Source organism: Glossina fuscipes, unplaced genomic scaffold (assembly GCF_014805625.2).
Source record: "Glossina fuscipes isolate IAEA_lab_2018 unplaced genomic scaffold, Yale_Gfus_2 26, whole genome shotgun sequence".
NCBI lineage: Eukaryota > Metazoa > Arthropoda > Insecta > Diptera > Glossinidae > Glossina > Glossina fuscipes.
Window position 1 is genome coordinate 419,591 of NW_023998421.1, and position 206,646 is coordinate 626,236.

The following is a 206,646-nucleotide window of genomic DNA, read 5'->3' on the forward strand; positions in this document are numbered from 1 at the left end:
ATAATAATAATAATAATAATAATAATAATAATAATAATAATAATAATAATAATATTACAAGTACTCTATTTTCTGTTGCTGTTGTTTATAAATTCATTTCGTTTAGTAAGCGCCCATCATTGTGACAAAGTGTGAAATTTTTCAACACCACAGGCAAATATATTCACTCAACACGGCACAACATGACACAACAGAATTACTTAGAACCCAACCGTTTTACTTTATATTGTATTCTTATTTAATTTTTCTTTTTAGGACTAAAGCCAAATAATAGCAAAGATCATCTATATGCAAGAGCAAATGGGAGGAGAAAACAAAAATTAAGTTTAAAAATCCCCCCAAAAAAAAACGAAGAAAAAAAGAAAGAAATTCAAAATCCAAAGCCAGCCAAATACGAACATTTAGCCTACAGCAGTAGCAAGCTGTTATGTTGGCAAGAAGTCAAACGAGGTTTTGCACAAGAAACACTTTATTAAAATATTGAAATTTATTAAATTGAACCTTCATTCTATACCGAATATAGCGTAAGGTATATAAGATCGTTTATTGCTTCTGTCTTTCTCCATGTTTTTATCAATCTTTGAATTTTTATAATAATCCTGTGGAGATATAACTTTAGATTTAATTATGTATTTTGGCACCAACATCAAATGAATAAATAAATATTAATTTGTTTACGTTGCTAAAGCCGAAATTTTTGAATACTTTTTACAACTTTTCATCAACAAATATTATTATAATAGTTGCGTCCTTTTCTTGTGTGAAACCCATCAATTCCAGAAGACTCTATATTGATTGACGTAAAGTTTGACCATGTACCAATATCTGCTGTTGGGAGTTTATAAAATTACAGATGATATACACGGCGCACACAAACCTAAACTAAGTATAAGTCTCTTGGCCAAGGTCAAATTTAAATATGATTCGTCCGAAAATGACAATGAAGTAACAGATAAGACGTAAAGAACAAAATTCGAATTAAGATGCAAGGGCAAGCCCGGCGACTCTTCACGGTTTCCTTCCAAAACTATTTATAATTTTTAACCTCGTAATTGGAGTAGGCAGGCTACGAGATCTTTAGCATGCGAAGTGAAGTAAGGCACTTATGAACTTTTTTAAGCGGAAAACTTTATATTACATTCCAAGTTGTTAAGGAACTCAAGAATTCAGTAAAGCAATGGCAAAAATCAATTATCAAATTTGTCCCTTAAATTTATGGTGCATGAGTTTACTCTGATAATTTATGATAATGATTCAAAATGATATATTCTTTAACGCGATTATTTCAGATACAAAGGGAAGTGATGTCCTGCAGGAGACATATTTCACTTTGACTTCTCTGGCTTACAATATTTATCAAAAACAAATTCATCTTTCCGCTCACTCTTTATAGACGTTTAAAAATTAAGGAAAACAATACAAATAGTAAATGGGATTAAAAATAGAATAAATAAAGGGAACAACAAAAAAAAATTAATTAATTAAAATAGAATAGGAGTAAGAAGATAAGAACCACGCAAAACATACAATAAAAACGAAAACGAGAAGCTATCGTTATCACTAGGAAACATATTTCATAATCACTGAGTAAATCATTTCCTGATTACTTTTTCTAAAATTAACAAATTATTGTGTCACATGACATAACATAACAAATATTGATGGCACATAAACGAAGTGAAAAATAACTGGCAACATCTGTCGCAGTTCTGCGGCCAAATTATGCATAGATGTTGCTCTATACAGGTGTGCATCCATTCCACTATTAAAAAGTAAGTAACAACATTATTGTTCCGACCTTTAGATACCCTATACCACTTCGCCGTAATACTACTACTCAACGAAATTTTTGCTGCGAAATCCAGAAAATTGCACGATATTTTCAATTAATGGCTTTGTTCGAGATAAACGGGATGGTCGAGAAAGTGAACCATTTTTGATAGGATTCGTCACTATAGGATTCGTCATTATAGGATTCGTCACTATATCGATTTCATCAAAATGTCTTAAAAAGTGCTACCTGAACATTGAATGGAAGTGTACTGGAATAGACATAGTATGACCGAATATGGGTCTACTTTAAGTCCGTATGGGTGTTACATATATCCCTACAAATTTTATGTACCATGAAATGTGCAAGATAAAAGAGAAAGAGGAACAACATTTTCTTCATTGACTATTACAAAAAATCTCGCAATTTTATTGGAAATTATCAAAAAGTAATTTCACATACAGTCGACGGAAGAGTTCCTGATCAAATGTCAATCAATTGTAATTCACTTTATAAGTCTATAAAAAGAAATGGTCAAGAGTCACTAAAAGGATAAGCAACGCAAGTTCAAAATCGTCGTACATTGCTCGGTTCGTTACGAAATGGTTCAAAATTAGACCGAAATCGAAAATCAATTACAATTCGTTGCCTACTCTTCTCTGCAAAGACGGACACTTCATCATAGTTCGATGTGCATACAAATATTTTGACAAACTATTACCGGGTATTTTCCGATGTCAATTATATTTCAAGCATTTTCACCGCCTTTTTGTATCCTTTCAATTGTCGTTGCAGGACATGGTCTTCCTATACCGATATTGTTCTACGTTCGCGGATTCAAATCTCAACGCGGGAGAGTTTACTTTGATCGAGCTTGAGAAGCGAATAAAATAAGAGTTGCACGATAAAAAGAAGAAGCCAAGAAACACAAGGTAGTGCAACTTCAACCCGCAAATGCTTGACGAGTAAAAATTTCAAAGCTCGCTCGATCAAGTGTCATTTTCCCATGAAACGAAACATAGGATAAAAACAGAGGATAAAAAAGTATAACATGCGAATTGTTTGGGGAGGAAGGATGTAAACGTTGTAATTTGAGGATTCGTGAATATTAATATTTTCCACTAGCACTGTTGCTGATCCCGGTATCGACTCTAAACAACTTACGCTGTAATACTGCTGTTGTTGCGTCGTCAAGTTTTTGACTAGCTTTGGATGTTTTCCCTTTTGCGTAACCAGTCGAGTCAATTTTCTTTAAAGTTAAGTATAAAATATAAGTACATATATATATATATATATATATATATATATATATATATAGAAAATACAAACTTTTCCTTTTCTGAAAACTTAGACTTTCTTTCTTTGAAAAGAAAACGGAAAAACGCAATAAAAATTGTAACCTTTCCTTGCAACACTAACGAATCGCTTTTGTACAGGTGGGGAAGCACAAGTTAGTTCGCAAATTAAATTTCAGTTATTAAACCATCAATTCAATACACAATTAAGAAGTTCATAGTAAAACTTTGAAAAGTTGTACGTTATGTAAACTTTTGACAAAAGTGCCAAAAACTTTCTTTCTTTCTTTCTTTCGTTAGCAACATGCAGTCGGTCTCCCCTTTCTTCCTATTTATGAGATGCCAACAACGTCAACTAGCGCACTTGTTCAAGTGACAGGCAGACACATATGCTTTGGCAAAGTTAATATTCTCTTACTGGTATATTATGCGTACATCAGCGTAGGTATCAAAAGAACGTATCTGTTTTTCTTTTATTGTATATGAATGAACACAGGATATTTTTTGTAATAAGTTCGTGAAAGGAATATATGTTTTCATTGTTTGTTTTTATTATAGGGAAAATGTTAATTGATTTAAAATTCATCCGAGTATTTTCTTTCAAATGATTGTTAATGTTTAAGCATTAACAACGAAAAGAAGTTGAAGAGCAATATGTACACATAGCAAGTACATTATCTTCCCATTATTGCCGGGACAACGTAAGCAACATCTAAACAATTTCCATCTACGCTAATATCTCGATGTAGTCATAAAATTTTGGGGATGAAAAATTTGTTCGCTACTAATAATGTGCTGTAATTAATTTGAGTATTGAGTGTATTCGGTATCTTTTGAGAATATTTGTGCATAGAGGGGAATAGCGAAGTAATGGTAATATTAGACTAAACCAGGGTACGTTTGCAGATAAAAGATGGATATAAGACCATTATTACCCGAAAGAAACAAAAAATACAACCGAGATTTCTGCAAAAATTGGCTCCATTTTTAGCTAAAACCATATACCGCGATATCGCTCTCTGGATATATGGTTGTTCGAAATTTCAATGATAGCAGCATATACAAATCATGAAAAATGTATGATTTTTCTGGCAAAACAGTTCGTAAAACTCGCATACGGACAATCACAATACAACGTTACTCAAAAGGGTTGAGATGTTTCAAAAGGAATGCTGACACAACAACAACTAAAACGAAAGGCTGGAAAAAGAGAATGACACGGCTGAATCTGTACTTCCTTAATGATAACCTACTGCATTGTTCTCAGGTGGTTGCTTCACAAACTGTTCAATGCGTTATATGTTAGTAAATCTTACCGCAGTGCATGCAAACCAACCATTTTTGAGTTTAACGGAATTTCACTTAACGATTGACATTAAAATAAATCCGGACCCTTGTGCTATTCAAATGCATTACATACATACTGGAAACTGGGGTGAATAATACAATTATAGCAATAATAATAATTTTTAGATAAATAGATAGACACGTAAGTAAATGATGGCAATACAAGAAATATGTTAAGCGTACTTATGAAATACAATTTGCAAGAAAATATAAAAGAGGACTGGTGTATGCCATGCTGATGACTCTCTCTCTCTCTCTTCTAATGAATCTTCAGAAATTGAAAAATTTAATTCGGAAGATTCTCCATATGTTTAGTTTGCGGTACGTGCAGCTTGGGGAATCGGCTTTAAGCCGCGGAACGTTGGTAGACGTGAATAAATTACGAGCGCATACCTTTTGGAAAAACTGTACTTGATGCTTATTTTTTAATTGTGTAGACTTAAATAGTCTGCCTATATCTATCGAAACTCCGAATACCTGATAAATTTAAAATTTCAAATATGAGTTACTGATGGCCTGATAATCAATGATTACAAATTATTATAATTCATTCATAAAGAAGCCGAAAACCTCCAAAAAGTTGCAACATATTGGGATAGAGTACTAAATATTTCAACGTTATATACATTGTAAAATAGATATTAAAATTGCTGGTGCTGAAATAGTTCCTTCTAATCATTTAAAACGTTGTAGCGATATCTATGTAAAATGCTTGCTAGGAATGTAATTATCGGTGAAAGCGATTCTAAAAATGATTTCTTCCAAGATAAAAAAGCGTTTTATTTACTTCTCCTACTTCAATTATTAAGTGCTTGAAATTGCTCCAGGCATACCAAAAATTTTCAAACGTACCAATTATTATAAAAACATATGTACACTACTCGGGTTGTCAAGTACAGATTGGTCGCAGCTGTTATTGACAACATATACGACGTTGGTAGAACTGACAAGATGAAATAGTTACTTTTAATGAAACTTCTTTTACTCAGAGAGCGCCATAAATCCTCTTAAATACTCACTTAGCTTTGAAAGAAAATTTGAAATGTTCAACCATAATCTATATTTAACTAATCTGTCATTTGTTATACCATGTCATGTCAAATAAGAAGAAATTAATTAGCTAGGAATCGAAAATGAACATTAATTGGTTCATTTCGCGCGAATAAAAAAAATTGCTTAGAGCGATGAGAAGAATTAAAATAAAGAAAAATAAAAAAACCTACATAAGGTTGCTCAACAAGCTGACTTCTAATTCTCTTTGTGTTGACGATGTTGTCACTTTATAGATTTAATCCGTTAAGAGGTTTCGATAACCTTTCAGCAGGAGGAGATACAACAAGGAGAAGCAACAGTTGAAGAGGATAAAATTAATTAAATAAAAAAAAAACAGCTTAACCGGTTATATTGCAAGTCAACAGATAATTATTAAACAGAGACCGCTGTAATGGTAGCCACAGATGGAGGCTTTTCTATTGGTGAAGAAATGAAATTTTACCACTTATAGGCTGATTTCATATTGATAAAGTCAAATTAAAGATATTTTGAGTGTTGAGTGATTGCTTTCACGATAAGTTTTAACAATGCCCCCACGTTGTACATCTACCTTCATACTGCACTACACTGTACAAATAATGGGAAGATTTAAGCAACACTTTGTGTTTTAATTACGTTAGTTTTCGGAATCACAAAATGGATTACCCTATAATTGAAAGGTCTTTTATTACCAATCATATCACTGCGTCATAAAGTTTCAATTGTCTTGAAATCATAATTGCTTTTTCAAAATAAGATTTTTTCTGATGATCACATAAAATTTTTACGGGAAGTTACCCTTTGACCAATTTTCGGACGGCATATAAAAAACAAAAAGATAGTCCTCAGTTTTTTTGTAAATCAATCAGACCAACGAAAAGTTGATATGATAGGATGGGAGGTAGCGTTGCGAGAGCTACACTGCCAGACTTTCGTAACGTAACTTTCATAACCTAAAAATACGAATATTAACACAAATTTCTGGTTTTATATTCACCACCAAAAAATGGTGGTATACTCATTTTGTCTTAACGTTTGCAACATCCAAAAGAAAATTTCAGAAACCCTATAGGGTAGAAATCTTCTTGATTAGAGTGAAATTCTGAATCATTGAAGCCATGTCTGTCCGTCTGTTTGTATGTATGATAAGTGTTCTTGATACATTCCTGGTCGCAAAAATGAAGATATCGCCTTCACATTTGATAGAATCACGGAAAATTTCTGCGCGCAGATTAGTACTGAAAATGGGCCAAATTGGTTAGAGTACAAGCCCGCAGCAAAGTATAAAATGAATGCAATTCGCTTTTCTAAAAGAGAGTTTGAAGGTTCTTGGTCATGTCCACAAGTTACAAGTGATTAACTTTTCCTTTTTTCACCTTATTTTAGGTTTGTGGACACCACGGTTTGGTGGATTAATTGTTTCCTAATAATATCAGCGATATAGGTACCAAATAAAAGGATTTGGTGAGTAGAAGGTGCCAAGGTAACTGTGTTAATTCCAAATTAATTAAGGTAGATGTCACGAGGTGGTGATTAATTTTTTCTTAACTATACTTCTTTAGTGAACTAAAAGGCGAAACATAAATTTTATACCAACATTGACTTTTTAATAACCATAAACCCTTAATAACTGTAACCAGGAGACTATGACTTTCTTACTTATTTTTTCTTTAATACAAAAGGCGATATCACCTCTCAAAGTAGGGCACATGCAGTTCGCGCCACAAAGTGAAAGACAATTTCTTACTTATTTTTCACCAGAGTTTTAGTTTAATGATTATTTGATGATAATTCATTATAAAACCCCCCTTTGAAATTTCAAATATGTTGCTATATAAGCATAAATAAATCTTAGCTTTCATTTCGGTTAAGCATTTCCCCTTTTATTCGGCTTAAGGACAAAGAAATGGTAGCTTATATAATACATATATATATATATATATATATATGTATATATATATATATATATGTATACATATATGTATACATATGGACGGTCAAAATAAAGGAAATAAAAAACGAATCATGAAAACGAACAATGCGAGGATAAGCTTCAGCGATATGTGGCCAAAACATACGGCTATAAAAAGCCATTTCCGCCACAAATGAATCTACGTGGACTTAAGTCAATACCATAAACCCATCTGCCATTATACCATACATGGAAAGCATTTAAAAGAAGCAACCAACCAACAAATACTGCTTGTACATCATCCTGAGCCTCAAACCAACATGTATCCATCTACCCATCTGTCTATCTGTCCGTTCGGCCGTACAAACGGAAGTACCATAACATAAGCGGATTATGTCATTTCTCGTAACTCGGCATGTTTTTCGTTACATTTAAGTATTTGATGTTTTTTTTACTACTTCTCTTAAATTTATTTATTTTTTTTTCCAATATTTCTTTCTCTACTTTTACTCATATGCTGACGGCACACTCGAGTTTTTATACTCAATACGCAAAAGCTGAACGAGTTATGATGACTTTGTCGTCTAGTTTGTTCAACTTACTAATTCTTATCGAAAGCTTCGTCAACGGCATTATGTGTTCAGGCAGAACCTGACACTTCTGGCTTCTGTTCAGGCTGTTTATGGCTTAAGAAAATTGCAGTTGAATCTTTCGTTTTGTGAAATTTATATATTATGTATATTAAAAACTGATTCAAATATTATAGAAATATAGCGGAATTCAGCGCAATACAAAATGCATGATATAATCCATGCTTGCTAGAGAAGAACGGAACTCCGTGCATTTTGTTCCTAAAATTGAAGAATTTATGGCAGATTACGTTTAATCGATAAATATTTTGAACGTAAGGGTACCTAAAATTCGTTTCAACACAAATATTCTCATCCGTTTTTATTAAAGTTGTTATAAAAATTAAGGAAAAAAAAAAAAACGAAAAAAATGGAATTGAATCAAAGGCTTAGCACGCAAAAAACGAATTTAAGCATTTTTTTTTTTTTTTGCTTTTTTTTGCCCAGAAATGATGTCAATGCTGAGAATTTTTTTGCTTTTTCGTCCGCTTAGACAATAACCCAAAAACACTAGTAGTGAAGCGCAACCCACGAGCAACTGAGGAACTGAGGATCCATCCTATTGAATATGGTTTAACAGAATGTGTTTACACACCTAACCAATGTATAGGCTTAAGGATATACTTTGATGTAAATGCTTTTTATAAAAATCTCGCTATATTTGCGTGTGTTGGTCGATTTTTTTGAATATATGCATGCAAAGTAATATTGGATTACTTTGCTTCAGTCCTACTGCTGTTGTGACTGATTTGTGTTTTCTACCTTCTCTTTTAATAATACCTTAAAAGCGAACACATTTTTATTCTTTTTGTGTCTCCGTTTTTTTGTTGCATAACTTTTTTTTTTTTTTATTTTTTTTTTTTGTAAAGCAAATAAAAAGAAAAAGAAACCCATGATGACACTCCTAATGTCTACGACGTGATTATATTCTCTTTTGAATGCACATGCAACTTTACAAATACAACAGCAAAACTCGTACAAATGTGAGCAGCACTCATATTAGTCGTTAATAAATAACTCTTATGTAATACTTCCGGCAGTATTATCAATGTTATCTAAAATTCGCAAAAAACATGAAGGAGGATATATATGATTTATGAAACAGTTTAAATATAATTTTAAAATGTTGACATAAATCTGTGGAAATCTAAAATATTACATAAAAAATTGCGAAAATCGAGGAAGAAATTTCATTGTTCTTTTTATGTCCATCAGCGAAGGATGCGAGGTAAAATTTCATTTTGTCAAAACTTTTGCTACATCGAAGGTGTGTTTGCAGAGAAGCTTCAAAAACCCCTAAGCTATATATACTCTTAATCATCAATCGATTTAATCATGTCCGTCTGTCCATTTGTCTGTGTAACACTCCTGGGAAGCATTCTCCTGGTCGCAAAAATGTAGCAATCGGCTGGAAATTTGCCACATGAAAATGTTTTGCACTAGTAGTAGTTATGGCTAGTATTGAAGGTGGGCTTAATCGGCCATAGTATGCCATCTCCTAAGAATACCCTACCCGGTTATTTTTTCGTTACTGATAAGACGCAACACAGAAATTTCCCTTTATATCCTATGGAATCCTTCCCCTTTATAAAAATGGAAAAATCGGCCACTCCCACATAAAGTTATAAGTAATAAAATATTATTTTTTCGCGTTTTTGATCGTTTTTGCTTATTACTCTTAAGATCAGCAAAATAGAATGTTGAGGAATATTTCGTACATTCCTCTCAAGAAATGCGTTAAAGATGCATTAATTCTAAAATAAGTACGGCGGACCCGATAGCGTGCAGGACTCGTTTTTATTAACATTGTACTTAATTAGGCGTCAAATAAGAGGCCTTGGAGATCAGATACTGGTAGAAGTTTTGGTTTTTTGCTTCTAGGTTACAACAAAAGACACATGATGTAAATTTTCAACGATAGAAAAAGTCACCCATACGCCCGTAACACTATGGAATATTGATATTTATTTTTTCCTTTTACTTGTTTTACTTACTTGGTTTCTTTCGCAAATGTTGTACTGATAGGTGGGATAACTTGAAGAAAGACGCAATATGAGAGGATAATGTTATCTCTTAACGTAAAGGCTCAAAGATGAGAAAAATTTGTTCATGTCAAAGCTCTCTTATAGAGACGTCCTAGAAGCCCTTGCAGCTAATTTCCGTCTCCTTTTAATGGGAATATTTTAAAGGCTCTCCAAAGTTCCTTATAGTGCTCAATACGTCTTATTAGTAGTATTGTCGTATCTCTCGAATATTCTAAATGGCTTTCGTCTCGCTAGTCTCGTGAACTGGTCCCTGGGGAACTGGCTTTCGGATGTGGGCTTTTATAAGCGTGTAAAAATTTTATTTCTTAAAACGTAAAATATACCCTCACAGTGGAAGTTAATCTCAGAGTGAGCTTCCCAATGTCAGAATGGGATCCAGCTTTCGAATAAGAATTGACTGCGCATGGAAAACTAACAGAATAACTAATAGTTTTAAGGCTTTCAAAAAAGATAACAGTCGCTGTGAGATGAACCTAGAGTCTACGGTGGGTGGGTAAACGACCCGTATTTCAATTCATGCAAATTTGCCGTTGCCGTTATCAACTTACGTGCAACACGTTGTTTTTGGAAATCTTGGGTACCTAGTCCCGATATAAAAACCAATCCAAGTAAAAGACCTAATCTCATATTAAGATCAATTTCATAATAAATCCTAATTTAGCAGGTGGATCTAATCTTAGAGTGATAACTAATTTACGAGTAAGGGATAGCCTCACAACTTTTACAAAGATTCAAACGTACTTCCTTATAGCACTTCACAGTGACTTCTTGAAGAATTTGTCGAAACAAAAGAATGTGATACCTCCCTGAGCGGGACCGAAATAATTCTTTCGGGCACTTTGTATAGGGAAGATTCTGAAAAAATGGTTAAGCATTTTATTAATAAATCTTAACTTTTTTTACTTTCCTTCCAACCCAACATTTGTATGCATTTTAACAAAATTAACGGACATTGCTTAAAATTTAAATTTTATATGAAAATAAAAAAGTGACCAAACGATTTTCATTCGTATATCAACGTACGTTAATTCACTTAATTGCCCATAACGCTGACTTGTAAAAAACCCGGTTACACATAAATATTCGATTTGCGAAAGCCAGGCATTTAAATAAAGTGAAAATATCAATTTCTGATATTTTTTTATTGCAAATAAAATATACAAACGCATACCAACACGTATTGATTGATTTACTGAATAAAAACTTATTTTCCGAATACGTACATATATTGCAATCGCTCAGGAAACCGCACAAGAAAATAAATCCAAAATGTTTAGAGTGCAAATGCATGATAAGCTCTCCCACAATATGTATGAATTTGTAGCTAAATTGAAGCACTTTTTTATGATCATTTCTAAGCTAAAAACCTGATTTCAACCTAATACCTCAAAATATAAATCGATGGAATGAATGTTGGTAGAAGAAAGAATAAAAGGTATATAGCGCAAAAAAGTGATAAACTGAGAGAAAAGGAGAAAAAATTTAACTCCTATCTCTGTATTGCTGCCATACATAAGTCAGGTGAGGCAATGAATGTATGTGTGTATGTTTCACTATGCTACGCTTTACTTTACAAATCTCCGAATGAATAGATAAAATATTTCGATATAAGTGCTTTTTACGGTCGCTTAAGCAACGCTTGAATACAACTCTTTCGATAGGATTAGATATTTGCACTTTTACTTTAATTATATACGTAAGTGTGTACATACAACTGTGCTGTCTCAAGGAGCATATGTTCGCTTTTACAGCTTATAGCGTAAATGATATCTAGTTCATTTTCAAGTCCGTTCTTATATCTACTTTTATGGGATGTGTTTGAAAAATTGAAAGTGAATACGTAAGAGTATGTATGTGTCCAACTAATCGCACTTTGCACATGTTCATCTCTGCAAGCATTAGAAAAAGCCTTAAGTACCCGAAAATAGCAAAAATTGTCACTCGAGCTTAAGGGTTAAAACTGATATACGTAATGATTTCTCTTTATGGAATTCCAGTTACTAGAATTCAAAATGTTTCTTATCGATTCAATTCTTTCCATCATATTTACAGTTTAGTAGATGAAACTATGTTTATCAATGACAAACTTAAGTACTCTACTTTATTTTTCTTTCTTTTCTTTAGTTTTAGCCGACTGCAGCTTCGCATATAACTGCGCAAAAGATTCGAAATCAATTTCCACTTTATATGAATCAATGAAGAGCTCAATACTGTCATAGAATTGAAAGAGCGAAGTGTAACCAATTTATGTAAATTTGTTTGGAGAAGATAGGAGCACGATTACAATTTAAAGGATGCAAAGAGTTTAACATGCTCAGCTCTCAGTGAGGATGTGATTAGATTCAACTACCGTGAGATTATTTCAAATAGAAACATTTCTAATTGACCGTCCCGAGGAGGAGAAAGACGTCACGTGAGATTCACCTTTGGTGCTGGAAATACAAAAAAAAAAGCTATTAACGCGTTACTAAAAAGTAATGCTTTATTATTTCAAAACATGCGAGGGGACTGAAATTTGAAAACTAATAACTTATGATTAACTCCGTCAAAAGGCATGCATCCGTCTTCGAGCTTCAACAGAATGCCTTCAAAACGTCATGAGTTACGTGATGACCTGTTTCACTCAACTGACAGATGGTTTGGCTTAAGTCACCGGTAGCGAAATTATGCCGGAAGGGGTTCGAAATTTCAAGCATTAAAAGACATCGATGAAGGAAATGGGGAAACATTTTTTTTCGAACATAGAAAATATTATAAAAATATTTTGAAATAATAAATAATGAAAATTTTTTCGCTTGTATCTACAACTATTTGTTTTTTTTACACTTAGCCGTACAGTAATTGAATTTGTGTAGCGAAAATTTTCCTTTCCAATGGAGTTTTATCTGCAACGCTGAAAATAAAGTAACGGTTTTCCTTTTGTGAAGACATAAAAAATTGATCACATTACCATCAATTTATTCAATCGTCAGAAGCGTAAAGAAATGGCTACCGATTTTATAGTAAAGTTTATTAAAAAACAGTAACGGCATCAGAGGACTTTTAATTGCTGAAACGAGAATTCGTTCGACCGACTAATAAGTCATCGAGACCAGTTTTAGCCAAAAGAAACAATGTTTGATGACTATGTAGCACGCCCCGAAAATTTGCGATATCATTAATTTTAGCATATTGCGCTCGTTTTATATCTTAATAGTGTTAGCTTTACGCTTTGACTAAAGGCGAATTTCGTTTAATTGGCTGATGCATCAATGTTAAGATTCTTACAAGGTATGAAACAAATCATTTTGCTAATGATAAAGTGGAACAATATTTATATAATTACTAATTTTTTTTTTTAAGAAAAGAGATAAAAAAGAGCTTCTTCTACGTGGCACGTACACTTTTATTAATAGCTTACGGATTTAGATATGTTAACAGAGTAGAAAAATCAGTTGTGTTAAGCCGCATGGAAATTACATTATGCGTATAGGCTGTGGAAATCCATTGATTTACTTCTAGACCCTCCTGACAGCGTTAAGCGCCGCCACTCAGTGTTATGACTTGTTCTTTAAGTTGAAGCAACGTAAAGCTTCATAAAGACTAAGGGCTCGCTTTAATGCTTAAGTCTTACTTAGTGACCAAGATACCGACAATGATATCGTGATTTTGTTTTCTCTTATGTAACCACCACGTCTAACTAACATTCAGGCAAATGATCGATAAATTTGCGTCGAAGCAGAGTTTCTGACATAAAAATCCAAGTGTTTTGTCAATCCTGCATAGTTTTGTGCTTCGAAAGAGAAGTAACTCATCCAATTTTAAGAAAGAATTATTAATTTAAGGGTAAATAAAAATATGGTAACAGCCTGAAGCAGAGACTAAATACGGGGGACGTCTTGTAAAAAATCAAAGAAAAATTTATAAAAATAGATAGGTTTCCTAGCAGGAAGAGCCTAATTCGTTTTATTTGATTGTATTAATCGCATAAACTTAATCTAAAACTGTTCGTAGAAACTAAAGGCTTCATATTATTTGTATGATTCATATAATATTTGCAGTTTTTAAATTCTAGCCCATAAAGTCAGAAAGTTCTTAGCACTACTTATCTTCTCAAATATAAGCACATATGTGTTATAAATGACCGCCACATTAACTTCTATGCCCTTTCAAATAAATAAAGCAAAAAAATTCGAGACGAAAAATAGGAAAAATGGAGCAGTTACTGTTGTCCTCCGTAATGGCTCCTCTTTTTCTTTTAACAATGCCATACACTTTGGGATGATACTTTCACACTCTTAACAAGCATTGGGAAGTAAAATAAGAGAATGATGCAAATTGAGTCACGTTTTAACAATCATGAATGCGTTGCTGTCGTTTCCAGTTACATACTGATGCCATTTGCAGCTGTCGTCTGCACAATAGCTAACTTCACCAGCTCACTGATGACGAGTTGGGGTTAGTGTTTCCTCTATGAATTATGGTACGATGACTCGTTGTCGTTATTGTTTTAATGTTATAATTTATTATTCCCATTTAATTGAATTACAAATGATTTACTTGTTTAACAGATTTATGATTAAAAAAAAAATGTTATAAATTTCTTTTCCACGTCTTTGCATTAAGAGTGAATTTTATACACAATACGTAAATAGAACGAGAATTTAATATAAATTATGCCTAAGATTATGTTATGAAAAATTGTTTACACCGTACAATGTATGCTTAAAGTTCATTTACGAGAGATATACTTATTTCATTGTTTAGTTTGCATATTTTTTTCTCCATTTACACCCCTTTGCGCCGTTGTTCTACTTCTTCTATACTTGAAGTACTAGATAATCAGATAAAAACTAAGACTTTCGGTGTATACTATTATTTAATTATGCATTGCAATGGACGCAAAATATATTGAACCACTCGGCGCAATATAGCAATATGTGCCTGATAGCACAAAGCAATGTTATTATTGAAATAAAAACAGTTTGATAAGATTTATTACGTAGTTTCTTTGTCTACAGCAAGCAAAAACATTATAGCCGGCTCCTGCGAGCCCTACATAAATTCGTGTAATAAGGCTTTTTATTTTCATGATTAAATACCAATAATCAGACCAAGCTTTCATCCAAAACCCATTGCGAAAAAGCCCCAAGCGATTAGCTGATATGCTCCAGCTTTAGCAAAATTACTCTCCTTATCAAAAACTTGTCTATTAGTCGTCGTAAAGTACCAAATACTAGACCGTGTTGCTAATCAAAGTTTTACTTTTCGCAAATCCACTTATGAGGAGTCGTGTGTAAAAAGTATGTCTACGTGTCTACATAATGCAAATGTAGTTTAGTCAATTTCTATATCAAATTAGTGTTACGAACTGTCATCAAAGATTAAAGAAAAGGCTTTTTTTACCCTTAATTATTGTCAGTTATTTATGCGGCGTAACGTTGAGGAAGTAGGTGTACATAATTCAAATTTAATCCTGTGAATTTTTAAGTCAAGCTATTATTACTGAGTGCGTGTTTTCCCGTAACAAATCCAGGAACTTTTATGTAATAAGGCGTTCGAAACAAAGCCCCATCCGACTTTTGTTCAGCAATTTTGAAAATTGTAATTCCACTGCCTTTTCAAAATAAGGCGTTATATGGGGCACGGTCGTAAAAACTCTCATTCATTCTCAATAGGTTTCGTCAGCGTATCATTATTACGTGAAGATGTCCTAACAATTGAGGTTGAACGCTAATTTACATGACGGACAGAGAGGCGGGCAGCCATTCTAAATCGATTCATAATCATTTTCTTACCGATTCTAAAATTTCCAGGATATTAAAATGTGGATCTATCTTGAGCTTTCCTGGGCGTTGCATACATTCTCGAGAACTTGATAAGCCCAGTCCCACAAAGCGAAGGTTTTAATAATGAAACGAATAGGAAATATTTCCGCGGTTATAGAACATCTTCTATGAAATTTAAGCAATTAAGCATGTATAGGTACACCTACCATGTGCTTTTATCTTTACGCTGGACAAACTTCATAATAAAGTATGCCTATGAATTGTAAAGAAGGGATCAAAGACGATAAAGCCCATCTTTATGCTCTCTAAACTGGATTGTGTTTTACTTTTATTATAATTTACTTTTATTTAATTTATACGCACTTATCCAAAAATATGCAGCTTCTTTTTATTTAAGCTTAGCATTATGATTTTGAAACAATTTCAGACAATTGGTTTATTTGTGACGCAGAGTTTTTTTTCGCTTTAGGCCAATCTGGCATATAACATAATCATAGTATGTGTAAGATATTCTTGAAAGAAAATCTTAAGATATTCCAGAAAATAATGCACAATTCTTTCTATAGTAAAATTATTCGATTAAATATCTCCTTTCCCATTCAGAAGCTCATAGAACAAATGTATTCAACCAATAAATGAGAATGGAAAAGAGAGAAAAAAGAAAATAATAAAGATAAAAGGAATTGAAACGGGGAGAAGGTTGCTGGCGGAAGAAGAGAAATTATAATTAAATCAATTCAGTTGACATCTGTTGTACGGCGCAAGAAAATAAAATAAGTGGAATATGTATGTTCGCATACACAGAAGAAAAGAAAACGCCTTCACCCACAAAGAAAACTATAATAAACAATTTACTCTTCGTTCTAACCCAACAAACAATATTCTACAAATCGCCTAACGAAGTCAACATGTAAGCCAACTTTTTATTCGGTAATGAATGGGCGTGTTCCATTTTTCCTAATTACAAACAATATATCTTCATGAATATAAAATAATAATTTTTAATAATCTATCTTCATTATTTTATGACTAATAACTAGTGGGGCCTTAAAAGGTTTAACTGTGTGGGCGCGTGGCCGGTATTTGGCATTTTCTAAATGTGAATGGTAGCGTTCTGTTTAAAGTAAATCTAGAAAAATTGAGCTTTCTATTCTTCACAATTTATGAGCGATAAGCTAATCGTCTAAAAGTTTGCCTAAAGAAAGAAAGGTGCTTTCAAATTTACCTTCTACAGCATGCGTGCCCTTTGATCGCGTTGACCCAATCTGCGGACAAAAATTGTCAATGTTTCTGCAAAATTTGAAGCCGATACGTTAATTTTTCCGATTAGGAAAACGTCAATAACATACATCTACACGAACGCACAGATGGACAGACATGGTCAGATCAATTCAAAATTGGATGTTGATCAAGAGCGTATACACTTTATAGAGTTTCTCAACTTTTTTTTGCGCCTTGCAAGCCTAATGATAAAATGGGCATATCCCCGAAAACAAAATTGACATGGCTCGCTGAGCGTATTGAGACGCTAAAATCAAAAAAAAAATCTTTTTTTTGATACGCACCGCTTTAATTGACCTAATATATAGGGCGATATTTAATACAAATGTTTTTTTTTTTTACGTAGAACTCGCAGTACAAATGCAACTCTATATAGAATTAAATCCACTCTAAATAGAATTTGCTATAACTCTGTGTACCTATGCAAATGATGGCAAGTTTTTTCAGTCAGCCCAATCGTAGCAAAGTCGTGTATATTTACCGGAAATGAAGTCAAGTTAAAGACGCAGTTCTGTACGAATTGTAAATCGATTTTGTCGAATTTCTTCCAAAATATCGCTACTGTGATGTTTATACGATTTGTGGAAGGGTTAAATTTTCAATTAAAATTTTAACCTATAGTTGTACATATATAATAATTAAAACTCTTTATTGAAAATATATGTATATTTAGGGACTTGGGGAAATTGTTGCTTCACTTTGACTGCAAGAACGTATCCACTGCACCATTTCTTAGTGCACTTGTTTTTGAAATGTGGCTTAAAAATTGGACACTTTACGGATTTATTCTACGTTCTATTCCTCTTTTCAAACTCTGCAATGATTCTTAAAAGCTTTTTAGGAATTCTTTTATAAAATGTCTGAACTTCTGAAATTTGATTTATCAAGAGCGTTTGTGATCAATGTGTTTACCGGGTTACTTACCGCACTTATGGAAACTGTGACACTTCTGTCCATGTCAGTGTATAAATTTTTTTTTTTTATCATAGTTGTGTACATTTACGTTAAAATGTATGCAATATTGATGTTTACTTACTTAACAAGGAAGACAACCATTACACATATGTTAATCGAATTGAATCACACTTCGGCCATTGGGTTAGATTAGCGCAGACATTTTCACACATCTATACGTATATTATGGACTGCTTGACATTCAATCTGAATCTATTCTATATTAATTTACAACATAAAAAACAATAACAACACCAGTCGTTTATGGTGTACTAGCATCTGCCGTGAGAGCATAAAACCGTCGGTATTGGAATCAATCGAGCAAGCAAACAAGACAGTGACCGCGAGAGAAATATTTTTAGTAGACATATATATATATATGACACTTTGGAAATTATCATCGTCGTCGTCATTTTCTCATCTAATTTAAGTATATTATTTAAAAATTTTCTTTACAAAGACCTTACTACGGCATCGAAGCGTACAATTTTCTATGCGAGCAAACAATATAGTAAATGGTCCATCTAGTCGGGGGAGAATGTTGATTTGTTTGGTTTTTGTTGTTTTTTTGTGATTTCTGCCTAGTAGTCACTAAGAAGCGAAGAAGACGTTAAAGTGTGCTAATAATAATACGGTTCAAGAAATATTTTTATATATAAATTTTTGTTATCCAAAAAGTCTTACGAGAAAATATTTTGTTAATTCTTTAGTTTTTAAGCATACGCTCGTTATTACGGCGCGATCTACTTTTTTAAGCTAGTTTAATAGCAAATGACATTTGGCGGATTATACTAATGCTAACTTTTTGCCTGCGTGTGTGAGTGTGTGTGCCTCGTTATCGTTGAAATTTTTTTGGAAATTATTTTTTTAATAAAAAAACAAATCAACGCGTAGATATATCGTGTGCGTTGCGTATACGCGTCTCTAAAAAGTGCAAGTGCAAATTATAGCAAATAATCCACAGCTAGTCAGTCATTGAATCTTAAAAAATACGGGTAACTGCACTGCGTTGCGCTGCACCCACCACCACCTAAACAGTGAAGTGCTTCCATTCTTTACACACAGGGCATTAACCCAACACCTATTTAAATTGTTTTTGCTCTTATTTATTTATTTATTTTTTTTTTCCTTTTTCATTTAATTTGAATTCCATGGTGTTAAGGAAAGTGTGCAAAAATCTACGCATGAAAATTGTGTAAAATACATAAGAAATCCAAAAATAATTTCCTTAATTTTTCTGAAACATACATACATATGTATATATATGTGAACCATTAAAATATTTCTCAGCTCTATATACACACATATATATGAATAATTAAAATAAAATTAAAAGAATCGTTGTATATAAAAAATATGAGAAATATTTCACGAATATAAAGTTTCTATAAAGCAATTTTTTCTTATGTTATTATATGTTTAGTTCATATGCTTCCGCGTACATTACACGTATGTTGCTTTGCGAACGTAAATCTGTGTGTGTTCAGTTTTTTGTATTTTGACCTTTTGAAAAAAATGTATCTCCATCGGTATATTAGACACGCTTTCGTCTATCTACAGTATTTACGCGCGTAATTTGTCTCCTAACGATCGGATATTTCGTCTGTGTAAACGCGCGTCACACAAGTGCGTTCATTGTATGCCATGCAGACGTCGTAATTTTTCATTTCGCTGCAATTTGGTTTCCCATGCGTTTTATTGTATTATACTGCTTGCTGCACTCGTTTGACTGCGGATGGATGTGGATAAGATTTAGTGTATTACACATCGACCACTTTAACGTTCAAATCAATTAGGGTAAGTGCTAGAGAATTTTTCCTTCATAACTTTTTATAGCAAATAATTTCATTATTTATTGTTATTATTATTATTATTTATTTATTCTAACAAGTCAACATAAAATAACAACAAGTTTCCCAAAAGAAAATTGCAACTAATTTAGAAAAAAACGTAAGTTAGCTTCATGTAGACGCTCATGCAATCTTAATGCAGAACTGCATAACATGTGAAGGACGATATTTTCTCACAAATATGATTACAGTTACGAGTAATCTTTCCGATTGATTTATGGAAAGATATACTTCCGACACGCTTAACAAATTCGCCCCAGATATCACTTAACTTATGCCCTCATGGCTTTAGCGATAGCTTGCATTTGAATGCGAGAGCTAAACGCAGATCTAATGTGTAGGAGAACCGGATAACACCTTAAGCCCGCAATTATGGTAAACTATATGAATATGGAGAATTCGCAGTCGAATTTTTTTTTCCCACTTTCTTCATTTTGAGTCTGATGTGAGAGTGAAGAAAATATTCGGGAAAATTTTGGTGTTTTCCGACCAAAATTTAGATATCCTAACCGCATTTTTTTAAAAACGGATAAGAAGGACAACCTCTACTGTTCAGGTCAACCTGCATGAATATACGCAATGCATGGTTTTACGTCTCACTATTATTAAGAAATCTAATTCATGTATACATCTTTTGATGCCGTAAAATTAGTTTGTCTCACATTTGCTAAGGAGACAACATCGTAGCGTTGTATCCGTCTTTAGAGCCCCGCAGGTTCGGTAATATCAACTCCGCTAAACTGTATTTGACATTGTGATGTTTGGTACTTCAGCTCAAAGACGACCCTAAAAACCGAAAAATTTTGCTTCATTTATCTTTTGTCGAAATAAAGAGATAAATAAATAAATGAATAATAAATCCTTGCATGGTTGTGAAAAAGTCATAGCGTTCATAGATAAAAGGACACTTTCAGCCTTATTCGGACAACCATCATAAAACTGATGCTTGTCATTGTTTCTGCCGCTTCGTCTCAAATTTCGCATTCCTTTGCAAAATTGACAAAAAAAAAAAAAAAAAACAAGTTCAATATCATGTCTGCGCTACAACATAGTTGTTAGTTTACGCAAATCATAAATGGAAGTGTAAAAAAAGACTTTAGCAAAAGACTTTATGCCCTAATCTAATCAAATTGATTAATAAATAAATTAATAAAAATAAAAAAAAAACAATTGTTTTCATAGGCCTACCGTTGCTCATTTTCCACAGAATTCCACAGAATATTTTCTTCCATTTTCCCTACACTATATTCTGCTATTACGTTTGAATAAAAAATGCTCGGTGAGATGTTAAAGAATAGACCACAAATGTGTCACGTTTTTTGTGGTCTCCAATGCCAAAAAAGTACCAAAAATGCACTAAAAGAATTTGAAGATCAGTTTTTGTCGTTGCTTGACAGAAACTTATGCTTAATCATCAGCGAATATATGTGAATGAAGTTGTTTATTATAGTAACCAACAGGCAAACGGAAATTGCGGAAATTTCTTCGTTGGGCTCACGCCATACGCCTCTTAAACAGTCGTTTATGAAATCGATTGAATTCTTCCAAAACTCGGGGAAGACCAATGCACGCGAAGAGTGAAATTTGGTTTAAGAGAGCTTAACTGTAGTAAAAGAAGAGTGCATTCAAATTTTGGTAAACAAACGCCGCCAAGTTTTACATCAATTGCAGTTACAATAATAAACTGCTATGTGTCCGCTAAGCTATTTTTAATTTGCTAACTACGCAGATTTTTAAGTAACCCTCCCCGAATTATTTTTGTTCGTCGTTGTGTTTGCACATATTTATGAGTTATTATGCATAGCTTTTCTTTGGAGTTCGGTGCTATTGCATGCGCTCTCCAACTAATGGATTGCACTATATTTTTACTACATATTTACTGAAGTGACCGAAAATCTTGGTATTATTGAGAATTCAAGCGGTAGGATATAATTTTTTTACCCATTCAGTCCTGCTCTCTTCTTTCGTCCCACACTGCAATCTTTCCATATTCCGTCCCTTCTTTTTACTTTCTCTATCTCCACGAAGAAGCAAAAGAAGAAAATAAGGACATAAAATACAAACTTAGGCGTCGATATATAACTAAACCTATTCAAGATCAGATGTGAACAACACACCGGATCGACAATAAGTATCGAAGCAGAAAGATCGACTTAAGGCCTAAGCCGGTGAGATAATTGATTCGACTCATTGAGAAGAGTGTTTTTGGTGTTTACTGAAGCGGACGAAAAGTAAATTAACGGTTCAGGGTGTTTATTAGGACTATTGAATTAACAGTTTCCCATGTGAATGCCGGTTTGTTTCATTTTACCTTAAGGTTACATCCCTGGCTTGTCTTACAAATATTGATCACGATTAATGCAAGAAAGCAAAGGATTCGAAAAATTTGTATACGACTAAGTGAGAATAGTCTCGAATCAATTAAAATTTTTTTCAAAAGTGCTTTGTTTGTGGACAAAATTGTTTCTATTAATAAGGAATAGCACACATACATACTGGAAAGTGTCCACTATCGTAAATTGGCATGTGATTAAATTGAAGCTTTAAGTAAGTACCATGTGCCAAAGGTGACTGAATCCCATAAAGCAGTTCGGTCTGCAAAGATCTTTCAAAGTTTTCAGTGATCAAAATAGTATTTCGCCTAATTATAGAATTAGAGTTCGAAACTCTGCATGAGGGCGAAATAAATGAATAAACTTTGGCTTTCTGAAAGCTTCAAATTTTAGGGATAACCTGCTATCACCTAAAATCATTCTTTCGTTGCTTGAAAGGCGGAGAAATTTAATTTGTGATTATTTAACAAATTTAACCTATCGGAAATAATCGAATGCACTTCTCTTGCCGCTTTTAATTTATAACGTACGTGTGTGTGTGTGCAAGAGAACATGAAACGTTAAAATCTTCAGATCCACCTCACGGCAAAACCTTGCCGCTATTGTTTTATATAAATAATTTCCTTTATATATATATATATATATGCATAGCTTTCTGTATTGATTTCGAATTATATGCAACAGACATGTGTCATGTTGCACACAATTTGTCTCATTTATTTTCCATAATGGTCAATAATTACCGCAAACATGTCAATCGAAATTATATTGGCCGTATAAGTGTATACACAAATATGTGCTTATGTGTTTGTAAAACGAAGCACAATGCAAAAGTAATCACTTTTATCTGTTACTTTTATGTACAAAACTATATGAGTTCTTGTTTTCATATAAATGCACATTGTTCTTATTGTTGTTGTTGTCGTTGTTGTAGTTCTTATGGTTTGTTATTGTTTTTGCTATGGTTGAATCGTCGTAGCAATTGTTCGTGATATCCTTCCACATTCATTACAATTCCATTTACCCATACATATATATATATACAAGATATACATATATATATAAATATAAAATATTTATTGCATAGTACACTAGTGCACTCTATAGTAATAGTTACAGTACAATAAGAAAAACCACAATAAATACGTATGCTTGCACATACACACTGATTTGATGTATGTGTTTTGGTTTTGTCTCTCTGTGTAGCTTTCGGTAAACCAAAAGACAGTTGTAGCCAGTATAGCCAGCAGTCGGTCTCACCTTTGCTTTGCCTATACAACAATCATGCCACGTTGGCTAACGTTCTTTACACCACTCGTCCACTTAGCTATATATGTACATTAAAACTTATCTATGCACACGGTTACATTCTCTTTCTTTATCATTGTTCTCTTTCTTCCTTTTTGTGTATACATTTCAAGTAGAAATAAAATGTTTTGCTCATTTATTTGTTTCAAGAAATTTAAAATGAAACAAAAAAAAAAAAAAACCATATAAATTTTCTACCGGAAATAATTTTAACCAGTAAGGGCTGGTTAAAATCGCATAAGGTATCTTCAAGGCTATGCTAGGAAGACACACAAGAGAAAGCAATCACCAACCGTCACCAACATATTTCCCAATATTCGTGTTTACCTTGCACTTAACCACCTATACATTCTAGGTTCAAAAGGGGCAGACGAAGAAACATACAGACAGACAGACATACATACATAGACTCACCTATTTTAATGCAAACATCATTCTTACTTTATAATTTTATTTAAGGTTATATACCATATTCAGGTATTTCTATTCTTGTTTTGTTTGTGTGTTAGTATTTCGAATGGTCATTCATTTTTGGTTTTCTACATACTTGTTATATACACTGATTATTGTTTCTATAACGTCTTGGTAGAAAGAGTAGAATTTTTCACTGTCTGTCCTATATTGTTATTGTTTTTGGGTTTTTCTCTTCTATATAAATACATATGTATATCCAAATGTTATTTGTTCTATTTGTCATTGTGGTTGTCGGAAAAAACCACTAAATTGTGTTTCGACTTTGTAACATTGTGACCGCATTTCGGTGATTTTTTACATTTTCTTAACATTCATCCAGAAATACTTACACACATACATATATGCTCATGTTTCTTTCTAAACATAGACGAGAAAAATACTTAAATTTTTAAATTGTCTCAATTTGTCCATTAAGTTTAAATTTCGTTTTTTGATATGCATTAACTGCGAAGGGGAGCATACTAGTTTCATCATTCCATTTGCAATTACGAACCCATAAAAAAAATATACTGTTGATCGATACGACATTTTCACTCGACATTACGATAAGTATCTCTTTGCTGTTTCCGTCTAAAATTGACTTCTATTGCTAAAGTCAAGCGCCTACAACCAACGCAAAGCGTTGCAATCATTACAAATTATGATAATATATCATCCGTCTGGTCGTCTGTATATCGTTCGGTGCAAATGTTTGGCCAATTATTCAACAAACACGCCTATATTTCATAGAATTGTATCATGCATTTACTTGACATGAAACATTTGTGGAGTTTGTACCTATCATTGTGGCAAACTACCTTCATTCACGCACTCCTTATAAATAGAAGGCTTTTAAGCTAAATCCATTCGTGAACCTGACCCTCTGTCATCCAGGACGAAATCGGCCACATTTGTAAATGAATAACAATTGATCGAAGTGCTTACGCTATGTACCTTGCTGCTTAGAGTTCCCATGCTTGCTTGTTATCCCTAGTCAGATGCATACCAAAGAATTATGAAAAAGATAGGACTTTATTTACAATATTAGAGCAACGTCTTTTGGGACAATTATCTACGTTTTTTAAGGGGCCTGTAAACAGCAATGAAATTATCTTTACCACGCAATGCTCTCGTTTCACATTTGATTGATTTTTTCTCCTGTGCGACACAATTTCATTCCCTCCTGAACCGAGCGAACCCTTTCCTTCTAAAGTCAATAAAACAGATCGCGAACAACAACAACTTTTCTTTGAGGTTTTCATTAATCCTCTTAAATAGCGGACTTTTATTCCATTTCATTACAAGGGAAATTCGTACCAGCATCAAAAACAAATATTTGCTCAATGCGGTTTTTGGAAATTTTGTAGCCAAATAAATTAGGCGATGTTTATGTATTTTTAAATATGTTTTTTTTTCACAGCTATAATGCTTGCACAGTCAGTAAAGGTATAATATATGCCGATTTGGCGCATTACTCGAGCAGCTGTCTGATGAGAAATTGGTGGTGTTTACAAGACCCGACTACTACCCCTTCCGAATGGCAGCGTGCTAGTCAGCCATTGACGGAACTTGGGCGTGCGGAAAGAATCTCTCAAACTATATAGAGCCGCTATGATCTAGACTAGAAATGGGTTCAGTCATGTTAACATACAGTAGGCACAATGAAAGACTGCAGTGTCAACCCAATGAGCGTAACAGTAATTTGTGTTGGAAACTAAAACCGTTTAAATCCTACAATCACTTGTCATCCAACGCAGTGTACTCTGAATATTATAAATGTTTAGCAATATTTAGAGCAATCAGCAATTGCTTGCTTGTGGCTCCCGAATCCCTATGAAATGTTCAACTGTACTCGCTTATTTAATATCCACCCACAGTGTTTTTATCAGTTATTAAATCAATACAAGTTGTTTTCAGCTAGTCGTCTCCCTCGATCGATTGATTTATTTTGATTTAACGTTTGTGCTGATTTTTTTTATTTTTTTAATTTATTTATTTCATTGTGCAAAATTTTACATATCTGTAGGATGAACAAAAAAAGAAAAAAGCAATAGTGTGAAAATAACAAAGAGTTGGACATAAAAACTAAGTAAGGGCAACAAAAAGCGAATAGAAAGTCATAATAATGGTGTGATAATGTAAGAAAAAAATGAAAAATACGATTTTCTGTAATAATAGTGTGAAAATATAAGAAAAAAAATATGAAATGAAAACAATCAATACTAACAAAAGAGGACTATTCTGCTGACCATGACTATTAAACCAACAACAATAACAGCAATAGACTATAGAATAGCTCTCTTCCCTATCCTACATATACTGGCTCATATATATACTACGATAACGGAAGTTTAATCAGAACAAGCATACATATGCACGTTTTTGTTATTAAATTGACTTCATCCAGACACAAAAGAGTTTTAATATTTTGAACTTTCTCCGCTTTTTCTTATTTCTTACTCAATAACTGCGACCGAGTGTTAACAGAAACGAGTCGTTTATATGCGCGACACACATACAATGCAATGCATATGCATTGAGAATAAAAACGGAATGCTCTTACAACTTCACAAAACCAATATTCAATAATGTAACTAAAAGTACAAGTACAAGTACAAGTACAAGTAACAAGTGCAAACAAATGCATTTCAAAAACTACATGTCGTTTTAAGGTTAGACAGTAACGGCCAGAGGTACACGCCTTCATATGCTTTCAAGTTGAATGCTTCGAATAAGAAGAATGAAGACTTTTTCTTCCAATCTTTAAACATTAGGCTAATGACTCAGACTTAAACGATGTCATAATGAAAGAGACATAAGCTTGTATCCTATGTTTACCATTAAAAACTTGATAAAATGCAAGTCAATTTTCGGTTTCGCTGTTGATCTAACAAATAAATAAAAAACGCTGCAGTGAGACACGACACGTCGTTAAATACCCCACCCCACCTTGCTTGGCATAGTTATTCGTGTACCCGCTTTTCAAAATAAGACGTAGTCGTCATTTTCAATGTCGTTCGTCTCTGAGCAAAAATGTGCCGATGTACTAAATATCACTAAATTATCTCAAAAATGACGACCTTTAGGTTAAACGCAAAAAACAAGACGGAAACGTAGATCGAGAGGGACTGAATCTTGAAAGATCAACGCACTAAAAGGTGAGACTATCTCAAGTCCTTTTGGGTGTTGCCTACATCCGCACAAACTTAATACACTCTTCTGCTACGACAGGTATGCGGTATAATCACTATTATAAAAACACAATTTTTCGCCCATTTTTGTGATAGTTTGACCAAACACTTTTTCTCATATAACGATTTTTTCTAAATAACGGGTTGTATGGCGAAAGGCCTTTCAAGCAACTTCATCCGATCCATTTCTAATAAGCTTTGGCTTTGCAAAATATAGATTCCGGCGCAAAATGTAGAACTACTTCGCTAAGAACTTTATTTTCATAAACCCTAGTCAGTATAGACATATTCACGAGCTCTTCAATCCTTTAAAATCTCGGTTGAAAAAATCAAAATGATATCTACAGTTTAATTCCAATATTGGATTTTTGAGGTTCTATCAAATCAATTCTCTTAAATACAAGCGCTTTGTCTATGGCCTATCTAGCTTAGCTTCTAATTTTGATACCTTCGTAGGAGTCGAAAATTGAACTACATTGTTTCACTGTTATCGATTGCCAATCGAAATTTTGCATGTTTGTAGCGGCGTCAGGGTTCACCTCCAATTCGAATTTACATCGACTGTGGATGTGACGTGTGCATGCTTTTTTTTTTTCTCTATTTATTCACACACGAATTTTGTTCTTTTTATTTTGACTTTATTTTTCTTTAAATACTTTTTAATAGTTTTAAGTATTAAATTTGGCTGTTAATTTATTTTAGCTGATTTTCATATATAAATATAAATATAGAGCGGAACGATAGTGACACAAATTTCCTCAAAATATCTCACAAGTATGAACCTATACACATAGCCAGCCATCAAACAGGTAAACTTAGATGAGTCCAGAAAACAATTCTGAATCGATTAATATATCAAAAGGTGAGTCTACCTATAATTCTTCTGGGTGTTGGGTACCCTCTCTTGTACTCTTTGTACCCTTTGTGCCCTGTAAGTGATTTGAGTAATAGCGTTTTGGAATAGCAACTTGTCATGAAAAGTTTGCATTGAACGGAAAGATGTTCTCAAACGCCTCTCACGTAGCTATGCCTATATATGTTAACCTTGATAAGCAAGCAAAAAGTCCTGAGACGCCCACCATTTGATTCTGCTTTTGTTTGTTCTTTTGTCTTCTTTGGCAAAAATAATGATTAAAATCTCATAGATAGTAAATTTGAATAAATCGAAAACTAGTGTGAAAGAGAAAAATCTATCGGAAAGTCATTTTTTGGAAACCTTTTATAATTTCCGTTCTTAATGCTGTAGTACACACCCGAAAATTTACACTGGAAACTTTCTTACAAATTATCGAAGAAATCTAAGAGGTGATGTTTGCTTCAGTTGTCAGTCGACAGTGAAGACAAATCAAGTTTCAAGATGAAAGCGATCTGACCAAATAATAAGATCCACATTTTAGCAAATATTGGTAGAAACTTCGCTGCAAACTTAATCAATATTTGCTAAGTTGCGCAATTGCATTGCTCACGCAAATAGCACGCATGCAGTTAAATAAAAGTTTTTTTTTTATTTTCCTCATTTTTTTATCTCTCAATAGTATCTTATGTTTACATGCATTCTCCGTCTAAGTGCTTTTTGGCATAAAATATCTCTTTGAGATTTTACGCTTTTCTTCACCTATTTGTGGGAGTAAGTTCGTGCCACTGTATTATGATTTTTAGTATAGCGTAGGTTTTATTTACAATTTTACGATCTAATTACGAATGAATTATTCACAGGAACTTATATTTAAAACGTGTTAATGCCTCTGCCGCGATCCAACTGTCTTAACTCGATCGTCTTCACCACCTGCAGACACCTTGTTTATATGATTTTTTAAAAGCAAGTCATCAATACCAAATTCATTCGAAAATTTTTAGGTTTATCTTTTCTATCTAGAGAACGGTCCGCAAATTGTTGTTAATCTTGTTGCTAATCGAGCTTAGCTCCGTCCGGAGGCAGAGCATCACGAATGTTAATGTCTGTGTTCCTAGCTCATTGAACGTATTTTGTATGCTTTTCATGCTATGGCTATGAAAAAAATATTAAATCATCAATCGCTAATAAGCGAAAGAGAGACTTCTCCAAAGTTTCATTTATACCGATTGTTAATACAACTTACATAACGACGAATTAACGATTACATGACAGCTAAAGGTGTGTGGCATGCATACAAGCTTAAGAGCTTTTGTAATATTTGATATCATCCGCGAGATGTCTGTCCTGCATTTAGCATTATTCGAAAGACTTAAGAGAATTAAAGCCAGATTTCTGTATTAATTAAGGGATTCTTTCATAAATTTAATTTATCTGTGTAGTTGTCACCGTTGCAGCAGTTAAAAAGACAATCTTATTTTGCACAGATATCCCACATAGATCAGATTACTTATCCAGTCAATCAAGTCAATAAACTATAGCGGATTATTCAGTTTGTTGTTGAAATATCCTTAGTAAACAATCATTTTACAGCAATTTTTTAATTATGAGCAAATTAGATGCAGACGATTATTTTTAAGACTTCATTTATAGGCATTAAAAATACACATGTCCGTGCTGCCTATTATATTAACACGCATGCATAAACCTGTGTGAACATGCATAAATAGTTGCAGTGCGCGTATAAGGGTACGCAGGTAGGAGTTGTTATTAAGGCAAATATTTTTAACCTCATTTCTCAGACTATGGTTCTTTTCCTTAGTTAAATGGTTAATGCGGTTTAGTTGTGCAGTTGTGTGCGTTAATATGCATATTCTAGGATATATATATATATATATATATGAGAGAATAAAGCTTGACTAAATAACATGTGTTCATTCACTTAATAAAAAGGACAGACTGGCAGGCCATCGGGTTTACTCCCGTGTATATTTCTTTATAATAACTCTAATGATTGGTGGCCTTAATGTGTAGCCACGTTCTCTTTCGCTTACCAGTGTATCTTTCATGCATTCGGTTGGCCATTGTCTGTCCGCCTATATGTCTGTCTGTCAACCTTTAATAATGATTACTTTTATCTATAAATGACGAGTGCCTTTATATGTGTTGGTATTTTCCTTTTCTTTTATATAAACCTCTGCACACATAGCACTTACAACCATTTTGTTTTGGTTGCTTTTTTTTTCACTTACACATGCCCTTAGATATATTGTTGTAGATTTCATTTTTGTTGTAAATTATTTACTTGCGGTACATATTGCATTTATTGAACATTTAAAGTTTAGTTTATATTTATTGTCATTATCGTACGGATATCGCAAGTAACGCGCTTCACTTTTTACGTTTCCAATATCTTCGCTATTTATTCATAATAAACGCCTATTATTTAAATACGCGTTTGTGATATATACATACGTATGTATATGTTAAACAAGTTGAAAACATATTTCATAGCCCGTAGGTATCGTCAAATATTTAATTTGTTTATTTACTCATAATTACTTAACTTTTCTCGTTAAAATCAACTTAAATGAATAAAGTTTTTTAGAGAAATTGTTACGAGGCGGCAAAATACTCTTTATTAATATAAGGAAATATTGTAAAATCGTTCATTTCATCTAAAGTATATAAGTTTTATGCATGCTGTTGTTACATGAAAATATCGTCTTTATTGATATGTAATTAATGACTAATATTTCCTACAAAGTAAGTCACAAAGTACGAAAAACAAATTAATTCAAATTATTAATGCATTTTTTTTTTTTTTTTTTTTTTTTTGGTTTTTTTAACAATTCATTAATAATATAACTGTTTCAGTTCTTTTCTGCTTTTTTTTTAATTCTACCTACGTATTAAATATAGAAATTTAACTATTGTGCTTTACTTCTCAAAGGTCATTTATTAGTAGACATCACTTTTCTCACCAATATATGGAATTCGCATGAAAGAAAACAAAACACAAGTTTATTTACTTCTTTTCATTGTAAATTACATTTGCTAAGAATCGATCACTTTGACCCATTTGACATGTGTTCGAAGTTCTCACAAGTAATTAAATATTGAAAAGGAACCCCCACCCCACTCTCTTTCTCCTATTTTATATTAGTGGTTTTCAATGAGTTGAAAAGTTTTTCACCTTTCCCGTGCACTATGCTATAATTATTTATGCGAACATTAGGTACAAAGGCTGCAAAGGGACACGTGATGAAAATAGTTCGTTTGCATAAATAGGTTTTAGCATAAAAAAAGCACTTACCTATCATATCTTCTATTCAGAAGAAAACTTGCAAGAATTCAAATAAAGTCAATTTATTTCAAAATGGATACAACTTTGCGTAACTTGTCTTGTAAGCGGTTAAGTTATGAGTCATCTTATCAACATTATTCATTTATGTTTCCCCTTTTGTTGATGCATTTAATAATATTTTTTTTACAAATTACTATACAAAAATGGCGGCATAGCATTTTCCTCAAAAGAAAAGCTCTTCCTTACGGCAAATTACTGACGACTTTCTTACAGATCATAACTTTCTATCTAGAATAAAAAGCTAGAACGCTAGAACGATAAAACTCTTTAAAAATATTGGTTTTGAAAAAGACGACGTAGAGTTTAAGCAAAAAAGGAATTTTTTCTGGACAAACTCTCAGGCACGGAATAGGTTAAGTTTAAGGAAGAAGACGCATTTCTTACAATTTTCTTTAGAATGGTGGAAAAAGTAAAATAATAACAGTGTTCCAAGAAGTTACTAACCACGTATTTAAGTATTAGAAGAATAATTATTTTCGAAAAATTTTTAAAAATGACAACACCGGCACCACGCTCGCTGAGCAAGTCTAATTTAGGGACTTTGGGGAGGAACATTTTAGCCTGTGCGCAGAACAAAAAAAAAAAAAACCTATTCTACATACCTCTCTCTAGCTAGAAAAAGTTGTAGGATATTTAAAAAATATTCAATTCTGTGTAATTTGCAAGTATTTGAACGGAAAAGTTCAATTTTCGACCAAAACAGTTGGTTCATAGAAACTTAGCTTTGGAATGTTTGTTTAAAGATATTAAAAAAATATGCAGATGGAAAAATGCTTAAATGAACTTATCTTTGCATTATTCTTTTAAAAATATTTAAACAAATGCTTTTGCTGTTGCCCCACACGGATGAAAAGTAAATTCTTTGCTCTCAACATTCTTCTTCATTCTCTTTTCCCGAAGACCTTTTGCTCGAGAGAGACCCTTTTTTTGGATCTATTGAAAACGACGAAAAGCACTATAGTGCGCCATGGCTCATCTTCAAATACCCGACGTCATCCTACAGTTATTTATGTAATGACTTCAAAATAATATGGAAGTGATCGAAAAAGTGGTCCGAACCGAAACATTTTTAACACCATTCGTCCTTGGACCAAAACATGGCAAATTTCATCAAAATATCTGAAAAATTTGTCATTGTAGACTGAACACAAAACAACAAGTTAAGTAGACAGACGGACTGACAGGTTTAAACCGATTTAGAATATGATTGCTATTCCATATAAAAGGTTGAGTCTACCTCAAGTACTTGTGAGTATTGTATACATTTCCAAAAACTTAGCATATCACATATGGTGCAGGCTATAAAAGTCGAAACCCCAAACTTTTAAACACTTGACAGAAGCACTGAAAGCTTTTGAATCGCTTTAAGCCTCATGTTTACTCGGCGGTCCTCTGGATGGAGCTACACTAATCTATGTTGTGTGGAAATGCCTTTAATTTAATAAATATCTTCTAAAGAGAGAACTTAGTGCCACGCCCATCCAATGTTATGTATTAACAAAATATAGTTCTTTTTTTTTAAGATCAAGACGGCGAGTATAAAAGATTCGCCAAAGCTTGCTTATCTTTGTTCATTTAAGTAAATAGCGTACCCGAACTCTTTTGACTGAATTTTTTCTTCCTGATGCAATATAACAGTAATTTCCTTTTCGTAGAAGTGCAATAAAGTGCTTTATCCGCTATAACTTTCAAGTCATAAACCATTTTTATGATCAGCAATCAGAGTCCGTACAAATAAATCTATAATGTTCACGAAGCGGAAAATATGATCATAAATTCTTGAGCGTAATATTTTTTATGAAATTCGTTCAAAGTTTCATATTTGAAGTGCGGTAGAGTTTTGAATAACGCCGTTAGCCTTGGATTCTAATGCTTGAAGATTTTAGTCTTAGAATTTGCTTCTCTAGTCTAAATTAAATTGAGTCCAATTGAGTGACATCGAACAAATTATTTTTTTCCTATAAACCTATTATTTTGTTTTTTTTTTTTTTTTTAGGTGAAAATTGTCACAAATCATGCAATATATACTAAGGAAATAGCAAAGAGGTCGTCTTTATGAGTATATATATCGTTCAGGTATGAGGTGAATATGGAAGTTTACATTTTCAATGATGGGAACAATAAGTAATATTTGCACATGTATCCATCAAAGGTGTGGAAGTCATTGTGTGTATTCTTAATATCTCAATTACACTCATTGTATACATAGCGGCGTAGATTACCTGTTTAGTAAACTATTAAAAATTGTTTATCTTAAAACAAAATTCAACATTACTAACATATATGTGAGAAACAAAAAAACAAGGCCCAAAAACTAAATAATGATAAGATAAAGAACTTATCTCATTCTCTCACTGCAAACAAAAGATAGGCATACTTACAATACCCGATCGACAACGCGGTGATCAGTGCAGGGCCTTTAAAAACGCGGTTATATTTGAAAGCACTTTTTTTGTTTCACTTAAATATTAAGTTGATCTAATATTGATAGCCCTTGCCAAGTTTTCGACGCGATTGCAAATCCAAAAAACGAACGTGTGTATACTTTATCCCTTCACTGTAGGATTTTAAGTCGATTCAGTTAGGAGCGTCTCTTTATCTTTTCGTTTACAACTGCGGACATGATTATTGATAAAAAATAGTTCTACTAATTAGCTTTAATATTAAAAACAAGTTGGGCAAGACCGACTTGTCGGTACCCTACACCATTTCTCCTAATGCAGTTATTCGCTCGGTTTGGTAATAATACAGAAAAAGTTACAAATTATTTTAATGCAGTGACATACTTTCAATGAAAGCCTGGCCATTGGAGGAATCCTTAAATGTGGTGGTATTCAAAATAGATTTGCGTGGCTCAAATTTAGTAAGGTTGACTGCTTTATCAATTTACTATTATAAAATAATTTTCACCATAATATATTAAAAATTATACTTTGTTAGTATATAGAGATTGGGTTTTCATAGGAATTATATCAGAGAGAGCTCAAAAAATTGCTCCAGACGAATCATTTCGAAAATTAAAATTTTTTCCATATAGCGAATTTTCAAGATAGGGATTTATATGGGGAGTGGTCGGAAATGTGGTTCAATTCAAATCATTTTCAATAGCGTTCGCCCTTGGGTCAAATCACGTCATTTCATCGAAATATCTCAAAAATTGCGACCTGTAGCTTGAACGCAAATTTACAGACCCTTCTGTATGTTACATATGTTCGCACAACCTTAATATAATCTGTACCACAAGTGGTGTAGGGTATAAAAAATAAGCTATAAGACCTAATAGCTTCTCCCCGTCGCGTGTCCGACCCTGTTTGTTCTCTTATCTTTATGTTAACGGTATAAAAGATAAAGAAATTCCATAAAAATAACAACAAATATTGTTATGAATGCGTTATATGATTTTTTTTCTTTTTTACTGAAGAAGAGAAAATGACAAAAACTAGTGCATGCACAGTTTTAAACGAAGATTTTACTACGTTTCGTTGATAGCGCACAATGCATTTGAATTAAATAATCAAAGTGGATTAGTGGAAAATTGCTTTAGTGAAAAGAAAGAGCTAAATATTTTGGCAAAAAAGGTGAACGCACATATTGACAAAATGTGAATTGAAAATATAAAAATATTAAAAATTAATTTTATTAAACAGCTACGCGTGAAGTGTGTGATAAGGCTCATGAATTATTATTTGAAATACAACAATAAGACTTAGGGTGAATCTACTGTAACAGATGCTTTTGAACGTAATCTTCTAATGAAAACATAGAGACTTTCTTTCCTTATCTTACTTTACTGGGGGGTATGCACAGGAGCTTTAATCTACTATTCGTTCAATTTCCATTTATGAATGTTTTTTATTAGGGAATTTATTCTGCAAACTTTATGCACTGAGGGATGGTTTTGTTTCTAGTTACAGTAAGTATTTGTAAGGACAGACCACGCTTACGTTTTAAACAGTGTGTCGTGCTTTCCATAAATGGTAGAGTTTAGCTTTCGCTTCGCTTCGGGCTTGTACTTTAACTCATATGGACCACTTTGAATACCAACCTGGGTGCAAAAATTTCCAAGACTTCGCGCCCAGGAGAGTGGCGGCAGCCTACACTACATAGACACACAGACGGGCAGGCATGGTTTAATCAGTTCAAGAATATATACACTTTTACACTATACAGGGTCCCTGAAGCTTCCTTTTGAGTGTTGCAAACATTGTGATAAAATGAAAATGCCTCCCATCCTTCAGCGGTGGGTATAAAAAAAGAAAAAAAACTTAATTTTTTTTTTTTGTTTTACTTACTTCTATTGTAATTTAAGGCTGCTTGTGAAGTTTACTTTTTATTTTATTCAACACCTGTGGCGTTACTTGACGTCACATTCACTTGGAAATCAAATTTACGTTTAGCTTAAAATAATTATAAAACAAAACAACAAATTAGCCCGCCAGCTGTTTTTTTTTTTTTTTTATATATATATATATATATCAAATATGCAAAACGGCATACGAGTCTTATTGCGCTCGAAAAGGATAAAAGAACGAAAGAAGGTACAAAAAAAAAAAAACAAAAATATCATCATAAAATTTAGAAAAACGTAAAGTCTGCATATGTGTGTGTATTTAAATAAACTTCATCGATAGAGAAGACAAACAGACAACGACAACCAATAACCAATATGTTAAAGGGAATGAAACAACAATAATAACAACAAAAAAGGTGACAACATTGCTGTGTAAAAACTAATGCAAAAAACAACAAAGAAAAGACGTAACAAAGAAATGAAAAAAAAAAGAAAAAATGAAAAAAATTGTTGAAAAACAATGGAGTGCCGTGCACACAAGTTCAAAGAAAAATAAATAAAACAGTCGAAGGCACAAGAAAAAGCAACTATCTCAATACACTGTTTTCAATATTAATATCATTTCGAGCTGTGCCGGCGGTTCTATTAACTATTATTGCTACAGCAGCTAGAGCAGCAGTACCGGCAGCTAAAAACACTAGCGCACATTTACACGCATACATATTTGGAGACCTTCCGACAAGCGTATACATGTTTCAATAACATTTGAAAGGATATCAAGGCAAAAGCTCAACTTGTGAGCACCAACAATATCATCAGAGCATATTATCCTTTTCATCGTATTCAACGTCTATGCAGACGTTGCTTCTTACACTGAGACATCACTCAATACCTTAATATACGTTAGTGTACACATATAAATATATATGCTTATGTAATAGACATACATCTCTAGACGATACAATAACATCAACGTCAACATCAGCATCAGCGTCTCAGTATAAGCATCAGCATCAGCATCAGCATCAGCATCATTGGAAACATCTGTATAAGACGTTACAAAGCTTGTTTGGTAGTGTTACCGGAATCTATTAAAGTGCATTATAAAACATTGTAGTCGTGTTGCTATGTGCCTTGCTTTCTATTTTATATTGTATCTCTTATCGGTTCCTCTGTGTTATGTTGCGTTTACATAGAGAACAAAATAAAACTTGTGCATAAAAGTCCTGCAATAGTTGTACGCGCCACCTTATAACATCGACAATGTTCAACCGTTTATTCTTAGCACGGTCCGTAGTAGATGCTAACAAATTGTTCAGTACTCTGCTATATAGACGACATCAATAAATATTTAATAGTGTCAAGGTGTTGTTCACCATTATAAAAACAGTAAAAACGAAGAAATTTCTATATATATGTATAAAGCGTTTGTGTGTTTTGCTTACATACATAAACATTTAATATTATTTTTTGTTACTTCCCTCTGTTAAAATATAACATAAATAACGATTTTGTGTGAACGAAGTACTTTTTTTACCGTGTGTAATGTATTATTATAGAAAATATAAATATTTATGGAAAATTTTCTTAAATCAACTATGGCCGTGCAATTGAGAATAACGACAAAAAAACAGATGCATATCAAGGGTGTATGAGATATAGATCATGTACATAAGAATAATAAATATTAAGCTATTGCTAACACTTAACTCTTGTCTGAAGCGCAATAGGGTCTTATCTTAAAAGACTTTTTACCAATAGAACATAATTCATTTGTGCTGAGCAGGAATCCCAAGAATCGAGTTAAACAAAATGGATTTATGATGCTACTCATTATAAAAGCTAGCTACATTCGTTAATGTGGTTAGAGAATACGAACGACATTAAAGAGTGAAAATTTTTAAACTTTTCGCTACGGCCAACTTTAACTGATATTAACCCATATACCTTCAATAATGATTCCGACAAAAGTGGTTTACCGCTTTTGTGGTTTGACCAAACAAAGGAGAAAGAATTTAATTTATTTCTCAAAATCTATTCGGTTTATAACACCAACAGGAGCTGACGATAAAGGGATTAATGGGCCGAACTAGTTGTGCAGGGTTCAAAAAAATCTCCTGTTTCCCTTCGCCGACTTATCCCATTAAATTAGAATAAACTTTCGCATTAGTAGCTCCGTGTTCACGTTTACTCTGGTTCACACTTCACTTTACTTTACTTTCGTACTTATAGTGAGTGTTCAGCGATTAGAGACATCCCCTCCTCTTTCCTCCCTTCTCTCTGGCCCTTATCGTGCTGAATGTTTAGGCCGCATCCTCTGAACGATTGATCATATTAAAAAACACAAAGCCGAAGAAGGACAAATGTTCACGAAGATGAAAAGAGTAAACGTTATGGCATATGTGTTGTTAAAGCTTCTTGGAGGAAACGCAATCAGATATATAACGAAAAATATTGTTAATATAGGGATGTAAAGGGATCTAAAAAATAATTGAAGCAAATTATTAGCGTGACCGCTTTTAGAAAAGCGTCCAAAGAAATGCCTTGAGGAGTCTTAGGAGATTTAGATTTAATTATTATCCACTCATAACTATACACAACATGACTCTTACTTCTTCCTACTTGAAAAACGAACAGACAACTTTGACTTATTGAAGCGCAGTCAGGCCAAAGGGGCGAAGGTGGAGTAAATAAAAGATATATTAAAGAGTCGGTCAGTCTTTTTCGTAATAAAAACAACACATATTCTTATGTGATTTTTCAACGTCTCTTGCAAAAACTACAATTAAAAAAAAACAGGAAACAGTTGTTGAAGTCAAGGAAAAACTTTTTTCTTCCTCACTCGATCAAAGCTAATCTTTACTTGCGGCCATTTATTTATTTTTTCTCCTCGATTGCAAAGAGAAGAAGCTCCTTTGTACAAAATGATTGTTAATTCCACCATGAGCTGGAGTGTATCTCTAAGATTAACTCAGCTTAAGGATAAGAGAGTGTCGAATGAAAACTGCCGCTATATCAGTTCATTATCCCGTAGTTGTTGTTTAACAAATATTCCCAATTTACAGATCTTTTCTATGCAAACGTCTATTGAATTGGAATATTAATTAATTTAATTAATCAAAACATTATTGCGATAGCAACAGCGTAAACATGGGTATAATAAGTTCCGTGAATAAATAAAATGATATATTATATGAAGGCACTTTTTACAAACAAAATACATGAACGTGTGCTAAAACTTTCTCTTCGATAGTCTCCTCAGATATTGTAGTAAGGAACTCATGATGAATTAAGCAAACATTCTTACTTTCTCTCCTTTAATCTTACAAAGTGCACTATATCGGGTTAAGTGAAATTTTACTACCAGCGTTTTATTTCATTAATAATGCAACCCGGCGGTAATAAATTAGCATAATTATTGCAACATTTCTACCTTATAACACACACGTACACACATACACACACGCACAAACACACGGATACACATACTTGAAATCTATGTAACGTTAAAATATAGCTGAGCATAATGCTGCCTATCAAGGATAGGAGAAGTGACGATAGATGCTTATATAGATGTGCGAACATATTGACCGCATAAGCTTGAAATACTTACAACCACGATAATGTAGTGAACCGATAATTGAGTTGGTAAAGTCTATATGAATGCATGTGTATATGTAAATTTATATATAGCCGCCCAGGCTGACAGGTATCAATAAATGTAATTAACTCAAGTGCGACAACAAATAATTCGATTTCAATTAAACTAATTAATTGGTAGCACGGTATTCATATGCTTTAACTAGAGCTATTTACGTTTGGGGCGAAAATAATAAAAATTTAGTTATTATGATATTTTTCTTTTTTTTATATATAATACGAAAATTTTTATCTTTTATTTTCAGCTGAAATTATATAAAAGAGAAAAGAAAACAAATTGAAAAATCGGTACAAATTTAAAATAATAATAATAAAACTAATTCTAATAAACAAAAAACATGTTGCAATCCTTGAAAGTGTGTTCGGATAAATTAACAGAAACACCGAATAATATTAGCAGCGTTGTACAAGAGCATAACAAATCATCAGTTACCGCCACAGTTATAACCACTGGTGCAAGTTCGACATCATTGTCTACACCTGTTGCCAGCAGCTCTACTACTAATGGTAACTCCGCCATCAGTACCACAAATAATGACAGTACAAATGGTGTTTACAGTAACAACAATATCAAAAACAATAATAATCAGCAGCAACTTCATAATCTAGTGAATAAAACCCATTTGAATAGCGTACAACAACTGCAACAATATCATACTAAATACCTAGAAACGGCCAATGCAGCTGGTAACACCAACACAACGACTGTAAATACGGCAAAAAGTTTTCATCCTTACTTACGGCCACAAAATTCTAACTACAACTCATCACCATCAACATCATCATCATCATCATCCTCGCTGGCATTGGCGTCTGTTACGTCCAATACCTTAAAAACACTTGCATCGACTTCATCGGCAGCAGCGAGTACATTGTTTCAAACACTTTTACAAAACCAAATAAATTCCCCGGTTACAACTGCTACAGTAACAACATCGCCAGTGATAACAACAACAACAGCGTCAGCAGCTAAATCTGTTGCCACCGCAATAACATCAAGTGGATTATTAACTTTACCAACACCGACTTCATTAGTCGCCACCGCTAACAACAGCAACAGCTATCATGATATCATGGACAGCCAATCGTCACAAATTAATTCGTAAGTTTATTTTATATTTTTTACAATCTCTTTTTTATTTTTTGCAATTCTCCAAATAATGCATATATAAACTTTATTTAATTGTATACAATAACAATAGTTTCGTTCCCCCGTTTACGATAACGGGCAATGAACTTCAGACACCCTATAAATTACATAAATTAATATTCAACGTCCGATAATCTTCATAAGAGGAATATAACCTTGTTATGTGATGGTATGCCCACAAGTTGTGCTAAGAAATAGTTCGTGAGTAAATGTGCTAAAAACCCCCGACTCTCAAGTTCATAATTTTTTTTTTTTTTCTTTTTTTAATCCATAAAGTCTTTAATATTAAAAACACTCCGTACTCAAGTAGTCATACCGAGCCTACATTTTCAAAAAGATTCTAGAAAAGTTGCCTTAAATACTTTTAAGTAACTTTTACGCTCACCATTAAGAAGTGTGAAGCGGATAGATTCGTTATTCCAAGTATACATATCTATCAGCGACTATACTAACTAAACGTACGTGTGACCGTGACAAATAGTTCAATCGATTTAACTAACTCCCCCTCTTTGCTTTAACGACGTGTTTCGGACTGTTTTTGACATATCGCATAAGACCATACATTTTTTAAACTCAAAGTCTAAGAAAGGATCTATCTTAGCTTTGGTCTTTTGAGTCGTTCCAGCTTTTATATTGGTTTCTACGTTCATCTGTTTACAATTACTATGATTTCCGTTCCGTCAATTGATATGAAAGTTAAAGATTAGCAAATACATTTTTAAAAAACGGCCACGCCCACCGCAGGCAAATGGCTTTAATTTAATATTTATAGGAAATATTGGTCGGAAGCTATACAAAGTTCCAATCATCAGTAGGGGCAAAAGAAAATTAAGTGAAACAATTACCTTTTAAGGTAAGCGAAACTGGGAAAGAGGGAAAGAAAGTCTTCTACAGGGTATTTTAAACAAAAAATGGTCAACATATAAACATATAATTATAAAAATCCTCTGATTTAGTTAAAATACTATAGAATTTTTGTTTATTATTTCAAAATAGAAGCTATTAGAGAGGTTCATCCGTAGGTGTGCAATAAAGGTGATCAAATCTAAGACGGGTTTCATCAATAATCATTAAATATTTAAGGGTTAGGCCTGCAATTAGTTTATGTTAAGGTTATTATGATAACGATCAAAACAACTAAAAATGTTTAATAGGGCGATGATGAGCATATTCATAAAACCACTCTAGATACTCTGAATACGCAACTGAAAAACATCCATCATGACTGTTCTAGCGGTAGCTATGCAAACTTTCTGTGATCTACGACATGGGTCCTGCATTTTGTGTTTGTTGGCGAAAGAAAAACACTTAAGCAGCCAAAGCAAATGTCTTATAAGAGCGAGAAACAAATGCTGCAAACAAGCTTACATTACTTACCTACTGGTACGTTTTGTAATAATAAAATTATTTTTGTCCAAAGAAAGGGTTAAACGCTTATCAACCTTCACTGAAAATATTTCAATTCTTAGGAATAAGAGAATTTAATTAAGAATTTCTTTCATCATCCACAAGAGAGAAGAACATTTTTTTAGCGAAACTTTTCCTGGCGAATTGAATTTAAATTGAAATTAGAAAATTGACATATTGAAGGACGTAAAGTTACCCTGAGGTGTTCGTAGAATATTCCAGGAAAATGTTTGCAACACTGTTGAATAAATCTTAGTTAGAGATTTTTGACAACTTAAATTAATTTTTAACTTGGGCAAAATTTTTTTTTTATTCCTCCTCTTCTTAGAAATTGTAAAAGATGAACAAAAACACGGATGTAAATAAATAAATAAATAATGCTGTGGTATAATGCTGTGGTAAATTGTCAGAAATTATGTAAATAACCAAAACAATTGAAAGATAAAACTAGAGAAAAGTGAATTTTTATTCCCGGTAGCGTGAGGATTAGGAGCACTTGGCTCCATAATTAGGATTTGGTTTTTCAAACATTGAACAATGAGCTTCTTTTGGGCCTTAATTATTGCTGCTGTAGATGGGTGAGCCCATCTATATCATCTTTCAAATTTTAAATGAAAAATATTTGCGTTACCATTAAAACGTTCGTCGTTTGGTCAGAAGAATAGGACAATTTCCGATTTACTCAAAAATTATTTAATCTCTAATATTTACATTTGTTAGGTAACACAGTTTTGCTAACATATTATCCGGCCTGAGAAACATTCTTTTAAGTATGTTGTAGAGCTAACCCAATGATTTTTTCTTCGTCTTATTGTTATCTTATCCTTTGGATAGGGTTTTGAGTCTGGGAAGTGGCGAAAAACAATAGGCAACATTGGAGAATAGGGTCGGGGCGGCGGCAAAACTCCGCATTGTTTGTTCAACAAACTCACACATCGCACCATCATCGAAGGCTAAGGTGACATCATTGCGCCTTGACAAGTCTTGAAAAAATTCTCCAGTAAATTAGATTAAAACGCATCTTGCTACTTATCTACTTCGATCAGAATGTTCTGCAACTTGTGACATAAATTATTGAAAACCCCACAGCCAAATGCAAAAAAAAAAAAAAATTCTATGCGATTGAAGCCTTAAGCCTAAATCTAAAATAGTTAAAGGAAATGAACGCTCATAGGAACGAACTTCAGCCGAACCGAAAGGCTCTTAAATATTTTTGCTTACTCCGTAAACACTGAAACATTCTTCTATTAGGGGCTAAATGAATTGTAAACCTAAAATATACTAAACCTACTAAGGGCGGTAAAGGCAGCTAACTTTTCATGTCAATGGCGTAAGTGAATGTGGGCACAAATGAATAAATCGATGTAAGCATGTAGACAACTCGATACAGTTCAGACTAATAAGTGGTCAATATAAGTATTCAATTTCTTACTACTTTCAATTATGTGATTAAATGAGGCACGAAAGAGTCATTACGACATATGATAGACAATATCTTCTCAAGAAAACAACTGCATGAAAACCGATCACTGCCCAATACCTTAAAAAAAAAGAAAGGAAAACCGTTCCCGTTACTGCTACTTTTCGGTGATTTTTTGTTTTGGGATACCGCTCATTCACCGACACCAATGGTGTTATTTGAATTTCAATGGCACTGCACTCAGGCTTATAAACGGTTTCAGACAAAACTAGTCTCGCCTTCATCTCTGTCTCGCTGTCGCTTTGTTTGTGTGCGTTAATGTACTTTGACACTTTCGCAATCACAGCAAATCGGCTTTAATATACAAATCAACCACGGTCTCAAAACAGCCAACAGCCATTACAAAATCATACTACACTCACATGGCATGGAACTTTAAATTAGGACGACTTGAAAAGTGTTCAGAGAAGTTCGTTGAATATAGAATGATGTTTTCGGTTGCTCATGTTCAAATGTTTTTTCCCTCCTATTTTAAGCTATAATACACACGAGGCATTAATAATTTACATTATTTAAATGGTTTTACGCGCCTTATACTATCAGCATTATTACCACTACGCAGTCATTCCCATTGAAACCGTACACGCGTGTGTTTAAAATTGTTTGCATTTTCTCCGCTAACTACGTTTTGAAAACGGCAGAAGAAGAGATTTTCTTTCGTTAAATTTGCGTTTTTCATCTTTACGTTTTGAATTTGTTTGGCTATGTGCCGTCTAAAATGAAACGACTAAATCTCGTGCGGCTACATTGCGGGATTTTGGAATATTTTTTTTTTTTTTTTTTTTTTTTTTTTGTTTTTTTTTTTGCTGTTGTTGTTGTCGTTTTTGTTGTTGATAACGTTTCGCTCTTTAAATATTCGCATTTTACGCTTTTACATTCATTGAGAGTGAGTGCTTGTCGTCTTCTATTTATTCATTCCCTCCACTTTTATTGCTTAGGTTACTTGATTTTGTTGTACACGCGTTCCTTTGTATACAGATTTTCTACTTTATTATAATTTATTTAGAAAAGTAAATAGCTTTCTATTCATTTCATGTGCCATCGCTAAATGTTTTATTTTCTTGCGTTGCTTGCTGTAATAGATCATAATACGCTCATAAAATATTACAAGTTAATTGCAAGCATTTCGTTTTACTTCCACTGTCAGAAAATAAAAATGTGTGCAAAAATTCTAAAAAGATTTGTAAGGAGATTTTCTGTACGGGTTATCGAAAGAGATTTCTTTAAAAATTTGTTCAGTAAAATTTTTAAACATTTTCTAAAACCACAAAGGAAACATGGATTTTGTCAGTTATTTTTTGCGAAATATCTTAGATGCAGGGACCAGAGAATCAATTGTTTTGAAGAGCTTAGCACAGGTGTGTGCGTCAATCCTAGCATACGCTTTTATTTATTTCAAAATTTTAGATGTCGAATCGAGTTCGATATGTCGTATACATTTTTAAAAGACCGCTTCTCATCTGGTATTTTAATAAAGTCGATTCCAAGCGAAAATGGTTATATTCATAATCTAATCGCCTGTTACGTGTTGTTTAAATATTTAGCGGAAACTTCAAAATAAATTTAGTGACAAATGTATCACCTTTGTTGTTGAATATGAAATTAAAATTTCACATCTGCGGTCGGCTTAGTACGACACAAAAAGTATTTTTCCGATTTTATAATTTGTTTGAAGACTTGATTTCCGACAATCAAACAGCCATGAAACGCATTATTACGAGAGATGAGACTTGAATCTATGCATACTGCACGTAAATAGCAACCAATCAAGCGAATATCGTGCAAAAGGTGAGCCAAGATCGAAAAAACCGTTATATAGTTTTCTTCGTTTATCGTAGTGTTGTGCCCTATGAATTCTTCCCGCCGGGGCAAACTATTAGCAAGGAACGTGATTTAAGTTCGAAGATTACTTCGGAGGCGGCGAAATAGATTTGTCATAATAAATAGGTGTAAAAAGGAAACAATCAAACTAATTTTACCTTTTAGACCCACTAATGGGTAATTTTTCGCGAATAAAAGAGATCTTAAAAGATGTACTTGACCCGAAATTTATGCCGAAACTTTTCTTATCTTATATACCTTGTAGCGAGCATTATTTTTTGAAATGATTTAAGCCTGTCGGTCTGTCTGTCTGTCCGCCTATCCTAATCTTTCTTTGGCGTTTGTGTTCTGATGAAGTCCGACTTCTTTGTTTCAAGGACAAGCTGTGCTATTACTCGCGAAAAGGAATTTTCATGTTTAATACTTTTTTGGTAAGAATCAATTAAAAAATAGCATTCCGGCGGGTTAAAATAAATGTGCAAAGTGCATGGGATGAAAGTATTTTTTTAAGTTCCATTCCATATAAATGCTTTTACAAAAAATAAAAACTTTATATGAAAACAATTTCTAATAGTTTTTAGAGCGCTGGAAATTAGCCCAAAATAATGATTTGACAAAAGAAAATTACTATAGCTACATTGGACTACATAAGCATAATTTTCAGATGCCTGATCATAAAAGACTTCTCACAGAAAGTAAGCCTTCACATGAAAAAGAAGATTAATGGAAAACTTTATTAGGGGAAGTGATGTAAGATATTCAATAATTGGCCCACCGTTACGCTTTAGGTCGTTTAAGTCAAATGATATTCAAGTTATCAAAACAAAGAAGGAATACTTTCCGCTTTCTACAAGATTGCATGAAATAATGTTTATTAAAAAAAATTCTTCAATTACTTAGTTTTAAAACTGAAGGTTACAACTTTTTGTTTTTATTATTATTCATCTCTTCTTCTATGTTAATGAACTTTTAGTAATTCTCTTATTATATTTTTAATGTCAATTTACCTTAATTTAAGTATTCAACAACTCCTTAAATTAAGTACTAAACAAATTCATCATAAGCATGTATAAATTATGACAAACACCAACATTATGCCAATGCTAACCATTGCTCTAAAGTATAAATTAAATTGCAATCAAGTTAAAAGCGACTGATGAATGCCATGCCCAAGAACTTAGAGAATAAGGCAAAGCTTAATCAAATTAATTCTTTCTTAAATGTTCAAACGTTTTTGGAAAAAATTCTATTATCAGTCTTTCAATACATTTAAACCACATATAGGAGGAAACGTTGAACATGTTAAAGAAAACCTTTTTAATTCAATTTCATCTCAAAGTCTATAACTTAAGAAGGGAAAGTTTATTACTGTCCATTTAATTTTCATTTTGATATGAATGAAGTAAAAAAGTATTAACTTTCTGTCGCAGTGATTCGTTTTAGTGCACGCAGTATTTAGAGATGACTTTAATTTATTAGAAAGGGTTGTCGTACTAACGTAGCTGTAAAATAGTAATAATAATACTAGCAGGGACGAACGGTAATATAACTATGGTTGGTAGGAGTGCAAGTTCATTAGCATTTTCTTCATTATCATCCAGTTATTTCCGGTAAGAGTGCACTTTTATGATATTTCGTAAAATTATCCTTGAATTAGTTTTTGTTTAATGAAGAAGCAGACGAAAGCCAATGTAAAATTAAAGTAAATAATGTGAGAAATTAAATCCAACATAAATATAGGAAAGAGGAAATGTTTTTCAATAATTACGGCTACGTTACTGTTATGCTAAATCTTTAAATGGCCCAGTCTCTGTTTACAGGCAAGCAAGTTGTAAGCCAAAATTAGTTCACATTAGTTCTGAAGTAATTATGATTCGTTTAATATCAAATCAGGAAATCTGACTTTTTGAAATTTTATGCGAGGTTATATCAGTTTTTTAGCTCTTGTGTGTTTGCTTGCGGGTGAATTACGCTCATATTGCAATTTTACTTGGGCTCGTAAAGAAACGTAAGAACAAAGAACATGGTATGAATGGGAAAACCTTAACTAAGCTTAACATAAGAATTGTTTTTTGAAAGTCCCAAAGCACTTTGCTCCTACACCACTTGCGCTCATGGTATATTAAATCTCTGCTTATGTACGTAACCTCTAAGAAGACCGCAGGTAGCCAAGCCTCTCAGTCTTATTTTATACGCTATAGTGTTTGGAGTGCCTTTTAGAATCGATCTAAGCTAGATTTCACGCCCATTTGTCTGTCTGCGTACTGTTCGTTTACGTGGTTTATGTTCAATCTGCTGACCTCATCTTTTGAGAACTTTTGATGAAATTGAGCCGTTCAGGCCTAAGAACGAAGACTATGCAAATTGGATTGGATTAAACCAGTGTCACGTCCACTTGTATTCTGTAATGATAAGTGAAAAATAGCATTTTTGTGGGGTGAATGTAGTTGGAAAAAATTTCTAGGATAGAACCATTTTTTGAGCATTCCCTCGTATAAGCACATTATCAATGTTCAGCGCTTCATGATAAAAATGTAGAGAACACATAAGTAAAAATATAAAGTCATTGTATAGAATCTGGTCCACATAGGTCTACTTTTTTGGCACGCTTCTTTAAAGCGGGGCCTATAAGAAATAAGCCTTGTTACTCTACGATGATCTTTGCATTATCGCAGGTGTAGTGACGCATTTTAATTCTTTCAAAAGAGACGAGAAATATTTGGTGGGCCAAGGTCGCCGACTTTGAATGAGACCGCTTAGAAAACTAGATAAGTTTTTCAGTGGAAAAAAAAAAAAGATGTTTTCTTTGGTACACATGAAATCTACTTAAGAGAATAAATTTCCAAATTAAATTTAAGCTGAGTTTCATGAAAACCGTAAAGTTCTTTTTAACCTACACACTATGCTTTTTCGCGTTATCCTCGTATATGAAATGAGAAAATGCCAACCGTTAGTTTGCGCAAAAGCTTGAAGACTTTGAATTTGTCATACTTCTTGTGCATATTTTTCTATACGTAATTTTTGTTCATAAATTGCCTTAAGTGAAACTCTAATATAAGCGATTGTCACCTTTTTCACAAAAGAAAACTCTGCACGATATTTTTTCATCCTTCAAATTTCATCCAAATCTTGCGTTTTTTTTTTTTTTTTTTGGTTATAATTTGCATAAAAATTGTTTTATGTTAAACATAAAAATTCAATTTTCGCCTTTTTTCTAGCTTCTTTCCTTGTCAACGTCGGGATGGTGAGCTTTGTTAAGCGCTTTTACCTCCTTGAATTCCTGTTACGGAAAACTTCTAAAGGTTATAAATTTACAATTTATGGAATAGAAGGGAAATAATAACCATTTTAGAGTAGGTATGTTTTTGTCTTTCCTGTCTCTTCTCCGTGGGTGATGAGTTACGGAATATAAAAATGTTTTCATATTTCATTTGTTATCGAACGAATAAAAGCATTTTTCGTAATCCGTAAACTTGCGGTTTCGTATAATTTAACAGTTAAATGGCGAGAGTAAATATTTACCAAAATTTTAACCAGTTTGCAAAGTCTCCAGAAGGGAAAAAAGGAAATTTTTTTTATGAAAACTGCGAATAATTTCAACGTGCAGGTGCAAGAAGCAAACAATCGAATTAACAAACGCCAAAGTTTTCTATGGAGAATTGAACTCTAATGAAGTATATACTTATTCACCTGCGATTTAAAAAGACTTTGCTTCTTAGCTGAGTTAGTAACAAATTTTAATATCTTTCCTTACGAAACCATCTGATATTAAACATTATCGAAAAATATTTGTTGCATTTGTTGTTTCTTTATGCCTCTCTATGTTGTATGCTTTCATATGCATGTATTTGATGGCTTTCTTTTTATGATTTCTGTCTTAACTTATTTAACAGAAAATCAGATCGTTTTAGGTATAACAGTATTTGACGGCTTTTTAGTATCCTTGATATCAGTTTATTTCGCACGCATTGAACTCTATGCTCAACACACACAATTATTGAACCAAATGTCATGATGTAGTAGCTATACCAAGTCCTGAGAAATAATAATTTGGGATAATTATATAAAGAGAACAATGCGATCATCGAAAAGGAAAAGTTTACATTAAAACAAAGTCGAGAGAAACAATTGAGGACATTATAGTCGCGCAAGACCCTTTGTTAGATACCCTACTTCACTTCGCTACGGACAATTTTTTGCCCGTTTTGCAGAGACATACTTTCTATGAAAGCCCGCACATTGGAGAAAGCCCGAAATACCACATAAGTCGGTCTAAATTTTCCAAACTTAATATACTTTATAAAAATTTTAATTTTTCTCGGCTTCCACTATGAAAAACAAGAAATTAGACTTTCTCTCCTTAGGAGGGCATCTCTATATGTCTCTAAGTCAAGACACATGAGTGTAGCAAATTTCATCAAATAATTTTCCTGAACTCTTCCATTTGTTTTTATCCCTTAACCTTTAAAGGCATATTGTTGCCAATTGCGACAATAATGTATAATTAATAATAAATGTTTTTTTATTATATTTTATATTAGTTGTAATTAATTACTTTACAGCTAATCCCATAATATATAAAATTTTTGTAATTATTCTATTTTAAATTTAAACAAATAATATAATAATTATAAATTAAATTAATTTTCTAGAAAACTACACCTGGCAGCAGTGTGCATTTACGCCCTAAATTAGTTTCAAACGATTTCAGTGTTAGTTTTTACACATGTAGAAGGAAGCCGCAGGGACTACAGACAAAATATAATTCTCTTACTCTCTCTCAGTCCATCTGTGTGTGTGACTGTGTTGTAGACCCTTTCGGTTGCAAAAAGTTACCGAGAACTTTGGAAGTTCATAGAGACTGATTGGACTTAAAAACACGGCAAATCGATCAAAGAATATGCCTACAGTAGCAGTTCGATTGAGAATATTCAGCGAATTCAAAGGCTAAAAAAATTGGGTTTATTGCTCGTTAGTAATAAACCACAATAGATAAAACAAAAAAGAAAAAAAAAAAAAAAAATACAGCCATCGCATGAACATGAAAAAACCATCCACACCCACCTAACATTGTAGGATATTGTAAAGCGATTTTTATGTTTTTCTTTTTAAAGAAAAGTGGTGGATATAAAGGATCCGCCCATAACCGCTTACAATTTCCTCACTTGATCTACCTTCTGTTTGTAATACACTCCGAGAGTTAACCAAACAACATTCGCATATTTGGTTCATTATTATTTAATCGAAATTTTAAGCTCAACACGCTTAACGCTTTTTAGGCAATCTCCCATTATTTTTTTTTCTCTTTTGCTTTTTTTATACACAAAGCCTTATCGGCTCATTCCCACATAATCGCTGGTGTTTAATATTTAGTTAGTTACTTTTAAGCGCACTTAAATTTACTGAATTATTTATGAAATTTTATAAATGTGTAGAAATTAATATTAAGTGCATATAAAAGGATTTTTTATTAAACTAATTGATTTACGTATTAGGAAATTTATTGTGGTCAGAATCGCGCCTCCAGAGGAAGCGTAATGCGATTTATGATTATCTGTCTATCCCTCTTGACTTTCATTTATCTTAGCTTCGACGAAGCCATGAAATTCCAAATCGTGTTGATAGTCTGACAATGCGATATTCGATCTGTGGCTGTTAATCCCGCATCACATCTGCTATCCGATATTTCCGTCTTAAAAGCAATGAGAGAGAAAATTTAAAGTTCTTCTACAAAGATCGGATTTAATTCTTCCATAGTCAAGTTTTAAAACGTTCGCTTTTCAATGTTGACTTATTGTTGTAATTGTTGACAAGCTAATATGTCAGGTTTTTCCATAGTATATTTTTTTTTTTTTTCACAAATTTACTTAAAGTATCTTTACTTTCTTTACACTACAAAGCGAATGTCATCTCTCACGTTGCGTCTTATACGTAAGCTATAGCATTCACGTCATTCTATTTAAAAAATGTAATGCGAAATGTCAAGACTATAGTCTCAAGTTTGCTTTGGTTCCACACTTAGGTTAATTTGTTATCTTACCTATCGTCGTATTATGATTTTGTAGACAAAACTTATCTTATTTGTATCGCATTCTGTCCGAATTAGACCATTCATTGTAAGATGATCGGAAATCAGTTGGGTCGTCACATGCGAAGACAGATCAGCTGATTCTGAAAATGATTGAAAACTGATCGGCAAGGCCGTTCGTGTCACATAACACAGACATAATTTGCGTGGAATTGACAAGAGCCTCATTCTTTCTCTAGAGTTTCATAAGATACGTGGAGGTAGCACATCAAAAGCAAACATGGGTCATAGAAGCTTATTGTTAAAGCACTGTGAAGTCCAGATTGTACAGTTACGAAACTTATTTCTCATGTTTTGCTTTTTCCTGAGTTTTGGACTCTTTTGTCATTAGAATTGCCTGAGCTGATATTAAATCAAGTTGATGTTAATCTGGCTGCGATGAGAAAATGAAGTGATTGTATATGAGTTGTTATACTTCAAACGTGGGCATGTGAATGATTAAAGTTAAAGTAATTAAGAAGTAACTTGGACATCTAAATTCACCTATTATAGGGTAGGAGAGCTTGACAAAACCAGCGAGCCCATCCCTGACAGTTAGGCAAGGTTTTTACAATATTCACACAAATGACGCAAACACTAGAGCATTCCTTGCAGATAACGGTCTTCTAACTGCCCTTAAAATATGTTTTCAATCAGATTTCAGATTAATTTTAAAACAAATTGACCAACAATTTATGCGGGATCAGTGAAATTTTTACTGCCGTCGAACAACCTAATGTCTAAAAAGAGTTATATCAATTCTGAAATTTCAATATATTTTCATTATCAATAAGATGAAGCAGCAGATATTAATTGGAAATTGTGTTTACAGCTTTTTATAAAACTATTCAAGCTAATATATTAAAATATAAAGGAGAAGAGAAAGTTTGTGCATTTTTGCGAAAAATCTTCGATCTGAAAGTTTTTTAATATATATATATATATATTTTTAGCCGGAAGGCTTAATTATGCTGCGTCTAAAGTTTATTTTATTACGCTCTACAAAGTTTGCAAAGTAAAAAGGAAGCATTCGTCACTCGCTTATAATTGAAAATAATTGAAAAATTTCGATATAATTTTTGAGGTTTTAAACTAATTAAATACGCAAGTGTAATTAATTAATTAATAATTGCTTTAAATGAAATATATTTCGTTTGGTTGCTTTGCTTATTTATTCATTTTTGTTTCCGTTTGTTTTTGTTTTTTTTTTGTTTGTTTTTTTCTACTTCTTTTTTTTTTGCTCACAAAATCAATAACCACCAAAATATAATACCCTAATGCCCAAAAAATGAACAATAACAATATTTTTCAATTGCTTTTACCACATTTAAATTAATTTTGATTTCCCTTAATAAACATACATTTGCACTTGCATTTGGTGATGCAATGCAAAAAGCCCTGCAAACATGTAAAATGAACATAACATATATAATAATAATATATAATCTCACCAATGCATTCATTTGTGTGTGCATTTATTTGTATATAAAACGCACACTTACATGCATATATATGGCAATAAACTAAAGTGCATCGAAGTTAATCATCTAAATGAGTATACACTTTAAATATATATATATATGTATATAAATGCGTATATTTTCATGCGCATGTATATAATGTAAAAACCAGCTTATACTTTTATATATTTATTTATAAGCTGGAAGTGTGTTTATTTTGTTAAATAATCGTTTTCATTTGTGGTGGTACTAGGGCCGGCGCAAGTGCACGTATTATTGTATTGAAAATAATTTACTAATGATAATTAAATGTCGTTTTATTCTTTAAAATTGTAAAAGAAAATAAAGAAAAAAATTTTTAGATAATAAACCAATGAATCCGCTAATTGCAACAAATAAAACAAATAAAGTCAAACAAATAGTTTTATATAAAAAACGAAACTATTAAAAAGGAAAAAACGGAAAAGAAATCATATTCGGTTTCGACCGATTCTTTCAACACCCAACCCTAACGGTAAGCTCGATCCAGTCAAGGTCGTATATCATAACATGCCTGCAATGTATTTATCAAAAATCATTTATATGCAATTTGGCAACACTTTCTGGGCCATTACACACATAAAGTTATATATATAATTCGTCCATTTTGTAGATTGTTAGGTGAGTTCGGTATTCAATTTGTATGACATTTTTGGACGGGCCATTGAGCGAATTTTACAGACCTTTGAACTTAGCTTGACAAGAAAATGACAGGAGAGGAGTTGAGAGGACTGAGATCAAATTTGATTTTGTAGCTAATTTTTCGAGTTTATAATCTTGATATCAATAGACGGAAAAATAGGCAGCAACTGTTAAAACGAGACTGCTTTTCAAACTAATCTACAACTTGGATTGAAGTGAAGACCAGTCCGACGCACATATATATGTGTTACAAAGTATTTACTATTGCTAACATATCGCCCGTGATAAGTACAATAAACGTTATCACTTTATGTCGTATATTTATTACCTCCCACTTTTATTCAATAAACTTATTTTACTGTTATCTCATTAACTCAAAGCAAAGGTAAAGCCAATATAAAAGCAATGTCCCATTGCTGTGAAGGAATATGGAGGAATTGTGGAATTGAATTGTATGTAAAATGATTACGATTTCTTTGTTTGGTTTTTAAATTAGTTTACTTCACATTGATAAGGCTTAAGTGAAAATTAATATGGAAATTTAAGCGTTTAAGTTCTCATAAATGAGAGAATTGAGAAATTGACATAATATGCCGAAAAGGAATAATTTAGCAGTGATTCTGCTTATCCTCAGATAGAATTTTCTTTTTGCATATCTCAATAAAATAATATGTGTTGGTGGAATTAATCAAAGGCCCTTCAGACGTTCTTTGATTTATTTCTACTCACGCGTGTTAAATATTAATGCAACGCACAACATGTTACATATAATTAAAAGCAAGCACAATCTCAAAGTAGGCGAAATGGCTTATGAATCTCTCTACGTGCTTTTTGAAGAGACCAAATAATGTGAATTTGATACTCTATATATATATATGATACTCTATATATATATATGATATGGATAAGCGCAAAGGTTTGAAATTAACAGAAGATCATCAATATATAGGATAAATAGAAAAGGTCCTACATGACTCCCTTGAGGCATTGCTGAAGTGACAGGAATCCTGAATCAGCAGTGAAGTGAGTTCAAAAAGCATCTTTAAAGATCTGCCATTACAGTATGAGGATAACCAATTACTTGAATGTAGTGGGACACCTAAGTGATATAACTTTCATAATAATAAACATAAGGATACGGCAATGGACTATGGGTATAGCGGGAAGGAAAAAGCACACTCACATAAATTTAAACGCATAACAACCATTTAGCACTTACTAGAGGCAGTCATTTACTAGGGGCAATTTTAGCTGTGTGCGTTGACACGAGAAAGTTTAATGTAGTCCGGGATACTTTGACAATAAATTCACTTACTATGTTAAGAATCGTTGATGCAATGCAGAAATTAGTAAAATAGAGGAGTCGTAACTTGTCATGAAACGCTAAATTGTACAACGTGGACAACTTCGATTAAAAACAGTTTGCTCAGAAATAAGTCTTGAATTTAAAAATTTAATGAATTTGGAAACAAACAAAACATAAATTTTGAAGGGAATGAAACAAAGATCAGTGTTAATGTTTTGAAGTCTTTCTTTAAAGAAATGTAATTTTCGTGACTGGACGAACAATTGTTATCCAAAGGTTTTCCGGACAATAAGATAGAACTACGCCTGACTTCGACCTGCGACGAAGACCTGCCCTCTTCGGTGCAAGCTATTTTCTTTGGGAAATAAAAGATCAGTTAAACACTAAACTATTTGCCTTAGCATAAATGTTTCCTGTTAGTTTCCCTGGGCCAAGCTAGGGTAACATCAAACGTATGTAAGTGAGTTATATTTAATAGAAATACTTTTGTATTGCTTTGACTATGGGATGATGCAAGGGCAAAAGTTAATAGTGCAAAAATTTGCCTGTTACGAGTTTTAAAAAAGTTATTAAAAACATTTCTCCATTCTTTTCATTTATAGAGATGCGTCTAGTGAAGTTGTTGTTGATGTCTCAATAAATAACCAAAGCGCAACTAGTAGCGATGTTGATATGTTGCCTTGTAATACAAATAAAGGCAACGTTGAATTTATTAAAGAAGAGCCAGATCCGGATACAATAAAAATGTTTGTCGGTCAGGTGCCAAAATCGTGGGATGAGCCAAAACTACGTGCATTATTTGAACAGTATGGACGTATACACACATTAAATATTCTACGTGATAAGGTTACCATGATGAGCCGAGGTTAGTACAAATAAATTTTCATTAAAAATTCATTTTTATAGATTTAATCTTGTTTGTAAATGAGAAACGGTCTTCAGAGATAACACTTCTTTGGTTTAATATAATAAAATTTTATGTTAATACTAAGCGTAAGGAGCAAATAAAAAAGTAAATTTAATCAAAGCTATAAACGTTAAGAATTATAGTTATAATGATATCAGTAAATATATATAAGTTTATTGTGATGAAAGAATTTTATTATTTTTTTTTTTTTCTTACCCTTATGGTATTACTACACCTGAATGTTTAAGTAAGAAGCAGCCATTATCGGCACTTAAAAGCAATAACCATTTTATGTGCAGATACGTGTACGAGAACATACATTACAGAATTTCTTTCTTTGTTTTGTTTTTTTTTTCTTTTATGCCGCAAAACATTCATTTTGCTTTCTTTTATGTAATTTAGTGATTTTAGGCAATTTTTTTGGTTTTCCTTTTCTCTCGCTCGTTTGTTTCTAATGAATGTAAACATACTGTATATGAATACAAATGTGTTCACTTGAGGTCACCAAGAAGCCTATAAAAATTCTTTTGTACGCCTGATGAACTTTTAGTTTCACACTCCCTAAGGAACAATATCTAGATTATTCCCTTTAAGAATTTTATTTACGTTTTTATTGAATTGAAATGGAAAAATACTCCCGTTAGCGGAGAAAAAAAAAAATGTGAAAGAAATGTTTCCTGTCTGCTTTGTTCTATGAGTTCGTGGGCGCACATCAATTTCTTTGAAAAACAAATTTTAATTATGGTCGAATGAAGAAATTATGGTGTAAATGAAACCTAATGTGTAATAGAATCCACTAATAGAGAATAAAAGTTTTCATTTAAATCAGATCAAATGGCTGACATATTGCAAGTGTCATCATAATGTACAGCATAACCATTTTCATCTAAGATATTTTAATTTTTAACTTCGAAATAAGACACAAACAAAAAAATTATGCTCGCCTGGATTAATTTTAACAAGTGCGTAAAATTAGAAAAGCTTTTCATATTTCCAGCCCTTAACAATTTAACTATAGATGGGCGGACAGAGACACAAACGGTAGCAGTGATGCGATGGCCGCAAAACCAAAAAATTGAAGAAGTAAACTATCGGAGTGATGTTCGTTCTGAGAGGCGATGTTCGACGGGATAAACGGTCGGCCGATGGGACGGTTACACGGAGAGAGCGTCGCAGAGAGAGACGATCGCAGAGCGAAAGAGTCGCAGAGGCGGACGACCGAACTGATGGAGGATCGAAACAGCACATGGTCGCAGGTAGAGACGTTCGTACAGACTAACAGACACCTACAAGGAACCGCAGGGACAAACACTCGTAGAAATGGTAGTTTTTGGGCGCAGACAGTTGCAGAAAAGGAAAGGCACTAGTGAAATGTCGGGCCGGCAGCAGATTAAAGGAACAGACGATTGAAAAAACGTACGATTAAAGGAGCAGACAGGCGGCCAGCAACAGATACTCGCATCTGTAGACGGAGGGAGGCAATTCCAGAGACAGGCAGAGGCAGATACAGACAGTCGTAGCAGCAGATGTCCCCAAACATACACCGTTCGCAGACGGGCAGATGTGCCTCAAAGACAAACACCACGCAAGGACGCAAAGTTGAGGGGGTGCGCAATGTCTTATGTATATATGTAGTTTAATTTCAACAAGGGGGAAGATAAAGTGATTGTTAATTTCCAGCCTCCAGCGCTAGGTAAAATGATCAGATTGATTATGCTGTCTCCTTCCCTCTCTTCTTATTTATTTCAATGTAAAAAAAGTTGTCATTTCCTAATATGTCAGTTACTTCGAGGCACTTCTCAAATTAACAACAGGTAGGACAGGACTTGTATTTATATTTCAGTGTCGCCAGCAACGCACACTAGCGAGGAGATTTTTTAAAAAATATATTGAAATATTCCTTACCTGGATATACAATAAGGCTGTGGATTTATTTTCCATCTATCTAAACTTGCTCGAATTCTTTATTATGTAACTGTACTAGTCGCCTTTCGCCGACTCAAAGCCAAGAATACGATTAAAGTAGACATTCGATAAATATTTCGTATTGAGTAAATAACGTTGCCGTTCTTCTCTTTAAAAAAAAAAAATAAGCGAATGTGTATTAAATCAAGTGCATGTGAGAGAAGAATACTCAGTAGTTCATCTTGTTGTCAGTATTGAAGTTAAATTGCGTTATTCTGTATATCTGCCGAAAAGGGTTGGCTCAAATGATATATGAAATTGAGAGATAATTTGATGAAATTTAAAGAATTGCATTAATTTATGAAAATATAAATAATATAGAATAAGTTAATGAGTGCAAGAGGAAACCTGGCTGAAAAACAATTTTCATTAAAATTAACCCATGAACTGCAGGCAGTTGGTTAATTTATTAAAGCCTCTCATAATTCTAACTAAAAGTTTTGCATTTCAATTCAGTCCAGAATAATAATAACATATGGATGAGAGCACATTCAGAAAGGTGGTTAACTAATGGTTCTATTAATAGATAAAGATATTATATTAGTTTGTAAAATACCTGTAAGTAGAGTGGAAATAAAAATATTGGTAAGAAGAGCGGCCTTTGAAAAGTGTTTCTGGAAAAGCATATTTAACTTTAAGTTTACGTCTCTACAGGTTAACAATTAACAATTAGTACAGTTGGCGTATCGCTAACCTTATCAGAAACGCTTTCAGACCAGATTTATAAACGGGCTTTCCAGATATCGGTGTGTCAAGTTTCCCAGATGTATCTTTAAGAGCTTGTAAATTATTAACGAAAATAAAAAAAGTATTGGATCTTATGGGTTTGTTTGAGCATTTTGTCTAATGGTGCGCATGGGAGCAAACTCACGCCCACTTTGCTTTCTTAATTGATCAAAAATATCATTCAAATGTCAATTCCTTATTGTAATTGTTGCGAAAAGTCCATGGAATTTCTGTAGTCTTGGAAAAGTAGAGTTTGGTCCTTTGTTTTTCGAAAAAATAGGAAAAAATGGGAAAGAATAGGTTTTCTCCCGTAATTGAAAGACAACGAAAATTTCTGAAGGATTCTATGCTCCATAAGCATTCTTTTAAAGCTCGGAAATTGAGATGCAATAAATTTGATGCATCCAATATTTTATGTGTTAATTACAACTCTCTTCCAAGTACGCTCTGACGTCAAATAGATTGTTAATAAGGCATTTGTCCACAAGCAGTAGCAGTGACAATAGAATTCGGCTCAAGTAGCGGAAAATAAATAAAATAAAATATTCATTCTTAAGCAATTTTTATCCACTTCTAACAAAAGTACGTCCTCCACTGTTTTTCTAGTACTTAGAGATCGACCGCAAAAGTAAGCATAACTTAATTGGCATTCATTTTACATTTGTATAAAAGTTTCCCCAAGAGTATGGAGTAAATAGAAAAACATATAAAATGTATATTTTTTTTTTTTTTTTTTTCCAAATATTATATGTTTTTAAAAAATAAACCATATCTGTATTTAATTATGTTGCATGTTATTCTGTTAATTAGTCCTTAGAATTATGTGGTAATGTTGTTGTTCAATGTTCTTAATGTTGTTTCTTCTTCTGTTCTATTCTACATACAATATTTACTCAGTCAAGAGTAAAACCTCAGAGTCTGAGAGATATTGAAAAAAATAAAAAATAAAAAAACAGGAAAAAAAAATACATATACATATATGGAAATAACTACAGCTTTAAGTGTATGTATATATGTTTGTATGCTACGGTCTTATTAAAATATTTACAGTACTGCAGTTAATTAAAGTGTATTTCGTCTGACGATATATGCAAACACATATAAGCTAACTGAAATGCATGCATACACGTATCGATGCTTGCAACTGTTTATGTATGCCTGTGGATATATGGATGTATGCATGCATAGAGGTATCAGTGTGTTTGTTATATATTTACTTGTTTGTTTTGTATAATGTTTCTGATATGTGTTTCTTGTTCTTTTTCTTTTTGCTTTTCCTTTTCGTTTCTTCTTTTTTTTTTTTTTTTTCTTTCTCCTCCAAATTTTGTCTGTTACACAGGGTGCTGTTTTGTTACGTATTATACACGTAAGGCTGCTTTGAAGGCTCAAGATGCTTTGCATAATATCAAAACACTGGATGGGGTAAGTAGCACTTAATCCGTAATTGTAACTCTGTAACTGTGACTGTAAGTCTTAAAGGTTGTGTATGTGTGTCTTTAGTTCTCTCATTCAACACAAGCTATTAATATTTGGAAACTGACAGCTGCAAATTTAATAACATAAAATATGAATTTTTTTTTTTTTTTTTTTTTGTTTTATTATATGCGGTTTATGTTTAGCATGTTAAATAGAATATTTTTGTACGTTATATATATATAGATATATGCATCTAATAACGAATACGCCCAATTTTAACTGCATTTTCTAAGAGCGTTAACATTCTACCATTTTTTTTTTATCTTTGAAACTTGAATTTTGTTCAGTATTTCTATCAATTAATATTTTCTCACTTACTTCTTTGCGCTTATACTCGACTCATGCATACTTGCAACAACGAATATGCGATAAATATTAGATCATCCAAAAGTTAATATGGCAGTTTTCTTTGTATGTTTACATTCATAAAAAATTGACTTTCACATATCAAAATATATATTCGAGTACAAAAGTATTCAATTTCTAAATATATTTTTGGCAAACTTTTTTCATAAGATCAATAAAAGCACGAACGTAATGAAAACTATTAAGTTATATGTGGATAAGAGAATCAAACCAACAATAATGTTAAAAATCCTGAAATGAAAATTGCAGTTAAAAAGCTCAAGTCTCGCCTTGAGCGATCGCCAATGTTAGTCCAAGGCAAGCTCCAAAGGCCACTATTGTAAAAGCACTATTTATATTCCTTTACAAATAAACTTTATGCTTCATTGCAAACCCTAAACCTTTCGTCAGACAAGGTACATGGGTCAGTTCATTGTGAAATTCAATAAATTCGGTCAACGATCGCAATCATTCTTAATCTAAGAGATCAATGCAACGCCGAGCAATGCCATATCGCATGAGTAGGCGTTAGGCGAGTAGTGCTTGCAAACAAACTGTCCGTCAGATGAAAGATTTCTTTCCAATTTAAATCTGTAAACGCAAAGAACATATCACAAAGGAGTTTCATTGCTAACAGCTGCCACTACTTGCAAAAATTGAGCACTTCGAACTGAAAATGCTTTTTCTGGAGACCAATCCGAGGTTACTGGCGTAAAGTTTGCCACAGGCGAGTAGTTCACATTCTTGTCTTTGCTAAACGATTGACTGCCTTCCCTTGTGTTGTTCTTCTTCTTTGCTAAAATACTTGGAAATTGCACAATATACGAGGCAGATGTCCTGTGGCCGAGGTAAGCTCGTCGAAATCCAGCTTGACATTTCAATCATCTGATTTGCCCATTACAAGCCTATTACACATCGTTAGTCGCTATCTGTTTACTGCTATGTTCTGATACTTAGGCCTAACTTCATACTGGCAAACCAAACCAAAGATATGTGAGGGCAAAACGAGTGTGCGACTTTGCTTCCTCACAAATTTAATTAGAAAGACCGAGCGAGAGCAAGAAATACGCAGATAAAGGAAAAAAATGAATTCTAATTTTCTTGCGGCTTTAATTTCAGGTAGCTTTTAATCTTCCATAAGATAAGTTGGAAATCTGAGGTGACTCTACTTAACTCTCTCGGTAGCACACACTGCACGCTAGTTACTGACAACCACTTTTGATTTTATGCTGATAACTTAAGATTTAATTTTTTTTATATGGACGCTTGGCCCCTAAGTATTCCAAACTCTAGACTTTAAGATCTGTCTTTTAGATTTAGGAAATTATAATCGGTAGGGACACCTTTCGTTTTTCCAGTACAATATAACGTAAAAAATGGAAAAGTGATTAACTTCCACCTCAGTGTTTACAGGTTCAAAAGTCAATGCGGTCGTAGCTATAGTAAATGTTCAATGTTCAATCGGTAAAGGTACAAAACTTACCGATAGGACACTCTCTTTCCCCTTTCCATACTTCTCTCTGACGATCACCTTGTTGCACGAACTGAAGCATTGCCTTAGTGGTCGGCTATGTTAAGAAGAAAAAAAAAATTCTAGGAAAACCCGAGCATCTTTTTAGTTCGGCCTGTCACAAACGAAGTGATACTTGGTTTTTTTGACAGATAAGAGAAATACAGTAAACCGCATTACTTCCAGGATAACCTAATGCATAAGTGTGTGCATACTTATTCAAGTGCCATTTTCTTCTTTCACAAATCTAAGCATATACTTTCATACTAATATTAAGCTTCGCTTGATGAACTACTTAGGGAATAATTGCAAACGAATTAATTAAAGGAATCCTTTCATCATACAACGTCAAGCAGTGGCTTTTCAAAATTCTAATTTCGATAGTTTCATGAATTCGCATTAACATTGTCATGTCTCATACTAAGAAAATGTATTGTATATAAACTTTATATCAAAATTAATGAAGACTTCAGAACAAACATTGAAAAGTGAAACAGTTTTCTTGAATAGCTGAAAAGCGTATGTCACGCCTTCAGGACATACGTTGAAAAGAAGAAAATAATCAGATCACGATTTTTTTTGTTTTGTCGCTAGTTGTGTCACTAGCCTTCTTTGAGTGTTTAAAGGATGCGAAAGATTTCTTATTATTAATAAAATATATGCAAGAAGTATGTTGTTATCATTAAATTATCTGCAAGTGTAACAAGAATCTTTTGCAAAACATACTCAAGCGTTTTAGTACTTGAATTAACCTCGAAGAACTAATGTGAAGCAAGCAAGAATCGTTAAATGTACTTACTTTAGTATTTGATAGTCTCTGTAATCAATCTGTCTGTTTACAGTAAATCTTATTACAATATTTAATTATGCAATAATCTTGTTATTGTTTAAGTACCACTTTTACCAAGCTACAGAAAGATATTTCAAAAGCAGTAAATCGTAAGCCTATCAATAATTATATTCTGCGCCATTTGTGGCACAGGCATGTATGCAACACTCACAAGAACTTGAGATAGGCGCACCTTTCATTGCACTGATCGATTCAGAATCACTTTGTAGTTTGGCGTGTGAACGAACGTCGTTGAAAATGATTCGAATCGAACCATTCTTTCGATCTCTTCGAATATAAGGCCTTCTTCTGAAAAGTCGTTATGTGAATAACTCTGTTGAGCGAGTAGTGGGTCCTGCCCCACTATAATGCTTTTATTTGGACAATCGTCTGCTCAATTAAGAATTGCAATCATCCACTTGTACTAGTATTTTAAAAGTGCATACGAATCATAAATAGATGTTCTTAACTAGAAAGCCAAATGGAAATATAAAGCGATTGTAAGTTGTTGTTGTTGTAAATACTTACCTAAGTGAAGATAATGTTGGGGAATATACTGTTGAATGACAGAGGGTTGAGAGAAAAATATAAATTCTGGGAGCGAGTAAGCTTTAGAAACTGCATGGGAACTACAAGCTAGTGAACGGGAGTGGTAGAAAGCCGAGACACGGCTGAGTTTGAAAGTGTTTAATGCACTTTGTTCACCTAGTCACCCAGCGTTGCTATAGGTTTTTCATTGTACTATCTAAACTTTTATTCTTGATTTTCCGTCCGTTGTAGTGCGTGCTATACTCTTGGGAATGAATTATTCGCCATTGCCATAAACCACTGTACTAAAGCTCTTTTATCAATGCCATTTTGATTGAGTATATGCATATATTTGCTCGTAACACCTCAGTCAACTGTCTGTTTCTTCTTTCAGGATTAGCTTATATGCTGATTATTACCTTGAGCGATAAGTATGAATCGGTTTAGTATACGACCACATCAATGTTAGTATTATTATTATATATATATTTACTTACTCACCTTTCAACTTTAAAAGAAGTTTTATAATATATTTTGCGAAACTCGTAAGAATATTGAAGAATTTTCACACCATCTACGTCTGAGTATTTCTACTCAATTTATCGTTCAGCCCTTTTTTGTTTAGTTCACTGTCTTCTCTCTAATTATAATCATTAATAGTAATATCACTGTTATTACATTACAATTATTATTGTATTTTTTACCAAAATTATTAACTACAGTCAATATTTTAAAAGCACGAATCAGTTTCTTCCCTTAAAATTAAGTTCGAGTTAAATGGTCTCTTTCTTCCTCTTCCTCTTCCCCTTCCTCTTCTATATATTATATAATGTATCGTTGGACAAAATTTTGCTTCACAATAGCTTAAATTTTGTAACATACTTGCATTTATTTGTATTGCAGAACGAGAAGAATTGAAGAGACAAGAAAACACCACAGTTACACATACGCTTACGCACAACAATCGCTTGTTAATTAGGTATATTAATGTTTACGAGAATTGAACTGAGTAGGAGGAAAACTGCAAGAAGTTCATATGAGCGTTATGGCGAATCTTGGATACATACCAATCACTTCAGCGTACGTGTCAGGCCAATAACCGATCATTTATAAGCTTTTAATGAAAATGTTCCGAATGGCGAGGGGTGGTTCAAGAGTGCTTAAATACTTACGCGGACGTTTATGCTAAAGCATTCATATCATTTTGCATCACAATGAAAATGAAATTTTACAGCTAATTATTTTTCACTTAATTTTGTATCAATCCAGGGTTTTTTAAATATTGTACTTGCCTAAGTAAGGATTTATTGTGGGTCTCTTTACTGAAGGCAATGACGGGGCAGGTTTTTAACAATTTCATCCATATGATCGCGCTTTTGATAGTGTATTACAATATACTCTCATTTTAGTGCGTTTCGAAGGTGAGCGTGCTTCTTGGACCTATATATGCCGCTTTCCCTTTTTCCTATTTGTTTATGAATATATATATATATATATATATGTCATATATATGTATATATTATATGTATGTATATATTATAAGTTTACAAACTCGTCGTTCAGTGTATATCAAGGTTTAGTGAGCTGGACATCATATATGGAACTGCATTTTGATATGTTTTTAATTGGATTAGCCTCGAAAAATATGCAGCTGAAGCAAAGAAAATGGTTAAATTGATTTGAAATGAAATGCAGTAAAAACTAAAAAGCGCAGTTTGTAAGATCTTGAGACAAAAAATTTTTGTCTTGAAAACGATTAAGTTTGCACATATCCGATTCAAGCAACCCTGAAAGTGTTTTATAATTTAGGCTGAGAACTTTTACCGCAGACCTGGCCCCTTGTACAGGTCGATACGGCTGAAGATGTGCGAAAATGGGTTAATGGTTATTTCGCCTCCAAGCAAACATGTTTCTACCGCGAGGACATCCATAAGCTATCCGAGCTCAGCTGTCTTAACTGTTACTTAGTTTAACTGCAGCTATATTGTAACTGAATTTTGTATAAATTTTGTATGTAAAAATAACTGGCAAAAGACTCTTGCAGTATTTTTAGACATATAACATTTTATTGGAAATGAGAGCCTGCTATTTAGATAAAAATATTTTTATTCTTAAGCGCACAAAAAAATGAGCAACTAACATAAAGTGCACCATACGTTACATCAACTGTTTTATGGTTCAGCAACTTGAAAACTATTTTCAGTTCAGTGAAAGTTCTTCTCAATAACATTTTCGCAGAAAGGGTGTTTTTAATAACAGCAAAATTAAAATGTAAATCATATTTTCGGACAGAGGAATTAAATCAACAAAACTGATGATGAAATTTTAATGAAGTTGATTCTTTGAGGAATCGCAATTCGCGAAGGTATAGTAATAAGTTCAAACTGAACAAGCCGTACATATAGATTGTTTTGGAGCGGACTTTATTGTTCGCTCAATTAGGACGCGACAATGCAGTGCATATTTTAAGCGTACATATCGTTTGCTATTTATTTGATTTTAAGGAATTGTCTAATAATTGGCACAATTGTGTTTGGAAATCGATTTTTTTGATCTTGCCGTTAAGATTGCATAAGAGCTAATTATTTGAATTAGTAAGGCATAAAATATAGTTTTGGATAGACCCACTCTTTGCGGGACTATGACTCCTTAATAAAATTTAAATATAAAAAAAATTCTCAAATCAACACTAAATGAATGAATGAATGAATCCAGAAAGTTAATGAAGGAAACTATTGCTGATTTTGTACGGTTCGATACCGAAAATTCACCCACACAAAGCCACTCTCACCCTCGTATAGCGCTTATGTAGTAACAATAATATTGCAGACATTTGCTGAATGAGTAAGTTCGGCATATGGTAATTGGGTATAATTGTCAATATAATGACCACAAGCACACATGTGTACTTCTATCATTCGGCACGTTTGTGGGTATAGTGTGTCTATTCTTAGTTTTATAAGCATGCACACATAATGTATACATATATATAAATATATATATGTAATTATAGCCAACACACATGGGTCACATTCAATATAAGCCTTTAATGCACTTTTAGCACAAAATCAATTTGGTGTTTGTTTAAGTGGGAGTCGCTGGGTATGCTTAAAGTTCTCATCATGTTTGTTTCTGTCATTTTGTGTTTATTTAAGAGTGCTTAAGAGTTTCAATGTGTTTGCTAAATAAAGGAAATGACTGGATGTAATGCAAATGGTATATGTATTTACATATGCCAACGTTCACGTAAAAATGATATGAGTATAAAGATAATAGTGAGAAAGTCATACAGACACAGGTGGTAATACGATCAAATACTCTATCATATGTACGCAGATGAGGGAACGTATCGAAATGACTAAACTTTTTTCAAACTGTAACGAACGACAGCATATGCATGAATAGGTGGAAAATCCACAATCAGCATCAATGTCCAATGCTAGTGAGATGGAAAAATGAGTGTGTGTGTGTGTGCGTGTGTGTGTGTGAGAGAGAGAGAGAGAGAGAGAGATGTGCGACCTTTCGAAATGTTTTTAAATGGTTTGTAACTAAAATTAGCATTTGTTAGTAGAGATCTATGTACACTCATTCACATGTACTTATTCAGGCAGCTAGACCTTTTAAGCATTGATAATGTTCATCTCGGGAGGTGCGAATGCATAAATGAGTAATTCTGCTATGAATTAAGAAAAACAAAAAAAAAAAAAAAACACAAAAAGCCTGAAACAAAGCTACTACTAACAGTTCTGCTGGTTAATCTGACTATCTGCCTGAGTTGCACTTAAAGGGATGGTTTGTGTAAGCAGGTTAAAAAGTTGTTTGTTTACGTGAGAATTTTAAAATGAAAATCCAAGTGCTTTTTAAAAGGATTTTTGTTATTTTATTTTTTGTCTTCCTCTACCATACATACGCTTCCACATACATACGTACATACAATTTCACAATCTCACAAACACATGCACATATATAGATGTGTTTAAGAGCGATTATGTACCTGATTGCGAAATAACGACACATTTGCATGGAACAGGGGACATAATGCTTGAATCCCGTTATGTTTGCTTAACATTTGAATACTGTTTTTATAGCTAATTGCATTGGAAACTTTATAAACAATTATTGTTGCAGTTGTTGTGCTACTTTTTTAATTTATTATGATATGCACGAAATTGCGTCAAGCGAAAGCTAAACGAAATGCATTTACCATTCGCTTCCACTTAACATCTGTAATCATTAATATTAAGCATTAACCTTTTTTTTTTCTATTGTTCTGCTATTCAAATGCAAAAATCCTGTAATTTTATGGTGAATTCAAAGGATAATTTTACAATCTATTTGAGTTGACAATAACATCGTTAGCAAAAGTAACACTTTTAGTTAATCGTTTTAACATCCATTAGCGAAAAATATTGATGAAATAATAGGCTTTGCAAACCTATCTGCCTTCACGTCTACTACGTTTAAAGCTTTTTTCCAAGTGGACAGGTTTTAGTGTTTTCGATTCTCCTCAGATTTGCGTTACAATAGTAAGTCGATCATATTCATTTTGAAATTAACACATTTTTAATCCGATAATATGTCTGTGTGAAGAATGTAGGAAATAGTTTCAAACATTCTGTCCTGTTTACGTTATGATTAACGAGAAGGAAATCTCAAAAAAATTAAAAACAGAAAATTTAATCACTTATAACTTCGAGTGGGCATAGCAGATATTTTCCATTTGTGCATGTAAAGAGTAGAGTGTTTCGTCGAGTAAATGTGAAAAATTTCAGCCTTCGATTTTTGATAATATCTGAGTAACGAGCAAAAACCTACAAAGTTGCGTTCAGTTTACGCTCCACTGCGGGTTCCTGCTTCGACAAATTTAGCCCATTTTCGATATCAAACCGCGCGCAAAAACTTTCAATGTTTCTAACAAATTTATAGTCGATATAGTCCTCTCTTTTACGACCAGCAGGATGCTAACAATACGCACGGACACATAGACACACAGACATGGCTTAATCAATTCGGAATTTCATGCTGATCAAGGATATGAGACTCTAGGGAGTCTCTGAAGCTTGCTTTTGGGTATTGCAAACATTATGACAAAATACTCCCATTCTTCAGTGGTGGGTAAATAAATGATTACGGGAGAATATGAAATTTTAAATGGTTCGAACATAGCAGATATTTAGTGCGCGCTGGATAATTTAGCGAGATAGGAGGTTAAAATTTTAAGTAAATTCCTGCTATGCACTTGGAACTCTTCAAAATCGTTAGATCAGTTGTATATTGACTAAATAAAAGAAAAGATGAATAAAAGAAAATTGGTTGGTTTCCTACTTGCTTCGAAATGAGATCATCTAAAGTCTAAGATCGTGTAATTTTTTTGGTAAATAAAAATTTGTTCATTCCGTAATCGGTTTCTAAGTCTAACTCGGTGCTTTTTTCATACCCACCAACTTTGTCAAAACATTTGAGAGACCCAAAGAGAGAGTACAGAGTATCAAATGCTGAATCGAATTAAGCAGGCCCGTCTATCTGTTTGTCTGTCTGTCTGTGCAACGTCTAGGATAAATATTGTTCGGTCGCAGCAATGGCTGATTTGGCAGAAACGTGTGCAATTATTATTGTGTACTACCATAAAAATTTCCATAACCATCCATACGTGCGGATGGTCTGAGTGTAATAATATAGAAATGGATAAAGTGCACCACTCCCAATATTATGGAATATCGAAATTTCGATTATTCGCTTTTTTTGATATATATTTTCTTTTAAATGTCACCTTTTCAACTATAGCATGATGACATTGATATTACATCGTACGTTGGATAAGATGATACGAAATTTTTTCCCACTTTCGTTATTTGCACAGAATTTTTTTGATTAATGTTCTGTAGTGAAACGGTAAAGATATTTATGAGAAAGAAAACATTACTTTTCAGGAGATGTCAAGCTTCTATTTTGCTTGTAAAAATTGAAATAATATGCACTTTGACATTTTCATTTCCATATGTAAAAATTCAAATATTAATAAATTTTCCCATTTTTATGAGCAAAAAATTACTAAATCAACTCCACTATGTCTAATGACAAAAATGTTTTCTACGAAAAAATGATGAATAAAAATTTATGCCTTTGCTACGAGTTTTGTGTGCAAAAAATAGAACTTTTTTTTTTTTATTTCCGGGATTAATTTTCTGTAAGGCTTGCATGCTTGTTTTAATTTTTTTCTTCCTTACATTCTAGTTGAAAAGATTATACACAGGAATATGAAATTAAAACTGAAGTGCAGCTTAGAAAAGAACCTGAAGCACACTTAAGTAATTAAAACTGATTGCTTCGGCTGTTCATGTTAACTACTCTTAAATACAATTTATAGGCTGAGTGACTTATATTTCTCTACAATAAAATATTTTAAAAATGCTAAATATAATCTCTCTGGTGTGCGCTTAAGAGAATAAAACTGAAAGAAAACATTTCCTGTAATAAATTTAAATTCTTGCTAGGAAGGTTTAATTTGGAGACTAAACGATTACTTCTTATTTAAATATGCCTACATTAATGATGCTTATATATAACGGTGTCTCGTTAAAATTCGTAGTAAGAAAAGCTCACAGTGAAATAACTGACAAATTCACTTCAAGCCTAGCTTGCAATACCCATCAACTTACATATTCTAAATAACGGCTAAGGCGGTAAGAGAAACTTTGAAAATCAAGTGAGAGAGAGAGAGAGAGTGAGAGAAAGAGAGAGAGAGAGAGAGAGAGGAAGAGAAAGCAGTTAAGGCTACGCAGAAAGACTCAGTCGTTACCGCTATCACTCCACCATTAAATTTCCCTTTCTGATCTAAACCGGTTCATATCTTACTACCAAAATTTACATTTTATTCCAGATATTTTCCCTCATATTTCCCACAAGTTCGAGCAGTTCTAGTTCTGCTCTTGTCGACGACCAAAAGAAGGAAAGAGCGAGCAAATCCGATTATGCAAATCATGTCCGTGACTTCTCTAGTCTTGATTGACGTTATCAATCGATCTTTCGAAATCAGTGATTCCGATGAAGAGATCCAACGAAAATTTTAACTATTACTGCAATAACGACGTATTTTCTATTCATTTCCTAATCTGAGAATTTAATAACAATTTAGTGAAGCAAATAAGTCATATACTAAGGCTTTCACTCCAGCGAATAATAAAAATCATATAAACCCTACTGATCATTGACATATGCAGTTGCATGTGTGGTAATTATGCGCCCTGTGCATGGAAATGTTTCTTACGCAAAATGAAAACGGCTTCAATTGGTCTGTTCGTGTGCTTGCGATTAGCAGAAATTCGCGTTTTTCGACCTCGAATATGCACTAAAAAATGAAAGCAATAGCCCTCAACTTTGGCTATTCATATAATTCTTATAACTCTTTTGCGTATCAGGACTTAAGTAAGAAAGAAAATTAACGCCGTAAACAAGGTGAAATATCAAGTTAGAAAAAAAAGTGGGAAAAGAATACAAACAAATCCATTTCTTCACTGCCATACTTTATGTAGCCATGTATGCGTAAGAAATTTACTTCCCATGTACCATTAATGGAACTAAAACCCAACAACCAATCGATGTTAACTTAAGCGAATTACGTACTTGAATACATACAACATGGAATTGTAATCGAATTCCACTTTAATCGTTGCAACAAACAATGCAGCAGCCGCTGAATAAAAGGGAAACAACATACATAAACACCAAACAAATACACACACATATATACGCACATACATACAAGAACACACTAGGAATGTGCAAAAGTTGAAAAGAAACACTATTGAAGTAATACCATGAACAAGACTTAGATAAACAGGAAGAAAAAAATGCAAAAATCTAAATGCACATTGAGGAAACCGATTGGTTGGCTATTAGTAACATAGATGGCTCTCTCTTTGTTACTGTTGATAATGTTTAGAAAGTGCTTGGATTTACCAGCATATACACTATGGCATACACTCTATATGCATAAAGCTTCTTCTTCTTATTTCCTTTATTTATATCTTCTTCTTTTTTTTTTTTTTTCTTTTACTATTTCTTTACAGATGCATCATCCTATTCAAATGAAACCGGCTGATAGTGAAAATCGGAATGGTAAGTTCTACAGACTGTATTCTATGCTTCTGTGTATATGCATGCATATAAACAAATGTATTTTTTTTTTTTTTTTTTTTTTTTTTTGTTTTGTATAAGCAACAAATGCAAAAATTGAACTTTAATCTCAAAGTACATGAATTAACAATAACAACAAGTGCACTAGAAAATCTTATAAGTACTTAACCTTGTACGTTTGTAGCCTCTACCAGTGCACACATGTGCATTGTATGCTTTAGATATGGAAAACCTTTTATAAAACACATTCCTTTTTTTTTTCTCTCTTTGGTATTCGTCTATAGAAAAGTGATAACAGCAAACAATACAAAGCGAAGAATACTCCATAAGGTATATACGCGTAGACAAATAAAATATGCAGTGTATGTGTGGAGAAGTACACAGCTACTAAAACCGTATATAAGTTTTATCTGTGACTTTATAGTTTTTACAAACGCAACCCTGCATACATATGCTTATAAATTTTTATAATCATCTAAGCTTATGTATACCGACTGTCTGATTGCCTTTCCCTGACAAAATCATAAACTCATATCTATTCCTTGATTACATATCAATGCTATTTGATTTAACTCAAAAGTATCTAATACATATATGAGTTTCAGTGTCTATCTATCTATCTCTAGCTCAAGTCTGTAAATGAATAAAAAAAACTTTTTTTTTTTCTTCTCTTTAATGAATTTAAATCTCTATTCTTTTGATTGCAATGCTTTTTTGTTTTAGCAAAGAAATCAAAACCAACATCGTCGTCAATCGATTATCGAGAAAAAGTCGAACTCTCGTTGCTCTATTATGAGCAATAACTGGATTGAACTGATAATCTAAAGCAAAATGGATGATGATGTAAACCACCGCATTGATATTATCAGAGACTCACTCTTAGTAATGAAAGAACACACAAAGATGAATGAATTTTATAAACAAAAATGTTGAACGATATACATACGAACGAATGATACGTATTGTAGAGAACTTCTCGGTAAGCTATGGCATAGACACAAAAAAAAAGAGTCAATTTTGTAAACACTGGCGAAACACTAGTCTTGATAAGGGGGATCTTACTTACGTTTACCACAATCGATACGTTAGACAGCTGGCGTATTTTTTATGACAATCTATGCTGTCTGCGGCGAAACAAGTCAGTCAGAAGTCTTTCGAAACAGATGTAAAACAATTTATCTTCCAGGACGATGTTCTAAAATTAAATAACGCAATTTACTGCAATGAATCCAGAAGATCGCTAGCAGGGCTCTTATGAGTATCAAGACCCTCTTTATATCCAAAATGGTTGTTCGCTCAGGTGTGACGTTGTGACTAATCGGACAATTTTTTGGTTTTGAAAATTTTGGGGCTTCTGCTATGATAAAGTACGCGTCAGCTTCTCGTCCGTTTTTGCGCGCAATTAATTATACACCCACGTTGGGACGCTCTAACGTCACTTCCAGTCTTTCAAGCATAAGGAAGGGCGCCTTCAACAAGGTCGCTTCAGTCATGAATGCTTTCTTTTACCTTAGGTTTATGTTGAAAAACCTTTCAAATAACAATGTGTGTGAAAATGTGCAGATATCAGGTTAAGTAGTAATACTAGGTTGCGATTTTCTCTCGTTTTTCCATTGGCGTCAAGCTTTGAATGGTCCAAAAAGACGAAAGTCCGAACATATTAATGAAGCTACATTGCACGCACTTTGAGTTCGACTACAGTGAATAGCTTGGCCAATACAAAAAGCAATTGAAAACAAAAAAAGCTTTAAGCGCAATCCCGTAAGACCAAATTAAACCGATTGTGTGCTGCAAGTAACACAAACTCGAAGTAAAACAAAAATTTCCTTAAAATTGAAAACTGAAACTTCAATCGTGTTTTACTTCAACCCTCGTTTTGTCTTTACCAGCTTTATCTTTATCAGATCCCTGGTACGTGGTACCTCTTGAGTATCAAAATCGTCACGACGAAACTTTGTAAACCAGTTTTGATACCGATCTTCTGCCAATAAATCATCTTTACACACATTCAATAATTTCTTTTTCTTGCTTTAACCAAATTTTTATTTTATCGTTAAAAACTATGTGCCGGATTTTTCTACTTTCTTTTCGACTCTCTACAGCCTACAACCTATCCCACAGAATCAAGTAAATCTTTTCAAAATCAGATCTTGCCATATTAGCTGTTAAAATATGTAATGAACATGCGACTCATGTCAAGCCATGTGTCAAGTCGGCTCTGAGAAAATGCAATTAAACCCAGTGTTGGGAAAAAACGAAATTACTTTTCAATTAACCTAATATTTTTAGAATATTTTTGACTCACTGCTCTAGACGAAATACTGTAATGTACAGCAAAGCAGTTAGAGAAATCAAGCATATAAAGAAAACGATTTCTGTGTCAAAGCTGTCACGTCTCCCTTTGCCCAAAACTTCCAAAAAAATGTATGCACTTTAGCACTTAAAACTTCGTATCTAAACAAAACCGAAGGTCAATAAATTTATCCATTTTTTTATACAAATTTAGTGAGTGTAAGATAATAGCAACCCTTCTCCCTGTTCTCTAAAGAAAACAAATTAAGAAAAGAAATCAAATCAAATAGTTTTTCTAATCCGTAATGACTTTTAAAACTGAATTAACTTCTCCTCAAATGTTGTACTGATCGTAGCTGAACGAAGACGGCAAGTACCTCCTTTGCGACACTTTTTAATCAAGTACTCACTTCAATGTAAAATATTTAAGACTTTAAAAATTTCATTCGAAGCTAAAAAATTTCATTGTTTTCCAGCCCAACATGAGTCGGCTGAAAAACTCACTTACCAAGGGAAAGACGGTTGTGTTTCAAACCGAACATCCCTCTAATATATTTATGATTTCGGGATGAATTTCCGTTCACAATAAATTTTTTTTAGAATGATTCTTACCACAGATGCACAAACTAAACCTATATCATACACAACAAAATTTTTAACTTCAATTTCGATTAATTCCTCTTATTGAGTAACTATGCCAAATACGTTTATTGAAAATGTAGTCAAGTCAAATGCACTCAAATTTCGTCAAAAACAGTTTTCTTTTCACATACGCCCACACACGAGCACACGCAGTGAACATTTTACCTAAAATCTGTAAAGTAGCTCTAAAAATGCTCTTCCAACAAAATACAAAAGCCAAAAATACCCCATGAATGCGTTTGTTTGATTACCAGCACTTAGTGTTTATGAAGGTAAGAAAACCTAATGGGTCAAGTCTGTAGCTGTTACTTCTCTACTCAAGCCACAGCAACTCATATATATATATATATATATATATAGACAGCGTTTACGTAGGCAAGAAAAAAGAAACAAGAAATACCAATACAGCATCAGTCAGGTTGTTCATTAGGTACCAGTTGGACTTAAGCCAGTGAAATACATAAACTTGAAATGGCTAACATACTTTTAAGGCAAACTAACCGTAATTTCTGCGCACATACCTTCATACATATGATGAAATTACTTGCCTTAGTACTTTGTGTGGCCACGATAAGTTCTAACTTTTTAGTGCATTTGCTGTGGTTTTTAAAGGGTTAATGGAAAATCCTCTTAACTCGATTTGTTTAAGGCAATTTTTCATTAATAAAACTTTACACCGCAGTATATAGTCAAAACTACTAGTTACTATTAATGATTACAAATGAGAAAAGTTTTAAGAAGAGTTCTTGTATGCGAGGGATAGTCTCTTTTCCAACATTGTGTTCATGGTTACCACTTAGGGTAACAGTTGGTTAAAGGAATGAAAAGAATTAATCACTTTTAAATTTTATACGATTAAAAGTGTAAGTAATTTCTATTAATTGACGACTTTAAAAGAAGTCCTCGCTGTAGATACTATGAGCAGTCGGAACTAGTGGTTTTAAGAGCACTACGAAGAAAGGATATTAAGAGAAATAGATAAGAAACTAATTTTATCCAAAGATACAGATGTGTTTTCTAAAAGAGACCAGCTTGATCTATTGTTGCTTGAAAAACAGAGGAGAAAGCTTGCCTTCGTAGCAGTTTATACTAATGCCTCAATGAAAATGCCGCCATTAGATAGTTAACCTCCTTACTTTCAATAGACAACATGAAAATTATGGTAGGAAACCGAAATTTGATGAACGTAGTGTCACCAAGCCCGCTGCAGATCGTAAACAATTAATCGAAATGACATTATATTTTGACAGACGAGATTTAAATTTTTAAGCTTATAAAAATAATATTGATATGTATTTGACCTGCAATTATTCATCGCTATGTTACAAAACAACACTTGAACATTAAACCCATCGAATAGTGTCAGCCAAATAAAACACGGCACGTTCCTTCCTTTAACAGTATCAATATAGAGAAACCGACAATTCTTCACATTCTAGACACGAGAATAAAAAAAGCGCAAACATTGAAAAGAAGATCTCGTTGAGACAACGAACGAAGCAGCCAAGAGATTAGGGTAAAAAATATTTAATTGCAGCTGATACCGGCGCCGTTTATAACGTCTGTATCCGATCAAGATTACAATGTACAAGAGTATAATTCGCGTGAGTGAAAGGGACCTTCTACGTTTTGCCGGGAACCCTTCGACAATTTACAGCAAAAGTCGACGATTATCAAAGATGGAGAGATGAAAGTGTATCGCACACCTCCTATTGGCTGCTTATGTGCAGGAACGTGTAGGGGAAATTAATAAATAAACGATTAACTTACTTGTATAGTGAACTCGGTTTACCTATGTCCGTTTGCTTTACCTCTTGAAGTCAAGATTCCAAAGCAAAAACTTGGTTTTCTTACGACTGACACTGGAAATGAAAATTTTCCGCGAATTATGGGCAAATCTCTTCCTTTTCTTTTAGGATCACGGTGATGACGGGTATGAAAGATTCGGTTATCATCAAATATTATTTTCTTACTTGTTAATATTTTTATATATACATATATATCGAATTCCAAGATTGTCTTCCATAGCTATGTTGCACACGAGCCATAAGATTTTAACATTTAGACGAACTTTTCAAAAATAAACGCGATCATGTTTAGTATAAAACGTATTCTTTTTCGAATCGGCTGCAAAATCTACTAAGTAGTGGAAGTTTCAAGTAATTCGGTAACTTGATGGTTTTAAATAGTTATCAGAACAGCGATATATGAAAATAGATATATAATATCATAAAAATAATAGCAAAAATTGCTTGTAAATAATTTTCACGTTACATACATGTTTATTAGCATTTAATTAAAAAATCTTTTTACTGAATGCGTCCTTAACAGATCGTTTACATTACGAGAAAATGAAAATGAGAAATTATAAGTATGCAGAAGCATGATAAATGCATTGTCCCAAAGCACTTTAATTGAAATTTCAACACAATATTAGTCTCAACCTCATACCGATTATACCGCACATAAACATTACGTTCTGAAACATTAAATTTTATATTCGCACATTTTTTATTTATTTATACGCAATATATACAACATATATATATATATGTATATACATATTCATAAAGAAATAAATTTTCATTTTCATTTAATCAAATATGTGTGTTATGTTAAAATTTTAATATAATAAGCTGTCAACTGTCAAAACAATCACATAATTATAATATAAATGAAAAACGTACGAGACGCAACAGTAGGGGAAAAAAAGAAAGAAAGAAAGGAAGAGAGAAACAAAATGCCTCAGCGACATAATTTGATAGATGGCAAAATCTTGTATGAGTGATGTAGATAAATGGTAATGAACACATAGAGATATTAAATCAAGTCATTAGATGAATTAATTAAAAATTATGAGGTAAGTGTAGAGGAAAAGAATGAGATTAAGGCCGGTAAACACAACATGAAAGACAATGAAATTTAGTGTAATCCACGATAATCGGATTTTTATGAAACAAATGCGGCAATCATTTAAATCTTTAGAGCATTGCGTTCAACACCGTAGGGTAAAAGGCAACAAATCTCTTTATATAACAAAATGCTTTTCACGCACACACTATAGCTGGATGCTTATTACTACTATCGAGATGCCTCGTTTGTTATTCGCTGTTTGTTTGTTTTTTTTTTTTTTTTTTTTTTGCTTTTCTTCTTTTCTAACATTTGACAAAATGCCAGAAAATAGACATACACGCACGCACATGTGCACATGCACAAGCAAAGCACATGCGAAACAATTTCATTTACCGTTTGCCAGTTTTTGCCATAAAATGCCTCGATACCATCGCACCTTGTGTCACCACACGCTGCACGGACAATTGAATTGTTTTGATAAATGAGTGCGCGGGTAAATCTTCTGCAGCAACAGGCTTAATTTATATTCGTCAACAACCAATATTTTAGACGCAAGCAAACATGCATATTTATCATCAGGTTGTATGGTTTTTCTCTGCTTTTTTGCCGGATTTTCGATACGAAATTTAATTATGCAAAATTCGGTGCTTATATATATATATATATACATGTGCAGTCGCGTTATATTCCTTCTTTTTTTTTTCTTAGTTGTGTGCGTGCTACCACAATAATAACAACAACAGCAACAACCTAGTATACTTACTTTGTTTTTCTCTATTCACTTTAACACTAATTGTTGTTTGCCTCTGGTATTTAATGCAGTATTAGTAGTCGTTGCTACATTGATGGCGGTATTAACGGCGGTAGGCGCGCGGCGCCCGTTTTACACATACATATTTATTTATATATCAAATATCTCTGCCAAGCTGTATAATAACATATGAGGGTTCGTGTTTGTGCGTAAGTGTGTTTACAAACGTTGTGTTTGCTTTGGCATTTAATCGGATTCTACGCATAATAAACATAAATTAACTGCAAATATTCACTCATTTAGTTACTCACTGATACGTACGAACTTTTATATAGTCACCTGCCATTCGGTTGTGTGTTTATCTTGTACCATAATATTTGTTATTTATTTCAATAATAATGATAACTTAGCGTGTATGCAGTTAACTACGTGTGCGTCTATAACAATTCGCGTTCCTGTTCGTTTGTGCATTTGCCGCAAGCGAGAGTCATTTATAGTGAGTATTCAGTCAGTCGTACTGTTAGTAGAAGCAATTCTTCTTCATCTCTTTGGTTTATTATTTAATAGCATTAAAAATGTTTCGACTTTTTCCATGCCTATGATGTGCATGCATATATTTATATATACATATATATATATATATATATATATATATATATATGTGTGTGTGTGTGTGTGTATGTGCAATTTATAATTATGTGTCTATCTGTCTGTTCGTCTGCCGCAAGTGGGATTTTATCATTCGATATGGTTGTGCGCTGATTTTTGCTGCTGTTACATATTTAATTAATGACTTTATTAATTTGTTAATTAACGCTGTTGACAAATGAAATCAATCGTTTAATTTGTGCATATTTAGCAAAATTTTTTGCCGACTTTTTACATATGCATACGCATACATATGTACATTAGTAACAGCCTATAAAATGGGATCAACTAATTCTTTGCAACTCTTTCGATGCATATACAATATGAGTGCAATTGATAGCAGCAAAGAAAAACATAAAGAAATGTATGACTTCTTCTCCTCCTCTAGACCGCTTACTCATATACAAAACAAGTGCGTTTTATAGCCGCAAAGAAAATCATAAGAAAATGCAGTCAATTCTCTACCTTCGTAGTTTAGGAATGAAACAAAAAAAAAAAACTTGAATGATAATTGAAAAAAAAAAAAAAACATTTTGCCTTCAGAGCATTATTCCTTTAAGGAGAAATACGGCTATAAATTTTTCAGAAAAGAAATCTTTTTTTGTTGACTTAGCAGACACTTTTCAAAATTTCATTAATCGAGAGAAATGTTTTCTTTGAAATTTCAAACTCTTCTCCAAGTGCTCCAAGGGTACTTCTTCTATCAAATGAACACCCGCAAGAAAGTTACAGCTCAATGTTTTACCTACCGATTGTTCGTTTGCTGTCCGATACAGGCATAACTTGCATACCACGGCCAATTCATACGGTACTGTATTGAAACTGCATTACAATGTAAGCTTAGATGTAATGTAAGTCAAGAGAATTCTTATAGTATTGTATATCGTAGCTGTGTTATACGAGATACTATTCCAAAATGAAATGAGTATCATTTCTTCAGTTTACCTGCAATCTTCTGCAGAAAACTTATAAAATGGGTAGGGAGGGGAGCAGGTCGAGAAAATTCATTTAAGCTTTTTCCCCTAAAGGCCCTGCGTGCATATGCCGTTTTCACTCACTTTCGTTCACTAACTAAGAGAAGAGTTGGAGTAAGCACTATCGCACGATCCCATGATTGCATCATTTATGATAGTTTCTTTGACAAGCATTTCAAATAGTTTGACCAGAATTTTTAAACGATTATCGTGCTAGAATGATAAGTTACAATGACTGCGAGAGTGTTATGGGCAGTTTTTAAGATTTCGTGAAATGTATAATAGATGGAAGAACGGACAGTGATATACATGCAAATCGACATGATTATGTTGACCATGATTATCTATATTTTGTAGGATCCTTAAGATGGTCTATTAAGGTTTTTCTTTTTCTAATGTGACCAGTCAATCAAGGGATTTCGCCTATTCGTGTAACACAAACTATTCGTGTAAAACAAAGAACAAGAAGATCGTTGCATGCCGCAAGTTAGTGGAAAGTGTTGTGCTTTTACCGACTACGACCAAAGAAAACTCTATCGCGCTTGAGATTTGAATTCGCGAACACTTACTTGATAGTTGCGATTTTTACACTATTCGGCTACTCCGGCGGTATTAAAAGCAGAGAAAGAAACCTTATTGCCCGTCACCCTTTGGCGTTGACTATCAAAAAAAGATTCCCATACAACGTTATTCGGCCGTAGTACGTGTCTATATAGCCTAAACGGAACGTAAGCTCCCATAAAAGAATATTTATATTGAAAAAGTGCGTGTTTACAATAAAATTTACATATGCACTTACATGACCTTAACAACAATAACAACAACAACAATAATAAAAGTAAAAATAACAAAAAACAATAATCAGTCACCAAATGATTGTAACTGCAATTAAAATGAAAACCTATGCTAATGAAAGTACATTCACATCAACATTACGGTTAGCCATGTGACTAAAATCGAGAATTTGTTGGCTGCCAACGATTTGAAATGCATGCATAAACAAAAGCCACCCATAAAAATAGACTGATGTACTTAAGCATACGAAAACAAAAACAAAAAAATCCAGATACAATATTTCATGTATTTATCGTAAAAACATTTAAAAATTCCAATTTTTAATTCAGCACTTCGAAACCCAGCTAATTGCGAAGCAATGCAAAGCAAAGCAAAGCATTACAAAACGTTCTAATGAAACCAAAGAGAAAATATCTAAACACACATACACAGGCGTGTGCATATCGCTTAGGCTTAAGTAATTCATAATATGAAAATGTATTTCGGTGTAAAAGTTTTGAAAGATTAATTAAGAAGGCCTTACCACACGCATGTAAACGAATATTAGAGCATAGGCACACACACACACACACACACACACATGAATAAACTCGAATTGTGGCGTTTATCATGACGAGTGACGGGGAGAAGATAGAAAATAACAAATGATTTAATGGACTTGTAATAAAATAATAAAAAAAAACAAAAAAAAAACAAAACAACATTAAAAAAATGAAAACGAAAACACCTATACAAATGCAAACTCATATCAAACTAATATATATTGAGCCCTGTAATAAAATTGAGCGTTAAGCTATCATAAATATTTGCAGATGACTATGCATTAGCGTAAGCAATATAAAAATTTTATTGAATTGAAGGCTCGATATTTTCTAGATGTACATATTCTAGTTTTACATATAAATGCGTGTTTGTGCCAATTTGTTGTTTTATATAAGAGTAACATTTAATGATTATAACATATATGTCATGTAACCATCTAAATAATATTCTTTTATGGGTTTGGAATGAATGTGAATATATATATATATATATATAAGAGTGTGACCATTGTTTAACGATATCATAAACATTCATTCATTCACTCATTCATTCAGTTACTTTATGCACCATAATGTTTAATATTTATTATTGTTTTCGTTGTTTGCATATGGGATTATTTATATTTATCCCTATGTATGCGTTATATGCACATATATGCTGTGTCAATGAAAACAATGTGTTTTCAATTATGCACTAATTTTATAAGCAGTAAATTTGTATTCATTGCTTTTGTTTGTTTGTATTATTATTATTATTATTATTATTATTATTATTACATCGGATATTGTGTTTGATTTGTATGCATAGATTTTCATAGAGTGCATTATCTTTTGTATCAATATTTACTTTTACAAGCGCATTAATATGTGTGTATGTTTATGTTTTTTTCTTCTTTTATTCCCAATATTTAAATAATGCATAAATCTAATTTCACAAACATACACACACACACACAGACAGACACACATACACACGTGTAAAGGCTCATTTGCAAATTGCATAGTACTGCAATAATGTTTGCATTGATTAAGTGACCAAGTTAAAAAGTCAACTGAATACTTAATGCAAAGTTTAAAGGAACTATGTCTCACATTACCCATGTTGTGTGTAGCAGTGTTTGCTTCATAAGAAAAGGTAAGAAGTGCACTTTAAGCGACGATTTTCAAATAATTATCATTTTTACGAGCTATTAAGACTCAAGCCATTAACACCTAAGCCAAGTCAAGTTTCTCAAACTTCTTGCCCTCGACTTGAAGTAAAAGAACATATAACTTTGGACTTACGTTACTTTTCTCATCTACACGGTATCATGCTTGGAAAGTTGAGCTTATCGTGGAAAAAGGGTTTAGACTTATGTTAAATCGAGCTACGTTGCTTACTTACTTCGTTCTAACGGTAATGTGTTATATGATTTTCTGGACAAACTTTCGCGTTGACTTTCAATTTGGGAACTATTCAATGTCCAAATGATCTTGAATTATCGCTAATTGCTACTTTGCTTATTCTAGCGGCAATATGTTACTAGATTTCTTGCTAAAATCATCTTTGTTGATATCCTTACTCTTTTCTCTGGCATTTGGAATCCATAATCTTCGCAAAGCGTTTACGGTTCAGTCTACATCAACTGATAATATGTCGTATAATCGCAGTTTCTTTGTTGATGTCGTTTTTTCCCAAGCATATTTAAAACTATGATATAATAATCGTTGCGGAAAACACACTTACAAGTCTAAATCAAGTCGAGTTGTATGACAATTTCGTTCGTGCCCCTAAAAATTGCCTTTTCTGATGTACTCGATGATATTCGCCTTGACAATCTAAGCTTAGTATATAACCAATTTTGCCGAGCCCGACATCAAATCGAGTCTCACAACTACGTCACTATGCTTTCGAAACAAAAATGGTAGATGGAAACATCTTTGATGTCGAAAATATTTTCTATAAAAATTTTTGCTTACAACAGTTCTCACAACTGCTGCTCAAGCTTAGTTATGCTCGATATCGATAGAAAACTACATGCTCTTAGAAGAAATAATTCTTTCTCGCTTCCTCTCCCGTTAACTATGCCAACTATGCTGAAATCTCTAAAAAAACCGAATCGTAGACCCACCTTGTGTTATCTTCTCTGTATATCCTTCGAAACGGTAATTGCTTTATTGATTTCTACGTTTTCTTATCTTAAGAAAAATAGATAAGTTCACTAATTTACTAGACTACGTCGTACGTGTAATTGTATTTGTAACACCAACAGTTTTGCAAGTAATCCACCGTCGATAATAGACGGTTGCCATTAGTAAGGGCCAATAAGCCATAATTAGGCTATGAAATATTAACGATTACTAAACATTCTAGTGTAAATTACAATATTTCACACATGTTATGGAGAAAAGTTCATTTAGAAAATATGTTAAAAATAATGCAAAAAGAGAGATTTTCGGAATTGCAAGTCTCAAGCTAAGAGAGAGATTTTTTGGGAAATGTGTTTAAAGGAGAACTTTAGATATTAGTTGTATATGTAAATGCACTTTTCGCCATTAATTTGAATCGGGCTTACAAACGCAGAAAAGTCTACATCTTTCCATCACTTTCCATCTCTCCATCGAAACCAAATGGTTACATAATCTAATTTAATCGGTATCGAGTTGATGAAGTTACATGCAATTGGCTACATAATCTCAAGCTGTGCGTTGCTGGAATTCGGAAGTTTGTACCACTGATAAAAGTTTACATTTTATTTTGTATATACCCTGATATATAGTTTAAAGCATGTAGCCCAAAATTGTGACGTCTACGTTACTTTTTACTTTGATGATCTGAAATCAATGATGACTATTACATTAGCCATTTTATATGCATAAAAGACAACGAACTAGAAAACATAGTAATGGAAGAGCGTAGTAGGGATGTCCAAACATGTTTTCACCCAAATTTGAGAAAATTGGAATTTTCTGTATAAATAATAAATAACAACGAAAGTAAGACCCTTCAGAATAAAATTTGTATCAGACTTTCGAAAATATTTTTTGAGTAAAACTAAGAAAACTGCGGCTCTTGCAAAGAAAAATGTTCTACTTTCCTCATTTTCGATATGTTCAATATAAAGTTTCTCTTTCAAGGAAAACTTTTGATAAATTGCTTGAACAAGGCAGTGTCTAATAAGTTGTAAGTAAAAGATTATAAAATCAAATCGCAAGCAATTGCTTGCACCGCCTCAGTTGTCCTGCTCATAGCATATATCATGTGAAACTTTTTTCATACTAAACCAACTAAACATACGTACGCACATATATATACTTTGTAATATGATCATACATCAAAATAAACATAAATTGAAACAAAATTTTATCCAATATATAAACAACATTAACAATAACATGATATTCATGATCACTTAAATATAACATGAAAAACAAAACACTCCCATCATAAAATAATTGATAGCTAATACGAGCCAGCTTTGACAAGAAAAATAAACAGAGCAAAATAGAAAAATTAAGTTCAAAGGGTTTATTAAGAGTGTCGAAGAAGCGAAAAAATGACAAAAGAACTCTGTTTAAGAGAACATTTTCATTTCATATAAGCATTGTTCCTCTCTTTGCAACTGTTTAAGCTCTTTTATATGAAAGGCACTGCCAGCTTGAAAATTTAAGCTTTACTAATTATAAAATTCTTTACTTCACTTTTTTTTTCGTTTTTTTTTTTTTTTTTTTTATTTACTTTATTTGAGTGAAATTGAATATGAACGAACAGCGAACTGTGCAAACAAACCGTCAATAGACTTCGATCAGTAATCAATGTAACTGACGCGTTTCAACAATAATAAAAAGTGGTTAAATTTTAAATAATATTTGAAACAAAAAAAAAAATAAATAAATAAAGTTGTTTTTTTAAGTTAGCAAAAAAAAAAAATAAACAAAATATTAAAAATATATAAAAAATTAATATGAGTAAAATAGTTTAAGCAAAAGTTAACGGAAAAAGAAATGTTTTTTGAACTTACTTGCTTACGTCATAATTTAAGCTGAACGTTTATATGAATTTGAAGATCGCTATAACTAATTGAAATCGTTGCAGTTCATTGAGCAACGACGAACACTAGAACAATTATAACAATCAGAACAACACTACTAAACAGTGAATATATCTATTGATCTCTTTGTTTGTTCTGAACCCTTTTCCCTTCGTGTAAGAGAGAAGATGCATACGCAAGCTAAGAAAATGAATAAATTTGTTCTGAGTATTTGTTACACTTATTTAATATTAATTTGTATATTTTGTATGTGAGAAGTGAGAGAATTGCTGCTTAAATATTCCGAGTTTTGTGAAGAATTTGAATGATTTATGCATAGTTACCTTGGAAGTTTAATGTCGTATGCAAAATGCATACGAAATCGCTAATAACTGGGAAGTGTCAACTTAACATACATGCTTCACGTAAGATAAAAGCGAATTGCAAATGTATCTAAAAGTGATCACTAAAGGTTTGTCATATTGAAATATTTATAAATGTTATTTAAACAAAAAAAAAACAAAAAATATGTCAAAAACAGTCAAATGAAATTCTTTCAAAGAACTACAATGCCAAGCAATAGTGAACAACGTTGAAAGTGCTTCCACAAATGATGGCCTTGTCATCCACAGATCTTCGCAGCCGCAGATTGATAATTCAACTGTATTTGCCTACCTCGTAATCTCTATAAAATTAATTCGTTTGATTTCCAAACAGCCTAAAATGAAGCTAATTCCTTCTAAAACCATTCTTTAAGCAGCACTTAGTTCTTCGTACTTTTCAAGGAAATTAATGAATCTTGAGGAAGGGGGAAAATTTGTAAGAGGTCTTAGCGTACGGTTAGTCCAATCTTTCGCAAGTCATCGATTCAGTTATTCAGATATCCTGCTAGAACAGACAGCCTAGAGTCTTTCTAAACAATCTATTTCCAATCCAGCCCGTTCGAAAGCAATCTGATCAGTTTCCTCTTTACTTGTAAGCTTAGCGTGTACATACGATCTTCAAGTCGGCCTTTTTTCTAGATAGAGTAAAATCTTTTAGTTCATTGCAATGCGCTTTGTTTTATTTGTAGAAGGTATTTGACCTCCTTCTGTCCGCCTCCCGTAACCACACCCTTGGTTACTGAATCTCCTTAACATTGCGGTACAAGATTAGGTATAAAGAGATAAAAAATGCAAAAATTTTTACAAAAAAAAAAAAGCAAAAAGTTTATGCCCATTGCCGACGCAGCCTAACGTACATCGTCAACGTAGTTAATGTTTATACAGATGACGGTAAAGCAATAAATCTTCGAGCGAACATTTACTATCATATGTACTATTAACTAGCATCGATGACAAACAAGATTCACTTATGAAACGCTGAAGTGAGTCATTTGTCATAGAAACGCTTTCGTATCTTCACACATCATTTTCATTAGCAATACGTATAGTCTCTCTAATTTAATAGTTTTGTATAATTTTTTGGAGAGATATGCTTCCTCCCTCATTTTCATTTATTATATTAACTATGTATTTTTTTTTTAATTATTAGAACAAAATTAATTAACGCAACAACAATTGTGTCATGCAAATTTATTTATTGGCATCATTTATAAAGCGATAAAAATAAATTAACCGTTTATTTCATTTTGAAGTTGTATACGAAAACTGAATACCGAATAAAATAAATTTTTGTATATATATTGATAACTTTTTGGTTACAATGCGTTTACTTCGACTACTAGTAATACCGAAATGTTTTGTATACAACTCGACTGAAATAATTTCTAAAAAAGTGCATAAACTATTGGCACTATCTTCGAAAGAATTTGCGCAATAAATTCAAGTCGAAACGATTCTAGACCATGTAGACTATCACCTGGCGCAATCCAATCTTTGGGTTCCAAAATAGAACCATGTGACTCAAATTCTCTACCGTTCTTCTCCTTCTTGTGCTAAATAGCTACTATGCACTAATTATCATCATAAAATTCTATAAACCAAACTTTTTCTAAAAGATTTACTATTCATGAGAAGATTGAGTGGGTCCGTGAAATAAACCGATGTTGTTCAAATTTGACCCACTTAGTTTTTATGTAAAATTACTGTCATGAACAAATTTCCATCATAAAATGTCAGTAGTTAGGTCTTTTTCTGATGTAAAAGTTTACATTTCCCGCGAATTCTTTTATGCGGTGGCACCTAGGAAATGAATCTACGTGATCCAAATTCGGTAAGATTGATTCTTCTATCAAATTATTGTTATCGACCAGTTCCCATGGTGAAATATGTAATTTTTATAATATATAAAGTTTCATTTTTCATTGCAACGCTTATACGGGAAAGACTTCAAAAAATTGGCCCAGTCGCACCAAATTTGTCATATCAGTTTAGATTTTCGAAATGCTATAACTCAACGATTTTTATCGACAGACATGAGATGGACAGACAAGTTTAGATCGATTCATAACAGTTATAATTAATGCCCTTCTGGGTGTTGCATACATTCACACAAACTTAATATACCCTACACCGCAAGCGGTGTGTGTTTGAATGAATGACGAACATTTGCAAAGGAGTGAGAAAATTCTGTTCCTACCTCGTAATGGATAACATTGCTCCTGCTCAATTCGCAAGTATTGTCTTTAAGCTTCACTCTACTTCTTGAATCGATTTGAGATAGAGTTATTTGTCAAAAGAAACTGCAAACGCGGGTAAAGTGTTCTTTTTTTTCGTGCTATTCCCTGGAAATTAAACAGTGAGGAATTGATGATGAAAGAATTAGTCTGATGTATAATAATTAAAAGACCGTGCGCACCGTTTATATTTACGATAAAGACAAATGTGCCTACCGTTCATTTAAGCGGATCATTCGAAAGTGGTGCATTATATGGCTCCCTAAACTATCTCTGCAAAACATCACCATTAGCAACGACTGCAATCGGATGTGCTACCTTTGCTTCTTTTGAATACTATGATTTTCAATGGATCTTATCATGTGTATGCATAACAATACCTAAAATCGGTGTTTCGAAGAATACCGTTTAAATTGTGCTCTTGATAAGAAATTCCTGTTCTACTAAACAACTGGGAGTATATTTGGCTAACAATGTATACATATTTTACACCCTTTTTTTCAGCAAACGTTTCATTTTATTATTATCATGTGCCTCAAGCAGAAGGTTAACACGTTGGTACATATGATGTTTTCATTATTAAAACTCATTTGTCTTTAGTTGATAAACAAATTTAACAAAGCAGAGTTAAAAACAATCATCGATATTTAGATATGTTTCCGTTCAAATATAGTTAAATACATCTAACGAAAACTCCAATAAGTATACGTTAGAGATAAGTAAGTCACATGCGTCTCTAGGTCTATTCTAAAAATTAATGTATTTGGAAGTGTTTTACGCTTTGTCCATCCTTAGAAAGCTTAATACCTGTAGCAAATATCAACATCGCCATCGTAAAGGACAAATTGTGGATATGAAAGCTCCAATTCAACCCGAGCAAACGCCTTTTATGGCATGTTTTAATGTTCTAGATATTGTGGCCATTGTAAAGTGCGTCACTGTCAATAACGTAACAACATAACAGTGTTCGTTTGTCCACCTATCACTTTATCTATTTTAGTGATAAAAATTGCGAAACTATGTCGACGATAAAATAGTTGTCTCCAATTTTTGGAGCCATCGGCTATCTATCTGCAAAAATTCATGTCAATCGAATTTGGAACGACGCCTTAAGGAGTGTAATGCTATCTGGGCTGTTATTCTTGTTATACCCATGCCTACAGGTACCCTTTAGACACAAAGTATATATATTTTTTCTCATAATCAAATGCTGATTCGATTTAAGCTGTCTGTGTGTAAAGCGTTTTCTAAAACACTCCAGTGGTCAAATTTAGCACAAATGTTGAAAGTTCTTACACGGAAGTTGGTATTGAAAATTGACCAAATCGATCGAAGAACACGCCTAGAGCACCACGTAAATTGAGAACACTTTTGTTTTTCAAACGAGCTTGCCAAAATGGACTGAAGGGATTAAGAATGGCCGTTTCATCGTTCTATAGAAAATCTAGAGAATACTTTTAGCGCTAGTAGAATTAACTTTACCGCGATGAATACACGAAGAAATTTACTATCTCGGGTCTTAAATATGAAAAGAATAATAGAGAGAAATTTCTCTAATGCGAATCTCTAATGCTTCGAACATGTGCATTAATATCATATTTGGAGTAAACAATTTTTTTTTTTAAATCAACTGCAGACAGTCAGCTGACTTGATACATACACATAGGAGATTGACAGTTGCAGTTTGTAAATAAAATCTTATACATATCAATACCTATGGGGGCAGACGAGATCTTGGAGAAAAGTTTATACGGCTTTTTATAAATTTATTTAATTTTAATTAAATTATTCATTCATCGTGCAATTAATTATTCATTCAAGTTCATTGGCCTGAATTCATACTTTTTGAGTTTACTAAAAACAAGTACAGAATTTGTGCAGTTGCGAACGAATCTTAGACTCCATTCACTTTAATAAGAGCGACCATTTTTGCCTTTTTTACCCCAATTGTAAATATTTTAACGCACCGATTAAAACCAAGTCATCGTTAAAGAATTAACGTAGTTGTCCTGCATCCTCTCCGGTCGATATCTGCAACACAGTTTAAATTAAATTGAATCGTCGTTAAGCTAAGCATTATGAAACTTCATTTCATTAATTCTTTATGGAGGATACGCCTCCTACTCATTACTTAATCAAGGGCCATTAAATAAGAAAGCGTATGTTTAGCCTAAGCTTTCGATATGTATTTTTACGAGTGTAACAAGATAAGTAATTTATGGATAAGCAGAGCGACATCGAACTAAATGGAGTCAGAATATTACTTTGATGTGGAGATAAGATGTAAATTTGTTTATGTGCATTTCATGAATTTTTAAACATATCAAAAATCCAATATATTCCGTTCTTTTTTTTCGGAAATGATTTAGAAAAACTTACTTCCAGTTGGAGGATTTTTTTTTTTTGAATTTTTTTTATAATTATGCACAAAATAACGCATGCATCAGCATTTATTCATTTTACGCTTATGTTTGTTTCAAAAAAAAGGAAAAAGAAAAATGAAAAAAATCAATTAAATGAATTCAATTTATGTACGAATGTCATGAACTTGTTCATACCCTCACTTTATTAAATCAGCGGTAAAATATGTATACTCATAAAAAGTAAACCGCATCCATGCACATTTACACAAACGCACAGAGAAGCAAACAATTCAAAATGCATTTGTGATTTGCAAGCATTTCTTTACAATAAAAAAGAAAAAAAGAAAAAAAAAATATTTCATAAAAGAAAATCGCATAACCACCGCTTACTAGCCACCGCAAATGCAGCTCTCGTATACAAAATTTTTATAATATCTGAGATTCTGTACACAAATGTTAATATAAATAACAAGTTTTTTTCAACTTATCGTTGTTTACATCTCGCACTCTCTCTTTCTCTTTTCAAGCGTATGGTGTGGAATTTGTTTATTTTTATTAAACAAGAAAAACAACAACAATAATAATAATAATAATAATATATAAAAGACGTGACAGCAGTAGCTGCTGCGCACAATAACAACATCATCAACAAGAGCAAACAAGAAATAACAGACTAACCGGCCTTTCCTTTTTCATAGCGATTTAATCGATCGATCAGCTGTTCATGTTTTTCTTTAGTTTATTCACTCTGACTGACAGTTGTGTAGTAATGAGCTAAGAGTACATAAGATACACATGTTTGAGGATGTACATATGCTTGTCCATATATCTACACATATACAAACAAATATGTATGTTTACATTTTATAAAAAAAAAAAAAAAAAAAAAAAAAAAAACGAAGAAGTTGCAATTCTTTTTTTCGATTATCGCACTAATGTGTTAGCGCAAACTATGGTAAGCGTAACTAAAATCTATACCATGGATAATGTTGAAAATAAATAATAATTTTCATATATAGGAAGCAGTAAGATCTACAATAATTACATACATGGTAACATACAAACCGTATGCTGTAATTATTCTTACGCAGATCGTATGTACGTGTATGCTTATATAGGTTGATTTACATTGACATCAGAAGATCACAAACTGTAAGCGTTTTACAAACTTACTCTTCTTACGCATAATAAATATTTGAGAATATTGTTTTGCTCTCTTGTGCTAAGGGAATGTAACGAAGATTTCAAAGGGTAACCGAAGAAAATACAAGATAAAGCGGCTCTTAAATAAAGAATTAATTACTGTTTCAAACCAATGTATGTAGAACAGGAGAGCTGTTCTATTGTTTGTCCATAATCGATATAAAGCCCCAGCCGAGTCCCATATCTCTCGGTTTAAAATCTCTCTCTCTCTGAATTTACTTTCATCGTAGCTATAGTGAGTGCTCAGTTGGTGATGGCGTAAAAGTGATCGTTTGGGGCACACATCCACCTCTACCGCTTTCTCTCTGTTATGTGTATAGAGGAAGAACTTACCCTGAGCGAACGGTCATATGAGAAAAGAAGCTTTTTTTGATGATTTGGTGATATCTTTGCACCAAGTTTTGCACAGTTTATAAAAATAAGTATTTTTACGTTTAGGTAAGCGTAGAAGACATGTGAGACAGATCCAATTTATCCTTGAGTCAATCGACAGTTGGAAACCTCTTTGATTTTGTCCATATTTTCATCTCCTTCCTGAAGGAGGAATTTCATACAAATTTTTTGTTCAACAGTTCTTTTTCATTTCAGAAATCACTACCTAACCTAACAGGCCGTGTACCTTGATATCTTTGTTAGCTGTTCACAATAGTCTCACTAATCTACGAAAGAAAAAACACAGTCTAATTGTGTTTTATTCACAATGGTGTGCTATATTCCAATTTTCTATCTCGGCTCCTGGTACCAAACCTCTAAGGCCATCTCATCTTTCATATAATAGAAGCCGAAAATTTTTGATATCAATTATATTCAATAAAGGTTTAGGTCAGGTTCTGTCGACATTAACAATTGTGCTTAGATGCCCTATAAATCGGAAGCTAACTTACCGATATTTAATGCAAAGCGTACACCTGTAGTCAGCTAAAGGAGCCCGAATTAAATACGTTACATGTGTCTGCTCTACAATTGATGTATTTTTCAAAGTCTCAAACGAATCTAAAAGTTGAACTTTGTGTTTGAATATTCTGATGTCAGTTTGCTGTCCTTGTTTCGTCTTTCTGTTGTGTTGTTATTCTATTGTGTCCATTGTGCCCTCACTATGTCGTTGTTGTATTTGTTTTTCGAACTGCAAATCGAAGTTTAGTATATATTCGGCTTATTTAATCATACATAGGTGCTTGTGACCTTGAGCTTTTATTTATCAAAGCATATTAGCGATGAAATTACATTACTAGAGCAAATAATCTTGGTAAAGAATCTAATTTTATTTAATCCCTAGCTCAATCTTTTCCTTTTCAGCCTCTTCCGAAAAAAATTAATACAAAAAAAAAATTAAAAAAAAAACTGTCGAAAAATGTTTCACATGTTTTCGTTGACTTTTACGCACAAAATTCATTATGTACTGGACCCGGATGTGAGTAGGTCCTAAACAGAGCCCATAGTCGACAAATTTATCCAACATTTCTCTGTCGTACATAAGTGAATGCAATGCATTGAATTCATTGACATGTTTGCGTATTTCCTCGGTACTAATTATCGAGAAGTAGCCAACACATACGTCAAGTAGCAATTATCAAAGGCAAATTAAAATGCGGATTCAGTTGTTTTGGCAATGACATTTAAAAAGCTTTTAGTAAACTTTTAGATGTGGAAAAGTGAAAAACGACACTGAAACCAACAAACCGTAAAACGAAATATGCGTGAGTTTGTGAAAGCACTTTTCCGCAATTTTCTCATTTCTCGCGAAAGAATACACTGAGCCAGGGTTGTATTACAATTTAAGGGGACAGACTATAAAAGGCCTAAAAGAAAGAGGATTTTTGACTTTGCTTGAGTTATGTTGTTTGACTTTTTAAAAAACTTTGTTTACAACTACATTCGTGCATCCGAATTTTAAACTTCGTCTGGTCCACGATGGTATTTTTATGCAAGTCTCTTATTCATGTAATACGATCGCGGTCGGAAAGAAGAGGGGAAAACAAATGAGACTGCGAAGTGGCCCCAGCGTACCGATTTGGTAAGTGTAATGTCTTTACCGACTGAGCACTCACTATAACAACGACCAAAGTAAACTCTACCGCATTGAGATTTGAACCCACGACCCACGTTGACTATTTAAGGAATCATTGAAGGCAAGAAAAAGAATCTATTCAGACCTGTTGAAAAGTTTACGCCGGTTTACTCCCTTAAATAAAGTGTTAGAAAAGTCAGTCTGGCTAATCGAGATCATGTATGCATATATATATATATATATATATATATATATACTTTTACATTGAATAGAAGAAGAGTTTGGGAAACTCTGTTCTCTTGTCTTTTATTGTTCAAAAAGTTTTGTGCAAAGAAATAAATCATGATCGTATTACACGTTGATGTGTTTATAGAAAGTTTATTACTTTTATTATTCTTTTCATACATAACTTCTGTATTGTTGCTTGTAAATCTGCAGGTATTCTTCTACATTCTTTATTTCAAGCATAAATTGAATGATTGGAATTTATGCAATAAGCTTTTCTTTATTATTAAAATTTCTGCTTTTAATTTATGTCTTTATATATGGACAATACTCTAAGTAAGCGAGTTCATATTGTTTTTTTTTTTTTTTTTCTTCATTTGAAAGAATTTGCATAAAAATTAATTTCATAATATTATAAATAATGAATTCATCCTGAGTATGAATCAGTTCGTTTCGTTCCGTATCGATTTAATTATTTTATCAACGATGTATGTGTAAATATTAGTGAAATTCCTATAATATATGTGTGACACATATGAAGGTGTGGTTGCATCATATTGTAGTTTTAAAATAACCTTCAATTAGTTGCGATGCGAAGCACTTAAAATAAAATCATTTTATGCACAAGGGTCGATCGAAAAAAGATTTGCTTTTTCAACCAATTCATTAACTTCACATGTCTTTAATGAATTTCAACTTATTACTCATTCATTAATATAGAATACAATGCAAATGAAATATAAAATACACATTGAAAAAATAAATATGCAAACTTAAAAAAAAAAAAAAAAAAAAAAAAAATTATAATCATCTACACGGTTTTGCGACACTTGTTATTTTTGCCTTTAACTACCCACAAATAATTTGTCATAAACATAATATTTTAAATGAAAACGTTTAAGCCGCAAAAGCGGGCCGCAAACATAATGCGGTAAAAAAATACAAAAAAAAAATATATATATATACACGAAAATCCCCACATAACCTATAAAAAGAAACAGACCATTAACCAAATGGAGTACGCAAGTGTAAACAAATTACATGTGTACGACTGCTAAATGTGTGCGCTTTAATCGAAGCTCGGACTAGGTTTATTGATCCCCTGCAACCGGATATTGTAAAAGTGACTTTAAAAGGATTATTTCAATCAGATATAGTGAAAATGGTATAAAAGTGAGACGCGTTAAAAGTGGCAACTTTACTCAAAACCATATAACGTTCAATCAATTACGTCATTAAAAGTTCATTGTTAATTTCTTTAATCAATAAATCTGAAGCTTATAACAAGATCAATAATTGATAAGGAAATTTAAGGTTTAAAACTGGATATGCATTTATTAAATCTGTAGTAAAACAATCATACAAACGCCTATTCATTCCAGTTAGGTGATAAGTAGATTAATTTTGAGAGTTCACTTTACCTGGAGAGAAAATTATATTAATATTATAATTAAATACAAGTGCGAAAGTGTATTCTTCTTCTTAGAACAGTCTTAACTCTCCAAAGCAACCCATTACATATTATATGATATTTTAGATCTTTAAGATGGTATTTTGTAATAAATAATCTAGAACGGAATGGTATAACCTGGTGTGCAATAGCATTGCACAATCTACCATATATATAGAATGATTTTGTTTAGTATAGCGCTCCACACTGTGATATAAATATTTTGAAGAATAGTATGTTTTTGTATTCGTGTTGCGTAGCACGGACGATATAGTTCAACATAGCGTCATAGTTTAGTATAATATCACAAGGTATAGTATAGAAATTCAAGGTAAGGTAAGTTGTCCTTATTATATTAAATGGAAAGTTACGATATGGTAGAAAGAATATTTTTATATCCATCACTACAGGAAGAGTTATATACATACATAAGGGAAGGAGTAAAGTTATGAAGAACTTATCAAAATTTTCAAAAGTTTTACAAACGTTGCAATGAACTTAGTGCGCTTTGCCATACTTAAGTCGCAACAAAAGCCGCTTGCACTGAACAAAACCTACAAGCATACAATTTATAAACTTTTCTTCAGCGTACAAACTATTCACACACTACAACGCGTATACCCAAGCCACCAATCGTCACGTACTTCCTCGCCGAAAAGTATGATTAATTAATGAAAATTACTTCACCACTAATCGTATAATCAAACCTTAAAGATGAAGATATAATACGATTCGATTTATTTGTAACATCCTCAAGGGATGTCTTAGAATGAACTGCATACAGCCTGTAAGTTGTTAAAAGGATATAAAGCGTATTCAGTGAAAACAATAAATACCTCACTAGTGTGTCGTATAATCACTTTCCCTACGCAACGCTACAGGAAACAAGCACAAACACTAGAGTCGGACAGGGTCCGTCATTAATAACGCTACACCATGTGCCTTAATATAGTTGTTCAAATAATGCTTTTTGAACATAAGACCTAATATTGAAAATAGACGAAGTGGTCCGCTCCGAACGTTCGTCCTTGGGCGCATGTCGATATACCAAATTTCACCAAATATCGCAAAAATTGGAAACTTTAAGTTGGAAACAAAAAAACAGGGACAGATGGATGAACGGACAGACGCATAGACAAGCGTAGTTCGATTTAGAAAGTGGCTCTTATAGAAAAAAAAATAAAAAATATATATATACGTTAGAAAGATTAAAAAAGAAAGAGATCAACACTCACTTCATTTATTCATATATCAAATAAAATCCATATAATTAACGCCAACTAATTAGAACTCTCTTGTTAGTCCTAATGCTTTCTGCCTTTCATGAAAATATACTCATGCGGTTGATATTTCTATCATTAAAGAAAAAAAAAAATCGTTGTACATATTTGGGCTCAATTTGCGATCCTAATAATGATTTAATTTTCTCGCTTATCAGATATCATAAATCAAAATAAGCTGAGAAGTTGACAGTAGAGTAAAGCGTAGATAATTTATATGCTTCCATATGTTGTTTGCTTTTTCTTTTTTTTTTTAAACCGGTCATAATTGTATGCTTTCCATTTGCCAAATTGCAACAGTTGATTTCTAGTCAACTTTTTTTTTTTTTTCTTTTTAGCTTGCAACCATATAAGAGAAATCAATTAACTAAAAAAAAAAAAAAACCATATGCCCTCTTGTAAAAAGATAGAAAGTCGATTCATTTCGATTAATTTTAGAAATGAAAGAAAGAAAATATTATTTATATATTTGTGAAAAAATAACACAGGAACAACTCCCCTTATTTAGAAGAAAAAGATACAGATAAAAAGATATCTCAGCGTAGGGAAATGCTAATTTGTATAGAGAATTGAAAATGTGTTGCTTGATTTTCAGGCCTCTATAATAGCACAATAGCAACGCGTAAACCGCCATTAACGGCAGACTGTGCCAGGCGAGCGAACTGGCAAGCACTTCAGTAATTGAACATAATAATAATTAAAATTCTGATTGAGCAATTCCGTGGCGTTCAATATGTACACACATGCATGCACAAATACTTATACAAATGCCACAAATTCTGATATATAAAAAAATTAATGGTTTTGTGCTCACGAGCGGAGAATGAAGGTATGTTAGATTTTTCATTCCGGTTACAATACCCGGATAAACCCAACCATAAGGGAGATCATAACATACGAGCATTGGGTTTCAATGTAGTCTGAGTTGGCTTAGCTATGGCCCTCTATTCATTCGTTTACTGAAGCTTTGTGGAAATATATATAAAGTACAAAGTAAAAGATGTGAAGATGTAAATTTTCACGCATGATGAGTTACTGTGTCATGAAAAGTTTACGACTAAAGAATTAACCGCTTGGATAATTTGCCGGCTTTGTCATTGTGTCCTGATTGATTACTTTATTCATTCTCTTTCTCTGGTAGGGAAAAGAGAATATATTTCATAGTGAAAGGTTTTTGATTATAGAACATTATTATCCTCTATTTGTGACTATGGGGAGGTCATTTTCAGTATATTAAACCATTTTAAGTCAAGATATACCAATGCGTCCTTGTACACAAAACATGGGCGCGTGTTGCTAATGTCGCCCAATTTTCGAGGATGCTTCTGGAAAACACAATTTATGATTCCAATGGATAAAAGAGAGACAGCCCTTCATTACGTCCACGGCGGAACGATCGGAAAGAGAGAAGATGAAATGATCGTAGCCATATCCAACTGACTGCCTCTTTCGTACAATTGGCATCCCCATTTAGAGAAAATGATCATGTTCGTCATGCATGCCTTCGAAAATGATGACCTTGTCAATTCCAAAATGTTTCTTGTTGCTAACCTTTGCCTACAAAATGACCCTATTATTTAAATACGTGAAATAACTTAAAACTAAACGTGACACCGAAACGAGTGAAATGACTCCGGTGTTCACAAATGTATATGTATACAAAAGAAAAGTTCGCAATCGTCTCGTAGAATTGCTTCAAATAGATAAGAAGAAGAAAACTTTTAAAAATAAAACTGTTAAACCTACAACAGATATTGATTTTATAATTGAACAAAAGAGTCCCTTTTAAATATTTCATGCTAGCATACCCAACAAAATAGTTGGGTATGTTATATATAGTTCAACTTGTAAGCTCACAAGTAAGAAAACCATTTTCACAGTTTTGTTGTAGTAACGTTCAAAGATTTATCTTACGAGGCATTCAAAACTTCGTATTAATTGTTTGGTCGCGTACGCTCTAGTCTCCTAAAACTTATTGAGAAGTTGATACATTAAGCATTTAGAGATAGGATCATTCTGCCCGACTTAGTTGAGAAATTGTTAGAAAAAGATTTTTATTAGATTAAGTTCTCTACATCTTGCGTTCGGTATTTTAAATCTTTCTAATCACATTACGAGTACAATCGCTATTTAAGAGTGGATGCAGCAAATCCTTAAGCACCTGCATAAGGGTAATTATTTTCATTTTTTATTTGATAGTAATTGTCCTCCAAAAAGTACATATTTTAATATATAAAGCTTATATATCTGTGACCAGATATTTATATATATCTGTGACCAGATATTTATATATATTCATTAAATTCCTTCAATTCATTCTAATAAAAAAAGTAATTCTTGGGTCTTTTTAGTATATTCTATGCGTTCACGTTAGGTGATGAGTACCCCGGATTCCATTTAAGGCATTTATAATGGCTTTTTTGTTTTTCGTTTTTTTTTTTATTCAAATATTTTGAAAATTTACTTAATATGCGCATCGCATAGTTCAATATTCAACTGACTTTGCTTTGTTTGCTATAAACCGATTTTATAATGAATGCAATTCATTTTACTTGCTTTTTTATTTTATGTCTGTCGGACTGCCTATCTGTTTTGGATCATAATTACGCATACTGAAAGAAACGCAGAGTTTGTCGCACCCAGTATTTACAAAGATGTTTCGATTTTAATATAGAAAAGTAAACGCATATGAATATATATATATATATATATATATATGCGAGAGTGTGCATTCATGTATGTACATATGAATACGTGACTGTCCGTAATATGACGTCTAGTGTACACTGAAAACAATCACTTGAAATGAAAGAAACAACAAGCAGGAGATTGATTTCTCCTGCTTTAGATAGTTGCAGTGACATGAGCACAGTTGTGAAAACTAAATTAAAAAAAGAGCCATTCAGACAATATTAGGAATATCTGACAATATCGAAATTATGTGTAATTTCCTTGCAATGAAAGAAGTTGTTGTTATATACATTATTACTTTCACTAGTGGGAGGTAATGAAAGGGAATAAGTAGGTTTAGCGTATGAGGCTGTTAGATAAAGTTTGTTTGAGCATGCATTGGGATTAGTTGAACGTAGATTAGCATTTCAAAACACAAGAAGTTTGTTAGATTTACCAAAGCTTTGTAAGATGTGCAACTATGTGTTACATAACCCGCAAACGATTTGATTACTTGAAAAAGAAAACGATATTACGGAAGATGGTGTCTGATTTAAATATTGCAAAATCTAAATTAGATTATATTTAAGTTTATTTAGAATTTTAAAACTCTACATCACTTATGATACGGGCGAATGGTAAATTTTTGGCAAATCTATTTAGATTTAAGATAGACCCGCTGATTTCTCAAGCTAATATATTCATCTGTTCGTGTAATGTTTGTCCACGAATTTTACGTTACATATATGTAAAATTTGCGATTGCCGACATGTATTATTAAAATATGTTTCACTGAGTTGTTCGTTCAATTGAAAACGAATTGGATCGAATCGTTTCATTTTCTATATAATACCATATTTTTGCAAAAAGTCGTTATAAAGTGCTATAGGGTATTTAATTTAATAGTCGTTTATGCATCTTTGCGTATGTCAATGTCAAGACTACAAAGTAAAGAATTTAGGCAGAGAGGTGAACTTAATCCCAAACTTATCACTCTGCTGAGACTAAGTTCGAAAACAAGGAAAATTGGTGGCAATGACATATATTTTATTTCTGCTAAATAAGTATTAGATCGCTTAAGATCGAGCCCTAAATATATATATTTTTCTAAATAAAATACATCGGATAGAGCATGCTTCTTAATGACCTAAAAGTTCCCCCGAATCGTTATCCATGACATATAAAATATAATATGCGATAGATATATTGTGTGAACAGATCTTCTACTCTTAGTCTTACGATTAATGTTGGGGTATTAAACGATGCTATCCAAGTCTTTTTCTGCCTCAGAAAATATTTCTTATTCATCAATGAATTATTTTGATTTCTTTACACGTAACGAGGTGGAGTTTACGGATTATAGACAACAAAAAAAAAAAAAAAAAATTCTTTAAAAAATAAACTTTAGTAATAAGAAAGAAGACTACTTCAAATTTTTTTTTTTTTTAGAAAAAAGAGCTCTGAGGTGAATTGTCCTACTTGAATATGCTTTTCAAAATAAGCATTTTTCTAGGACTATAAGTATTAAATCATAAAGATATTTAAAAATTTTCATCAATAATTTACGGAATACATATATATGTAGAGTATTGAGCTGATAGTTACCTAAAATCTCTGCAAAAGTTTAAAAACAAAAAATTTGGACAACTTAACACGCCCTTATCTAATGCAACAAGAAGTCAAGATCCTTAGTATCTTACATTTTGTTATTGTTTTGGCATCTTTACTCGCTTTCTGTTAACCAGTTAACCACAATTCTTATTGCGACCTATAACGAAAGTATATATAAAACGTTCAGATACCTTCAAAATTAAAAACTTTTAATAAAATTGAAAGGCACGTAACATGGTACACATAATAAAAATACAATTTTTATTCTCAGTGTAAGATTAACAATCTCACTGGAAATAATAAAAATATAATAAATAATTTATTTCTATTCTAAGTCGTTATTGTGGTTTAACTTCATTTTTCACAAACTTCACTCATGATTCCAAAAGAAAAATACGAATGTAAATTTTTACGTTACACCGCAAGAGGGTTTACTAGAATTAACAAAACGAATGTGATGTAAGGAGAAACTTTATCACAAAAAAGGGGGAAAACAGGCACTTAAAAGTGCTTAGCGCACGGAAAAAGCTGCTTTCCAAGCTGCAAGATGTTTCCAAGCAATCTCGTTTGGAGAATTCAAAGTCCCTAGAATCTTGCAAACTTCTTTGTTTATATACGAACGACAGATGATTCAAGTAATAGGTCGCCCATTAGATTGCGAAAAGAAATATATATATATATATATATATATATTAATAACGAACTCATTTTGGAACACCCTTTCTCGTTGCTACTAGCGTGAAATTAACAAAGTTTAATTAAACCAATAATTGAAGGGCATTCCATGCTGCCGTTGCTAATCAAATTTACTCGATAGGCGATTACGTTTCTTTTTATTTTTGCAGCTACAACTGCAATTAGTCGTAAGGTTTTCTCTTTCCTGTAAACTCTACTCTGCCTTCATCAACGTTTTGTGACTTCTTACGCGATCTATTGAAATTTTCTTTTCTTTCTTCTATATATATATATATGTATATATATATATGTAGATGTAAATGAGGGCCCGATTCTTCGTTTTTGTTGTTTATTTGCGTGTATATTCTCTCTTTCTTTTTATATGTACAATTTCCCTTTTATTTCCTTTATAAGAAAAAAAAAAGTTGTTTTTTTTTTTTTCAATATAATATAAAACTCCATAAACTCATTCATTATATACTTATATGAATTTATATGAGATCATCAAATAAGCGATTTGTCTTAATTTGTAATAAAAAATAAACGGTAAAAAATATCGATATGAATTTTCTTTCATTTCAGATATTGATTCAGATATTGATTCAATTTTTATTTAAAAATGATTTTCTCTTCTTTTTCTCCACTTTTCCATATAAATCTGCTCTTTTTTCGCCAGTAATCCGATTAATCTTAGTGAACAAGCTTATTGAGATTTCGTGGTTTATTGGCGTAAGTCAACGCTTTGACGTAACCTCAAAGTAAAAATTGCAGCATCATTATATCGAATGATGGGCGGCTCGCACACGCATTCTTGGGGATTATGTGGCCGTTGAACTTTAGTCTCAATCAATTGATAATGCCACGAGATGTGTGGCATGCTACAATATTTCATTGAAGCCGCATGTCGCCCAAACAGTAATCACCAAATTTTTGCCATAAAAAATCAGTTACCATCTTTCTCTAGCGTTCTTAATTGACAGTCATTGGAACGGCGTTTTCGTATTCAAAAATTACATTTTGAGCGGACAAGCCATGCCCAAAAGTTATTTTTGCATGCGTAAAAGTCCTTTATAAATGTCATATGCGAGTTCTATTATCCCAAAGGGGCAATAATCCTTATTTATTAAGTTGTGTAAACAAACATGAGTTTCCGTCCGCATATACAAAAGGTGCTCGGGAGTTCATTGCTTGCCAAAACAGTTTTGAGAAATTCCGTACGCTGTACAACTTGTACATATTGCATTCTACAAGTAATGGCAAATTCCAAGCAATACATTGAAAAAACATTTAATCGAAATCTCAATCAGAAATGTTTTACTATTTACGTTTAATTTCGGAAAAGCAAAATGGATGACCCTATATTATATGCATTATAATGGTTTGGTTGTTTCTATTTTGCTAATTTAATGAATTATTATTAATTTTGCTTTAAAAGCAAAATTGTTTTGTTTAATATATTAAAAGGCTGGCAATTAAAACCAATTGAAAATTCAATCACCTGCCTATGTACATAAAATTTATATGGATGCCTTAAGTTTAACATAACATAAGTTATTGTATGTCTGTGTGTATGAACTTGAACATTTATGCTCTAATTAACGTTGAAATTGCAAGTTTAACACTCATTTAAACGTGCATATGAGCCAAATTGATCTTAAGGTTATTCTAGAAGATAAATATTCAATAATTAAATAGTAAAAGCTATCTATAAAGAAACGAAAATTAATACTGTGTTATTACTTAACAGAATTTAAATATATGCAAAAAAAAAAAAATTTCCCTTCATATAATTAAACTAATTTTTATACCCTAGATCGTTTGCGATACAAGGATATGTTAAGTTTGTGAACGGGTATACCACACATCGTAGGACTTCAGATAGACCAAGCAAGCTTTTCAAAAGCTTATCTGTCTATGCGCCCGTTTCTCTGTACAGTTATGCTATACCTACAGTCAGAAATTTTTGAAATATTTCTATGAAATTTAGTAAGCCGACGTGTTTAAAATCGAAAAACCTAGGGCGGCCAAACATCCCCCAATACACAATTTTCATAGGCCTTCAAACAAGGAATTATTTAATTATTTTTATCTACATTGTCGATACAATAACAACAAGATATTAATTACGAGGAACTAGTCGATTGTACATATATTTATTCAGCGTTCATCGATTTAGCAGCGCCTATGTATTAGCCTTCTGGAGTCATAGTCTCATTCTAAAGCCTTGCTATCGCCCTTTATATACCTAGCCTTCGAAGCGGTACTAAGCTAAATCAAAAGACAGACAATCAAAAGTCGATGAAGGATTGTAGTGACTTTAGTATTCTGCGCGAAAGATTAACTCCAAACGGATGTTCAAAATTTTTATGAACTTTAACCAAGGAACGGCAAAAAACAATTTTAAAGTCTCGGCAGATAATTAATAATAAAGTGTAAACAAATATTAAATATATAAATCATTAAACACAGTTGGGAATCGATTTCAACATGCAGACCGTATCGCTTTTCGTATGAACATTTTCTATTCTATTGTCATGAGCGGATATCAACAACAGCTACATGTTATATTACACATAGGTAAATATACCTGCATAGTATATTTACTTAAGGAAATAATATTAAATTATTTCAACAAGTAAGGAAATTACATGCGCCCGTAAACGAATCTTTCATAGCCTTTCATAGCCTCTTACATTCAAATGGAGCATGCAAATGCATGCAGTTGCAGCTTTTGAGTAATAAGCGAAATGCTCACTTTATTGCTCTTAAAAAAAACGAAATATTCTTATTTTACTTTGTATCGTGGGCAAGTTGCGATCTGGCCCATTTCTAATATCAACCTGCCAAAAATTTGCAGTGTTTCTGTCAAATTTGAACCTGATATCTCCATTTTTGCGACCGGGAGAATTTTTACCTCAGATATTACACTTTACACAACAGATAAAGGGCAGAGGGGCATGCTTAAATTGATTTCGAATTTAACGCTGATTAAGAACTGAAGCTGAAGACATACCTGACGGCGTCTTCGAACTCTCCTTCTGGGTGTTGCACTTTGACAAAATTAATGTTAGCGGATAGAAAAAAGTACTTTTAATAATCTTTGATGGGAAGCAAGAACGTGATGGAAAATATATATTGAATGGGGTCGCTTTTATGTAACTAGACATGAAAACGCGCGGTATCTACGATTTTTTCTGAACCCTTGAAGTTTTCATATCTTAAAGATAATTAAAGGAAAAAATTTATTTTCTCCGTTTTTGCTCATTAAAAATAACTTCATTTAAAAGACTTTTTTTTATCATCTATTTTTTTACTATTAGTTTACTACACTTCGGATTGCACTCTTCATGGTTTGTATTATTTGGTGTCCATACGGAGTGAATTGGTAATAAAAACCGAATACGCTACGTCATGCGCTTGGCTATAATTAACTTAGAATGGACACACGTAGCTGGTAGTATTCTATTCTTCACTTAGACTTGTCTTGTTCCATCCACGTACGCAAATCTTCAGCATGATCGTCTATATGTAAAAATATGGATTGGGTCGGTTTTCATAGTGACATAAAAATAACTTAAACAAAAACGGACCGTTGCCTACTACGTTCCGAACCATATGTTGCGTTCATTCACCAAAATACGTCTACCGCACTGTTATATATTTTCGTTTTTATATTTAAAGTCGTAAGAGTTTGGAAGGCCTAAAATACGTCGATTGTTTAAAACTTCCCATCGGGAAACATTTTTTACGATTGCCTGGCTTTTACATTCATTTGATGATCTAACAGAAGCGCTCTATGCCATGCAATAGTCATTGTTTCTAAATCCCAAAGTAGCCTTTGCGCTCATTTGGGAATTGTTCTTGCTTGGCCCATCCTGCTTTAGGCGCACTACTTCTCTTACCTATCATAACTTTCCGTCATTTGTTCTTAATCACATCTAAAGGATCTGGAATTTTTCGAAATTTCTATAGCAATAACGACAACAGCATTCTTGCAACGGTACAACCATCGTCTTGTCAGATCATTTGGCATCCAAAATTCAAGATTCATTTTGTATACCAGTTTCTTCAAAATGCTGTTTGTAAATCGATGTTTGCATCTTTAGTTTTGACGACTCGGCTTCCATTACGATGTCATTATACATTTTATTCTTCGATTGCTTGCTACGGGAAGGTGTTTGTATTCAAATCTCTTGGCAGACCTACGAATAGAACAAAGTGAAGCTCCTTTTACACGCTCTTAAAATCTCCGTTACTTGTCCTGATCTATTAAGACTTATATAAACATCCAAGTCTTAATTTGCAGGATTCGGTATAGAACCCCGAAACTTCGTTTAGCTCGAGCCCACAGATTTGCATCGAGCGGGCATAATTCGCGCACAAAGATGAGAGCCATAAAGAAATTAATCCCGATAGCTCGTCAAAAAAAATTCACACTTGGCAAAAGGCTGGAGGTCGCTGAAGTGAAAGCACGGTTATATTGTCAGCCCGTCTCTTACGTTGTGATTTATCACCAGTCATAAAAGCTTGCATGGTAGCGCTTTCTTGCCATAGTTTTTATGACTTTGTATCAAATTTGGCATTCCGCCGCAATAGCCGCAATAAATCAAATTTGTTGTAAGCAAATAAAATTCTTTAGTTATGAAAACCACAAAAAAAAAAAGACAAAATCCAAAAAAATGACTTGTGACTCGTAACGCATCCGTGATGTTGCTTAGAGTTCGCCCCTATAATTTTCGTATATGTTTCTCGTTGTACGACACAAGTTCGCTTTTTTCTTATTGTGATAAAATAATATTTGAAATATTTACAAAAAAAAAAAAAGGAGAAAGCAATGTGCGTTATTTAATGCTACTATAATGGAAAACAAGTAATAAATTTATACTCGCTTTTCACTGAATTTTTTACACACATAAGCATTGTCCTAGAAAAGCCTTAAAAAAGCAAACAATCAAATGTCATACTTTACAGCAGTGGATGGACGTGATTGATTTTTTCTACTTTTTAGAAAAAAATTTATATCGTGTAGACGTTGTAGCTTAGGAGTAAAGAGTTAAAAACACCGAAGGTTATCAGTTTTTTTGCGTAGGCGTGTCCTTTGACCGGCTTGTCTCGTTCTCAAATTCTTTTATAAGTTTGTGTCTTCAAGTTTGCGAAAGAGCAAATATTTACAACAGATATCAGATAGTTAAGTAGGCAGACAGACGGAGATGCTTAGATGGGCCTCCAAATTTCACATTAGTTAAGAATTTATGTAGCTTAAAGCTCATAGCTTATAGGGCTTAAAGCTTATTTTTTATGCGCTACAAAGCTTTAGGAAAAAGGGAGTTAAATTTTGATATATTATAATAGTGGGTAGGCGTGGCCAATTTTTCAAATATTTATGAAAGTAATGAGCAAAAACCCAGTATTTTTTCCTGGCGGTATGAGGTACTGTAAGCGTGTCCCTGGACCGATTTGGTCCATTTTCATTGCCATCCTACGCGCAAGAACTTTCCACGTATCAATGGGATGTCAATAAATTCACCTTTGCGGCCAGGAAAACATTTACAACAGGAATTACACAGACGGACAGATGGACACGCTTCAATCGATTCAAAATGTGATGTTGCTCAAAAATATATATATATAATTTTGTGGAGTCTTCGTTCTGACTGTTGGAAAGGTTTTGAGAAAATGAATGCACCCATCAACATCCTTCGATAATGAATACAATAAACGACCAAGATTTTTTTTTTACATGTGCATAAAAATTCGCACAAAAAATATAACATTAATTTTTATTAAAAATTGTTTAAAAATGTTTTTTATTATAGCTAAAATTTTCGTTCTTCTAACCGCATATTAAACTCGTATCATATCTTTTATTTGTTCAAATTTGATGTAATTAAATGTGAGTATTGTTATTATTTCAAAAATTATGCAAAAATTCTCTCACACTCTATTTTTCTATTATTTCGTTTACCTTCTATGAAATAATGTTTACAATGAACTTAACGTTAAGGTTTCTTTTTACGAAATATTTAATGGGCGCAGACGTCAACGTCAACGTTGACTCAGCAAAATTTCGTAATAAACAATAAAATTTCCTTACGTACATTTTTTCAACTTACGCCTACTGGAAACTACTGTAAATGCGAGGTTTGTGCATTTTTCACCTATTCTTACAATTCCTAAGAACGTATGGTTTGCTTTGAATCGGCAATTACTACTAGAAACTGCACTTTCATAGGGATTTTTAGCAGTTGAAATCATAAGTCCCCGTGGAAGAAAATACCCTTTAGAGGAGCTCGGCTTTCGCCAATATTTTCACAATGACTCACTCCCAAGCACGGTAAATGTTTCTTTAGGCATACCTATAGTGAGCGCTTAGTCTCGTAAATACATAGCAGTCATCGATTGGGGACACACATACCCACTAAGCTTCGGCCGCCACCAATCTATTTCTTTCTGTGTCCTCTTCTGCCCTGAATGATTGATCATGTTAAAGCGAATTAAAAAATATTAATCATACCAAAAATCTTTTACAGGTAGTGATACCGCAAGCAATGCAAAGTATGGGCTCTCTTTGTCGTCGTCGTCGGAAGCCAAAGTTTCTGTATGTATAAGTGCGATTCGAAATTTTACTCTTTGATCTTTGGTCAAACGATCTTGTTGTCAAATAAAGTGCAAGACTCACTATACCAAGACCATGAGCTTGTTAAAAAATTAGCAAATAAAACATCGTAATATATATGCTTAGATGACGAAATTTAGTCTTAAGTTCTCCTCAGCAAAACGTATCTTGGTCACGTTCAACTATAATAAATATAACGACTTGTTAACAAACATTATATAGTTTATGTAATCAGTTAAGACGTTTTACCCTCTGTAATAGCATTTCTACTTTTGCTGTTATTTGTTTTAAAATGTTATGATCTTATCTCTATTTTGGCTTTTCCAAAGGCGAGAAATTCTATTAAAAAGTTACAGGGAATTCTATTAAAGTCGAGCAGAATCATCTAGAATTGTGCATTAATATTTTTGTTGGTTATAAACTTTCAAATATACGATGTAATAATTTATATCTAGTGTCACATGTGCCTGACTTCTGTGCCCAACAAGCAGACTCGTGAGCTCCTATCAATTTTAAGATCTTATTTTTTAAGAAAATTTCTATTCATCTCCCGAAGTAGTCGTAAGTGAGTTACGGCACATTCTCGATATCAGACGTTCTTAAGGACGTTGATGAATGGCGAAGGGAACGGCGTTGTGCGAGAAGGTATTAGTTGGCGTTAGGGTAAAGAGCCAAACCATTGGAATTTCTTTTTGGCTTTCATCTTAACTTTCGCCTGATACGAAATCCATGCTTTTTAATTGTTTCGCTTTTCTTAAATTTCTTATAGTGGATACTTCCACTATCAACTAGGACGCAATCAAGGTTTACTGGGTAACTGAATGACGTCATCACTGATGCAATCCAATTAGCAGTCATTCATAGTTACTAACTCTCACATTATGGCTTCAATGTGGATATCATTTAGTCAGTCATTAATAATCTAACTACTAACATTGCGTAGAAGGTATCCAAGATTCGCTTCTGGGGCAGTTTTTTTTTGCTTCTTTTTTTTTCATTTATTTAAACGAAATCAGCCGATATTCGATTATTGCCGACGTTCAAGTGAAAAAAGAATAAGAAATATGAAAATTTTCGAGAAATCCAACAATGCAGTATATAGTGGAAAACGTCACTTACAATATGTCATTCGTCAACACGTCAGCTCGCGCACAACTCAATAAATAAATGTCTGTTGTTATTGCTGTTGGATCTTTTCTTTTTTTCATATTTTTTTTTTTTTTTTTTTTTTTTTTTTTTTTTTGTACAAAAACAATTAAAATATTTTTTTACAGAGTTTTTACTCAGTTGTTGTTTTTATCGTTGACTCTCTGCATGTGCTTTGCGGTCTCTCCTATTGAGTTATTATGGACTGAGAGTTTATTAGAGAAAAGCGAAAAGCAACAAAAAATAAAAAAATAAATAAATAAATACATAAAAAAAAAGCAAGTGAACAAAATATAATGGAAATATTTTGTGTCTGTTGTTAGGTAATACCTGCAAATTGAAATCGTCACTTGTTGTCGATCGTTTAGTTGTTACTTTTTTTATACACGAGCGCGTGTTTGATCGGTGCTTTAGAAGATTTTCGCCCTTCTTTTTGTGTTACAATATATTATTTTTATATTTTATGCATATTTTCTTTTGTAAAACGGAATCCACTTTACGATGAAATTCCAAGTAAAACTATTATATATGTACAGTGAAAAAAGTGAGATCGCTAAGCACATGCTAATGATCGGTTGGCATTAATTCAATTATTTCAATGTATAATTTTACATTTATGCTGGAATGATTATCGTAACGAATGTGCAAAAATTTCAAAAATGTTTAAAGTGAAATAAATGTTAAATGAAATGGAAAAAAAAAAGATATCCATAGGCTGTAATGCGCACAACTACGTTTTTTATATAATACAAAATATAAGATTAAAATCACAATCAAAGATAATAATGTGGAAGAGAAAAACTAAAATAATTATTTAAAAAAAAATTACTTTTGCTAACGTGGCGTATATCAACGCTATTCTAATTTCTAAAGTTTGCGTTTAGTCAGCGTAAAGTTTTCACACTCTTTACACGTCATTTCGTTGGTTCATCGCTTCAGAAAGAGAGAGAATTTCTCCACTTCCGGACAAGTTCAAATAATTCATGAAATATATCTATCCAAAGCAATTCTTTTATAAGGTTTCAGTTTAGTTCTAAATTCCAGGTCGCGCAAATATTTATATCCGAAGAATTTAACTGAGTTGTCCTATAGCACACAGCATTTCTGTAAAAGTAGGTCAACTCTCACAACTCTTATGGGTTTACCATAATCACAAAAATGAGAAGAAGTCGCTGCAATTTGGCGCTTGCATTTATTAATCGGTTAAAGAGACAAAGTGTGACCTGCCCATAGACTAAATATATTCTTAGAAACTAACGCTACATCACTTATGCTACAGGGTATATTAAGTTTGTGAGAACATATGCAACTCGCAGAAAGCTTAAGTATAATCAAATCCCACCTTTTATTATGCCTATCGATGCAGAAAATAGTTCTGCGCATGCCAGTACGTCTGTCTGTCCGGCCGATGTCCGTCCACGTAAATTTATGTTCATGCTACAGGTCGCAGTTTATGAGATATTTTGATGAAATTTCGTGCACTGACTTGTGGTGCAAAGACGAATGTCAGTCCACTTTTTCGACTACTCCTCATATAACACTCTATTCCGAAAAATCGTTATTTGAAAAAAAGTTACAATTTTCAAAATTTCTCATCGAAAATTGCTGAGTGACGATAATTCGCTTTTGGTATGAAAAATTTACTTCCGCTTGGGAAATTTTTTGAACACCTTCTCGCATAATATACTTATCATATCGTGAATCGTCATGTCGTAAGAACACCTAATTTTTAATATTTCTCGGTAAAAGTTAGTTCATAGTAGTAAATTGGCAATGATATCAACTTAACCGAATTCGGACCATGTATTTTTTTTTTTTTTTGGATTCGAACGCACATAAGGATTTTGAGAATATATATATGTATGTCATATGCCAAAAAGGGGTAATTGTTAATATTTTTTCATGGTGAAATACACGGGTGCGTTTCTTGTCCCTCTCCCCATATAACATTGCTCTTGAATAGTAAGCCCATTAGAAAAAGTTTTATTTTTTAAGGGTTTTGAAAGAGAAAGAGAAAGAGTTTTTCCCAGTTTTGAAAACAAGTAATAAATCCTTTTCAATAATTTCGAAAAATTGAAATATCGCAATTTACTCTCTTTAGAAAACTGAAGAATATGTTCTCAAGCGATTTTGTTCCCAAAACTTGCCTATAACAGTATTTTTGAACTTTAGAACTCTCGTCATGCTCTGTAAACCCGGATAATGACCCGGGAAAGATAAAAAGCATTTACACACGGCTTCCTGTTATGAATCCACTATATAAAATTCTTTAAATTTAAATACTTGATCTAAAAATGAAAAATTTTTATATGTTTTTCTTTAATAATCGAGATATACGCACTCGCTCAGAGATGTAATTAAATTTGATTGTAAAACTTATAAAGATATTAATATGTGTGTTAAAAAGCTTGAAAATCTTTAGTCCAAAGCACTGCTCAGTAATTTGCTTAGACAAATAATCACGCATGTCGGTATAGAGTGGACATTAAACTTACACTTAAGTATTTTATTAATTATCGACATTGGCAATGAAATAAAAAACCTGATTGACTCTTTCAGTATCCAATTAAAAGTGCAATTCATTCATTTATGTATAGTTCTTTAAAGGTCAGAAAACTTGATCGTAATCGGCAAAGTTATGTAATGCAATCTATAAAGACGATTAAAGCTTTGTACTTTTGCAGTACGAGACATACCTTAATTTATTTAACTTACAGCTAAGCTAACAGAAAACGTAGCATTTATATTAAACAATTTAAAAATACATATAGTTATGGTGCGCATTAACAAATGTTGTAGATATGTTCCTGCTGTTGCACTATTCTTTTCGAATTTCTACTAGACACTAGAGTTCACTACTCACTTTTTGTTTATTATTTACACACCCCAGACAGAATATAGAATTCAAGTCCTTTTATGCTCTTTTCTTGTGGGGCTATCGCTAGTGGGGCTTCGCGGCTCTTCTTCCTGGCTCTACATTCTTTACGCATTCTTCTTCTCCACTTTCGATTACTTTTCTTTTTTCTTCTTAGTTTCCTATCGTAAATCGCATGCTTTTCCTTTTCGTCTATCTTTCTCTATAGCACCGTACTTCCTACTGATCTTCTCTCTTTGGATTGTGATCTCTTTCTCATTTTCATTCTGCTTCTTAATTTTTCTTTATAATCCCTCTATGTACCGTTATTCGGAAATTGAAATGGTGATAATTTTCATTTATATATCGAAAAATAATTTTCGAGTAACACGATTCACCGATTCGTATAGCATGCCAAGTCAGCGATAAGCTTACTTTACCAATTAAATCTGCTAAAATGCATACCTTCTTCAATTGCCATCTATCTGAAATATAATCACGTTTTGCTAAATCGCTGACACGCTCATAGAAATATTTAAAATGTCTTAACAAAAACTAAGAACTTTGCACACGAATATAGATATATATATATATACAGGCTTCATGATCACCAACATCAGCAGCATAACGAAATTATTTGAGCAGAGCGACAGAGAGAAAGAGAGAGAGTGTGTGTGTGTGTGTGAGAGAGAGAGAGAGAGAGAAAAGTGACAAGAAACGTATCCACTTATTTCGAAAACTTTTAAGATTTAAGATCTTAAAAATCTTTCAAACGCATAAGAAAAACAAACAAATTCTCTCGAGAGTTAAAGTTTATAATTATGCTTAACATCATTCATGTGTCTTAAGCGTTGCGGTAAAATATTTTAACTCGCATATTTTTAAGGTACGAATGCATAACGTGAGCGTTCTTTGTACTCACCTTGAAGATAAACGCTTAAATTTACAATTTTTTTTTTTTTTTGGTTTTTTTGTTTTCTGTTTTGCGTGTTATGTTTTTTAATGTGTTTTTTTTTTTTCTTTTCAATGCATTTGCATTTGCATCTTTCTTCTTTTTTTTTTTCTGTGTTTGTGTTTATGTTTTTGTTTTTTTTTTTTGCTTATACGATTTATTTACTTTGTATCATCGCATTATTCCCAACGCTTAATAGATGAAGAATAGAAACAAAAGCTCAGTTATGTAGATATGTGTGCGTATTTGCTTTGCTATTAAAACAAATTTAAAATCAGTGTCGTTGTTGGCTTTTTTTTTTTATCATTGACTTTATATCTATTTGCATTTGTACTTGTGAATTTTCGTTCAACTTAAACACAAAAAAAAAAAAACTTAAAGCTAATAATAAAGAACATAGCAAAAAACAAAATTTATTTTAATGGTTTTTCAACTTTGCGTGATTTCGCAAATAAATGTGACACTTAGTGATTAAATAATGGAAAACGAATATAATGTCAGAAAATATGGTCGCGGTAGATAAACTCATTTGGAATTACGTTTAAAGAAACTTTAAAAACTTTTTTTACTTCTAACTCGCTGAAATCACGTGTTCATCAAGGTCTATGTGTTCCTTCTCGCTCTCAATGCAATGCAATGCCTTCAACCGGCAAAGTTATAAGAAATTACCTGCAGACTTATTTATTTATGCAAACTTTCCCTTAATTCGATAAACTTAAGCCAACGCATTGTTCTCGTTTACGCAACAAAAAAAATAATATTCGAAAGATATTCTACTGAGTTAATAGCATGTTCGATGTTCAACTTAATACCTGGTTTTGAACTTTTCCGTTATCTTTTCTTAAATTAAACTAAAACTCTTCTTATTTATTTAATTTTTTATTTTTTTTTTTGTAATTTTTTCAAGATAAAATAAAAAAATCTATAAAAATGTTTTGTTCTTTGAATACAAAAAGCAGGTGTTTTTTTTTTGCTTCATTTTTATGAAGATTTAATTGGAATTTAATTTACTTGGAAATTTTAAATTGGAAACGCGACAATCTAATTGAAAAATGTTACGTTGGAAGGTCAGAAAAGATATCGAAAATATGGAGGAGTAGGAGTCAAGTGAAGAGACGCTCAATGACACGTGTGTTCACTTTACAAACGTATGTAAATATTTTGTGGGAGCAAGTCTGCGTATTTGTAAACTCAGTCTAATATCTAACGAGTAAGAAAATTATATATTATTTGATCGAAATCGAATCTTTTATACCCGCCACAGCTAGTCTAACAAAGCCAAACAAAAAAGAGAGAGATCTAAGTTTTTATACTACATATAATGTGAGGTGTGTGCAGCTGATGGGTATATAGTGTGTATGTGTTGCACTTTATACTTAACAAGTAAAAATATACGAAAAGCAAAGATGTTCGCGATTTTTGTTGCATAAACATATGGCCGTTGTGGGCGTGTCCTTTGACCGGTTTGGATAATTTTCGAATGTTTTTGCAAATTTCTAGGCCAGAGGAATGGTTGCAACAGACACTACACGGACAGACATTCTTAAATCGATTCAGTATTTGGTGCTGATCAATACTCTCTCTGGCCGTTTCAAACGTTTCCCCTGGTTGACCAAAGAACGACATTTATTAAAAAGAAATGTCTTATCAAACTAAAATAGAGATAAGCATAAGTAGAAATGGGCGTGTTACAACCTTCGTAGCAATAAATTGTCGTTTAATACATCTATACACAACAACAGTAGAAACAAGTAAGATATTGTCTATGTTTTTGTTCAAAACTTAAATATAATTGTTGTTGTAACGTTTTCGTTTCTTTTTAAAATACGGTGCTAATTGAGTAACATGCTCCAAAGGATGACATAACGTAACACGCTTAGCATATACGTTCGTAACTAAAGGGCAACTTCACCAACATACATATATGCGTAAATATGAAATCGGAATCTTTATATAAAAAATACAAGTTTTTGTACCAAAATACCCATTTATGGCTACGCGTTTTTCATCATTTGTTCATTTTCTTCATTTGTTGCACATTTTCGTGCAAACCAAAGCGTTGCTTAATAAGTAAGCGGAAAGGCAAGAGCCTGTTGAGGAGACGGCAGGAACCGCCACATGTCAATAAAGTGATTGTAACGTCTCGCGAACTGTTGTCGTGGTGTTTTTTTCTTTTCTTTGGTATTCTAACCATTTTTTCATCGCGAACAATTCAAATCGATTCGTTATTGTCTGTAGCGTTTGGTATTAACAGTTTCACCAGACTTTAACTGACCAAACACTTCAAATCCCGCAAAAAGCAAAGTGTCACCTTCTTGCCACCGGGATTCCCAAAATGGACTCGCTCACTTTCCATCCAAAAACCTTTTTTTTTCTCTTTTGGCCAAGAAAAAACTACGGTCGGCGAATAGTCTTTTTTTGATACAAAACACGACATTTTTAACGCTATTACAAGCTATGCTGTTGTATAGAACTTGTATTATTGTGAATTACAAGCTATGCTGTTGTACAGAACTTGTATTATTGTGAATTGAATTGGTTAGAGACTACAAATATTTTATTTATTTAATTTCTGCATATTCAGCTAATGATACAACTTTTTCTGACAAAGGTAAATAGGATAGAATTTAAGATTGGGTTTGACATTGTAGGTACAGCTTTAAAATCATAATCTTAATTTCAACCATGACGGACGGACGGATAGGAAAACGAATGGTTGCGACTAATTTAAATTCACTCGCCACTCCGACCGCCAAGAGAATTTTCGCTATAATTGCATTATTAAATTAAATCACACACCAAGTTCTCAACTATTCAGCGATTGCGAAGTTACCCGACATTGTATATATTATGCATGCGCGCATTATACTTAAATACACATTACACACATTATTTGTTAGAAACAAGGCGCATAAATTATAGGTGTCACTTGCTGGATAAAAATCAAGTTCAAAACATTCCCTACTCCTATCACATTTGCAATTAAAGAGACTATGACGAACTCATGTCGACCTGACGTAATGCTCATTAAATGTCTACTTTCTTTAAGTTCGTTTTCTCTCAGTACTTTCAATTAGCTGACTGGCTGGCTTTCGTTATTAACCAATAACCAAGGTTAACCTAAATTTGTATATAAATTAGCATCTTTTACTAAGATCACTTCAACCCAAGCTTCCACATAAGAAAATTCACATAAACATGCTAAAAAGTCTCTTAAATTAACGTTAAGTACATATTCATAAATTTTCATAAGTTAACAAGCAACAGATAGACAGCTTTCAATTAACATTGATGTCAATTTTCAAGTAAACGAGGTTAGCGATCAAAAAGAAAAAAAAAAGTGGAAAAGTTTTTTTCACTTTTTTTTTTATCTTAAAATTTATATAGAAGGGCATTAAATAAATTTAAAGAAAATAATGGATAATAGATATGAAGAAAAAGAAGAAAATAAGCAAAGCATAATTACCTATAGAAAAAGTAGCGGATAGACTTATCAGGCAATTTACTTATTTAAACTAATGTTGCCCTTACATTTTACTTACCCTAGCCTACGCACCGTATTTTCTTTAAATGCAAAAAGAGAAAAAGCATTAGTTGAAAAATTACAAAAAAAAAAAAAAAAATTACTTTTATTCTCGCTTTACATATGGATGGATATAATTAATCCATATCAATAAAAATGAAAACTCTTTGATGCCAATTCCATGCGTGCATTATGCTTAAAAAAACATTGTTCAAAAAATAAATTGGTTTGTTTGAATAAATTTTCTAAATGCAAGCGAGAAACACTTGAAATATCAACACTAGCCAAATGGAAATGTTCTCAGACGATTTTTTGTCGATTTTTTTCCCCCTCCCCCTTTAGAAAACCTCATATTTCTTCACATGCATATCATATATACGAACACTTTTATCAATGCCCATGTTGTTGTTGATATATTTCATGAGACCTCTGTGTAGACACTCAATACTCTGCTGTGGAACACACCCTCGCTTGTTGGCTTTTTCTATTTTCCATCCTATAGACATTGATCCATATGTTATTGAAAAAAAAATAGATAAATAAATAAATAAATAATAAAAAAAAAAAAAAACGTTTCTAGGAATACATCTATCGCGCACTCAATATCGTTCGCGCTGCTTTTGCTGTTATTGTTGTCTTTATTGTGGTTATTGACTTATTCTATATAAATTGAAATGTGTCTGATGTCCGCCAAATGACATTTGTTTTGTCGGTGCTTTAGTTTGTTCGGATTTTGTTTTTTATGTTTTTATATGTTTTTTTTTTTTTTATTTTTTTTTTATTTTTTCTTCATAAACCAAATTATTGTACAATACAAGAGACTGCAAATAAAGCTAAGACAACAAAAACAGCAAAAACAATAACTAGAAAAAGGAAATTTAAAAAATTACATTACAAAAATCATTTACGAAAACTGACAGAAAAAAAAAAAAAAAGAGAAAACTATAGAATTGGGAACACCAGACATCATCATATACATATTAATGTAGGTATGCAAGGATGTACAATGCATCCAATATATATCCTATACACGCGTGTGTATGTATCTGTATGAGTAAACATTCAAATATTATTAATTTGGAATTTTTATACAAATTTTCGTAAAATTTATATTATATGTCTTGACGTCATTTTCATTGAGGACTTGATAGCAGCGCAGAAAGTCATTGAAATGCTCTGGAAATTTTTACAACATTTTTTAATGAAGTCTTTAAATAAATGAACAGCTGTCCATACATGAATGAAAACATTAGAGTGGAGCTTACAACTCATCAAATTTCTTTTTATTAATATAGTTCGAGAAGACTTTCAAACCTTTCTTAATCAAACAACAACGCAGGCATATAAATATACTGCCATAACTGGGTTTGAAATTCCAGCAATTACTTTCACAACTCGTATCAAGGGCTTTTGTAAAGTCTAGAATATGTTTAAGAAATTATTATGGAACAAAATCAAAAAGGTGATCAAGGCTAAACAAGAGGAACTTTTTATGCTTAACCAGCAGCTTAAGTTTCTTGAACTCATCATATAATTTACCATATGATTAATAAGCATAATAAACAGTACATAAATTTTGTTAAAACTTTATCGCTTATAATAGCGAGAATAATGCAATCGTTGCATATTTCAATTTCCATTGTCAATTGGTTAAGTTTGAAAACTCAGCTTCTTTTCATTCATAGATTGATAATTAAAAAAATTGTCTGGGGATTTTTTAATATTAACGCTTCAAACTTTTGTTAGTCTATAAGCGACTCGATTCCTTTAGCGATTTTCATTTCAGCTTACACATAAGAAGCCTTACGGATAAGCCTTTTCTTTCATATAAAGTGTATAACACTATTTGTGCACAAAAGATTATGCAACGATTATGATCAAAGGCTACAAGGCTTCAGTGCATGTTATTAGTCGTTATAAAAATATTCATCTTATTCGATTATAATTCTTTATTTATATGTGGTGTTGTTAACGAATGATGCTTTGCTAAGCCGGGAGAATTTTTGAGTTCAATTGCAGATGATGTGCATTTTGAGATCATTATGCAGAGTATATTGAAACCTTTATCTTTTTTTTTCACTCCTTTTATTTTCTTAAATATTATTGACGTGTCTCGAAGTCACCCACTTGATACTTGATAAATTTGTACTTTATTTAAAAAAAAAAGAGAAGGAACTTACAGACGGAAATAGCTAAGTCAGGCAAGAATCCCTCACTGAGCCAGAGATTAATTATTGCACTTTGCAACACATTTGAACTAATCGGGCCAAATTCTAAAGTAATGACTATCTTTGCTTTTTGATTGAATTTGTTGATCAAAATGTTCAAGTTCAAAATTCAACCAATAGATAAGTGCATGGCTTAATCAACTCATTTCAGTCAATCTGATATTAAAGAAAGTTGTTTAACTTAGGGGAAACTTTCTTCATGATCTTCTTGCGATCTCTTAGATATTCAAAAATGATGACGAAAAGCTTTTATGACGGGTCGAATTCTACATGTGGATTAGTTTTTCAAATGAAGTTTCTACTTAAAATTTCGCAGTCGTCGCAACTGTAACATTTCTACTTCTCAATGTTCGATTAATTGACGATTTTTGAAAGATTTTTCGAGTCCTATGTGTTTTACTAATCCTATGGATAAATATTAAAGTCAGTCGGAAAATTAATGTATATTAGTGGCACGATCGAGGAGGACCTATAAGGAAAAGTTGCCGTGCTGCGAGAGCGACTGCTTTTTTCTTTTCAACCGATTGCTTACAAGAGAGCATTTGCCCTTAAGCCCTTAAGAGCAGTATTGCAGGTATAGTCTTTTAATTTTTTAACGTATAAGCAATTAAACTGTTAGTTGAGCTCTCGCCAATACAATGAATGAATGAACTTTTAATTTAAATCGGCAAAAAATAAAACAAGGCATCATTTGACTATTCAAAAGGACTTCAAAAAGTTTAATCCTAATACGTCGGTTAATGAGTTCTAAGACTGAGTAAGGAAAATATATATATTTGTTTTCTTTAATGCGAATTTTTTAATCAACATGACCTGCTTCAAAACTGATGCAGCCCATTCAACTTTTCTCCAGTTTCCGCATTAATCTCTTTGTTTCATCCAAATCTTCTTATTTGAAGCGTATAATAATCGCTGTAGCCTAAATCTGGAATATACGCAGAGCAGGGAATCAAGTCGAATTTCAATTCATGCAAGTTTGTTTTTGTTGGTGTCGGTGTTCTTGGACTACAAGGGATGAATACGGTAGCCGTTTAGAAAAGGACTTTCCCATGCCCACTGACCTTTCTGACCTTTCTCGTGCCCAGCTTATTCAGCATTATAGGCATCCATATGACCTAATTTAAAGTCAAAGCAAAACTGAGTTTGATTGGCAGTTTGGCTCCACTAAAAAAAACACCTTTAGGCGACACGGAAAGTTTAGCTTTTTTTGACCAATGTCTTTAAAGGCTTGCCACTTTCTACAAATAATGTGGCTATTTTATTAGAGACGACATCTACATGCCAATCCCGCGAATTATTGACCTACGTATTAATTGTCAGCACAGGTTCGGGATAAAAAAATCCCCCGAAACATTCGGAATCTGCACGAAATTTTTTATCAATATTTTCCACGCCTCTCCCAAATATATATAATTTTTTTGACATATTTCAAGCTTTGCAAGTTTTTAGCCATTCAAGTAGTATTTATAAGCGGATTTAAGTCGCGTTCTTCAAATGTCTTTAATTTGAAAATTGCAACAACAAACTAAAAGCGAAAATTATCCATACAAATGGATATAGCATCCATAGATTTAAGGATCAAAATTAATAAATCTTCGCGTTTGTGTAACGTTTTTTAATTTGATTGAAAATTAATAGCAATCGGTTGAGTCTGTTTAACAAATTGCGAAACTTTCTAATGTGCTCCCGAACGGCGATGTAACATTTCATTTAAATTAATTAAAATAAAAGGAGGAAAAAACTGCAATTATTTATCCGTTTTTATTGTTATAGAAAATTTTTATGTCACAATGTTCTGTCACAATTCTTTTTTTTTTTTTTTTTTTTTTTTTTTGCTTCTGTTTACGAAAATTAAATAGAGCGTAACATAAAACATTAAACGGTATACATAGTTAAGTAGATAACACATTGAGGTGCTCGTATATCTATTAACGCGTTTATATACGTTGAGGCTATAAATATGCTTTCAGGGAAAACACACATGGAATTTTTGACGAGCTTTTGACACATTCAATTCAGTGATTTTGCATTGCCAAAATGCGAGACATATTCGTTCTACCTTTAACTTGTTTATAACCTGTAGTTATGCAAATTGAGTATGAATTCCTAATATGAAGTTCATTTGACTGTGTGCGTTTTTAACTGGATAGATAAACGGAAATCTGTTGAATGCCAGTATCTTGGATCTGTGTTTTCTTTCCCTGGGCAATTTTCGAAACAGTGATGGGCATTCAAAATTCGCTTTAATGCGATTGTAATCACCTTATTTGCGTAAATGCTTTCATTTTCCATCGAATGCTTCTTTCTTTTTTTTTTTTTGGAATTTTTATTGAATGAGCAATTACGTTACGTGTTTTCACTATATAATCTTTGGTATTATTTTTAAATTGGGTTTTCATTCAATTTCTCATTTTTATGTCGCAATATTTATCAGTTGCAATTATGTGGAAAAATATTTTATTTCATGTTTTTTCCTTCCTTTCATAATCAAATTGATATGATGTCGTGTTTACATATGAATTTAGACAAACTTGTTACAATATAAAGCGTTTTTTTTTTTTTCCTTACGAAAATTTCAATTAAATACTTTAAATCATGAATACAACAATTATAAAAAAAAAAAACACAGATAAACATTGACATTAAATTGTTATAAAATTTATTTTAAACAAAAATGCAATATTATTTTACAACGAAAAATAAAAAAATTTAAAAATACATTTACGTAAAACACATCTAACATTTTGGCTTATATAAGATAATATTTCCAGATATGATCGATCAATGTTTCTATTTCGTTTGCATAGTATAGACAGACCGATATAGACATAATTAAATCGTTTACTAATTTCAATTTAATTTCAAACCTAAATGATATCAGCAAGATTATAAGCAGAAAGATAATTTCGGATTATGAATGGAATTATGAATTACTCAAATAAATTCAACAAAATAAATTCGTTATTACTATCGTTGCGTAAGGTTGCTATTCGTCGATTCGTAATTTAACTTTTGCGAATTAAAACATAAACAACAGGCTAAAGGACTCAACTAGGCTGTATCATGAATATTGTGATAACAATATAATCTCAATTTCATACACCATCCATGATTAGTTGAATTTCAAAAACATTCATTCGAACGATATTTAACAGGCAGGAAACTCCAAAGGAAAGTAGAAAAATAAGGGATAGTTTCAATCTATGCTTTGAAATTTATCTTGATTAAAAAGAAAAAATAGAAAAGACGAAGAGAAGACAAAGCTTAGCCTAATAATGAGGATTCTTGTTAACCGAACAAATTTGTATCATCCTGAGTAGACTATTGGAATTATCTTCATTCAATAAACAATATAGAGTCAATCCGATGACCTTACACTGGAAGATTTCGACAGAATTCAAGCATTCTTTAATTTTCTTAGGCCTGACAAATATTTTCATGAAATCTTTAATTTAAAGTATTTCAAACCGATTTTTCAAGATATTCGTGGACCTCCTTATTCCTGATAACTTAGAGTCTGTGCGATAAGGATTTTCCTTACGACCATAAGAACCGAAATGGACGTATGGACGCGTGAACAAGCTAGAGTAGCAAAATAAATACTGTGTTACAATGACCAAGGATCGAAAGCAGACGGACAGATAAAGGGAATAACTCTACTAAAAGCTATAACGTATATATAAACGGATGGATATTTGCACGTAAGATAGAGAGCAATTATAAACGATGGATATGAAGAGAAAATTTAACAGACGAACGTTGAAAAAACGTTGCAAAATCTCTTGCGTCTGGTGATTACATTACTTTATGGGAATTGAGTGATATCCGCTCTTGCGAAAGGTAACAATCAAAAAAGTTGCACAAAAATATCTCTTCCGTTCAATAGACTTGCTCTGAGACAAACATTTTCCTGATTTACATTACAATCTATCAATTAATGGGTTTACTCTAAATGTAAGGTTAAATATATTGATAACTTGCTAACCACCACATACTCAATACACTACTATCTTGTTTAGCATAAGCGAGAAAACTTATTTATTATTTTAAAAAGTTCGATTAGATTTATCCTTCAAAAATGCAAACAAGACTTTGCTTTCTTAAAAACTTCATCGCTAAATGGCCAGTAGCTTATATAACACCTAAAATAACAAATATGTTGATAAAAGTAATAACAAGTAATCAATTTATTAGTATATATATATTTCGGATGAATTCTTTGATTAATGTTCAACTAATAGCATCACGATTATCTTCAAAAATCTCTATTCGCCTAGAATTGTTTACATCATTCCTATATCAATTTAAGTGATTAGGCAAGACGTGAGGCAATAACGCCCAATACTTGATATAAAAGACAGGCGAGACTCTATTGCCTGCAGACAAAAGCATTGAGCGTTGAATTATTAAATATCTCGTATCAAAGTAAAATAACTTTCAGTTACACGCGCGACAGCGGGATTATTATGCCTCACCTATGTGAACACCAATTTTGCCTCTAACCTCCAATAAGTGATTTTATTGCGTTCTTATAACAATAAGAATAAGACAAAAAGTAACCTCTCAAAAAAATGTTACCTTCTTAAACAAGTAAAAACTCTATATTTGGATGTGACTAAACAAAAAAAAAAGAAAATTAAGAAATGAGAAAAACTAAATCTTTACACTCTGTAATATTGGATCGGTGTGACTGTTTTTTTTCGATTTACATCGAATGAAAGTAAAAATTTATAATATATATTTGTGGTAATTTATGCTCGAGAATACTGAAAGTAAAAAATATCACTGCTCTACGTGGCCATTTTTCCACACGTACTGTAATATCACCCATAGAGTATACGTTTACATTTTTATAGCTTTATCCGCAGCAGTTTTTGAGTAATGAACAAAAAAACACTCTGTTTTCCCCTACAGAAAACAGAGATATTCTCAGTTTACGTAGCAGTGTACGCGCATTGTTCGATCGATATGGCGCATATCTAATACCAACCAGTTTGAAAGAATTTTTGTCCGGTTTCTTCATTTCAATTTACATTATTCTGGCCGCCAGGAGAATGTTTACAGCAGCCTTTGCACAGACGGACATGCTTAAATCGATTCAGAATTTAATGCTAATCAAAAATATATACACTTTAGGGAATCTCTAAAGGTGAAGGTTATCAAAATCTATAGAGATTCTTCGTTGTTACAGTATTCGTAGACCGACTTTGGATTTGAAGTAATTTCAAATTTCAAATTTTGAAAGAAATCAACCGCAAATCGTCAATGATACTTACACGTAGAATAAATCAAAATAAAATAAAATTTTATTATCGTACATTTAATATATCCTTTTTCGAAGAACCATACTTATCTGCTTTAATGATGAAATTTGAGATTGAAAAAAAAAAATGATACGAACTCGAAACAAAAAACAAAAAATAAATAATTATAATATTTTTCATAGAATATTATATACAGCACAACGAGTATATAGTTAGATGTTTTCATAAACATACAAACGGAGGTCTAATAACGGCTAAGACAACATTAGTAGAAAAATTCGGAAGTAAATGACACCAAACTAAAACGTATGATTTTATTACGTGTGTGTTGAATAAATGTTTGGTTGAATAATTCGATGAAAACAGTTGTTAATTAAATAACAGAACATCGAAAACTAATTAAACGCATAAATATGTGAAATTAAATACCGAAAAACGAGGACAAATTCAAATATCAATATTTCAAAAACATATATAAATTTATTCGTAATTAAATAAAACTTAAAAAAAAAAAAAAAATATCAACATATTGAAAATTGAAAATGTGTAGATTATATATAATTTATATATATTTTTAAATGCCTCACAATGAAAATAAAGAAATTGATTTTAAATTGGGTTTTGAAACAAAAACCTGTTAAACAAACAAACGCACAGGGCTGCAAACAATTGATGTATATTTCAGCTAAGGTCGACTCTTCAACGCCAAACCCAGGCTGCCAGTCAAACTAAATACAAATTTATTTAAGATACATATTTACTTTTGGATTAAGAGTCCAAGAGGGAGATGTATTCCTTTAGGCTTTGCACCCATTGTACCATTCAATGTGAACTTTCTAACGCGAATGACAAATTTTTGATTTACTTCTAGAGAAACAATGCAGGTCCACTCCCTCTTTCGGCTTCGATATATTTACACTGTTCCTAAGTACTTAACTTTACTGCCAGATTTGAAAAAGGACTTTAATAGTGGATAAGGATCCTCTCCACACAAATTTGATATTACTATGGCATGGCTTTCTTCTTTTTACAAGGTCTACTCGAGTTTAGCTCACAACATGATTCTAAAAGCTTTATTATTGTTATTAATTTAGCCAGAGAAACAAATTCCAAGACTCTTGGAGCACTAGCATTCAAGGATTTCAGCTTTATTAAAGACTCCACAGCACTTGAGTTTTAAACCCATTATCATTGAATTGTTAGTTCGGCCACTCAGGCTCTAGCTTGTTTGTTTTGTGCGACGAACACGAGACAACCACTTTTTCTTGGGGGCTTATAATGTTTACAGACTAAGTTTTCTGCGACATTTGAACATATGATCGAGCTAGGATTTAAGATTTCCTAGATGTAATTTCAAAAACCCGCATGACCAGTCGAGAAGGTAAGACTAACGACTAGCAAGCCTGCGTTGACGGGTTCGAATCTCAATGAAGTAGGATCCTAGTTATAGTGAGCGCTCAGTCGATAAAGGCATAACACTTATCAATTGTGCACAAAACCACACTAGGGTCGTTTCTCTATCTCTTTATCCATTTCTTTCCGCTCGGCACCGGGACTTCATCGGAGTGATTGCTCGTATAACGAAGTACATATACATATATACAATACAATACTTTTAGAGGGAATTTTATTAAACCGCTAACGGACCCGGAAGAATTAAGTGCACAAACTTACAAACGAAAACATTGGACCGGACCGAATGCACGCAATTGATTATGTATTTGACTAGCAAACTGCTTATGTACGGATTTTAAGATTAAGTGATTAATTTCCATCCACTCTGGACTTACATATGCATGAGACATCTGTCTGAGACATCAACTATGTTATGGGTGTATATGAGAGTTTTTATTCAAAGGAGCGCTCTTCATCGCACTTCAACATTTTCGCTGACTGTGAGATATATTGCAGAAATATATCGTAAAAGTAAAAGCATGAATACCCAAACCTTGAATCGCGGTCGTTTTAAAATGGTTTAGGAGATATTTTCCTAGGAGGCATCCAATAAAGCCTACGTGTATGCTTTTATCAACATTTGTATTCAAAACGATGGGTTACCCACGCAGATTCATGGTGGTAGGGGTACTCAAAGATGTAAGGGTCGTGCACAATATTCCTTTCAATTCTTACCTTTCGAAGCCTTAATAAAAAGGGCTTTGTTAAGTTTTAATGCCTTTACCCAGTTTTTCGCGGGATTTCACTATTATCGTAAAAACAACAAAAATTTTCATAAAAAAATGTATCAAATATTGACTGAAGTGATTACCTTTCTATGATTGAAAGATAGATTTTGATGACTTGACAGATCAAAATGTTACGAAAGTAAAGAAAAAATAGAGACGAACTACATAAAGCGGAGAAGTCTGTTCATTAATCACGACAAATTAGTTTCCAAAAATATTTAGCCAAAAGTCATTAAAGTATATAGAAAATGTGGCAACCTTGAGCTAAGACGCAAACACCCAGATGCTATTTATATTTTACTTGGGTCTAGATTGAATAATCCTTCAGTGCGGCGACGACTCGATAAAGTTAATATACCTCATGGTTTTTAAGTATAAAAATTAATTATTGCTTTTATACAGGCGGAGATTTTAAATTGCGAGAAATTACAAAACGAAATGAAATAATTAATAACAAGAGAAAAATACGTGGAAAAAAGAGTATTTAATAATAAAAGCGGAAAATCTGAAAGACCGGAATTGAAAGTATATTTATAAAATTAAAAAAAAGAAAAAATACTGAAATTATTAATTAGACTGCGAGAAAGGGACAGCATATAAACAGCGAGAAAAAATTGTTATTAAATAATGAAAAATCGCAATTTTGCGGATTATTCGATGGCGTCAAGTTTTAAAACAAATAACAATAACAACACTAGTAACAGTATAAATACCGCCAATAATCACAGCAGTAATAATACCATTAGCAACTATAACGGAAACGGAAATGCTAACGAATACAACAATAACTGTAGCAACAATAGCGTTAGTAGCTGTAATGCTATCAACGCAGCAGCAACATTATCCTCGAATATTATGGCATCCGCGGCATTAACAACAACAGCAATGGCTGCCGTAACAACAACAATAACAACAGCAATAGCAGCAGCAAAAGCAACAGCAACAGCAACAGCAACAGCCCATGTAACCACAAAAACAAACAAATCTAGCACACCCACCACACCGCCAATTAGTTTAACCACAAATGGTCATCAACCTTATCCATCGATAACGCCAACATATTGGCAACCAGCACCAAATCCGGCCCCATATTTAGTTCCAGGTAATTAGTAGTAACACAATACCGAACACAACAATAAACATAGACAAACACAAACGCATACTCACTTATACATACGCGCGCACACACACACACACACACATACATACACGCATACACGCATACACGCCTATACGTAAATACGTAAATAAAAATGTACACACGCATGCAACATTGACATCTATTAAAGCGCAATGAACACGCAAAAACGTACAAAGCTTAAAATTTCATATGTGTGTCTATGAGTGTGTATGTATAAAAACTTACTCGCATACATAGATAAGTTGCTATAGGTATATACGCTTTTGCTAGGCAATGATGAAAAAGTTTTTACTAATTCAAACTTTTTTGTTTCTACACTTTTATCCCATGTAATGACTTGTGGAAAATATATATATATATACAAACACTATCGCTTAAATGCGTTTTTATGTACTTTTGTGCTAGAAGGCTATGAGTGTATAAAAAATTGAAAAAGACAAAAGACAGGAGAGACTGTTGTGCAGGTCACACACATACACACACCGCACACACACACACAAACACACAAACACACAAATACACACACACGCACAACCCAACACAACTAACAATAGAAAAATTTCCGGTTGTGGAATGCATTTTAAGCTGTGTGCACTTCCAATGTTGTCGGTGGAATGGAGACAACAGGGCAATCATTTCAATTAGAGTGTTAAATAAATTTTGTATTTGCAACAATTCTCTCAGGGTTTTAAAAGTAATCTGAAAAAATTAATATCTTTTTGCAATTTTTCTTCCATTCTTGCAGTAAAATTGTTTTATTAAATGCACTTAATTCTCTTAAGCTTATGCAGATTGTAATTTTTTATTCAATAACATGCATATCCTTTTACCATAAGTTGACAAAGTTGAAACTTTTTTAAAACATAATTTTATACCAAGTCAGTTTTGGTGGCACGGTTAAGTGTATACTTCAAATGACTTTTTATATATGAGCCTATAAGCAATCATGAGATGATGGAATGAAAAACAACGTATTAGATTAATGCAGTTACTAATTAAGATTAGCTGTGAATGTATTACATGACAAACTCTTTCCGAAACAAATAAGAAATCAAAAACTATAATTAGATATAATGACAAGAGTTTGCACTAAAATCTCGAATCGAAGTTTCACCAGACCTTTAATTTTTAATAGGCTTCTACTTCGTTCAGTGGCTTTGTACATAGGTAACTTTTTCGCTAGTAAAAAAAGTTAATAAGGAAAGATGTTTTTTGGCATACGAAAATTTTTATTGAACTAAATCAAAAATTAGTAACAAAATAAAGCTCCCTTCATGCCTTTACTATTTTTCTACATGAAAGAAAGATTAAGGCAAGGCTTCCACAAACATGTCCATCTACTTAAATTGTATATATATGCAGAAATGATAGTTTCTATCGTTATTTTGTGTGTACAAGTATTTTATTTTATTTTTGCAGATACGCGCACATGAAAATCCATTATTTATTTATTAAATTTTATATGTAGTATTTAGGTGAAAAAGTTTATTGAAACTTTCACATCGGTAAACCACGTACGTTAAAATGTATTTGTATGTATGTAGAATATGTGAAATTTAATGCACACATATTGGGAAAAATAAATTTGGATATATATATAAGCTAAATAAAATCCATAAATTGGTTTTTTTTTTTTTTTTTTTTTATAGAAGTTCAATATACAACTGATCAAGGCATAATAACTTCATTTCATTTCGAATTTTAGACACTCTCTACCGCGACGTAATGCTGCTTTATATTAGATAAACAAGCCACGAAAAGCCATTGTCGATATACACGGAACATGAAATATATTAGTAAAAGAAAAATATAGGAAAATGTTATGGTCGGGCAATGCCGACAGTATCGTCATTTACTCGTTTTAGTGATAATACCGCAAAGTTTACTTATTTTCAGTTAAAGGCATAAGGATACTCTTTACATGCGGCGCTATCCAAAAAATAGATCTACATGATCTAAATTCGGTAAAATGGATTTCGGTCATTTTACTATTATGATGCAATTTTCACCATGAAATATATGAAAAATTATATCTTTTTATTACATAAAGATTCAATTTTCGTGAGAAAGGTCATATATGAAAGGGATCAAAAAATTGCCATAACGGAACCAAATTTTTCTTATCGATTTACAATGTGGGTATACTCAGCGACATTAGTCGAAAAATTCTGAAAATTGCAATTTTTTCAAAATAAGGCGTTACGAAGAGTAGTTGAAAAAGTGGAAAAACCGACCCAAACTTTTATCAATGGCATTCGTTCTTGGTTCAAAGCAAGTCAATGCACCAAATTCCATTAAAATACCTCAAAAACTGCGAGCTGTGGCTTAAATACAAATTGACATTGATAGCAGATGAACAGGCACGCTCATAATTATTTTCTGGAACGATCGGTATAATAAAAGATGGCTCTTCTGCATGTTACATATGTCCCCACAAACTTAATACACCCTGTACCTCAATCGGTGTAGAGTGTAATGAGTTGTGTGAAATGAAATGCAAATAAAGCCGTGTAAGTCAAGAGTATTTCGATTTGCACACACTCACTACTCAAGACACTTATTGGCCATTTATTAAAGGATGAGACTGGTTTATGAATTCTGTTTGAACTTTTGATAAAACCACCACTAAAGTATGGAGGTATAATCCATCTGTGACTTTTCTGTGATTTTTGTAAGGAAATATTTTTCCAAGTAGGCTATTGTATGGAAATTGCCGTGCAGAAATAGTATGGTCCAATCCATTTTATTATATAAGTTTTCAGCCTTGGGCCCAAACAATAAAACAAATTCCATCAAAATAGCTCCAAATTTTACATCGGCGGGCTCAACACTTAAGTAGAAATACGGACAGACAAGCTTAAATTGCTTTCAGAAAATTATTCTGCATTGCACGATATAATCTTTTGAGTCTTTTTTGAGTCCATCGGCATATATATAACATACTCAGTGCCACGAACTGCATAGTGTAAGAATATTTCACAAAAATCGTATTTGAGAATAGTGTTCCAATTAGAAATACATTCTATTCTACTCCACTCGTTTCAATCATTTTAAATGTTATCAAGATCGTCAGAATGGAAAACTAAGCGGGTTTGCATTTACGATCATTGGTATTTATAGGTGTATGTGAAATTTCTTAACGCAACAGTATTTTCATATACATAAGCATAAGCAAGTTTAAATTTCACTTCATAACCTAATATTTGCGGTCAGCTTTTGCATCTTATTATCAATTATTGGACATAATTTAGAAAAACCCTGAGACTTATCCTTCAGCACATACAAAACCAATCTCATTTCGCTATAATTCCCTTAAGTTTGTTCTTGTCCTTAACACTATTTAAAAGTATTTTTAGATTTTCTTCGAAGTTTACAACATTACAACATTATTAGAGAAGTTAATATGTTTTTACTCACTCACCCTTTTGCTCTAATGAACAGAAAAATATAAACTGTTGTATGTTAACTAATTTTTTGAACTTTGACAATTTTCGTTCCATTCTGAATAGGTGAACTTTCTATCCGCTTATTCGTCTGCTTGTTTTATAATTTCCATACAAACACAACAATTCTACTGTTTATTGTTATTGTTAGTGTTGTTCAGTGTTTTTCTTTTTTCTTTTTTTTTTTTTTTTTTTCGTTTTCCAATACTCTTATTCGCTCTACTAGGCTTATTGTGTACGTGCTTACATTATTAACTTAATGCTAGAGTGTCTATACAAATCTCTCTACAAATCTATCGATATATACGCATACATGTATATTACGTGCCTTCGTATAGCATATTCGTATGTAAAGCTGTGTGAATTTGTATAAACAATACATGACCAAATTGAGGGTATTGATCGATACGTACACTTACACGTATCCATGCACATATACGCAGATATTTTAAACATGTGGCCTATTGTGCATTTGCTCAATGTTCGTCGACTTGTTGGTCCCATAAGAACCGAATTAAATTTTGTCGCGACAATCCAACATTCAGAATACATAATCAATTGTTTACCGCTACTATGGTACCATAGTGTCAAACAGATAACACAAAAATACATACCAAGTTGCCAATGTGTGCATATGCTTATGCGTTTACATGGATTTGTAATGTTTCTTTTTTTTTTTTTCTGATTTTTGTGCACCATAGTATGAATTATTTTGAAATATTGTACAATTTTTGCATACGATACTAAATAGCTTATACATACATACACGTGCATGTATCGTAGGCTAAAAATGCATTTGTAACGTTCAGTAAGAATCATTTTACATACTTGCAAATATTTTATATGAAATTGATGGGTTTGGTAAGTTTTAATAATTTCGAGTAGATGGACGTATGTATGTGTGAATACATATATATAAAGTTATGCACATTTACATACCTGTCTCCCTGTTTGCTGCCTGTTTTTACATTTGACTATATTTATAGCTAAATTACAAACGAGTATACGAATTATTTACGTTCAAATAGCTAAATAAACTGACAGTAGACAAAAAGAGGGCGGATTTTATTACAATATCCATAAATAGAACAATGTACCGATAAACACGGATATGTTATTAGTAATGCGAATATATGTGTGTGCAACTATCTATCTATAGATATATGCTCGTTTATAAATTGCAATATTCATTGGTAATGGTAGTGATGTAAGAACATGTTTCGAATTTTTAATTGATTAAAGTCATGTTTTACTGTTTTTCGTTATAAATTTTTACGACAATCAAATTGCAAATTGTTTTATGCTGTTGTCATTTTTCTGGGTTGTTATTGTTGTTTGCATGTACGATGCCTGTTACACTTAATTGCATGGAGGGTTTTCCATGTATAATGTCATTGCTACTCCGAAGATATTTCAAAAACAAAAAAAAAAAAACGTTTTTGTTGCTTTTCTCTTTTTTCTCGACATAAGACGGCCATTCCTACGAGGCTGGACGAACATAAGCTTAAGGGACATGCCCCCTCTAAATTTTTCACATAATCAATTCTTTCACTAACCTTAATGACGTCATCGAAATTTGACGAGGATAGTGAGAGCGTGAGTATATCATCATAAAATTTTCGAGTATAGTTATAAAGCATTGAACGTGTTTTTCTCGAAACACGATCTTTTAAAACGACGCAGATGACTTAAAAAACTTCTTTTTTTCAGAATACGCTTAAAACATCGTTCCAAGAACTTGTAAGGAAACTTCGATAAGTTAAGTTAAGCATTATTTGAAAATAGAAATTTTTCATTCAAATGCAGACACAGAGATTTAGTGCTACGCGCACGGAGATACGAGCCGTTAATCTAGATCCCCAATCTACACATATACCTTTCGCTCCAATGACCAACTTAACCAACGAAGTGGGTGTTGACTTCGATTATAAAGACAATCAAATCTTTTTTACTCGAATCCGTCCTTTGGCTAAGATTGCATATACGAAAGCCAGTACCCCCAACCTCAATGATGTTAATATAGTTTTAAATAAAGACATTAATCCTGAAGGCATCGCCTACGATTGGACTGAAAACAAAATTTACTGGACAGACAGTTCGAACAATTCCATTTATGCTATGAGCTTAGATGGCACTGAATTAGTAATGATTGCTCGAGTTGAAAGGCCTCGAGCTATTGTTTTAGATCCTTTTTTTTTAGATTCAAATTTTCGCCAGTTGCATTATGTGTATAGCGGGAATGGAGCGGGTGCTGCCATTTCTTAATATTTTTCATTTTTTTTTTTTTTCATATTTAAGTGTATGCTTTAAGTATATCTTTCCTCTACCGACTTTCACTTTTGGAATGGCGTATCCCTTTAAAGGCAGCGTGAAATTCTTCTTAAGGTTTAGAAAGAGAAGCTTTGAAATTTGCGAGTATTTTTAATGATTTTCCCGGAACAAGTATGGAGGATATCAAAACCGATTTTAGATTTTGAAGATTTTTTAGCAAAATTGAAAGTTTAGTAAAAAGCATGTACGACATATTTTACTGAAACTGTTCGCGATCGATTACTTGCGCTCCTTTTCTACCTTTCTGTTAGCATAAGAATTTTTTTTTTTTTGTGGAAATGAAGTGGAACGTACATGGCTAGGCATTTGTAGAGGCTTTGCTCGGAATGGAGCGGTATTCAGAAAAAGTTATTTTTGGTTAACACATTGAGTGGGGTAACACATTTTCTACGTAGTATTAATGAGTCCTTTAAAAAGCCTCACAGTACGATCTCGAAAGTTGTTATGCTGGATGTTCATCTTATAACAACTTTTGCAATGTCTGCGTAAATTGTATGATCTATTATTGACAGCGTTACCTCCATGACAGTTTAGTTGCTTTTCGGAAGTACGTTTTAATTACAAAATCTGCAAATTGTCGATTGCTCAATAATCAATGATTTCGCAAGTCATTCTACCTTTTCTCGAGTTATACCGAACGCAATCAGTTTGATCCACTTCTTTGTGAAATTGGCACGGCCCCGCGACCGTGGAGATAGAGAGCAGAAATTTGGCACAAACATTCCTTAATCAATTAAAAGCACGAAGTTAAAAACGGACATCGTCTGTCTATTCGCACTGAAACTACTTCGGAAACACACCGACTGTGTTTCATGTTTTTATCTATAACTTTCGATCTCGTCAAAATAATAATTAATAATAAATTAGAATCAAAAACCTTATCGTTAATTTCGGTCATGTTAGTAAAATTGGAACCAATTTAAGCTGAACATGAAGGTGATTCCAATGAACAGCTAAGTCATAGGTTCGGGAAAATATGTTCACGAGATCCAAACTTACAGATAGACATGAAGTTACAGATATGAAATAATGGTTGGTGTTTTTTTGAGATTGTTTTAATTTCTAATCCATTGTGAGCGTAACTGTGTCTTAAATTTTAACTTCTTACCCTCATTTCTGCAACTACGGCGATTTCACGAAAAAAGGATATCACTCGCGATAGAAGTAAGTGTACGCAAAATATCGTAAATACTCGTATTCTTGGTATTACTTTACCTACTTTCATAGGAGTTCACTCAGGGAGAGTTTAGAGCTGATAAAAATGGTCCAAAGGCTGTTAATTGACTTTCAAGTCAGAGTTTTGATTATATAATTACCTACATTAGACATTAGAAAACTTTATAATACGAAACTGGATAAAAAAATAAACGTAAATAAGCAAATTGATAACCAGCTACAACTTACGTAAATACGGTAACGTAGTTTATCTAAATATTGTTTTCTGGGCTGGCGAAGCCTGCTAATGCAAAAAAAAAAAAATTTCTTGTCATCTTTACTTTCTGGTGATGGATATAACAACTGTCAATCAAATGTACATTTTCTTACCTGTCACACAACCAAATATTTGCAGATTATGCAGTTAAAATGTATTAAATCACAATGAAAGAAAATAACATTGTGAACAACAAACGCCTCATGAGTGCCGCTAATGACAATCAAATGGATTTTAACTTATTGTTGCTTTCATTTTACTTTCGTGGTAAGAAAAAGGTTTATCTAAACCAAAACATAAAAGAACAAAATTTTCAACATCCTCGGCGTCAAATAGAAATCTACAACACGAAGAATATGTACGCAGTACGTGATCGAGAAGACTTTTACTCAACTAAAACGTAAACTAAACTAAATTGTATGTCTGTCTTTTTGACTGTCAGTATGTCAGTCAAATATTTTTTAACTTTGCTATTATTTCGCTTTACATACATTTACATACCTGGCCGTACATACATATGTCGGTGAATATAACATTTCCTGAGGAATACAAAAATTTTCTTCAAAATTGCACACATTCAGAATTTTGAAACATTTGTGAAAAAGTCTTTTCGTTCACTTACTATACTATGTATAGCATCATTTATACCGAAGTAGTTGCCATTTCCGTTTTCGCCGCGCGTCTGTGCATGCGTGCGCTACATATATATATCTATATAATGTATGTATATATATATATATGTTGTATATATATATATATATATATTCATATATATTCATATACATACATACATTATATGTATATATATATATATATACACATATCATAACAAAGCATACACGTGCGTGTGTGTATGTGTGTATAGGATTTATTCATTTTCTTCAACTTCCTTTCAAAATCGTTGAATGTTTAGAAAGGAAATAATTCCACTAACGGTATATGTACGCGTGTATTTTGCTGTTGCCTATTTTATATGCAACACTTTGAGACAACAAGATGACGTGACAGTTTTGTTTCCCTGTGATGCCTGATGTATGCGATGACATGACACTACGTGACGTAATGTGCTACGTTTTATATAATTCAAAGAATTTTCTTACTCTCGCCTCTTTTTCAGCTCGGCTTCAATCTAAACACATGTAAAACCAAAATATTTAGGTTCGTATTCATCACCCAAAATTTGTTTGCGGTTGCGTATGTGTTTGTATGTGTGTGTGTTTGTGTGTGTGTGTGTGTGTGTGTGTATGTGTGTATGCGTGTTAACAAATCACAATAATACACATCTCTTTGTACATACTGCATGTATATCTTTATATATATTTCGTTTTGTGAAGATTCTTTAATCTATTATATGTGTGCGTGATACGGAAAATATATTTGCAGCATTATTTTGTTAACCCAACTTTACGGTTTCGATTAAACCATGAAACTTTTGTAGATTAGTAGAAGATTTTTTAATAATATGCCAAGCCATCGACTGGGATCGAATTGATAAAAGAGGAAGCAAGAAAATGTAAGATATTTATTATACCCTACTTTAGAAGCCTTAACTAGAAAGACAGAAGATACAGGTGAACCTATCTTCGCGCAGTAGTTAGGAACCGCAGAAAGAAACGCCACAAAAAAAATTTCATGATGTCAGATTTTATTTAATATATCGTTGCTTGAACACGCGTCCATACCATAGTCTTTGTCCTTAGAAAGAGGCAATGCTTACCATTTGCGCTAAGGGATTTTCCATTGGAATTTCAACTTTTGTTATCAGTATGAGAGAATAGACTAATGCTGCTTACTTTACCCTCGCTTAAGAAACGTAGGTTCATTTTAATCATCATTTTTTTTGGCAAAGATGATAAATAGTGCTACAAATTCACCAGTCTTGTTAAGTGAAGCTAAATTCGGCCCATAAATCAAACTATGAATTGCTTAACCCATTTTGGGTTCTATGTAAAAGTTTCGAATCTTATATCGTAGCCACACAGGAAATAAGTCATGTTCAAGTTCTGAATGAGGAATTGTTAGACTTTTGCTGGCTTGCTTTCTCTTAGTGTTTGTTTGCATTCCAATGCTTATGACCCTTAAGTTTCTGTTTTGTACGCCAACGTACGTTTGGTTTGCTTTCATTTCTCTCGTTTTAAATGAATTTTTTTCTCGTTCGCTTTACCCATATTCCTGCTGTGAGAGCCTTTGTGTAGTTGACCATGCGGATCCAAGCCTTCTCGGTAATTCTTTTACACTTAATTCAATATCAGCTTCTGCTAGATATATTAAGATGTCATTATCAAATTCATCTGGTCGTGCTTTTCGAGGACCATCAAAAATATCATCATCAAACAATTGGTATTTGGTTACCGTTATGTAAAAGAAAATTCACGTTTTACAATATTTGCTTCACAGATTGCTTTAAGAATACGTGTTTCCTCTTCAACGATCACCGCAGAGATTTAATAGTTTAGTGCCTTCAGCCAAAACAAATTGTTCGCAAATGATTGATTACTTATGGGCATCCGTAGTATTATGCCATTTCCTATTCAATCGAATGTCATCCAGACATTCAACTACCTTGGAATAGATAAGTTCTCATAGCTACCTTATTGTAATAATATATTCAAGTAACAAAGAATAGTCCGAGTTGACGGTTCATTATAACCATCCAACATGTTTATCGCGCTTCGTAACTTGGCGCTATTCATGATATCATGGCTACAATTATTTCAAAACACTGGTTGCTCTGACTTCTGCACTTTGATACCCACTACCGAAGGATGAGGGGTATATTGATTTTGTTAAAATGTTTGCAACGCTTAGAAAGAAGCAACGCAGAGTCTACAAAGTATATAAATTCTTGATCAGCATTAAATTCTAAATCGAATTAAGCATGTCAGTCTGTCCGTCTGTATAATGTCTGTTGTAAAAATTCAGAACGATATGCTCCGATAATAGGTGTTCACGCAGACCAAAAAGCTGCACGGATTTCTCGTCCACATGCTGGTTCAGTAACCTGCAGTTGTTGTAGTTTCCGAAATATAAATGAATAGCTTCATATGCGACATTTTTCCAGAGTCCTCATAACAGATCATTCCGATTTATAACATTGTAAGTGAGACCACGTTCGTTGTACACGTACATTTTTGAAGATACTTTAATATGATATTCAAGCACTTATGGAAATCGTGTAAAAGAAAGTGCACAACGCAACCAAAAGTGATTTTTTCAATATCAATTGGCCTATTGAGTATGAGTAGTTATTAATTGTATTAAAGTGACTAACATTGTTTAGCAAAAACAGAGTACTGTTCGAAAGAGAAGAAGGGAGAGGCTCATTGCCTGTCGCATAAAAGGAAACGTGAACAGCTTTTTTTTCATACCTCACTTTAAAAATTTAAAAGGTTGATCGACGTTTTTAAGGGCTTTCCTCGAAGCTTTGTAATCGTAAACCTCCCAACCACGTATGAAGGGAAATTTTCCTACAATAAAATCATGGTAAGAATATTTTTCTTCTTAAGATTTTGAATAATTTATTTTATAAACTTTGTGAAAAAAAACTTTTTGTTCAAAAGAACAAAGTTATAAAAAGTTTCTTAACAGGTCAATGCAATGAAAAAGCTGACAGATTTTAACAATTTTCGCTATTTCGTAATGAAAAATCCAAAAAAGAAAAAAATTTTATGGCTTTTGATACTGTTTACATACATATGTGACCCAATTTTCCCTAAGATTGCATTCTCTCCAAACTGAAAACCTCAGATGTATGTATATGTAAATATATACATATATATATATATGAAAATGTTTGCATACGAAGATATGCATATGAAGGCAACTCTACTTATATATGCTACTTAGGCACATATGTGTGCACACATTGAATTTTTTTTTGCTTTCTTTAATAATTCCATTTGTTTGAAATTTTCGTACTTCATACTGCTTATAAATATATTCTTTTCTTTTGTGCCCCTTTTTTTGGCAGTTTTTGCTATAGTTCAAGGTTGCTGGTTTAAGAGAAAGCAACGGTCCTTTCACATTACATACAATTCGAGATGAATTATTAAGAAAGACGATATTTTTTACTTTTCATGGAATATTTTATTATCAAAGTAGGAAAATAAGAGAAATATTTTTTTTTTTTTTTTTAATAAATATTTAAAAAAGTTTGTTACAGTCAAAGGCAGTCAAGTTATAAACGTTCAGTTTTATCATTAATAAGAAATGAATATCCAAGTTGAATAATTTAACTATAAATATGTAATGATAGACCTGTTTCCGTGGCCACGGAAATCAACTGAGACTATTACGACATTTGCTTGTAAACAATAATAAAAAATAAAAAAATATGTATATACAATGATAATAATAATAATAACAAACTTTGACGTGTATATACTGTGACATAATTGGTACAAATGTCGATGCGGTTAAAGCAAACAACAATGGAATAATGGAAGAAAGCGCCGATTGCAGGAGGACATGTAATGAACAACATTGAGACGTATTAAACTCGATTGCCATAGTAAATGCATTTTTCGTGAAAATTGTTCAATGCTCGCAAGAGTGAATGCCATTGAAAATTTCAATGAAAAAATTCAAATTATCGTCATTGCAAACGGCAGATATATACGTATGTTAATGCATAAACAATGAGACAAAAACTTATAGTTTTCAATACAGCCGTCAGATATTCTACACCACACCAACGTATGCAGTCCCCCATCTATTTTCCTTTAAAATAGCCCCTGGCTTTTATGCGAAGGCATACTTTTCATAGAAGTTCTTGTGTGGGATGAGGTTTGAGATGAATCTGTTTGATTGAAATTTAGCACAGTTAATTTTTATGACAAATTACTATTCCGGATCAATTTCTCCCATGAAATGTGAAAGCTTAGAATGCGGGTTTAATTTTTAATAAGAACCGTCATATGGGAGATGTTCAAATGATCTCAACTATTGAGCGGCAATTCTTGTAAATAAATTCGAATTTTTTTCCTGCAATAACTTTTTCAAAACGAAGCTTCACTAGGAAACGCCCTTGACGAAAAACAAGTAGGTATACCAACTTTGATCGAAACACCTACCATGTAGATTGACGTAGGCGAACGGACAAACAGGTAACGTGATTCACATAGTTATTCAGAGTCGATTCATATACTAAAAGACCTTCGAGATGGTACACAAAGAATGTAAATTCGAATTTAACTAGCAAAAATACCTATCAACTAGCTTAACCGAAATCCGTAAACGTCGTAGGAGAGCTCGGTTAAGTAGTTAGGGCTAAGATGTGTGGTCAAATTCGAGACTTGGAAGGTATTTTTATATAGTTTCATATGATATCGTTGGAATCTTTTCGTGTGGAGTTTCGAATTTGACCATTTTCTCCAGGTTGATTTCAAATTTCAAAAATCACTTACCGGCGAACACTGTTGCAGTTTTCATAAATTGTTCGTTGGGATGTTTTTGTTTTAATTTCTTAAGTTTTGTTAAGTTCATTCAAAAAGAACTCTAGTATACTTTTGGGATGACAAATGAATTTATTTTAGTGAAGCATACACTTTATTTAACTTATTTCTTTAGGCCTTCATCTACATAACAGACACCGCAATAATATCAAAAATACAACAACAACAACAACAACAACAACAGCAAGGAATAGTTATATTGTAAGTCCAAGACAACAACAAGTTTTTCTCAAGAGCAGTCGGTCATTCATTTGAAATGCATTTAAAAGCACTTGAAGTTATTAGCAAAACCACCACTCAAACACAATCAAGGACACAAAGTAATGATAGCAAGAATTGAATAAAAAAAAAAAAAAAGAAAATGGAAATGAATGAAAAATTTTTTATACCACAGGCCTACTACACTTCATTTAATCAATGCCTACGTTGGGGTGAAACAAAATGCATAATAACGTAAGTAACTCTGGAAAGAAGAATATCAAGCATCACTGCTCGGTATAAGTTAAGTGCTCAAATCGAAACTCTATGAAAAGTTAAGCCAAGTAAGATAAATCAAGAGTTTAACCAACAGTGTAACAAATAGCTTAAATGAATTAGAAAGAGAAAGATTTACAAACAACTTAGGGACCGTAAGCAGTCGCAAAAGGAAGATAAAGGATAAAAAAAAAAAAAAGTTACTTAAGTTTTTTTCTTCGCTTTTCTTTTTTATTCATAAAAGAAGACTTCAGTTTATATTGTAGTTTTTATTTTTTTCTCAACTTAATAATAAAATTTAAAAAAAAAAATAGGAAAAATTTTATAGAAAAGAAAAACAGACATTCAAAGCAATTCATATACAAAAGTACACATTTCCGTTATACATAATTGCATGCATCAATGATTTGTTCTTTTTCCTCCCTACGTTTAACAAGCAAAAGTAGCAAAAAGATTAAAAAAAACAAATGTAAAATTGATTTGTTGAATATGTTAAGAGTTTCAAGGAAATATGCATTGAATATCAAACCCCTTTAAGTAAGTAATTGAAGCACATCCAGGAAATTCATTTTCATAGTTTGCTTATCACAATTTTGGCAATGTGCCGTACAAAATTTTTTTGCCCAGTTCTTTTCACAACTTCGATTTTCTCCATATAAAGTTTGGGTTTATGTTTTTTCCATTCCTCTATCTCTTCGCCTGTCAGTCTGTCTGTCTGTTTGTATGTCGTATTTGCCAAAAGGCCTTTTCTTGTTGCTTCTTGTACTCTGAACTTATTTTTTGCGAAAAAAAATAGAAGGAAAAACTTCCCAATGGTTGGTACTTGCAACATTATGTCGACCCTAATATCAACACTTAAATTTGCTAGAATCGCAAAGAGCAAGAAACGGAACAATAGTGCCGAAAAATGAAAAACTAAATAAAAACGTTATCATGGTACGTGAACGCTCGAATTGCTTTGTATGCGTTGTCCTAAAGAGTCATCAGCACATTTAACTCTCACGTTGAACATTTCTGTTTTCTTTTACGCTCGCACATACACATAAATACACATCCAATATACATTTTCATTGGCAAGTAGCTGAAAACGACTTTCAATCAAGCTTTCATGCTTTCGTATATAAATTAAATTGATTTTCTTTAAAAATTTTATGAAAAGCATGCTCTACGTCAATTTCCTACTAAACTTGTGCAATAATCTATTTGCTCATTAAGACCAACGCTGGGCCGATGAGCAAGATACAAGAGATGCGCTTTCTCACTGCGATTATTATACCGAACCATCCTCTTCTCGCAAGTAGAAAAGTTCAGACATTTTTCCGATTCACTTTCACTCATAGCTTGAAAACTTTCGAAAACATGATTACGATCAATCTAGTAGCATAATTTCACAAGTGAGACCGTCTGGTAATGATTGAGATCAAACAAATCCGACATGTTAAGAGACAAAAAAACCTTACAGTTTATAGTCGACGTAAAAAAATGCAGTTTTTTGTCAGCACATTTCTTATATCGTTATGACTGTTGTCGTAGACGCCAGGCCGAACTGGCCCAAGAGGGATTAATGCATGGGTTTGCTAAAATTTTATAACCACTAATCGTGCATAACGCTCCCCCTATGTTTCTCAATACTGCCCACATCACCGAAGTACAATATTATGAAGACTTCCAAAGAGAAAATCATATATTGAATTTAATGCCGCCATGTCGGCGAATCCAGAGGGTTCCAGGATCGTATGGCCTTGTTTGTGTGTAACGTTGTGTGTTAATGACCCTGTGAAACAACCTGGCACCTTTCGTTTTGACTTGCATTTGGGATCGAATTGTCCAAAGAGTCCTCATCTTTGTTTCAAAGACATAAGCAGGCTTGCTTGAGTCTGTCTACCATATCCATAGTTGGAGCGAAAAGATTTGGTTGATTGTGTTTATCCGCCTTCGGTCCGACGGCCTATATCATGGTCAGACTACTAGTCCTTTTATTTAGCATAAGACGATAAATATTCTCACCAGCAGAGCTTGACTACTTGGCTGATATGTCTTAAAAACTGCAATGAAATATAAAAATATTCACATTGCTCGCTCAAAACTAGTCAATAACAGTTTGTTGAATTCACACATCTCCATACATACAAGGTAATTTTTTATGGCTGTGCATGGATATATATGGGTTTTGCTTAGTTTTCAATAATAGGCACGTTTATGGCTTGAGGCTTCTGTTAGAATATCCTGTCATCAGGAAAAAAACCAAAAAAAAAAACGAAAGCACATAGTAGTCAGCCGTTGTCGATGTATTCCACTTAATGTATAAAAGCAAAAAAAAAAAAAAAATTTCCATGCTTCAGCATTCACATCGAGAACACGTGTTGTCTGAAAGATTCCTACTCAGTTTTGTTCTCTTTTTTTTTCTTTTTTTTTTTAATTTTTGCATTTTGGCCACTTGATTCTTTTTACATGTGCATGTAAAACAGCCACTCGTATGGTCAATATGTTTAGTTATAAGCATACAAAATCAATTGGCGCCAATTTTACTCACGCAGACTTAAAAAACACTTCAACGACACACGTCATTGCTTTTTTTCCTTGTTCCCCCTTTTTCTGTTTCTGATTCAACGCCAAGCAAGCTAAGCTTGGTAATTTTTTTTTCCCTCACCAAAGCTGCCTTTGTTTATGGATATATTTGTTGAGGGGATTTTTCTTCTCTTTTTTTTTCCATGTCATATAGTTTACGCGTACAAAACACATACAAGCGAGTATTCGCGTATGCCAAAACCAATCAGTACCTTTATCTACGCCATCGTCGGTCTGTCTCTCTATGCTTGTTATCTATTCTTTTTTTTATGATGTTGTGTTGTATAGTGTTTTTCTTTTCTTTTTATCCAATCAAAATGTCATTATCTTTTATTGTCATTATGAGAGCATATTTGGCTGCATACAGATAAACGTTTGTACATTTGTAGCGTATACTCATGCAGTTCAGATTTTACAGCATTTTAAAGCACAATCGTTACGGGTGCGTGAATCGGTGTTGAAGTAGCAGCAATATTAAATGCAACTGCCCGGTTAAAAAAATATCAACAAAACTACGTAATATATTTTGAATTTCACAGATGACCCCTCTCTGTTTACTTGTATTGATCTTTTGTCTATGGCTGGAAATTCTACCATAGTTAGGTTTCCAAATTTCAGAAAAAAAGAAAAAAACATTTGGCGGATATATGATTTATAAGTGCCTAACGCGGACTCGCAAAGCATGCATAATTTCCCTATATGTTTACCCTCTCATACATATTATTTTTTTGCTTTTCTTTCAAACTGCAAAAGTTCAAAAACTTTCTATGCAAAAAAACCGAAATCTTGTGATTGGCTTTAATGAATGATGATTATATTCAAGAAATTTTTTGATATAAATGATCGGCGAAAAATTAAAGAAAATTAGCAATTTAAACTCGATTGTAACCCGGTTTAATCCACATATCCTCGATATCATATAGGCAAACCAATAAAAACATTACAGTGAGCCATGGCAAAATATTAAACACTCTACACCACTTCGCTTAAGGAGTTTTCAGTATATGATAAGTCGTATACAACGTGATCAGATTCTAACTGTGCTTAATAGTGTTTGTCCTTGGGCGATAATATGCCAATATAGCAAGTTTTTTTAAATTATGTCAAAAAATTACGATCTTTAGGTTGAAGAAGAGAGTGTAAGCACAGGCGTCAGATAGACAGAATAGACAGACCGATAAGTTTAGATTAATTCAGAAATGCTTTACTAAAGAGGGTTCGATCTCAAATACTACACATCCGCGCAGCAAATAGTATAGATTATAAAAATGAAGTTTTTTTTTCATGCGGGAAGGTATTTATCATATAGAGTAGAAGTAATGAGCAAAAATACAAAGTTTCTGCCTTTTGGAAGTGATTTTTTACTTTATATTCTAGTCATGCCCTTTGATGGATGGAAGAACTTTGAATGCTTTTGTTAAATTATGAGCTATATAATCTATGTATATATATATATATATATATATATTTTCATATAGACAAGTTTGAAGTTAATGTCCTGAGGAGATGGCTTTTCAAACGCATCCGTAGAGACGAACGGACGGACGGACGGACCTGCATACACCGATGTAAAATTTTATATTTATCAAGAGCATTTATGTATACTTTACTCTACTAGACGGCAAATAGCTTTGCTTTTGCCGAACTTTGCCATAAGTTAACTTTTTCACTTGTTGCGACAAACTAAGCCAAGAAGTATATAAAAACTCTTTTTAACGCCCTTAACAGCAAATCAACATTTGACGACGTAATTATTGTGTGTATAGTTACTTTCTTTATTCAAATCAAAGTTTAGCACACATTAACAAAATGCTCATATGAAGAGATTAATAATGTTCGAAGAAGCTTCGTTATTAAATATCACCTAAACATTGAACAGAGTAGCAATATATTATCGGTACAATACCCAGTTACCGTCACAAAAAAAGTACAATTTTTCCAAAAAAATTTCAATCAGAGCTACCAGGATTTCACTCACTATTTACCAGAGTTTCACTGTTTCTTTAACTTTAATAAATTAAAACAATATTGCGTTTTGGCTATTATCAAAAAAAGGAAGGAAAAAAAAGGAATTAAAATAATCTGATAAACTGACTCCAGCAAGAAACGAAAAATTAAATTATTCAAGAAATTTTTATGAGAATGTTCCACTGCTTTTTTCTTTAGATTATACGAATTACGTATATGCTTTTGTGAAATAGAAAAAAAAAATTTCTTTTATACCAATCAACGAGCGCTGCTGGTATATTAGATTCGTTATTTCGGTTGTAAAGACAATGAATCTCACCTAGCATATATACGCATCTTTTTATATATAACAAATACATAATTGAACTGCAGTAAATATATATATTAGGTTTACAAATAAATTCTCAATGTTTTTTGAAAAATTTTAAATTCATTGAAAGAATGAATACTCATTAAAAATCTCCACAATCGAATTAATTACCATTATTATCGATAATCTTTAGTCACTAATCGGGCATCTTACGGACGTCCTCTTCGGTTTCGTATCGAAATATTCTTCGGGTCATTTGCGGACATCTTCAACTTCTGTGGATTGCTTATTTACGAAATATAATCAGAAGGAGACAGATCTGGAAAATACACTGCAACTGGGAAATCTTCCTGGCCACGTCCTATAAATCCCTGCATGCGTTCGTCTATCGGTCCGTCTGATTTATACATTTTTTCATATTAATTGACTGATCGTTTCGAACTAAAACTCTAAATAGTGTTTTTACTTCTGACCAATAAATATGGACCCGCCTCTGGAAAGTCCTCTAAAAAAGTAATAAAACGAAGAGAGTTAGCCGATTTATAATTGATTACAATTTATAACATTAAAACATCTTTGAAAAGGTATTCATATGAAGGCATATTGTTTAAAAAATTTACAAAAATGACGTAATACTTCCGCTTGCAAACGTAATTAAATGTCGTGAAATTAAATTGTTTTTAATAAATTAAAATTGCTTTCGGAAAACTAAATCGATACTTTTACAATCAAAAAAAAAAAAAAAAGAAGATAGTTCAGTAATTGAATTGATACCCGGCACAAATAATTATTAAGAACGCCAAGCATTTCGACCCAAAAATAATTCCTAGCAATCAGATGACCTACAGTGAGTAAGAAGTCTTGCGGTTTTTTCAATATGCAACTCAAATGAAAGGTATCTAAAATACGCCTTAAAACATACGTTAGTTTCTTCTATGCAATTACGCTACTGTGTAACATGTATTGAGGGGACTAGTAAAGGAATAGCAACTAAAAAACCAAAAAAAAAAAAAAAAATATTTAAAAGAAAGAAATAAAATAATCATCATATGAACAAATAAGGCAGCGACTACGGATGTACATGTATATAGGTCGGTTAGAGTACAAGAACAAAAATAAGAAAGTCAATGTAAATATGTACGTGTACACGTAAAATGCGGCAATTTATGATGCAGAGACAAACATTTAAATTTTGTTAAAATTGAAAAAAGCAAGAACACAAAAGTATAGCAGTAGTGAAAGATGCAGAAGAAGTCATGAAATCATGAAAAACATTTATATTATAAAGTTATGTATGCTATGTGTGGCTTACAGGAAATGTCTGGATAGGCAAGACAGTGAATAAAAAAGAATCATTTTAAAGGGCGTTTTAAATGGAATGTTATGCGACCATATTTTTCGCTATATAGTGGTAGTGGCGATGATGGTAGTGGTGACGGTGGTCCTATAATGTCAACACATGTTCAGTAGAGAAAAGAAAAAAAAAAAAAACGTTAAAAATTATATAAATTCACATACACATACACAAACATAAATACAAACGCACGCAAGTACACAGTGCATGCAGTTGTATGAAGGCTGAATAATAAGAGACAAATTAAATATAATTGCACATACCATACCGAGTGTAACAATTTACAAAAGTACGCATACATGTACGCATACGTATAGATAGAAAGAAAAAAAAAAAAGAAAGAGAGAGAGAGAGAGTGAGAGAGAATGAAGACCGTAAAGTAAGTTCAAATGTCATACAAAAGAGGTTATAATTCTATAATGAGAATTATTATCAAAATGAAGCCATTCAGATGAATTTTAATAGAGACACAAGCATCTCTGCCCGTGTTTGTGTGTACACACATGAATGCATACATGTATACGTATAAATACACATTTATATCCTCATCAGAGAGCTTATATACATACGCACACACACATACATATACATATATGCTATGTGTTGAAGTTCTGCAGGATTAAGGCACACAGCCACCAAGTATGAAAGTAACGGCCAATTAGAGTAATTTAAAATTATATTTTGTACATGCGTCAAGAGGCACAAAGCAAGAATGAAAAAAGCCAAAAACTTTATTAATGAAAGTTACAGTTTTGACAAAACGTAAAAAACGTTCTACTTTTTCCTTGAGATACCTACAGTAATCAAGGATTTTTATAATGAACTTCTTAACAAGTTCATCCAATAAGTAAAAAAAAAAAAAAAAAAAAAACACCAAGAAATGAAAATCAACATACTTTTCCGTAAAGCAAAATTCATTAGGAGATAATTAAAAAAAATATTTGACAATAATATCAGATTATGTAAAAAGAAAATTATTGAATAAAATTATGCAATTAATTATTCACTTTTGAATCAAGTTCACCGCGCATTCAGCTTCGTAAAGATAAAAGTGCTGATAAAACTAAACGAACGAGATATTATATCATCTTATACTGTACCGATCAATTTTTTACCGGTTGCTCTTGTTTGAACTATTTTTGGAAAAGTACTGCCTATGCTGACAAATATATCTGTTATATCTGTTATATCAATTGGTCGCAAGATCTACGCACGGTATCTTTGAATAATTTATGGAACAACTGCAAAATCTAGTAGGTTTAGAAGATTAATTAAATATTTTTTTTTCAATTTAAGGGCACCTTTAATTATTTAATGCCCGCGTAATTGTGGATAACCACAACCATCACGACTACGGTCAGAAGACTAGTGCATCCACAATCGGGCGTAACGCGCTGTGTCCGCCGAAGTTTCGCAACACAATCAGTAGTACTTAGTCTACCCCTAAGGATTGTACAGAACACACATGATATATATATATATATATATATATATATACGCCACGCCCATCGAAAACTATGTATGTTTATGTATGTGTACTTGTTTGTACCACTAATAAGCATATGTGATATAGGGTAAGTGGTTAACCTATATTGTCTTCGATGAAAGCGTTTTGGAGTGCAACGATGTGCATTATCGACCGCCTAAAATTTTTTAGGCACAAGAAGCTTACGTCAGCCCAGCACGCACCCGGAACCAATTCACAAAAAGGCTTCTTCAGCCCCCCACAATAATATGTTTGTTAAAAAGAAAAGTCTGCAAGCAGACGACTCTTAACGCTCTCGTCGACTTCTCAAAGGCGGGATATGATAATAAAATACAATTTTTGGTATTTGCCCACCTAAAGTGTTTCAATGTGTTTGAGGATACAGAAAATATGCATATGGTTTCCAAGCACATTACTTCTAAGAATATGAAAATTATCAAGTTTTTCATGCTTTACGTTTATGTGTGAATTAAAAAGCAACATTCGAAATGGAATTCAAAAAAATATTACCCTATGAGTTAAAGTAGAGGAAGGAAAGAGATTGGGTTCATTAAGCAAAATAGGGTGTCGTAAGATCAATTGAAACATTTAAATCGACCAATTTTTGCTATCAATTTATTTAATACTTTGTATCGCCTAAATGAATATATTCTAAAAAGGCAAAATCGTTTTATTAGTAAGTTATAATACTAGTGACTTCTAGACAGGCAGAGACCGATATAAGAGTTTTAAAGTTAAAAAAAAATTGCTTTAATTAAAAAACTGGTTTCAAGAAAAGAAGGTAAATTTAAAAGTAGAAAAAAACTATATAACGTTATGTTTAACAATAGTCTGTAGCAGAATTTTTTTTTTTTTTCATTTTTTTCTCTTTTTTTTTTTGCTCCGACATCTTAGTAAAGTATTTACAGTAATTTTCTATGAGAAAAGCTTACTATTATCCCGTAGATGTGAACGAATGTTAGGAAACGCACTGCTAACTCACAGTCAAGGACTTCTTATGTTGTTATGTAAAATTGTTTCCGTTTCCGTTTTGTATGGTTACTCTACATACACTGCAAACGTAAGTAAAAATATCTAAATCCTTACAATATTACACAGATTTTCTTGTTTGAATTTGCATAGATTGCCTAAAGGAGAAAATTTTTGATATTGTCTACCATTTATCGAATTCCTTTTAATCTCTAAAATAAATTTTTATTAAATCTTACATAAGAAGATGTGCATAAATGGATATATGAATGTACTTAAAATGTATGCAATTGTTTTTCCATTTATTACAAGTGTTTACATTTGTCCTTTTTATCCGGTTGCTAACAATACCATAGCACAAGTAAACTCAACCACTTGAAAATGCAAATTAATATGGTCGGAAATAAATTCCAATATAGTAAAGGAAACAACAAAGTCAGGTTAGTTAGAGAATTGAAAAATGCTTTGGCGTTCATAACAAACTAAACGATTTGAAAAACTTGTCCTTAGACTGGGTCAAAAATCCAAAATAAAATATGATCACTAACCATGATTTCATGTCAAATAGAGAAAACGATAAAACTAAAAATGATTTTTTCCTCTCTCTCCTTTCATCAGAAATGATAAAAAATTCATGAAAACCAGCAATAGAAAAACGCGAAATGAAGTAACATTCTTGCCAACCTAACATACATAGAAAAATTTTAGAGAATATTCCCCTTCGCTTTTAGCCACCCTCTCTCTCTTGCTATTTCTCTCTCTTTCTCTATCTATCTATCTATCTATTTCTATCTTTCTCCCACCATGTCTCTTTCGTCAGAGGTTGGAGGTGAGAGTTGACCGGAATTTCTCCCTTGCCAAGGCAATATATGTGTATATGTAAAATGTATTTATCTCCATAAAACTATTTTTAAACAATTTAAAAGAATTCTTATATTTTAAAGAATTTGTTCTTAATTTAAAAAAGTTAAGCCTTGGAGCATAGAACACTGGACTGATAGAACTAAAGTTCACTTTAATTAATTTAATTTTCTATTTTTTAATCATTGGAAATATGTAGTGTTTTTTCTTGAATTTTAGGAAACGAAAAGCATAATTTTGAGAATAAGACTCTTGAATACTTGACGACATCTAAATAATCTAAATAAATTTTTCGCTTACTGTAAAGCTAACCACGACTATTTTCACTCTTCACAACAATGCAAGTTTAATCTGGATCATAGGCTTGAGAGATATATACTTTTTTGTTGGGAGTATGTTTTACTTAATGGTTGTTTTTTTTTTATGACTGAGTTAATCGAAGAGAAATCCTGGAAAGTTTCAATTTTATATGTCCCAGTTCTTGTAACTTGAAGAAAGGAGTCATTGTTTAAACAATTTCAAATTTATATATATGTGGTTTATATTATATGTGGCCATCAAGAATTTCAACCAAAAATTGCAGACGAACAAGTATACTGCTTACGAAATCCAAACACGCAGAGGACAGATGGATGGCTCAGCATGTACAAGTAAATCAACAATAAATCCAAGTTTTTAAGCATACGAACAATTTGTAGAGTGTCTTATGTAAGCTCCGATGCGTTACAAACCGTTCAATAAACACAGTATGACGTCCCCTGCCATGACATCTAATAAAATTTGTTGCTTTGCTGAAGACTTGCTTGTGATGACATGAGAATATGTGAAGAAATAATCTTCTTATGTTTTTAAATTAATTATTACGTAACAATGTTTATTTAAAACTTGAAAGCTTTTCTTATTTACATTTTTTTACGAAATAACAATTTTGTTGTACTATTATTTTCTATATTCTACCGGAAAATATTATACGTTAAATTCGTTACTCCATTAGAAACATCATAATAATACGCTAGAAATAATTAATAAAAATTAGTGTCGTACTTATCCTACCAATATACACAGACACGTTGGAGCAATGATAGCAAGGCTAAAAACGTGACTCGGTAAGCAACTTCAAAAAGCATATTTTTATTCGAGTAATACATTAACCTAATAAGAAGAGAGTTTTGTTCTTTTTAAATACAAATTTTTACTGCGAAATATTGAACAATCTACTTGGACGCAGAAAGAAGGTTAACGAACAGTGTTCGATTCCCTTTTTCGCAGCTCCACTGGTTTGAGAAAAACTAGGTCCGCATTTATCAAATACTGTCAATTTGTTTCTAAAATTTATACCAAAAAATGTGACCAATTGCTAGTTACTAAACACGACGACACCACAACATCTTCGCTTCCTATACTTCCGCAACATATTTTGATCTGTTAGCCCTTCATTTTCATATCATATTTGAATTATTTCGCAAGACATTTAATCACAATCTTTCTACCGAAACGATTGCAATAAGTACAAATTGATGGGAGTGGTCAAAATAATGTCATGACTAAGAGATAATATTAATTGATTTAATTATTAACTTTCGTTGGAAGAAGATGAGGTGCGTTTTAATCGTCATAAATCACATTCTTTACATTTGAAAGTAAGGTTTTTTTTTGATAAATTTGCAGGTAATATCTAATCTATCTTCACAAATACAATCAAATAAAATTTATTATACAATTACTTACTTGTACTTGCTGGTTTTAGTATTCATTTCCGCTCAGGCATTTTGGTTTACTTCATACTTTCTCTTAGAATTTTTTTAGCAAGTCAGAACTCATTTAATTTGAAACATTTATGTACGTGCTTACTATGAGACAATGCAATAGATTGTAAAATTTCGGAACAAGACGAACGACAACGGCGCGGGTTGATACAGAGAAGATGGACAGAAGTTTAGGATCAGCAAAATGTTTCTCCCGTCCCGGTCAATACGCACTACACAGCTTAAGCTTTTTGTAAAAAATTAATTTTTATTAAAATCAATGCCAGACCTTAAACCTCACATAAATTCCATTCATTGATTCTACTTTGTTTGCCACCCAAATGTACAAGGATAGTGTCATTTATTATATTGAAATATGCTTTCGTATCAACAACTGGTCATCATCCTTTGCTTATTAAAAAGTAAAGAAGTAAAAGTTTTGATAAGTGTGGCCATTTTGGCAACCAAACAGGTGGCCAATAAATCGGAAAGATCAGAAATTTAAATTAAAACTTAAGAATGCATAATCCGTATTAAGTTAAATTTTTTCACTCCTTGCATCGTTTGCTACATTTTAAGAACAACGCCGGCCTACACTAAATAAATGTTAATATTCAGAGGCATAACGCAAAGATCGTACCGATAACTACTACTAGGTCGCGACCCGCGTTACCCGTGCGAAGCAATACAAAAAAAAAAAAAAATTGTAAATATTAGATATTCCATCGTTTCACTTGAACTAAACACAAGTTTCTAAAAGCAAAGCATAAAATTTTTATTATTGCGTACATCGGCAAAAAATTTTTCTACACAATTTGCAACTCGCATGCAAAAACATGCGTAAACAATGCTGCTGGCTATTCGAAAGTTTTTCATTAACGCGATTTTTCAAGTAATTTAGCGCTTTTGTACTATTATTTGCAGTCGTGTAAAAATTTTCTTAAAATTATGAGAAGCAACTTTTTTTTGTTTTTACTTTTTCTATTACCGTAAAAATAGTAAGAATCAAGAAATTCGTTTAAAACCTATTAAAATCTTTTTTATAATAAGTTTGGAAATAATTTCTACATGTGTACCTATATTTACATATGTTTAAGGACTTATATAATTCACCTTAGGCTTATCCATTTAAGCCTTTTAGATTATTATACGGAAGTCATTATTGCATGTGTTTATTATTACAAAATTTTCAAAATATCTCATTTGATCAACATCTGTTCGTTTATTTGTTATTGGCAAATGATAGCCTTCATCTGTAGTTACAAATGGAAGTAAACAAATGGATATCTATATAATTGGAGCGCCTTTAGTGTTTTCTGTTATTGACAGGCATTGTGGAATTTACTCAAACACTGATTTCATTATTCCATTGTTAAATAAGTACGAATTAAGAAGAAGAAAAAAAAAAGGAAAAGTTAAAATAAATTGAATAGTTTGAAGAATTTATTAAGATAAAAAATCTCTTACTAATTAACAACATTTATTTGATTGTCAGTAAGCAATAACATCCCTAGACACAAACATCTCAAGGCATACTTAACTGTATGATAATATGTTTAATACACTTTCAATAATATCTGGTAAGCTTATGACAAAGAGTAAAAAGTTTTTTATACATATGTACTCTAACAATTTGTATGCTTATATGTAAGTAATTAGATAAGTTACATGGGACAGAATCTAAATAATCTTATACAAGAATACATTCCCATATTTTCAATATAGAAAGATAAACAAATAAAGAGTTTCAAATCTTCATTGCTTTTAGCATATCTACACATACATATGAAATTATTTACGCACATATCACATCAAATAGTTGAGAAAAGATATCTATGCATGCGAGATAGATGATTCCTTTGAATAAGTCTGTCTGAAATCTTCAAACTGGTGTTGTGCTTTGAAATTATGTAGTTAGCAAAGTAAATGTTTGCCTTCTTGCTAACGTATGGAAAATTTTCCTCCTTGCCTCCTTTTTTGTTTTTGTTTTTTTCATTTTTTTTTTTTTTTTGTTAATTTTATTTGTGCATTGAAATTGTTTAAGATAAACGTTAATAAGTAACTGCACAAGTAACTGTGATAAGAGAAAATTGTTAAATGGATAATACCTGTAAATTCATTAATATAAACGCATGTGTGTAAACAATTGTGTTTGGTTAGAAATTTAATTAAAATTAGCAAATAGTTTATAATACGATTTACGACGCAAAACAAACGTTGCAAAACTTGATTAATAATTTTTGAAACAAATTATTTAAAACCATTTTCTCATCAACAAATTATTCAAAGAAAATTTTAACAAAAATTTACAAATTTTGAATATTAGCAGCTCGCAATGGATAAAACTTAGAAGTACAGAGTGAAAGCAGAACAACTGCTTTTATCTTAAAAACATCTTGATAGAGCACCATTAAGAGACTTAAGGGGACATTGGAAATCTTATGTTTAGTTAACAAGTATTTTAAAGGCAGTTGAGCAATTTCGAAACTAGATATTTGTCAAACTTTCCAAACTGATAAGCCAGATTCTTCACCAGACATTTGCATATGAATAAAATTTGTATTATTTAGAACGCCTTTGTAATACTGTGTTCAACAAGTGACATGAATCGCGTATCGCAGATCAGAAATATTCTGTGACAGACATCTGTGTCAAATTTCACAACATAAACGTCATTAGTGTTTCAGTTGCGATTAGTTTTAAACGTCTCGGACGACCATCAAGCTGTAATGATGAAAGTAACGTCAAATAAATCAAAGATTGTGTGCTCAAAGACTTGTCGCCGATGTTGGCATTTCAGACAATTCAGTCAATTTTGGTCCTTTATCCGCATGACTAGCCGATTCGGCAAAGGTTCGCAACTAACAAGACAATGGTCGCGACAGAGTTTTCAATACGGTCTAACATACGATCTAAGTTACATCCATGCTTTGTAAATTTATTAACAAAAATATAGGCAATAAATAAATAGTCAAATTTTGGCGTGAAATTTCAAAAACTCTCAAATTCTTTGCAAAAGAGCGTCGCGTTAAAACCTGCAAGAAGGTGATTTCTGTCTATCAATCGGTGATGAAACGCACTAGAGAGATGAGACTTGGATGTCGGAAGCGACCGATCAATCGTGCGAATATCGTGCAAAAGGTCAGCCAAGAAAGAGAAAACCGCGCCAAATTTGCTTAAAAATGAAGGTGATGTAGCGTTATGCACTGTGAATTCTTTCCGCCAGGTCAAACTCTTAACCAGGAATATTATTCGAGTGTTATTTTTGCGTTAAGCTATTTGCAAAAGAGATGGGAATTGTGGAAAGACAGCTCTTGGTTTTTGCATGACGGTAATGTGCCATCTCATATTGCTTTGGCTCTTTGAGAACAGTTCGTTAAAAATGCAACATATGCTATTCCAGAACTACGGTATTCACTTGATTTAGCCTCTTGTGACTTCGGGCTGTTCCGTAAGCTCAAAATACGACTCCGGGGACAAAGTTTTGACTCGATTGAAGATGTGCAAGCTGAATTGCAAAAAGCTTCGAAGAGCATTCCGGAAATCGAATATAACAACTGTTGCGAGGACTGGAAAGAACGTTGGCTTAAGGGTATAGCATCTGCGGGGGGAGTTACTTTGAAGACGACCAAACAGACTTAGTATAATAAATAGATTTTAAAAAAGATGAAATTAAATTGGTCTTACTTTTGAACGCAACAGTATGCTGCATATGCAAGATTTTGCTAACTGTTAAAAAGGTTGATTTTTAAAACTTTCGTTCCCTACTTTTTTTTCACCGTTTTATTCTCCTTTGGGACGCATAGATGTCCGGGAATAATTTTTGTTTTTCCCATATCCCTTTTGCGTATTAGATTATAAAAGAATAATATTCTATTAAGAAGAAAAGCTAAAAATACTAACTCAATTCTAGTGCAACTAGTTTTGGTAAAGATGATGGACGTGAAATGATGATCAAAAGATAATCAGACGGTTTGGATAGATTAAGTAAAAGAATTTAGGTTATGCGTGCCAAAGAGCGATAAGTTTTTTTTAACTTATCCCTTCTGAAATGCCACTAATTACGGGCATCATATCATCATTGGCAATGTTATTTTCATTTAATTTTCAATTTTTATGTTTTTTATTTTGCGTATTTACTGCAAATCCAAGCTCAGCTCTCAAAAGGCGAAAAGTTCAAATATTTAAAACACACTTTTTATTACGGATATTATATATTTATTTATTTATTTTTTTTCTTTAAATCCCTTGTACCTCAACTAACAAACAACACGTTTAAAGGGAATTAAATAAATATCACCAAACACGCACATGTGCAGCCACACTATTTGCAAAGTGTAATGCGCGCAATTATAATATGAGCGAGTAAAACTTGCTAATGAAACTTATGTAGCCGTGAAAATAATGTGAAATTCACCTACAAAACACTGACAAGCAACAATGAACAAGTTAAGCAATTAACAAAACTTAAAAGTTTATAAAAGCAGGTTCAAAGCGACATATGAATACTTCTACAAGCTTTGTATAAAATTTCTCGGAAAAAAATAGAAAAAAAAACAAAATACAACTTTCGGAAAGATGGCATCAGATGACCAAAGTTAGGAATTGTTTTATAAACTTTTAATGACTGAAGACACTCATTTTGATTATTTCTTTACAATTTTTTTTATCAACAAAATAGAAAGGATTGTAAAGTATTATCGCCTTTTAGGAGTCTATAAAATTGTTCAATGTTGCATAGTTATGTGCAAAAGAGAAATAACTTTGATTTTATATATAATGGTTGAAGTTTTGTTGATGTTGTGCTGTTTCAATGTTATTGTTATTATTGTTGTTAAGCAAACTTTTTAATACCACTTTTATTACGCTCATTTCACTGCAACATTTTGCGTTGTTACACATTTCAAAAAAAAAAATAATCATAGAACTTTCACTGTAGTGGAAGAAATGAAAACAGCATACAATGCAAACGCGCACACAGTCAAGAAGGCATCACAATTATAGAGAGTTAGTACTTTGGTAGTGCAGAAGTAGGTAGTTGTGCATAATTCTAGTGGCCATGTATGGAGTCAACCATCCATCAATAGTCAGAGTGTGTATATATCATGTTACGTGATATGTACACATTTACCCATGCAACCACTTGGACAGTCGGTTATTCAGTAAGTTTTTCATTTAAGTAATGAATAAACGAAAAGCGAAAATACCCCCATAACGGGTATATATAAGCAAGCAAACAAACGAACAAACAATCATAAATTGCTTGCTTGCCTGATTGTCTGACATAGTATTCAACTGCCTGCCTGAGTACCTAACTACCTACCCACCTACCTACCCATCTACCCATCTACCCATCTGTCTCATACCACTCCGTTAAAAAGAGCTTTCGTTTATGTACGTATGCAGTATGTTGTTTGTGGTTATTGAATGTATTGCATGGTTATATGTGTGTGAAACTATTTGCCACAGTTGCTGAAGCAATTGGCAACATTTTTCATGCTACTCATTTAAAGCATTTGTTAACGCACTGAAATTTTTCTGCCAACGATTCGCGGGCAAAATATACTTTTCTTTTCTGCTCCCTTGTCATATGTAAGCTCTTGAAAACTCTCTTTTTATACGTATATATGTTTATATAAACTTAACCATTTTTTTTTTTTTTTTAAATTTCGTATTCGTTCCATTTATTTACAGAACGTAAACTATTCGTTGGTATGTTAAATAAAAAATACAATGAGGCCGACGTTCGGCAACTGTTTACGGGTCATGGCACAATTGAGGAATGCACTGTTTTAAGAGATCAAAATGGCCAAAGTAAAGGTTGCGCATTTGTAACATTCGATACCAAACAACACGCGATTGCAGCGATTAAGGTAAATTACTAATGTGATCAGTGCTTGTTTTTCTTCTTTTTTTTTTTAATATAAGTTAGTTAAGCTTCGTTTGCTTTACGGCGATAGTTGAGTACCAATCATTTATGGTAGATTTTAATTTACCATAATATGTAATTCGTATATTTTCACTATGTGTAATAATTGTACTTCCAATACTGCTTCTCAATTATTGTTTTCAATACATTCATATTTCTTAAAAGAAGCGTTTCCGTTAAAATTGGAGAAAAATCAAGCCTATATTTAGTTATTTAATTCAAACGTTTGTCTAAATATCTTATAATGTATTAACGTAAACATATATGTGAGTATTACCTTGTAGATGGTTGCTTCCTAAAGCCACAATACAAATGATTTACAAACATACAAAATATTTATATAATGCTATATAATGTATAAGACAAGTCCCAGAAGAGGGGAACATCTAGCGAAAGCGGAAATAGTCAACCACCACAAATGGTTGCATGAAGATTGCACAGGAAACAACTAGAATTACAAATTTCCGACAAATAAAATTGCATACAATATAGCAGGAGCAAAACAAGACCGAAAACCAACATCAGAAAAAGAATAACGACAGTAATGATAACAGCGCGAACTTTTGTTACACACCGAAACGCAAGCATAATAGGCACTGCATACATATAATGCTATACTATAGTATTCTACTTTATGGTAGATAGTTGCTGTGTTTATGCATAACAAGATGAATATGCAGGTTTACTTCTCGTGTGTATACATTTAAATAAATAACACAATCTAAACGGAATGACATTTGGGAAATGGAAGCATTTGGGGTTGAGCGTATGCAACGAAAAAGAAAAATCTTTTTTAATTATGTTAAAAATGACTTGAAAAATTTAAGAAAATGAAATAAAAGCTTATTAATTTTTCCAGACTTTACATCATAGCCAAACAATGGAAGGCTGTTCGGCTCCGTTGGTGGTGAAATTCGCGGATACGCAAAAGGAAAAGGACCAAAAGAAATTGCAGCAACTGCATGGCTTGTGCGGTATTAGTGCTTTAAGTACACCCACCGCCACATCCGTTTTGGGAAACTTAAATCCAGCTGTACCGGGCACGGCCATAAGTCCTGCCACGCCGTTAGTGCCAGCGCAAATTTCGGCCGCTGCTACACGTACTAATCCCACCATGGCTGCCTTGGCTGCCGTAGCCGCTTCGCCGCCCACAGTGCCAACAGCAACAGCTACCGGCACCGCAACTTTATTACCCACCGCAGGTGGCACCTTGACGGCTGTTACACCTAATATGCTGGCGCCGCCACCTGGCAATAGCGCAGCCAATCCCTCACATGCCTCATCATATATAACGACAACTGATTCTCTGATGGCTCCGTCATCAGCTGCTGCCCAATTGCAACTATTTCAACAACTGCAAGCTTTCGGTTTGCAGCCGGCTCATTATTTACAAGGTAAGCGCAATGGACAGAAAGAACCTTAATTTTTTTAAATAAGTTTTAGTTCTTAAAAGCCTCCTTTATCAACGAATCGTATGATTTTATTTCTCCTTATCTTCAAATAAAAAAAAAAAAAAATATTCCTCTTTCTTCCATAAACCTTTTAAACAAACAGAATCCAATCACTTGTAATTACATAAATTTTTTTTGTTCCTTTTTCAAGACTTAGTGTTGTTATTATTATTATAAAAATTACTATTATTATTAGCTTGCCTAAATCCGCGTTTGTTAAAATTGTTGTTTCTGCTTGTTTGTTATTTCTAATATAAGTTTCTTTGAATGTTTTGTTGTTTAATGTTTGTGTGAATATATGATTGAAGGAAATGGTACAGTTTAGTTAAAAATTTTGAATAAGTCGTTATTTCAAAAAAACAAAGGTTTAGCTTTGATGTAAGTGTAGGCACAACTCCCGCTTTTCTTGCGTACAACACATAAGTCGTACTTGCAGTGACAAAGGCGGTCATACAATAAAATGCAAAAATTTTCCATAAATAATTAATTTTAAAGAATAAAATTGTATCCGATCGTGCAATCATAATTGTTTCAAACCATCTGAGTCCTTCGAAATCATAGGAAGAATAACCTTAACCTAAGCCATCTGCGTCATTTTATTAGAGTTCTTTACAGATTTTCCTGCAATATCTTGCCCTTATCTCAGACAACATTTGTGTTTCTCAACACTCGTTTGAATGTTCGAAAGAAATTCGTGATTTAAGCTAATAAATCCCGGTTATCGCGTAGAAAATTCTGACAGTCAAGACATTGCCCCTTCTAGTAAATCCCGCTTGTCTATCGCCTTTTCCCCCGTTGATGGGATTCCTTTCCTTGGAGAGTCTTCCCGTATGTTGGCGGTCGTCTACGTGCGAACTAACTTACCACGTAGTCAGCTATTCGAGAGGTCTAGTACGCAAGTCGTAAGTTGTAGAAAAGCTAAAAATAATGTAGTGTGATGGAGGCCTGGCCTGAGCTGGGTTAATTAGTTCTCCTATTACAATAAATTCAAGGGGGAGAGTAGTAGGGGTGACTTCCCCTGCAGTATGGAAAATCCAAAATGCAAATGTGAACTTACGAACATAATGACACGTGCAAGCCGATGCGTCTAAAACATGCTAAGAAATATATCACTTAATAATTTTCAAAAATAATTTTATGTTTATAAAGAATCGCCAAAAAATACTCCTCTGTCAAAAATGGGGTTTTGGAGTTTAATTCCCCCTACTAATAAAATCATTCTTGCGAAAGTTCACTCGTTCCAATTAATATTTATTATTTATTAATAAAAACACTTAAACAACGCGCCCCCGGGTGGGCTCGAACCACCAACCTTTCGGTTAACAGCCGAACGCGCTAGCCGATTGCGCCACGGAGGCTTAAGTGCTTCTGTCAATATATTGCTATAAAAGAAAATCGTCATATGATCTCACTACCCTTAAAATTTTTCCAACTTAGTTTATAAATAACAAACTTGGTTGAATTTGTCCAATTTTTGACAAATGTAGCTACTAATAAATAAAAGTAAAAATACGAAAAAAAAAAAGAAGAAAAATAAAATATTTTTTTTGATAACAAGTGTTATGAAATCAATGGTAAATATTTACACTTAAAGCAAGTGTTCATGCATGTAGACACCCCATAAATAGAGATATCTGCATAAATACATATTTCAATATATCAAATATTTTTCCGGGCACATATTCAATTTTTGCTTTACTTTTTCCTCTTTTTTTTTTTTTTTTTTTTAGTTGAATATGCAAATATTTACATTGTTAGTTATCAACAGGTGATAGCTGATAAATGAATGTATATAATACAAGGTACATAAAAATTGTATGTGTACATTCTCAAATGGAATTCATAATATAAATATACAGAAATATGAATGTTTAATACCATTTCTCTTTGACGATTTGCTAACTTTCCCTCACATGCTACAATATTGCCTACTACGAGAGTCCATGTTAATTGTTTAACCAACAGACGAATGAATATATTAAGAGAAAGAGAGAGAGAGAGATAGCGAAGGCGAGAATCGTTTTATCTAAAATCTTATTTAAAATCAAATATGATTGATTATGATGTAGATTTGATTTCGAAAATAACTTTAGCGCTTGGCTGGTTGCAAGGAGACCCTTCTAAATATCGACAATTAGCGGTTCACTGTATAATATTTTTTTGCATCCAAATAAGCACCAAAATACCCGTAAGGCAAAATGGGCGAACAAAAACGGGGTTTTTTTCTCAAAGTTAACACAAAGTTAAGATAACTTTACTTGTTTTATTGTAATTTTGATACATTTTAACTGATATCTTCAAGATTGCTTTACATCGCACTCATCAGCTTTACTTTGCAAGTTTTTGTTTTCTTTGCAAATATTCGTTACCCGTCAAAAGAGTCAAGCTAAGTGTAATATCCCTTTTCTTTTGAGTTGATTTTTTACCTGCAAAAAATCTTAATATATACAGATTGTGGTATTATATAAATATGCGGATGATTTTCAACGAAAATTTACTCAGGGAATGAGTTTTGCATCAAACCGAACTTTGTACACCTATTAAGCATAAGATAATTGCGCGATTTTGAATTAAGAAAATGATTTCAAGGTTGTCTTGATGTACTTAAAAAGGACTTTAAATTTAATTCTCGATCTTTCTTTATATATAATCGAATGTCCAGCATTCGAATCTCTCTTTTGAGAGTAACACATTTGATGTACGTTCGGATAAGCCAACTTTCAAGTATCGACCTCTTCGCATTTTCGCATTTGACATAAATATGTATATATATAGTACTCCGTGCAGTCTCCGATAAGAATTTAAAGTTAATACATACGAGATAGCGGTTCTAATATACCTTTGATCTTTGATATGTTTCTTTCCTTCATTGGCGTAAGTGTGGGCAGCAGTAGATGCATCTGCGAATATATACATATTTTATACAAGTTTACAGCAAGTGTTTATGTATGTTTACCGTTTAACGGGAGTTGTTTGTGCTCCGTTTTATCTTTCTTTCAGTTTAACTGTATAAAATGTTTTTTTTTTTTTTTTTTTTTCATGGCATTTTTCTGGGTCTTCTTTTGTTCGCAAAAATTTCCGCACAGTGTTTTTTTACATAGGTTTACAAGAAAAGATATGTAAACGAGAATATAGAGTTTATAATAACATGCTTGTTGTCGGCTTCACGGCATAGGCATGTAAGTGTAACCTGTGAAACGGAATTTTATAGGTACCTTTAATTTTTTTTGAAGCTTTACACTAATGTATATAAAAAAAAGTATTAGTTTAAGTTGTACGGTATTGTTTATGTTAAGTTTTCCTTTTAAAAGTTTCAAACGTGTACGCATACAAGTAAAGTTATAAGTTTATTTTTCGGTATCAAAGTGCAAATGTTTGCGTGTATGCGCATAGGGGCACTCGGTAAAAATCTTTTAATTTATCTTGAAAGCAAAGTGCCCGTAGAAAACTTGCCGACATTTCTTTTTCCTTTTTTTTTTTCTACTTTTTATTTTAGTAGCATTTTTGTTCAACGAAATTTTCCGTGTTTTTTGCCTTACTTTGAAATAGGTATGGTTATAAGTAGCACACATTCTTATATAAGTATGCGTAGAAGCAAGAGTGCGTGTTATGCACGTTTATTAAATAACCAAGTAAAGTAAATGAGGATTTTGTTAACAAAAGCTCTCCCTCCCTTTCTCTTTCCGTATGGGTTTATCGTAACTTTATATAAGATGAAAAATGTGGTTAATGTAAGTTAGCTGCCCTGGAAGAAGACAAAAAAAAACACGAAAAGTTAAATATTTTTAAATTAATAAGGAACATAAGAGAAGCTACGAATAGTCTTCGAATTATTGAGGTTTTTGCCCCGCCGTGGAGCTATTGTGCCAACTCCGTGCGCATACAAGTCATTGTACGACAAGGCAAAGACTTTTTTAAAACGATCGCAAAAGCTATCAAGAAAATATATATATTTCTGAATGTCTTTGTATGCCAAAAATATGCAATCAGACTAGATGACATTTTACGCCAAGAAGTATGCAAAAGTTGCAGAATTGTTTCATACAGACTCAAAATAATATCCGAAGGAATGCCGCGACTACCAAGTCAGTGTTGGCGGGTTCAAATCTCAAGTGCGGTAGATTTTACTTTGGTGGCAGCTGTACTGAGTGCTTAGTCGGTAAATGCATAAGACTTACCGATTGTGCACACATCCCTTAGGCTGTGTGGCCATCTTGGCATTTCTTTCCTCCTTTCTTTCTAATCGTCAACATGCTATAGGAGACATTCACTGAGTGATTGATCATATTTAAAAAAAAGGCCTAGTTAGCGACAAGGTAAGCGAAAATTTGGTATGTGCTCTAACTAAGAGTTGAGATATTATTTGATAAAAATAAGTGATCGTCCTACGAACAATTTTGTCACAATAAACAGTATATTTATTAAACCTACTACCACCATCTAAAAAAGTTGTGTTTCGCTTTTTGTTGAACCGATAGATCATACTATATCTCAAATTTCGTCAGCGAGACGCCAAGCAAGACTTTGTCATCGTCAACGCCGAAAATGAAAGCAATTTTACAGACTTCGACAGAACAGGCGGTTGACTTGCATTAATATTCACTTTTTATTTCTGAAGTCTGGAAACACTCACCAGATGTCTCTCTAAGATATTTAAACCCCTTGATCAACGTTAAATTCGGAGAAGAAATCAACTTCGAAAGGCATACTTTACGTAGAACCCAATGCGCAATAAGCAAATCCTATAACTTAAAGCCTAGGAGCAATTTTTAAATTCACATAAATATTTGCTATAGGAATAGTTTTAAAACGCCTTCCATCCAGTGCCATTTATTTCTTTAAATTGTCGCACGTTTGCCTGGGATGGTGGGTATTAAAGATTCGCCCAAAGCGAATATCATTTTCTCGCTTGTTTTCTTATCATTTAGTTAAGTTTCGTCCTTTTTTTTTTTTTTATTCTTCAAATTTTTCTGAGAAAACATTAAATTCTCTGTTGGTTTTCTCTCTTTTATTTAATTTATCGCTTACTGTTCTTTCCAAATTGTATGACATTTAAATACCTGAGGGGTATTCTTTTCGTTACTTCTTGCAAAAAGAACATTTTTTAAAATAGGTGTGACATCAAAAAGTTTTTCATCATATTTTTGGTTTTTTTTTTTTTTTCCTTTTATTATTTTACTTTACACTTGGTTCTATATTTAGCATTCTTTCCAAGTTTCCAAATTTTTTTCCTTAAATATGTAAACTCATGCGTTAAATAATAAAAACAGAAAAAAATGCTTTTCAACTTTGAAATATTTTAAATGTTTTTACACCCGACATCATTGCCTTGTCACAAGGGAATGTTGTTCTCTCATATTTGCTTCATTGTCCAGAAAAGATAAAGAGCGCAATATGAATGAAACAGGAAATTATGTCTGATTATGACTAGAAAGTGTTGAAGGCGTCAACTCTTTGATATGAAGAAAGAAATTCTTCTCTTCTTTTATTTTAAATAATTTCACTTTCAGTGAAGTGTGGCCCGTCAATACTTGGCGAAATAAGCGAAAACCCAAGGCGCTCTAATTACGTAATCAGCAGCCATGTCTAGATGTCATTTTAAAATAAAATACGCAAATAAAAAACGCAAATATTTATAGAAATTTTAGTCGAAAATCAAATTGTAATCTAGTACAGCATAGCGGGAAAACAAGTGGAGACACTATAGCTGGCCGCAGCGCACCAAAAAAAAATACCATAAAACGTTTCTTTTAATACAGTTATTCACATAGCGACATTTCAAAATAGAGCATTATGTGGGAAGTGATGCGATTCGAACAATTTTCCATAGCATTCGTTCTTAGGCCAAGACACGTCTGTGTATCGCTAGCGACATGTTATTTCAACACCCCCATTTTTTTCTTTTTTAAATATGACCAATCATTGGCGGGAAGTCCTCTTGTCGTGTAACGCGGTGACTGTTACAAAGAAGGGAGAGGAATAGGAAGAGGCGGCCGCAGCACAGTAGGTGCTTGCCCAATCGATAAGTGGTATGCCTTCATCGTAGCTATTGCTACGACCAAAGAAAACTCTACCCACAGAAAGCTTCCATACGTCGTCGTCAAAAGGGCGGACGGACAGACAAACTTGAATGTGTCTATCTCCAACTTATATCGTATAGCCTACGCCACCTGCGGTGCAAAGCTATCTTAAGTTTTTTTGGATGTACGCACACCCAAGGAAGCAGTTGGGATAGTTCTACTCTTTATTATACCGATCGACTTGGTGTCACTTTCTGAATCGATCTAAGTTTTTCTGTCCGGCTGGCCGTCGCGGGATATTTGGATGAAACTTGATACACCGGCAAGTTTTATACCAAGGATGAACGCTGTTGAAAATGTTTGGGATCGGACCACTTTTTATTTTAAAAAGTCCTTGTATGAGTAATTGTTTTAAGCGAAGTTGTGGAGTGTATTTAAGGGTGGGCCTCACTATCATATGTCCCATTATAATATTTTTTCTTCCTTTTATATTTAATAATGTGCAAACAGTTCAATATTGCTTTGCTGTCTTTGTTCGGCAGCGTTGTCATTAGAGGAGATGTAAACAACGTTTCTCAAATTTCGGACGAATTTCATATACTTTACTTACTTTATCTGGTAGACCAGCTTTCGGCGCTTTTTCAATATCAACAATCTCCAAAATCGTTAAGAAGAAAACACTTTGCATGTGACTTCTTTTCATAAAGTGTCATCACCATAAACAGCAACCTTTTTTTGGAAAGCCTGCGAAGTCTTATCGCCTTAGCCGGAATGATAGCTGAAAATGAGAATTTCTTCTTATTCTCGAAACTCATGTATTTTGGATTAACTATAGGTTGTGAGATTTAAAATGACGAAAATTACGACTAAAACTATAAACATATGCATATAAAAACTATTTACATATACATATGCGTATAATTAGAATGATATTTTGAAATTTCTCCTATTAGCACAGAATAAGCTTAACTTAAGCAGTGGATACTAAAACTTTAGTTTAGTGACCCATTTAGTTAGACCTAATAACGTATTGCATTTATATTTTTTTATTGGGCTATAAAAACTAATCTCGAATTTTTACTTTAGAGGCAGTATTTCCATTTTTTTGCTTAATCCGCACAAATAACCTAAGACCCGCTACACTAAACATAAGCTTTTGGAAATTTTAAAGTTAGTGCGAATAGTTAAATAGAGCTTGCGAAGCATTATTGTGAGTAATCTCTTCTTGTATGATTAGTGCAAAAATGTTATTTTGAAAAATATTTGCATTTTGTAAAGACCGAATTGAATTAACAAAAAAAGTACGACACACATGGTGGCATGTTAAAAATGAAATCAATGATTATTAAATTGTTAGCAATTGTTATAGAATTTGTTGGTATGGATATATGCGTATGTGTGATTGTGTGTGTTTGGGCGAGAGGGAATGTTTGTGTACTTTTGCACATATATGAAACGTAAGTCAATACGTATTTAAGCGGCTTACTTTCTGTTACAATATAGATTCAGTTATTTTGTCATTCAAAAAACAAAAAAACAAAAAAACAAAAACTAAAACAAAAAATTAATATGAAGAGAAATATTGAAGAGAACTAACTTGGAAATCAAATCAATTTTAAATAAGCATTGCTGTCGGGTAAGGCCGACTATTGAATACCCTACACGACTTCACCTAAAACAATTCTTCATTTTCGCCACAAAATACCAGAAATCAAAACTTGTTCCCATATAAAGCCCTCTAGTCTTCATAAGAATCCTCAAAAGGCAAGAGATCGGAAAAACGAACTCTGTAATCTGAATTTATCTCAGTAAAAATTTTTATATCTACTAATTTCTCTGAACCCAGGGAAGGGCTTGGAAAAGCGGCCCGCACCATTTCAATTTTCCAATTTCATTTATCAAATAACTGCTTTTTCAAAACGTAACTTTACATGGGAGCATTAAAAATTGTCCTTTGAAGCGTTTCTTTAAAAGCGTTCGTGCTTAGTCCAAAATAAAAACGGTCTAAGTTTTTCATCAACAAATTTCGAATGTTATTACCTGTAAATTGATAACGAATATACGTGAACAACCTTCGAATAAACAAACAGATCGACGTGCTTACATTATTCCGAGTAAGGGGTCTTTCTCAAGTTCATCCAGAGTGCACATATACTTAACTTAGCACAAGTGGTGTAGGGTATAAAAGTGAATACAAAATTTTTTCCATCCGTTTAGCAACAAATCTTCTCAATCTATTGCACGTCTTTAACTGCACTTATCATCCAATTTATAACGTTATCGCCATTGTTAACTTACATGAGCACAATGTAAACTGTATATTCTGTATGCTATATGCTATGCCATGCCCAGTGAATGTGTAGGCATTGAATGTGTGTTCTTGGACGCTCCTTTCCATATGTGTGCTTGTGTACGTTTCGGCTCGCTCGTCTTTTTAAGGATTTTCAATGTAATTTAAAAAAAAAAAAATAATAATAAGAAAGAAATCCTTAACTACCTTCAATAGTAAATTAAAATTTTGTTGTCTAACTGCATTTTTCCAAAAACCAAATTTTTGTATTATTTCTTTTTGACTTTTATGTAACTTTTATTTTCTCTTTTTTTTTTTTTTTTAATTATTTGTGTTGCAATCTGTTTCGTTTTTTAGTATTATTATTTTTCAATTTTGATTTATGTATTTTTGTACGTATCTATGTTTTTATATCTCTGTACGCGTTTGACTTAATCTCTATTTCTCCTCTTTTTTTTTTTTTTATTTAATTTCATTGTTAAACAACAACAAATTTTTTGTATAATTTTTATTATTATTATTATACGTAAATGTAAATAATCCAACTGGGTGTGTGTTTTCTTCTATGTTTTTTTATATATTCGTTCAAAAACAAAAACATTTTTTGGTATGTCTATGATTGACTTAATTGTGTGGTCATGTAAAAACCAAAAAAAAAAAAAAAAAAAAAAAAAAAAAAAAAAAAAAACTGTATCTCAAACCTTAAAAACAACCATCAAACAAAACACAATTTCCCTTCAAATATAATAAAAATAAAAAATAAAAAAAATAAAAAAAAAAATAAAAAAAATGGAAAAAAAATCAGGACTAAATTTCCCACCGGATCATAGTACCGCAGCTGCAACTTTATCGGTTACCTCAGCGGGCAATAACAACAGTCACGGCCACAACAGTACTAGTGCCAACAGTGGCGGGCTATTGGCCACTCCAATGTCTATGCAAAATCTAGTAACATTGGCAACGTTTAATCATGGCGCTCCTACACAATCACATGCGGATCATCATCAACATCATCATCATCATCATCAACAGCACATAACTCACTCGTTGCACAGTCATCATCCCTCAACGCAACAGTTGTCAGCCGCCCAAGCACATCATGCTCACATGGCGCAATTTTCAGCTACGCAGCATATGGCTGCAGCTTTAGCTGCTCCAACTCCATTAACTGCTCACTTGACTGCTGCCGCGGCTCCCGCAATGTGTAAGTATACAGAAAACAAAAATTGTTTTAACCTTTTATTGTATAATACATAATGCGTAAGTAATTAAATTCTTTTCGTGCTTGAATTAATCAATTGTTTCTTCTGCTATGCTTCTTATTAACTGCAGATATTTAATAAATAGCTCATGATGCTGAAAACATTTAACTAATTTATTTTCCACAAAAAAAAAAAAAAAAGAAAAGAACACATTTTTTATTTATTTATGTATTCATTGTTTGAAATTGTATTTTATTTACAAGAACATCTTTGCCCTGAGGCATATCCTTTATATCCCTAACTGCTCTTAAGACCATTATATAAAAAATACAAACTGATTGGATGATTATTATGTAAGTGGCCTCTGCAAGGATCTGTGCAAATGTAAACACCCAGAGGCAAACTTCAGCGACTTGTGTCATGTAGTTATATTTTGTAGTATTAGTTACAAATACAATTTTGGGTATAACGCAATAGTGTCGTGTAACGTGACTATCTGTCCCGGCGACGAGATTCCTTTCCTTAGAGAGTCTTCGAAGATGTCGGGGGTCGTCTACGTACAAACTTCCTTACCGTGTAGTCAGCTACTCGGGAGGTCTAATGCACAGCCAGTAGGTTGCAGAGAAGCTAAAGATCGTGCAGTGTGCCTGGCATGAGATGGGTTGATTACTTCTCCTAGTAAAATAAATCTAAGGGAGAGAATAGTCGGAGTGGAAGCATGGAAATATATTTACGTCCGCTCGGACATAAGACATGCTTTTGAAAGTTTCACGACCACTGCAATTTGCAACTGTTTTTAATTTCCATTCATGAAAGAAGTATAAAGATAGGCGCATTCGTTTGATAAGCTTGGGCAAAACCAAAAAAAAAGCAAAAAAAAATTTATTAAAACAAAAATTTTATCTCAGCAACGATTGCGATTAACAAGAAACTCTCAATATCGGTCAGAATGTCAGTTATTAAATATTTACCTTAAAGCTAATACAATAACAACAAATATTTGCATATTTTTCTTCTTCTTCAATTCAATTTCAATTAATACGTGCTAACAAACGAACATAAACAATTTTTATTCTGATTTAAATAAACGCAGCACCGAAAGACGGGCAGACGGGTGAGCCTATGAACACTTCCTAAATATTTAAATTTAATTAAAATGTAAAATTTATTGCATAAAATTTTATTACCAATAAAAACGTATAACTTTCGACTGAAATAACATAGCGACATAGCAATAATAATTGCAACAACAAGAGCAGAGCAGCACATAGATAGACAATAAAATATTTTTTCGCTAAAATAACGCAGAGGCAAACACGAAAGAAAAGAAAAAAAACCGAAAATATTTTATCGGACGCAGAGATGACTTGAAAAAAGTCCGAAAAACATACAGTCAATAATCTCCGGAAGGAATGATAAACACATTCATACACGCACACATCCATGGGTATATACATATATAATTGAAGTGAAACGCTTTAATAAAAAGAATTAATATGAAATTTTTCGCATTTAAACAAATAATAAAACATGAAAGTTCTCTGAAAAGTAGTAAAAAGGAAGAAGAAAAAGAAGAAAGAAAAAATTGGAATAAACGAATAGGATGGAATGCAATAAATGGAAATAAGAGATGAGATAAAAAGCATATGAAAAAATGACAAAAATTGCTGGCATCACAAAGTCATTTGTTTATATATTTTTGGGGCGCGTTCAAGGTATACTACAACAACACTAATAACAATAATAATAATAACGACAACAACAACAACAATAATAACAAGAGAAATAGTAGTAACAATGTGAACACGAATTTTATAGAAATTCATGCAAAAATCTCTATCCAGCACTCGACACAACGTAAACATATTGTACGCTGTGAACTTTGTCGGAAGTGAAACACAATAGAATACCATTGTCAATGGTTTTTATTTTTTACATTTTTCTTTTTTTTTTTTAGAGGACATATATATATATATACACACACACACACACACACACACACACACACGCACAAAACGATATCAACTCTCATGAACGAAAGGCATTACAACAACGAGCGGTAACAAAAAAACATATAAAATCCATAACAATCCAGCGAAATTGTAAGCAGAATTTTTAGTATTAGAAAAAAAAAATTGTTTTTTGTGTGTTTAGAACGCTTACATAAATAAATATACTGCGACAAGTGTAAAATGTCTATAGGTACGATTTTGTCATCGACAGTTTTTAGGGCAGGGCATAAAATTGAAAACGCGTACAATATTAAGGGCATATAGAAAATAAAGAAAAAAAAATGAAAACAAAATGAAAATAGAATAAAAAATTGAAATTGCTGTTGAATATGATTTTATTTTTGTTTTTTTCTAATGGAGATTTCTTTGTACATTGTTTTCAAAGGTTTTTTTTTTTTTTTAAAAGAAAATGTTAACAAATGAATATATAAACGACAAATTGTAAAGATTTGTTCGGTTAAGCGTGTATAAACTTATTAGGCGATAAAGGAAAATATTCTTGCTACCGGAAATCCCGGTTTCGGTCTTTTTCACTTTTTCACTTTTTGAATTAAATGAAATTCATGAAGAAATAACTGTAAACGTAATATATTAAGTTACTGAAAGATATGTGATATGTGTCCGATAATATGGTATGCATTTATAATTGTAAGTATTTAGAATGACTTTTCGTAGGGAAACCTTCAATTTTATTTATTTTTTTTATATTGCTTCAGTCTCTGTAAACTTTCTTGTTCAAAAATACGGTTTACATTTATAATTAGAGTTTCAGAATCATTTTCTGAGTCGGTTTAAACCTGTATCTCCGTTTATCCGTCTTGTATTCTTGAGTTCAACCTGCAGGTCGCAATTTTTAAGATATATTGATGAAATTTTAGTACAACGATGTGTTTCGATTCAAGAACGAGCGCTATGAAACATGATTCGAATTGAATTACTTTTTCGATCATTTCCAATATAAGATCTTATTTAGAAAGTCGATGTATGAATAACTGTGGGCCACGGCCCACCATAGATGTTTTTACTGGGTCTTCTTTTCAGCTTTCATCATCATAGCCCTGAGTATGTTCACGTGGGAGAGTAAGTTGTTATGGTTTCCGTATTGCTCGTGAAAGCCCGCACATTGGAAGATGGCTAGAAGATCATACGGCGTCATCTAAATTTAGCATAATTTAATTTATATCCTACAAGTTTTACTGTTTTCCAAATTCCGTCTTAAAAAACTAGAAATTATACTTTCCCTTCAAACAAGGGCTTGCTCTTCCTGATAATGCATACATATACATATTGATGTCATATGTTGTACAAAAACCCAAGCGATGGCACATGTAGTAACTAGTACGCGTGATATGCTCCCAAGCAGCCTACTGATACGTTCATTGCTGAGGAACCACTTCAACATACGTATAGACTTACTTGAGTTGATGGTTATTTCAGAGCTGACCTAGGGGGCAAAATAAACCGATTTAACTACTCTAAGACCGCTCTTAAGGGAATTAAAATTTTCTTGCTTGTGTAACTTATTCGGTTAACAATAATTTTTATTCGCATACTCTCTTTGTTATGGTTTTTCAGACTTTTCGCAGCTCAATTCAGACCAACAATGCCAAATACCTAAAGTCGAAATAAAAAAGAAAACCAAAAAAACAAAGGAAAGATAGAGAACATAGAACATATTCTTAAGCGTGCGTTTGTGCATTTGTGATTAAAATATATAATATATACTCTTAAACAATGGGAAATAGGTGGAACAACACCTTTTGTATTGTTGCTTAACTGAATGCCAATTTAAATAAAAAATCCTTTTGTGTTCCTGCAATTTTTATTTCAGATATTGCACTACATTGTAAAGCATATAAAATTTTAATTACGTTACAAACATGCACAACCCACACACACATACACACACACACACACGCAAACACACATCTGCATACATAAATAAATAGAAAACCAGACAACGTAAAAATTACGAAAAATACAAACATAAAAAAGAAGAAGAAGAAAAAAGAGCGACAGAACTTTTTTGGAAAACTAGCAAAATTATAAAATAATTCATCCCGAGCTCTCTTCTATTTCTCTATGAACTAAAAAGCAAGTATGCATCAGTTGGTTAGTTTATAAGTTATATACATATGTATACTATGTTAGTATACATGTAAACATATACTACATGCATATGCACCCTTGAATGGTGTATTTATCTATGAATGGACGCAAGTGTGTAAATTATTATTCTCTCTTGTATTATTTGTATAATTAGAAGGGTTTTCTCGGTGAACAATTAAAATCAGACTTCCCTACAACACATGCACATACACAATACAAACATACTGTCAAAAAAATACACGGAGTCTGCTAATAAAACTTAGTTCATCGTTGACAACAGCACAAAATCACTCATCGAAAGCTTTTAGTGGGTAATTTTGTCTAGAGTTTAAGAGCTTTGCTTGGTTCAAAACATGAACTACATGATACGTTTAGCTTTCAAAATTGGTTGTTAAGCCTATCTCGTACACGATGAGCCTTTGAAACTTATTTTGATGTTTACCTTAAATTTTTCGCTCTTCACTTTAAATTAACAATTTACACAAAAAAAAAAAAAAAAATCTGTTTATATATACGTATAGGTATATATATAATATAACATATATACATATAAAAATGTAATATAATAAAAATATATATATATATATCCTCAAAGGGTCATCGGATACCGGATAGGGTTAACCACCAGTTTTGAAAACTAAACGCATCATGTGGTTCTTGTTTTGAGTCTAGCAAAGCTCTTATACTGTAGACTAAATTACCCGCTAGAATCTTTCGATGAGTAATTTTATATAAAATTGGACTTAGTCACGAAGTCAAAATTAATCTCTTTCGTTTTTATAACAAATCTTGCCGCGATGAGTCTCACAGTCTCACAGTTAGAAGAAAATCTCATATTTAAGCATGTAATCGAAAGCAAAATTTAGAACAGAGATGCGCTACGGAATTGTGCATACCATTTCAGAACAGTGAGTATAGTATCGCATTCGATAATTGTTTTGCGAGTCATAAACTTAACCGCACTTTATGCAGAACTTCTATATTAACTCTTGCTTATTTTTCGAAGGTTTCCTTGGTTTTATGTAATTTGTAATCAAAAAATATAATATTTGGAGAATTCATTTAAACGGCATGAGAGACTGAGAGGCACGTCATGTTAGGATTAGGATTAGGATTAATATCTAACGAATGATAGGTTACATGGTCGAGGATGAAAAAAAAATGAAATTCATCTTCAGCCATACTAATGTAGATTTTCAGTCGCTGTATTGTCTTTTCATAATTGTAGCACTTATGTACAACTGCTTTGGATAGAACATCATCATCGTAGACGTTTTCTCTCATTTTCACTCAAAACCTTTTCACAATAATTTTATTTAAAACGGATCTAGCACACTAATCGAATAGGCAGTTAGTGCATACTAACTAATTTCGGGGTTGCTCTGCTTTTAAATTAACCCCCGATATTTTTTTGACAACGTTTAAAATGAAACTATACACACAAACGATGTGCAATATTCTGTGTTTATTTTCCTTTTCATTTAAAATTTCTTTCTATTGTTTTGTTATATGTGAGCATTAGCACGTATCGTTAGTTCATACTTGCATTTAAAACATCTCAACTCACTTAACACGAATGATAAAAAAATGGCATTGTTTTAAGAAAGCTTTTTTTCCAATTTAATATTCGATGCATTCTAAGATATATTAAAAAAAAAATTCTGATATCCTTCCCTTCCTCTTCTTAAGGGCCTGGTGCAGACGCTTTAACCTCACCTTACGGAACAACAGCTCTTAATTCTTTAACCAATGGTGCCTACACAACTGCTCCGTTAACAGCTCAAGCGTTACAAGCAGCCGCAGCCGGAGTAGCAGGCAAACAAATTGAAGGTTAGTGATAAAAGAAAAGACATGCTTCTGTTTTTTTGTTCAATTTAATAATTTCATGTTCGATCGCCCCTCTTTTAGGGCCTGAAGGCAGTAATCTTTTCATATACCATCTACCTCAGGAATTTACCGATACCGATCTCGCCTCAACATTTCTACCGTTCGGTAATATTTTGTCGGCCAAAGTATTTATTGATAAGCAAACAAATTTATCGAAATGTTTCGGCTTTGTTTCGTATGATAATCCACATTCGGCCAGCGCTGCTATACAGGCTATGCATGGCTTTCAAATCGGCACTAAACGTTTAAAAGTACAACTGAAACGTTCAAAGGATGCCGCTAAACCTTACTGAACTGAAATTGAAAATGTGAATAGAGTGCCTTTAGTCGACGTGGAATCAATGAGAAAGAATAACCAAAGGACCAAAAAAAAAAAAAAAGAAGAAAAAGAAAAAGAAAAAGAAAAACCCGAGACACAATAATAAACAAAGCAAACAAAATATATTTAAAAGAAAAACCGAAAATGTAATAAGACAACCAAAGAAAAAACATTTCTAATATAAATATTTTTTTTAATATACATTTAAAGAAAACAATGGTCCATTTAAGAAAGAAATTTTTCTTATAATTGGAATTTTTTGTTAAAAAGTCTTAAGCCAAATAGTTAAGTTAAAATGTTTTAAAAGAAAAAAAAAAATTAAATAAAATTATTTGAGTAAATAAAATTACTTTGAAATTCGGATACCCACCAGCTCTACACTATATGTATATATATAGACTTTATATATGTTAAAATTAATTGTAAGCAAGCATGATCGATCAGTAACATTTGGTTACTGAACTTTTATCCTGACCTTGCATACACCACGTCAAGCGTGCGTTGTAAAATTGCAAAGTATTTGATAAGTTGTTTGACCGAATAAATTTGTGCACTAAACTTTCAAACGATCCTTACACCTGACACTCTAAGCAAACATATGAAATGTAAGGTATAACATTTGTGATGAACTGTGTAATTTGATTCATTTTAAAATTCAGAAACTTGCCAAGTTAAATGGAAAAAAAACGTTCCTGGCGCGAGATAATAAAACTGACTTTTAATCCAAGAAATTACATCATTTTAGTCCTGATTGTCCCGCGGAAACTAGGGAACGAATTAATGTGCCAGAGAATCGGTTCTAATTAGGGGCATGGTAGTGTAACTTGCTAAACGTTAACATTGACGCTCAGCACATGTGCAAATTAGCATTTTGTCGAACCACTTCTTTTTTCTAGCAAAAGATTATTTTACCTTATTGATCTACAAGAGTAGGCAATGCATTCCTGTTATTTACTTATCGCTATGAACATAATCCGCGTTTCGCCTCTCAACAAATGCTCGCTATAAATCTTTTCACAGATCTGGTTTACAAGCGCTTAATAACGCAAAGCCTCGGGCCTTTTCGTTTAACTATTTCTTTAGTAATTTTTAGATAAAATATTTTTTGTTAGTTACTGTATCGCGGTTTGTGATTCCACGCTTGTTCGAAGCTTCGGAATTTCTCACCATCTCATAACGCACAACGTTCGCCAAAAGGCACACACATAAAAGTATTGCAAAAAAAAAATCCAATTTTGATACATTATTATATTGGATGAGCGTGGTCGATTATTTCTATTATTCTATAGGTACTACAACAGCATGCAGCATAGAAAATGCATTCAAATTTTTGTAGATTTATCCGTTGCAGGTTTGAGTGATAAACCAATTTTTTATTCTTTTTGAAAGACAAAAGCGTTCTCAGTTTACGTGGCGCTGTGGGTGTGTCCTTCGACCGGCTTGGCCCACTTTTAATACCTGCATGCACGAACTTCCAATGTCTCTATCGAAAACCCAAGTTTTCCGACAGGAGAGCAGATTTAGTAAAATAAATATCCCTTTCATCATCCTCCGGTGATGGGTACGAAAAACAGATATTCGATCCTATGGTATCGAATCCGTGTTGTAGTATCCGTAATTTTTACACTATGTATCGATGACGAGCTTGAGAAGTATCGCGTTAAGCAAGTACTACTATTAATATTAATGTTGGTTTACTACGGATGACGTGGTGAACGGATTAAAGTTAATATATAGTTGCATGGAGGGACAAATCTTAACACGTCCGTAATAATTTAGCTTTCTTTTGTTTTCCTGTAAGCTGCCTATCAGCTCTTTCAGATAAAGCGTCCAGATCCCATGATATGTCAAACTTGATCTATATTTTCAAACTAAAAATATTTTTACCAACTTTTAATTGCCTACACTGATCTGTTGGCTGGCCTTCCTGAACGAGTGAATGTTCCAAAGATCGGCATGGATCCGGCTGCATGCAGTGCGGTAATCCAAGAAGTGGCGTGTAAATCAAAAAGAAGGACGACAAGGGGTCGTGTAGCCCAAAATAGGATTGATTCTGCACTTCCCATTATACTACCGAGATGAATGCCTGACTGTTGGGTAAGGCCCTTCAGAAAGGATCGCGGTAAATGTAATTACTCCCAAGTTTTGCGGGACCATTAAACAGTGAGATGATAAATAGGGCACGACGCTTACCTCAGGAGTAATAGAGTCCACTATTCCTTGGGGCATGTCGGTTATTGTCGGTAGATACTCACGTTAAACACCGACTGGACTCTGTTTATGCTGACTTTGTCAAGATTGAAATTCCCAAAAGTTGAACGTTGACGTACGAACCGATAGACGGAAATATGCAGTAAATTATCTTAGAATCTCGTCACCCAATATTGTGTACACTTTCTGAAATCTATGATGATAACCTTTGGATGTTGCAACAGCAACGAGAAACCCAGTATATCTTCATTGTTAGAAAGTGAATTTAATAATTATGCATCAAATACTGTGCAATTATATCATAAGTTCACATAAATTTACATATTTTCGATAGTAATAGAAAAACAAAATTTATTTTTTTTTTTTGGCGGTAACAACAAACATTTATTTTTATAAAAAATTTAATGCTAAACGGAACTATTTTGACATTCTACAATTAAAAAAAAAAAAAAAAAAAAAACAATAATTAACTGAAAAGAACTTTTGCTACATTCATTGAAAATAATTTTAGCTACAATTAAATCAAAAAAAAAAAAAAAACAATTTAAAAAGTTACTACAAAGAAAATAATGTAATGTCCCTCTAAACTTTACAAAGTAGCAAAAAAAGAAAAAAGTCTGCATTCAAATAAAAGATGAATCAACAAGAAACACGAAAACCTAAGATTAAAAATCTAATCGCTTTTAGGAAAAGAAAATAAAAAAAGGCATATTTATATTTTTTTTTTTAATTTTTGGTTTTTAAAATCTTTTTGTCGTTTTTATTTTTTTTTTTACTTTCGTCATTATGTCACGATATTTAATTTAGCCTTTTATTCCAACTACTGGTACTTAAACTTAATTTATACATATTTGCTTTATTATGTTTATTATAAAAAAAAATTTTATAACATTTAAGCATTGTTCACCATCTAGGTGATGGTAATAAAAAAAAAAAAAAACAAAACTGTTAAATTAGCTAAAAATTAATTTAAAATATTAATCATAATAGTTAATGTTTCTGTGGTGTAAAAAATATTATTTATGTATTGTTTAACATAAAAAGGGGGGCAAAAAAACCAAGCATCGATTTATATGCAAAAAGAAAATCTTAAATAAATAAAAGTTAATATTATATAATAAAAACAAAAAAAAAAAAAAAATGATCTCCTATAGATACCAATTGCATCATTATTTATCTGGGTCAAAACGGGCAGATATATTGGTTTCTTTCTACAGCGGAAATCGCAGAGGTACCACTTATAGTATACGGCTGTCTTGAAAACTGCCTCGCCGCAAGCCACTGTCTTTCTTCGTTCCTTGTCTCCTTATTCAAGATATTCTTTCGAAAACATGATTTGAAACTCCATAGCTCGTTCCAAATTCCCACCTTATGACTTGCGACTTAAACGATAAGCACATCCTGCAAACCCCTCTCGAAAGATGTGTCATAGCGCGCATCACTGATCATATTGGCATCATACGCTTTATCCCGCCTATACTTAGAACTGAACATTTTCATCCACCACTAGAAAACTGGTTTTTTTCCACTTACCCTGAGAACTTATTTGTTTCGTTCACGTTAAGAAGTCGCTCTTCTTCTCTACACTATATTGTTATGTTTAGACGGAAAGACAATAAAAATGAAGAAACATCATCCGAAGAGGTTATTTTTCTCTATGAACTATTATATAGATACTTATAAAGTGGAATTTGTTTCGAACTTTATAGATTTGGGGTTTATACTCGATTCTAAATTGCGTTTTACGTTGCAGGTCCGAGCCACCGTTAACAAAGCGTAAGAGGCCATTTACCGCACTTGTTAGGCCTTCGAGATGGAGTCCGGCAAAATACCACTGCCACCTTAGGAGAGTCGTCTTCAGCTTATTCACTTTCCTAGTTTGAAGATTAGACGCGACTGGATTAGGCGTCTCGTTTATCATAAAAGTGTTATTTGATGAGTGTAATTCGCTGTTTATCATTGAGAATCAAGTTTTAAAGACTTACTAGTATACTTATGCAAGGAGATTGAATTTTCTTATGTTACATGGTAGAATTTAGTTTTAGTTTTTTTCTTCGTAAATATCGTAGATATCTGGCTATGAACAAAGATTTTGTGATAGAAAGTCAAAATTTTTGTTTAAGTAGATTTAAATTCTGTTTCATTGCGGAGATTGAGTCCGATTTAATGCACGTATTGAGCTTCGACTGTGGGGTACATGCAGACGTTCTACAATTTATCATATATTGTTTTATCCATTTAAAGATTTTTAAATTTTAAGGAATTTTTTGTTAGAGTTTTTAAGTTTTTCGTTATACGCGTTTGTTGAAAAAGAAGAATAAAAATAAGAAATCATTTCGCAATCAAACTAAAATTAATAAAAAAAAATCTTTTCATTTAAAACCCCTACATCCTCTTCTTCTAATTAGCTTTTAGGATACTCGTTTATTTACTTGACACCTACAGTAAGTAATCATAGCCTTCAGGCTGTTTGTTTCACCCGTTTAAATTAATTAAAAATTCGATACTAGACAAAATTATTAAAATACGGTTTTGCTTAATAGTACAAGAAAAGTAATAAAATAAATTTGCTTTCAACAAATTTTAAATAAAATAAAAGCAAATATTACTTTCTATTATATATTTTATAGTTTACTTAGTATTATATCAAACAAACAAATAAAACTTATAAAATACATTTAATGTTAATAAAAACGATCGCAAGGAAAACAAAAACTACCTACACTAATATAAATAAAAAAAAAAAAAAAAATGGAAAAAATATTGTTTTCCAATTTAAACTCATACAAGAGCGTTAGTGAAACAAATGTCTGCCGGGCAAGGTTAGAAGAGTGGAAAACAATGTGTGTGCTTTATATTATATGCATGTAAATATTTTTTTTATTTTATTATATGTGTTTTTTTTTCATATTTATAAAGAAGAAATAAAAGATTGTTTTATACTAAAATAATGTGAAATTCATGTACAAGCAGAAGAAGAAACAAAAATCCGTTTATAAATGTGAAAACGGGAAGGAACTGCACGATGTGAAACAGATTTAAACTGTTAGAATTGTGGCGGATTTAACAACCCAGCAAGCTACAAATGTGCACACACATCCATACATCCATATGCTCATAGGGTAACGTTAACGCATTGGTTGCACTTAAAGTACAATCAGTATACGTTCAACATTCAAATGCAACACGGCGGAAATATAATAAACTAAAAAAAAAAAAAAAAACACAGACGGGAAAAATAAAAAAGCGTTAAGGATAGCAAAGGTTAAAATTTTGCATATTTCATGTGTTAACGCCAGCGTTTGAATTGTTCACAACTGCAGACATTTTGATTTATAACTTTAGGGATAAAATGTTACCATAACACATGGAAACGCACACTTGCATGTACAAGCACATACTAACACTTAAAGCACACAAACTATAATCTAGGATTTGTTAGGGAAGATGGCTTGCACAGCCACAGCCACAGACTGAGGCTAACTTTCTCTCTCTTACTTTTTATATTTTCTTGTTCTTTTTGCATTTATCTTTATATCAAAAGGAAACTAACAAATGCATTTAAAACAAATCGAAGAATATATACACACACACAAACATACATACACACACACATACACACACACACACACCTATCATGTATACGCAAACATGCATGCACATAACATATATACATATATATATATGTATATATATAAGTCCAATAAAATATCAGGAAGAAATATATATGTTCTTAACTCAAATAAATAGCATATCCTTAGAATAAGTGCAATAACGCACACACTCATACTCGTTCCCACCACATATATACATGTATCCTTATGTATATCGGCATTTGCATACAAAACGGGGCACATTAGCTTCAAGCAATATAATATAAGTGCAATGAAAGAAAAAAAGCTTTTCAAGTTTGCCGGAAGTTGAGCAGCCGTATACATAGACAGTGAACTATATATTATTTTATATTTTTTATGAAAATGTTTGATGAAAAAATCAAATTTATTATAAGAGCTCTAACGTAAATATGCCTTAAGAACAACAAAAACAACAACAGCTGTAAAAATTCATCTTCACATCGACAAGAAAACATTCATGAAAAGCTCTTGGTCTCATTGTTGCTGTTGTTTTATATGTTTATTTATAACAAAAATATTTGCCGGATAAATTATGAGTTAGTTAAATAATAAAAAAAAACAACAAAACAAAAATAAGAAAAAATTTCACCAGACGAAATAAAATAAATAAAAAAGTTGAATTCAGTTCAAAACGGATCTTGGATACTTAGCATCTCAAACAAATACATATATATATTATACAAATCTACTTTAGCTGGGTTATTACATTTTATCCCACAAGAGGCTCATTGAATGACTCTTTTGTTTGCGCTAAGTTCAAGGGTTCTTAATAAAAATTCTCAAGGATATCTCTAACCGAAGTGACTTTCTATTTGCTCCAATCTTTATGGATGACCGACTGTAATGTTGCAATCGTAACACTACACGATAACGAGCTAGTATGAATTCTGATTACAGTTCTCTTTTGCTTTTATATGTATCCGAACCGGATCCATAAAATACATAAAATTTCTGTTGTCGAAAACGATCTAAAAAAGGAGAAAAAGTTAAACAATTTTTAAAACTCTAGGAGCATTGATAAGCTCAAAGAAAACCTTCTCTTTGCTCCAATGTTTTTGGTCTGTGGACGATTGGTCGACATGCTTTACTTACTTCCCTTTAATGTGGATATTGAAAAGAAAATGGCCTTGAAGAGCAAAATGTATGAAGCGAAATGTGTTAATTCTAAATTACATAAGCCGGATCCCAAGGCACAAAGGATTTATTTTTCGCTAACTGTTAAGCGACACGGCTTGGAGATTAGAAAGACCATTGTAGTGGACTTAAAAAAAGTGTTTTATTTACGTGAACCAAATAGTGGAACATGGATTTTATTTCGGCCACTTTTAAGTAAGTGCATATAAAAGCTTCCGGTATATAAGGTTTTAACATGTGAAAGATCGGTTTTTTTTAAATGTCGCACCTTTTTAGTTCACTTAAACCAAAGTTTATTTATTTATAACACTTTTTTTTATATAATTTATTTTTATGATTCTATCTAACAGTTTTTATGCATATTTTTATTCGCCGCTGATAGAGTTATAGAGTTGCACAAATTTCATATTCTGAGCGACACTGCAGACACATGACATCTCGTAAGTATTATGTTTTATGGTTTGCGTGACTTAATCAACATGTTTTATAAAAAATTGATATTGGCGAGTTTTATTGTAACTATTACTCCTTAATTTTAAGTTTAATACAGAGTCACAAAGACTTCAATCAAAGATTATCACATGATGCGATCAGAGAGAGAGAGAGAGAGAGAGAGAGAAGTGGCAGGCCATAAAAATGGGGCGGGGGGAACTCTCACACATATTAAGTCGTGGGTTGAAAAAGTTATGTTCAAAAGAAGAAGCATTTGCTGCCAGCTCCGCTTGGAAACATTTGAAAACATTTTCTTCTCTAGCGATCGGTCATAAAACCAAATCAGGACTGCAAATATACTTGTGCCGCGTTCGGCGTAACACAGTACAGCACCTTTTGGCATTTTGCCACAAATTTCATAAAACGTATGTCGCATTTGTAGGTTCATATGCTTCAACCATTACGTTAAGTTACTTTTAGACAAACAAAAAATATTCATATCAAATCTATCTATCTAACAGCATGAATACGATTGAAATATGAAAGTTATGTGAATAATATGAAATTACGCCAATAATAGTTGAGTGAAATAAAAATATTCTCAAAAATGGAGAAAAATTCAATAAAAAAAAAGGAAAGTAAAATTTTTATAAATTTCTGATCAGATCATCTGGAACAGATTATGAGGATTATATTTACCCCATTAGTTTATATTCTATAACTCATTAAACCTAAACAAATATTTATGAAAGCCAAAAATATAAAAAGTGAAATATTTTTACCAATTAAAAAACGATTATGTCCGCAATTTCATATACAATACTCTTCTAATGCTGATGATGTCACAATTGTTGTTTCAAAAAAAAGAAGGGGTTTTATATTCAGACAAAAACTTAACCAAAGTCATTTCAAGACGTTCTCTGCATAAGCGCCCGGCATTTGTCTCTTCATATTCCATTGTACTTATAAATGTTTGATTCTTTTTTTTTTTTTTTTTTTTGTTCGGCAAAGTATCAACTAAGTAATTGTGAATGTTTCGTACACGTTGCTTATTCCTTTTCCTTAAGGATTTCAGTAATGAGTCCTTTTTTTGTGAAAGTTTTAAAACAAACTTAAGGATTTTCTCAGTTTTTGTTGTATTGTGTACGGTTGAGCAGAGTGAACAAGTTAGTCTTTTTTCGTTTTTGTCCACTGTACGATATCTATTTAAGATTACTATGCTGTATGTATTTAGCATGCAAATGAATTAATTGGTTGCGTCTCGTCCCAGTTTCTCAATTGTCTTTACACTTTTGTTTATGTCTCCGTCTTACGTTTTACTCCTATAATGCAGTGTTTCTTGTCTAATTTTTAACGCTTTAGTTCGAATAAAAAATTGTAAAAACTTTCTTTCTTAGCTTGGCGTACGACTGGTTTGCGCTTTTCTGTTTTTTTTTTTTTTTTCTTTTTTTTTTTTAGCTAGAGGATTAAGTGTTGAAATATGTTTGCAGTTTGACACTTCTTAAATGTTTTGCTGAAACAAGTAGAAAAAAATAAAAAGTTCAAAGTTTTCCTATGATTATGTGGTCGACTGTTTTGATAAGAACAAAATCTATATATATATATGTATATATATATATATATATATATATATATATATGGATGGTTTAGTACTTAGATCTTTGTCAAGCTGATAATAATAAAAAGAGGAAAAGAAAACGCTTCCTATTCTATAATTTATTGGGTAAAAAACTGCAAGAGCATAAGGAAAGGACAAGAGAGAATGTCGAATAGCAATATGAAATTAATTTTAAATAAATTTTATTTAATTTTCACAGTTCACGCTCATTTTGTTATATTTTAACAAAAACACATCTGTTTCGATTGCATTTAATAATCCAAATTATGACATTCTCCGCTATCCTTGCACATAAAATCAGCTTAAATAGATTTTTCTAGCGAACAAAAAAAAAAAAGAAATAATATAATATTCAAAATAAAAAACGAAGCAAACGAACTGTCATTGTTAAAAAATTTGTGCATTTAACCATAAATATTATAACGACACTTAACTATAATCACATTCACAGCTAACGCATATTGGTTGTGTCCTCTTTTGCATATCGCATAATTTCAATTGTTATCATAAAAAATAATGACACTCTCATGCAATACGAAATGGAGAAATTCAATTTAATGGCTGACGTTAGAATACAGTGATGTGTAATAAAAGAGCTTACAATTGTTTTAAACTACACCTATTCAAAATGGCTGGCGCTTTTCAACGGAAAAACTTGATGCATTTTCTAACAGTCAAAGAGAATCTCTATTTCGCCGAAAGATGAGTGAACATCAGAGGGTCAATAAAAGGTATATACATACATGTTGATAATGATGCGTAAACTGTAACAAGAAAACAAAATTATCCCAAAGATCCAATTTTTTATCGTAGATCCATTGGTCAATATGAGCAATGGATCGGATATTCAAAAATGAATATATCGATATGCGGTTAAGGTCCTCTCTACTATATGGGGATATTAAAATTAATTGATATCTACTCTGTTTCTCTTAAATGTCTAACAATAAAGATTATAAAAAAAGTGCTTGTTCAACCCTTTTCACTACACATGTTTTTATAAAGAATCTAACGGCGATGTGCTTATCAATCTCATATGAAAATCATAATTAAAATGTGATTGTTTTTGTTCATGATTATCAATCCGCCCAAATTTAAATATAAAGTATAATACCCAGGCCATATATTGTTATACCCTACACTATGTATTGTACGAGGTCATTTTAAACTTATGCGGATATATGCACCACCTAAGAGCACTTGGTATAGATCCACTTTTTATTATACCGGTCGATTAAGTAGTGATTCTAAGTTGGTCCATTCGTCTTGTCTTTCTGTGTTCAATTTAAAGACTTCAATGTTTGTGATATTTTGATGAAATTCGGCCCTGTTGACCTGTTTTGGCCCAAGAACGAACTTCGCCGAACATTTCTCCCAGAATGCCTTATTTTGAAAAGCCGTTATACCAATAACTGCAGGCTGGTATGGGGCATTCGATGATGGACCGTGGCCCACTATTTTCCATTTATTTAGTCGATTTCGGATAATATAAAAACAAGACAACTTTCAAAAATGTCAATGCAATTTATTAGTTAATGCAAAATCTGATTCGCTCGGTTCCTTGTACGAGAATTTGGATCGATTAGATGCTTTCTGTCTAAGCTATGGGATTCCTATATAATTGGCTGCGGGCCTTCTAGAATTCCCGTTGGATGCTAACGTGTTACTCATAATTTCACCATATATATGAGGCTAAAAATAGACATCGGACTTTTTTGGTCAAACTAAAATGGCTGAAACAATATCCATCTTTACTTAAAACTAGACAGCTGAGTGTTCTCTGCGACAATAGGTAATGTGCTGATATCCCGTCGTATTAAAAACATATATATTTTTTCTTTAATTTTTTTAATTTCCTAAAATTTAATTTGAACAAGAGCAGGTAACTCGAATCCTGTGCAGTGCAACAATAAGAGCAGTAAAATGGCCTCCTGTAAAATGAAATATTTTTGCGGATAAGCGCATAATCAAAATGTCATTGGAATTATACGTATCTTAAGTTAATTAAGCTGAAAATATTAACTCAACCAATAGTTTAAAATAACAGATGAATGCTCTCTACCAATGACTTTTTTTTCGATAATGATGACATCATGCAGATCAACTTGAACAAAGACACTGTGTATGTGATAGTCTATCTGATAATGGTTGTAGTTGAGCAGCAAATGAATTTGAACAAGCTCATCCATAATCGGATGTTTTGCTAAAGTTAAAAACCAATATCGTCTATGAATTGTTATGAGGTAATCTCTAATCGAAAAAGTTTACGGTAAAGGCTGAACATAAGTGAAATATGGAAATTACATGTACATTATATGTAACATGGTTGCCTTTTTTCAGTTTCTTACTCCTTTGCTTGCTTAGAACCGTACGTATTATAACTGTTGACGTGGAGGAGGTTAAAATGTTTCAACCTGGTTAGCAAACAACACGAAAAAAGACACATCAAATTGCTACATTTAATAAAATTGTATCCTAAAAATACGAACTCGCCAGCACCATTCTCTGAGCACATAAAACGACCAATTGAAGATCTATTCGCCTTGTAATAGTAGTAGTAGTAATCTCATGTTTGATCATTTCTATTGATTCCTATCTATAAATAAACGAGAAAGATTTTATAAAAATTAAATACCCTACATCACCCTCAAATTACTCCTATAACAAGTTTACAAAAAAAAAACGTTATATGATAAGTGATCGAACACATGATACGATCTGAATGATTTTCAGTACCATTCGTCCTTGGGCCACTACAAGCCGAAGTGTCAAATTGCATCGAAATATCTCAAAAATGGTAGGTTGAATACAGGAAAGCAAAACGAATGGGCGGGCGGACGAGATTAGTTATAATAACAGATGGATTTATCGCAAATCCCTCACACAAATTGCAAATATCCACACAAACTACGTACCACAAATAGTGTAGGGTATAGAAACAAAATGCCTGGACAAGTATTTTCATTCCCGAAAAAAGGCGGTTGTTGCCTTAAGAATATTTTTTTTTGTTTTTGGATACTTCATTCGTTATGGACGTTGGATCGTTGAAAAAATTGTCTTCAACGGAGAGTTTTTCAACCATAACCATAGCCGACAGTGTTCTAAAAAGTAATAAAATAAAACTATGTACATAGATGAGTAAAATATTGCTTTGATTTACATTTAATCGCAATAGTCATGCAAAATTAATAATGTGGTCTTATTTGCCTATGGCGTATACGATAGCGTATACGAATATCATTTAATAATATTTGTGTGAAGGCAAAGAACTAAATTCTATTTTATCAGCAGTTTTCCTCTCGTGGATTGCATTGACATTTTTATACGAATTATTTTCTATATTGACCATGTAAAAGTTTATATGTCACATATCAAAGCGGAAAGAAAAACTACAACCGAAACAAAACTATAAATATCATAAATAAATACATAGGCGTGCAAATCATTAAATGTGATGAATATATGTGAAAAAGTGTGCTGAGGAGGAGGTGGATAGAAAATAAACAGGATGATGGACGGCATTTATTGTAACATTGAGTCAGATTATACCTAAAGGGGGTATGAATATCTGTCGACTGACTTGCGTTATGTTATTATTTATTTCACAAATTACATATATACTTTAATAAAAATATCAATGCTTAAAACTCATATGCTGCCAGATAGATATACAGTAACTTTATTATCAGTGAGTTGGGGCAATATTCAGTTATTTAAATGCATTTATTTATGAACGTATACCGCAGCGGATGTGGCGAATACGGTGTTTACGTATACACATGCATATATATCTGTAGGTGTGGATTTTACAGGAATTACAACAAATCCTTTAAATCCTCAACAGCGGCAACAACACCAACCGCAACCCTTACTATTAAAGTAAAGGGGTTGTAAATGCTTCTCCTTTTTTTTATTATTATTTTTTATTTATTTAATTTTTTTTTTTTTTGTTGTTTTTTTATTTATTTATATATTTTTGTTTTTCATTTTCATATCCGTTCTGTTAGCTTTCAAAACATAAATTGTTTATGCAATATTTTCATGTTTTTTACATTTGTTTCCAACACAAATACACACATGCACGTACATACATATGAAACTGATTTTCCTGCATGTCATGGCATCTACAAAACAGAAAACAATAAACAAAAAAAAATGATAAAATTTATATGTTTTTCATAAACTCGATAATATTTAAAGCTACAACAACAACATGTTGCATACATATACGCATACGTTTTAGGTGTATTCGAATATGTACTCAAAATCAAACACACATACATGAGCGAACGTAAACTTAAAAAGGCATTGCAGGAAAGGAAAGATGGAAAGGTACACAAGTGTGCTTGTACCTGTACAACATTGTCATAAACATGTTTATTAATTTAAACTAAAATGGTACAATTTACACATGACATTACGTTACATTTAGCTTTTTATAACCAAAACTGCTTAGTATGTTAAGTTTATCTCGATATTTGTGACTCATTTAAAATTATTTATGAAACTCATACAATTTGTATTCATGTAAGCTCAAGACACACAGTCCCGAAATCATAATAGAATTTGCAAGAAAAGTTACATATCTTAGGCATAGCATGGCCGGCAATCGTTAAAGATTTTATATACATTGTATAGTGTGTGATGAGCATAAAAGTTACACAGCTTTCTTTATTGTGGCCCGAAAGTGGTCCAAATATTATCATTTCAAATATGTCAGTATATACCATTCATGTAAGTGTGCTTGTGTGCTTGTGTGCTTGTGGGTAGACAAGCTGCATCATATTTGTGCGAAATCCTATTGGCCGATATCAGTTGCTGTGAACACTTCAAAGTTAACTCGAGAGGCGGATAGATGACAGGAACGAATTCTCTTGCTCGAGTTACCCTACGAATAGATATGAATATTACAAGCAGATTGATACAACTAGTACACCTGTTTGTTTCAGTGGCGGACTTAGAAATTGAAAATGGAAATGCTGTTTTTTGTAAACATCATTGAGATGTATGCTTATGGAAGAAAATGGTTTAAAAACTTCTTTGATAACGAATTTTGAAATGAGTTTTTTTCTTTTAAATAAATCTATTATGATAAACAACAAGTCGGGTTTGATCGATTTTTGCATATCTTACATCACATATTTCATTTATTTTCGTAAGAACTTACCAAAAACCGTTCGTCTTACCATGGAAATGCTCTCTTATTAATGCTTCTAGACTAACACTTATATACGGCAGAGAACACAAAGAAATCAAAGCCGACGTTGCCGACGTTTGGTAAAATTAATTATTTTTCGCCTGTTACCTGCAAAGTTATACTTTCCCTCTATAACAAGAGTTACTTCTCAAAATGCCTTTATATGGGAACACACCGCAAGATTGCATCTATGTGGGCAAAGCACATCATATTTTCTGAAAACTAGACTTTTTTGCAATTGCAATGGACAGAGGATCCAAAGATGGTTCGATCCACTTGAAATTTTTTACATCGTACGGCATATTTTGTATGCCGAGATACCGTTTGACTTTTGTGTATAAATATTAAAAGTTACAGTTGTTGTACAAATGCCGCCTTCCAAATCATTTTGAATAGCGTCCTGTCGTCACATATCCATTCGTCAGTGTATCGCCCAATAGGCGAACAATTCTGTTTGGTGAAATAGTGAAGGATAATTAATGGTCGTCTTCACTTGACTATGATTTTTTCATTTGCTTTGAAAATCATATGGTCCTTGAAATTTTAATCATATGAATTTACTACGTTTGCATAAAGACAAAAATGGTTTTGCGGTAAAGACAAAGTCAACCTAAAGCGATGAACAAAAATGACTGCGTTCAGCGTTCATATCGTGCATTATGCACTCAAATGTCAAAGTATGATTCGATTGTTCGTGTCACGTGCAGCAACGCAAAGTAGTTATAAAATTTTTAATTTTCATTGGTAGGTAAAAAAAGATCATATGCTTAATATATCAAGCATCGAACTATATATTAAGTATAGCTAATTCTCGTATAATTAATTATAGCAAAAACAAATTCAGTTTCTAGGGAAAGTTTTCTTTTCATTATTTGCGATCTTTATTGATATGTTTATGTAAACGATATCTAATCATATGGTTAGCTTTTCGATTCATATAGTTTTACATCAGTAATGCATTGCAATTTGCATTTTACTTGTTTAATGTAGTACATGACTGCAGTAAGCCGCAATGTGAATCTGTTCAGGCTGTTAACCGCTTAAACGCACTACTCGTAAATACGCACAAGGTCATCTTTTTTAGACATATGATAGCAAGAGGCACGATAAATAGACATGTCACTATATATATATCTTTGGAAAATGATTCTGAATCGATTGATATAATAAAAGCTGAGTGTATTTTACACCTCTCTTCGCATTGTGCACATTTGCACAAGCGTAGGGTACGCCGAAGCAGATGGAACCATCTATAATTTTAAAGCTTGCACAAAATACAATATATTCGATTTGAACTAAGGCTAATGAAAGCATAAAAATATTAGAAGAGTTCACATATATTTTTATATCAGACACCATTTGTGGCGCAGAATATATTAAGTTTCTGTTAACGTACGCAGCATCTAAAAAGGCTTAAGGTAGATCCATCTCTTATTGTGATTCATTTTCTGAATCAACCTAAGATTGTCGCTTCATCTCTCCATCTAATGTCTGTCTATGTATTTTTGTGTCCAATCTACAAGTAGAAATTTTTGAGATATTTTGATGAAATTTGACGCGTTTTGACAAACCGGAATGCTATGGGAAATGGCTCAGATCGGGCCACTTTTCGATCACTTGTTTCTCGCATTGTAAATGGATATGAAAATTTTGGTTCGGCTGGGCGATTTTTTTATGCCCAAACTTATATAGGCGTTATCTGAAAAATAATAAAAATTTTACTAAATAAATTGGGTTTTGGTAAATTTGGACCACGTAATGTGAGGCCTTGGGCATCCTCCAATACATGAGCTTTCATGAAAAGTATGCCTTCGCCTGAAAGTAATGTATAATTTTTGGTGTAGTATTACCAAAGCGAGTGAATAATTGCACTAAAAGTGGTGTAGGGTATCTAATTGTGGCCCTTGTTCATATATAATATTGTTACTTGTTACCTTTGCAAATGCGTAGCGCCACCTGGACGGGTTCAAAAGATCCGCTTTACTAATCGAAACACTTAAAAAGCCAGCGCTTATTCACTTACCGAGATGGTGTTGAACAAATTACGGCACAAGCTTAGAGGAGGTCGGTTCGGGGTTCAAAAAAGAATAAAAATTTATTCCTTCTTTCCGTTACAAATGAACAAACGTTTACATTTCTTTTCCATTACTTCATTTAATTGTCTATTTTATTTTCTTGAATTAAAAAAGTACTTGTGTGCGTGTTCGTACGTATTTTTTTTTTTTTGTTTTGTTTTTTATTTGCTATAGATTTTTTTTTCCACAGACTATTCCATTTGGTAAATTTTTAATTAAGTCGGATTATGTGTTTTATTTATTAATTATTTACTATTCCAGGAAAAAAATACTTTCATTTATATAAATATTAAAATAGTAGGATAATTAATTATGGTTAACAGTATGTCATATAACAGAAAAAATAAGAGATAAAAGAAGAATGAATTATTCATGCTTTCGCCTGATCAGACACGCATTATAATTAAATTGCATTTTAATTTTACGCACTTAACATGATGGATGGAAAATTCTTCTAATAAAAATATAATATAAAATTTCTTTATGTATACGATTAAATTTCTCTTTATAAGTTTTCTTAACCATTCAACTCAATATAAAACTCCTTCAAACCGTAAATCCAATCCTGTCAAGAACGACGTTTCGATCATAAACAATAAACAAATATATTCTTTCATTTTAAAATACTGTCTACGTTTATGCTTTTTAAGCTGCTTAACTTAATACTTAACATAAATAAACAAAGAGAAAAAACAAAAAAAACCATCTTGCAACGAATTTTAGATACTCATCAGTTCAAACTTGCAAACACGTAAACAAAACTTTGTTTTTTTTTTAATATCAGTATATTCAAGAATCATTTCTACTTTTCAAATAAAGGATAGAAAAATTAGAAAATAGAGATCTTCTCAATTTGCATGGTACTCTAGCTGGGTTCCAATATTTCTGAACGCGATAGATTTATTTTATATTCACAACCAACATTACAAAGGGCAGATATGCTTAATAATCAAAAATGCATATGTATATACTGCGGAGTTTGAAGCCCCCTTGTGAGTGTTGCAACTATTTTGACAAAATGAATATAACCCCTATCCCTCGGCGATGGGTACAAAAAACACGCCGATGCGTTGTTATATATTGTTACGTAAATTGTAAAAGTTTCTTTTAATCTTTGGAGTCGAACGAAGAAGGTATGAGTCTGGTGTGCTTTCTTAATTTTTATGGCTTCAAGGATTGTTGAGAAAGGAAGCATCGGCGTACCTCATTAAAAATGAAAATTATTCTTGTTACGTAGACTTCAACCATACTTGCCTTACTACGCGTTAAGGTTTGCTCTTTATTTTTTCTACTCTAACAGTTCGAAAAATAAACTGACCGTTGTGTATGAAACAATTCCTCTTGAGTCTAAAGAATGAAAGCGAACATGCATTTGTCAAAGGTTGATGTTCTATTTACATTTTTGCGACTTTTCAAGATCATTCATATAACTAATTCGTCATAGAATTCCTTAAATTGAATTTTTGAATTATTCTCCTCAGAGTAAGAATGACTAAATTACCAGCTTGCCTTATATTGTAACGTAAGATTCCCTTAATTCTCTTCGAGACTAACTAAGTTCATGCCACCGCATTGTGAGTTTTAGGCTAACGCGGATTTTGTATACAATTCTTAGGAGACCTAACTTTATAACTCATATGCAGGATTTTACAACTTCTGGTCTTGGTCGGTTGACTATTACGGTTCAACTCTCTTGATTCGATTCACTTTATCTTCCGCAATTGTTCCACTTATACACTCTCTTACAAGCACGTTTCCATTGTGAGATTTGCATACTAATATTCTCTCTACCTGGGAAATGTTCTGCGAATTCTTGTTAATGTTTTCGCTAGTCGCCAACTGCGTTGGCAGGAAATGCTTCATGGAGGCGTGCTTGATTTGGTCATATTTACAATTTCGTTTCCTAGAACATCGCATACTTTTCATGCAGACTCATTTTATCAAGTTAAATACATCATTAAAATGCATCAAAACAACCTTTTAGCTTATTACATAACATTAGATGGACCCTTTCTATTTCTTTGTTCTAAAAAACTTGCATCAACACAGCCGTTCACATCAAGAACTCTAACCTTCAAATTTAACTTAACATTTCAATATAATTGTACTGCAATAAATCATTTAGAATGTAGTAAAAATTAAAAGGAATTTTCAAGCGAAATAATAATGAAATAAATTTACTCTTTTTTTTATCTATGCATTTCAAAATTGTCTGTAAGTGCAATCATACCTCATAATACTTTCATGTATACGTGTATGACAGAAAAGGACATAGAAGGCAACATTTTAATTAGGGGATTAGCAAGGAATGTATAAAATATGAGCACAAACGAAGAATACTTCAACCGTAAAATTACTGACAAATCGGCTTAGCTTCTTACTCGACTTCCCCTTCACTGTACAATTAAACAAATATTTTATATCATTTTTTTTTTATCGTACAGGATGTATAGGAAAGAATGAAAAATCTAAAAAGGGGTAAAAACTTGACACACCCTCTAAAAGCGATAAGAAAAGTAAATAACAACAAAATATGTAATTTTTAAAAAAAAATAAATAAAGCTAAGTGTTATAAAGTAAATGTAAACGTAATTAAGAGACAAAGAAATCCCTCTTGAGACTCCTTGTTTTTTTATAGATGAGATATGCATTTATTTAAGTGAAAAATCAGTAAAAATGTTGTAGTGGACCACGGCTCACCTCCCATCCAACACCATTTCGCTTAGTTTAGTCATTCTTATGCTCAAAAATATGGCGTTGTATGGCAAGTGATCCAAAAAAGTTATCCGGCCCGAGCTATTTGTAATAGCATTTGTCAATGGCCCAGAGAACGACAGTATACCAAGTATCATTAAGATATCTCAGAATGACCAGAGGGACATACAAGTTTATAGTAAAAAATGGGTGCATTTCAAGTCATTCTGAGCGTTGTATACTTCCATATAAATTTAATATTACTTTTGTAGTACAGTTGGTGGAAGGTATAATTATACTTTGCTTCCATATGATGGCTTTGGTCTAAAAAATAGATCGTAAAATTGAACCAATTCAAAAAGTTTTCAACAGACTGAGGGACGGATAGTTTTAATTCCATTTACCAAATGAAATGAAAGATGAATCCACGCTAAGCCGGCCAAGGTGGTATACACACAAACGCACAAACTGTACCGCAACCGATTCAGGCTGTAAGCAGCATTTCTTTTATATGTCCTACGAAAGTAACAGGGGCATTCCAAAGCAAAAAGTGCTTTTTCAAGAAACCAAATTAGTAGCAATCTGACAATAAGTTTGTTGCATTGACGGTCGAAGTGGAAACGACGGTGGAAACCAAAACTAAAAATACTGATCGAATCGCTTTCAAAGCAATAAATTACCTTGCATTTCTTGTATATTGATAGACTGCGATCAGTTATGTAGGTGGTCACACGAAGGCGATTATAATTATCTCCAACTTATTATACTTTTATGTGCACCTATGTTACGTGCGTGAACATAGGCAATAAAATACAATTTTGCCAAGCCTATCAGAAAAGGTTTATGTATTACAACAAAGAATGCGATAGTTATAAATGATTCATAAAATTTTCCACTGAGTCATATTGATCGCAAGATTGTTGGGCACTACGCTTATTAGCTTATTTATAATTAGCTCACAGGAACAGTCATCATAGTTTTTTTTTTCTTTTTTTTACTTATTTCACACAATGATGACATTGAAATGATGATTTCAAGATCATTTTGAAATGACGTAAGAGTTTTTGTATCCGTCAATATGATTTCGTGAGTTGAACCTTTGTTAATTTCATTTTTTTAAGTAAAAATCTACATTTTTGAGATAAGCTACGGAGGCGTTGGAGTAAGGAATGAGCGGCGAACAACAATAGTTCGATTCAATCATCTAGTTATGGAGAAGCAGAGGTGGATATGATGTTGCAGAGGAGATTGATGAAAAAGTTATAAAAAAGATAAAAGAGAAACCAAGAGGTAAAGAAAAATGAATCTGACTAAATTGTTAATGAAAACTAGACTTGATTTGAAAAAAATTCTTACGACCAGGGTTAACTATTAAGCTGAAGAGATGACTAATCTTTGAAAAGGGCTCCTATATTACAAAATTTATTATTCCAGTTAATGCATTTCCTTTTCTGTTCTTACTTCTTTTTGTGTCCTATAAATAAAGATATGTTATAAGCTATGTGGGCTGGCTTTGATTTTTCTAAAGACATTGAATCCTTCACTTAACGCAACTGCATGCCGGTAATGATCAAAAATCGGGGTCTAATTTTGTTTAATAAAATGTTGGATAAATTTATCAAGCAAGGCTTATCGTCAGATGAGCCTTGAAAGAAGCCATATATACAAAGCGTACGAAGGCACATTTCCTAAAAAAAGTAAAAAAAAAAATTGGAAGTTTAAAATTGAATTTTGAATTACAAACCCTTTAAAAGTATTCCAAATTTTTTTCTACACATTTTTCAGAAAAATTTCATTTTTACTTTTATTTACTATTTAATTTTACTTTCATCATTTATGCAAATTAAGATCTACTGACAGTCTATTATTGATTAAAATAATTAAAAGACTAAGTATTCATAATACTAATGAAAATTGATAGGTAAACTAAAATTATATAAATAAATAGATAAATAAATAAATAAAATAATATATGATTTCATTAGTTTAAATTTAGTCATAAAATGCAATTAAATTTCATTCATATTTGCAAAAGTTGTTATAGTGAATCATACCAACAACAATTCAATTAACAAAATATATAAATGACGTTTATAGATTTGTAAAGTTTACATAACTTTTGTATATATTTCAGAGGAAGTTTACCTAATTATATAAGAACACGTGATAAAATTTGCTGCTTTATGATGCATTAATTGCAATCTCTCTCAAGAGGACATTTTTTTCTTACAAACTTATTTCATAACTTGCGTCTGTATGTTGGATGAGGATGACGATGGTGTCTCGTAAGCCGTAGAAGGATAAGGATTTAATGATAACTTCTCAAATTTTGGCATACTGTTAATAGAGTGGGGAACTCCAAATACATCTATAAATTCGGCATCGGGATTAAGAGGAAAATCAACTTGAGCAGCGGCAATATCATTAACCGCAATGTCGTGTGACAAGTCAAAAGGTTTAAATTGGACATCGATATCATTACTAAGGTTATTACCGTCGTTGTCAGTGTCTGCTTTCAGATCTCCCCATTCGGCATTAAAGTCTGGGTGCATTTCAATGAGTTCACTCGTTTCATCGTCCGATGAAGAAGACATATCCTCACGTCGTTGTCCATAACGTTGAAAATGTTTTATAAGCTTTTTATTCATTGGTTGATAAGCTTCACCAACATCGTCTGTGTCTTTTTCTTCTCCTTCTTCTTCTTTTTCGTCATCATCTGCACTGTCTAATTCTGTATCCTTACGTTTGGTTAAATTATGCTCATCATCATCGTCGTCATCGGCATTACTGAACGATTCATTTAAGTTATCGCTTACTTCCGTGTTCTCATTAATCTCATTTATCTCCTCAGCCTTGTCGAAGTTTTCTTTAGAAATATTGCTTTCAAATTCTTTGTTTCCGTTTCCGATGTCGCTAGCATCGCTATCAGTTAAATCCTCAATACTATTGTCTGCAACAAATGCAGCATTTAAGTCTTCAGCATCATCATCATTACTTACAGGCAACATCGTATTTTTATTATTGTTCTCAGGATATTGGGTGCTGTAATCAACTAGCTTTTGATATTCTTGCTGTTTTATTGTACACATACAGATGCAGACAATATGCGGTAAATGTATACAAAGATGAACAACAGGTGCAACATGTGCAATTAAATGTAATAGAAAAGTGCGTAAAAAAAAAATAAAAAATATTATTTTAAATTGATTGAAAGTAAGTTAAATTCACTAATGAGTTCAACGGCATTTCATTTCATATTAATTATTTTATTATTTTTTTTTTTTGTTAACTTTGGTTTTAAAACTTACATGCGATATATATATATATATTTTATTTTACAAACAACAAAGGAAATATTTTACTTATATCATGCAATCTGTTAAAATGATCTTCACTTACTGGCTACGGTTATATGAAACTAATGCATTTTATACGTTCTCCTCCATCATGCCGGTTAGTTTGACACTTCTAGTTAAAGCTTAATTAAACTAGATTTAGAAAAGTGCATTAAATCTCTTAACAAATTCGCTCTTAAAGTTAACTGACTTATCGTAAAAGAGAGAAGAAAAAATGAATTGATTTATTAAACTTAAAGAAAGAAAAGCTAGACAACAATATAAGCTTGAACAACCTAAGAGTATGACAAGCAAGACAATCTCGTACTCCAATAAAGCGAGTCTTGAATACTAATCGTGTGAAGCAAATATTCAATTTAAAAACTTTTAATAATAATTTAAGACTAATAAAAGAGTTAGCTTTAGTTGTTTTCAAACGTTTGGGACAACTTAGTCTGAATATGGATAAACGCAATGAAAGTTTGACCTGTCGATGCATGCGATATTTCTTGGACAATTTAAAACACAATTTAAACCTAGAAGGTTTTTCCTTACACATCATTCCCTTAAATGGTCTTTCAGATTGCTTTTGCGCTAAATTTTTGAACGGCCTCTTGAATGCTTATGCTAATGAATTTATCTTGCGAATTATGAATTACTCATCGAAATAATTGCATACTTTTCTTATTCTTTAGAGTTTATGATGTATTTTTTAGGAGCGATTACGCTTATGTTCATAATAATGCCATCACTAGAGACACAACCTTTATTTTTGTCGCCCTTAAATTTCTCAGCATAGTGAAGACGGATAAACCTGGCTGAAGCTATTTTAAATTTTAAATTAATAAAAAAAGAATGCACTCTCCTTAGGGAAATTCAGATGTGACTAGATATTACAAACAAATTTTTTTTTATATCAACCACTAAAAAATCGAAAATTTCATGCACAATAAATATTCAATACTAAGTTTCAAAGAAATTTTTCTCAAATTCCTTCGGTTTTTGGCTGCTTATTTCAGTGAGGTAAAGCAATAAAAATTTTTACAAATCTTCCATGCAGTACCTGTACAAACATAGGCCAACCTCAACCATTTTTTCTTTTTCTAGAAAAGACTCAGCCACGACTGGTTATAGTTCTCTTTCTTGTTCAAAGTAAGTTAAGGTAATGTAATTGCTTTTTACAGAAGATGTATTATCCCAAAATTGCGATTATGGTGACGATGTGCAAGTCCTTGCATTATTTTATTGGCAAAGCTTTCTTTTCTCTTCTTGTGTTCAAAATATTCTAAAAAGTATAAGTTTGTTTTACAATCCTGTAATAAAATGTCGACCTATGCAACTTCCGAGAATCGTAATCGTCATTAAATGGTTTTTCAAGGCCATAAACAAAGAGAATTTGTATTAAAGGTCAACCAGAAAGGATGTTGCTGGTGATCCCGATCTCCCTAACAGGCTTTAAAATGGATGACCTCGTGAACATGATAACGACACCGAAGCTCGTCCGAAATTAAGTGTATAAGAATTATGGAGAAGCTTTGGTTCCCATGGGCAACTGTACAAAGACACCGACATGAACGTGGAGAGGCGTATAGGCAAGGAATGTGGAATCTAAATCAATTAACTAAAACACAACCAAAAATATTCGTCGATCAAATTGCACTTGATTGCTATCCAAATTTTGTAGAGATCCATTTCATAGCAGAATTCTTCCTAGGCTTGAAAAATGAATTGTTTATTATAACATAAAGTGTTCCAAGCAATGCATTTGTCCATATCAAACCGCATTAGTACCCATGTTAACTGTTGACCGAGTAGCCCTATTTTATTAGGATAAATTGGGAATTCCTAAGAAAAGAAGAGTTGAAGTTGGCGGCGGATTAGCAACTTGCAATTTCTAGAGAACAATAAGTTGGGGAAAACAAACTGGTTTTTTTTGTCGGGAAGTTTCAATCGCCTTGTTGTGGATACATTTCATCGTTTTTACATTACGCCTATAAAATTTTCAATCGAAGAACAACGTTTGAAAATAAGAAAAATAGAAACTCATAACATCAGTGCAAACATATATACGCGGGGCAAAGCTTGCCCGTTGTTAACGTTCATCAGTTGCACGTACACGTAAACTTTATTAAAATAAATCATGTATGTTATAATGAATTGCAAGCACTTAGAAAGATGATAGCGCGTATTTAGCGGGACTGCAGTGGCATAATTCACGTTCGTGTTGTTGAAATATGGAAAAACCGTTAATGTGGTTCTAATTGGGCACAACTATTTTATAAGTTAAATCATTGTCCATTAGCAACAACTTTCAATAGAAGCTTTAGTTTTCTAAGAACATTTTTATGGACTCATTCCGACCAATCTTTTCGTATGACTTTCGCTGGCTTTGATTTCCCTATCTAAATTTTAATTACAATCCTGAAGTTTCTATGACGGACCACAATTTTCTATAGAAAAATCTAGCTATAATAATAATGACTTTATAACCAACTTAAGGGCATGAAACGAGAATATTTTGCAAAAAAAATATCCTATAATGCGATTACATTTGGTTGGCCGTTGCTCATTAACATTCACGTGTATTGATAATAAATGATTTATTTTATGAAAATTTGTATAAATGAATTTTAATTAAATTTATTATTTCAGAGTAAAGCTTCGAAATCAATATTACAACAGAAAAACGTTAATTTTGCAATAATTAATTATAATGTAATAACAATTTTATGTAAAAATAAGAAAAAAAAAGGAAAGAATTGCAAAAGTAAATAATTTGTTTCAATTAGTTGCTGTATGCAAAATCTTTTATCAATTTGAACTATAAAAAATAAGTGCGCGCTAAATATTTAACGACAATCATATGTTTTTTCCAAATTAATTCTTTTCCTTCGACTTCTCAGGCAATACTTGCGGTACAAGGCTATAATAAGCCTCGAGATAATCTACCTTTTGTAATATTGTCAGTAAGTGATTTTGAATAGTTCTAAGCTTGTCTGCTTCTGCTGTTCAGTTGTTTTGTTCAACCTACAGGTCGCAATTTTTTAGACGTTTTAATGGAAGCTGATACACGGACATGGCACTTTTGGCCCAAAGACGATCTTCGACTACTCCGTTTATATTGCATCATTTTCAGAGTTCATTATATGAATACCTGTAGCGTGGCGTACGCTACTTACTATCCTCTAAATAATTGTAAAAAATACAACAAATGATTTGCAACCCGCGCAGTGTGGCCAGGTATACTTCTAGCAGCGGAGAGGGATGCCAATATTTCACATACCCAGTACCAAGTTGCGGTGTATTTATTTTATCAGATCTTGTTTACATCTACAAGTAAGATTCAAACTATATCGTCTTTAAACTTTTTCAGATGTATATCGAAGATGGGCCAAATCGATCAAAGGAGACGCCTACAACGCTTCGTGTATGGGAACAGCTTTGTTTTCAAAATCAACGAAAACACTTTTTCCCTCGTTACTAATAATATCCGTTTTATAGCAGGCATAGGCAACTTTCAGCCCGCGGGCCGCATATAGGCAGTGATGTCGTTAAGTCCGCTACGTTTAAAATTTCAAACAATTCAACTTGCTCGCACGTGGCAATCCTGCAAATGGATTTCGTTCCCCAGACATCAAATTAATGCAGAATGCCGCTTGTTTCAATGACAGTTGGACGTTGACATATTTATTTACAAATATGAAAGATAAATATTCGCATTTTAAACCCTTATATTGAAGTTGGTATAATATGTTTACTGGCCTGATATAATAATAAAAATTGGCCCGTTGGTGAAAAAAGCTGCCCATCCCTGTTCGACACTAGGTGGACAAAAATGGAAAACACCCGCCACATTCGCCCAACATATATGTAAATGTATAAGTTGGTGGGTGCAAAACAATGGTGAAAAAACTGGATTCGCATGGCTGTGCACTGGCACTCAGTTAATAGTGTCTCGCAAGAATGGCTTTTTTGTTGCCATTTATAAATTTTCACCCAGAACAATCAGAAAGGTCTAAGATAAACCTACCTTTTTTGACGATCGATTCAATATATGATTCTGAATTCTAGTAAGGGGGTGAACATGAAAAGCAAGTGCTTATGTGAACAGAAACTTTAATTTCTGGTTTTTTACGGCGGAAGTAAAATAAGTTTGCTAAATTAGAATTACGTCATGTGAGCCTTTGAGCTTTCTCCAATACGTGGGTTTTCATGAAGAGTATTCCTTTGCATGAAAATAATATGCAATTTTTGGTGTCGTATTACCAACATAAGTGAATAGGTGAGATGATGTGGGATGTCCCATGGTCGGCCTCGACTCTTGTCAATCCTTTTTATAAAATTCCGTTTCCTTTATATGTAAAATAAGTATATGCATATATATATGTAAAAAAAGAAATAATAACATTCATAAACAAATTTTTATTACTATTCAAGTTAAACTATACAAAGTAGCAAAAAATCTATGTAAATATTATGAGAACACTTCCTCCTTCAATAGCCCTTCAGAAACTTAATTAGTATTAATAAAAATATTTTTAAAAATGAGCAACAAAATTATTATGAATAAAAACATTCAATTTAATTTCAACAAAAACTAAAAAACTACAGCAAGATATCTTAATTAAACTTTAAACACATATATAGAACAAAAGATATATATATATATATATATACATACATGAAAAAAAAGAAGAAATTTGGCAATAACTGATATGTCGTAGTAGCGATTCCAGCATCAAATAGGATATTAAAAAAAAAGCAAAAATAATCGTTTTCATTATTCCAGCCAGTCATTCCCTCCAGTCACTGGAATTCTCTATTCAGTTTGTATATACGTCTCTCATTGCACTTGTCCCTCTGTCCATAGTATGCTATCCGATATAAAAATCTATCACATACTACCGCATAAACGGGTTTTTGAGACCTTGGCAAGGGTACAAAACGCAGTCAATGATGGACAGAATTCTAACACAATCAAAACAACTGTATGGTTAAAGGCAAAATAAATTAAAGCCTTACCCGCATGCATTCCGAAATTGTATCACTTTCTCACTTCACTTGTTTTGAAATTTTGCTATGATTTCAAAATAGATTTCTTTAGTCAATGTCGTGCAAATTTTTCGGTAAGTTAAAGTTTCTAGATAGTGACGACGAGTTTGAAAATTATTTTCACGGAAAATCGTCGGTTGCACATTCTACATTGAGCCATACTTTTTGAAAATTATGTTGTTCTAGGTGCACCTAGTACTGTAGTACTGTACTGCGATACAGCAGTGGAGGTTAAGCAGAAATAAAGGATCGTCCTAGGAAGGTGGTCACGTCTCCATATTGATTTTAATTCGAAAATTAATAGAGAACCCGTTACTTTTTTTATAACCTACACAAGGATAAATTAAGCAAAACAGCCTTTTACTGTGCCGATAGAAGCAGAAAGTGACCTTAAGCTTTTCTGTTCGTCTGTCCATCCTGTGTACTCCTGCGTTCAACCTGCAGGTGGCAATAGTTGAAATACTTTAATGAAATTTGGTAAGACGACATGTTTTGGTCGGACGCTAATAAAAATATTTCGATTTGGACCGCATTTTGCACCACTTCCGCTTTGTTTTGAAAAGCCATTATACTATCTAATTGCAGTAACCGTGAACCTGTCAACCGTTGTGAACCATAGTGTCTTTACTTGTTAAGAAATAAACATAGATACTTTGCCCTAAGGCATACACCAAGTGCTATTACAACTTCAGTTTAACTTTTTCAAGTTCTCAGTTAGGTATTTTAAGCTTTAACTCAATTAGTTGACATTTGTATGCAATTTTATATAAACTCATTTCTATAACAATCCGCTTAACCTAAACCATAATTATTTCTTGTAATATTTTTTATAATAGAACTCGAGCGCCTTCCAACAAAAAATTCATGTAAGCAATAAATTAGAATCTGTCGATAAAAAACGACATATTATCAGAAAAAAATTATTAAATTCTTGTGAAAAAAGAGCGCAACTAATTATGTTGTGAATTAAACATGTGGGAATAATGCAACTTGTGTAATCATATTAAAAATTTTTTTCGCGACAAAGCAAAGAAACAAAGCGAACCTAAAGGCGAATCTTGAATACCCATCAATTCAGACTAATAAGTCATAAATCCTTAATCATTTTCTAAATTAAAAGCAAACAGAAGAAAAGGAAAAAAGTAACAAACTTTATATATATATATATATATATTTCCTATAGACAGAAAACTATAGAAGCTATTGGAAATTTCGCTTATCGGTCTTTGATTTTTTTCTTCTTCTGGGCTATTTTGCACGAATCGCTTATATATCCGCTCATGATCTGTAAAGAATACAGGGACGAAATCGTTAACCTGCGAAAAGTTTACAAATAGTAGATAATGGATAGGATAGACGAAGAGACAAACAACCATCTAGCTGTACATAAATTTATTCAGAAACCTATGCTGGTCAAGATGAAGAAAGTACGAAATCTTTTCTACGTCTTTCTGAGTGTTACTGACATTATAACAAACCAAGTATAATCCTTATTCTTTTGTCGGTAAATTATATTGAAAAAGAAAAAAAAAAATACGCAAATGACAGAAAAAAAAACATATTCATAAGCGCCATTTAAATATTATTCTAATAACCACACAAGTGACTTTTATTTTATGGGCATATCACGTTTTTCCTCCTTCTTTTTTTGTTTTTTATTTATTGCTCTTCATACACGAATATGTATGTAAGTTTTTTCAGAAAAACTTGAAAAAATGCATTTATTTGCAAACATTTATTCATTATAGACCATAATTTAATGCAATTACATAATTATCATTAATTTTGCTCATCTCATTAAAGTTGGAAAAGAATTTTTTCTAATTTTCCATAAGAACTTTCAACAACTTTATATTTTTTTTCTCTTTTTTTGCTGTTTTTGTTTATTTTACTTTTTTTCAACCATTTATAGATTGGTTTTGTGTGCAAAAGTTAACTTCACATCTTTTGAAAATGTATATCGAGTAATTTTCATTCAATTCAGATGAATGGGAAATAAATCGATTCATTTCAGAATGTTTGTGTATAACGTACTATATATGTATGCCTTTGATATACATTAACTTAATTAGCAATGTATATATATATATATATATATATATGTGGAGCAGAAAATTGAGGTATATACTAGAAGAAGTGAACTTGCAATATACGTTCGAATCCGTTCATCGAGTACTCTAAAATTTCAATTGTTTCAACAAGTATTGGGACAGAAATCTTTTCAGTTCAGTTTCGAGACAAACTCTATTCTTAAATTTAAAAATATTTGCAAAAATTGAACTATAGTTTGGCTTAAATTATTGCAGCTATTTAAAAGCCGTGAATAAAATGATAACCAACTGACCGATCAGTTAATAACAGACTGCTTCAGTTAAAGATTATCCCCAAGACCTACTCCAAGACGGGACTAAAGCGAAATGAGTCTAAGCCTTACTATGAGGACAAGGAAGTCTTAAAATGTTGTTCAAAAATTTTTTTAATTTCTTTGCCCACCAAGCTTTGGTTGAAAATTCTTCTGAATTCCTTGAGCCGCCAACTTTAGGTCGTTTGCTCTTTCCTAAAGCTTATGTAGTAAGGAAACGTTCATCGCTTATGTAAGAACAATATGACAATACTATCATAGAATAACGCATACGTTTCAATTTATTTAAATTTGAAACGGAATTCAAGATGGCTATAAAAATGTTAATTCAAATTTTGATCCAAGCCATTGTTTGAATTTTCAATTTGCGCTTTTTTCTAAATTGATTACCACTGCGAGCGATGGAGAAAGACATACATAAACAAATAAAGGGGAGTTGCTCGGAGTCCGCTACGCAGGGTAAATATTTAATTCAGTTCACACTTTTTCTGCTTTATTAAAGTTTTTAAAAAAAAAACATATAGCATCATAGACATTATTAGTCAAAACTTTTTGAAGTCAAGAGCATTATTTGGGCTCTCGGATAGCATAAGATGCCTAAGTTTTTATCATCTATATTGTATTATTCACTGCTACTTTGACATATTTTCCAATAAATTCAAATGAGTAACGTATCGATCGCAAATAAATACTACAAATTTCAAACAGATGGACCTATATCGTACGATTCTTTTAAACGATGATTGTCTAAGAAGCTTATGATCACTTTTTCTTTTTTACGTAATTTTACAATCTGCCATCAAACTTTTAAACTCTCCAAATAAAACGTTTTTAGACTTTTTCTGCAAAATACTTATCACTGAAGGTAATAAGTAACCTCTGGGCGCAATTTTCAGTTTAATGAAAAAAAAATCACTTTTTTCTAGCAAGTGTATGAGTAAGAAGGATGATCAAGCGAAGTTCCAATAATTCGTAAATGTTCACCATCGCAACTACTGAGATGTAAGCCAACATGTTGTCCTGATGAAGCTTAGCTTTTTCCTGCGAATGTTGCCTTCTTTGTTTCTGTTTTCGCCTTGTTAAATAACGATAGGAAATATGCTCCTGTCGTGGTGTTTACTTTTCCTTGGCAGTTGCCATCACTTTTCCAGCCGAAAAGACAAACTTTACCTGTTTTTGAGTTGTTTCTTCCTTCGTCTTGTCTACTGTTTTAAGTGCGTTTCCTCTTCTAAACGAACCAAGCTTCATCTGTAATAATTACTTGACAGCAAAACTCCGGCTTATTACGCATAAACTGGAAATTTCCATTCGAACACGTCTTTTCCGGTGTGGGCGTCTAACATGTGGCTATCTTTCTTATGCGTAATTGTTAATTCAATGCGCGAGGAACGTGATGACCTATGCTCTCTCTCTAACCTTAAGGTGACGATCATGCAGCACAATTTTATAAAGCGTACTACTCATCAATGATTACATTTTTGGGCAATCCAGAAAGTTCATTGTTACCTCAACTGCTGTGGACACGTTTCAAACCAATACATTATGATGCAGAATCCACGTATATAGCGCCCAACTCGTCTTTAATCTAATGCGTGGTTCTACTACTTTCCAAAAACAGATACTTAATGACCGACCGATACTCAATTTTGCGACCACAATTTCAAACACAATTTTCTCACTTGTTACCAATTGATCGCTAAAATCGAAATGAAACCCAGAGCTTTCGAATTTTTCATTCACATACCAAATACTTGACAAAATAAGTGCATTTCTCTTGCATTTCATTACTGTTTTAAAATTGGACAACTTAAAACCACTCTGTGTATATATGTGGAATGTTAGATAAAAAACTCTTTACAGGAGGGACTAATAAAAATAATAAGAAGGATATATAAAAAAAAAAATCCAATGCTCCTTTTTCAGATTTAAAACCTTTTTCATATATTCAAAATATATAAAAAAAAAACTTTTTTGTATATATATTTTTTTTTTATTTCCCTACAATTATGTACATTAACTAATTTTCATGTCTTAAATATTGCTTGTAGAGTGATGACGAGGACAACGATGATTGCATAATAAACAAAAAAGAGCAAAAGAGAAAAAAATTATTTTTAAATTGTATTTCACTTTAATGCGATTCTTTGATATCCTGCAGATCCGTTCTTCGTTAACTGTAAACGGGAATCCGATTGTTTTATAGAAATTCTAAAAGCTCCCATGAAAATATGCTAATATTCAGAAAATTATCGAAAGAAACCAGTTAGAAATTCCAGTTTACCAAATTTACGGAGCTATCCTCTAGAACTTTACCAGCGAAATCAACTACGAAAGAGGTAGCAATCAGAAGATGAACATCAAATTAAATTAATTTGAAATCGTATAGTAATCAAGGATATATATGTACATTATAATACGTGGATAAACCTAACAACAAAATTAATATACCTTCATACCCTGGTGCTGGGCATAAAAAACCTAAAGTTTTTTAATTCGAAAATGGTTTCAAACTGTGCACGAAAATGAGCAAAAAACAGCGGGGATATAATGAAAATTTTATCCGAAAGATTGAAAGACAAATAGACAAACGGAGAGAGAGAGAGAGAGAGAGAGAGAGAGAGAGAGAGAGAGAGAGAGA

At 32.5% G+C, this 206,646-nt stretch overlaps 2 protein-coding genes and 1 non-coding gene across 6 annotated transcripts in view; 1 reads left to right on the plus strand and 2 right to left on the minus strand.

The window, feature by feature from the left end:
* Positions 1–39,587: 39,587 nt before the first annotated feature.
* On the plus strand, positions 39,588–174,333 carry LOC119635554 (CUGBP Elav-like family member 2). Of its 4 annotated transcripts, XM_038030409.1 has the most exons (9): positions 39,601–40,442; positions 55,315–55,577; positions 59,650–59,732; positions 71,068–71,116; positions 156,739–156,917; positions 157,833–158,367; positions 167,540–167,938; positions 173,747–173,887; positions 173,966–174,333. In XM_038030409.1, the coding sequence occupies exons 1-9, from the start codon at positions 39,679–39,681 to the stop codon at positions 174,235–174,237; spliced, it is 2,685 nt and encodes an 894-aa protein (XP_037886337.1). In that variant the 5' UTR covers positions 39,601–39,678; the 3' UTR covers positions 174,238–174,333. The 4 variants fall into 4 exon arrangements, with proteins under 4 accessions (XP_037886340.1, XP_037886337.1, XP_037886338.1 ...); XM_038030410.1 differs by lacking the exon at positions 167,540–167,938 and having other exon boundaries at positions 39,603–40,442; XM_038030412.1 differs by lacking the exons at positions 173,747–173,887; positions 173,966–174,333 and having other exon boundaries at positions 39,588–40,442; positions 167,565–167,777.
* On the minus strand, positions 159,709–159,782 carry Trnan-guu. Its single transcript has one exon. It is a non-coding gene; the product is annotated as a tRNA-Asn (tRNA).
* Positions 174,334–195,478: 21,145 nt separating the features above from the next.
* The window catches only part of LOC119635325 (protein PFC0760c), a 53,926-nt gene continuing 42,758 nt past the window's right edge, over positions 195,479–206,646 (minus strand). The window contains exon 5 of the mRNA XM_038030100.1: positions 195,479–196,330. Coding sequence (XP_037886028.1) covers positions 195,494–196,330 — 837 coding nt within the window. The 3' untranslated portion in view covers positions 195,479–195,493. The remainder of the gene's footprint in view (positions 196,331–206,646) is intronic.

What these genes read in the sequence shown, in the direction of transcription:
- LOC119635554 (XM_038030409.1), top strand. Translation starts at nt 39,679, where the DNA reads ATGTTGCAATCCTTGAAAGTGTGTTCGGATAAATTAACAGAAACACCG. An exon ending in CAATCGTCACAAATTAATTC is followed by an intron (nt 40,443 to 55,314) that starts GTAAGTTTATTT and finishes TTTCATTTATAG; the next exon opens with AGATGCGTCTAGTGAAGTTG. An exon ending in ATATCAAAACACTGGATGGG is followed by an intron (nt 59,733 to 71,067) that starts GTAAGTAGCACT and finishes ATTTCTTTACAG; the next exon opens with ATGCATCATCCTATTCAAAT.